Below are 288,358 nucleotides of genomic sequence, written 5' to 3'. Positions count from 1 at the left end.
CACAGCCCTTGGCACAGACTTCAATGTTTCTCTTGGGGTGGGAAGAGGCCGCAAAGAAGCAGAAAACTGTATAACATCCGTCCCTGCCGGCACGAGCCATCCTGCTGACTGAGGGAGCACAGCGTACCATCCCGCCCCTGCCCTGTGTTTGGCTGTTTACTCTCGAGATCCACAGTGGGGAAAGCACGACCAGGGCCTCGGCCGCTGCCTTCACAGCCGAGGGCAGGGGCGCGGCAGCAGCCGCCCCGCTACGAAGGACGCCTGTGAGCGGACACCAGGGAGTACCCCGGTCCCACTTGCCGCCTCTGCGGCCCCTCACCCGGCCTCTCACCGCAGCCTCCGGCCAGGGCAGGCCGCAAGATGATCCCCCCGCTGTAGGCACACAGGAAGCCACGCAGGACTGCTCATGTGCCCGCCCGTGGGATCAGGGGCTAAGCAGCCCCTCAGAGGCCCCTGGGACCGTGATACCACTGCGCTGCAGGGGGTGGCGAGAGGTGGTTCCCGTGCCTGCCCCGAGGCGCCGACGACCAACCGGCACGGGCTACAACTCCCAGGTTGCTTTGCGAAGGCGCGTTACTGGGGGGGCGACTCCCTGCGGAGGCTGAACGCCCTCCCCGTGGGCGGGCAGTGCTCTTCTCGCGAGAGAGCCGGCGGCCTCACCTAACACATCGCTCTCGCGGGACTGGGCCCGGGGGCCGCCATGGCGGTGTCGGGGGGCGCGGAGGGGCTGTTCGCGCTGGAGCTGCTGGTGGAGGCGGTGCGGGTGGCGGCGCCGGGCCCCGCGGTGCGCCCGGCCGTGGCGCTGCGCCTCCTGGACTTCCCCACCCTCCTGCTGCGCCCCGCCGCCGCGCCCCCCCTGCGGCCGGGGCGAACCTTCCCCTTCGGCCGCGGCAAGCGTTGCCTCTTCCGCTGGCGCCGGGGCTCGCTCTGCGCCGAGCTCCGCCGCCGGCCGCTCCGCGCCCTGCTCCTGGCGCTGCCCGCCGGGCTCGCCCCGGGCCCCCCCAGCCTCATTGGTAGTTGCGGCGTCTCCCTGGCCCCCGCTGCCGAGCTGCTGCAGCGGCCCGGGCCGCCTGCCTCCTACGGCCGCCGCGGCAGCTTCCCGCTGCGGGACGCCGCCGGCCGCCTCGTCGGGGAGCTGGTTCTGGGCTACCGCCTCACCAGCCTGGAGGCTGGTGAGGAGCCGCCCCCGCCGAGCCCTGCTAGACCCCGTGCTGCCAGGCTGCCTGCCACCTCCCCTGAGCCGGGGGGCGAGGAGGAGGAGGAGGAGGAGGGTGAGGAGGAGGGTGAGGAGCTGGAGGGGAATGTCTTTTGCCCTCCCGTGCTCTATTACAGCCGCGAACCTGCTGAGCCTCGTCTGCCACCAGCAGCAGCGGCCGTGGGGAAATGGGAGCATGTCGAGGCCTGGAGAGCGCAGGAGAAAGAGAAGGGCCAGACCCCCCCACGTCCCAGTGCTGGGGCCTCACTGTTGCACCCCACCAGCCCTCGACAGCCCCACGACAGCCTGGGGCAGCTGCCGCTGCTCAGTGCCTTGCTGGCAGAGCTGTCGGTGCTCACCGGCGGCGCTGCGCCTGCTGCTGTCCACCCCCACCTGGCCTGGCTCTACCAGGCCCCGGGGAGTGGTGGCATGGTCTCGCAGGCCCCCAGCCCCTCCTCTGCCCTCAAGCCTGCAGAGGCGCCTGTGGGGCCTGGTGGGAGAAGTGGAGCTGCCAGCCCTCGAGTCAAGCAAGGCCAGCAAGAGGCCACCTCACCAGGGTTTTCTCGGGCTGGGAGAGGACCTAAGAAAACTGTACCCCAGGGAGAGACAGGCTCTGAAAGGAACTGCAAAACTAACAAAAACAGACCTCCCAGAAGGAAATTGTTGTATGGGCTGACAAATACGCTGAGGCTACGGCTGCAGCAGACCAACCCCGATAAGCTGATAATTCATGAAAGGAGAGAGCAGTACAGAAAAAAGCAAATGGAAATGCTGAAGGAGAGAAGCCCTTTATCCAAAAGAAAGCTGCTCAGAAATGCTGGAGAACAGCATGTGGTTTCTTACAGGCATTGCATCAAGGGAGACAGTTCTAAGCAGAATAATCTGTTTAATAAAGCTGTTGGGACTTCATTACAAAACAGTGCGCTCTCAGAGTGCGTTTCTGTGATGGGAGATGTGTCCCCTGACCTGCAGGAACAGGCTATTACAAGTCTATTGAAAAACGATGAAATAGCAAGCAAGGAATGTCCATGCAAAGTCACTACGGACCCCTTAGTGGGTGAACCTGTACTTAAATCTGCTCACAAGGAAAAGTATGCAAAATCCCAACTCCCAGCAGCTTTCCCATCAGATGCTAATGCAAAGGGAAATAATGAGGAAGCAATACACTTAATCCATCGTAAAACCACGGAGCATGAGGATGCGTCTGTTGTAAGCGGTCATAAACCAAGCCCCAGCAGGAGTGTTGAAAACAACTCTGAATTCATATACTCGGATGACTTTGTTGGTAGTCCTGAGAACAACACAGTTTATTCAGAAGATTTCACCAGTGCTGAGTTTACGGGCAGAGACTCAGAAGCTCTTGACAGCAGTCCTGAACCTCTGCAGCTTGAGAGCCCAGAGCGAGGTTGGTCAGATACAGAGCCAGAATCGAGCAGGTCCAGAATTTCAAAGACAAGTCAAAGAGCTGAAAGTACTTCAGATCTTCTGCCGGTTCCTTCAGCTTCATCTCCAGTCCAGTCTTTGAAGAGAAACAGTAATTTAAAAAACAGCAAGAGAAGTAGTGGTGAATCTATTGATTCACTTAACCTTGCTCGAATGGAGGCATCATTAGTAGATGAAGAACAGGAAGCTCAAGAGATCAGTAAGGAACAGAATAGGGTTGATCAGCATATTAAACAAGTATCTACACGGAGAAGCAAACAAGTTAGCTCTGATACTGATCTGAATATAGGATTCTCTGCAGGAAAAAGCCAGTCCGTAACTGAGGTTAGCTCTTACTTGTCATCTAACATGGCTGATCTTCAACTTAGTCTCCTGGAAAACAGTATTTCAGACAAAGAGGATGATTTTCTGGGAAAACTCTGTGTTCCTAATCAATACAAAGACATCAGTGAACTTGTAATAAACAAGCTTCCAGGATATACAATGTAATTACAAGTTTTCACTGCCTGGAGTAAGATACGGTATTTAAACTTTGTAAGGCCTATTTAATTTAGCTGCAATATACAAAAGTTAATTTAAGACTTTATCATGCACATTTCATACATTGGTGAATTACGTAAGAGGTTTTTAAAATAAACTACTATTTGAATCTCTAACCAATGGCTCTTAAGTGGTGCCTACAGCATGACTTCAGTGTTAGTATCTTAACACAAAAATAATCCAAACAGCACAAGAAGCTTAACTCATTGTCAAAAGCAGAAATGAAGACAGAAGCACCAGATGCAGTCAGTACCCACAAAACTTGTCCAGGGTAGAAGTAATAACACACTACAGAAACAGCCAAGTACAAAATACATTCCTAACTGAACATTAAAATTTTATCCCTCATGAAAATAGTTCTATGCTTCATTTCATTACAAATAGTTACTTAAAACATACAGTCACAGCCAGTAACAGCACAGACTGTTATCAGCTGATCTGTATAATGATGTATGGGTTTCACTGTTCTATCAGTAAATACAGTAACCAGAAATAGATGAGCCGTTTTAGAGTCTCTTAGGTTGAAGTTTCTCATTTAAGTCAGATTTCCACAATTTATTATAAAATAGTTTAAGAATTATTTGTGACAGTAAATCTATATAATCTGTGAGAAACTTGAGAGGTTGATGGAAGTTACTTGACCTTGAAGACTAAGGGTGTGCAAAGAGTAGGGAAGAGCGCAGTAAATTTTCAACGCTTCACAACTCCCTGATTGCATTCTCTGACACTGGGGAAAGTGGGGGGGGTCAGCACCCACAGTCCAGAAACTCGCAGCAAACGAGTGTATTACATCATGATTTAAGGATTTGAGATAATGAAGAATTTGCCATGTCTGCTTTTCTGTTCCATTGGTTGAACTACTACCTGCCACATTTCTGTTACAATGGTTGAACTACCATCTGATGTTCGCTTTTGATTTCTCGTTTGGTTTTTATGACTTCCAGTTTGATCACTGAACTTAATGTCTTTTCTTTTGTTTAACTACTGCGGTTTTTTAGAGTCCATATCCCTGTTAGAAATTTCAGAGATGTTCTTTGACTTGAATCTGAAGAGAGCTTAAAATTCCTGCCTTAGTTTTTAGGTCTTTTTTGTCCCCCCCCCTTTCCACTCTCTTTGAGTATTTTGTTTCCTTTGCCAGCTTTACATTCCTAACTATCTCATCATTTAGGGCATTTATCCTAAGGATTAAATTAAAGACTTACCAACTCCTCCTTTCCTTATAATTTACAATCTGACTTCTTTCCCCAACTTTTTCATTTCTCACTGTAGTTCTCCGTGCACTTACTGCAAGAGCCTGTGTTTACACTTTAACATCTTGGAGGGATTTTTTTTTTTTATTTCCATCCTACTATGTGTTTATTTTGTAAGAATGAGAGTACCTCTTCTATTTAAAGTACTAACATCTGTGAGGTTTATTCAAGTATCTGGTGTTGACTTCTGAGAACACCACTACTAATTTTTAATCTAAAGGTAAGCAGCTGAAATTACCCATATATCAAAGGAATCTCTGGCCAGAGCAATTCTTAAATATTATTTAGGTTGCCTCTGTTTCATCAGCTCAAATTCCAGACCAAACTATATTGTTTTCTTTTTTCTTCTAATGCCATGGACTTCTTTGATACACATGGATTGAGACTGTCATTTATACGTGGCAGTAATTCTGATTTTATTGATGGGATAAGATCTTGCAGTTCTCATGGGCAAAACTCATTAAAATACAATACTGCCCAACCATTTTTACTGTGCAGCTATTTAAATAAGTTGCTAACATTAAGAGTCCATGATTTGAAGATCATTACTTAAGAAAAGTTTATTTTAAAAATAAAGTTTATTTTCAACCCCAAATGGGTTGAAACTCAAGGGCAAATTCTCACTCCTTTTTCTATCCCCCATCCCATCTTCGCTTTTCAATTTCCAGAAGCAAGTATGGTATAAACTATTTCTTTTGTTTAAATAATGAAACTAATCTCTTTTCAGCTAATTTTATTTGGGATAACATTTCTAATGTTTGTTGTGTAATAGTGTTTATAATTTTATCAGGAGAATGATGAAAATGACAGAAAATGCATACTAAGAAGACAATAGGAGACATTACACAAGAACAGAACATCAGCATCATGCTTACATGTTTTAGTTTGGTTTTGTCTTTTCAAATGTAGACTCAAGGTAGTTATTACTGCATGGAGAAGTTAACACAATTTCTGCTATCTGGATAATAATGTTTTCAGATATCTATGTTGTTGTGAGAGTAGATTTTACTTAATAGTCAAACAGCAACTCTCCATCAACAAAAATGTGAAAGAACTTCATGTCACTGATTTATCATTGAAAACCAATATATTGGCAAGAAATACCTGCTAATGACAAGAAGATTCTATATGTCAACCCAATAGAGCAGAACGGAGATACTTACTATCAGTATAAAATATGAAAAAAAATTGCAGCAACAAATTCCCTTTTGTACAAATCCTATAATAATCTACACTGAACTACATTATACTAGCTAACCAATTTTGTCATTATAACTTGCATCCTGTATCCCTGTGATCAAGTTGTTAACGTCAAAGGTTTAATAAGAGACTTCTCTACTTTAATGGAAGTATTACTCCAATTTTTCATAAAGACATCATTTCTAAATTGTAAGGGCTAAATTGCATGGATTATGTTTGTGCAGGAGACATGGCAATATGCTGGGAGAAGCAAATAATAGTAGCATATCCCCCGCAGTTCTTGCACAGCTTTCCCAAAAGTAGCATAGCTACTTAAGAATATCTGCCTGCTTTTCAGATAACCCATAAGCAACCTGAGAAGTAGAACCATAGTGGTAGAGCCGGCGTGTCCAGGTGAAGTAGCAGGTGAAGCATTGGTGCTCTCTCTGGTAGCTCTGCACTACTTTTCTGATTCAGTCTTAAGAAAACCAATGGCAGGAAAACTAGGAAAACTACTTTCCTAGAAACACCTCAGCTAAAACTGTTCCCTAAGGACTGCTTCACAGACTAGAAAAAGAGAAGACAGATGAAGAATCAAATCTTGTCCCACTACACATGAAACCCCCGATTTGAAAATTCAGCTAATAGATATAGCTCAGAATAGCTTATTTTTTCACATGTATTCAATCCATTGTTCTTTGTCAGAGTTCCTGGAAAGATTATTAATTAGTACTCATTACAGTGTGGGCCCTTATCCACAAGGAGACTGATGTAAAACCAAAATGGTTTCTTACAGTCCCCCAGCCATCTGCTTGTAAGAGCTTTCAATTGTTACTGAAGGTTGAGCAATCCTCGTAAACGTGCAGTGTCTCTTACAGATTTGTTACATGCTTGACAGAGCCAATGGCTAGTCACAATGCAAAGTGTCGCAGAACCAAAATATTTACTAAAAGCTCCCTATTTCCTAATTGCCCATAGCCCTCAAGATGTCATATATGATTGTATTTTGACTGAATTTGCTGTAGGTTTTGGTTTGGTCTCACTGACTCATTAACTCTAAAAATTTCTTTGCTCCACGCTATTAAGAAGTAAACTATAGTTACTTCAAATTCAAGTTTTACATTGTTAGTTACACTTTAGACTTTACTACAGTGAAATAAATTGTGAGAAGTAATTACCTAAGTTTATTATAGATCGTCACTAAACAAAGCCATCTAGCTTCTTACTTTTGACTTGTTACTTTAGCAACTGATCTTTGTTTAAATCTGTACAATATTCTAGAAATAAGGTAGATGGGTGTTCAAAACCATGGGTTATTGCTTCAGATAAGGGTGGTTAAATCAGCTCAAATAAAATTAAACTTAATGTTTCATCACAAGTCCCAAAACAAGAAATAAACTCTTAGATATACACATTAATTATTTTCAGAATTTATGGCCCTAAAACAAGTTTGATATGACTCTTTTAAACAGTTATTTCAGCATACTACTTATTACAATAAATTTAGATAGCCAGCACTATGTAACTGCTGGTGCAATGGGAAGAGCAGGATACCAAATCATGACACTTTTGGTCACTGTACCTCTTTTACTGTAATGATTTCCTGCTGTTAAGTAGTTCTGATCTGTCTTACTACTCAGTCAGTGGCTAAGAACATTTTTAAGAAGTCCCAGCCAGGCATGTTTCCTCCACTTCGTTTTTTATTCCTGAGCTTTCAGCACTCTGATTAGATGACACAGTTTCTTTTCTGTTTGTGATTTCTCTGATGATAGTTCCTACCACCTATTTTACAATTTGTAATCCCTTCATCATTTTGGAAGCCCTTTTCCTCAGTTTTCTGAAATTACATCCAACCTTGGTAACTGTGCGATTGGATTTTTTGACTGAGTTACTCATTCTTACTACTTTCATTTTTCTAGGTCCCAGTATTTTCTGATGCCTGCTATTATAATCATTTTGTTTCTCTTTGTGTAACTGCTGCTCAGAGTTAAATGCTAGTCATTATTTCGAAGTCTTTGGGACTTTGCTTTCCTTTTCTCTGCATTTGTCACCAGCGTCTTACTTTACTGCTTGCTCAGCTTTGATTGCCTAGAAAGAAGTCAAATCATTGAATCTTACATTTACATCCTTCAAAGGTTTTGTTGACTTCTACATGCAGGATCTTCACCAGCTCCCATCAAATATAATACCACTCATTCAGAGCTGCAGAATGACCATCCAGGACTGTGAACATTTGCCGTGGTTATCAGACATCAGGTTTCCCTATTCTCCCAAACCCTGCCTTTAATCCTTTTCTAAAGTTTTGATTTCCAAACTAACCTTTCTTTTAAAATGACTGAGGCCAGCTCTGTGAGAACAGATGCTGGCTTTAATTTAACGTGCATTTAGAGCTAATGGCAATCACATCTGCTACAGCTAACGTTTGCTCCAGCTAGCTGCTTGCATTTTCCATCCTCCCTTTTAGTCAGTATACTTTTTGATTTTAATTTCAGTTTTGTTCACATTCAGATTCTTCCCTCATTTTAAATTCCTTGTATGTATGCAGTTCTGTTATGTTGAAGTCACCCAGTCACAGGCAGCTTCACTGCCTTTTTCTTGTTTGGCATTGACATTCACCTGTATTAAACCATTTTTGTTTTGTTTTGGCTTTTATGATTTCGGTTGTCTGAATTTTATATGACAATTGAAATGTAAACCTCCCCTGACTTTATGGAATTGCTTGCATTTTCTCAGAAGGGTAATCAGTGTTCTCTATTGGTTTCTAGAGGATGAATTTGAACGTCTTACGCTGGAGAAAATAGTATTAATCTTCAGTTCCACAGAGATCTCTGCAGGTGATACACTTAACACTTTTTTAAAACAACATGGCTTGGTAGAGGAAATGTTTAAATAACATCTGAGATACACATTACTCCTAACTAAATTAACATTTAAAGATTGATTCCAGTACAGTTAGTAAAAAAACAAACCCAAACCTAAAATGTTAAGTAAAAAAAATTCAGATGTCTATTATATATATTTATTCTAATCATAGACATTTTTCAAATATTTTGGGTGATAGTCTAGTAGATTTCCTCCATACATTGCATATCTGAGTTAAATCAGCTAAGAATTTGGTTTTCTATGTATCCATTAGCAGGAGATAGCAGGTTTTCAAAAGGAAATAAAGGTGTTTACATGGTCAAATCCCCTGAAATTCCATGGGAATTAGTCACCTCTAAAAAAGACTGCAGAATGGCTCTAACAGAGGGCTCTAACAGTATTATCTCTTGGAATGCAAAAATGTTTTTGAAAGAAGATAAGTCATGCTTCAACAAATATTTTCAGAGCCATTTGGAAAGTTTAGTGATATGACTGAAAGAAACTCCCTTGGTGTCAAGGAAATTCCAGCTCTTTTTCTCTTGTCTTTAACTACTGGCAGATTCAGTATTTTTCCTGTCCCTTATGCTTCTGTACTAAAAGTACATAAGCTTTGACTGTCGCCTACATTTCAATGCTGCCACACAGTCGTGCCTGTTATTCCTCACAGTATCTCCAGAACTTTATTTCAGGGACATCTCCCCTCCACCCCTAAACCCCTGTTGTACTTTTCACCTTGATGCCTTGCCTGTTCCAGCTTCTTCTCATCACATATTTCATGCCATCTCTAGAACTCAGCTTGCCCTACTTACCTTTCAAAAAAACCTCCAGACATTTCTCAGACACCTTCGCTGGCTCATTCTCATCTTTGATATCAAACTGAAGCTCTGCCCATTGTCTGCTGGGCTCTGCATGGTTTATCCCCATCCTGCTTCCACACACTTTAGTTGCCTACTCTGTGCCCATTTCTATGTAACTCTAACTTTTTCCATTCTCAAAAAAAAAAATTTTAAAAATCTGGAAAATGCTGTACACCTGTGTTTCCTTCCTTCATCTCAGTCCTGCTCTTTCTGCCTGTGGGCAGCTGCAGTGCTCAGAGTTCTTGTCCATAGGAACATGCCAGACATCATAGAATTTCAGAGAGAAACCACCAGATCATGGTCTGACCTTCTCTACATTGCAGTCCTTAACATTTCATCTGCTTACTCTTGACTGCTGGTGTCAACACTGGGATATGACAATACTAATGATAATGCTGATCAAAATTTAATGGCATTTGTAGCTCTTCAGAAAAGCTCTTCAGAAAACATGCTCAAACCTTCTAACCTAGAAAAAAATATAAGGAAAGCTCTGATATACCATGGGATGTGGTTTTAATTTTCTTATCCATAACTCCAACAAGACTCAGCAATAGAATTATTGTATTTAAGAAAATTTAAGAAATTTAAGAAACATTTAAGAAAATCTGGTTTCTGATTCATAGCCATTGCTGTACTCTTCTGAAACACAGTTAACAGACTTTTGATTGTTGCAGGTCTCTCATCTCCTCCTACTCCTGTAATTCTACTTTACAGCCCTCCAAACCTTATGCAGTTTTATTTGTGAAGTAGAACAGATGCATAGGATTTCTTCAAAACAAGCATGTTGTTCCAAGTCCTTCAACAGAAAGGCAAGAACCCGAAAGCAAGGTGCTTGAGTACATTTCCTATATACCCATTTTTAATGACAAAATATTGGAGCAGATTCACCATTATCAAAATCTTTTATCAACAGGAAATTGGGTTCATTTTCCGCAAGAGCAGCAGATTCGCTAACCCACTGCTTCCTTGTTTTTATATCATTGTTACAACACCACTTTTTAATTGCATCCTTTTTCCAAATTTTTAGCTGTTGATTAAATTCTTTCAGATTACACAGATGTTGCGCGAATTTAGTTTGGGTTGATACAGTCAAGGGCTGCATCGAGGAAAGCACTAATTGAATAGAGTCCTAACTGAAATTTGCTTTCTGTTTTTTCAAACCTTATAGCAGTACAGGAGTCAGCCAGAAAAACATCCCTTGTCTGTTGCTGGTATCACATTTATATGTCCAGAACAATGAGTCATGAGAAAACTTAAAGAAGTTTGGTGTCAAGTTGGGGGCTAAGTTCCAGATGTTCCCCTGAAACTTTATTTGCTTATTTTGAAGTCTTAAAATGGAACTGAAATTTTGTTTCCCCAGCCTCTCTGAGATATCTGACAAACCAAAGGGAAGACAAAAAATAATTTTCTAGAAAACGCCCGTCTTAAACACACACCAAACCTAGGCACGGGAAAGCTATTCAAGGAATGTTTACAGAAACAATTTCAGAAATATTTCTAAGCACTTTCCCATTCCACTTAACATCCCAAATAATTTGAGAACAGCTTCCTTCACTGTATTTATTACTTCTACTTCTGATCTCAATAGGATGAACTGTGAAGATAAGCATTTTGTTTTGGTTTGAGTTTAGCAATAGTGTAGATCCCAGCAGTCCTGCTTTTACTGGAGCCATCTCACACAGGCCTGCCAACAGTTCCGCAACTGGAGTAAATACCAAAGTTACGGATCAGATGTACAGCATAAAGCAGAGTAAAGCTGTACTGATGCAATACTAACAACAGGAGTTTGCTCCCTGCACTCCAGGTCAAAGAAAGTATGTCTTTCTAGAACAGCCCCACAGGCCTTGAATTTTGACCTTCAGGACATTAAAATGAAGACAGACAAGAATATGAAGGAGGGAGTAAGTTTTAGGAACGAGTCCCTCTTGGAGGGACCATAGTTTCATTTGCTTCTCCCCTGGCTAATTTAAGCATCTCAGCTGGTCTCTCAATTACCTTCCTGACTGCACAAGGAAGAGTTAGTCTTTTAAGACAATCTGGATAAAAATTATTTATATATCAGAAATGACATCTCGGGTTGGACTCTTAAAATGGGGAATAGCCCATCCCTGCACAAAACCACCACAACTTGCTGATCTTTTTCTTTACAGTTTGGAATTTGTTCTGGACAAACAGTTAAAAACATGCAGTACACATAGAAACACACACCACCAAACACCCTTCGCCAGCCCAATTAAAGACAACAGAGTAAAGCAAAAACAACGGAAGAAGCAAAGAGGAAAGCCCTGCCACTTGAAGTTTAGAAATTGCTATAAAGCCACCAGTGGGGACAGGGATTAAGTATTCTCTCCTTTTTCACAATCTTCCTGACAGCTGTTGGGGAGCATCAACAACATTTTCAGGCACATCTGGAGAGTAAGTGCAAAAATGTCTGTTGATGCAAATGAGTTGCTCAAATGCATCAGCTAGGAAACCTCCCATTCCCAGTCCTGCAAGTGGTCAGGAAATCTGTCAGGCACCATATCATCTATTATTGCACTCTATTTTCCAAAAGCTGTCTTTGTGATTGTCCTCAGTTCCTATGTCTAAGTAGGCAGCTGGTTCTGGCATTCAGTATCATGCTTGTTACTCCTGAAGAGAGCTAAATAGTTATGTCCGTTTCTGCATGAAAGCTGCCTCTCACCATTTACTCAGAGCAGGCCAGATTCCAGCTCTTAAAATAATCCTCTGCAACAACTTTACCTCCTTACTGCTTCATTATCTCACGTGCAGTCACAGAACCAGCTACCAGGAAAAGGCCAAGCTACCACTTCTTCATATACATGACCAAAAGGGAAAAGACCTCCAAGGACACAGACAGGCAGGCAGGGAAGCAGGGTCCAACCCATGCCTGCAACTTTAACGGGCTTTGATGATCATCCTCCCTTTCTGCCATGGATAGGCTGTTCTGCTGCCATGAGCGAGCTCACAACACATGCTTTTTCTAGGCCTAGTGCAGTGAGCGTATCTTCTGGCCCAAAAGGTCCTGGGCAAGAGTTTGAGAAGTATGAAATGTGTTGATGCACATCCTCCCAGTATGTATCCTTTCTTGCCTTTCATAAACCTGCAATGGTTGGCAGATTTTCTCCATTTGTTTGTCCTGTTAACATCTCCTACTCTAACTTCCCAATTTAGGTATCCTATCCCACATCTTGGAAGGCATTTGCCTCAGGATAAGCGTTACTTACACTGCACATACTGATATGGTGAGACAATGTGACTTGAATTACTCCCTGACTGGATCACAGCTTTTACAATCTCAGAAATCCTGATTTTTTTTAATAAGGACCCACTAGTTTATTGTGTTTAAAAAGCTGTTAGGGTCTTACTGATGGTTTAGGAAACAAAACAACAGCAAAAAAAACCCCCAATTTTAAGAGTTCCCTATGGAATTTTATTGCTTTACACTGTTTAATAAATACTGAAGCAGTACTTTTTACATTATTTAAACAATAAGATATGCATATTAAATATTTGCAAAGTACATATACCAGTTGTCCCAGTAACATTAGCACAAACAATGTCTGCTGCAATCCAGCATAGAATACGTGGACATAACAATTAGGAACCATCTGGTGACCTGGCACTTGCTGGTACAGGAATGAAATTTCAATTAAGTTTTATTATCAGAAAGTGTAAGTGACAGCTCCCACTTGAAACCCCAGAGCCAGTAAACTGTCCAAATAAAGAGAAGGATGTCTCTCGGTTAATGGGTTGGATCCCACTGCTTGATTACATACTTTGTAAGTAATGTGCTCCCTTCTCATGTTCTTGGGCACAAATTGCTTATGCAGTTGGATTTTTAAGAAGAACTAGCCATATGGCAGGTAAATTGGGAATCCCACTGCAATTTACTGAGAACAGGGCAATACAATAGATGAGTCAATCACTTCCCAGGTTTAACAAGCCAGGATTGCATCTTGTGCAAGATAAAAGTCCAACTGAAAAACTTTATTCTAACAATGAGGCTATGCCATCTAGCACTGCAACTGTGTTCAGGTTTACCTGGAGCTGTGAAACAAAACTCGGAAGTGCAAGAAAACTTCTTCTCTCCTACATCAATGCTCACCTTACTATCAGACAGTGATTCAGGTGGTGGTCTTCAGGTCCCAAAGGAAAACCATTCCTTCAGCACTAGATGAACAAGCCCTAGATTTCCTTCCTCTCCTGGCCACTGATAACTATTATTGCTATGATGGTTTTCTTTAATATTTAGTATATAACACTATGGTTCTGTCAAAAAAAATACCAGTCACCTCATCCAAAAATGTTTCATCTTTCCTACATTACAGTTGAGTTATAGTTGTATTTCCATTAAAGAAATTGACTCTGCAGCTACTGACCCATGAAAGTTATTACAGATCTCAATTTTATAGTCAAGAAACTAATTTGTGATACAATCGCAGCACCTGGAGAAGGTCTGTTCTGCTTCAACCAACCTCCAGTTGTCTAAACCAGAATCAGAATTTACAAATAAGAAAATTAAATCCAGATTGTGACCCACTGTACTTTCAATTCATTCAAGAACAATTCCACAATCCCACACTGCTGAAGAGAGTTACAGTCTCAATCTCTGGAGAATTTCTCCAGTGCACATTCACTGTGTGAATACACTTGACTTTGCGACATTAACCATTAACCTTGAAGTATCCATCAGTTTAAGAAGGAAAGTAGAGGATTTCTATACATTTATTTTAAAGTTTTCCTCTTTTAGCAAAGGTGACTGAGCAGACAGAAATCACTGCCATCCTCCACATAACCAAGCCTTTAGATTAAGCTTCACTGTGCAAGTATAATATTTTTTATTGTTTATATTTATGGGCTTTGGGCACTTTGTATTAAGTAATGTATTTTTCACTCATAAAATTATTTCTCACAGGCCTTATGTTTCATAAGGCAGCAAGCTTTGTACAAACAGAAACTATTCTCAACGTTGAAAAACCCTAACATAAATTGACTCTACTCCTAAATTCAAGCAAACATCAGTAGCATAATCCTGTTCTTGGAGTAAGCTCTGCTTGGAAACTAAATGGCCAAAGTGCTCCCAAGGGCAGCAATTAGCAATTTAGCCAGTGGAATCATTTGGGGAGACTCTTGTAAATTTAATGAATTCCCCAGTAGTCAATCCATCATAGTCACTAATATGCTGGCAATATTGCTACTGATAATGTTGCCAATACATTATAAGCCCTCATTTATTGCCTTAAATTTTAATTCAATGAATTCTGCATATGAACTCTTCTCAGATGGTGATACTTTGTGCTAATGTAATCATAGATGGGCCATTTGGGAGCATAACAAGACTGAACTCAGTATGCTTGGCAGGATGTCATTGGGAAGGAAAGACATTTCTCACCCAAGCTTCTGTTCTTTATCTCTTACCTCACTAATACCTGTGGCTCTAAACTAGAACATAATTAGATCTAGCCCTTCTGGGCTTCATTTTATGGATTAGAGAAAAGCATGGGGGAGAAGTCTGAGTGAAAACTCAGGCTCCCTATGTATCCAGCCAGCTTTTAGATATGAATATGGAAGTGCTGAATTCAGCAGTGACATACAGAACTAAAGACGATAGTGCTTGAAGGACTCAAGACTTATCTCACCTGTCCCCTTGCCCTTAGGCAAAAATCAACTTGTAACTACATCAGTCCTGACAGATTTTTGTCTAGCTCATTTTTAAAAAAAAACGGTAAGAGAGATTATGCATCTTCCCCAGGCAACACGTTCCAGTGCTTAATTACCCTGAATGTCAGAAGTTTTTCCCAGTGTCAAGCCTGATACAATTTAAGTCCATTATTTCCTATCTTATACACAACAGACAAAGAGAATAGCTTCCTCTTTAAAAAGGAGCTTTCTGCGTACTTAAGACTTGCCTTTCTTCTTGGTTCTTCTCTGGACTAAGCAACCAAAGGTCTTTCAGCCTTCCCTCACAGACCACTGGTCGTTCATGTTGCTTTCCAGTTATAGCCATACACATCTTCTTGAAATACAGTACCCTGAGCTATACACAGTCACTCCAGTGGAAGCTTCCCTAGGACCTAGTAGATAGGAAGAACTACCTCACACACCTTTCAGTCTCTCCCTGTTTACTGTTATCTGTGAGTGTAATACACATCCTTCCTTTTGTATCAGTTAGCTGTTAAGGAAAATAGTGAGTATGCCCAGAGTCATAACAGACCTTTACAATGCCTCACTACTACTTATTTCTATGTGGACAGTGACCAATGGAGAACTATGCACTGAGAACACAAATCCAGCCACATGAGAAATTTCACATCCAGAGCATGTTCCCCAGCTTATCTGCAGGAATGTCGGAGAATCCTAATGTCAGGACACATGACATCTATTGATGCTCCCCTATCCAAACAGCCTGTTACACAGTCATAGAAAAAATGGATTAGTCTGATATAATTTGTTCTTGACAAATCCATGCTGGCTATTACTCATTCCCCTGTTAACTTCCAAGCACTTACAGGATGTTTATGTGATTATTCGTTACAGCATTTTTCCTCTTGGATTTCCAAAGGAAAACAGTCAGGCAACGTGTAGGTAATCAGTAGTAAAGACAGTCTGTCCAGAAAAACAAATGATGAGTAAGGGCACACAACATACCTCAGTGCCTTATGTCTATAAGCAACCAAAACTTAAATAGATCAAAGTGCAGTTGAATAGCAAAAAAAAAAAAAAAAAAGGCTTTAAAGTGAGACTAAAGAAATCCTTTATGTTCCTTACTCATCTTTACTCACTGTTAAGGTAGACCCACCAGAACACCCAGAAACCTAATAATGATAGGATTAAGCCATAGCAGTATGGTCAGACTCATTCAAATCCCTGAACAACTTTGAGTTAACAGGATAACTTAACTGTTCCAAAACTACACTAACAAGACAAGCTGTTCAAGATGCTCTGAAGAGAAGTACGTATTTACATGAGTCAGAATAGAAGTTGTGTTTCCACTAAGTAGAAATTGCATTTCTACGTAGGCTGGAAATGACTTACGGTACAGATTTCTCACCATCAGTGCTTAAGAAGAAGTTTCCTTCCAGGTGTAATCAGAAAGAGGATTATCATCATCTGTGAAGCGTAAGACTGGCTCTTGCTAGTGACAGAAGAACCCAAATGATCAGAAAGAAATTCAAATGTTTATGTGGACGTAGAACTTGGGCTGCATCAAACCCAATAAACTAAACAGGGCCAGAGCACGGACCTATGCCCTGGTAAATGAACAACCATGCTGTTTAACAGCCTGCACCTCACCAGCTGGGCTTTAGATGCACCCAGCAGCCCTGTCCCACATGTATAGGCTTGGTTTGGGGGACAGCATGGACTGGGGGCAGTTCCCAGGAAACAGACTAGATAAGACCTTCCCTGTACAGAAATAAAAGAATGCGATGATATTGAAATGATTACAACTCTGCCACTTGATGATGGGCTGGAAGATCAATCTCAGCCTACTGTATTTACTATTATACATGTAGCCTTGGAGACCAGCCTGGAAACAGAAAAGGTTTCCCAGAGTGGTGTAAAGAAACTTACTGAGAATCTGTGATGAGCTCAGAGCATGTCTCTACCCAGTCCCGCAGTGCCATCTCAGTGTTGTATTTTTGGCTTAACCTGGAAAGCAGTTTGCTCTCTGGCTCACCACATCAAGAGGCCAGGCTAGACCTCTATGGTTCATATGGAGAGGGCAGGGAAAAGGACCCAAATCCCTACAAGAATTGCCCTTGGATCCTAGTGCATCCCTGGGTAGCAGACCACAACTCCCTTTTTTCCTCATCCAAGAAGAGCATATTCCTCTTCAGCTTATGGCAAATGCCAGTCTGCAATCCAGGAGAGATAGGTATAAGCCCCTTTTCCCTAAGGAAGGGCATAATGTTGAAGTGATCTTTTTCCCTGAATGACAGGGCCCCTCCAAATCCCAGGTTTCATGGTAGAGTCTTCAATGTAGTTGGAAGGGCAGAGATATTGCAGGTCTTCACATAAACTTCAAAAATAAAGCAGAAGGTGAAGCCAAAATGTGCTTTCATGCCTCCACGTCCCACTATCTCCAATCTTTACCTCCTTCCTTGGATTTGAGACCTCCAGAACTTCTCTTCACTCAACCCAGTAGAAACAATTTACTTAATCATTGCTTTAAACCTCCCTCCACTATTCCCTTCCACTTGCGAATCCCTTGATTACATTTCACCTTCCAACCAACATTTAAGCCTATTCTTTTCAAATCTGTACAAGCTCTTTCTGAATTTTCACAGCTGGACTCAGATTATATTTCCCTCAAATAAAAAGCTGCAGCATCCTTTCCTCCCTTAATTTTCAATACTGTTTGGATTCAAATCAGTGAGTCACACACTTCATGCAAAAGACATTGCAAAACTTTTGAATTTTCCATTCATTCATTTTGACCATTCAGTCAGCACTTTCCTACCTAGAAAATCTTTTTTAAAGGGAAAATATTTTCAGTTTATTGTTATCTGTCAAACTACTGTGTATTGAGCACCAGAATGAATAAAGCTGAGTGACAGAAAACTTGATCAAAGGCACAAGTTAAGCTTCATGTCTCTGCAAACACTTGTGGAATCTATAAAAGCTAAAAGAAGATTCTCTAGAGCACAAGGAGAGAGTATTTCAAGAAATGTTTGGGTTTTTTTTAAATAATCCCAAATATAAACAATAATATTGTTAAGGAAAGCATATGGCATATCACAGATGGACCAACATTTTCATGAGATAGATCTGTAAAGAAAGAAAGAAACATAACTGGAGAATAGCTTTAAAAGTTATGAACATTAAAACCAGCAGCAGAATTTGCAAAGCCACAACAGAGCTACAGCATGCCTTCCTTCATTGCTTATGCATGACTCCAGCTTTAATATGCTTAATAAATCATTCTGAACCTTGTATTCATACTGGATTTTTAAAAAGATCTATCAAACAGATAGTTCTTTAACTTCTGTACTTAGAATTAATTTTGCTTTAACCAACCAAAATGTATCCTTTAAATACACACTTAAACATGTAACTATCAGAGTAGGAACTCCTATTTTTCATTTAAAATTTGGCCCACAACCATGTTAGTCCATTCCTATTTCACAAGGGAAAAAGAATTACCACCTATAAACATACTTTGCATTTTCTGATTCAGTTTGATTTCACTGTTCATGGATAATCATTAGGTGTGATGCAAGAGCTTAATATGTTTTTTCTTAACACTCTCCCTAAATAAAGTTATTCCACAGCTACTGGGGTAGTACAGAATATGTTTGTGTGTTATGCTCTTTTTTGCATGGTCCATGATAAGAAATTAACTTTTTACTCTAAACTTGATTTCTGTTCTCAAAAGGATGAAGTACAAAGAGCCAAATCTGAAGTGGATTTGTTTGGGTGGTTTGGGATTTCACTAACAATTGGTTTAAGCATGGATATGGGGTTTTTAATGCAGTTCCTGTTACATTATTCAGGCTTGAATCTTTTATCAAAAAAGTGAATTTGTAACTTGTAAACAAAAGAGAAAAAAATTATTTACTAAGTCAGATTCCCCAAGAACTTGGACTGGAGCTTCTTGGCATAGTAAGAGCTTTGCCTTATGTGTTACTCTCCTTTAGGCAAAAGAGATGAGTTGCATGCTTTTATAGGGTGAAGATATATTCATTTGATGTCGATTTTTAGCTAGAAACTATCAGATTTAACAACGGAGGCAACTTTGAATTCCAGGAGTAAATCCGTACTTCATGCAAGCAAGGAGGGAAGGAGGTGCAGATCTCAGAATTACAGACTGGCAACAACATGGAGAATCTGTCATCTTACTAAATACATTTAATAAGCATATTTTTTGAGTGAGCTATTCTTAGATTAATTTTGTTTGGATGCACCATATTTAAAGGTGTTAGCCGTCAGAGCATAAAAATTCAGGAGTAAAAAGTTGTAAATTATGGAACAGATCTCCCTTCAACAGAGGGCAAACAGGAGAATTTATCACAGAGCCAGAGCACAGTAAAGCCCGCACTTTCAAAGATAAGCTGAAAAGATCTTTCCATTGGGAACTAACTGCTTAGTTATATAATGATATGCCAAGTTTTAAAAGCTGTTTTATCTAGGACTTTACAGAGTGGTTGTACTAAAGGTCTAGTAAAAAGTATAAGAAAAGGGCGCACGTACAGTAGTCCTCCCTCACTTTACTCCCAGACTTGCTGGATGCATTGTCCCAGCAACGCATCCTTGACAACATGCTGATGATCCCTGCAGTGCTTAAGTAATCACTTCAGCCAGCTGCATCCCAGACACCCTTGCTCCATCCTTTTATCCTGTGGGAAAGCACACATGGGGCTCTCTCAGAAACTTCTGACTTCCATTATTTTCCAAGGGCCTGTGGTGGAAACAGCCCGTCCTCCAAAGGAGAGATGGAAAAAACAAAGAATGATTCATGATACACACCTTAGTTACAATTTCAGAAAAGAAATCAGAACAAGGTAACTAGATTTGTAACACTGGAGATATACTTTTAGGCTGACCTGATGGTCAAGATACCCTAGATCAACTAAGGATGATTATAAATTTAAATTAGGTTCTTTTAAATGATAGTTATTGTTCTCAGCAATCTACACATACCATTAGTCCGTCTGTATTTCCAGTGCCACTGGAGTGAACTTTGGAGCTTGAGATCACCATATGGATGAATGCTGGATGAACACAAAGATAGATTGGGAGCCTGTAAGTAGTACCTCTTTCTGCACTCTTGGTTGATCAAGAATGGCACCCTGTCCATCTCTGGGGTGCCAAAAGCACTGGGCACAGAGTTAGTGTAATTTTTCTAAAAGACTGATTCTTTTCTTAAGTCCGTACAGTGGCATTGGCAATGATGTACAAAGCAAAAAGGACAGTTGCTTCTCCACAAGCTACACTGAACATGCTCTCTTGAAAGCAAGAGGAGCTCATTTATATAGATGAGCCAAGAAAACGAAGATCTGGAGTTACTGACAGTGTACTGGAAGAGCTCTGGTTTTAGAATGGCTGCTGGTAACAGGAAGGCTCAGTGATCAGGCATCTCCATCCCTAGGTTCCCACAACGCCCCAACATACTGCAAAGTTATTAAAGGCTGTGAAACATTCCAAGACTAACTGAAGGGGAAAAAAGATCACTAGGCCTTTAAAAAGTCTTCACTTTTCTCTGTCGTTTAGAACTGGTTCTACAAATGGGCAGAATATATAGTTTTACCAGGCTCTGTTGGCCCCCTGAGAGTCCCTCAGGCATAAAAAGGAAAACAATTATTTTTCCCTTAGATACCTAAGAGTTCAGAAACAATACAGGTTATTCATCAGTGTCAAGTTTTGAGCTTCTTCCTCTTCACAATATGTTTACAAATAATAAATATTCATTTATTGACCTAGAAAATCTGACTTTTTGCAGGCTTTTTCACTCATGGCAACAAAATTAAATACTGCATTTTCATCTGGATATTCTCTACCCTCAAATACCCATCCTCCTTTAAAAATGCTATGGGTAACAATAGTAATAATACAAAAGTAGTCCCAAATATAATCCAAATCATTGTGTAACCTGCAACAAATCAAGGCAGAAGGATTATTGTGGGAAAGGAATTAGACCATGAGGGACCAAGAACAGGGTGATGGGATAAACTTCCCTTGGGAAAATGCCCCACACGGTTACTGAGTTACAAGGCTTTCATACTTATTCATAAATCATATCTGGAAAAACACAAAGCTTCATAGAGAATGTAGTCATCCAGGTAAGCAGAGAAGACAGAAACCAGACACTTTAATAACTTCTTTTCAAAACCAACCCAGCTGAGTAGCAGTGAGAGATCAGCTCCAGACTAACTCCCTTAAGTGTCCTCCAGTTCCCTCAGTACATGGAAATAAATAGCCTAAGACTTACAGAAACATCCTCTAACCCTGCACTCCAGTGACTCATCTCTCTGCCTTCACACAAAGCAGTGAATTCTTCCCTGGGCTTTGACTGTCACGACATGGACAAGCCAGGATGTGGGACTAGCTCGACAGGCACATAGAGAGCTGGAGACCAGCACTGCTGCAACATCACTAGAGCATGGACTGACAGCCCCAAGGGCTGAAACAGGGCCCTGGGCCATGGGCAGGTAAGGCTTATCAGGGCCATTAAGGCCTGTGGGTGCCTCCAGCGCCATGACACTCTTCCAAATACCTTTATCCAGTACAACATAGATCTTACCACTGCAGACACAGCTGGTGTCAAATCCAGAGCCAGACATTGGTGTAGGTCTTCCAAAGACCCACTACCTTTCAAGATGAGATTGACTAAGGGGTCTCAGGGCTGTATCCCCATCCACACAGCTCTTCCCAGCAAGAGATGCCCTCAGCCATGTGATGGAGTACAGCTGTGGATCCGTCTTCCCCATCCAGCCCATCAGCTTTCACTCCTGGCTTTTCCTTGCCTGCTCTGGAAAATGAAGCCATCACACAAGTCCCCCTTCACTCCTCCCTGGTAGCCTGGGCTGGAGTTTGATATGGCACACCAACCACAGGCACTGCTCACAGACACCTCTGCAATGTAAACATAAAACAGTGTTGACCCCTGTAATACCTGTCTGCAGATTAACCCTCTCTGCTTCATCACCACAGCATTTGGCATATTATATTAAGCACTTATTTTTTCCATAGCTTCCCACAAACCCAGGCAGGAGAACAGCAGTGACAGTAGCCATTTGCCATATAATAGCATGGGGAGGGTCCTGCAAATGCAGTTTACCTAAATGCCATCTGCTCTCCCACGCTGTCAGGAACGTTTTTCTTGTGTAAGGAGTTATCCTGGACCTAGTTTATGTAGCCCTCTGAGGCATGTTAAGCCCAAAGCCTAATTGTTTTCGAGACGAAGACATATCATTTAGACAATCAGGGTCTAAAATTATGTGTTCTGAAATCTAGTTGTGGTCAATTACTGAAAAAGGAGTAAAAGAAAAAAAGATCTTTATTTTCTCCTGCCTCTCCCTCTGTCTGAATTCCCCCAGTTTGTTTTTGCTAGCTCTCTTGTTTATATCCAATGTGGGTCTCGCACTAGGTTGTCCCAAGATGCATTAACAATTTCAAAGCACTGTTCTCCTGTGTTTTCCTCACCCTTGCTAGAAGAGCGTTATTAATCACCTAACAGTCCCATCTATCTCCAAACTGAGGAGCCTATCACTTCCTCCAGAAGCATCTTCCAAAAGCCTCAAGGGTGAGCCCGCCCGTTCTCCCTGCGCCTTCCTCTGCTGACCCCAGAGTGTCTACAAATTGTGCTGACTTTTTAAAAGAAATGACTGCAGGTGCCGAGCTCTTTGTTTATTCTGGCAAGGCTGAAAATAGCAACTGCTAACAAATATTTTGCCCTTCACAAGGCTTCTCACAGAGATGCAGCTGTTATCTCATCTAGTAAAAGTGCCAGCCCTAAGGGGAAAACAGACACTTAATTAGGTTAGGATAAGCTTCAAAAAGGTGACTATCTAAAATTAATACACATAATGCTGTGTGGGCTCAGATCCTTAAACCGAATCCTCACTTGTGCGGTAGGGAACAATTATTTCAAGCTTTTTGTTTCCCATACTTGTCTCTCATGGATTGATGGCTCTGTTTAATCATCAAAAGCACCATGTAAGAGGCTCTGTCGAGGTGGACAGACCCCCGGGACATAACGATAAGCTTCTGGGGAATATATCACCTTCTGGATTCCTGAATTTACAAACCTGCCAAGGCAAAGCACATCCACAGAGAGTCCACTGCAGGTTTTACAGTGAGACCAACACGTAATGCAGAACTTTGGGATTTCTGTCTGCACCCTGTGAAAATCCACACAACAAATAGTGGAACCTGTGACACCTTTTCACCAGTAAATTTTAGCACCCTGACACAAGAAGCTTCCTGTAATGAGGGACAAAGTAGTTAATGCCAAATTTGCAAGGAACCAATCCAGGTCAGGTTCAATTATTAATACACATTCCAAAATATATCAGGCTCTGGACAAACAGCCTCCAAAGTGAGATAAGAAATTTTATATTCTAAACCTCTACCATCCATACCCAAAGTAAAAGTTGTTCAAGCACATTGCCATTTTCATGAAATAGCAATTAAAATAACACTAATACAGAACAGAATTTGTTTTGGAAATTGAGCCACATATGAGAGCCTCATGGAGGAATTTCTATCTCATGGTCCACTGCAACAGTGTCTACAGGAAAAGCTCCAACAGCCAGACTAAGCAAAAGGTCATACTGGAACATTTATAATGGCTTATTCTGAAGGATCACAAAGCTCCAGGTACAATCCATTAATCCATTTTTGCAACACCCCATCATCCTTTTTTATTGATATCCAAGAAGAGAGACATAAATCATGGGCCTTCTGACTTCTTTTTACATTCCGTCCTCTCTGAAGGCTTGAAAGCTTGCCTCAAAAGTTTATGAGGACAACCAGGGCGGTCTGTCAAGACTATGTTTCCCTGCTCACGTATATGAAACTATTTTTAAAATTATGGGGTACTACAGTCTGGTTAAGAGGCAAAAGGGATTAAGCCTGATTTAAAACACTTGAGGCTAAACAATGTTTGATATTTAAACAGAAATACCTTCCTGGGATTTCATACGGGGCATGTCAGTTATATCTGTAGTTTCACATAAGCACATAAGACACACACACAGTAACTTACTGCAATTAAAAATAAATACGCTGAGTCCTTGCATCAATCCTTGAAAAAGCAGATGTAAAGGAGACTACCACCAAGAACTTCTGGGTTGGTAAGATATTATTTTTAACAGTTTTGACTATTAATGCATAGATAGAGAGATTAGAGAGCCAAGAGCTTGCATCAAATAAGAAAAGATGCTTCAACGTTCAGCCCCCAGTTTTGACTGTCATTCTGTTTTTCTTCAAACTTGCAGACTTCTGTGCCCCACTGTTCCTCAGGCAAATGCTTATTGTAATAAAGATGGAAATATTCCCTTGCCACTGCCCAAACACTGTGTAAGGAAAAAAAAGAAATTGCCTTCTTTTCTCTGGATAGTTTCCAGCCTCTGTACATTTTGATAGTTAAAACAAGAATAAACATTCAGATCCATCAATAAAATGAATCATTAAAATCCCACCGTTTCTCCTCTCTCACCAGGGGAAGAAAATCAGGCTGAAAATAGGCATTGTTATGAAAGATCCCAGGGTAAGTATAGCATCTTCTCACCCAGAGAATTTTTTGTATGTGCCCTGGGCCATCGCTCTTTTTCCACGAAAAGCATGCAATAGAAAATACATGGACAAGCAGTCAGGATCTAGGCCCACATATTACAGAAGGGTAATGTGCATCACAACTATCCCTTTTGTAACACTACAGCTCATTCATCAGCAAGGAGGGATGGAAGAAGCTGTGGCTCAGAGCTCCCTCAGGCCAAAAGCAACACCCGTGGGTTGCTCTACAGACTTAGCTTATGCTGGATGATAGCTCATGGACAGGAGCTGTCTAGCCCAGTTTCTGTTGCTGTTGCAGATAGCAACCCACAAGTGTTTCATTGGCTCCAGCTTATTCTCTTTACTTCATTTCACAATGCTGTGATTCACGACTGGATAGGATCCAGATTTCCCACTTGTAAGGCAGTACAAAATAACAAGGGCTGTTTCAGGGGTCCTGACGTGACTGGCTCCCAGGCACGTTGAGCCCACCTGAACAGTTCTGCTTAAGACCAACAACAAATCTCCAAGCATGGTCCACGCTGAACAGGCAAGGGGAAATAACCCCACTGCTTCATGAAACTCATACAGTTGCAAGGGCTTCGGTGCCCAAGGACAGACGGGTCGGGATGTTATAACTCCTCAGAGGCAGGACACATCTGTTTCAGTTTTCAAGGATATACCTTGAAGAAGTCACCATGTCACAGAATTTGAGAAATTTAATAGCAAATAATAAGTCAAAAGCACTTATATTTACTTCTGGCAAGGGGAGGGAGGGTGGGAAATAAGTAAAGGGAGAGCCTTAAAACGTTATGCAAAAAAGGAATCACTGCTAGATTTTGTCTGTAAAATATATGTTGCTGAGGTCAACTGACAACCTCAGTCACAAACAATACTGAGCCTTTTCCCAAAACCATATCAAGTTTCAGGCTTCACAGTGAGACCAGCTGAACTTTGCCTGATTTCTAGTTTTTGGCACAACTATTGGAAGGCTTTAGTTATCAGGTGCCAAAAAATTATTCTTTCAAGATAAAAGGTAACATGGATCATAATCATTCATGTTGGAAAAGTACAGAAGTGGCTGGAGTTACACTGGGGAGCAGTCTGACCCACCATCATCCATCCTTAAATTAATTACATGAGGAAATTTACCATTTTTATATTTTACTTTTACAGGTCATTAAATACCAATGTAATTGCTGTGCTGTTTTATTTCTAGAACATGAATTCTAATTAATAGCATTGCAGTAAGTTAATTTAATATGGTAATAGCTTCAGAATAGCTTAATTGTTGTCATTATAGAGCACCTGCAGATGTTCAGCCAATCAGCTCATTCATTATCTGACCATTGTCATGTATCCATACATAGAGAAATCTTTGCCTGCAGGAAGGATAAGGAAATGTTTCTAGTGTTACTACTGGAAAAAGCTTTGCCTTTTCTAAGGGTGGAAGGTCTAAGGGGAAGGAGGTGGTTGTAGCTATATAGGAGAATTTTTTTTGACATCACTGACATTTTAGGAAATTGAGCTATCTCTCAATGTCTGTAACCAGAACATACTGTCCTATGCTGCCTTCCACCTGCATGGCTATTATAATATGCCCACAAGCTCTGTATAAGTCAACAGTGGGCAATTTCTACATCATTTCAAGCAAATTCTCATGAGGACATGATTGGGAATAACCAGATGGCACTATTCTTGCTCCACTTAATGGTGCTTATCTAGATGAAAAAAACACATTGTTTCTGGAGACCTAGAAGAAGGGGGAAAATTGAAAAACATACTTTATAATTTTAATCCCTCTCATCAAGAAACATTTTTGTTTTAAGGTGTTACATCAGTGTCAGAATATTTGAACTACTGGCCTGCAATTTTTTCAGTCTTTGCCTTCCTAAAGACTGGCATTTTCTTTATGACTTATATACCTCCAAGTGCACCCTTGGAACTAAAAAAGACAATAAAAATGAAGGACGTAAGTTTCATGGAAGTAAAACACTTTCTTTCATAGAAGTAAAATACTATTTCCAGTATGAATGTAAGGAAACAGATGCAAACAGAGTGAAGTGACTTTCCACGGTCACTTTAGTTAAGAAATAATATATGGAACAACCTGGAATCAAAGGAAAATTGAGGTGGGTCTGGAGCTTGTCTCATCCAATACCCCACTCCCTGCAGTGACACCTTCAAAGTGATAGCAGATTGCTTAGGGCCTTGTCCAGTCCAACTTTGTGTACCTCCAAGAATGGAGGCTCTCCACCTTCCCTGGGCAATGTATCCACGTGCTGCATCCCTCTAGCTGTGACATTTTTGTCCCTGTACCGAGCTGATGTTTGTCTTGTTGCGTTGTGTGACTGATGCCACTGCATGCCTGTCTGTGCACCTCTGGGAAGAGCCTGGGTCCATCTCCTCAGGCCCCCTAGCTGGAGGCAGCAATCCGATCTCCCTGAGTTTCTTCCAGGCTGAACAGACCGAGTTCCTCCATCTCACCATTGCGCTGAAATTGATTCCATTCAGAAGCGAGTGTGCTTTTATTCTTGGCTAGTGTTATACAGATTTGCCTGTCCTTGTTTCCATGTCAGGGTTGGTAGCTTTTCAGGACTGGCATGCAAGACTGTACTTTGCCTTCCTAAATTAGAGACTCTGTGCTGGTAGGAAGCCAGCAGGAGATGCTTCCTCTTCGGTGGGTAAGACAGTGCCAATCAGCCTACAAGTAGTACCAGGCCTCTGTGTGAATGAGTAGCTCTTGGCAAGTGCAGGTCCTGAGACTCCTCTCGTTCCCAAATGCTGTCTTTCCAAAAATGCTTCAGGCCCCAACTCTTTCCTCTGCTTGGAAATCTGCCTGCAGTTAGTGCTGCCTGAGCTGTCTCGGTCATAGTGACTCAAATAGATGTAACCTTGTTTCCAAAGCATGCTGCAGTTATGTAAAGCATGAAAGGACTGTTCACCTCTTCATGAAAGACAATGGGCGTTCTTTACAATTTATTCCGATTCTTACTCGACAAGTTAAAACTTACAATGTTAATAGAGGCTCTATGCTGGCAGCCTTTAAAAAAGGACAGATGACCTTTGTGGCATGCGCCCGTACGTTCGGTAGCATAAGAAACATTAATAGCATCATTTTTAGGAGAGAAGAGACAAATTTCTGGCAAAGGAGCAAGACTGGGTAAAACAAGCTGAATTTGCCTTGCAACCTTCTCTCCTCAGTAGGAGAGATCTGATTTTGCTCTTAGATTTGTTCAAATACAGTAAAGTAACAGCAGAATTCAGCAAAGGATTAAAAATAAAAGCCTTAATTCACAGCTCGGTAAATGTGCCCTTTATTCTGCTTCAGTACAGATCATCCTTATCTATATATTTGACATCCAGGTTCACTAAGTCCAGGGACCATTGTACAGCAGAACTATAAAAGAACATTCTTTGTGATTTAGTTTTGTAATTAATCTGAGGTCCTTGGATCTAATTCAAGGCTGTCGCAGTCTCTCAGATTTTAGAAGAGTTGTTCCTATTTTATACCAGCATGTGTTAAAGAAAATATTGGCCTCTTTTCCTGGAGCTGGACTTGCGCAACGCTTACACGTAAAAATAATCCCACTGAGACCCCCATAGCTGCTTTGATTGCAAAAAAGCCAAATGTTCCTATCTACTACAAAGCGAGGAAAGGAGCAAAGGGCTCTGCAAACTGGAAGAAAGGACAAGACAAAAGCACAGATGAGATGGGAGAGAGCTTTGCCCCATATTCCTGGTGAGTTTTGCAGAATCTCTTCCATATTAACATTGCAAAGTTTGATATCTGCAATGTTCAGAGGAGCCCGCGAGCAGTCCCTGGAAAGGGCATAACCCTTAACGACCAGCCCATTTTTCAAAGTTAATGCTGCTTCCAGCAATGTTAGCAGCACCTCAGTGCAGCTGCAATTGCTCATTGCAGCACAGAGCAGCAGCAAAGCAGCTCTGGCAGGAGGGATTTTTAAGGGCAGGGCTACCACTTCTTGGGAAACTGAGCAACAGCAAACCAGTGCTGCTGCCATGATGGAAATAGTGACCTACTGAGTGTAGCTGGAACGGCCTGTGCCAGGCTACGTGGCTGTGGGGAGATAAAGGTGAAGAGTCCTGAGCAGCGGCTGTGCACACTGCATACCCCAGCCTTTCATTTCTTGCTGCAGGGACGTCTCAGATTTGCAGCGTGCATGGGCTATTTGTAGAAGGCTGTCTGTATCTCTCATGCTATCACAAACCTCTTTCCTCTTCAGGAAGGTGCATTGGGTTTATGTCAGTTTGCAGAGCATTTCAGAGAGTTTCTCCTTTCTACCAAAGGAGAAAGGTAGGAGGCATTTCACCAAGATGAGCAGGAACTAGCACAGAAGCAGAGAAATTACTCCACACACTTTCCATGGGTGCTAAAGTCTGACCAGCTTTTGGCTGACAACTAGGAAAAAAATGAGAGAGATGTGCTTGCTTTGCCTCCTTTTGCTCTCAGGGAAGATCCTGAAAGATCTAACTTCTGTGAGACTGGGAAATTGAAGAAAAGAGACAAGGTAGAAAAAAGATGACCCCAAACTGACTGTTCACTCTCTCCTCTGTGATTCATTCCAACTCACCTACCTGACCTGCAGACAACCCCTTCCAGGAGCAGGGGGAAAAAAATCCCTTCAAGGGACATTTTTCTCTGAATAGAGAATTCTCAGTCATCTACAGTTTCCTCCCTCACTCTGTGAGAGATCGGAGTGCGGAATGGAAACAGGAGGCCTGTCATGGCCGGGATGGTGAATAGGGCAAGTTATCTGCTACTGAAACAAATGGTGTCTCAAAATGAAGAAAAAAATGAAACACGCAAAAAAAAAAAAAAAAAACCAAACGAGAGACTCTGACAGATCTGACGTGAACACAAGAATCATTACTTCTCTGAGAAAAGTTACCTGTGTTCTGTCTGCTATCTCAGTAATGTCTGAACTATCTGAAAGGGAAAGAAGGAGTGTTAGCATACAAACAAGAAAAGGAGTAAGAACAAAATAATGACGCTTTGTGTGAGAGAAGTTGGAAACTCAGGGACTCTCATGCCAACACGCAGTAGTGACAGTCTGTTGCAATTGCCCTGTTTGACATCAGTCCCTAGGTGTGGTCTGTGCTGTGTACGATCACCTCTAGCTAGTTGGCCATGAAACGTGTCAGGCTGACAGCCAGACAGACGTACCTCCACTGTAGTGGCCTTTGGGGAGGTGGCTGGAGCTGGAAAGAAATGGGTGGAAGTGGAACTGCTCCTCCTTTTATTTCATAAAAAAAAATGAAACAGGAGGTGTTTCCCTTCCTCTCCCTTTCCTGGATCTGGGAGGAGAGCAAGGTAAAATAAAATCTGGTTCAAAAGGATAACAAACTTTCAGCTCCAGTGAATTATCACTGTCATAAATGTCTTTATTTTTACTTAATGTTGCATCTCAAATAAACTAAGTGTGCACATTACTTTCTCTTAGTGCACGTTAGTGCATGTTAGAAAGTAGAGAATAATCTAACTAGTCTTGCTTAAATTTAGAAGTTTTGTACTTAGAAAACCTTGCAATACTCTGACCTTATACATGCAAGATATAACGTTTATTGTACCATACTGTATTTTGCTCCATCTTAACACAGTTCTGCAACAGTCAGCAAAGAGTCTATTCAGAGATCTTCCCAGTTAGACATTTTCCAAAGGAAATTCGTTTTCCAGGGTCATTTAAAAAACATATTATACTCCAAGCTGTTAGAGGACTTTTTTTCTTTGAACTGACTTCACTCTTTGTTCTCCAGCAGGCAGCCCACTTGCAAAGACTATTTCCAAGACTCATTATTCACATGCGAGATCCCAGCGACACTGCAGAACCCACCACTGAAGATGTGTGATACTGAATCAGTTCCCCAGCAGACTGACCTAACCTCCATAAACGTGTTGTTAAAACCTAACTACTTCCATCTCCCATCTAGCAGTCTGCACACAGAGTGAACATTAATCTTGAAGGCTTTCCATTTTATTCTCTGGGAATATTTGAGCAATTCCAATTTGCAGCAACACTTAAGTGACTATGGAAAGATGTGAACATAGCTTAAGTAATCGCTCAAGTGCTAAGACTATTTTTTTCTTATTGTGCAGCCAATTCTCAGACCGTTTTAGCTGATGAAAATACAGTTGTCCCTTGGGATTTAGAATTATACAACATGCCGCAGATTCAGCTAAAAATGCCTTAGCTGCTGGACTACAGTGTCGTACAAAGTACATGTCAATTCCCTGAACCACTGCTCAGCCCTTAGACAGGGCATTTCTTTTTCTAACCATGATAACTAACTGTGGGTAGTGAGTGATTCAAGCAGAGAGTAGCAAACACTGTGTCACGGCAGCGAGAAAAGCTAAATCGGTTCATCCCATGGCTGAATTTGTCCCTTTCTGCTATCAGCCAAAGCTGACAGATGAAACATTGTGATAACCTGATATAATTAAAAGATAGACCTGGGGGGAGACAGTACAAGTGACAGCTGTCAAAACATAGTTCAGGCACAATATTTAAGCATCTCTTATCAGTGTTTATTCATTCAAAGGTTGTACTAATAGAGCAGAGCTTGTGTACAGCTGCATATGCATGTCTGTACTTGGGAAGACAAGCAGCTCTCGCAGGGTTCTCACGGAGCTCTGCAACACTTCGGTGCTGATTGTTAACACGCCAGCTCAGTACTTTGTATCTAAGCCTACCTCTAGACAGTATTTTATGTTTGTGGTGTTACGCATCACAGAATCAGAGCCCAGAGATTCCTTGCTTGGCAGTCCCTTTTCTCCATTCCAGTGACACCCAATGGGCTTAACTTAGCAGAAATTGTCCCTTTGGATACCTTCAGCTTAGGCGACTTCTGGCTTGACAGAGCTGCCTTTGTAGTTGAATACAAGTCCTACAAATGAGGAGTGTTCGTCTAGACTTTACTCTCTATAGCAGGTATGGTCAGGGAAAATACTGCCCTGTCTTACAATGGTAGCTTGGCTGATTCCTTGACAGCCTGCAATTGGCAGGATTCATCCCAGTTTCTTTGAGCACAGTTTCTTAAGGAATACCACAGGATTTGATCCAAATTGAAAACGAGGCTTCCACACTTCAGTCTGAAGAGAAAAATTCTACTGTCTGAGCCATTTGTCTGGCTCTAGTCACAGGGAATGCTTCCAGGTACCCTCTACAGCCCGATACAGGGAAGCTATACGTGATCCACTTGCAAACTGCACATGGCTCAGCAATCACAGGTTTGCCATTCCTTTTACAGTACTACTCTGTCACAAAAAAGCCAAAGGCCATCCTTAGATGGATGAAGCTAAATGCCATACTAAGCTATATAAATAGATTAAAAGAAATTTATAAAACTTCTGCTCCATGAAGTGCTGGTAAGGCATGGTCTGGATTACTGTATCCAATCTTGGTAGCCCACTTCAAGGAAGAGATCTAGAGAAAGTGTGCAGCAGGGTATGATCAAAGGGATGGGAGAGATTTAATCTGGAAAAGAGAAGGCAGAGGGGAAACTGTAAGGTTCATGTACACAAAATGCTACTGCAAAGCAGGGAACTGACTCTTCCCAACACCTGTTGCAACAGGACAGAATTAATGGCTTCGATTGCACAAGGGAGATGCAAATTTGACATTAGGAAAGGTTTCTAGTGGGAAGGTTAGTTTAGCACTCAAAGACTGCCTGGGGAGGTTGTGGAGTCTCCATCAGTGGAGGTTTTTAAGAAGAGATTAGACAATCATCTGGTCAGAACAGTTAGGGGGAGTGGATTCAAGAAGCTCTCATAGTCTCTTCCAATCCCATTTTTACACTCCTAGAAAAGATTTTTTTGGTTTGGTTTAGCTGCCACTGTCTGTTTCATACTCCTGCTGGCAGGCATGATATTCGAGAAAAGTGACGGGTAAAACACCTCAAAATGAATGCTTCTGCATTTGCTTTGCATACTACTGTGATGACTGAAACTCCCCAAACTTTAACGTGTTAATCCAGTGCTTTTTTCTTTCAAAATCTGTGAGTCTGTAGTGGAAGAAGGGATGAAACCTTAATCATAGAAGCTCCTCAGTGGTTTCCCTTTGATTTTGTGATTACAGTAAGGTTTAGACATACACACATATACACGCACGTATGATACAGAAGGAATTCATGATATGCTTTTTATAGCACACAAAGTTCATTTGAGCACACAACATTCACAGTTTTCCTCACAAAGATCTCAGTTCCATAAGCCTCATTCATGCACGTAGTCCCCTTAAAACCAAAGGTACAGAACCCATGAAGGAAACAGCACAGCTCATCAGAACAGGAGTCAGGACTGTGAGCTTTGCAAGGCCAATGCACCAGTTCATACCAGTAAGCTACTACTCTTGCATGACATCCTTGCAACTACTGGCAGCTGGGAAAAGGAAGATGTTATCTGGAATGAAAATCAGAGATTAGGCAAAATTTATTTTCCTGCTGCCAATGAAAACACCAACACAGGAGGCCAGATTTTAAAAAAGAACATGTGTCAATATGCGGATATGCATGTGTTATCTTTTAACACTGGGTGTTCCCCACTGCTGTATGTAATTTAAAGATCTGTTGCCATCAATAACTTAGGTATCCAGTCTTGCCTGCGCTCCATTGTTACATCTCACTGTTTCTATTTTCAAGGACAATTTAGCATTTTGGTACATATTTTCTTAAGGGAAGCCCCTGCTGTACTTTTCCTCCAGTATTTTATTTTCTTCTGAACTTTTGACCTAGCTATAAATAGATTTTAGGTTACCATATTTAATGCATGTATCAAGACAAAGTCTCATCTGAACATTCGTCATCATCCCTTTCCCGCACCTCTTCCCCTAGGCTTCATATTACATTTCAGGATTTAAATTTTTGTACGTGACAATACAAAGTGAGTCACTCTTTGGAAACTCTTCCTGCACTGGTATAGGAGTTTTAGTGGTAGTGTGATGTGCCTTCACAAAGCATGGACCAGGGTGATCTCTGTGCTGTGATTTCTGTTTGCCCATGCAGCACATACTTCAGTACACACTGCATGCTGAGCAAGGGATCCTCTGGTCTTAAAGTATAATTCCCATTTGTAGCTGTGGGCATTAAATGAAATTAGCAGGTGGCAGGAAGTTCAAAGCAAACGAGAGATTCTCAATGATACAATACATGGTTAAGCTGCAAAACATCTGAGCGTAGGATATACATGTAAAAATGTATGTATGTTCAAAAAAGGGCAAATCCGCAATGAAAAATATCCATTAAGGACTCTTGAATAGAAAGATACTGCCACTGTCTTAAGGTGTCCCTAAGCCAAAAATCCCTGGATTTTGTGAGAATATTCTGGGGAGGGATGGCTACAGGTTTGCTCCATTCTTATGCTCCTCTCCGGGCTTCTCCATTTGGTTATCACTGGTGACAGGATTGTGATTAGGTGAACCTGGTAAGTTCTTTGCATTTTCTTACATAGAGTTGCCTGTAAGTGATACAGGACGGACTCTGCTCTATGCTTTCCAGTTTCACACTGGCAGATGACTCTCAGCTACAAAGTTGACCTCAGCAAATCTCAGGCACCAAGCACAGGACCTACTCTTTGCTGACCATGCAGTATCTCATGCTTGCAGCACAGAGCCACATCTTGCTCAGAGACCCCCATAGTGCAGCCAGCCATCTTCAAGGGCAATGGCTCTGCTGGGTGGCTCCATCTGACACAGGGGGTCCTGGAGTGGCAGAGACACCAGGATGCTGCATTGCAGGATGGGAGGTATCTTGGCAGGGGACACTGCTCAGGAAAGGCACACAGCAGTCAAAGGCATGCTCCCAGCTGCAGCCTAGTACATGTTCCCACCTTGTCATATAATCCAGTGTGACCATTCTGGGACCCCTGAGGTCCAGAATCTGTGCCTCAGTTTCTCCTGAAAGTAATGTAGACACAAATAATTAGTGATATCACCTCTCCAGCTTGATATACTTTCAAAGACACTCGGAAAACAAACAAAAAACAAACAAAAAAAACACCTTGTCGTAGCAACTACCCTGTTGCTAATCCAAAGCTTAGGCTATTGAAATCTGTGGTCCTGGGTATTTTTCCCTGGTTCTAGAAATACTGTGATTCCTACTGATACCAACCACATCCCTTCACTCAATGTCACACACAGAGCAAGCATGGTGGGTAGAAAGAACCAGAGAAGAAAGTCTCCACTAAGAAAAGCAGCAAACTATTCCTTCAGCAAGCTGCAATGGCCTGCCTCAGCCAGTGTAACTGCAGACACATGGGTCTCTCCAGATCTGTTTAAAACACACTGCAAGGAAAATTTTAGTCCTCTCAATTAGATAGCTGCCTTCTTTTCTCTCCTGCCTTCTCCTCTCTTACACAATGAACACTGTGGAACAAAAAACGGAGCCAAAGCAAACATCAACTTAGACTGAGAGTTTGACATAGGAGAGTTGAAAGTGAGGCTCCCAAATTCACAGGCAAACACCTAGCAGATTTTCAAAAGCACTGTTGGGATGACAGTTAATATAAGCTTCTGTTCCAAAGTCCATGACATAAGTTACCTTTATCATGTTAGGGGAATTCATTAGTCATATTATTCTGGGGATACTGTGTCAGATTTTGTTCAGCCTCAGAGTCCTGAGTTCTAGTCAAAGTATGCTATTTGGGAAAGCCAATTTCAAACCATTTCCTAAAGAACAAACTCCTATTTGTGCATATTTGCCCAAACAGACTTAAAATGAATTCCTAAGTCTTTGCAGACTTCACACAATTCATCAATTTCTCATGATCAGTCTGGGGAGGCGCAGAGGAAGGCTCATGGTACTTTCATGTTTTCTCATTAAAAAACACCCATTGTTACATTAATAAGACAAGAGCATCTCAGCAGGACATACAGCTATGTGACATTTCAAGGCTTTTGAAGAAAATGCACAGAAAGGAAGTGAACCCCAGCAGCTACAGCCAGCAAGAAAACAAGTAAATGAGCTTTTGGTGCAGAGAACAAAGAAGTAGGGAGCCAGGAATGGATAAAGAAAGTGGAGATATGACAGAAAAGGGGAATCGTTCTGCCTGGGAGCCTCATTAGTATCAACAGACTTGAAAGAATGAAAGACTTCAGAGGTCAAACTGTTCTGATGTGTCCACCTCACTTAGGTAGGATAAAACATACTGAAAACCCCCTGTCCCGCTCCTTCCAGTGTATCACACCCTGTACTGAGCCCCATTCTGACAGGGCCAAACAAACTGGCTGCATTTATTGAGTGTATGATGTATTACATCCTGTTTATTTTCTAAGTTTTTCCTGCAGAGTAGCCTGCAGAGTAGGACAAAGATGCAGGATACCATGCCTTATGATAGGACTCCAGGAACCAGTTCTCTGAGATCTAGTTACAGCAAAGCCAACATACGCTATTTTTTTTGCAGGCGTGCCTCTCCATTGGGGTCCATTCATCTTCATGTGATTATCCTTCCCTTCTTTCAAACAAACTTCATCTGAGACCATGCAAACCATGCCTTCACGCCTATCAGCAGTAAATCCCTCCTCTTTGATGCTACTGCCATGTTGATCAGCACTTCTCCACTGGGAGCAGCCGTTAAGCCCCACCAGACTGAGGGAGTGAAAAGCATCTGCAAATCCTGGCTACAAGTCTAAACGCTGACTCCCCTGCTCTGGAGCATGAGCAGCTACTGGCAGCAAAAGCAAATAAATGCATGCTTTCCAGAAATACTTACTAGTAGTGAAAAACTGTTTTTAAAAAGTAGATTCAACTGTTCAAGATTGCCTTTGCCTGAGCCTCATAGTTTGAAAAATAGAAGTTTAGCATGTACCTGGCCTAGTGCATTGCTCACCACACTGAGCCTGCTCCACCTTTATTAGAAAGGTGTCTCGCTTTAGCAAGAGGAAAGCATAAGCCTTTTATGTATTCACTTCAATAGTTTTCACTTATTCCTGTATGCTTGACAGCCATCCTTCCAAGTAGCCTCCATACTTTCTTAACATACTGAGTATATTAATCCCATTTTACAGTTTGCTGAACTCTCCCTCTATCCCTTCACTTTGACCAAGCAATTCAACTTTTATAGTCAAAGGTAGAGAAGCATCTTAACACCTTATATATTCCATCATGTGTCCTCAGGTCTTTTAGATATATTTGCATATTTTTTGGCATATAACTTTCTGGGGAAGTTCCCATAAAACACATCATATACTTGCTTTTTTAAAAACCTGGGGGCTGGGGGGTGTAACAGAGTAGAAATAAAATACTTTCACCAAGATGCCACATAGCATAAATAAATCTTCCCATTTATTCTACTGATTTGGAAGTTTGCAGTCATCAAACCAGACAGTATCTGTTTTAACTGCCTTTGAAATACTGACGTTTGTACATTTCCAAAACATTTTCCTCCTGGTCTAAAAATATCCACACTTAGGCTCTGACAAAGGACAGGGTCTTTTTACTTGTAAGATTCAGTCAAATTGCCTTCAGTTTTTAAAAAATGTTAAAAAAATCATGCTTCAGTGCTATAACCTTATAAAACATACCTCAAAAAACCAAACTTCAACATACCTGGATATATTTTTTTCATATGGAGGAAATCAGAAACTGAAATTGCTTGAGCCCACCATGAAAACAAACAAAAAAAATAAAGAAACTCCATTGGTAAAAGGTAAAAATACAGAACTCTTAATTAAAAGATCTGTTTTTCCCCTTAAAGAAAATCCCTAAATAGTTTTGGGACTTGTGACCTTTTAGGGTTGTTTGATTTTCATAAAAATCGAGCATTTCCATTTATCAAAATCTTTTCATGAGGAAAATAAGCAATTCCCTGACCAGTTCTTTGAAGCATCTTGGATTATCTATCCATATTTGTCACATACAAGAAAAGAATAAAAAATACACCACAGGTGGCTTATTCCAAACTGACTCTAATATTAGTAGGCAGATGCAAATAATTAATTTATGAGCTGATATTTATTGTCATTTCAAGGTGATTAGGAATGTGTGTGTGAAGTAATGGAACAGAGTGGCCTTAAAGAACTGTTTGGCACACCCAGCCCAAACCACAGCGCTCGTCTCCAGAAGCCCAAAGACAACTAGCAGAAAAAAGTACCATGAACAGGAGGCATTCTGAAACAGTATTCCTATATCAAAATTAATTTGGATGAAAATAAATACTGGCTTTTATTCCTGTATGACATTAAGAAAGAAAGGGTATTTTTAAAGTAAGTGCTTCAAGTTGATCCTTTGGTATTAAACTGCAAATAAACTTTTAGTAAGAACTCCCACAAATCCAGTATTATATTTGCAACAGAACTGCTGACACTCATTGGAGCAACAGTTTACAGTACGTTAGGCTGGTAGACTCGAACTACAGATAATAAAGTAAGCGTATTTCCAGCACAACTATAATCTGTAAAAAGAATTGTTTAGGTAATATCTAAGCTTGTTTGCCTCAGATGCACAATCAGAAATTTCCTGAGTCAGCTCTTAAGAGAAGAAGTGTTCATATTTTTCTTCCTCGAAGTTATGCTAATAAGGAAATGCTATTATTAATAAGGTGCTTCTAAAATGATTCTGATTTCCCGGATTGTCACCAGAAATTGTCTACAGATACCAAACGTGCTACTGGTTTTGATAAGTAATCAAACTAAAAAGTTCAGTGTATTATTTTCTTTCCATTAAAAAAGTTAGTTTTGTGACAATTTAGGAAACTGACAGTCCCTTCTTACTCAACAGGTACAATATGAAGAGCCTTCACACCTCTGGTTAATAGCGATAACCCTTCTATTCCTATGCACAGAGACTGAATGAAGAAATGGCCTATGAGGGTGCCAGGCTGTGGAGGAACTTTTGGTAATTTGGAAATTTGAGCTAATGCTTCCAAATTACTTCCCATCTAGCACTAAATAGCATTATTTGGATAATAAATTGGAATCCAAACCACACCTTCCAGCGGTTTGAGCTTTTTTTACGTCCCCCTTCAGATACAGAAAGCAGCCGTCACTTCCTGCAAGAAGCCACACCAAATACCCATTATTCAGACACCCTTGATTTATGCTTGGGGCAATTTGAAACAGCTGCAGAATAAGTCCAGAGCAGAGATATAATGAAGTTTGTTAAAAACAAGGAAGGTGAACACTGCACAATACCACACAACCTGCTCTAGAGAGCAGCACCTCCGGGAGGAGCTCCATTATGTCGATGCTACGAGCTGAAATAGGGGTATCGTGCTGTCCCAGAGAGATAAGACATCAAACAGCAATAAGAAAAACTGGGCACAAAAATATATTGGTCTCAACGGCTGTGTGCTGAAAGTACTGCCTGCCACTAAACCACACTCTTCTGAAGAAATGTTTTATGGTTATTTCCCTATCTTTGTTCTTTGTTTTATTTTTTAACTGCTGACACACAGGAAGTTTGCACTATCCACTGCCAGTTTCAAGAGCCATCTAGTTTACATTTAGAGCCAGGCTTTCTATGTGTATCTGTCTGTCCTCCATATATCTTTTCAATGCCTTGGACGATTTAAACAAAATTTGACGGAGATGCTGATAAACAAAATTTGACAGAGATGCTGTTAAACAAAACAAAACAGGCCACTGAGTAAGGGTAGAAGACCACCAAGAGTGCGATGACTGAGGGAACGGAGGTCAGGTGATGTCACATGTTAATGGACACCAAGGAAGGCGCATGGGAAAGTGAGACGCTCCTAGTGCTCCAACCACGGGAAAGTCTTAACTGCTGCAATTGCAGTTCAATCACAAGAAACAAATTCAAGGGGCTCCTTTTGGAACCAGACCTCAGTTTATGGTTGCTGGATCATCACTGTGCCACTGAGAACACACAGCAAGGGCTTCCACATCTACACTCTCACTGGGTCTCCCAATCTCTGCTTGAAGCCTGGAGACAATCTGCCAGTAGGACCAGCAAAAAGGGAGGGCACAAGGTTATGCTGTTACCCCAGCCTCCCCCCTTCTGTGCTCTCCCCCTCCCTCCTCTTTATGCCATTCCCTGGGAGTCTTTGGGAGGGTCTGTGCTGCCCGAGTTTTAAACCATACAAAGTTCCTTCTTCTCCCAGGTGTGTAGTTCCACAGTTGCGCTACTGCTTTACATAAATGGATGTACAATATTTTTAAAGTAAATATTTTTATTAATATTAAATACTAAATATGCGGTCAGTTAGATTCCTTGCAGGCAAAGATTTTAGTACATAGTATTGGGTGTTGCTTCACAGTTCTCTGCTGTCCTATTGAGCTTATCAGTTAGTCAAGGTGGCAAATCCCTGTTCCAGAATGGAACATTGGATGATCCCATCAGAGCAGAGGAACAGAGGAGCACCTCCACGTCCTCTGAGTATGTGAGATGAAAAATCAAAACATCAGATGTGTCCTGTAGTCCCAAAATGAAGACAAATGCTTTCCTTCATTCTCAGAACCTCCATTAAAGGAATTACTGCAACTGCCTCGACATAAACAAGCAGTTCCATGGGCAGCAAAGCTAATCAAACCTATTATACTATGAGCTGTGTTTTGCGGTTGGATTTGCTGATATTTAATAGGATGGCAGAGCTGATTATATAATCTTTTGCTATTAGGGCATTATACTGTTTTTCTCCTATGTGTACTCTCTGGTGTCTAAACCGGCACAAATCCGTCTTGTGGAGACACTAATAAGGGCTCTCTCTCCCCTCCTCCTTGGTTTCCTCCTGAAGCTTGTATGATTATAACACCTCCGAGATCAATGCCCTTCTGCCAGTCTGCCTGAACCTGTTGGTCCATCTAAAAATTTGTTCATGGGGAAGGCAGGCATAATCCCCAAAACCTTATCGACTTATAAAAATGCTCTAAGAAGACAAGACAATTGTGTTCATTTTTGCAGCTTCACTGAGAGGTAGAAGATGCTCTTGTACCCCTTTGCACTGCACTGAGAGAGATGTAAAAAAATCCTACAGAGTTCCCTTCACTGAACTTGCTCCTGAATGAAGAGGAAAGGGAGGAAGAGTATAATAAAGGTACACAGCACCACAGACATTTTCAAAATTCATTCTGAGAAAACAGCATGACACAGAATTCATGTTCCCAGATGAGAAAACTCACTGTAGTCTCTTCTACAGCCACACTGTCAGTGGAATTTGTGGTTGTGTTTTGTGGTTGCTGAGATAGCAAGGATCCAGAACTGGCAAACCAGCTCACGGAGTCAAAAAATAAAACACCCTTCCCCCTCCAACAGCACCCCTGAAACCACTATAATTTTACAGCAGGATTGAATAGTTATTTCTCAATTAACTGAACAGGACTTGCAATTTATGATGTCATTTGTCTGACTTTTTCCTTGCTATCTACAGGCACCCATCTTTGCTTTTACTTAAACAGTTCCTGCCCTGGCTGAAGGGGCAGGAAAAATTTCTTTTTAGTCTACCTCACCCTGTTCTTCAAAAGCTTGCTAGTGTAATAAAAATTGAACCCTAAACAGCCAGTATTGAAGGGATTGGCAGATGGTCTCTTTAGTACAATACAGTAAATCAATATTTACTGTGTGACAGTGTGACAGATGTCCCAGAAGTATTGTATGAACTTTCTGACAGATATACGTACAGCCAAGAACTTTTTGTCTACAGAGCTAGAAAAGTAAGATAAAAATCCACTTCCTTCACAGACTTAAGACAGTGAGAACCAGTTAATGTAAATCCTCTATACCAAAATAGGGAAGATAACACGTCTTTTGAAGTTTCACATCCTCACCCCATAACAAAAAGTGTGGAATACTTTGACTAGTTTCATAGGCCTCTGTCAGTAACAGCTACTGGTTTGAGGACAGTCAGTCTCTATTAATAGGAATGAACTCACAACCAAGCACAGCTGGCTGTGTGCAGTGCTCTGTGGTGTTGGCCTTTGAAGAGCCCTGGTGACAGACAGGGGACTAACTGTTACGCTACGGATGCTTCAAAGAACAGGGAGTTACTCCTAAATGTTTTTGTTCTGAAGAGCTAATGATTTGGTTTATAAATCCTTGACAGGTCATGAGCAATACTGTTGCTTTGACTTGTGGTTTCTGTGCCAAAATCAGACCTCTCAAGGTAGTCAGGGCACACGTCTACAACGCACACTGGGAGCAGAAGGCAGAGATGCTGTAGAGAGAGCAGAGACCTCACACGCTCTGTATCCAGATGCAGTGCAAGTATGTCAGCACTGCAAGATAACTTTCTGCAACTTAGAGCCTTGTTGCAGAAACAGAGATTGTGCTGTTTCTCCCTTCCAGAGCTGTAATCTGTACATGGACAAGCACAGAGTAGCTAATACCAACTCATAGCTTTGGCATCTCCATGCCATACTCCATTGCAATTGCAGAGATGCATCCTCTAATTACAGACAGGCGCAGCCTGGGATTGCACAGTGGAGAGAGAACAGCAGGACTACCCAGCAAGGGAGACATCCACCTTGGTTTGCAGCTGGCAACACTGGGAAGTCAGACATACAGGTAACTAGAAACTACAACATATATCACTATGCCCATGAAGGTGAATGGATGATTTCCTCCTCTCCTGCATGACTGCTTCAGTCTTGAAACATGATTAAAATGAGCACAACACTGAACAGGACTGAATTAAAAAGAAAGGCAAGAGTCTCTTTGAGACCCTTTCTCTGAACCCACTCATTCAAAATGTTCAAAGGGAAAAGTTGACTTTTTTTTTTTTTTTTTTTTTTTTCACTGCACCACTCACTCGTGTGATTGTGGGCAGCCGGGGGAAGCTACCTCACACAGCTTTGAGAACTAACGTATTTCCCTGTGTTGGGGACTTTACCACAAACCAAAACAAACTGACCTAAAAAATACTAGTTTTACAACACCCAAACAAAACCCTTGCTGTGATGAACCACCAGCAAGTTAGTCCAGAAACCACAATATTAAAAGATTTATGCTACTATAGTCACTCATAAAGGTAGGAGAGATTACTTTGACAGGGAGTAAAGTGGTTAGTTAAAATTACAGCTAATAAAATCATTCCCTTCACAGATATTTTTCTATGAGATGGAACAGATGCAACTAAACCTGCTACAATAATGGATGCTTTGGTATCTTTAGATGACCAGTTCAGCCAAGGTCACGTTCAGACTGCTTCTGGATCCTACCAGAACTTCTTTTGTCCCCAGTGAATTGATGGGGGGGTTTCTTGTGGATGGCATTTCTTCAGCATAGGCAGGCAGGACTGAAGCAGATGTGCAGAGAGTAGAAGTAAAATAAGGGGGGGAGAAAACAGTAGGCACTATGAGACACATTCCATCTTGCAAAATTAAACAGGATTTTGATTTTCCTGGAGCTCCCTCTTGCACTGTTGAGATGTGAGAGAGGTCACTCCTGTCAAACACAAGCCTATCTATGGGAAGGACACCACAGGATATATTGTACTATCGCACCAGTACAATCTCATGCAAGTAACAAAGGTATCATAGAGCAGAATGTGTCCCACAGACATCCGTCTCTTTTGAGATGAAAGGTAGCCTCATTACTTCCTCTTACCACTGCAAATTATGTGTGCTGAAGTAACTGCAGCAACTTGCCCTCAGTTTGTTATAGCCAGCTTTGAAAGAAATATACTTTTACACTGAACGGAAGTGGACTGAAAGCTACAGTTACAGAAGATGGAGCTGAACAACCTCTCCTGAACTAGCAGCATGTAATCCTTCCGCAGTTGTATATACAGTTTAAGAGGTTTGGATTCGATTTCTCATTCTGTCACACCAAAAGTACCATGGCAGCATTCAGTGGAATTTACACCACTAGGGCTAAGTGGTGTAACAGTGCAAGGAATCACTCACATGGTCAAGTGCTGCTGAAAAATAGTAGCAAGAACATAGTGATCTGCAAGGTCTCACTGGAGATCCAGTGAGGACATAGGTGATCAGGATGCACAGAGACCATACTGAAAAAAACAGTGCCGCCTGAGAGAAAAACTACAGTGAGGGAGAGAGTCTCCGTTCCTGCCAAAACAGGTTCCAGTTTTAAAGGCAGTTTGTACTTTCAGTAAAATTGAACCTTGGAACTTCCTGCAGACCAGGACTGTACATCAACTACAAGTTTAAAACACTCATCTAGCCAGAGCAGACACCCTCACCGACAATTCCGAAGTCACTTTAATAAGCTGCAGTCAAAACTAATTGTATGGAGAAGTGTACAATCAGATTTAAGGTCTTGGAAGTGATGGAAAATCCATCGTGAGTGCTATGTCCCAGGAGCTAATTACCATCCCATTAGAAAATTTGGCACTCTATTTTCAATATGAGTTGGACCAATTTCCTTATTAGAGCTCATTAAAACTGCCCTACAAATCTTCCTGTATGTATTGAGTGATTAAGTCACCTCAAGCCACTTGAATGGGTGAATTTGAGAGCTTACCTTTTATTCTGGGAGCCTTAATGAGTTTTCCACACCACTGTTCTCTCGTCTCTCCCTTCCTAAGTGTATTAACACCAGCACAGGACAAGGAAGCCCAGTAACAGGCAGACTAATGCTGCATAATGGCAGAATGTGCTTCTCCATCCCTGCTCTGCTACACTGCCAAGGACCGTGCTAGCTACTCAGCCTCAGCGTAAAACCAGGAGTACATGTTCAACCAGTTACCCCTCAACTCCTGGCCCTTCCCTGTCCTTTCTGAAGCTTTCTTTCTCAAGACACAGCCCCCACTGTGTAACTGGGATCTACATCTTTTTGCTTGCGAAACATGCAGCCTTTCATTTGTTGTGCATAAATGCACCTAGTTCATAATGCTGCTCTTCCTAAATGACCCACCTTGATCATTTTTTTCATTCCACCGATTTTTCTCATCTGCAAACTTCCATGCAATGGCCTTGTATTTTCTTCATGATACAGAAAAAAAGTAATCCTCTAGATGAGGCATATGAATTTTCTTAGCCTCAAAAAACTGCAAGCAAGACTTGTACCTTTCCTGTACAAAAGATGGCCAGCAGCATAAAGGAAATCAATGTTGCTATTGACACAGACATGCCACAGTTCCACTAAGATACCAAACAGTACAAAAGGCTGTTCCTCCATTCATTCCTCATAGCTTGTTTTAATTTATTTTTTTTAAAGAAGCAACTCTAGCCTCACAGTTCTTCCTTTGACTGAGGACACTGCCAATAGTGATGTTTGGTGGCTACAACCTGCATAAGCATATAAAATTTGCAGCTGATTCTAATTATAAAGAGTTTTAAGTTTTGTAGCTATGCATTCTCTGGTATTTACTAGGACTATAAGGTATCTAGGAAAGAGGTAAGGGGAGAAAAAATGGCATCCATCTTTATTATGGACTATGTCCTGAAATAGCTTTTCTGTGAGTACAGACTTTTCAAAATCACATGAGCTTATAAAAAAGAGGATTGTTACTATTTCTGCTGTGGTTTTGTTGTTTTTGGGTTGTTTGTTTGTTTCTTTGAAGGTGCACTTAGCAAATCCTTTTGGCAGAAAGTTCCACAGGACAGTCAAAGTTGGTCTTCTACAATCTGTGTATTTTTATGACAGGAAAATACAAACAGGTGTATAGAATTTGTTGTCTGTCTGCCATTATTTAAGTGCATTTTACCACCAGTGCTCTTTCTCAAACTATGTTCTGTGATACATGAAGAAGACAGGAAGAATAGATTGAAATAGACTCATAATCCTTAACAAAACATTTCACTCGTTTGCATTCCCCTCAATTTGAATGTTTCAAGCAGATTATTTTTCTGAAGTCTGGTTTTCTCTAGATAATTATTTCCCTTATCTGCCTCTTAAATAATTTTTCTCCAGTGTCAAGGACAACACTCTCTTTTCTAGACAGTTCTAGACATTTTGTTAGCAGGTCAGCCAATCTGTTCTTAGGTTCCTTCAGAATCAGACCAATACTGTAGTTCCTGGTGACTTTTTGCTTTCCAGTTTTCCTGTGTACTCCAGTATGCGTTCCTGTTCAACATACTCATATACTGGTGCAGCTTCACTGCAGAGCAGGAGACAGCATAACAGTTCAGACGTCCCCCACTGACGAAATCTGTCCCTCTGTCTCACAGGACAAAATATGCAGAAGAGATTTTTTTCCAATTGTACAGGAATAAAAGGCAGGGAGGAGAAGAGGGTGTTCTGCCATCCTGTCAGAACACAGTGAGCCAAACTTTTTGCTCAGTTTCACTCCAGAGGCAACATTCTGCCTCTTATTTTTGGTGAGGCTGTAAAGCGCGTAGGCTATTACCAGGCATAAGTGAAGGAAGCAATTTTTATTCTGACTCAGTGTGAAAGGAAGAAAACTTACATGAACACAAACGTTTAAGTATTTTTATAGACCAGAACCCCTGAAGACTGACCCCAGTGGAAGATTAGGGAGCAGACACAAGGCTGAAAAGGATATCTGACACCAAAAATAGTTTGTGTGGTTGTTTTCATTTCAGAGTGCATCACTGCAAAGACAGAGAGAAGTCAACGAAACCAACTTCTCACACACCACAATTCTTCTGGGATTCCACATACATCCCAATACACCATAAACTGTAATTGTGGAACAAGCTATAATTCATGGCTTTGTTCATTTCTAAGCACAGGAAGTTCTCTCCGCTTGTACCCTCTCCCTTGCTTTCTCCTGCTGTTGGCTGGGAGATGTAGTGGAGAAGCAATTGAACACAAGAAGCATCAAAGGAACAAGAAGTGAGAGTTCAGTGGCTCCTACAAGATAATCAGTGCACCACACTTGGTGGAGACTAAGATCAGAGGATAAAAAAACCCAAACCCATAGTTTTGAAGTGGTAAATAGTTCAGGAAAAGATAGTTTGTGGAGACTGAAAACCATTTGGAAAAACTTCCTCCCATGGGATTTATTGCACGTGCCTGGGTTCAGCATCTTACTGAGAATCCTTTATGATAAGAAGTCAATACCTACAACAAACAGTAACATACATCTAAAACTTCAGCTACAAAATTAAAGATTGCACTTTCTAGTAACAAAAATACAGCAATCCAGTAAGTTTTTACAGTGCAAGGGGTGAAAGACTGTTTACATTAAGTGGCATTGAGCTTGTGCACTATTTTTAACCTCTTTAATTGTTTAAGTATGTACAATACTTAGGGATTATCCTAACAAAACAGCAAAAGCCTCAATAATACCTAAAGATTTCTTTTTCATTCTTCTTGATGTCTATAAATCTAAACTGAATAATGAGCATTGTTCACCGCTCTGTGATCTGTGCTGGATTCAGTCCAATTTATATGTCATCACGAATTACTGACACACTGTAATACTCATTTTCTGTGTATGATAAAGATAAAACACAACATGTAATTTGCTGACTCATTCTCAAAAATCAATTATTCTTTTTAAATGCTGTCTGCTTTGGAGAAAAAGTGATGGAGGAAAAAGAATGTACGTCATGATGAGGTTATTCAAGTGTTAATGCCACCATCGTGAAAAAATGTAGTCAAAATATGTTGTCTAATGCACACATCTGCATGAAAGTGGACATGCAGCTATGAAACTTGACAGGCTAGAGACACTGTCACAAGGTTAAAAAATTCTATAAATTCAGGGAAACTATCTAGAATCTACATTGCTGGCTCAGTCCTGACCTGCAGACCACAGACTATGTACATTGAATGCCTTGGCTGAAAAAATAAAATTCTTCATTTGAAAAGGAACTTTCCTAATACTGACTTTGATAACCAAAAAAGGTTTAAAGGAAATTCTTATCCCATGAGGAAGAACGAACTGAATTTAATGCCTCCTTCAGTGAGAAGAGACAAATGGAAGAGTGGCCTATGGACAGGTCTATGGGCCTTGCATGCAGGTTCTTCATTGTTTTAAGGATCGGCACCTACATTGTTAACACTAGGAAGTGGGGTAAATGTAGGAGGATGCAAGATCTCAGGTTGAGGCTTTCTAAGAATATGATGTATGGAGTGGAAAGCACTGAAGTTGTTTCCATTTTATTTCACTTGATTCTATGACATGACTATTTGTGTTCTTTTCCCTTAAACATTTGGTTTCCACTTCAGCAAAACTCTCCAGCATTCTGAACTGCAATACTCCTAAGCGGATGATTATATTCAGCAAATTATGAAAGTTTTATCCTACTGACAAGATAATCCTCAACAAATCAGGTTGTCCTTATTGATTCCACAAGCCAACTTAGCTGTCATGTTTAAATCAGACTTCTTAAGGCGAACAGAAACCTTTCAATCTACCAACATTTCCCTCATGCATCATCATAGCAAAGCAATTTGAGTCACACACTACAAACAAGAGTTAAATTAATTCAGGAACTTACTTAAACTGGTAAAGAATAGTTTTTTTAACTGTAAACAGACATCTGTTTTGATACTGACAACCATTCATTAGCCCTGGTGTTTGCCAACATAGTGCAGCAGATGTTATTTTCTTCTTGTATATTTTCATAAGATGTGGTCATTGTTTAAGCTACATTCTAACAAGGACTAAGAATTAAATGGAACTAGGTAAATTAAAAATACAATGTTATTGTCTAATGTGAATTAATTACAATGACACATTGAAGTGAGAAGAAATAATTCATGTTCTGCAAATAGCTGCAAAGTGGTTGAAATGTTAACATTTGGATGATCTTTATGCACAAGTGGAAATAAGTATACTGGAAATGCTTGTTATTGTGTCTCTGAGCATTCTTTTGTAACATAGATGGGTGTATAAATAATGTATATTTGACAGAAGCACATATATACATGCACATACAAACACAGTCAGGTATTTATATTCTAGATTTTTGTCCAAGCCAATGTATTTAGTGGGAAAGGACAAAATAACTTGAGTAAACAGGAAATCTCTATCTTTTCTCAGTCTCTCTAAACTGAAATACAGCCCAGTGTTTTAAAGGAACCTCCCAAAGTTCAGATAGTTTACTCCCCATTTCTCTTCTGATACAAAAAATGGTGAGATATAATGAAGAAATTTGCCCTATCACTATTTCAGTTTAACAGCAAAGGATGGTAAACCTATGTAAGATATGTCCCTAGATTTGAGTGGTTCATATATGTATCTGGTAACAATCATCTGAAGTGTTGGATGCTCATTTGGACTGAATTTTAAATCTCTGAAAGTTCATCCATCATTACCAGCTTACAGTCTGCAGGAACAAGAACGCTATTTATATTTTGGTTTTCTTATCTTTCCTTTTTTTCCAACTTTAATACTGTGAAAGGTCCAAAATTACTGTAACTGGAGATGAGACTGGATAAAAAGATGTTCTCTTTATCACCAGAAAAACTGCCCTATCTTGTTCTTTCAACAAAACTTATGTCTGAAACTTAAAACCAGCTGCCAGATTTTGACTACTAATACATCTTTCGTTGTTGTACATTTAATAAAAACTTTATGGCCCAGTTTGAAACACCCTGTTCAGCATGCAAGGAACACAGAATATGTAAAGAATTCTACAGCTAAGAACAAGACAAAGCTTGTAGGTCAATGTAACTTCTTTTATTAGACCAACAGGCATAGCTTTTTGAAAAACTTGAATAAGCTTTTGGATGTGCAATCCCTCCTTGGGGTATGAAATACAAAATAGAAGCAGCCTACTTAAGAACTATATAACAACAGAGAAAACTGAGAACCGTGACAATTACAACAAAACACCACAAGACCATTGAAGACCATTGAAATTTTGCTTTTTGAAATTGAGACTACACAAGATAAAGGCAAGAGCCAAGTTAAACGTGACATCTCTTTCCTAAGACATCATAGAGACACTGCTATTAGCCCCACAGTTGAAAGCACATGACTAAAAGCTAGTTCAACTCCCAGGCTGTGTGACTATGCCATTCTGTTACTGCAGTATCAACTTTCTACCTGTTCCACCAGAGCAGGCTCACACCAATTACATTTATCAGAGTAAATTGCATACAGGACTTCAAAGGAAAGAAATGTGAAGTACAAAGGGTTGTATAATGAGTAACACTTGAAAGAAAAGCAGAAAGGACATGCAGTTTTAAGCCCAAAAATATCCACAATTATTTGATTGTCAAGTTTTGCCTCTAGCTAGAGTTCTGAACAAAACTTTGGAAGAAAACAGTGGAAGCAGAAATCAAGGATGACATAACAGCATGGACCTGAAGATCATTTAATTTACTGAGATCAGTAGGTCTTGCCAAAACTACAAGATCTGAGCCAGTGCAGGTGAGAAGGGAAGAGAGCACACTTCTGGTCTGAAGAGCCCCTTCCCTTCCAAGGTCAGCAAGCATATCAGGCTGTTTGGAGGACACAGGGGCTCAGACTTGCAAGGACAGGGGCAGCAGCAAGCCTGATGTCTCTCGATAGGACATAACTGCAATCACCTAGAGTTTCCAGTCCTTGAAGCTGGAAGTTTGTCTGAGGTGAAGCCCAGCTTTTGTTTTGATTCCAGTTGCCAGGAAGGAATGAGTTTTCAGCAGGTTTAGTTATGAGGCAGGAAGCAACAAAGAAACAGCAATTAAAATAAAAAAAATAATGCAGAAGAGGGCAAATAGGAGTCAAGAGGCAACATAGCAAGTTAGTAGAAGGACAACATGCAGGATGTATATGTATGTCTGTGCCTGTGCCTGTGCAGTATTAGCACTTCCCATAAGACTTAGCTATATGCCAGAACTTGGCTTACTGTTGATCATCATAATTTGAGACATCAGTGACTGGTATTCTCAGAGGACATTTAGTATCATTGTTCACTAGGCATGATGCCTAAATATCATTCCATCCCTTGAGGAATTATATGCCAGACTTAAGAAGTAAAGTACTTTAAAGAGAGGTATATTCTTTGCATGCGGCTTTGATTGATACGGGTTATACAATAGCTAATAGCACCTACTGGAAAGGCTCTGGGACCAGCTTGTGTTGAATAATGGTTGGCTGCGGGAGCCAGGATTCTCGGCTTATTCTCTTTAAGTAAAACCCCAAAACATTAGGATTAAAGAAGAGCATGAAAAGCACTGAAGAACTAGGACTAGCAGCAAGGAAGGAGCGTCAGAAGTATATTTAAGACTCCAAGCAGCATTCAGGTTTTTATAACAGTCTTGATAATGATCTTAAACTTACAGAGCATCTTTCATCCGGAAGCATTCATTTATGGGCCGTAGGCATACCATGGGAATAACTGTCCTCCCTTCTGCCAACTTACACAGTGAAATGCTGTTAACACCTCTGGAGGAAAACGTTTTGCTATGTGAACTGCTACATCACAACCAAAATGGATTAGGACAGACAGTGCCAAGTACAAACCATAGTAGGGAATTTGAAAGAAACAGAACATAAAGAAGCAAAACCACATTCTAGTCAGGACACTGACATTAACAGCGAAACTTCCAAAATGTATCATGGTATTAGTCATTGAAATTTTGCTTTTAAATCTCCATTGGAGCTTTTGGCTGTCACATAGATTCTCTTGATGAGCACTCATACAGGCTGCTCTCTAAAACATTAGCAAACAGCCAGCTGAGCCTGACAGAGCTGTTTCCAAACCCTTAACAAGTTATGTTACATATAATATATGGTAATTACTGGCTTTTTAATTGTAATTACCTAATGTAAAACAAGAAGGATTTTAAATGAAATAACATGAACAAAAAGTATCTATAGAATAACATTTATATTTTAAATGCATGAGGATAATTCTCACTAAGTCCAACTAGCCTCTTTAATTCAATTTGTTTCTGACTTAGTCCCATCATCCTTACTTACTTAAGTTGTTTTTTCCCATAAAGGTGGAAAAGAACAGGATTGCCCATAGAGATAACAGGAACAAACTCAAGACTCCAGCAACATAAGAAAGATAACATGAAAATGGCATTGACTGCAACATTGTAATTAAGGCTGGAGTAAATTTGCACTTGTCAGGGTGCAGTGAGGCTTTCTGAAAAGGGATATGGGCTGAGGCCAGAGTCCTGATAGTGCATAAAGCAGAGACTGAACTCCTCACTTTGTCACAGGGCAACCAAATTCATGGTAGGATGAGGAAGAGGCAAAAAGCCCAAACCCAGTCTGAGCTCCTTTAACTCAATTCCAAAAGAGGGGAAAGTGTTCCACTTTCACTCAAAAAGGGGGAAGCAAAGCCACAACAAAGCTATCCAGGGCTATATCCTTCCAACCAACCAACCTACCTATAAAGGCCCTGCCCTGAGGACAAGAGCACAGACTGAACAGTTCTTGCTATTCTACATATATATATATACAAAAAATCCCTCTTTAAGTATGTCAGCGAGAAAAGAAAGACTAGGGAAACTGTGGGCCCTCTCTGGAAGGATACGCAAGAACTGGTTACCCAGGACAGAGACAGAGCTGAGGTACTTAATGACTTTTTTGCCTCAGTCTTCACTGGCAAGGACTGCAGCCGCACTACCCTTAATGCAGAATGCAAAGACGAGGATTGGGAAAATGGAGAACCGCCCACTGTAGGTGAAGATCAAGTACGAGACCACCTGATGAATCTGAAGGTGCACAAGTCCATGGGACCTGATGAGATACATCCGTGGGTCCTGAGGGAGCTAGCAGATGAGGTCGCTAAGGCACTAGCCATCATATTTGAGAAGTCGTGGCGGTCTGGCAAGGTTCCTGCCAACTGGAAAAGGGGAAACATAACGCCTATTTTCAAAAAGGGAAACAAGGAAGACACAGGGAACTACAGGCCAGGCAGTCTCACCTCTGTGCCTGGCAAAATCATGGAGCAGATCCTCCTGGAGACTCTGCTGAGGCACGTAGAAAACAAGGAGGTGATTGGTGACAGCCAGCATGGCTTCACCAAGGGCAAGTCATGCCTGACAAATTTGGTGGCCTTCTATGAAGGGGTTACAGTGGCAGCGGACAAGGGAAGACCAAGTGTTGTCATCTACTTGGATTTGTGCAAAGCATTTGACACTGTCCCACACAATATCCTGGTCTCTAAATTGAAGAGAGCTGGGTTCGACAAATGCACCACTCAGTGGATAAAGAACTGGCTGGATAGTCACACTCAAAGAGCTGCGGTCAACAGCTCGATGTCCAAGTGGAGAGCAGTGACGAGTGGCATTCCTCAGGGGTCAGTACTAGGGCCTGTACTGTTCAACATCTTTGTTGGTGACGTGGACAGTGGGGTCGAGTGCACCCTCAGCAAGTTTGCCGATGATACCAAGCTCTTTGGCGAGGTAGACACGCTGGAGGGAAGGGATGCCATTCAGAGGGACCTGGACAGGCTGGAGAGGTGGGCCCAAGCCAACCTCATGCAGTTCAACAAGGCCAAGTGCAAGGTCCTACATCTGGGTCGGGGCAATCCCAAGCACAAATACAGGCTCAGCGGGGAATGGCTGGAGAGCAGCCCTGAGGAGAAGGACCTGGGGGTGCTGATTGACGAGAAGCTCAACATGAGCCAGCAGTGTGTGATCGCAGCCCAGAAGGCCAACCGTATCCTGGGCTGCATCAAAAGAAGTGTGGCCAGCAGGTCAAAGGAGGTGATCCTGCCCCTCTACTCCACTCTTGTGAGACCCCACCTGGAGTCCCACACCCAGCTCTGGAGTCCCCAACATAAGAAGGACAGGGACCTGCTGGAGTGTGTCCAGAGGAGAGCCACGAGGATGGTCTGAGGGCTGGAGTACCTCTCCTATGAAGAGAGGCTGAAAGAGTTGGGGCTGTTCAGCCTGGAGAAGAGAAGGTTCCGGGGAAATCTTATTGCGGCCTTCCAGTACCTAAAGGGGGCCTACAGGAGAGCTGGGGAAGGACGTTTTACTAGGGCATGTAGTGATAGGACGAGGGGGAATGGCTTTAAACTGGAAGAGGGCAGATTCAGACTGAACATTAGGAAGAAGGTTTTCACTTTGAGGGTGGTAAGGCAGTGGAACAGGTTGCTCAGAGAGGTGGTTGAGGCCCCATCCCTGGAGGTGTTCAAGGCCAGGCTGGACGTGGCCTTGGGCAACCTGGTCTAGTGGGAGGTGTCCCTGCCTATGGCAGGGGGGTTGGAACTCGATGATCTTCAAGGTCCTTTCCAACCTTAACCATTCTATGATTCTTTCAGCACAGCACTAGTCTACTGCACAATCCAGGTAAATAATATAACCATTAAGAGTGTGGGTCAGTAGACTTATGTCTGAAGGAAAAGAGAGCATCTTCCTGAGCCTTACTGTTTCCTCCACCCCCATGTTTTCTTCCTTTCACGGTTTCCATGTTTTCTTCCTTTCATGGTTTCCATGTTTTCTTCCTTTCATGGTTTCCCTAATTAAAAAATGACTTTTGTCACATCATCTCCCATTAACTTAACAAGTCAGAGCAGTCGGCTCTCCTTTTGACACCAGACTGCTCAGGTGATCTTTATATGTTACTTTCCAAAATGTACTTCTCAACAATTAAATTTAATTCCAGGTTAAAACAGATTTAGACTTTTTACCCCCTATGGGAGAGAAATAATACTAAATGGGGAAAAAATTTCTTAGTGCAGAAGTAGGTATTTCAAATGAAATTGGAAGGAAGGAGCCTTCCACCACCCCTAGGAACAGTCCCTGATATTGCTGGTCCAAGGACCTGTTGCGACAACTAAGAGTGGCAAGACTGAACACAAACCTAAGTGCTTGCAGGATGATGGTGAATCTCTGACACAGGGTCATAAGGCAGGGATGTATCCTTTACCAAATTTTAAATCTTAAATGTATTGCCTTGTTATGATATTTCTACCCACTTGGCGTTGATCAATTTGCTTCACTTGTGAAGGATTTTTTCTTGAAAAACACCTAAACTACAAATGGATCCAAATATCCATCATGCAGACAAAGCACGTCTTACGAACAAGTAAATAACAGGCTTTTCTTCTGGGAAGAAAACAAATCCTCAATTCCTGGCAAGGAGGCAAACCACTGTTCCTAGCAACCAAGACTTCAGAACAACAATATAAACTAATGAATCAGAATTTCTAATGACAGAAACAGAATTATACACAGCCCTCTACAAGGGTTTATAGGAGAAATTAAGCATAACTACATTACCAGTAACATAACAAATGCAGCTAAGCTAGAAAACACATGATAAAAAATAGTAACAAAAGCAAATGGTAACCATGAAGATGGTTTTATCATTTAAAAAATGAATTTCATCCATCTGATTGCTCAAATTACTTTTTTTCCCTAGTAATATTGAGCTGAATTGGCTATTCAGCAGTTTCAATACTATTAACTGCTAATGGTGAAATAAGGTTTTGTTTTTCACATCAGGCAAGAACTGACTGACAGCCCTGCCAGAGTTTGTATAGATTTTAGCACAGGAGAGACTGTTTGTTTACTCTATGTGACTTTCCTCATTGTGGCTGGGCAAAACCACAGGTGGCACTAAGAGGAATTTATTTAGCAAGCAGAACTTCTTTCCTTTGATCTTTTCTTGCTAGAAAAAGAGGGAATAGAAAAGTAACTACCAGTGACTGAATTTTCTTGGGAAAATGTGTTTGCTCTTATAACAAGAGCAGGGGTAAAGGATCTCCTTTAAACTAACAACTAGGGTGAGGTGGATGATGTAACAAGAGAAACATACAGGCATTTCTTTGATATTGACACAAATGTAAGCACGCATAGTATTACAGTGGTACAACAGCATCCAGTTTCTTTAATTAAACAGACAAAGACAACAAGTTTCACTGGTTGAAAAACAAAGCTAGAAAAATCTGAAGAGGAAGAAAAATGCAAATTTTAAATGCAGGCTATTAACTACTGAAATATTTTGGCGAAATGTGTTGGTAGATTCCTCGGCATCCTATTTGGATAGCTTTCTAAAAGATAAACCCTCAAACAACCACAATATATTAGGCTTCACACAGAATAAGTGGGTAATATTTCATGGCATGTGTTATAACACAGATACGAGTAGATGCATAATGGTCTCTGCTGACCCTGAATTATCAAAAGCTTTAACCCAAACCCAATATACAAAAGAACAAGAAAACAATTTATGGATCCTTCTGCCAACTTCATTTATGCTGATTAGCCTCTTACTGGATAACAAAATCTAACTGAAATAATTTCCAAGTATCACTCGTGTGAGTAAGGCTGGAAAAATCAGAAACTTCCCATTTTATGGAAATTAGATTTTGTAGTTATGCTGTCTCTCCATGTCTTCAGACTTAATACCTTTTGAAACTAATAACTAATTTAAAAAACAAATGGGACACTAAGTGTCTGCGAAATTAAATTCTTGAAGCTGAGGGGCCAGATGTATAATTTGCTTTTTCTCACTGCCAGGAAGAATCAAGCTATTGACATGCCCATGTCTGGAGACTTACTACAAGAATGGGGTGTCCGGTCCTGGCAAGAAACCAGTCACCTTTCACAGATCTCCTTGATTTTGATGGGGCACATGGTAATAGATAATCCAAACGACAAAGGCCATTTGGGTTTCCAAGAGGCCTTTGAAAAGGTCACTCATGTAAGGTTTTTGAAGAGCCAAACTGCCATGGAATAACCTTATTATGGATAAATAATTGCATAAAATACAAGACAGAAAATGTACGGGTAAATGGACGTTTTTCACAATGAAGAAGTTCATCACTGGATGTCCCTCTGGATTTAGACTAGGGGCTATTTTATTCAACTTGATCACAAATTATATCAAGAAGAGTGGACAGTAAAGCAACAAGGCTTGCTGCTGATGCTAAATTATTCAGGATAGAAGAAAACAAAAGCTGAATGTCAAGAGTTACAGAAGTAATTCATTGTAAATATGCAGAGTCACAGGCTTGGTATAGTTTTGCAACCAAACCTGAATGACAGGCAGTGAAAAAATTGTACTACCTGCAGATCCAGCCAGTGGGGCAGGACATTGGATTCTTTTGCTCATTTATGAAAGATTGAAGTAATTTTACCCGCAACAGGTATTACCTCCCAAAATGCTTTGTGAGGGCAGAAAAAAAAGCTTGTCTGCTCACTTCATCTGTTCAGTTGTGATTGAAGGCTTGTCTCCACACACACAAAGGAGCACAGAGGCACAGTGGCAGGCAGGGGAACCCCAATAACCTCAGCAGAGGCACTTGCCTCAGCTTCTCCAGAGCCATCACAGGAGAGAGGATCAGCCCACAGCCAGAGCGTGGAACCACTCAAAATGAGTCAGTGGAAAACCTCTCCAGAACACCTTATAGACTGAGGGAGATTACTGCCTGCAGAGGTATGGGACTCGCTATGGGATGTAAGGGAGAAGCATTTTGGGATTGTACCAGACTTATGGGATGTTCAGGGGATGAACCAAAGGTGGAGAAAAGGAGGGATCAAGGTGGCTTGGGGAGGAACAAGCATGGAAAAACAGAGGGATAAAAGAGGCTAGTTTTATGTAGACAGGTTGCTGATCATCAATCTTGCCTGCACCTGATCAGTGCAGCCTGTCTCATCATCTTACTATGGTCCATTTTAAAGTATCTTCTTAGGTGAGGGGACTCTCTATTCCATGTGCCATTGTGTGTCTAAGGTCTAAGTGCTAGCAACTGGAGTCAGACCACAGGTCATAGGAGCAAAAGGAGAGACTGAAGGGAGTGAGGGGTCTAAGTGCCAGCAACTGGAGGGGGTACCATGAGTCATAAGGGCCACCATGTCTAGGGTGCAAGCAATAGGAGAGATCAGAGCATATGGAGGTCTAATTGCCAGTAACTGAAGTAAGGAGCACAGGTCATAGTGACCCGTGTGTCTGGGGAACCAGCAACGTCAGAGAGCAGAGCGTGTGCATATTTTGTGGGTGCATATGTCAGTGTATGATCATTAACTGAAGCTGGATTACCATGCAAGTAGGATAAAGAGGCTTGGGAGCTGGGTATCAAAGCAGCCACAAATCTAGGCCAGACACTAGAAAGACTGGAGGGGCTGAAAGTGGTCTACTGGAGGAATCTGGTAGTCCAAGCCAGCTCCTGGAGAGACTGTGAAATCTGGGGGTCCATTGAGAGACTTGTTTGCATTTATGTGCCTGTGCACAACTGGAGACAAAAGGATCTGGAGCCAGCTACTGGATAGGCAGAATGTCTATAGCAAGTTCCTGGAGGATCCATAATGCATCTGTCTGTGTGTGCTCATGTGTGTGTATACACAAGAGGGTCTGAGTAACAGCAAGCCTCAGGGGCTTGTACACTCAGCTGCCAGCAACTGGGATGAGCAGGAAATCCAGGAGCCAGCTACTGGATAGACTGAAAGTCTAAGGCCAGCTTCTGGAAGGTTCCATATTGTGTGTATGTGTGTGTATACATAGGTATGTATATTTTCTATTAAAGGGCTTTCACCCTGATCAGCCAGAGAAGGGAACAGGATGAATCCATTGCTATTGTTTATGCTGTGTTTTCTGCTGGCATTGATCTGCATGGCAAATCATCTGTGTATGTACATACCTACACAGTGTGTGCATGTGTGTCTATTGGGAACACATGCTCAGTCTCATTACTAGTTGAATGGGGGAACATGGAGCACGAGCACCCTTTCCTCTTTCAAGCTACCAGATTCAGCAACTCCTAACAGCCTACATGATCATGCCATATTTGCCCTCTTCTGTGTGCATGCCAAAGAAACATGAAGGCCTTCCTGGACCATCTTTACACTTGTCCACCAGTATACTGCAGGGTTTACAATTGCATCCTTTATGCAAAAAAGCTGTTAAGCAAAAAAGCATGTCTGAGGAAAATAAATCTGAAAACTACATTCTTCTAAATACACATATATCTACAGCTTGTCAGACTGTCTTAGCTTTTCTTTATATTCTCTTAACTATTCACACCTGTTAACTTTGCTTTTTTTTTTTTTTACTGCATTTAGGGAGATTGGGCCCCAGTGGGAGATAATTTGCTTCACTTTCCTGGGATTCTTGTATTCACTTTATCCTATGGTTTCTCTGATTGAACTGTCTTACAGGAATTACTGCTTGATGCACTTGTTCCAGTATAGCAGCTTGTACTAAGCACTCTGGCAACTGTCACTCAAAGTAGTATAGAAATTGACTTATGTTCCTGACTATGTAAACGAACAATCACAAGAATGACATTTTCTTGACAAAACTGTTACACCTTAAAAAACAGCAATTGAAAAATTTAGCAATTCGATCAAATTTATTCTCTATTGCAATGAAGTTCTTCCTCAATTACAGGTTATTCCATTGACATCTAGCACGCAGCAGAATTCAGATTAAATTTGAAATTTGCAGGTGAGTATCTATGTCAAAATAATAGATTAACATAGCAAATTTATTTTTATCATCCCATAACAAACCAAGCTGGATTTTTTTTTTCAGAGTGAATGCTTCTTGCTATTTCTACTAAAAATATATGAATACCATAAAAATGTCATGCAGTTTCAAGCACTCTATTTTCCTTTTGAATAAGTAGAAGGTGGGAGATTACTGAAAAGAGCAAACAAGCAAGCTGTTTCATCAGTAATAGAAACAATGAAACCTGGTTTCCTATGGAATTATGCTATGGGTTGAGCTCTATGTGGCTTCTCTCCTGCCTAGTAAGGATTCTGTTTATGCTGCATAATTCCCCTCACACCATTAAAAGGTTCTTACTCTTATATCCAGAGATGTGTGCTTAAAAAAAAAGTATAGCAATTTATTAGATTTTTTACTTTTTCCTCTCTGCCAAACTGGCTGCAATTGCCCAGGAGGTTCAGCATGCTACACTGGTAGAGACAGAGGAATACATTCTTTGAAGGTTGATGGTCTCTGTTTACAATAGTAAATTCAATTTAACAAATATTCTCCAACTTCCATATAGAGAGTATGTATAACATTTGATATCATTTATTTATTATGTCTCTATTTTCAGGAAATACTTTCAGGAATTTCTTCTCTTCTGGGGAACACAACCATTGATGGAACGTAAAGGATTTCTACTGCATGAACCACGCACAAAAGATCCATAGATAAATCACTGGTAGAGGGAATACCGCAGTTTTCATGTAGAGGAGGCCCTGCATGTAGCTAATGGCTTATCTCTCTGGGAAGTTTAAGATTAAAGATTGGCAGGCTCAGTGCTTATTCTCAGACACCTGCTGATGCTATGATTACTCCCCAGGCAAAACAAAGTCAAGTCAGAAATACCATCACTACTATCATTAAATGGCCCGTGGGATACAGCTAGGCCCACTCTCTGGGAGCAGGAGCATTCTCTACAAGTGAGAACAAGGACAAAATATGAACTCTTTAAAATCAAATTTCTTAAAAACCAAAGTGTACTTCCCAATCCTGACATAAGCAAACTGCTGTACAAACTTGAGGTACCATGAATCAAAACGACAAATTCTGTTGGAGAGCAAGAAAAGCGTTTCAACCTAACCATTCTCTCTCCCATGAGGGAAAAAAAAAAAAAAAGCCCCAAACCTAACACCAGATAAACCAAGGCCTAAGACTGTAACAATGTGCTGAGCCTTCCTTGAGGCAGAGTGCTGAAATGTAAACTACTGCCCAATTGAGGGTGCAGGTCAGAAATGGTAGATTACACTTGCATTCCTTCCAGCTTCTACTCTAGGGAATACCATAAATATCATAAATGACCTCTTTTCTTAGCCACTGGTCTGGAAACTTGCAGTTAATTAATTTTACCCCATTCAACATAAAGGTCTAGGACTCTATCAAAGTTTTTTTTAGTGAACATCCAGCAACAAATGCAGGCTTACCCAGGCTTAGCTAACAGTTTGTAACAATGACTGGCAGTTCCTTCCAAGGTCTCCACAGGTCACTCAGAATCACAATCTGCCCCTGGTACTCCAGAGGAGGTCTTTTTCAGGCACCTTTTCAGGCACCAGACTTTTGTAAATACTTCTTTCCTTGCCTTGCCCAACCATACAATTCAATTCATCATGAGTTGAATTTAACTGACCCTCACCTACCAAAAACAGAGTCTAGGTAGCTGGACAGGAAAATATCTTGAGCTGTCAACCTTTTAGGAATAAACGACTACTAATTAAACTAGCCATACTGGAAGAGGAAAAGGTGGGTTTTTCTCTCTTCATCCTAAAAGGAGTAAACCCCATGTTGTCTATTTATGTGCTGTTTCTACTCACTTCAACTAACCAACTCCAGACAAGAATGCAAAAACCCCATGATCAGGAGAGCATGCAGGCTGACTCCAAAGACTACTGGTTACAGCAGGCAGCTACAGAGAAAACAACTTGCATGCTGCAGCTCATGCTTCTTGAACAATCTGCATGTTCTATGTAGTCACTAGATTACAGAACAAATATATCAAAGGGAACAAACCTAAATAGTAAATCTTTGAGGAAATATAAATAAAACTTCCAATTCATTTAGCAAACATTAAGGTCTTCATGGCAAAACTCTACAAAAGCACAACTGGCATAACTACCTCCTGTTTTTTGTGCATTTAAATGACTTCAACCTAGACAGAGCATCCAGAAGAAGAGAACATTTTATGGTACAAATTACAATGGAAAACAAAGTAGAATGTTAACGAATTTAAGCCCTGGTGCTGCAACTGCTTTACTAATACATTTGTTTGCAAGACCAAGGTCTTAGCTACACAGTGAAATAACTGTCAGAGTCCTGTATCTGAAAACAGGATGAAATGGGTCTTAGACTATGGTACCAGAAATCAAGTGTTCTGTCAAACAGTAGTGACAGCCCCAAAATTCTCCACATGCACTTCTGAAAATGAAAGGTTGATTTATAAAACCTAGTAAAACTCTGTGTCGAACAAAACAACATTGTCTGGGTCTCTTCATGTGGCCTGCCTGAGCAACCAGCCAATAGACTGAAATAGTTTAATATTATATAGAAAACCTACCTGTAAAATCAATCACAGTAAGCTCTGCATAGGAAGTTCAGGGCAAGGGTGAAGTAGCCAGTTATAAAGCATTGTTGTTGTGTTAATAGTCTAGTAAATAAGCAGTTCTTCTCTGTGGTTCTTTCTTTAGATTAAAGATGTCTGACAAACACCCGCAGGAAGCCATTAGTTAACATCACAATTTCATTGCTCCTGAAAAAAAAACCACAAAACAAAGTACTGGAATGTAAACTCTGAAAATGCAGTTTTCATTTTAGATGACATGGGAAGCTGTCTTTGTGACCTCTTTACTCTCCTACCCCCCAAGCAGCATACCAGAGTTGTCAAGTTTTTTTAATTAAGTATTTAAGCATGAAACATGTTACACGCTACTCTTGTGAAAAGAGGAATAAAAGTAATTATATTTAAGAGAAAGATAAATTAACTAAATGCGGTCATTGGTGAAAGCAGAGAATAACCAAACAAGAATCTGGAGTTATGATCTCCTCTCTGAAATGACCTCTGGCCAGATACAGTGAAGTAATTAGGCCAAAGAAAGGTACAGATGTTCTAAACTATGATACAAACAGTCCCTGGTCTGCTCGTAAGCAACACTTAAATTTTGCTTCTGATGACTCCCCAAATTTTACGTAAAACAGAAGTGTACTGATCATATGTAACATACCCAGTGAATTGACCATATGTAATATAGCCAGTGACTGTACAATGCTGTTGAGGGCAGAAACTAGACCTTCCCTCCTCTATATTTACATCTTAACTGTGCTCTGTCTGGCCCAATCAGCTTGAATTTGTGGCTGTGCTATGTCTCGGCCTTAATAGGAAAACCCTGTGAATTTGATTATAAGGATACTCTCCTGGCAAAAAGACAACATGGATTTCAACTTGAGGCTGCAGTTGAAGAAGATACGTTTCCTACTACCTGAGTAAATGATAGCGTATTACATAAAGCAGAAATGCTTCACCTGCAATTATAGAGCAGCTGTAAAATGTTCTGGTGTATAAATCCCAGTTAAAGAGAAATACTCCTCTACCATCTGGAAACATTCACCAGGTTTAGGGATAGGAAGTGTTTCTAAGCATCCTCCCCACGTTTCCTACTGGCAACCTATACTAGTTCTGATCACCTCTGCAAAACACCTTCCTTTCCCTCTGTACTGTCTTGGGATCCTATGCATCAGCACTGGTTCTGCATGCCACCAGAGGAACCAAATGCATAATTTATTAACCCCACCTCTTAACATGTCTTTATTGCAATTTCTCCTTCTAAAAGTGGTGATGATAATTTCTACCTCACAAGCATGCTGACCCTTAACTGGAGCCTGAAAGAGACTTTTGCTTTCCTCAGAAGCACAGTGGTACAAGGTACTCTCATTACGCAGAGAAATAGCTGATTGCATCCCTCACACTTTTAGATGATCCACTGTTCTACACAGACCCTGCTCCCAGCTCCTAGCTGTATTGTGTATTTAAATAGGGTTATCACTAAACCCTAACCCTAACCTTATCACTAAATAGGGAATCATTAAATAGAGGGCTGCTCTTCATCCCGCTAAGAATACAAAAAAATACAAGGAAGAGTGGCCATATTTGACGTACGCATCAAAAACCTTTCGTTCAATTTATGGAAATACCTGTCTATTGTGATGTACACTCTACCTGCTGATCTACACGTCATCTGGCTGAAAAGGATACTAATTATCTTTGTGAAAACAATGAAAAACCTTTAAATCCTTGAGAAATTACTGAAAATGAAAGCCAGACAAAGATGTGCTGAACCTGAAGAGAACCATTCTAGCTGAAGCAACAACCAGGACGTATCCCTTTCATAGCTCAGCATTTCTGGGTAACCATTTTGGTGCTGATGGCCAGGCAGGGATCAATACACCTCAGAGGCAGGGCATCGCCTCACCCAGACACCTCATCCCTCCACACAAAAATCCTTTTCCCTGCTCTCTTACAGCTCTCCACCGCCCCAGTCTAAACAGACAAGGAGGCCGCCATGTGCAGAAGGCGCATTGGGATGCAGACACACGTCAGTGTCTTTGTTAAACCTGCCAAACCTTTTCATTTGTCACTCAGTTCACTCAGGTTTGTAACAACCTCCTAGTTATGTTTGCTGTCTGCATCGAGGTATCGGACAACCAGTTTGTCTTTTGACTGGCCTGCTGCATCCTGGAGCTCCTTGTTTACTGAAGCAGGTAAAAAGCTCAAGGAAAAGCTTTCTTAACATATTCTGAAATTAAAACGGGTCAAGCTGATGGGATAAAGAAAATGCTGACCCACGCTCAGGAAATTGTTTTTCCCCCTTCTCCCCTAACCTTAAATAATGTCCATCTTCGGGGAAATACCACAGCAGCGGCGCACCCCTGGGCCGCACCTCCGAGGCCGCCCGAGCCCTCTGGCCCCAGCGGCTCCCGCCCTCGGGGCGGGAAGACCCCGGGCCGCCAGCAGACACCGCCCGGTGGTTTCCACGGGAGAGGCCGGGCTCGCCTCAGCTGCCATCCCCCGACACGCTGTCGGGACCGGCCCGATTCAAATCGCGCGTCGGCCGCTGCCATGCAAGGCCGCGAAAGCCGCCATGTCGGGCACCGCCGCGGCAGGGCCTCGGGACGGGCACCTCTCGGGGCGCCGCTATGAGGGGGAGGGGCGGCAGCAGAGCTCCGCGCCGCTTTCCCGCTGCTTCCCGGCGGGCAGGTGGCGGGGGCGGTGCGGGGCCGGGCCGGGCCGCTGGGACAGGGGCGGAGCGAGGGGGCGGCGGGGCGTTTCCGCTAGCCGGGCCGCGACGGGTAGGGGAGAGGGTGGAGCGCGGCCTGCGGCCCCCCGCCATGTCCAAGCACGTTTTCCTCACGGGACCCCCAGGTAACGGGGGCAGGAGGAGGCTGGGGAGTGGGGCGAGGGGAGGCGGTGCGGCCGCTGGGGCCTGGCCCGGCCTGGGCTGGCCTAGCCAGCTGCCCTGCGCGGGGCCGGCGGGGCTGTGAAGCGCTTAGAGCCAAGGGAAGGCACCTGGTGGCGGGCCCCAGCTCCGGCCCAGGGCGTGAGGGGGCTCCGGGAGCTCCTCCTGCTGCGGCGGGGCCCGGCAGCTGCCTGCGTGCAGGCCTGTGTCTGCTCCCCTCTCCTGAGGTCAGAGCTGCTACCTTCATTAATCTGTTCCTAATGAAAGTCCATGTCGGCTCTCCGTCCAGTCCCATGTCATGTACGTTTCCAGATGCTACTGCTTTGTCCCTGGCTCCTGCTCTGCAGTTCAGTATTGGGGGGGGGAAAAACAGTTGGACAGCGGATCCTGCTTCAATTAAGCTGCATCCATTAGTAATTTCTGAATGTTCGTCTTTTATGTAACTTAATTGGAGTGATGTAGCACTTCCAACCTAAGTAATGCTTAGTTATAGATAATAATTGGTATCCCAGATGGGCAGCCTTGATTGAAGTGGTGAAGTGGTTTATCACAGTAGGGGAATCGGATTATTGTGGAGGTAGAGTGTTGTAGAGTATGAGGTCAAACTATAAGGTTGATAAAGAAAGAAACCAGTTATTATGGTTGCAAAGCTTTCTTACGTGGTCTGAAAGTAAAGCGGTGGGCCTAATTCTCCTTTTTGGAAACCTTTTGCAGATACCTGTCTTGTCTGGAATTAATTTAAAATGCTGCTGCTAGGCTGAGATAGCAATACCTTCCACCCACTTCATTCTGTCTTTCCATCCACTGACTAAAGGCAGCCCTCCAGGAGACACACAGGTTACGCCTGCTTAGGCCTTGTCTCTGTTCATTTAGCTGAAATTGAGGGTACTGTTCTGATTAGCTAAATGTATAAGTTTAAGCTTTCTTAAACTTAGTTTGAGTTTGACTTAGCTTTCTTTGGCAATTTACTGAATGAAGGTAACCAAATTAGAGATAGCAAATCTACTTAGCCAAATTAGTATCAATTCACTTATAGAGACAAGGCCCTGGAAAGATGGTAGATATTGATGGTGCCACATTTGTCATTTTATTGTTGTTCAAATGCCAGGAATCCCTTTGGCATCAATTTTGAAAAGTTTGCTTAATAGTTTGACTAGGTGCCCTTGAAGCCACAGAATATTTTACCATTGATACTGACTATTAAGAAAGTAGTTCCTACATCTGCTTAAAACCTAAGGGAGGAATTTGATGTGTGCATGTTGAAATTATTTCTGTTGGCATCTTTAGGCACCTCACATTTGGTCTATATTCCTTGTATCCAGAAATTTAAGGGTTTATTCTGCAGGATATTTTCTATCCTCTGATTTTTTTTTACAACAATAATTAAAAATGAAGTGATAACACTAAATTATGTGAGAGGCAATAAAGTTGAGTTTTAAAAGGAGATTGTCAAGGGATGTACTTGTACAATGGCAAAGGAGAAGAAATAGCTCCTTTGTGGGAACTGAGAGGATGTCTGGAACATGGCCATCATTCACACTGTAGAAAGTACATTAAACTGTGCTAGGAGACATCAGGTGGTGAGGGTTTTAAGGGTCTGTCTTAGGGTAAGTAGACTGATTATAGGACCACAGTATAAATCATGTGAGAAGGTACTTCAGGGGTTGTAAAGGAGGGTCAGCTATGAGGCCAGACCAGGTTGCTTAAGGATTTATCCAGTCAGGCCTTGAAAACCTCAAAGGATGCGAAGACTGTACAGCCTCACTAGGCAACCTGTTCCAGGGCTCTGTTGTCCTCACAATAAAAAAGCTTTTCCCTGTATCTAGTCAAAACCTCTCTTGGTTTAATTACCATAAGAAGCATGTTTCTGTTGCTGGAAATGCTTTTTCCCATGCAGGACCTGATATCTCAGAGGCACTGAATGCTTCCGATTTCTAGGACATCAATGGAAGTAGTGTGTCCTTTGTCCCAGTTAGGCTCCTGCTAATAGCAGTCAATTTTGACCTTATGATCTAACAGGGGTCTGAACTCAGCTCTGTTCTTAAAAAGTAGTGAATAGCAGTGGTAGAAAGGGAGATTCATCAGTCAGTCTTGCAGCTAGCTTGAGTATCAGTTGTGTAACAAGATGGGTATCCTGTATTTACCTGCTATGGGGCAAGCTTTGTGGCCTGCCTGTGCACTATCTAAGCTAACAAGTTTAGTCGTAGCCTGGGATATTTTTACCATTCTGTTGTGACTTCGCTTTAGACATACTTCTTAAAGGCTAATAAAACATTACAATGTCAGTACAATATGAACTTTAAAAGATGTTTCTGTTCTTTCCTTTCCTGCCATTTAAAGAACCCATCAATTTGCAAACTTAAAAAGTAATCATGTTCCTTTTAAACTGAATCATTGCTGTGGTGTTTAAAAACAGGCTATTAGTGGAGAAGAAGATTAATCCTGCGTGCTTTTTGTTTCCTCTTTATTTTTAGGGGTTGGAAAGACTACTTTAATCCAGAAAGTCACTCAAGCTCTAAAATCCTCAGGCATTCCCATTGATGGATTTTACACAGAGGAAGTTAGAGAAGGTGGCAGGAGAACAGGATTTGATGTTGTCACTTTGTCTGGAAAACGAGGACCTTTATCTAGAGTCAGGTACTGAGGTTTTAACAACTGTAAGTAGCTTATTGTTTTATGCTTCTGTTCCAGTCTGTCAGCATGTTAAATACTCCTCCAGAAGGTGATCTCCAGCACGCATATGGCTTTCGTGGTCAGGTTCTTTGAGAACCAGACTGTGTGACCTGGCTGATAGGGTATGTAGACAGTGTCTCTATTGCACAGTGAAATACTGAAAATGTGCTAGAGAAGGATGTTCTGTCTTGCTGCTTATTTTACACCAGATAGAGTGGAAGCACTGCCGAGCCTTTTATTGTGAGGCCGAGTCTCTTTGGGATACAGTCAATAGCCTACTGAAGGCAGGTAGGAAGTTGGTTTTGTTTCCACCAGCTAATTTATGGGGACAGAAGTGGAAAATAAGAGGGAAGTTGCATAGAACATCATTTTAAAGAGCCATTGACTGGCCCACAAAACCCATATGCGAATTTTAAGAAAAAGAGGGTTTAGAGCCCTACAAAGAGGGGGGCCTCTGAAGTGCAGAGAGGCTTACAGTCTCTCCTGATTCACTAGACTTAGCTTTTCACACTGTGCAAAACTTAGTCTAGATCCAGGTGTGATGTTAACACCTCATTCAGACATAGTTGATCTGACTAATTTGCATACTGCTAATAAAGGAGATTCACTTAGGATAGTGTGATGCAGCAGATGCAAACTGAGTGTTTTTCCAAGATTGTTTAACGGTTTTACAGCCCATGCTGAGATTTGGGCTACTGCTGTGATGCTGTCTGTAGTGTCACATTACCAGATTCAAAGATCTGAACTGCAGGCATGTATTTTGATTTCAGTGTAAATATACCTGCTGGCTTTTGGACCCCATGATCCTTCCGTACAGTGTTCAAATCTGAGCTTACATAGCTGTGAAGGTAGCTTTTGGTATATTTATTATCTTAAAGTATGCTATCTGCAATATGACTTAATGCATGGTTTACGGAGTTTTTTTTTCCTTTTCTTAGAGGAATTAAGGGGATTTGACTTACTAGGATAAGTTCTCATAAATCCACTTGAAATGACCGCAGTGAATTCTCACTAAACTTGTTACTTAGAAGGAATTGTCCATTAAAAACTATCTCTTTTTTCATATTCAGTTCTGTTTCTTCTACTTCAAGACGTGAATATCGAGTTGGACAGTATGTTGTAGACCTTGTTTCATTTGAGCAGTTGGTTCTACCTATGCTGAGAAATGTGAGTATTCTGTGAAAGCTGCTGAAAAATGGATGCTTTATGATAATCAGTGTTATTAGAAGGCCCTTCTAGAGCACTAGTTTTTAATAATAATAAATGGCCGGTTTCTTGGGTTTTGCTGTTTCTGATTGACTTCAGGATCAGGAAACTAGAGGGGCAAATTTGGCTTCTTCTCTTGTGCTTATTGTGGTGTTTGAGAGATTGTAATCCTCTCTCATTCTTGATCTGACATTGTCCTACGAGCAGGCCCTCCTTGGCCTGAGAGAGCCGATAGGAAGTTTCTTCCTATGCCACCGTCTTGCATATTGGAAAGGAAACAAAATGTCTGAGTTGCTTACCACACAGAACTGGGTGGAGTCAGTGAGTCCAAGAAAAAGGCTTTTGCTGCTGCTTTTCTTCTTTACAGCCATTTATTCCCTCTTTCTCTGATTCCCATCTTCTTCCAGTAGAAGCATTTGTTTCTTGAATCCAGTGGTTATTTTTGGTTAATGTATAAGTACCTGGAGACTTGCAGCTTTTAACTATTAAAAGCAGTCTGATAATTTGGAATTTCACTTGCTGCAGGAGTGCTCTGACTGTGACAAGACTTCCCACACAGTCTTTTTCCTATCCTTCTCCTAACATTCTGTTATAACAGTGCAAGCGATATAATGATTATTTCCCTTTTTCCTTCTCCTTCCTCTCCGTCACTCCAACCTTTTGCCTCTCCAAAATTAAACAAGAACAGATCTGATTTTGGCAATAACATATCACAAACGGTGTGCAGCACCTGCTGAGCTCTACTACTAAAAAGAATTCTATTGTGATTTATCTACACTGCCGAAGCTCAAGGGGCCAAGGAGGAAGGGACATCTTAATGAAGTTCGAAAGAACAAAAAACCAAAGAGGTGCAAGGAGCAAAAACAAGACTGAGGATCTGATTCTTGTTTTTGTGAAGGAACATTAAAGTCTAAGAGTAAGGAAACCAAGACGGGGACAAGGGAGAAAGGAAATATGAATAGGATGGGACAATTTTTTTCACAGAATCACAGAATTATCAGAGTTGGAAGGGACCTCTAGAGATCATCTAGTCCAACTCCCCTGCTAAAGCAGGATTGCCCAGAGCACATTACTCAGGACTGCATCCAGGCGGGTCTTGAAAATCTCCAGGGAAGGGGACTCCACAACCTCCCTGGGCAGCCTGTGCCAGTGCTCTGTCACCCTCACCGTAAAGAAGTGTTTCCGTGTATTTGAACGGAACTTCCTGTGTTCTAACTTGTGCCCATTGCCCCTCGTCCTGTCACTGGGAACCATTGAGAAGAGCCTGGCTCCATCCTCCTTCAACCCACCCTTTAGATACTTGTACACCATAATAAGGTCTCCCCTCAGCCTTCTCTTCTCCAGGCTAAAGAGTCCCAGCTCTCTCAGCCTTTCCTCATAAGGCAGATGCTCCAAGCCCTTAATCATCTTAGTTGCCCTTTGCTGGACCCGCTCCAGCAGTTCCCTGTCCCTCTTGAACTGGGGAGCCCAAAATTGGACACAGTATTCCAGTTGTGGCCTCACCAGTGCAGAGTAGAGGGGGAGAATGACCTCCCTCGACCTACTGGCCACACTCTTCCCTATGCAGCCCAGGATTCCATTGGCCTTTTTGGCGACAAGGGCACATTGCTGGATCATGGATAATTTACTGTCTACCACAACCCCCAGATCCTTCTCCTCCGAGCTACTTCCCAGCAGGTCTGCCCCTAACCTGTACTGGTGCCTAGCATTCTTCCTCCCCAGGTGCAGGACCTTGCACTTGCTTTTGTTGAACCTCATTAGGTTCTTCTCTGCCCAGCTCTCCAGCCTGTCCAGGTCACGCTGGATGGCAGCACGGCCCTCTGGGGTGTCAGCCACCCCACCCAGTTTGGTATCATCAGCAAACTTGCTGAGGATACACTCTGTCCCCTCATCCAGGTCATTAATGAATATATTGAACAAAATTGGACCGAGTATTGACCCCTGGGGGACACCACTGGTTACAGGCCTCCAACTAGACTCTGTGCCGCTGATCACAACCCTCTGAGTTCTGTCCCGCAGCCAACTCTCAGTCCACCTCACTGTCACCTCATCTAGCCCATACTTCCTCAGCTTCCTAATGAGGATATCATGGGAGACCATGTCAAAAGCCTTGCTAAAGTCAAGGTAGATGACATCCACGACTCTCCCCTCATCCAGCCAACCAGTTATAACATCATAGAAAGCTATCAGATTGGTCAAGCGTGATTTACCCTTGGTAAATCCATGTTGACCACTTCCAATAACTTCCTGTTCCTCAACGTGTTTTGAGATGACATCCAGAATGAGTCGCTCCATTACCTTCCCAGGGACAGAGGTTAGACTAACTGGTCTGTAGTTCCCTGGGTCCTCCTTCTTGCCTTTTTTGAAGATCGGAGTGATGTCAGCCTTCCTCCAGTCCTCAGGCACCTCTCCTGTTCTCCATGACCGTTCAAAGATGATGGAGAGTGGTCTAGCAATAACATCCGCCAGCTCTCTCAGCACTCGTGGATGCATGCCATCAGGGCCCATGGACTTGTGAATGTCCAGCTTGGCCAAGTGGTCTCTGACACGGTCCTCCTCAACTGAGGGAAAATCTTCCTCTCTCTTTTTGTGTGTTTAATTTCACTGTAAGTTGATTTACTTTGTTAGTAAATAGAAGGATAGTTTAACAAAAGAGATTTCATTAAGCTAGCATTGTACTCACAGTCCTTTTACTGCTGCATTAATGTGGAGTCCAGGAGAGATCTTTCTAGAAGGGTGTTAGCAGTGTTGAATTTTTCCGGTTTTATATAGCTCTCTGCAAGTACAGGAGAGTGAAGAGAAGAAGAAAAGGGGCCTGCAGGGTCGGCAATGCATGACCCTGTTCTCATTGGAAGTGCTATTAATCAGTTTTGCGGGAATGTGGTCATGCATGTAGGTTGCACAAAATGGGAGAGTGAGGAATATCATAGAATTGGAACAGGAGAATCATAGGTGTGGTCTGGTTTGATCAGAGAGCAGCATGGAGTGGGCACATGCCCATGTAGTCTTGAGGACAGCTTCAGCTCTTAAGGCTTGGATCTCATTGACTCCAGCGAGAACACAGGTAGATCCTACAATGGATGATCTCTCTGGTTCTGGAAGCTTTGCCAGGCAGGACTGAGGATTCTTTTCAAAGCAAAATGCTCTGTTACTGTATGACCTAGTGATTAGTATTGTTTTTTTTAGCTCACTGATTTATGAAAGGATTTTAGATAAAACAGCTACTCAGCAAGGACTTAGCTTGAAAGGTTTTAGGATGCATGTTATACAGTTCTTCCACTTTCCCAGGAGCAAATACTTTGCCTTTACAAGGGAAAACGTTTCAATTTTTTTCTTTTTCTTTTTTTTTTTTTTTTTTTTTAAGGTTCTGTATAATGTGGCTGGATCTACAGAGGTGTTTTGACTTGAGTTGATTTCCTCCTCACTTGTGTAAATAATGGAGTACAATTCTCTGTTACTTTTACCAAGAGAGGCTAGGCAGTGCGCTTCCTTTTCTGATGAATAGTTCCTCTGCTTTCTGAGTTGCTTTTCCCTCGGTGGTACTCACCCATGTTGTTTCCTAGACTTCCCTGCTGCTCACACCAGTTTGCAGCATAGTACTCTTTGGCACAGTAAGCAAACCACAGATGTGGTTAGTCTTTGTTATGGTGCCTATTTTACAATCCAGGGCAATTATAGAATAAGCTGTATCTTGACACAGAAATGTTCTGATGTGAGAGAGGCTTGGAAACAGCTTGGTTGTTACCCAGATAGCTTTGAAGAAAGCTAGTTGTTCTGAGAGAAATGCTAGTTTTGACCCTCCATTGACCCAGCTACAAGAGGACAAACTTCCAAATCTAGATTTAATGCGAGTCTTTTTGTTTTTAATACTTGTCTTGTGTGGATATTGATCTATTCTAAATGTATAATTTGATGGGAAGAGTGAAGTTTTGAAAAATTGGTGTCCCTCAGATTGATTGAGAGCTGCTAGTAGGTTAAGTGCAGTTCTTAATTGTCAAATAGCTCCTATGGGACCATTGTAAGAATTCTGCTTTGAAGGAAAACCAATATTATGGATATTTCCTATTGTAGTAGGTATTTATGCTGTACGTATATTCTCATCTTTCCAAAAATCTGTGCTGGAATAGAAATGATAGATTTATAAAGTCTGTCAGTTATCAGCAGCAGCTTTCTCTTCCACTTTCCCCAGTATTACAACTGAATTGGTTTCTTTTGGAGGTATTTTTTTTATTAGCATAGAAATTATTTCTGTTGCTTGGTCTAAGTTTTGTGTTGTTTACAGTGTCTTGATGCCCTTTTCCACAGGTAAACCATGGCAGTGATGCAGAGAAAAATGTTTGCGTTATAGATGAGATTGGTAAAATGGAACTCTTCAGCCAGGCTTTTATTCAAGCTGTTCGTCAGACGCTGACTGGCTCAGGGACTGTGGTACTTGGAACTATTCCTATACCTAAGGGAAAGCCACTGGATCTTGTTGAAGAAATAAGAAGTAGGAAAGATGTTAAAGTGTTCAATGTGAGTAATATTAAATATCCTGAAAGAGCCTTCTGTTCTAGGTTGCTGGTTTGAATTTGGCTCTGTTTAAAAACTAATTGTTACTACCAATTGATAGCTGTGGGTAACCTGTACAAAATAAGTTTTTTAGTTTCCATTTTATTCTTAATGGGCAGGTGTTCACCCTATTAAAAAAAATTCACAGTTGGCACTTACTGTAGCAGTCTCACACAGCTGGCTTTGCTTGTGAGGGGCTGTAGAAGTAATGATATAGTTGTTTTAAAAGGTTTTCTTGCTGTAGTATTGTTGCCGTATAACTGTTCATTATTCCTAAGAGTTAAATATTTCATAGTACAGTCGGATTTAAAATTTTTTTTCAGACTGGCTTGCAGAAATATTACCAGTAATCACATTCAGGAAAAAAAAGGCAGCAGTGGAGTTTGCAGAAATGATTTCTAGAAGACAGACACTTATAAATGGAGTATGCTTTCTCTGGAGTCAGTGAACCAATTTTGGAATTCATTATGTTTTTACAGAATAATTTTCAGAATATTAGAGCCTCAAAGTGCATTTCTGATCAGTTACGGGGAGGTTCTCCAAAGCTTAACACAACAAAACATAGGCCGTTCACAGCCTTACGTGAGTAAGGTTTCCTTAACATCTGTAAGTGTCCTGGATGCTTCACAAAAACAAGCTAAATGCAGCTCCAGTCCTTTGATTTATTTTTCTGCTCAGTGTGTACAATTTGTAGTAGAGAATAAAGCTATATATCCGAAACTGAACTGTACATCTCTATAAATTATAAATTCGCTAAGCGGGACTTACACATCCTGGCTTACTACCAGGGGTAATATGCTCTAGAGCGGTATACTGTTGCAGCCTGTTCTTTATCAGATGCACATCACAGTGAGAATGCTTACTTTGTTTCATCCCAGTGAATGAGGAGGAAAAAACACTATGCTGAATGATCTTAATTACTGTAGAGAAAGCAAAGCCTTCATTTTCTTTTTTCCTCTTTGTGTCAGTCATAGCAAGGCAATAGCGTGCGTTTCGCCCTCTCAGGGGAGGAAACAGAGCACTAGAAAACAGCATTTGGCTTTTCAAGGAAGCTTCTTTTTATGAGGTGATGTTCTGAGGGTGTGTGCTACTCAGCCCCAGGTTGTTAGCTGTATCAGTCTGCTGATCTGTCTTTCTTTCAAGTCCTGACTAGAGCCAGCAAAAGTCTTCCTGTAAATTTCAATGCAGCAATGTTTTCTCTAGCTAAGAAAACTTTACTAAAAAAATGAGCCATCCTGTTTATGCTGCTGAGATTAGGACACGTAGGTTTCTTTGTTTAAATAGAGGTCTCTGGTGAATCCATTAACCAAAATTATGGGTGTGAAATGTGCAATGGACTGCAATAGTTCCAGGTGGCAGAGGTCTGCAATGTGAAAGTCTTGTGCAGGAGAGCGTCTGTCTCACTTGCTCCAGTGACACACTACGTGCTCTTTCCCAGCTAGTTAAAACGTGTGCATGAGCAGGAACAGAACCTGCCTGTGGGGAGTCAGAGGTGTTTCTAGCTGAAGTGAATACTGGATCACCAGCTATGTTCTCCAGGGGCTGTGGCATGGAGAAAACCTGGAGTGCCCAAATAGCTCATGGTCAGTAATTTCTTACTAACTTTTATGTTGCCTGGAAGTGTGCAGAAGTAGGTGGCTACCTTCCAAAAAAGTTCTGCCTGCTTTGTCACTTAATACGGAGTTATTCTGCATTCAAGTTACTTAGCAGAGTTTTCTCATCCTTTTAGTGTTACAAGGACAGTTCTGATATTGGACGTAAGTGCGTAGACACAGCTGTTTGGGGTTTTACAGTCCCATCTAGCTTGAAAGCATATTCAGTTGGTGTAAAGGGGCCCAGATGCCCTAGAAGCAGTTGAGGATTTGGTCCCAAATGTTTAATTTGTTATGTTTAGAGCACTTCACGATAGGATCTCTGATATTTAATGCATTTCTTTCCATTGTTGCCTGATTCCATTTTGCTGAGAACGGAACTTCCCAGTGAAACTACAGAGGCTTTTTTTGCACTGCCTGGATCTGTGTAGTTTTACAGACACGGTGTCGTAAATAGGATCAGTTTATCCTTAGGAGCTGGCACATATTCATTTTCTGCATTTTCCCATCTCTTAATTTTGCTTCCATGAAACCCATTAGTGAGTTTGGTTGCATATGCCTTTTAAGAAAGAAAATAAATAGTTGAATGAATCAGAAGAAGAAAAGGTTCCATTTGAACAGACTGTACAAGAGAGGTTTCCTTGACAGTACTTTAACAGTTAGGGGAAGAAAGCTTTTGTCCTCTGCTGTTTCCTGCATGGAGTCTAGGTGGTAGTTTCCTCTAAATTAACTAAATGCTTAGTATAAGCAGCATCTACAGTTATTTTCAACTCCCTGTCTAAAAATCTACCCATCTGTTTGTACATTCAGTACAGATACTGGGAGATTTGTTCTCTCTGGGAAAGCTGCCTGCACAGAATGTCTCCAGATCTTAAGAGGAGACTTATATCTATCAACCAGCCTTTGTAAAACAGTTGTGAAAATTTCCCAGCACTTGGCAGTTTCTCTCTGCTGTTCTCACTGGACTTCTGGCATGTAGGTATGGAAAAGGGGTAGATAAAATATAGTATTGTTTTTGTTGGCTGTGAGACAGTGGGAAGAGCTATTCAGTGTTGAGAAGGTCCTTTGAAAGTCAAGATATCAGGACACTTGCAGTGAGATTTAGAGTTTGGCTGATCTATGCTTTGTGCTTTGTTTGCCTTGGGGTCTCTCAATGGCCTTACTGAAGAGCAGTTCCATTCTTTGTTGTCTTGCTGTCTTTGTTACTGGGGAGTTTTCTGTTTATCTTATAATAGGCTTCGAATGATACTCAATAAACAGCAACATTTTCAGGCCGATCTTCCCTTTCATTCCCTTTCCTTTTTTTTTTTTTTTTAATGTCACTTTTTCATCAGTCCTATGTTGATCTGCTTTCCTGAATTCAAGTGGTGTAGGTGAGACCACCGTCTCTAGGTTTTACAGTGTTGGTTTCCAGCATTTGGATAGGATGTCTGTGACTAAACAGCAGTAGGCTGCTAGGGCCAAATTCTTCAGGTAGGACTGTCACCTATTATAGTAATACTTTCTCCTGTTCTGTACTGCCTGTAGTACTGGAAGGGGTACAAACCCTTGTGGTCAGATCTTAAATGCAGCTACAGGGAATGCAGTGAAACCTTGCGGGTATGGAGTTCTATGCCATGCATAGTGTGGTGTCTCTCCCTCCTTGTCAAACAGTATTTCTGAAACTTTGTTAAAAATATGAATGTCTTTTTTTTTTTTTTTTTTTTGGCTCATCTGTCTTTGTCTGATTTCTTCCTGCCCTCTCTGCAGGGATCTGAACAGTGGGGAAAACTTCTTAGCTTTTTTTAAATGAGGCTTTTGCTGACACTTCACAATTGCTTGTTAACCCTTTCACCACCCCAGACATCTCCCCAGAATTTGAGTTAGTAACGCATGGCACTGTGGGTCACTGGGCTCTGGATCAGGACCCAGTCAATCAAGAAGGAGTAATTTACACTCCCCCATCCTTTCCCCGCCCCCAGCCAGCTCTGTGCTCTATCTTTGCTGTGGCTGGGAACTGAGCTGACTAGCAAGTGTTAGCATTTGCTTGGCAGTTTACAGTAATCTGCACGTGCTGCAATGCAGATGGGCCCAGCAAAAGACAGGACACCGGACTATATGGATTTTCAAATGTACTGGTCTTAAAACCCAACATTTCCATGGATTGGTCAACCAAAGGCATACTTCAGTGTGCTGTAAAAGCTCCCCAGCTTTCTCAGGTAGTCTTATTTCTTTTTGAAGGTGTTTCTATCCTGCAGCGCTAGGGTTTCTCAGAATACAGTTGTGTTGCTAAGCCCGTTTTAATTTTTTTTCACTGCAGATGCTTTTGACTAGGTCTGTCATCCTAATAAATACAACCCTTTCAAGTACTGAAGGCATAAGAACTCCACTTTATAGTAGGAAAATTATATTTGGTAATTGAAAAGGATTTCCAGTAATGACAAAAGTACATGCTGGTTCTTCAAGTGATCTTGTTAGTTACTCAAGCCCTGGATAATACTGCAAAATACTGTGGGTAATTAGATCAAAAGGATCACTGAATATTCAATTATATATGCAGGTTTGTGGGTTTAGCTTATTGTGTTCTCAGTAGCAGAAGAAGGCAGGTGTTTGACACTCAACATTCCTCCACTGAGAAAGAAATGCATTTGAATTTCTGCTTTGTTTGTTTTAGAAATAAACACTGATATAGAGGTTATTCATCAAATTACATCAATTTTAATTTCTCTTTCTCTAGGTTAGTAAGGAAAACAGAAACAGCATTTTGCAAGACATCTTGGCAGCTGTGGAATCTTGCAGAAAATGAAGACCTTTTTCTTGCCTGTGAACACTAAAGCTTTTATGTAACAAAACATTACAATGTTTTGCGGATGTTTTTGAGTCTGTCCTTCCTGCTTTAGCCCCTGGAGGCTTTCCTGGAGCCTTCAGGGTAAGCAAGGTAAAGCTGGTAATACTCTAAAATGTGAAAATGAGGTAGCAGGATTCTTGTTTATTCAGTTCACAAGCGGATCCATTAAAAAAAAAGAACAGATGCGTAGTTAACCTCCAGTTCTAATCTGGGTATTTGAAAGTTAGGTGGTCTGACTCTGATCCTAGTTACACCATGTAAAAGCAATTAACTGTCACATCTGTTGGGATCTTAGTCTTTCAGAGTGTGGTGTGGACTGTTCTGCCTAGAAAGCAATACAGCATCTGGAACTTAGCCTTGGTGTAACAGAGCAGAACCCTGCCCAAAACGAACGTGTGCTCTGCCTGGTTTATGTAGAAATATCTTTGCTGTCGGTGACCAGCTTAGGTGTGTCCAAGCGTGTTTCAGCATGGGTGCTGACAATTCATGAGGTAGAAGGAATAAGCAGCTGCTCTCCCCCTACCGCCAGACACACCGTACTCCAGTTGCAGGATGAGAGGGGTTATCTAGAATTTCAAGGAAATTTCCTGTAGTCCCAAGTGACATTTATGGAATTCCCCTTCAGGAGGAAAAATAACCAACTCTCCCCTCTCCTAAGTGGCCCAGACAGTAGTTGATAAGAGGGCTGCAATTTGGGTTTGTTTTCAAGTTTCTGATGGCAATCCTGCCTCGCACCCCCTTAAAAAAAAATTATATATATAAATCTTCAAGTCCGTGAAGTTCAGTCAAATCTTGACTTACGTTTTTCACGCAGAGTTTATTAAGTCAGGATCGACTTAGTACTGCATTTCTCTGTATGGGTTTTACAATCTGTTATGTTTACTGATACTTTTTGTTTGTTTGGGTTTTTTTCCTTATCCAATTCTGTACACGGTTAATGGTGAAATAAGAAGTGTTGGAGAGTATTAGTGTGTTTCCCTATGAGGTGTGTGAATGTGTTCAGGAAAAGTGCTACCACTTAATCAGTTTTGCATGTTGTGAAAACAGAATTCTCTCCCAGGTGCATACATGTTCATTGTGTGATTTATAGTCATCTCTGGCTGTAAAAAGTTGTTAAGAATTCAGTTGTTTCTCAACTTTTTCCTCTTCAGTTCAACAACTGTTAAAATGAGCAAACTATTTGAAGGCATTTTCAAATATCATTTGAGTTACTTATTTCTGTAAAACTGACACCCAAAGCTGACAACCCTTTACAGGGCTGGATGGGGAGAGGCATTTTTACAGGTGCCCGGGAAACAGCGGGCAGTTAAAGGATGCTGTGGCCTTGTTCCCTGACTGCCCATTACTCTGCCATTCTACAGTTGAGTCTTAAATGAGGTCTGACCTTTAAAGCTAAATAAAATGGAGATATTTGACACTTCTCTGTAGAGTCTGGGGAGGGGAATTACTTCAGGAGTGATGGCAGAAGTTCAGCCAGTACTGTTGGGAGTTTCATCACTTTAAGTGGTGTGTGTTTGTTCCTCATAAGAGTAGGTACATTGCCCTGCATGTAATGCCATCATGCCTACTGTAGTCCCATCATTTAACAGACTGGAAAAAAAGAATCATAACAACAGGTTTGGGGGCCTTTTGACCATTGTGCTTATAGTACTTCTAAGCCATTGTCTCATGGTGCAAGGAAGACCTTTTGTAGTGGGGGTGGTTAGTCACTGGAAGAACTTCCAAAATAGAGGTGCGTTTTTCCTTTGCTGGAACTGTGAGTGAAGTATCAGCCCTTTTAAATCAAAGGGTATTTTTGCTACCAACATCAGTGGCTCTTGCTTTTTGTTACCTATCTCAAGATTGGTGAGAGTCTTTAATTTGTTGTTGTTCTTTTTTGAAGCCTGTCTTCTCTGTGAGCTACAGAGTGCTTTTCAAGAGAAATAAAGGGAAATGTTGTGATCTGTGTTCAGCAGGAGAGCCCAGATGACCTTAACACGTCTGGCCTTTAAATCTGAGACAGTCCTGAAGAAATGATTCGCCTGTTTCACATATACATCAAGTTAGTGAGAAAGTAATATTTCCAACTGAACTTAGGTTTTATGACACCCTGTGTTTACTTTAGAGGTAAAAATTTCTTTTCAGGCCTTGCACCAGTAATATATTTGGAAGGCCTTAAGAGCGCTGTAACAACAAACAGAGCATTCACAAAACCCCTGATGGGCCGATTTTACTAATAGCACGCATTTGGTGAAAATAACCTCTGATGTACCAGCAAGATTCCAGATGACAACATTAGTGCACCTGCAGGTTTTAATTGGTGCAAAAAAGGGGAGAATATGAGTTACCAATTACTATCTTGAAGCCCAAGAATTGAGGATGTTTTTGGCAAGAAGGCTTGTAATTCCAACATAAAATTGCGCACAGTGTGGAATAAACAGGGCCTGCATTATTTATCATGCATTAGACAATTTTTGACTTGTAAAACTCTGAGAAGGATGAAGGAGAGAGGTGAATCTTTAACACTGGACCTGCTGCAAAGTTAATTATAAGTACTATGTCTGTCTTGCAGATTTAAGGATGTACAAGCAGCAGTGAAACATTGTAATTAAATACCAGCTCCCAATCCAGGGAGTAATCTAAATAGCAATAATTGGGTAGTTAAAAAATACGCATCGATGAGATGATGATTATTACATGTTGGAGAATTTCGCTGGTAATTCTAATCTTCTAAGATAAGCTGCACAAAATTCAGCTAATCTTTAACTTAAATTCCCCAGCAAGAGCAGAGCGGTCAGTTGGTGGGTTGGAGCCAAATGCCAGTGATATTTCTTGCTTTATTCTAATAATAAGCTTTTAAAAAAAGCTGTGAATGACATCGCAGAGACTCCTAAGAACTTAATAGTTTCAGAATGTCATTCTTAGATATCGAGAATATCTAGCCATCTTGTTGAGGGGAAAAAGACTCACACTGGCAAGTCCTTCTTATTAACGTTTGTCTTAAATGCAATGAATGCTGTTCCAAGCAGCTCACTGTTGAAATTAGGCCTTGTGTAAAAGTTAGGTACCTGTTTGTTAGCTTTGTGTGCATCAGAGCTTTAAATGCATCTTCTGTCATGTACAGAGTAATCAGCTCTTTCTGCCTCATGCAAACATGGAGGGGGAGTGTGTCTAAGATGTGTTTAATCAATACAACCTCATATCTAGTCCCAGGTTTCATTCTTAACCATTGTGTCTGTAGGATTGGCCCATATTTAAAAACACTGCATATAGCAGTAGTCTTCTTAATAACAGCAGACTATCTCTAAAATTGTGGAGAAATGTAACATGGGAGAGTTTCTGCTGTCATCTTTGATTTATTTTTTTTTATCTCTGTTACTGTTGTTAATGGTCAGTCTTGAGTTTTTTCAACCCACTAACTTTAAGGCAAAACAAAAACTGTGGAAGACACGGCTACATAAAGGAACTCATTTTTGAATCATACCTTGACTCCTGCTCTGTCCTGCTGTGCACTGTGCTTCAACAAAGGTGTTAGAACACGTCTTTTTTGGCAGCCACCCTGTGCAGCAGAAGGCTGGGCTTCATGGCACACTGCTGTCCCCACAGTTATGCTTCAGGGGCTGGTGGCTTGAACTAAGTGAGGAAACGTGAGGCAGCTGCGTTATCTTGGGGTGCAGTATCAGAGAGTATGGAGATGGTATAGTCTCTTGCAGAAGATGTGGTGCTGGGGGAAGGTGGTATTGCTGGGCCTTGGTCTGTTCTAAGCAGATACAGCTGCTTGCCACTGGAAGGATTTGTTGCAGCTGTCTCCCAATATGGTTTAGTATTCTTGAGTTGGATACGTAGAATAATTTAGGTTGATTGGGACTATTGGAGTTACTTATTTTTGATGGAAATTAATTCAAACTTAAGTTAAAGATGTGAAAATTGGAGGCCTAAGTGAGGCTAACTGAATATGGGAAGGTTTTTAATGCTTTCCACAGCCGCCTGTTTGCCCTGCCTCCACACAAGGCAGTGGTTTAGGAAGACAAAGCAGTGATGGTTTATCTTAGTAGACTGCCATGCAAGAGACCCACGGCAGAAATGGTGCTGGCGGCTGTTAGCAAGAGCCCTCCAACCTACCTGTGTAACCATCTTTCATTTGTAAGGAAGCCCTTCATGAGCAGGGTGGTGGGAGGAGAGGTACAATCTGCCAGGAATGGTCAGAAGGGAGCATCTGAATTCAGTTTCCTCTTCCACATCACACCTGGATGCTGGGGGAGACATTAGTAGGGCGTAAACTGCACTGATGACCATGTGTCTCAGGGGGCAGTACATGAATACTCTGCATGTGCCCTTGCGAACGTGAGCAGAATTTTGCCTAGGTTGTGCTGGGCTTTACAAATAATCAGTTCATCATGATCTGAAGTGAAAGAAAAATAATACATTTCTCAATTTCATAAGGCAGAAAGCAAGTGAAAACAACTCAAACAAGAAAACCCAAAAACTGCTGCCACACAAAACATACTTGGATCATTTTATTTTCACTAGGTGTTATTTAGTTCTACTACTTATAATCTTAAGTGTGGCACAGTAGGAAGCTGAGAATGCAACTGTGTATCGCCTAACAGTAATGAGACTTAGCTACAGCATCTCTTGTTAAATCTTTCTTGTTAATTGGGACAAGACAGCCTGGCTGCACATTATTGTGTGGAGAATTAGAAACAATCTATGGTAGTTACAGTAAAGAGGAACAGCAAGTCACTGATAGCTGCAACTTTTTTAATTAAAAAAAAAAAAGAGGAGAACACGCACATGTGTGTTTAGATGCTATAGTAGAGGATTTGTTGTAGCCTTTTGGCTTTCAAAGTAGTCATGCATTCCTGTAAATCGGTGTTTCTCAAACTTTGTGAAAGTGTGGCCTCCCTTTTTGCATCATCTGTTTTTTTTATGCAACTATTAAATTGGCAGCAGCTCAGTTTCTCTGGGGTAGAGAAATCAGAATGCTCTGTAATTACTGGCTACAAGTGTTTATGGACACTGAGCTGTGTCCAGCAATTAAAGGCATTTAGCTGTTCCCTTCCTAATACAAACACTTCCAGACAATAATTACAGCCTGCTTCTCACTTTCCTGTCCTTGAGGAGGATTCCCCTGGGCTCTTTTGCAACTCCCAAGGGGGCTGTTGCCTGGAATTTGAGGAACACTGCTGTAAACTAAACGGGAGCACAAGATAGTACCTAAGAGCAGCTGTTAATGCGAAGCTGCTTTCTTTGCAAATAAGGCGCGCCATATTCTTTGAAGGCTTTCCATGCACTGGATACTTTCTTTTCTCATGTTTGTCTGTTGTTAATCTGTGTAGCGTGGCTCATTCACACAATATTTCAGTATGGCTGCATGCAGTATATCAATCTGTGTTGCTACATTGCTATTCAGAATTACCACCTGCATAACATGTTAAGGAAAAATAAAAAATATTTGCCATTGGGAAAAAAAAAATTGGATTTAGCTCTAATGTTACAGTATATGTTGTACTGTCCTTTTATGTATTCATTGCTTCTGTTCAATGCTGCCTTTTGCTATATGGTACATATCAAATGCCAATTAGTTTGCATGCAATCAGCTGTTTAGTTATGGCAGGAAAGAGATGTCTTGTGTGCTTTTCACTGAGTTGTATTAATATTTCCCACTGTATTCATGTGATTCCAACGGTTCCAGGGGAAGGAACGTTAAACACGTGTTCTTTGTTCTAGGATTTACAAGAACCTGAGATGAGGTGGCACTGTGTTTTTTAGGACATCTTCCAACCCTACTCATGCCAAGGCCTTTAGCTGAAGGACATCTGTCCCATAGTGTTCTTGTGTAGAAGTTAGAAAAATAAACATTTGGAGGTTGCTTGTTACATTTGAAAGAACCTAAACCCATGTGCAGCTCTCTGACCTAACTCCGTCTTTATGTATTCTAAGAAGCGGGCGGCCCTTGCGCTGGGAATACTCCTTACTGCTCCTCAGACAGGCTTTGCTGAGAAGCAGTGTCTTCCAGGGCCATGTCTTCTTGGCTGGCCCTTCTGCACTCCAGGTTCCGACTCATGAACATGGCATGGGCTGGACCTGCCTCTCGCCTCCGTCTGGGTTCTGTAGCATCATCGGTTGCTTCACAGGTCTCGGTGAGTTGCTGGAAAGACAGAAAGAGTCAGCTAGTTTAGGAAATTTCTAAGTAGCACTTAAGCTATTTTTTGAAGTGACAGCTGAAAAAAGTTAAAAACTGATTTAGGAATGTCATTCTGTGAAACTGCATGGGATTCTTAACATGCATTATTCACAAGGGACTTCTGAAGAGGTACTTGTCACACTTTGTGTAACGCATACATTTGGAAAGAAAAGCAGATCAGGAGCTAGAGGTTTAGTACCACAGATGTACATGTATAGAGAGCTGTAGAATAATTTGGATTGAAAAGGACTTCTGGAGGTCATCCAGTCCAAACGGCTGCTCCAAGCAGGGCTGGCTTCTAAGAAGTTAAATGGGGTTGCTACGGGGCTTGCTTTACACACCAAATTTTAAATCCAACTTAAAAAAGAAACCTTTTCATCAAAACTAGAATGCAATTATCAGTCTGAAAGTGTTATGCGCAGTGTCACCCCATTGTAAGGAGTCCATTAGTATAAAGCTTTCCAGAACTGTGCTGTGTTAACGTTTAAATAAAACACTTCCTCCTTACCACTTTCAAATAGGCACCTGGACTCTGAGCAGTTACTTTGGCCAGGACTCCTTCCATTTAAATTTAACCATGTAGTCTTTGTGTATCATCTAGGCTGGCAATGGTTGGCAGAGAGAATGAATGAATGTCCCAGGGGACAGCTTCCTGACAGCTGTGAGGATGAAGTGTATTGTCCTCTCCACTGAATACAGAGCCCACACCTACAATCTACTGAGACATCATGCCCAAATTTTAGATGGCTTCAAGTTAGACGAGGTGAATCCTACTATTAGTACTCAGTATTGCAGACTGGCCGAGTCTTGCAAATTCGGCTGTAAACCCTCCAGAGTGGGATTATGCCTTATCATCATCTCATATGTTCAGCTGTACATGTAGAAATATTATTAATGCTCATTAGAGTAATAAAGCGGAATGAGTAACGTGCAGTCAACTTCCATTGAAGTTTATGGCAAAACTCCAGGGAACTGTACCACACATGGTATTTTGGGGGTTGAGAGCAAAATACACAGAGGCTAAGGAGCTTTTTTACTTGGGGTTTGGAGGATTCTTTGAAAATTGGGGAAGTTATACACAGTTCAGAATGACAGTAGCAGGAAAGCGTTTTGGACTTTCATAGCTGCAATTTTGCCCTTGCCAATTTGGTTTCCATTTTGATAGGCCAAATGTGAAAGTCAGTCTTAATTACGTTGTCACTCAACCTCTAGTTGCAGTCACCCTTCATCTCTAATCTGTCTTCTCATGTTACTGCTCTGTAGTGCTGAGGTGAAAGTTTCAAAATTCAGGAAAGCAACTGATGGCCACCGAAGTTAAATAAATATACTTAAGTAGACAATAAAAAAGTAGCACTAGGATGCATTGAATTTTCCAGGGAAGATGGGAATAGAACTGGGACCCAACTGGGAAGAGGGCTGGAAGTTCTCTGTGTACTGTTTTGCTGTTAGAAAATGCTGAATCACAGGGCATGCCGGTTTCCTTTGGGAAATGTGTCCTACAGACTTCCTTTAACCAACCCTTTCAGCAACAAGGTTTTCAGGTCCTGGATTGGATTTCTGGTCAGAGAAAGGGACAGAACAAGTGCACTGTTCAGTGGAAACCATTCCTCTTTGTACAAGTAATTAAATCTGGTGTAAGCAAGCAAGGAAGGAGCTATTTAGTCTGCTTATGATGGTACTCATTGCCTGGGCTGCAGAAAAGGAGACCTAAGTCTGTGGTCTGAGTAAAAGGAAGAGGGACTTTGGCTCAGTTTGCAATCTCAGGTGCATGCGTAACAGCCAACTAGTTAATTACTTACAAATACATCACTTTCATATACACACTAATATTAAACAGTCTCATTTTCATTGTGATGCAGCAAAATCCAAAATGAATACCAAAATCCTGGCATTGTTTTGGAAGAGACTATTTTCTGACCAGTGAGAAGGAAGAAACCAAATGGTGGTGAGGACAGTTGAAGAACCTGAGAGGAGAGCAGTGCAGTAGTTCACGCTCAATATTGCAATTTTGGCTTCAGCCTTACCCTAGTTGCTTGACTTGCTGCTCTAGCAGATGGGCCCATGGCAATATTCATACTGCTGGAAGACTGTGTGTCACTGGTGTTACCTCCGTCTGCAGCCGAGAGCCCAGAAATCACCAAAGCACTTGAAAAACTTCTCTTGCCGAAGAGCAGGCTGAGAGTTGAGCTGGTGGAAGAGGCCAGACTGGACCTAAGCATTGCTGCAGCGCGGTCCTGCACAGTCAGCTGGCCAGCAACTGGAACAGCAGGGGACTGGGAAAACACAGACGTTGCCGAGTTGTGGAACGACAGCTGACTACTAGAAAGCCTTTGGGCAATTTCGTGGGCAGATGTAGATGTTTGGATGAAAGGCTGGCGGCTTTCTGCAATTGGTCCAGAGTGACTTGAAGCAGGGGGCCTTTGGTTTAAAGCACCGTGTGCCTGGATGGACTGACTCCTGGGTTTTCTCCTACCTTTAAAAGAAAGATATTTAAGTAAGATATTTAAGTAAGTGGCATCCTGACGAACTCCATGCTATTGACAGTGTCCCATGTGTACATATTACTATTGGCATATTACTACTGGTTTCATCAGCGTAAGATTCCCAAGAATAACAGAAATAACAAATTGCTAAACCCATGAACTTTTCTGTGCTTTCCGCTACAGGGGTTCTGGATTTTGGTCAGCATAGCTCCAGTGGTTCTGCACGGAGTCAAAAGCGAGGAAAATGAGAAGATGCCCCAAGGAAAGTACTCTAATCACAAGGTCACACCTATTCTGCCACATACGTTTTAATCTGCCCAGTAAATGATTAAGCATAGTGTTGCTGTACTTCCACTCCCTTTTGACAGCCACAGTAAAGTAGGGGATGTTGAATATCCATCTTAAATGGCTTGGTATAAATTAAATGCAAAAATAAAACCAAAAAACTGTGAGTTAAAACAATGTCACATTAAAAAGAATTATTCCTGCATATGGGGAAAGAGAATTTGAGAATTCAGCCAAGTGGAAGGCTACAGCATTCAAGCCACAAGACTTAAATTCTATCTGAGTTCCAAGAGCGATATTTACAGTATATCACAGACTGAAAATATGTGAGCACCTCTAGTTAGCGTAGTCTACTGGAATGAGAGCCACATAAGGCTCTTGCCTCATTCTGTGAAGTGTCTCGATGCAGCCGCTGTTGGGTGCGGAGAGTAGAGTAGGTGCGCTATTCTGACATGCCTAGACGACTTCTAGCTTCCTGTACATATAGCCCCCATTTTTAACATTCATATTGACGCCTTGGGACACTGAAACAAATAATTTCTGTATTTCTTATGCTCGCATATTTAAATAGGCATAGAATGAAAAAGAAATCAACTTCTTGGTCAGTGAACCCACCAGATACCTGCTTGTACCCAGGCACTCTGCAAACGGCATGCAGTGGGCTGGCATGTGCCACAAGCCCCAAAAGAGATTCCAGTTCCTGCAGACAGGCCGTAACGCAGGCTTACGCAGCACATACCCACTCGCAAAAGTGCCTGCTTGGCTTTCTTGCTTTCCAGGAAACTCCAAACTGTAACACAAGCTGGCATCTTGGTTTCCTAGCTATAGCCGTGGGGTAGAGGGTTGATGCCAGAAAATCTTGTTGAGAGCTATCAACGCAGAAGCAAGTTTCGCTGGCAGGCATTTCCAGGTTGTCGGTAATTTTTTTTTTGCTTTGTTTTTTCCCAGTACCCGAACGATGGAGGGGAGGGAAGCACTGAAACCCCTCCAGATACTGAAATTTTGCAGACATAAAGGAATATAAATCTCGCACTGTCTTTTAGAAACATGACTGTTTTCTGAATTCATGAGAGTTCCAATGAGGCAGAATTTCATATCCAAACTATTGACATTATATAGCTGAAACACCCTGTTTTATGTCCACAGAGCTGCTTTCCAGAGGCTGGTATCTTTAGCCCTGTTTTTCAGATGCTGGGGCAAAGAGAATTTAGGTAACTTGGCACAGAGTCGGATAACAGAGCTGGGCCACAACCTAACCGGAGCTCTTTAGCTGGACTAAAACCTTGTTGGTTTGGCAAGCACTGGACACTTGCACACCCCACTTACTAGGTATCTTTAGTTCTACTTTTATACTCCAAACAATAAAAAAATTTTCCTAAGATGGGACGCAAAGCAGCATTCTCTGTAATAAAAGCCCCAAGATCGCTGCTTGAGAGCAATGGGACAGATGCAGGTGGCTCCTGTGTGCCACATTGCCAGTGTCCTCTGCACTTGAGACGCGCTCGATGGGGAGGGCACACGCTGTGATGGGGGTCAGGTCTGGCTGCCACACATCTGGCCTCCACGGGGATTCGGGTTCTTCAGTCTCCAGGGTTTTGTTTAAGTGCTTTGGTTTCTACATCTGATGGTTATTTTGATACGTTACCCTTTTTAAATAAAAAGAAGGGACTGGAATTAAGAACAGAGGGGCTGCGGTGTGTTAGTTTGTGCCGGGGCTAATCTGGCCAAACATCTGTTTGTGATTTAAACTGCCAAGCTGACCCCTGTCCAAAAGTATTCTACATTCATCCCAAATGCAGCGGTTAGAGCATTGGACAGGAGACCACCCGCGTCTACGCATAAATAACTCTGTCCCTGAAAACACTTAGGAAACAAAGGCTGTTCTATAAACTGCATCATGAAATAAGGACACTTTGGGGGAGAACCCCACACGTTTCCAATGCTCCCGATTTTGGTTGCACTTTTATATAGGGCTTTCATTGCATTTTGCAGACTCAGTGGCACCAGGCTGCAAAATGAAATATGAAAACATTAAATGCACTTGATTCATAGATTGTGAGTCTAGAAGGGATTGCTGTGATCATCTGGTCTGCTGTGCTAAATAGCACGGGCCATAGAACTGCCTGGAATCAATTCCTGTATGGTATTACTAATTACTACGGTTATTTTTAAGAAATGCATCCAATATCTCCAGTCATGGAGAATCCATCTTAACCCTTAGTCACTTGTTTCACTGTTTATTTATTCTCACTGTTGAAAATGTGCACTTGATTTCAAATGGGAATTTGTTTAGCTTTGTTATATCTATGTCTGCTCAAATCAACCCTCTTTGGTCACCTTTTGTTGCCCAGGTAAGTACTTACAGACTGTGATCAAAGCATCTTTTACAATACAGATCGTTTGAAAGCTCGTAATCTTTCACTACAGGATGTATTTCCCACATCTTTGCTCATTTTTTGGCTCCTCTTTGAACTCCTGCCAAATTAAAAATGTCCTTCTTAAATTAGGGCACTAGGACCGTGTAGACCGACAGTGTCCCGAACCAAAGTCAGACTGACAGACACGCATTACCCACATCACCCTATTCATTCTGCTTCCTTAACAACAGGCACCAGTGCAAGTTCTTTTCCAGTCCTCTGGTATCCCCTCAGTGTCCTGAAACATACGGAAGATCAAACAGAGCTTGCTTTTTAACCAGCTCTCTTAAAAACCTTCTTAAATGAGAGTCATTTGGATTTGCTCAATTAAGCATATAGCTTTGATAGCCACTCTTTAATGCTCTTTGTAGCTGTTAGGATGGAAGGAACGACTTCATGATCAGATCACAGAAGCAGACTATCTGCATTATTCCCAATACAGACCAGACATTTCTTTTCTCATTTCTACATTATTGACAGCTCTGCTTTTCTATATAGTGACGGATCGAGACGGCCGTTAGGATTTCTTTTGCTTTTAATACTTTTTCAAAACGAACAGCCACAAACCCACTTTCATCTTTTTGTCTCTAATGATGGTAGCCAGAAGCTCCTCCTTGTTTCATTCTCTTTCTCTTATCAATGGTCTCTCAGGACTGAGCACTGATTTGCATTTGCTGTTTTCCACTCCGTTGCGTTTGCTGTGCGTTTCTTCATTTTACCTCAAAGCCAGGTTGCTTTTCTTAACTAAGTGTGACCTTCTCTCTTGACTGTGGTTTTCTGGGCACCGATACGTTCTTTTAAACAACTCACAATTAACTTTCCTTCTTGTATGGCATGCTCAGGATCATTATTTTACAATTAAGTTTGCCATTCTGATTACTGCAGTGTCAAGTTCTGAGTATGCACATGGGGATTCTTCTAACGCTAGACTCAATTAAAAGCAGCAGTTATTTTATTCTTACAACATGATTTATATTCAGGGCAAGATTTTCTCCAGTCCGGTCCATTTTCTTTAATGATAGGTCAAAATGATCTAACAGGAAACAAACAAGCTTCATACCCCTCTACTTCTCTGCTTTAATTTATACCAGAATACCGCAACTTGTTGAAAGGATGAATTAATTGGCTTTACATTACAAGTCCTGATCCCACAGTTATAGGTCTCACAGTGACCCACTGCCAAACTTGACAAATATTTCCACTGTGAAGGCCAGTAGTTCTGCCTACTGAATGTCTGAAGTACTTTTGAATCCATAATTTAGTATGAGAAGGGCTAGGCTATTGGTTGACACAATGATTGGCAAGATTTAATTTTCTCCTGGTAACTGCTGTATAGACATAAGAAGTTATTTCCTATTTTGTTTGTTCTCCACATGCGCTGATGAACAGCCAAAGCAATTCCTCAAACAAATCATCATGGTCCTTCCAAGATAATTAGGATTTTTGCATAGTTTCAGTTCTGCTGTTTCCAGCCAGCAGTAAGCACAGGTTCGCCGTGGTACGGGCTCCCTGCATCGCACATGTAGACTCCCTCCCATCTGCATTTCTCATTCTGGCATTGTTAGTGGCACCTCCTAATCCAAAAGTTACACATAAAGGAGTTTGACAGTGGAACCTTTGGTGAATCACATTTGTCTTACACCCTTCCAGTAAATAGCTGGAACAATATCAGGAAGCCATCTCCCACGTTTGTTTGGTCATCAGGAAAGACAAAGCTCTCTCTTTCTAAAATTAGTTTTCCACTGCATATAAGCACGCCCCAAAAGCATCTGCCTACGCGGCCCCTTAGGAGAAGACTACAGAAAAAGCCAAGGAAATTATGCAAATACCTGCACGCTGGTGGACCTCTTGAGATGAAGCTGGCAACTGAGGGGTTCCATCTCTGGTGGGCTGCAAGCTACTGCACTGGCTTGAATTGCCCGTGGAATTGCTGCTAGACGAAGACCCCCCGCCACTATCTGCCTCTTCAACGTTACCTCTCTCGTGGTGAGCTGCGTGGCAGTCCTTCCGCATTCTGTTCGCAGGAACACATGCATGGTCAGCCATTTATTATGCACGAAAATTTCTGCCACCAGTGTTGGGTGCCCTCAAAACGTGTAAATGTAGCCCCTCATACCGCTGCAGGTCTTTTGACATTTTATGAGATGACAAAGGTGATGATGTCATAAGCTTACTTGGAACAAAATTGTATATGACATAAACCAGATCTTTCCTTGTCTGTGTTAAGCGGCTTTGGAGCCCTGCAAGACCTGAGGACTCTATCTAATGTTGCAGCGGTCTCTAAACATCAACTTTTGCATGAGGTAACCAAGTAGGGAAGAAGGGGAATAGGCTGGAGGGAGCTTAGTAGGAATGAGCTGCATGGGGGAAACCAGCATGTTAAGCCACTAGATTTAATCTTGGTGTTTTAGCATAGGTCTGAGCATGCAAGCTGGCTCCCATTGTCTCTCCATGGTCCCCTGCCTCTCCTCAGCCACAGTGGCAATAGGGTGCGTGGCAGGAATGAGACGAGAGTTACTGCGGCATAAAAAGTGCATGTAGGAATGAGAGATGGACGGTGTCAGATAGTGATCCTGCATACCTATGGGAAGTCAGGCCATTTTGGTGGACAGTGAGTACATTTTTAGATGTGTTTTGGTCAAGAACAATGACTTGGGGGTGACCATTAATACTGCCAAAGCTTTGGAGCATAACCAACCATAACTGGATAAGGAATTGGCTGCATGGCTGCACTCAGAGAGTTGCGGTCAACGGCTCAATGTCCAAGTGGCAACCATTGACAAGTGGCGTTCCTCAGGGGTCAGTACTGGGACCGGTACTATTTAACATCTCTGTTGGTGACATGGATGGTGGGATTCAGTGCACCCTCAGCAAGTTTGCCGACAACACCAAGCTGTGTGGCACTGGAGGGAAGGGATGCCATCCAGAGGGACCTGGACAGGCTTGAAAAGTGGGCCTGTGCGAACCTCATGAAATTCAACAAGGCCAAGTGCAAGGTCCTATGTCTGGGTCAGGGCAATCCCAAGCACAAATACAGGCTGGGCAGAGAATGGATTGAGAGCAGCCCTGAGGAGAAGGGCTTGGGGGTGTTGGTTGATGAGAAGCTCAACATGAGCCGGCAATGTGTGCTCACAGCCCAGAAGGCCAGCCGCATCCTGGGCTGCATCAAAAGAAGCGCGGGCAGCAGGTCAAAGGAGGTGATTCTGCCCCTCTGCTCTGCTCTCATGAGACCCCACCTGGAGTACTGTGTCAAAACATAAGAAGGACATGGACCTGTTGGAGCGAGTCCAGAAGAGGGCCATGAAGATGATCAGAGGGCTGGAGCACCTCTCCTATGAAGACAGGCTGAGAGAGTTGGGGTTGTTCAGCCTGGAGAAGAGAAGGCTCCGGGGAGACCTTATAGCAGTCTTCCAGTACCTGAAGGGGGCCCACAGGAAAGATGGGGAAGGACTCTTTTTCAGGAAATGTAGTGATAGGATGAGGGGTAATGGTTTTAAACTGAAAGAAGGTAGATTTAGATTAGATATCCGGAAGAAATTCTGGTGAGGCACTGGAACAGGTGGCCCAGAGAAGCTGTGGAGGCCCCATCCCTGAAAGTGTTCAAGGCCAGGCTGGATGGGGCTTTGAGCAACCTGGTCTAGTGGGAGATGTCCCTGCCCATGGCGGGGGGGTGGGACTAGATGATCTATAAGGCCCTTTCCAACTCTAACCATTCTATGATTATATGATAAACCACCAACACATTTACTTATGTTCTGACACACGACCGAGTTAGAGAAAAGATACCCTTATTTACAAGGCATAAACAGTAAAATTCCCTGGAATAAGGGAAATGTCTGTAGTGCTAAGTGATTTGGTGATGAATCTTGTTGAACATGTAGAAAGCTTTGCTTAAAAGCCATGAATGAGTTAATTAATTTCCTTTCTGCTAAATCTGTAGGGCTATTGTGTTATATTCCAAGTTATTTGCAATTATTTTTTTACTCATAGATAACAGTACAAAATTACTGTCTTTTAACAGAAAATACAGTGAAACTAAGACTGCAGGGTCGCTATCTGCATAGCCAAAATGTAACACCTACCTTAACCATTTGGATCTGAACCACTTTTTAATGTTGTCCAAACTGACAGGTCCCCCCCAAATGTTCCTCAGTTGGCTGTGTGTCCCAAGGTACGAGGTGGTTAAAGGGGAAACATACATTGGATATCCCAGTGGCTGATCACATGAAGAATTAATTAAGTTCCGCAAGACCTGTTTATTGTTCTGGATGCTTCCTCTCTCCGGGTTACGATTGCGTAAGAAAATCAGTTCCTGCTGCTGCCCAGCCCAAAGCCCTCTGACGCACTCCTTGTTGACCTACAGGTAGGTTAAAAACATGTGGATCGCGTGAAAGCGTTTGCTACTTAAGATGCAGAACTACGTGATTTAGGTAGAATGGCAGTAGCTGTGTATGCAAACAGCTCGTGTCTTTGCACCGACAGGTTTGACGAACTTTTGCAGCTACTCCCCAGTAAAGCCTGGAATGTTATTTCAGATACAGAAACATATGGGTCCAAAATAGAAGTCAACTGGAGAGAGCTCTTTTAACCTCCAGTCCCTACTCCGATAACTACACTCAACCTCTCCTTTTCGCCAGATTACTCAGAAATAATACTAGTTATCACAGACCTAAATTACTGCAATATTAGAAAGATGGCATACGTACCTTGATAACCTTGAAGCTCAAGTAGCTTTTGTGGAGCATGATAACTTTATATTCATCTGCTCCTTCATCTACCACGTGTCTCAGGGTTAGCAGCTCCTCTCTGTTGGAGAGTACAGCGCTGCGCCAGGCTGGGTCCCCTTCATGACAAATCACAACCTTTTCTTCAAAAGATTGGATTGCTTCATACAAAACTGCTGGGTCCTCATACTCATCTGGACAGGTGAACTGGTCCTGGTAGCAGAGGAAAAAGTATTGAAAAGGTCAGGTATATTTGTGAAAACACAAAAGCCATCAAGAATAACAAAATCCCGTTTTTCAAACAGCTAGCAGCTGACCACCCAAGTGAATTGCCATTTGATACAGTGTGTCTTTGGGGAGGCAGAACAATTAATTTAACAGTAGTACAGAAAGGTACGATTTTTGTTTTACTGTAACCTGTTCTGATCTCATGTCTCCAGTGGACAAAGACACTCGGAGAATGCCAGCTCATCCGCTTTCTTTTTATAAAGTGGGAAACCATGGAAGGCAGAGCTTTTGGGTAGGCTGGAGGGAGATCAGAATCACCTGGGGCATTCCACAGTTTTTGTGGAAATCCTTATTTTTATTCACAAAAATGCACCAACAAAAGCACGGACTGGGAATCCATCAGCAGATATCACAATATTGTGTTACTACTTTAGCTGTCACACAGCAACACAGCCAGCAATAACATTCATAAAATTACCATGTCAAAATTCTTGGATATTAATTCACAGCAGTTCCACTTCGGTTACATTCAGAGCAATTATAAATACCATGCATGATAAAAGCTTATGATACTAAATCGTAATGTGCCAGAGCAAGAACAACATCAACGCCAAGCTATACAGGGGTTGACCTGAAGAAATTGGAGCAACTTCAATGGAGGTATGCCAGATTTTTACAACTGAAAACAGAAGGGGGTCAGAAACAGCTTGACATATTCAAACAAAGAGCCGTGACACTGACCTTTCAAACCGCTCTCCTCTAAGCCGTGTCTTGTAGCATACGGAAGCGTTACATATGTATTGCCATTCACAGAAAGACTGATAAATTAGCAATGAAATTAGGCTAATCAATGTATTTCTTTTCAATCTAGAAACCATCTTTATAGTATCCACACAAGTAAAACATGACGTGACCGTTGGTTTTGTTTTGATCAAAATGCAGGGTCAAGCTCTGCAATATGAATGGTTACAAATGGGCAGCTAGGGGGTACAGAAAAGAAGATCAAGTGAATGTAAAATAAATGCCAAGCTTTTCCATTTTGGTTAAGGAAGTTTCTCAGAATAAGGCAACAAGTACTCCATTTTCCTCTCTTTTTTTTTTTTTTTTTTTTTCCTTTGAACAGTTTCTCAGGTTTCCAAGGTTTCCTGTGTTTCCCAAAGAAAACAGATGCAATAGTAAAAGTTAATAAAAGTTAAAAAAAAAAATCCCATACCTGGTGTAGCTTCAGAGACATTCGGATTGCCGGGGCAACAACCTTGTGCAATAGATCCATGTCTGCAAAGACCCACTCATCTTTTGCTGCTATCCGAAAGTCTCCTTTGAACAGCGCGTGGAGCCCATAAAGAAAAGAGTCCAAGCTGTAAGAGAAAGGCAGCAGTCACGCCCAGAAGCCATTCCCGGCTCACCAAGCCGGACCCCTGCCAGCCACCGGCCACCTGCTGAGCTGCGCAGTGACCGGTGGCCCTCTGGCACAGGGTGAGCTCCTGCGGTGGGTATAAAGCAGGGGTCACATCGCATACTTCTAATGAGAAACCATTCCTTGGGGTAGGTGGTTTTCCTTCTGCTTGCGCTGTAAACGACTGGCCACGAAATGAGCGTGACACCTGGAAGACGGGATGTCCTAAGGACGGGTGGCTGGGTCACGGGGTGCCTCAGGGTGCTGCTGCTCTGCAATCCCTGTGCAGGCAGCAGAAGCTGCCCCCTCATTTAAAAGCTTATCGATTGGCCCTGTTACTCTTAGCAGTTCTCCTCACAAGGTAAAAATTTTTTAAAAAAATAAAAAAGCTGTAAAAAATATTCTCAGCAAATCTGAGGCTTTTGTCGTGAAACTCAAACCTCAGACGCGAACATTAAACCAGATGTGCCGAGAAGAATACCAAGTTTCAGGACCTGTTCAGCAAACGGGCTGAGAGCGTGACTCAGGCAGCGGGCCTTTCAGGCTGAAACAATGAGCCCTAAAGCAAATGCGCACTGGGTTTCTTTTTTTCTAACAGAAGAAACTAGATGCAACCAGTTCTGCCTGACCTCGGATGACGGTTTGCCTGGACCGGAGATTTAAGCAGGAGGTAAAAGGCACAAAATCGAGCAGCTGTTAGAAAATGGTTGCACGAGGGCTTTGCGAGGGAAACAACCTGCCTTCGGCTCCAACCTGCGCCCCGAAATCACGAGCTTCCCGCACCCACACCACAGCCGCTTGGATAATGCTGATGTAGCAGGACTCCCGTCCTGATGCTGCTGTAAAGAAATGATCTCGGAATTGAGGAAAACAGAACCATCTGTTAAAAACAGGCCTCTCTCGCAAACCCACAGGACACGGTTTCATCTACCTGCCAAGATTTTACTCACTCTTAAAACTGTTGATTTTTTCAGATTGTACAGGCTCTGAGGAGAAGCTGCATTAAGATGTTAGCAGCTTTCATTACCGCCCAGGCTTTCTCCAGAGAACGCATAATCTTTCCACATAATTGAGCTTTCTTAATTATTTTAGGAAAAGAAAAAAAAAAATCTTTTAAATTTTTTCTCTTCTCTGAGAGAAGGAGAAGAGAGACTGGGAGACTGCTTGGCCTGTCTTCAGCTCCGACACAGTCTAATTCTGCCCTTGGTGGGTAACATGTTTTAGAAATTAAAATGGAAATATATATATGTTGTTACCAGGAGAACAGCTGGATACCGATTTTCTCTGTGAAAGCACCGTGTAATACAAATCAACTAATCAGTGGGATAAGCGAGGCCAGTCGGGAAGGCAGGCCGCTGCTGGGAACACGAAGAGTATGGGGAAGCTCTTGTGAATTCTTAACTGGTTTGCATTTATTAGTACTAAGTTACGTATTAAAACACGTCTGTGGGAGATGGGCACTTATGCTCAGATCTTTGAAACATTCCACCACAGATTTCAATGGGAGTTATGTGTCTTCAAGGAGCGGGTCCTGATCCCCATCGACTTTCAATCAATCATCTTCGCAGCTTATAAAATGATAATATACCCAAATCCTGCTTAATAGCTAGGAAAGCCCTAGAATAAACCAGTTAGGGGAAAAAAAATGGTGGGTGCAGCCCGAATGGCGAAATATGTGACTATCATCTCCTTTGAAAAGGCTAGAAATCAGGAAGGGTCTTTTCACTCACCCACCCACTAGACAGCATCCAGCATACGCAGCTGAATCCTTGCCTGGGAAAAAACACTTCTGTACCTAAATATTCTTCCCATGATGAAACTGAAAAAAGCTACTCTGAACTCTGCACCTACAGATGACCTGTTGTATAGTTTTCCCCCACATAACACCCCCTGTATTTGCTCTGAAAAGTTGGCTGGGATGAAGGAGGAGTCGGCAGGAGAGAGAACTGGTTTTTACATCATTAGAGGCTCTCGAAGCCAAACTGGAACACCAGAGCAGGCAAAGAGTTTGCATTCAGATCAAGGTGTCTTGTAGGCATCAGCACATGCTAAACAGGCTGCTGCGAACAGCAGTGTCTGCTGCAAGCGAGGCCAAGACTAGCACAGCTATGCAAACCGCAGCTGAGCATCCGCAGAGGGAGCGGAGGGAAGCACGTACGGCTCTCGCTGTGCTTAGTTAGGGAAGACTCATCCATTCCTCATCCCTCTGCATAATAAGTTCTCTAACCAGCATTTTTAAGAACAAATATGACTGCTACAAGGAGAAAAGCAGCGGTGGCAGTAGTTGTGAGAGGCTGAGAGTCAATTATTTTATATAACGTATTTTCCACCAGAGGGGTCTGGAGGACATTGCTGTATTCACAAAACCATGGGCATCTTTTATTCTCCTGCCAATCGTAATGAGGCTTTGGGGTACATTCTGCCTATAATGTGACACTCTCTCAAGCCATTACTTCTATAACACGCAGCCCTTAATCCACGTAAGATACAGCTGTTGTTATTCTTCCCATTGTTATGCTCTCTCCCAAAGACTCTAATGAGATTATACGGAAGCTGTAAAGCCAGCAGCTTTGATCTCACGCCTGACTCAAGGTTGTTGCTGCTTTCTTGGCACAGTTTTAACCTACTTCAATTAGTAATCTGCTGTAGTTACAGGCTCGTTCAAAATATTTTAAAAACTAGTTAAGGTAAATTCATATGCCAAAGAAATGGCATTAATCAGGAAGAGACATTAACTACTATTTCTGGCAGGGTTTCTAACCCTCTGAGCTAAGAACCCGAAAAGCTGCTGTCGCAACCGCGAGCTATTTTAGAACAAGACTAGTAGGTGTGTGGGAACCGTCGGCCCCTCGAACGTGCAAAAAGGAGGGGATTAAGTAGCACCACAAATCCCAGAGGGAGGGCAACAGAGCCAAAGCAAATACTCCCTCCTACTGCACCCCTTACGTTGCTCCAACAGCTGAAACTAAAAGCATTTGATGCAAGCCTGAAAACAGTACGGATGAAAACTAATGAGCTGGTGAAGAGATCTGTGTATACTTTGCACGACAAAACCCATCTTCTGTCTGCAGTTTGTAGACCTTTCCCAACGTTAACTGTAGATTTATTTAAGGGATAAAGAAACTTGCATGCCTGTGAGCTGGTAATGACCTGAATGTCACACCTCACCCGAATGAAATATTTTCAATGGTAGCCCTCCTAAGTTTGATATTTTAGGCGACAGTGGTTGCGAGCCGAGAGTCAACCTTTTCTCCCCTGCTTCTGCTCTGCTCAGCTCTGGCAGACATAAAGCTGCGCTGTCTGCCTGAACTCCCAGGAGCAACGCAGCATCACCGGCAGCGTCCTGGCGCCGTGTCCCGTGCCCTCCACCTCTTTCCCCTCAGATGCCGGGCGGCGCAACGTGGTGCCCGGGAAGGGAAGGGGCAAGTGGGGCCCGCTGCTTCCCAGGGCTTCAGCCTGAGCAGCGGTTGCTCCAGGCAGAGCCATTCCTTGGAGCGACCCTCTGTTCACGCTGAGTGATACCACCCAGAGGGAGCCGCAGGGACCTGAGCATCCAGGCTTGGTAGTGTTGGGAGTATCTGATGAGAGGTGCTTTATTAAGAGATTTTTATATTTTTCCAAATTGGAAATGTGTATTAAACATTTATGTATTAGTAGGTCTAGTGGCTGAATAGGATTATTAAGTAATTTTTTACAAATGCACACTGAAACATATCACTCATATTTGAATAAATGAATGGTAATGTCATGTCATTCTTCAAATTGCATTTTGTGCAGGATGCCTCCTAATGACAGTTTAAAAGAGCAAGTGATTTGCATAGCAATGTTCTGCCTTCTTAATGAATGCATTTATTGTGTAATCTAGTGTTAATGTTGGGTTGCTACTGACATTTACATGAACAGGTACACTGAATAATTATTTACATACATTATATAAGAGCATTTAAAAATCTTGGTTTACACAGTGACATTTACTGATTAATAGATTAGACAAAATCATGTGTAAATGACTGCAAATTGATAGTTTACATACACAATGTAAACTTGAATCTCAATTCTGTAGTGCACAGCTCGGTATAACATTACCTTTGCATTACTATTTCTGCGCAGCAGTTGGATGACTGTCACTCCTCAAGACACAGCAAGGGCTAGGCTTAGTCCCGAGAAAGTTTCCTACTACCTGCACAGTTGCCTCCGAGAACAAAACATGGACCGCAGAGCACAGATTCTTGGCTAGTTTGCTCGTGTTGGACACATGTGAAACACTTTATAGAAGTAAGCCTGAGGAGGAGGAGAAGACTATGATATCTACCTGGCCATTACATCTCAAACTCATCATGAAGCCTCTAGCAATGTTGTACACAAGATGTTTCACAGCCAGAATTAATAAAAAGCCCTGAGATAAAGTTTAAGGTCATTTCTTAGTGCTTACCAGAGTAATCTAAATAACCTAAGTTTCTGTAGTCCAGCATCCAAGTGTGACTGAGCACGTGTTTAGGAGCCCTGATCTCTTACAAAGTGAGCCAGCTGCCAAACTGCACGTGCAGTGCCTCCCCCTCATGCACACAGCTGGTTGTGGGATTGCCTGTTCTGACGCCACCTCTGCAGAAAATTAAAACCCTCTTCAGCACCAAGTACGCTCCAAAAGTTCCCTAAAATATCATGACACCTTTTCAAGGAAAAGGACTGTGAAGCATCACATGATTCCTCCAGCTTCTGAGGACCTTCAGTACTCCTTCCTCATCTGACTGAATGCAGACCTGCAGCAGCCTGAGAGCCGGGGGCGAGGACCAGCGATAATGCTCTAAATCACCCTCCGTAAGAGCTGCTGTATCTCCATCAAACACAAGAGAGAGGGGAGGGAGACCTGTCTTCCCTGCCTGAAGTTAATCCTTGGGAACATCTCCTCCTGGCCTCAGCACATTCCACGTGTTGGACAAAGTCTCCTTCCCCCTGGCATGCTGTATAATTGTATTCACATCACAGTCTCGCTGACTTACTGCTTCTTTGTATTTAAATAAGTTGTCAAGATTTGTGTGAAGCAGTAAACACAGTAAGTATGGTAAGAACTGCCCTCTGTGCTGAAGTGAATGTATCATCTGGGAGATTTTTGTTGATAAAGGTCTTGATGTCAGGGGGGAGCGTACCCACCTTGCTCCTAAATTGCTTTTGTAAATTAAAACAAATATATAAATTCTTTAAGACAAAAATAAACATATTTCATCAAGCTAAAGTCATCTTTTGTAGCTGTAGCAATTTATAACTTGGATTGTGCTACTCGGATTCCTTTTTTTTTTCCCCATAAAGTATTTCTGACTGTTGAAATGTATTAAAGGTAATTTAACCAGGTGGGTGACACAGTTTTTCACAGTGAAACTTTTCTAGGGAAAGCTTTTGTGAAGTAGCACCGATAAAGATACTGACGGAAGCTTCCACTGAATCCCTTTTGTGTCACAAAATACGTTTAAAAAATACAATGATTCGATACTGCCCTGGAGCACTTTCTTAATAAGAAGAAAATCAGGACTTAAAGATACAGGATTATATAGAGTGGATTCAGAAAAACAGGGACAGAGCTGTGCAATGCATATGACTACTGCATTTTTTCCCCTTCTACAGACTTTTTCTCCCCAGGAAAGGTATTTTTGAGTACAGAGCATCCACTCAGCAAAAGAGAGAAGCTAATTTGGTTCATTGGTAATTTTCCGGATTTTAAAATGAGATGGTATAGCTGACTCCTGCAATTATTATTAAAATCTTTACAGAAGACTTTGCAAATAATTTTTCTCAACATTCATGCTTTCCATGTTAAGCTTTGGAAACTCTCTGATAATATTATTATCCATTAGCTACTGACCATGTAAGCCACCAAATATACGTGACATTGTTATTGTATCTGTACTAGTGCCAAAACATTGTAATGAAGGTTTTAAGATCCTGCGGAAAGTACATGCAATGTGATGACATTTTTAGGAAGCTTTTGTGATATTTTTAGATGCATTTCTAATATCATTGTGACATATCTTTTGCAGCCTCAGATCACTTTAATCTTTTCTCAAAAAAAAAAAAAAAAATCACAAATTCACATTAACTTTTCTGTTATGTCCCCAAACTCTAAAATTTGGATCATAAAAAAAATAGGGCAATTTTAGAAATATCGTACTAAATGGCATACTAAACATCACACTAATTCGAATGCATAGAAATGGAGAGGAAACTCAACCAAGAAGAAAACTACTACAGGAAAGGAATGTGCAAGGACCAGTAGAAAAGAGAGAACGGGAGCCACTTAAGAAAGCAGGAAGGAGGAGCACACCAAGAAATAAGGCGCGTGGGCCACGGACATTCTGTGTGACTGACTGACAGAGGAAGACATAAAACCAGACGTTACAAACGACTCAACAGATAACAAAACTAGAATGAATATTTAAAGGACTGTGTTATCTTCTAACAGAAAATGCATTCAATATTGCACATGCTGTCTTTGTTTGCTTGTTAGTAAGACAAATCCTCTCTAAGGACCATGTTGAGAGAGGGCTTTATTCACCGTTCCGTGCCAATACAGCAAGGTCACTTACAGACTGCGTATTTACTTATCTTCTCTACTGTTACTAAATTCTTGTGAACACCGGGAGTTCAAATACATCTAATAAAAATCTAAAGTTAGGAGAGAAGTTAGTCTTTGATAAAGTAAAGATTATTTCATTAATAAAATGCCTTATCTAGAAAATTAATTACTTGGGCTGAACACTTAGAAAAGCATAAATGGTACTTTATAAAACCCAAACAACTCAGAACTAGTGAAAACGGAAGAATCCCTAAGGAAAATGTAAGGTGAAGAGCACACCCAGAAACAAACTTAAACCAAACGTATTTTAATTAGCCAGACTTTCTAGGAAGAAGTGTTTTGAATGACTAAATGAATGAGTAAGGTAGAGTGAGAACAGACAAAGCTGCGGTCTCAAGAGATGCACGGTTCTCCCTTCCTCGGTCACCAGCATGAAGCGGCACATGGAACACGGAATACAGCCCTGAGGAACAGAGGACCCTTACGGATTTATTATTGTTTAGCTAACTAGATGTCAGAGTACTTAGAAGTTTCTTCCCCTTCTGGAGGAAGCCAGCATTACAGCAGCCAGGCCAGGCGTGAGTGTGAACTGTCGGTACCTGTTCTTTCAAAGTAAAATTCTGCTCTGCCCCATGAAAGACTGATATTAGTTATCCAGCAAACTACCAAAGTAAAAGATGTCCAGGAATGGCAGAAAACAAATTATTTTATGGAGGAGAGAGACTTCGCCTTGATCTAATTTTCTGCTGAGATTCCACATTAAGTGAAAAAAAGACAAACAGGTCTTTGCTTTAAAATGAGGAAAAAGGATTCCTAAAAATTACCTGATGGCCATATTGTGAGCTGCAGTTCCCAGGGCTCTTCGACCCAGTATACACAAGGCAAAGGAAAGCGTCACTAGAGGAGAATCCTCATCGCTGTCCAGGTGCTATACGATTGTAAGAATAGCATGTTATTCCAGGTGCAAATATCATCTTTAAAAGCATTGCAATACTGTAAATCGTAACATTGATAAAATTCGCTTGTAGCTGGACCTGCACACAAAAACATTCTTTGCAATTAAACAGAACAAGAAGGAAGACCGTTGCCATCAGAGGCTTTCTGCAAAGTGCAAGCTTGTTTTGCCCACTGGCTAGAAACACAGCATTTCAGTCTTGGGTGGTGAGATCCCAAGGGAGGGGAGCTCCAGTGGTGGTAGGGGTTTTTTGTTGGGTTTTTTTGTTTGTTTGTTTGTTTTTCCAGATCTGACATTCTAAACCACAGCAGATTCCTTATTGCTGAAAGAAACCACAACTGGAGACAGCCAAACCCCTTTTCATGGGACACAATGCATATGAAACTCCCTCACAGATTCCAGAACAATCTAATTGGAAAAATTTGGGGGAACATACTTTTAGTTAATAACAATATATACCTAAATTCTATACCATCGATGACATTGACTTCACCTTTTAACAAGCAGTCAAAACATTTAACTGACATATACTAGCTCAGGAGAGTTTCTTTACTGATTTTTTTGCAAAGAAAACCTTGCTATCAAGCAGGAGGAAAAACTGAAACAGCCCCTCATGAATGTGAATCTTTAGGAGGATCCAGACTATTATTTCTGTCCATGCAATGGGTGATTTCTTACAGCTTGCTTTGACTCTAAAACTGAAGCAAATTATAACGGAGAACGTAGCTCCTTCTATAAAATACACAGATTTTTCAAGGCTATGTGTACAGCAAAGCATTTTTTACATCTCGTCTCCTACATGAACTTTACCTCTATATAGTTAGCGAATTACAAGAACAGAGGTAAAAGAAAAAGATGTAAGAAAATATATAAATGTGTGTGCGTGCATGCTAGTGCAGGCGCTCATTTGCCCTTTTAAGTCTAACTCTGATAAGTTTCAAGTCTATTGGGCCTAATTCCCTAAATCTATTATTCTATTTGAAAGCCTCAGCCACATAACAAGCGAAAAAGCATCATTTACCAGCGGCTTCCCCTGCATCCTGCAATTCTTTGTGTGTCAGAACTTGGGAGCTGAGACATGGAGATGGGAAAGAAATGAGATTAAACATTCCCAGTAGGAGGAGATGGCGGGGAAGGCTCAGAGGACAAATCCATGAAAACAGCATCAATGTCATGATATGCAGAGGAACTGGCGGAATGGTATTCAGGGTTAGAGACATGAGAAGGAACCAAAGTGGAGAAGAAACATTAAGATTCAACGATGTTACGCCAGCTAAGGTCAGCGGTAGCAAATGGGATGTGCACTCAGTGATCCTGAATGAAAAATGCAGAAATGACAGTGCTTGGTGGCCAGGAAAGATACACTTCTCATTTTTTGCCATTATCAGCAATAATCAGAAAATTAAATCAAGGGAATATGCTTGTTTGAAACTGTATTCTCCCTCTGGGCTATTCCATGGAAATACAGTAGTGCATTTCTGACAAATGATTGCTGACCATCAGTAATCTCAGCGCCTCAAAGCATGTGAATGCGTAGCTGCAAACCTGCCCTGGTGTAGCTGTAAACCTGCCCTTGACCTTGCAAGAGCTGCAAGGTAATTTCACACGGTGCTGTGGCACGGTTCACATTGGAATTAGGAGCTCTCAGAAGTGACCTATGCTAGCAGAGAGTTTGTTATGCCCTTCCCTACCATTTGCAGACTATTTCCAAAGGTAGGCAAGCGTTTGGAAAGGGTACAAAGACATCGGCAATGTTTGGCAAACGTACCCAAACACTGGCAACGCTGGAGGAGTGATGACATTCCCTGAACAGAGCCTGCTCCAGCATTACTTCTGCAAACACTTACTATATCCACGCTTTTTAGAGATGATGAAATTAACATGTTGGAAGAGTGCACAATAAGGAATCAGTTCTGTATTCAAAGACTAACCCTCCTTACAACTCAGTTTTTGCACGAGAGTAGTCTCCAAAATATGTTTCTTCCATTCCACAAAACATATATTTTCCTTTTATGTTAAGTCTGACATCTTAAATGAAATAAATTTTATTGTATTAACCCTGAGCAAGCAAAAGAGTACCTACGCACCATTTAACTCCCATCCCAAGAATTAAAACTACTACTACTACTACTAAAAAAATAAAAGCAAGCTTACCTCCACCCTTTTTCTAGCACAGAACTGAATCCAGTCCAGATAAACACTGCAGAAACTTGCTCTTGTTATTCCTTGGAGACACGGAACATAATCTTCGTCTATATTAATGTTAAACATTGCAAGGTCACGTTCAATATAATGCCACTTTGCGTAAGGCTGCAGTATCTTTTGGATGGACTCGTCTTTTATCCAGTGAAGAATTTTGGGAGAACTTGCTGTAAAGTATATGATACTCTGTTGACAAAATGAGCAAACGTTAGTCACTCTCCCTCTGATTAAAGCAGATATATTTTACACAGAAGAAAACAAATCAAATAGGACCACGCTAACTACCTGTAACGGTACATATTTTTCCTACTTTTCACTGCTTGGCATCATTGCTTCACAAAACTGTTCAAGTTAGAAAGACGATAATAACCGATATCTAAATAGCAGACAACAGAAAAAGAAGTCCTGTTTTCAATATCCTTCTGCTTTAGAGGAAAATTGATACAAACAATAGACTATAATAAGAATACAGAGTTCCAGCATTCAAACATGTTAATTGCTGAGTATTAGTGGGGTTCTAGAGTGTATCACCAAGAAGGTGATACTGATAAATGTTCAGGCCTGTTTTCAAAAAATAGTAGTAGACGGTCACATGCTCAAAATAGGACTCTCCTTCTTCAGTGAACTTCCTGTTTTCCGGGGGATGAAGCTTTCCTAATTCTTTAATAAACAGTTCCACCGCGACTTAACCACAAAGGTGAAATTTGACAGATGTGTACAACACAAGTCTGAAACCCCCGGTTTTAATTGCTGTTTTCTCTCTGCATTTAGTAGCATAACTCTTTTTGTTATTTGTCAATGAAGCCCGTAAAGAATAATGGGTTATTCCTTATATGCCAGGTTAAGAAGCTGATAACTGACGTAACTTAAGTTTGCTTTTAAAGCCCTGGAGGAGGAGCAGTGTTCAGCAGGAGCTCTTTTACAAATGCAGAAATATTAGAAAGCAGCAAGACTCGTATCTCCTATCTGCGCCTGGGTTTCTAAGTTTAAGTTCTAACTGCTGTGTCTGGAGCCATTAAAATAATAATAAATAAAACAAAATAAAATAATCTATCTGAACCAAATTTAGAGCATATTTTCAGAAGAATATGAGCCTTAAGGAGAAGTTCCAGTGCTGCAAAGGAAAGTGGCATCGGCTGGAAAGTCCCATTATAAGGTTTTATGATTATAATTCTTGTTTTAATAAAAGGTACTCATTTAGAATTGGATTCCAAAGCAAATGAGGGGCAAGTGAACATGACCGAAGATGATGTAGTTCTACTTTACCCATGCAATGGAAATAAGCAAATAAATGTCTAAGACGAAAATATGGCGGATTAAAAAGGACAGAAGCACCACCAGCCCCTCTAAAAATCCCAGATGCCCTCCACAGTTTATCTTTCAAATTGTACAAAAATACACAAGCAAGAGGAAAATTAAGCTCCAGAGGAAAAAGACAAGTCAGACAGACACAGACTAAGGATGGACCCTTAATTTCTTGGCATGCGGAGAACAATACACTCTTTAAAAAAGATTCATGCAGAAACAATACAGCTGAAAACAGCACTCGGCGAATGCCGACTTCTTGAATACTGAAATACGTTTAAATAAGAATATATTGAGAAGAGACAGAGGAGGCACGAGGGAAAAATGTCACAGTAGTTGGGCAGGAAATGATTTCAAAATATATGCAGAAGGGCTACAGGAGCTGACCCACTTTATTTATGGAGAATAAAAATCCTTTTATAAGAAGAAATATGGGCCTTTCTAGGCTGCCAATGAAACTGCAAATTAAATAAATACATTAGGACTAAGACGCTCAGCGCAACTCATTGTTTAAAAGACCAATATGGTAAGTATTCTTGAAGGACAGAACTGAAACAAAGCATATGTTTTCTTTGTTGATCTTCAAAATACAGTTTGCTTTTTTTTATTATTCTCACCTGTGTTTACAAAGAAGCAGATTCAGCTAGGGAGAAAAAATCAGGCTCGCAATCAGACATAGAAACAGCAAAAACTTCTGCCATCAAATTAAATTCTGCTCTTAGTAGCTCTTCCTAGATATGTTTTGTGCACAAGTACATCCTCAGCTATACGGCAATTCAGAAAAAATATGGTAAATATTTACAATATTGTAAATTACAAAGACTAAACTAGAAGCACTCCAAATGCTCGGTGCAATGGAAGTACAGTTGCTGCCGAAACTCCAGTCTAAGTGTTTTCCAAGTTTGTGATGTATGTGACCTGAATGCTGCATTAACTAGAGATCTTCTTACAATTACTTTCCTACGCCGTTAAAAAGAGAGTGGCAGGGCTTTAAAATGTTCACATAGCACAGGGTGCGCAGGGTCGTTGCAGCTCAAGACTCCCCCATGAGAAAAAGCTGGGGAAGGAATGAATTCTCACCGCTCTTTCTGATATTGTTTATCTGGAGGTAAGTACTAAATAAACAGGATGACAGCTGATCTGATACATAACAGAGTCTTCTCACCTTCCCAGGCTGCACTAAGGATTTTACCAAATCTTATCAAAGCTCCTGTTTATGGAAGAAGCTAATAACTTGAAGAATAGGAGATGAAAATCTCCATATAGCTTTCTTCGGGGAAGCGTCATTCTAAAGAAGGGATCCCCTGAGCGCGCCCTCCCTTCTCTGAAGGGAGCCCAGGCTAATATCGAAGCTGCCAACAGGTTATTATCATCTTCCGTTCATGCTGCCTGAAGGGGGGAACTAGATTAAAGGACTGACACATTTCTAAGAATTGGTTTACTTGTAAATGCAGTGTTACAGCGCTGGCTCAACTAAATCCAACCAAAAGAGATTCGATTTTCACACCTTCAAAGCCATAGGTAGCGGCCATAACAAAATCTGCATCCATTGGAGATGGAGCCACAGCATTCCTCAGTAGCGTGGAGATCATTTAACCCACCTCCCTTTTACTCAAAATAGGATCAATTAACCACACCTGTATCATACGGAACAAAAGCTTGTCCCAGCCATCTTACCTACGTCAGCTGCTTCTCAGGTGCGTCCAGAACCAGAAGCCCTAAACTACCTTTCAGTTAAGTTTGACGTCCAATGTGATAAACCTCACACTTTCCGCAAGTCCTCTACATATTAGTTGACTTGAAGGCACTAAAAAAGTTCCAGTTTCCATAGCATCATTCTTCACTGCTGTAAACTAATAAACTGCTGATCTGAGCACAGTTTAGACTGGGATTTTTTTCAGTCTCATTCGCCATCAAAAGCTGAGTCATATACCATCTTGCATCAGTTTATGTTTAGGTTATTCAGGTTACCTTTTAAAGTAAAGTGAAGCAATTGTAGCAACATATCCATTTCTGCTTAAAGGGTTGGGGTTTTTTAAGTTTAGATACATTGCTTAAAAAAATTTCATTTATAGCCACAAAACCCACTTCTAAAATGAAAAAATCATGCTCACATGCAGTTTTGTTTCTAATTATTTAATTAAACAAAGCAGGTTGGTTACCAGGCCCTACCACCTGTAAAATTGTTTGAGAAATCCCAGTCTGCACTTTACAAAGTAATCAACTGCATGATCAGAGCAGCTTTGTGACGCAACGGACTTATTTTTAGTGCATTGGTTTACTTGCAAAAATAGGCGATTAACTTATTTACAACAGGTCTCTTTCTAAGGCTGACAGAATTTTTACAATTGCAGGGATGTAAGTCGGAAGGAGATGCCAGGGATGGCCGGGGTTGGGAGCTTTAGTGAGTGGCCTCGTGGCAGTACCAATGGCACAGGAGGCAGCATTTGGTTCCCATTGCTTCAGTAGAAGACAGTAAAGCTCAGCAATTTCTTCATTTGCTGGACTGAAAAAGGCTTAGACAGAGGATGAAGATGTCTTGCTAGACTATAAGGTTCAATTATTTTGACAAATTAATATGTGTGTGGTCATTGTGATCTTAAAAACAGTGGAAATATAGATGTGATGTAAACGAATTGCTGTTTAATCAACGGAATAAACCAACTTCAAATGTGTTGTAGTATGTACGTAAGACAGCAGGTAAGAAGGGGGTTTGCACTACTAAAAAAGTGTATTTGAGAAACAGCTCTTGAGAGATTTCCCAAGAACTTTACGCTTGTTGATCTTTTTTTTGGCCCGAAAAAACAGTGGAAAGGCCAAGTCAAGAAGAAATAACAAACTGTCAGTGAAGCTTTGCTTTGTAAGAATGCTTCCTCTGACTTTATCGCTAGAGGATGTTAACTCACCTTCTTGATTTCTGCTTACGCGTGCCAGCAATTTTCTGTACTAACTGGAAGTATAAATGGTCAGAATCGAATGTAGCAAAGGGAGATATGAATTAATTACCCCTATCTAACATCAAGTCAGTCTGACTGCCGGTAGTGCAAATGAACAAATACAAAGCCAAAAAACTTCAAATGCTATTTCTAATACACAGCCAGCATTCATTCTTTTCGACAAACCTGCCTAGGAATATAGCCCACTTTACCAAAGAGTTTACCTTTATATAGTATCTGATAAGTATTCTCCGCAGATCGAACACTTGCAGCATTGTGGCGGCGTTGTTATCAATGATGCTATACCCTTCCAGGATGTACTGGGTTCGTGTTATTTCCCATGTCAGCCATCGGAGGTTAAAGGCTGCATTACACGACAGCAAGTGAGGCAAGTGCCCGGGCTTACAGCAGCAGCAGCCTTCATTGTCTTCATCTCCTTCTGTTATAGCTTCCACTTCTCTCTGCTGGCAGTATGTCCCTTGGCAGTGAGAAAAAGAGAGTATGCTGCCAGTTATTGGGGGAGGAGGAAACAAAGGACTTCTTCCAAGCTGAAAAACGACGATTGAAGGTTCTACGCACTTAGCAAAAATCTAATAGAAAGAGCTACGGCAACAAATTAGGTGTGCCAATCGATCCACGCGCAGTAGCAAATAAAGAGCTGAGCACTATTTATTTATTTACTATCACCTATAAGAGCCAAAAGGGCCCGATCTAACGTTCTAGGCATTTGGTTCTGAGCTGAGCTAAGCTACAGACCACAGCTTCTGTCTTAATAAAAACTCACCAGGAAGCAACACTAAAGAGTCTCGCTCCATCAGGCACATTAAGCAAATTGATCCAAGACTCAGTCTGCTTCTTCAAATAACACACAGGATGCAAACAAAGATTTTACAGTGTCTCAGAGCACTTAGAAAATCTGGGGTTTAGCAACCTATCTTGGAAAGCAGGTTCCAAAAATAACATCTAACAGGTTGTTCTCTCTCCCACCAGAGTAAAAACTACTCCGGATCAAACATCTCTAATAAATAGCACTAGTGGCATTATATCATGAGGACAGAACAGCTCTCTAATTCGCATATTACACAGACTTTAGATCAAAATAGAGAAAATCTTCCCGAAAAAGAGATGTTAACTCAAAAAGAAGTCATGAGGCAGACACAGAAACAATAATACATCTGCTCTGCAGAGTCTGCATTTCTGGCTTGTGCTGTGCACACTAGAAGGTAAAGCTGAGCCCTTTGGGATTTGCAATCTATGAAAACGTGGTTTCTACACCACACAGAGCACTGCAAATCAAAACTGAAGTGGACACCCATGTGCTCCCCCTCGTTCTCAAAATATGAGTTATATGTTCTTGATGCACTGATCTTTTTAAAATGTACTCTCTGTGGGCTGTTGCTGAACTTACTCTCCATTGAATTTGTACATAAACCATCTTTCAAGGCCATCTTCTATGATGCGAGGTACACATATGTCTCGCGTGGGCTTTCCGCCAATGGTTCAGTATCACCCCACCAGAGAGCTGGCTCCGTCAGCTTCCAAACAGTCTCGATAGGAGAGGAAGGTGCTAGACACCGCGCTGCAGTTCAACAGCTACGAACCCCCCCTACCAGGACCAACAGACCTGTTCCGTTACGTCACTGTAAATGGGAGAAGCAGCTGGCTATGTTCATCATCTCAACGTTGGACTGGGAAAGAATACAGTGTCCGCTCCAAACCCCCACCGTTTGCCAGCACCCCGAAAGAGAGCCTGGAGCAAGGCAGCATCCCAAATGCCTTTCTGTGGATCGTCATGACAGTCACTGTGCCCTCGACTGACTATCCTGGTCCCATCACAACTGTCTGGTCAACAACCTGAGGACCTTGACTTTGTACCGACAGAAGTAGCACCCAGAATATCTCTCCACACCAAGAACAGCCTTTTGAAATACAACAAAATATGTTCAAGTATTGGTTATCACCTTGTCTTTTTCACCTGTACTCCTTCCAAAATGTATCCAGCAAGCAAAAACATACAAGAAAAAAGATGAACAGAAAGATATGAAGGAAATGTGAAAAAAAAAAAAAATGGGATTGCAGCCCTAAGAGACCGGGGGGAAGATCCAGTACATTCCAGTGTTTTCTGTACAGTTTTCTGTAAGTGAAGACTTACACTGTGTTGTTCACACACTGATATGTATTCCTCCTTGGGTTTTGGGCATATACAATATGACAAATTATTAAATGTCTTCAGGTAACCCAAATATAAACATCTTTCCTTTCAAGACTGCCACAAAGTACAAAACATGACCTATCAAGCTGACATTTTCAGTTGGACTGGACATAAACTGGACTGCTTCTGCTTCATATTTCACAGATTTCTACATGAATTAACACTTATTGCTCAACAGCAAAAAAGCAGCAACCGCTCTGGGTCAGTGGATGCTTTTCTGAAGTCAAGTCAAAAGACATCGTACTCAAACTGAAGTAGGAAAAGACGTATTCCTTTGTACATAGCTTGAAAAGAATAAAATAACTACTCTATGCTGCTGCTGTTACTATTGCTGTTATGTTTATTTTTGAAAGTTTAAAGGTCTGTCAGCATTAAACTGAATTTAAGAGAAGATACATCTTCATCCCAGGTGCTAAATTAAGTATTGCCAAATGTTTATAAGTGATGAAAAACACGAGCCTAAAACAACTGCCACTGATCCCCTTACAACTGAGGGAATTAAAGATGGCTTTGCTCGGTCTATATAACTCTACTCTTAAATAAATTTTTTGTCTTTTGGTATGGAAATATCACATTTCATTCCTATGGAAGGCTGGCTGTTTCTATGCGCTTTCTGTATTATCTCTACTAATAAATATGAACTATAATTACTGGAGACTCTGTAATTACCCGTTTTCTTAAGCCAAATATTTTGTAAAATATAGGCAGTAAAGAGGCTGGCAAGGCAAATAATAGGTGAATTCAAGAGACTCCCAGTGTTTGAGGGAAGCCGTCATTGCATGCATAACAAACAGAAGAAGCAGCAGCCAGAACAATTATTTGCATTCTCTTCTAATTTGACGTGTAAAAATCTCTCAAAGTCATCTTTGCTAGGTAATTTTAATCAACTAAAGTTAAAATTATACTACAGTGGACGCAATCAACGTTGCACCTGGAGAGCGAAAGATATGGTAACTGGTATTATGTTATTACGAAAGTTCTGGGAACCAACCAAAGGAGCTCATGCGGTCATTTTGTAGATTTATTCCAAAGAATGTAATCAAGGCTGTGTTCTGTCAGCATCTGGCAAACACACGCTTGCTTAACAAAAGATGTTTGATGGACTTGGGTACTATCACTTTGGGGATTGGGTGTCTTGACTGCTTGCAGAGCCTCTGGGGTATCCCTGTTAAGTTTAAAGTCGTAATCTGAGCCACGGCCAGTGGTCTGACAAAACACCAAATCCCCATTCCTATCATCACGCTGCTGATCAGTATTTCCAAATGACATTGAGTAAAAGGACTCAAGTCTGCACAGACAAAATGTAGGCTTGATGCTCAAGTACATGTTGGTTCCCCCCCCCAGTTCTTGCAATTAGTTCTAGAAAGACTGCCAGTAATTTTCTCTCATCTTTAATTGAGCCTTACTTTAATCCATAATGCACTGGCTGGACTTCAATGCCACAGATTTGCATGTTACTGAGAAATTTCATTTTACGAGTGCCAACATCAATCCTTTTTGGTTCATTACTCTAGACACCGGCACTGCAAAGACTAAGACCATGTGCTCAGCTTTATGCATTGAGCCAAAAGAGAAAAGTCGCAGTAAATGAAGTTAAGCATTTGTGTGCACCTTTTACAGAAGGATGACCCTAAACTTTTGCATATGTGTTATTCACTGATGATTAAAATGACAATTTTTATATTGCTTCTCAAAAAATTATCAAGTTCAAGCAACTCAGAGAATTATTCACAAGACCAAAGAGCAGGGAGCAGAGTGTATACTTCAGTTCTGCAATATAATTAAGTGTAGTACCATTAAATATTAAAATCCAGGAAAATGTTTTCACTGGTAATTAGTCATTTTAAAATCTGAGGGAAAACTTTTTTTTTTTTTTTACACATTTCTTTCTTCGGTAAAAAGAAAATAAGCTTTTCCTCTTCGCTCAAGCTTAGCCATTCACTATGACCCTTGCTAATACAGACGGGTCTGATTCATTTATAAGATATCTAACACTGGATGGTTGCCAAAAATCCATCAATGCAAAAACGTGTGCCAGCTGAACAAAGCAAGGTCAATCTATGTGAGCTCAGGAGAAAAGCAGGGTGAGAACTTGGAGCTCTTTCTATTTTCCTGACGCATCAGGATTTGAGGACTGACTTGTGCTCTGCCAGAGTGATCTGACCTAAGTGGAAATAAGAAAATTGAAACTGAAGACTGTAATCTCACTTCAAGAGGACACATAAAATACACCTAAATTAATGACCATCCACCCTTCTAGAATTTAAGGCTGAAATCAAAGTGTGCTTTGGAATTTAATTTTGAAAACTCAGTGAGTGACAAGAAAAGCATTTTTCAGTTCTGAAGGGCCAGAAAGAAAATCCTGTAACACGTTCACATATTTGTAGAAGCAGTTTTAATTTCCATAAAACACTTCAGTTTAACAACACCTTCAGAATGGGGACTAATTATTGCGGCTGAAGGTAGTGATAGCTTGAGCACTAAGTATTGCTGACATATAATAAGCAACTAGGGTGCAAATGTACATAGAGAGGGCTTATAGGGCTCCTGTACTAACCCCACCCCACAGGCGTTAAGAAGATCATAAATCACTCTCCTGCATGAGGCTCTTCAAGCTTTAAACTCTGTGACCCCAACAACCAGTTTCGGACTAAGGGATTTAACTAGGTGTTAAGCGTGAAAGATGGAGCTGGATATGGAGATGGGAGCCATGAAGCCCAGGGTAACACCTTTTGTAGGCCACGCAGAGGTCTCTTCACCGATGACTCCGCAAAAATGCGTGGTTGCTCACCATTTGGTTGGCAAAAATCATGCACATCAATATTTTACAAATAAATGCATTACAGAGGAAATATCTGACTCGGCTCCACCAAGCTCTGCTGCAAATCTGAGCATTCCCAAATTCTCCTTCTCACCTGACACATTTAATTTCTTGCAGCTTAATAAGCAGCAAGTTATCACCCAGAAGAAGCACAAAGAGCATAATTAAAGCCATTGAAAAGCTATCCTCTCCTGAAACAGAGAATAACAAACACTTCAAAACAAAACGAACTGACCTCCCAAATGGAAACTCATGGACCCCAGAACTGAACACATTCTGGAAACCAGCAACTGGTTTGGGTCGTTCCTGCTCTTTTCCTTGTGGAATTGGCGTTAAGAACAGTAATTTATAGGCTCTATAGTCTCAGGTTATTTCAAAGACAAATCTCAGGACTTGAAAACCAATATCAATACCTCAAACATCAAAGCCATTGGTTATAAACCCGTGGTTTGGTTTTCAGCTGCTTCAGGTGCTTGTATGCCTGAAAAATAGTCTGGTTTTCAAACCAGATAGGTTGCTAATAACAGGCAACCCCTCCCCTCAGAAAACTTTCCTTTTCTTGGTCCACAGAGACACATTATTGAAGCCCAGGTGGAAGAAAGCATTCTCTAAGGATGCTGGTTGTTAAACTTGCAGCTACCAAATACCATGAAAACTTCCCATGTCACCTCTTTTGGAGTGCAGTGCAAGGCGTAACACTTTACTTCTGGCAAAGACATTTTCTCAATATAAAGGTTGCAGCATTTTCCTTCCTTCCAGAAATCTTCTCCAGTGCACCGATATATACATATAAAATTGTGGCAGGGAAGAAAGGGAAAAAAGACATCAAATATTTATTCTAGTCTGTGTTACAGAAACTATTCTAAGCCTATTAGAAATTCATAGATGGCTTCCACTGTTGGAGCATCACTGTACACCTAGAAAGGCTTGTACATCACAGATTTCCTGCATTCAACATAAGGCACGATCCTCCCTGTTTCATGCCATTCTTCCCAATTAAATCACCAAGATTAAAGAAACCCTTTCACATCCTTTCTGTTCATGCCTCTAATATTTCCGAGTGTTGCGTCTCTCAGCCTTTGTTCTTTCCCACAAACAATGTACTTTCAGTTTTAACCTTCTCTCCAACGAGATGTGTTGAAAATGGCTGCTTTTCTCTGAATTCCTTGTAATTTGTCAATAACGTTTCGTGGTCTGGTGCATACACTGAACATACCTCGAGCGTGGTCTCAGGAAAAACATGAAGGTGGGCACTTTTATCTCCCAACAGCAAGAGGTTATTTGTAAAAGCAAAAAGTGAAAGTTGCAACCAGTCTTTAAATAAAGAATGATTCTTGCTAGTGCTAAAAAGCCTTCAGACACAAAAATCATACACCAATAAATATTCCTTACACTGGTAATGTACTTGCTACTGTAGTAAAACTATGCAGCGTACACACACACTGCAGAAATGAGTAACTGTCCTTAGACATCATTACTGCGCCTAAAGCTTATACCCTAAACTGGCTGTATTCATAACACCATTTTGCGTGGGAAATAAGCTAGCTAACACAGAAAGCCCCACGGGCGATCCCATCCTGCTGTCACAGCTGCCTTCCGCTATGTACAATTACATGTGTGTCTGCTCTGTGCTTCTTTCCTTGATTCATCTAATGAAGTTCCAAGTGAAGCACGAACATTGCACGTGCAACACGCAATAACAAAAAATCACAGCAGAGATTTAGAAGTTAATGACATGACTGAAGAATACCGGGCACGAGTTAGAAAACAGCTCCTCAAGATTTCGGCATCACCATCCATAAGCAATCTCCGCACATGTAACGCCTAACTGGATGTTCTCCAAAAGACATTTTGTAGAGGCACAGACTAAACAGGAAAATATTTTAAGTCTTCCTTGTTCTGCAGGGAACTCGCAGGAGCTCGATATTTTGACATTCTTTCTGCTTGTTCCCTGATTGTGGGCTTTCCCCTGTCTCTTCCTTTCAAATTAAATGATACATTATGTATTTCTTCTGGCAGGCTGCTTTTAGCATACCGCTGTGGTCTAACACAGATGGTGGAGTTAAGTTACCGAAGGGCTTGATTCCCCCACACCAACGTGCAGCCACCTGAACGTTTTCACCTAGCCTGGGCTCATTACTACCCTCCCTTCATTTTCGGTAAAGGAGGAGTTGGGTGTCTCCTCTCAATGCCTGGGGGTATTGAGGCTCCCCCCTGCTTTACACACAGGATGAATGATGTGACGGGGGCGCATCCCCTCTCTGTCTGTAAAAAGGGAGAGTGAAGAACTAATTCACACAAGGAGCTTAATTTGAACAGGAGTAAAGATGGATGAGAGGAATGCCAGCTTTGTTGACTCTCTTCTTTCAGTCTGCTCAGTCTCTATCTTCTTACCCTGCCTGCAGGGGTTTGGTTTGGTTGTTTGTTTTTCATTTAAAAGCTGAGCCAAATGCTTCTATTACATACAGTTAGAAAGGCATCTGGATCAGTCATTCATAATGCCAACTCTCAATCAGGATGGACTGCAAACTGGGGAGGCAGTACCTCCTGCCCCCAGTACGCCTAAATTCAGAAGACTCTGTGAGCTCTTCTTTGGGCGCTGCTGTGGCAGTACTGCCAGCGCAGCTTTTCAGCTACCACAATGAGAAACACCCATAGGAAAATCCCGAGCTCCACAATGCAAATATTGCTTTTTGTTTACTCATAAACAGAAAACAGTCTCAGACACAGAGAACACTGTTGTGCTTCATTCATTTCCAAAGCAAACATAGACTTCCTATTTTAGGCACAGCAGATTTTTAGGGCCCTCAATTAAAATTACTTGTTTGAAATTGAAGTCAAGAAGCCAAGGCTCAGAAATTACAGATTTCAAGTTCCTCCTCTAGCCCTTTTTCTCCTCCTTGTGGGAAACCATTCTGAACAATGAAAGAAATCAAGGTCCTATGTGAAAAACAGTGCATGAACAGACAACTAAAAATAGAAATGCAAGATGCCCAAAGCCGAGGAAACGAGCCTTGGGCTTAACAACTGCCTCTTGGCTTCGCAAACCACCAGGTTCTCCCAGGGCAGTTGCATACAATTCCCACTCATGCAGAAAAAACTCCTACTGCATTCAGTTGTACCCCACACCTGCCATTGGCTAGATTTGAAACGGGGAAGGATGTGCCTGGTTTGTGCAGGAGATGGCTCTTGGTGCTGCCTGGGGGCAGCCCTCTCCATCTGCCTGCCCCTGCAGGTAGCGATGCCACTCAAAGGAAGGAGCAAAGAAAACCTTCCAAGGAAGCGTTTCAGCTCAGTCTCCGTTTTCACAGAGCTTCCTTGGGGCAGCCCTTGGCCCGTCCCCTTATGCAGCTTCCACCTTCAGGTCAGCCCTTCCAGCTCTTTTTACTCAGACTCAGTGCCCCAGTGTCCGGGCACCCTTCTGTAACCCCTATGGCCCCACCAGAGCAGCCCAGCTCCTTGTTGACACAAGGATGACCCCTGTTACAGGAAGAGCATGGTACTGCAGCACAGTTTATCTAAAGCACACCAGTCCTCGTGGGTCACCTGGAGACACACGAAACCCTCTGGTGTTGGCACACCACCTCAGCAAGTCCCCACTGGACATGCAGCAGATTATCTGCCCACACTTTGGAGTCCATGAAGCTTTTGTTATAGTCTGCGTCAGGAAGATCCATCTTATCTGGCTTGTGCCTCGTTCCCCTCTGGGCTCCTCTGTTCCTCCCACTCCATCATTAAGAGGGCTTGTAATTCATGTGGTTTCTCTGGCACCCTTTCTGCACAGCCCAGTGGGGTTCAACTCTCACATGGCATGTCAAATGCTACATCTTTGAGCTGTTCCTTCCTCAGGTATGTTCCTTTATTCAGTCCTACATGGCTTCTCTGTTCCAGGCCAAACAATGCTCACACAGTACTAGTTTCTCTTCCTATAACATCTCCTCCACCTGGAGAAAATATTCTGAAAACTGGAGAAACCTTTCTTACATACCATGTCTGTGAGGACACAAACTAACTAGAGATTTTCCCTTATTCTTGGAATAGCATTATGCGGTGGGTTCAGAGAGGAGAACAAGGGGAGTCCATTTCCCTCACATTTCGATCCTTTTCCTCTACTTCTAGTATTGGACAGTATCTTCCCCCAGTGATTCTCTGAAGGTGAGGAGGAATAGGGGTCTGGATTTGTACTGAAGATGAGATAATCTGGGTGAGATTCCCAATCCCATTTTCCCACTCTTCTCCTCGTCCAGTACCTTGTGCATGCTTTCCCAGTTCACAGTTTGCTCTGCCTTCTTGGTCCAGGTCTTTTGAATGCTCAGGTAAGGATGCTGATTTACAGGCTGCCAGCCTGCTCCTGGGAAAGGGGACATTCCTGATGAGAACTCAGCTGGCTCTAAATGGCAACTCATGAAACATGAGGTGCTGCAGGGCTCAGCCCCAGCTGAATTTGAAGACCTGTTGCAGCCAGGAGACATGTTGGAGCTATTCACAAAGCCAACCAGCTACAGTACTAACACTGCACAGGCAATCTGCATGGAAAGGTCAATTTTCAGACCCGTTTAGTTACTTAAGCTGTGATTTTAGGGAATACAGAAATGCCTTGACAGGTGGCACACTGCAATTTTTGAGCTTTGCTCTCACATCCAAATGCAAAATGGCCCTCGTCTGGTTACGAACAAACCTGACTCAAAGTCAAAGAAAGTCTTCTCAAACCACTTTGCAACAAAACTATCCAGTTGTTCACCATTCAACTTCCAGTTCATTAAGCCCATCTGCTAGGCCCCTGATCTTTTTATCCAGCTAGCACGTGGTTTGAAGGTCCCCTCATATTTTTTCATCTGTTTCCAAGATTTTCTTTTCTTGAACTGCCTGGGGATGGTAATGATGGAGAGGGACCCAGCAGTAGGTGGCAACTGCATAAAGGAAAAAAAACACTCACAAAACTCACATAATTTAAGCACGAAAATGAGATTTCTTTCTGCTGTTTGTTTCAAATCCTACAGAGAACTATTTTAACACAAAAGGATGAACAGCAAAGATAATTTTCTGAAATTAGAATGCAAGGTAAATGTACATGGTCCTGCTTACTCAAAATCCCAACAAATCTGAACAAAATGTCTACATTGTCCAAGATATGTCTCTTCTTTAAAACGTGTAAATCCCTCCTGGAAGTCACTTTTCTTTTCAGATCTGCAGAAATGAATGAGCTATATTTTGACTCCACAGTGTTTCCATAAAGAATTGATTATGAGCAACCTAAGAAGAACCAAAAATGACAAGCTGACTAAAACTGTCTTAAAATAAAAAAGGCAATTATCTCAGAGATTTACCAGCCTGTGAAACCAGTGGTGCTGTAACTAAGAGATTTGAACTGCCACAGTATTTAACTGGTCTTGCAGAACAGCATAAAACTGCATTTGTCTGGCCTGGATTTGAAAATCAAATTCCAAATCTACCCCAAAAAAGCCTTCCACCTGGGGACTCTATAGGGTACTTAATCTCAGTACCTATCTCTGACACAGCAGCACCACTGCTTACCTTGAAGGCACACAAGAAGCAGATAATACTTATAATACTTGCACAGATGTCTTTGAAGTTGAAGAAAGCCACAGAGCCACACATACATCATCATCATCATGAACGATGATATATTATAAGGCCAATACATTCTTTCTCTTCCTTTCCAGCTGCTTTTTCTTAAAATTTGCCTTCGTACTGAATAGGCATCTCTTCAGTTGCTACAATACCAATCTGTTTCAGATATTTAGTGTTTTCTGTGCTTTCTACGCAGCTTAAGATACAATAGTGTTATCTTCGTCTCCACCACACAGGAAGGAAAGTGAACATCAAGCTTTTACCACAACCTGTTCCACATCCTACAGGGAGTCTGTCACAGAGTCAAGGCTTGAGCCCACACACATTATTTCCTAGTCTAATCCTCCCAAACCTAAGTGCATTCAAAGAGCCAGTCTGTCTCCTACTTTCTCATCCTCAACCTTGTTGAAAAGTCACCTCGAATATACACTCGTCTACAGGCTGCCCATTAGATGCTCAGCCCTTGAGCCTGGGAAGCTGCTTATTCTAGGATTTCAAACCTCGCATCACCGGCGATTGCAAAGCGGTACCTTTGAAAGGTTACCAACCCAAGCAACAAACGCAGGCAGCCAACATGCGTAGCATGAGCAAAATCTAAAAGCTGTTTAAAAGTTTTGTGGCTTTACTTTCCTTTTTCTTCCTACTTTAAAGACAACAACAGACAAAAGGACAGGAGCGTGACATTATGAGCAATTGGCCTCACGAAAGCCACGCCACCGAGGAAGGGGATGCAACTGCCATTCCATAAAGAGGAGTGTCCTGACAGAGGAATATACTGAACAGGAAGAATGTGAGGTCCCTTCCTCCTAAATAGGAGAAATATGAAGCCCTGATCCACTTGCTTCTCCTCTCCTGTTCTACTGTGACAGAGACCATCTCAGCACTGGCATCTTGCATGTTCCAACACAGGGTATTTTCCAGGGGGGTAGTCTTATGATATTTGGCATTTCTTCAGGGACCAGTTTTGGGGGTTGAACGATTTTAAGAACAACTTCAGTTTTCACAGTTATACAGGGAAAGAAATAATCTGAAAACATAACTAAGCATAACCTAAAAGATCCGCGAACAAAGCCAATAACTCAGTATGCCTTCTTTCTGAAAGTTTTATGATACTCCAGAACGTGACTCCAAATTTCTTAACATCATCTAGGTTGAAAAACATTGTCATTCAAATAATGATACAAAGAAGTACAGAGCCTTTAGACAGAAAAATATCTGTAAAAAGAGAGAGAGAAGTTCTTAAATTCTATATCCTACTGTAGAGTTGTGATAGCTTAAGAAAGACAGACAAGTTTTGTTGCTGGTTTTGTTGTTATTTAAATTATCAGGGATCCTTACCTCGAAATTCCAGCCCTCTGAGCTGAAAGGTGACAAGGCCATTTCCAATTTCGATCAAGTGCACAAAGGCATTTAAATAATCCGATGCCAGGATAAAACAGTCTCCTGTGTTGTAGTTTCCCCAGCGGCCCAGAATCAAATCTCCACAAAGAGACTCCTGCAGAGATCTTGTCAGATGCTCATAAAAAATGGAGTTGAGATTATTGTCATCATTTCCTACAACCAGAGCAGCACACATTCATAAAAAATAAAATTTCTGAGTAATTCTGTGTAAAAACCTATGTTCTTTTTTATTCTTGCATAAAGCCTCTTCCTCTAGCTGGACAGTAACTCTATACAAACTCCATTTCCTAGGTTGTTTTTAGCCCTTAAGAGAATCAGGTCTGAAAATGTTGTTTAGTATCAACAATATTGTAAATAGAACATCACATTAGTGATAACGTGTATTTCAGACTGAACCAAATCACCTCCTTTGTGTTTTATAACAGCAAGAATTGTTTGGCTCTGCTGCAAGTTAATGTCTACATATGGTTCTTAATTATAAGAAACCAGAAATCATTATTATTTCAGTACATGAACTTAAATCTGAATATTATTGCTGAGATTTTTAAAGAATTTGGTCACATAGCTTCCAGTAATTTTGTTGGGATTTATTTCTTTTAGTCCTCCAGCAATTTTTCAAGGCTTTGTCCATGAAGTATCTGTGGGTACTTAATACAAGGATAGCTATTTTAAAAGAGTACACTTAGTATATTGAGAAAGATATGAAACGAGGTTCGTTCACCACTAGAATTGCTATCACTTCTTTAAAAATAGTATCAGCTGTCCAGTTACACATCACTTGGACCAACTGTCCAGGTAAGTAATACTTCATCACAGTGTAAAGGTCTCATCCCATAAAGGTCTATGGCATTTAACTGGATTAGAATTAGCACTTAACGATGGTGATCCGTGAAAGCGAATTAATCTTTCATAAATGCTAACACAGTGCCACATAATCCAACGTGGTGTTATCTTGAGCTTGTAATCTTTTACATAATATAGATGCTTGACATGAGAACTGCTTTTATTTTTATATCGCATCAGCGTCGCACCCTTACACTTTTTAACGCTGGTGCTTGAATAGACATACATGTGCAAGCAAACATCTTGTAGGTGTGTTTGTATACATGAGAGCGCATGCGGATATATATGTACAGAAGTACACATGCATATTTATCTACGTGCATATTTAGGAGCAGATCTACCATGGAGAAAAGCCCCAGAGGATGACAGGGTATGGCTTCCTTTACAAATTGCTGCTCAGTACAAGAGGAGGAGTGGGCATGTTACCACACAGCTTTTCATCCCTATGGCCACTGTGCATCCAGCCCTGGTATGCATGCATATGCAGATGCATATGCACATACAGACATACTCAACTGTACACCTTCTGGAGTATATTTGTTCAAAATCTAAATAACTCATAAAATGAATCTTCTAAGCACACACACAACAGGAATGTTTTGCTTGAGCTATGGGCTTTCAAACATAATTAACTTATTAGCATATATAATAATGCCAAAAGTTATTGCTATCAAATGACAGAATGGCCTGGAGAAACATCTTAACTCCCTGCCTTGGAATGATAAACAATGAAAGAGCACTATATACGCCTCAAACTGCTAATACCCCTCTTGCTTTCTTGGACACCTGCATTAAACCCATTTCTGCTTGAAGACGCGTATTTGTTCATACTACTGATGTGATAGATAAGGATAAAAAGGTAGGGGGATAAAAATATAACAACAATAATTACAATGTAAACTTATACCTCCACCATACAAGGCCCTGACACGTCAGCGGTAAAATAAAATCAGCTGCAGAACACTAAAGTGGAAGAAACCCATGTATGAAACCCTGCTTCTCAGTGGGACTGCGATTTGGCACGAAACACTGGTATTGTTTTCCCCTGGAACGGGCTCCGTCCTGCCAGGTGCTGAAGAGCATTAGCCAAGGTACCACACGCTCTCCGTGTCCACTGACTTGCCAAAAAAATGTCTCGCTTCCCACTCTCACAGGAACCGCTGGGTGCAGCCCAGGAAGGCGCTTTACATTGCCATGGACTGGGGCTCATTTAATGGACCAAAAATCCAGAGAAGCAGCCCCCCATCTTCCCTGTGCCTTTCTTTTACCCCCTCCTGCAAATTTTCCAATTTCCCTTTCCCCCCTCTGCAAAAAGGTTTCTCTCCAGGGAAGAGGAGATACCTGTCAGCCCAAAGTGCTCAGCGGTAGGGGCACTATTAATCTGCTGCTTTTTCCCAAAACCTTTTCCTCGCCACGGCTGACCTTCGAGTCTGGCTAGGGTGTCTGCTGCGTGCTCCGCACAACCAGCAATGTTGTGATTAACCAAGCAATTCGCAGCCCAGCACCTATCTGATCAGCTACACGTAACCGAAGAGCAAATTGACTCATCAACTCACACGACTTAAACCGATGCTCTGCTACACTTTAAAACACTCTGGTTTGTTCACAAACATTTAAAACCTTTGCATCTCTTTAGCTTCCCAGGCAAAGCCTCGACTGTGTAAATATATCACATTTGGCAAACCAAGCAAAACACCCAAACTCCCAGGCCATACCTGCATCCTTTTCGATCTGAGATGCCAGTCTGGTGTTGGAATGGTCCGATCTTTTGGTGCTGGAAACAAAGACAGGTTGTACAGACAATTCTTTTCTTAAAAATAAGAATCTCCCCAAAACACATTTTTATTTTCTTTTTAACGTATCTTCCCATTCTGCGTTTATATCATTATGCAGTTCGCACTCTAATACATTAATCTGTTTGCTCCAAGTAGGCATATGTAGTTATTTCAGTTCACTATTGGTATTGATATTGTACCTTATCAGCACACAAAACAAAAGTGTCTGTGTCCCCTCCTTCTTTTCCTCAACTCTTCCTTCCCCATTCTCCTTCTCGTGGGGCAGAGTCCATTCAGAATTTGGCATCTATGATAATACACAACTCTACATATTTAAAAAATTGAATTGGCTCCAGAAGCACATAAGCCAGGTGCCACCAAAACAGTGAACAGAAAACCCTAAATCAGTCTTTTTCCCCTTCTAAGGCTTAAGAGAAACAGCTGGACTCAAAGGGTTTTCATTGTGTGAAAATATTTCTGTGGGTGTATAACATCTATGGAAAAACAACAGAAAAAATCACTTAAGTTTCATATTTAGCTAGGCAGCAACGAGAAAGTCTCTGGTCATTCTTATAACTGGAAAAAGAGTAAATTACAGGGTCTTATTCCATACAGACAGTAACTCTGTCTCCCTTATGCGTGATATATTCCCTACTCAGTATTTTCATTGTAGCGGTGGAATATAAATACCATGGGAAAAATGGTCACAGAACAGAAAGCAACTAAAAGGTAGATTGGACTGAGCTTTTATTCCTACCTGTAACAAAAGACACTAACGATGCCTGAAAATAAGGAACAAATAAATCAGTGGGCAAGCATGTGTCCAACAGAAATGAGTGCTCGTTGTGGTGACTAGGGATATTCAACGCCAGAAGTCCAAATCATCTCCGAAGCATCCATCTCCCAAGCCTTCGGGGTACAACTGAAAGCCTGGCTAACAGAAACGCTACAATAAATATAAATTTCCCTGAAATACTGCTCTGGCAGTGGTGATTTAGGCTTTCAGGACACTTCATTAAGAACACTGTCTCAAAAGTTTTGCCCTCATTTACAAGGCTTGGCAGAAGGCCTATCAGTCAAATACGTAAATATTACCATTCCTCGGAAAATGGGGTTAAAACAGAAAATAGGGAAAGACAAAGCTGTTTGCCCTAAACCACAGTCAGCATAAGGTTACATGTGACAGCAGTGAGAGTCTCATCTGTTCAGCAGCCTGCCAACATAGGGGAAAAGTGCCAAGGCACCATCTCTCCTGGCACGGGAACCGAGAGACACACACAGGCAACATCCGCATCGTGTCCTTTGTCAAACTGTGACGCGGGCGGCGTGGCCAGGTGGGACTGGCTGGGGCCTGGCTCATCAGGGGGGACTGCAGAGCCTGGTGGAGATTTTGAAGGGGTTGATGGTTGGCCAGTCAACTTAGCCCAAATTCAGCTACTCACTATAAGAACTTAGACGTGCCCCAAGGAAGACTGCAGCAAAGAGGGTATAAGTTATACGGGAGGCTTTCGAACGGCTTAAGTAACACTGAAAAAGGATACCGTAAACCCAGGGTAATGTTGTCTTTGAAGCACAGCAGAGACTCTCGGGGAGTCTGTATGTCCTCATCACAGTATTGGCTCCCAGGATTCCGTGTGTCAATATACAAGTTATTTAAAAGGTTGGAAGTTTCTGAGCTAAAGGTATAAGCTCATGCTGAAGCCAACTGAGAGAAGGATGACATTGATGTCCTTAATGTTAGAATCTTTTCATCCACCCTCTACAGCCTCCCCCCAAAAATTGTGGAAAATGGAGCAACAGAAAAATTGCACACAGGCTTCCATGTAGTAGACAGAAGAGGAACAGAATTGCTTTACTTCTACTCCCTACCAGCAACTGATTTTTGCTTTAAAAAGGCATGTTCTTTACTTTGCAAGAAGTACAGTTGGAGAGAATATGAGTCTTAATTAGAACTATTTGTAATTAATACTAGTACATTATTAACATTTTATTTGATGTATTATTTATATTCCTGCCTCTGGTTGGCTCAGTTTATTGTAACTGCAATTCTCATTTCCTATGCAACAGAACAAGGCAACGAGGGGGAGGGCCTTCTAAGCAGTTCAGATTATAAAGAACGATTTTACTTCAAAAAGGTTGTCAGAATTCTTCTACCCTGATATACATCCACCTGCAATTGGAACATATGCAAGAGTAAGCATAAAGATTAGGTTATAGAATTCCATCAATTTTCTATTCTCAGCAGAGAAACGCTGTTGATTTCCAAATGCATATGTTTTAAGATTATGAGACTCCTTATTAACTTTCAGTCCCTCTGAAATCCGTGTGGCGGTATGAGGTACAAGTCAATACTGTTCTTTACCCCAATTTTTTACCAACCTATAAAGCATTTCTGTTCTTGAGGCATATTGAGACCCATACAAATCAAGCAATACTTCAGAAAATTCTAATAAGTAGGAATCCTTTTGCCCAGCATGCAGCTCTGACTCCACTTCTTTCCTTTTTTTTTTTTTCCGTTTGAGAGAAAGATACATGAAACAATCAGGGAAAATCACAAGTGCTTCAGGACACTCCAAGATGGGTAATGCAGCCTGACTGGGAAGAAGGGAAGGAAACAGAACAGCTCTCTAACAAAACAAAACCAGGCTCCATTGCGGCTTTATCCTCCATTCCAAGCACGGTAACAATTGCTTAAGCAGCTAAAGCACAAGCCTCAGGACATGAGACAAGAACGGATTTACCTTTTCAGACACTACCAGAAACCCTCTATTTTACACAGATATTTTGAAGCATAATTTTAATTTAATTTTTTTTTTTTAAACTGAGGGTAATATAGACAGTTTGTATAGCAAAATTCTGTCCCGAAATTTAGTTTAGTTGAATAAATTCAGTCAGGTAATCCACTTTGGACTTTAAAAATCTTCCACAATTATTAGTAACCAAAGCTATCTTTGTACTTTCTTGAAGGCAATGGGAATTTGCATAGCATTAAACTGCGCCTAACAATCGAACCAGCAATGCCTTTACTCCTGGGCTTTGCACTGTGAACTAGGACCTCTCAAAGTGAACTTTTGGGACCAGTGGGTGATTTGGGCTTTCCTCTAGTGGCCTTTTGTTTTAAATTCGGTTGTTACCACTCATCCAAGGTGATAATTAGCTGAGTAATTGGATTTCTTCCTGAATTGCGTTATTCTATGCAAACTGAGTGCAGGTCCTTCGGCACTTGCCCTAGAGAGCAAGTGATTGTGTTTGAACGTCTTCAGCTAAGCCTTCAGCAATTTTAAAGTCAACATCCTGCTTCGTTCCTGAAATATCTCTCTCATGTTCTTTAATCCAGCATTTACATGGGTACTGAGATAATCCACTGGTTTGCGTAGCACTGTTCATGCCATTATAACTATCGCTTCCCTTTGCAAAAGGATGAAGTCACTTTCTATACTTCCCTTGTCCAAAAATACTGCCTCGTTTTCCAAGCTGGAAAGACTTTCTTCTCTCATTTTGCTCTCCCAATTTACCTAGAAAGGTAGAATAAAGACTGAGGGGGATTCAGGCAGCCTGGGGAACATACAGAGGATTGTGACAATCAGGCAAATTGAGCAGGAGGAAAAAAAAAAATAATAAAAAGAAAGATCATTGCTGTGCTTATTTCCAGAAGACGAAAATAAAATTGCAGCTGTTCTATCTATCTGCCTTACTGTTGCTGGGTTTTGCCCCAAAACACAAATTCAAGATTTCCATAATTCCTGCTGCGAAGGAGGGGATCTCTACTTTGAAAGAGAACAAACCAAAGAAAAGCAGTTCTCCTCTGGGGGATGCAAGAGATGCCTTTCTAGGGTAGATCCAAAGTTTTTCTTTGTATGCGTCCAATGAATTTTAATCCGTCTTTCCATGACATCTAACAGCCAAATCTAACAGAGAGAAACTTTACTATGCTGCAGCCCTATGATTATTCATGGGAGTCTGGAAAAAAAAAAAAATCCTCAGCATTTCCGTGTGAATGTTTTACACTGCTGGCACTATAAACGGAAGGCTTAGCATTAAAAACACAGTAGCAGTAGTAGGCTACGACAGGGAGGCAGGAGGGAGAACGAGGAGATGGCAGAGTAAGCAGGCATCCATGAATATTTGAAGGACACCAGAGGCAAAAACGATGGTACTAATTGGAAGTCTGAGGATGCCCAAGTAGTTTTAAATCCATTTCATCTAAAACGCAGAATGATTTCAGTGCTGACAGCCCCTTCGTGCATAACCATGCCCAGGTTTTCTGGGCAGCTGCATGAAAGATATGCCTTAGGTTTAATCATGTTAATAAAGAAAGATCCCTTAAAAAATGAAAGCAATTTCTGATCACTTGCTCTGATTTTTATTTTTCATGCTTTCTTCGTCTCCTCCTTCCCTGACTGCTCCAGTGTTTCATCTAACAATAATAAAAAGCGGCTTTGATTGCACACTAGGAAACTGGGGGAGGGCTAGCGTATAAAAAGTTCCAGTTGTTAAAGACAGCGCTATTGAAGAATCCTTTTAAAACACAGGAAGAGCTTATTATCAATAATGTTTCCTGTTCCTAGGCTTTCTTTACTTTCTTAAAGAGGTTTTTATAATTCATTCAGAGAGCTTCTTGGTTTGGTTTTGGAGTTTTATGTGTTGTTTGGTGTGTTTGGGTTTGGGTTTTTTTTTGGTTTTTGTTTTAAAGTAGGTGTAAAAATCAGAATTGCAGTCATTTGCTGAGATCCTACTGAGCATGTTTATTTGGCATACTCTGAAGCCTTTCCTGAAGATGAGATTTCTGTGCTCCTGCAGTAATAGGGATGCAAATGAGAGGTGTTAATTTGAGATCAAAAGCCGAGTGCCAGAACATGGATTAAACAGCCCACCTAAGTGCTCTGACATTCAAAGGTTTAGCTGGGAGATTCACCTCTCATTTGTAAGCTAGGTCATTTAAGCATCTGTGTACTTTAAAATATTCACTGATGCTTTACGAAAATGTCATCAATATTCCCACTTTTGTCTTATTTGTCTACTTTGCTACTTCTTTCCCCTTGTCCGAGTATGCTTTTTCTTCTAAACGACATGCAGTCACTACCTTCAGATATTTTATATTAAGTAATACAAGAAGCTTTATATATATGGAAAGATTATGCCAACTGCACAGAGATGTTTGTGCTCAGTCTTGTGTCAGTGGAAAAGGGCTGGGACGCTGACGTTCCTTTAAGGATGGGGCTTAGCACTGGACCCTGCATCACAGCTATATCTCCCTGTTTGCAATTCACAGAGGTACCTTTAATTTAAAGCAAATGTGTTAATTACTCACAAAAACATGCATCTGAAGTAGTGCTGGTGAGTGTTATTTTTCTGGTTTTCCCAACAATGAGCCAATGCAATTACAGGAAAGGTACTATATGCTGTGCCCAGTTCTGAGCGAAGAGCTCTGCAGGACTAATTCACTTGGGGTTTGCGCTCACAGATGGGCCCATGAATGACGTGGCAAAAGCCTGAGAAACTGTAGGGACCTGGAGAATAGAAAGGAGGTGACGAGAAATATCCTGGTGAAGTTTTCACCAGAAAAAGAGAGCGAGATCAGACAGCAAAAAAAGAATTACCAAAATGCTGGGAGCTGCTTCAGCAAATGATGCCAAGATGTTTACCTCCTTTACTCCACACACAGACATCTACATTGTTCAAAGATCGTAAAAGAAGGAAGGGACAGGAAGGCATTTCAGAATTCATTCTTAATATTCTTTATTGCTGATAACAAAGTGCTCTTAGGCTTTTTCAGTCTGCAATATTAAAGTGGCATATACCTAAGATATTTTAATTGTCACTTCTAGACTCAAGATGACTTCTTAAAAATAAAATTAGGAGGTAGAGATAGCAAGAAAGTATGAGGAAATTCAAGAATAAGAAAAAGACTGGTGAATGATGTCTTACAAAGAAAGCTTACGTCTGAAATACTAGTTTAGTTCACTATAGGGTTTTCCATATACATATTTCCCACCAAAAGGTAAAGGGATGCAAAACAGAAGTTAACCAAGCAGCCATTCCAGTGCCATAAACCTGCGAGTGCAGCATCAGTGATACTACACTGAAGAACAAGAAATATCTTACTGCTACTTTGCAGTTGTACAAAATCTAATCTAAAACTTTTAATACCTCTGGTTTTTTCATTGCAAGGACTGTTGAGAGCATTAATCATTTACAGCAGTTGTTATGGTAGTCTCTACAATACTCTTCAGACTGAAAAAAATCTCTGGTATTTTGAGAGCAAACACTGCTAGTCAAAGGATTAAAAAAAAAATAATAAATCCCTCCAGCGTTCATCCAGTATTTACCTAGTCCCAACCAACACAAAGCTTCAGACGCAATTCTCAGTGGCAATGGTCACATAATTCTGCATTTTGTGTTATCTCAGAAAGAAGTGAGAGACGTTGTACATTTTGCTTCTATAAGCCCTGAGGCAATTTGGGTCCAGTACATACCCTTGTACATCAGAAGACAACCAGGACTTGAGCAAGCTGTAGCATGAATTATTCCCTGCTGCTATTTGTACACAACTTATGTATCACCTCAGTTAGAATGGTTACACTTGCTGAACATCTCATCTGTGATCTCAGCTTTTCCCCTGTCTTCACATCCTGACAAGAGTTGCTTGAGTAAGCATCTTCTTGAATGGAAGGTTTGAGTTTAGTGCTCCGAACCTCAGCTTGTCCCTAAATGTTTGATTCAGTTAAATCTAAAACAGGAGGTGATCTATATTATCCAAGTGAATGGGGTGAACGCTTGCTGCGAACACTTATTCTTATGGAAATTCAGTCAATCCATTTCAACAGGTTTCCAATACTTGACGTGACAGAAATTTCACGAGTTTACTTGATCTCATTAGATTTACATAATTTGGAAGCTAAGTATTAGATGAACAGCTTATAAAATTTTAGTGCCACTGTATATCCACACAAGCCTTAAAATATTATATGCTTCGCATTTCTGATTTATGAGTCTATTCTCATCTTTCTCTCACGTGCTGTTGCTGCCTTCCTTTCCAAGTATCTTTAAAAGTCCTCTTCCATCACACTCATGATTTCTTTTCCTCTATTGGTCTGAGTTCCTGCTTATCAATGTCTGTTGCATTACCCTCTCTGATTTTTCACTGCATGCCTTTTCCTTTTTTGCCCATCCCTTTCCCTTTTCATTTATCCCGCTTGTGGTTTTGATCTCTGCTTGTGTTCCTGCCTGGCCTCAGCAGGCATTCCCTCTCTGATGCCTCCCTTCTGTCTTTATTCTGTCCTCTTAGAATGATTCAGTGAATTGGAGTTGTGCATGCATCTTTAACTCGGCAGGGAACTAGAGAGCACTGAATCAGAATGCACTCCCAATTAATTATCACACATATGGCTCCTATTCAATTAGCCTCAATTTGTTTTATTGACTGCCAGAGGCAAAATTTGAGAAGAGGAGATGTTACCAGTTAAAGAGATACTGCCAAACAGTTAAAATACAACTTTGAATTTTGTATAGCCTCCCTTCAGTGTGAAACTCTTGGCAACTCAGAAAACACTTATTTTAATACCAGAGCTATGTGATTAAAGGTGCTTGGTTTTCCTCACCCATCCTTTCCCAGACAGCCCTAACATTTGCCCAGTTCAGTGTGACTCCACACACGGAGCCAAGCAATGAGGTGAGGACTGGGTTGGAGAGGAGATGTGCATACAAGTGGCCAATGGGTCACACAAGCACACAGGGTCGCTTACTCCAGTGGAGATCACAGTTCAAGACGCTGAGGGGAATGTAATTTCTAGTAGGGCTTCTTTTCACCTGGGGCTTTACCTGAAGCAACACCTCCCACATCTGAATGACCTGGCTTTGTCACTCCACAAATCCCTACGCACCTGCTGAAAAGGGATTAAAGAGTCCCGAACCAGGCAAGTATTGCAGGTACAAGTCTGTAGGCAGTACTGGTGGTGTGCAATGTGAAGATGTACAGCAGATAGGCACTGCAGCAGGGAGGAGACATGGAAGGGCCTCGAGAAGACAGTCAGATGAGCGAGTCTCATGAATGACACATAACTTCAGAGGCCTCATGAAGAACTAAGGCTGAAATACAGACAAAGGTGTTCCTTGTTCTTCAAATGTTTTGGTTTTCTCTATTCTCTCCCCCAATGCCAGAACCACGGCCACACATGCACCTGGAGAATAGGGCACAGCTTCCCAAAGACAAGCTTATACTCACTGTTTCAATAGAGAAGCATTTTGTTCCCTAAAAAAAGTCTTTATTGGGAAATCTGCCAGTTACAAGAAGAGTAATGAAGGAAAAATAGCAGCAACTTGCTAACATTTCAGCTTTCGCGTTACTGCCAGCCAGGGAGCGCCACTACAGTCAGCAGGAATGCTGTACCCAAGGGCACCCAAGCCAGGCCTCAGCATCTCCCAGTACCAGCCTAGGCTGGATGCTCAAGGATCTAAATCCCTTTGAAGACTCCAGGAAGACTCTCACGGAATTCCACATGCTTTGTGAACACGATCAGGCAGCCCTTCTGATTTGAAGACGACACACCAAAAATTACGACTAAAAAATGTTCATTCATTGGTCCTCTTTCTTTTGACTTGTAAGTCCCAGGCGCTAATAAGCACCCATTTTGGTTTTATCTATATGCTGATACTTATTTATACTATATTTTGCTGAGCTCTAAATTAACTTAACACTCAATGAAAGCCTGGAGGAGCCCTGAGGCCAACTCAGTGAAGACCTCTCTTAAAAGAGCCACAGTCATCAAAGGGGATAGCATTCATAAAACTGAGTAATAGCTGATAACAAAGGAACTAGAACCTCAGTACACTTTAAAGTCATACAACTGGAATACAGTGCTTCTTTCTGATCAGCTTATAAATAACAATATAGAAATAGAAGCAGCCAGAGAGAAACACAAAAATTACCATGGAAGAGAAATAGTTCAGAAGAAACTAAAATGATTGCAATGAACAGTACAACTCATGGCTGCGATGTGGCTTTCATGCCAAGTGGCTGGAAGTACTCAGAGAAGTTTGAACCCTAAGTAAGGAGAACGGGCAGTGACAGTAGTCAGAATATAACATTTCTGAAGTGATATTTGAGGAAATAAGGCAAACACTAACTCCTGTCGATTAGGGGAAAAAAGATTCTCCTGTGCTTAGGTTACGCTATAATTGTTGACTTCAAAGGTTAATGTACCTTTCTTTAAAGTATTCATTGTAAATCAATGTCCAAGGCATTACTGAACTATAAACATCTGCTCCAGTTGTTCCTCTGTAAACATCACCACTATGGAGGTCTAAGAACATGTGAAAAACCAAACAACATAGTAAGAAAATACTGAAAAAAAAAATAATCTGGCCCTAAAAAGGATAACCTGAAAGGCCTGAACATGCAGCTCCCAAACAAGGCCCATGGACAGTTATGGTTGAATGATGTTTTGTGTTCAGAGGAGGGGGTTTAGCAGCTGTAACAGATGACCAGGCTCACAGGGAAACCAGATGCACTATGGTGTGTTAAAAAATAAGCATTTGGAAGGGGAAGGCCTGTTATTTTATGGGAGGGAGCAGACGGGTACATTTGACAACTCCTTTTCCCACCAACATGCATAATGCGGCATCAAACCTAATTACGTCTACACTGGGAAAACTCTTCCCATTCCACCTGCAGGCTGTCCACGACGGGCAGGTTAAGTGAGCTGGTAGGAAAAAAGAGAATGCCAGCTGCACTAGAGCTGAGGCAGGGCAGGTTTTCCTCACCCCCTGTTCCCAGCTGTATTAACCTTACAGGTGCCTATTATCCAAACCACAATGGTTGGGACAATAACACAGTGATACAATTTTTCAAAAGATGGAGAAAAGAAAGGCTTGCTCACACGTCCTCAAACATGGAGAGGCATCCAGTAATGCCATTCTGAGATAACTGGCAATTTAATAACAGCTTCTTTAGAGACACCTAACGAACTCAGTTCCACCACACAGTAATTCACTCGAGATCCTTCAAAGCAAAGGCAAGCTGTGCCTTACCCAAAAATAGGCACTGAACCAGATGACCAAGAAAGAAGAGAAAGAAGGAGCAGGAGAGAGACGAGCAGCTTGTAGGCAGCAAAATCTCCAGATTCCTGGTGGCAATTTGCTGTTTGCGGGGACAAGTCACAGCTGCAGCCGAGAACAGGCTGCTTGATGTGATCCAGCGGTTAGACCCACTGGGGAATGAAAGTAAACTTCCTACTCTGTTCTGTCCATCCCCTTATCCAAGATTCAAAGCAAGATAAGAGGAAGGGAGGAGAGGGACAGCATCAGGCTGCAGTGTGACAAAGCATTTAAGGGAAAAAGCAAAGCCGAGGAATGGAACAACAGCGTTTGAACAAACACTTTATGCTTTAAAGTGCCTATACATTAAACAAGATTTACTGCTATTTCCTTTTCTCTCTCTGACATCTACAGCCTAATCATTCCAACAGCTGTGAAAATAAAGACTAAAACAGGACTCTTCAAACTGGGAAACAGGACTCGGGCTAATGGCCGGACAAAGACAGTGTTGCATCAAACTTTTTTTTGTTCCTTGAAAAAAGAAAATTTCTCATAGTTGGACTCCCACGAGGCAGCCAGCTCATGAACAGCAGACCAGCCTTCTGATTTCACACACCTCTCTTTTCAACAACAATGGCAGCAAAAGCTGTAAAAAAGTGGTTGCACGAGAAGTTGTTCTTTCTTAAACACCTTCCTTCTTGCCTTATTTTTTTCTTCTTCTTAAAGTCACCCTTCCCTTTCTCCCCAAAAGATCCCTGACCTCAGTGATGTATTGGCGTATTAGACTCCGCACACTGTGAATACCAAAGTGCACACTATAAACAAACAGCATCTGCTGATTGCAGGGAAGAACACCCATGCTCTGTGCACACACTGCAAGAGCACAAACAGGCACAGTATGATTCCTGAATTTTGAAGAGCTTGCTAGGAATTTCACAGTTTGCTTACTGTCAAAATGAATCTATGAATCTTTTTTTTTTTACCCCACTTGAGTTCCTCCATCTCCTTGAAAAAACAAACAAGCCATCATCTTAATTCTCTAAGACTTTCAGCTCCAGCTCACATCATCTAGAGTGGCAGATGCCTGGTCAGAAACCTGAGGAATCAAACTCCTCTTTAGCCAGCAGAAAAAATGGGACTAAAAAAAACACTGGAAATGCAAGATGTGTATGTATGCACCCAAAAAACCAGCAGGTAGAGACAACCAAATTAACACTTTAAAGAACAGAAGGAGCAGTTGCTCACCACTTGGTCTACAGGCCTAATAGCCCGGCTCTATTAATAAACATGGTACTGTCTCTGCTTGCTAATGTCCAAAGCTTCAACTTTGGATTCACTTTGGAAAATTAACCGGAAGGGTTTTTCTCATCTGATTTCACACTGTTGGCCCAAATGAGATGCAAAAATAAGTTTTTATTAAGTGAAACAAAGGAAAAATGAAGTTGGCTTGATAGCAGTGAAGTGTGCGTATGCTGATGAGCAGAAACAACAGTCTAAGAAAGCAACCTAATTTATGACTTGGGAGGAAAACAAACCATGATATTTTGATATCTAGACTGCTTGTCAAAATTGTTTTCAGTTAGTCCAATTAAGAGGTTAAATTATTAAAAAAAAAACACAAACCAAAAAACAAAACACGGAACTGACTACCTCTAACTTCATATAAATGAGTTTTTGTGTAGCTAATATAAATGTGATAATTTAATGTAGTCATCAATAGAGCAAGGAAGTGTTTGAAAATGAGGATGCAAAGCAGGCAAAACAAAAAAGCTATATAAAGCACACTGAAGGTAGTTTTTCTCTAGGCAAAACAGGTCTGTCAACAGGCACTGAATATGGAAATAGCAAAAAAAATCTGCCAGAGTTTCTGCATCGTATGAGCATATCTCAGGCTGTACCGGAGTGAACCTGTGACTTTCCATGAATACCCTGAGCTGAACTTGGCAAAACTGTCAATGCACTCCAAAAAGGAAATCTAACCCCCAACTTCCCCATCTGTTTGCTTTGTTTTGTCTTACAGCACCTGAAAACTCAGTGCACATCTGGCCGCAGGGCACTGCAGCCTGAAGACAGGGCAGTGCAGGAGCCAGAACAACTTTCCATCCAGCTCAACTTCCCGATCCTATTTAATTCCACAGCTCTAAAAGAAAGCAATTATGCCATGCCTTTGAATTTTTAGATGTTGAAGGGTCGAGATTTAAGCAGTAAGGCAAGGCCCATCTCACTTCATTCAATTATTTTGAAGTATTTTGTACAAAATGTCCCTATTCTTAATACAAAATTATTCCCTTCCTTTGCCTTTCTCTGTCTTTTCACTGCGTCCCTTTAATGACCCAGAAGTTTTTCAGTCCAATGCTCACTTGCTCTCGTCAGTTCTTTGCGTGAGCAATGAAATACTGAAATGGAAGTGAGGCAAAGGAGAATCAGAAGTGATAGAGACAAAATGAATCTAAATTTAGGAGGAGTCGTTAAATGTGCATATCGTGGGATGCCACAGGTTCAGGCAAACATTTAGTTCACTTTGATGACTATCTGAATCTTCTACATGGCTGTTTTCTACTTCTGAAAGGTTTTTGAGGGACAAGGTTGTGGCTTTTATGATTTAAGTGAGAAGATCATAAAAGATACACTAGAATTTCTAACAAACAACAAAGTATGATTTTTGCAAAAAAGTCTAACTTAAGAATTCATGTTGAAGACAAAGTTGTAGTTACTGCTTATTTTGAAAGGACGTGTAGTGGTGGTTTAAAGTATTAAAAGGGTTTGGGTTTTTTGGACTTGGGGTTTTGCAGTTTATGGGTAAAATAATTAGCCTTGCTTTCAAAAATTATTAGCACTAACTTCTTCACTTCCCTTAGTGGGAGTCACAGGTGGTCTGTACTGATGAAAATAAGACACATCGCCCCCTCCTCCTCCCCCCCTTATTTAAGTACCAAGCATCAAGCACCATCTTTTGAAATTTCCTTTGAATATATTCTGTTGATCTCATCCCAAAAGTCTTAGACAAATCAAAAGCAAATGAAAATGGTATCCTCTATTTCCATCTACAATAACCTACAGATTCTACACTAACCTAGCTATATGGAAGTGATGTGCCTACAACTGAATTCGATTCTTTAACTGGTACCTAGAAAGGAAGCCACATGCCTTCAAAATGGTCTGGTTGAAGTAAAATGTAGCAGATGTTAAAATCTCCACTTCCTACTTAATATTGTCCAAAGTTTCTGTCCAAAAATGTAAAGCTGTCTGTGGGATTTGTGGTAGCTTCCTGCCTTTCCATGACTTTCATGCTTGGACTTGATGATCTTAAAGGTCCCTTCCAACCTAGATGATTCTATGACTCCCCTCAACTTCACTCTTATGAAATAATGAACCTGTTGACAAGCCCCCCCCCCCCCCGTACAAAACTCAGCTCCCCTCAAAGGGTTTCCAGAAATCTCATAATATTCAAAAGCAAATACAAAGTCTCTTTATATGACTTGGCTTTGTATGAATAATTTCTTTACAGGTCAGTACGTATTCACTCACGGACACAAGTCAAAATCAAACAAAATTAAAACTCTTCAAACTAATGAGACCCTTTCCCCTAAAAGATGGAAAAATCAATTACTGTAATTTCTATTTTTGAATTCCCTCGAGGTGCTCGGATACATCACTGTACACAAGAAGTGTAGTGAGCGTATGGCACTTTGCACCGGTCCAGCCAAGTCCTGATTTGGCCAATACAATTTTCATGTTGTGCCTCAAACCACTGTTCTGCAGCTGCAATAAGTTACTCCAAGTCTGGTTACATATTAGTAGGTGGTGAAGAGCTCTCACTCTGCCCAGAGCACAGGACTCAAAGGACCCCCTTTAGTCACTGAATCCAGCCCCTAATGTTGTAGGCCGCTATTCATTCCTTGCAAAAACTACCATCATCCGGAAAGGGAAGCGTTTCCCTGTCTCCTGTGCTCTTGCTGGGAGCCCATTAGATCCCAGTTACCAAGAGCTTTCAAATCCTACTGGGTAGAAGGATCAGAAGAGCTCTTTATTCAACCTTTTCAATATTCTACGTTTACGTCCTTGTCAAACTGAATGAATGGCAGCTAAAATCTGACAAAACCCAAGCAATTCTTAAGTCAAACTCCAAGATCAGATGTAGCAAGTAATGACAATGCACACTCATCATCACTTCACTATGAGAGTTACCTGCCACATCCCAAATAGTAACATTTAATCAGGCTAGTATAAAATATATTAATGCAGCCTGACTTCTAGTGCCAAAGGCTTCGCAGATTTAGTTGCTAACACTAGCTAGCAAGACAAAAAAGGCTGACAACTGGGAGTTTTACTGATTTTTTTTTCCCCACAGCTTCATTACTGTATGCCTGCACAAAAAATGCAACATGACACCTCATCTGCAACCTACTGACAATTGTTTAAATACATTTTCAGAAATAACCAAATAACCATGAAATAGTAAAACACCAGAATCAAGATTCAAAGATTAACCTCTCATGCCCGACAACAATTTGAGGATTATCTTCAGAAAGAAAAATACCTCCAGCAATGAAAATAATGAGAGCAAAACTTTTACAATTAACAAACGTAGAAAATTTTTGGATAGTCTTACTTGTAGTTTTTCTCCCAGAACTTGATCGGTCTTGCATATGATGCGATAAAGATGACACTACCAAGAAATGGACTCAAGGGTGTAGAAAAGACTGAAGTGGCCAGAGTTTGGAAAAAAAGCATAGCAGAGTCTGAAAATTGCAAGTTAAGGTAACACAAACAATTTCTTCATACTTTTAAACCATTGTTAATGCAGTCCTTCAAACTACTTATTTTTGCCTTTTTGTTGTTATTTATTTTACCGAAGAGGTGGTAAGGAAAGAAAAGGAAGGCAGGCAGTGCCAAATTGCCAATTACCAGCACGGAATCGGTGGCTCTTCAATGCTACACAGTTTTAATGGAAATGACACGTCTCAACGGAGTATGTTATTAGCAGGCTGACCCTGTCTAATCTCTGCCCGAAGACAGATCCTGAGCGTAGGCAGAGCAGTAAGTGCCCTTTTCCAGCTACCTTCGCGTAGCTTCTGTAACACAAAGTGCCTTTCCAGAGTCTGACACACAGAGTTTAAAACACAGAAATCCCCCAAACCTCATTTTTGTGGAAATTCTTGGTTGTCTGCATTGGAATCTCGCTCCCAATGTGTCCGGTATTTCATTCTGTGATTCTGCTTATTTTGGAATGAGCTAGTATGTGCAGATACAACTATGCCTCCATAAGTGAACCTGCTGGCTTAAAATCATGCTTTCATGTTAACTTTTACTGACAATTTAATATTCCACGCTGACTGAAAGTTAAAAAATGTTCAGCATTGCATATTTTTGGAAATATATAGGAAATGAGAAGGGGAGGACAGGGGAATAGTAAATATCACACATAAACATCATAATGAATGCCTGAATCCATAGCTTACTTTAAATGTAAATTCATATTCTAAATTGCTGGAAAGCCAGTTAGGAGATGGACAAGGATACTGAAAAACATGCAAGCTGAAAGGAACATGACTACAAAACCCAAGCAAATTAAACGTTAAGCTTTAATTCTTCATTAATTCATATGACGTCCATGAAATCTCAGGAAAACAGTTTCCAGGTCGGCATGAGAGAATAGCTGTCCTTCCTAACATCTTCCAATTTAACACATGTAGTTCATGGTGCAGTATTTCCATAAAAAGGCTAGCTAGCCACGCTTTCAAAGCAATTTGCAAAATCCAAAACCAAACATTTGCCAAAAGATACCTCTCAAATCCCTCAAACTTATTAGAAGAGAGTGGTCTGGAACGGTGTCTTTGTGCATTAGTGAGCTTGCAAAACGAGCTGCCCTCAAGAGTCTAAAGTTCAAAAAGCAACAGAGAGCACAGAGCAGGAAGTAAGTGCATCAAAAAGTTAAACTGTCACATTACACTGTAGTCATAACCAGCATTGGCTGTGAAAGCTGAACAAGTATTTACAAGTGTCAGATAAGGGAAGGAGGCATGGGAGCTGAAGAGACAAAAAGAGAACAAGAAGGACAGATAAGGACAGCAAATCAAGTTTTCCAAAAGGAGTTCTAATGTCATGATTGATTTAAAAATTGCCACCATCATGAGTTAAGACATTTAGGACTCCGCTGTGAACTGTTTGTGTCTAAGACATAATCAGTAGCAACAGTTTTATTTTTGCTAAAAGACATAATGCTCTACTATATGTACATTGGAAGACATTTCCCATTTGACTTGTGAAGAGTGATTTTAATAAAAAGTGTTTCATATATGTAAGCGTGTCATGAGAGCAAGTAACAGCACCCAACTCCCTTACATAAACAGTTAATGTGTACAGTGGGCAATTATCTGTCATCAGGGTTTTTTTATTTGATGGTACCCAATTTCCTTTCATTAGACTTCTTTTTTATACCAATTCTTTAATCATGTTTAAATAGAAAATAAAAAAGAAGTGCCAAAACCTTACAGGCATGCTTTCTTATTCTATGTCCCAAGCCAGTTTTCCTGTGTACCATCTTTGTTAGGTTATACAGTGTAGAAGCAGAACTTGTTTCTTTCTGAATAATGGAAATTTATTTTTTTTAATATGGCCAAAATCAAATTTTGGGAAGAAATAACTAAAAACCCTTCAACTTGAAATAAAACATTTTATTTTGAGGATTAATTCTTGTAATTCAAAAATCTGTTTAAATTCCAATCCAGTTTCAAAAAAAGTAACTGAAAGATTGACATTTTCAGTCTTCCATCCCCTTCTTTAAACATAAAACTATGCTGTAAGGCCAGTGCAAATCCCGTTTCCCAAAACCTACATTCCTAATTGCAACACCTATGGGCCAAAAACGTTTTGTCACTTCCAAGCACATGATCACTTAGAAGATGGGAGAACCGAGAACCACAAGTCTTCCTCTTCTGATGCTAGAGCTGTAACCCTGAAAGAGCCAAAGCAGAAGCTCTCATAAACGGGATAATCTGAACCACAAATCCTTTCTTTCCAAATCTCACCATTGATTTATTACATAAAAACCTCATTTGACTGCAAACTCCACTGATTTTCTCAGTGCACTGATGATTATAAACACGTAACGTTTTCTTACTCATTTTAGCACTGGGAAGTGAAGTTGCAGATGTCTCCTCAAGCCAGAAGCCCATTCCCATTCCTTGTCTTTCAGGATTAGGAGGGACTGTGAGGGCTCACCTAGTCCATCTAGCAGTGACAAGGAAGGATCAGCTAAACCTATATGACTCCTGACAGATGTTCGTCTAAATTCCTGAAGATCTCTAACGGTGGAGGCTCCACAACCTCCACCAGGCAAAGCTCCACGCGTGTCACCCTTCGTGCTCTGCGCACTGGAATCATATGCATTAAAGCACGCAGAACTTCTCATATCACTGAGGTCTATGGCAAAAGCTCACAGAGGCACTTCAAAATTTAAAACTTCATGTCCTGTTTGCAGAAGTGATCTAGGCAATTAAGATGCACAAATAATTATACTCTGCAAAGAAATGGCAGGCTTAGTGCCTCTGCAAACTGCAACACGCATTCATCAGTACTGTTTGCAGGGTTATGGTAACAACAAACAAAAATACTATTCAAAAAGGCAAAGTTATTTTTGCTGCGGGAATAGTAACTTAACGAGCATTTAACCGGTATCTTAACTGCAACATTGCCTTAAAAGACAGATTTACATTTACAAAAGATATTATCAATATAAAAAATAGAAAACTAGTCTAGATCACTTCAGTAATAACTGTGTAAACAAACTAAATCCTGCTTAGTTAACTGCTTTCCATTTTGCAAAGCTTGACTGATACTTTTACCAAGAGTAAAGTTATCACTGCACAAAATATTTGTGACCAAAGGAAAACTCGTTGAAATACAATCTTAGTTCTTAAATGTTTTACTACATAACCTTATATACACTTCTCCTGCAATTCATACTTACAAGGGAGCTAAAATAATTTTTTGTTGTGGAATTCTGTAATAATTTGCTACAAATCAGTCAAAGTGCTCAAACAGATCACTATTTATATATAACACTTTCCTTTTGTAAATAGACAATCTACAACTTTCCCTCAGGGAGATATTCTGTCTGCAATTCCCTCTGTCCAAGGCTCTCATTTACACTTCTTATCTCAAAATGCAAGCATAGTTAATCAATGCTGCATATGAGTCAATATATCACAGGAAAGAGCAGAGGGAAGAAGTCACTCAAGGGGGGGAAAAAACCACTGTGGGATGAAAGGGACAGACTTAAGCGTGTATATCTAATAAACAGTAGAAAGTAAACTCTTCAGTAGGTCTGAATTAAAACCACTTTGTCAACTCTTCTTCCACAACTTTGGTTGGGAGGGAAAGAAAAAATGAACAGGTAGTCTCTGAAAACACTTTAGATGTCAATAAAGTTAAATTTGTTAAGTGTTTTATTTCATTTTTTATCATTTTCCTGTATTAAATCAAGTTTTTAACTGAATTGGGCCGTAAGCTGAAAAATTTTTGTTCCAAAAACCCTACAGACATTTGGGGGTTATTGAACTCTGTGCTTTAATCTCCATATCCATAAAACTAATGTTCACAGCCCTGGAACAGGCACAGAAACAGACTGTTTCCAAAGGACTGCTTTGGTGTTGATGAACATATACTGCTACTCACAAAACAGAGTAGAAATGTTAAAAAGAAGAACGCACCACATTGAAAAGCGTACATTAAAATGTTAAAATCCAGCTGCTTCTGAAACGGAAAAAAAATAATCAGGACAGTTGCAACAGAAATTGGCTCACTGAAATGGATTTGTATCTGAGATACCAACTAGAAGCAACTGAGAAAGTAACTAATATTGTAGAGCTCAGTCAGCCGTATGCCCAGCACTTTATAAAACTAGCTTCTGCATACGTAAAAGTCCACCCAAGTTGGAGCTGACACGTCACTCACAAAGTTTCTTTCTGGATGCATCAAAAGTCAGCGCTGAGGACTGTGGAAGTCAGTCATCTGCAGAATGTGGCTTGGTGGGAAGCGAGCAGGCATAAACAGACCGGTTTGAGTCAGGGTTCAGTTTCCCAGTTTCAGATCGCATGCAGCCAAGAAAGACAAAACTGTATGTCTCGGGAGATGCTCGAAGCATTTTCACATTTTAAAATAAGTTACCTAGCAATTTTGCACCTTGTTCAAACACCGTAAATATATCACATACATGAAGAGGGATTTAAGAATAAAGAAAAACAAATTTATAAAGGATATGAGGTATTGCAAAGAGTTGAGCAAAAACATGGAACGACGATCCCCAGGCAATCTGCCAGGGAGCAATGTATGTCATGATGAACTGCAACTTCTGCAGTAGGTCCCACAGCTGAAAAAAGAAACAAAAAGAAAACAAAAAAGGTGACTTTTTAGTTACTGAGATAGTTTCAATAGCAGTATCTGAAAGTAACACTTCTTAGAACTGTGTCCTGGAATAAATTATATTGTATTATTAGTTTTCATGGGCATTAAGGCCTTACTTTAATAAGGCACAAAAGTATATCCTTAATTTGAAATTCAAACTTGCAATGAGCTACGTTTTAACCACCATACTGAGGTAGCTCCCAGATTACCTTTCTTCAAAAGCATGTCTGCTTTAAGTAGAAAGCAGGAAAACAGTTTCTGATATTCACTGCATATATCACACCGCCAGTCAGATGGTTACAGAAGAGACTCCAGAAGAAAGTGGATATAGCGAACAGAGGAAGCTCAATGTGAGACACGTCTGGCTCTGCACATGGCAATCAGACTTATTTCTCAAGAACACAACATTTTCATTTGCTGAATCAATGGGAGAAGCCATCGCTACGTAAGCATATGCTTGGCATTTAACCATGAACTGTAGCTGCATTTTCAAGATCAAACCATCCAACCATAAAAACATTGCATTAATATGAATTTTCATTGTTGTGCGTTACAAATTGAGAAACACACTGAATTTACTTTTGCTCCCTGTAAAATATGCTTGGTGCTGCAACTAGCAGTTTCTCATTCAAATGTATTCCCTAGAAAACATTTTTTTTCTGCCAGCTCTCTTGGCATCAGGCCAAAACAGATCTTGCGTCTCGTCTGCATTGGGCCATCAGATTCTCATTGCAGAGTAGGTTCCTGACATACTGTCAGGAAAGATTTGGCCATCAATAGACATTAGGGCTCAACACACACACAAGTTGACAGAGAAACAGGAGTATATGCAATATTTCATGCCCGTACAGCAAATATATGTTGAATTTCCTATAGTAATTTTTTTAATTGAGTTAATGAAAAGCAAGACATTGCTAACATCCTGAAAGACCCTGAGACTATATCAATACTTGTATATGAAATGCTTCCAGGCAATGTTCCCAGGCACTGGTATTGTGTATGTTGTTAAATTGTTAGAAAGGTCGCTGGGAAGGTTTTGGTCTTGCCAGGCACTCTTCCAATCAATCCCCAGGCATCTTTTCAATGAAAATCCTCCGTGATCCATTTCCAGGTGGCAGTCCTGTACCTCCACCCTACATACAGACTGGGAGAGTTTGTTAGCATGGGCACAAGCTTCCCCATGACAGCTGGCCTCAGGGACAGAGCACGGTCCCAGGACCTCTTCACTTACTAGTACATCGGCAGTCAGGATGCGCCTTCACTGGCCAACTCATTTCATCTGTCCTTAAGTTGCCACCCCCAAAGTGACGCTTGGCCACCTGTATGCACATCAGCAATGCGCTTACAAGACATTTCATTGAGCTTCTCTATGAACTGTTGTAAACAATTGCAAACGAATTGGGAGGGCGGTAAGAAGGACTGATAGCATTAATGTGTTCTGCTCTTTGTGCTACCAAAGGATCGCAGAAGCAGCTGCTGTGTCACACTAACTCCAGTTAAAACTGATAAACCTTCCAGCCGAGATGCAAGCAGTGCTTCACATGCCTTCTGTGCTTTGGCATGACTCAAATTAGGAGCAATATGCAAAATACAGATTATGTTAAATTTGCACAGGCATACTATTTAAAATCATCAAAGCCTTGATAAAAACAAGTTGTTATGATCTCTTCAAGGCACAGCCTGGTTACCCCTACTTCATTAAAGTATGAGAAGTTCAGATCTTCTCAACTTGGTTTTCTCTCAAAAATACTACACGACTTGAGAACTACAACATTAGATAAAGTAGGCAAGTAAAACTGAACTGAAACTAGAACTGACATGTATTTGAACCCTGTTTAGCAGGCTGTGGGGTTGCTTTGTTTTGCTTAATTTTTATTTATCGGAAATGTCTGAATGAAAAGCTGGGAGAAAAACTGTATCTGATATGAGATTTCAGCGAAGGGCTGAAAAAGCTAATGACTCGCATCTGAAACCTCAAAAATTCAAAACTGCAGCACAGCCCAGCAAAGTTCTGCCTGTTACAGATTGAAATCACAAAGCCATAAATCACCCCAGCTGTGGTCAAAGCTCAGGGTTCATCAAAAGGTTTTTAAACCTCAAATAAAATTCAGGTTTTGCATTTGCTAGGAAGCCAAATCCAGGAGGAGACCCTTCTGGCTTCTTGTTCCATCACATAGTTTAAATCATTCTTTAACGTTTACACATTCTTGCAAAACAGGCCATGGAGCCCAAGTTCCCTGTTGCTTCTAACAAGTCCTACTACTTCTACATTCACCACTGCTTGAACTTGCTGTTGCTTCTTTCAACACCTGCCTCTCAGCTAATGTTTCTACAAGACAGGCGATGGAGCTCATTTCCATTTGCAAGAACATGAACGTAAGAACATTGCTCTAGTGAACCTCTCTTGTTTTTTGAGAGCCTTATGACACTGCACCTAAAGGCCTGGAAATGTGTAATTTCCAAGGTACTGCTTTCATTAAGAGTTGTCAAATGCCTCTATTACCTGTTAAATTACCGCTTCCAGGGCACATTCTGCAAAAACACCTTAAGGGTAATGTGCCATTAGCATTTTCCATATCTAACTCTGCTTGTTGAAGATGATGTCACCTAGCAACTACAATATAGAGATTCAGGAAGGGAGGACTTGGCTTTACATTTCTTCTGAAAAAAAAAAAAAAAAATAAATATTGCTCCTTATCAGTTTTACCCAATTTACTACATACTTTCTCCTGTATCTGACATAGGAAGACCAAGGATTCACAAAGCTCTATTGCTTTTCTCATCTAAAGAAACTGAAGCTGCTAAAAATTGCCTTTATAAACAGGAGGAAGCTGATCCTCAGAAACAGTTATTCTCTTATTTCAACTACAACTAACTGCATTTCAGTCTTCAATAACCACAAGACACTAGCTTATGAGGAAAACCATCAACATCTTTTTTAAATTGTCAGAAACAATTAGGATCAGAAAGAGTTAGGAAAGACAAAGCCCATCCGCAGTTGAACCTGGAGAGGAAAGAGAAAGGCAACAGGAAGGACTTCTACAGGTATATCGGCAGCAAAAGACAGACTGGGGATAACAAGGACCAGCTGCTGAATGGGGTAGGGGACCTGGTGACAAAGGACATGGAGAAGGCCAAGGTACTCAATGCCTTCTTTGCCTTGGTCTTTACTGTAAGACTTCAGGATTTGCAGGGCCCTGAGACCTGTGGGGAAGCATGGAGAAATGGAGACACCCTAAGTAGTGACGGATTAATTAAGGGTACATCTAAACAAACTAGACAAAAACATTTCCATGGGACCTCATGGGACATCTCAGCCCTTCTGTGAGCCTGTGAAATATACAATTTATCCTAAGCAAAGTTTTGTTTGAATAAAGAAAATAAATTCCTCCTGAGGGTGTGAAGTGAAAGTGTAAAAAAAAAAAAAAAAACCAAAAAAAACCCAAAAAACCCCAAAACAAACCTGTGCCGAGTTTTAACCTTTAACCCTCTCTTTTTGATGATTTCCTTAAACATGTATATATAGAGATTAATTTTTCATTAAGACTCCTCCCTCCCAGTTTAGGATGATTTATACAAGAATATTTTTATTAAGCCTTCTTAGATCTTCAATGTTTTCTACAGTTCACTAAGCAGAAAAATTATATATTATTTAGGGGACATGAAGTTCTAATATTCTTAGATAACGTTACTCATGTTACAGTTTTGCACAGTAAACAGTTTTTAAGTCTTTATTAAAGAGTTTAAATTATTAGTATATTCAGTAAATTTAAACCAGCACATTTCACTACTGGCAAGTGAAAGTGCAGAACGTGCATATTTTTTTCGTATTTATTTTATGTGGACACAACAATTTATCACCTTAATCAACCTTAAGTTGTCTATAAGTTCTGAAGACTCTACAGACTTCTCGCACAGAAGTATTCTATATACCTATATTCTATATATCTATAAACAAAGCAAAGGCAAAGACTAATCTTTTCAGGATTTCTTACTTAACCAAATTTAAGTAACGTTGCAAACTTGTTAATGGAAATCAGTTAAAATACATTAAAAAAATATTTTGGGAGTCTGAAACCACTAAAATGTGATCTCCTTTTCTCAGTTTGGTAGATTTCAATAAACTAGGCAGAGATTAACACCTGAATTTAAATGACACTGAATGTGAGATGGAGACTACACAATGCTTTCAGCTTTTGGCAGCCTTTTTATCTGTTTAGCATCTGTTGGGATTCTGTGTGGGCAGACTCCTTGGCAATACTGGGACTAAATAATGCACAAACATTAACATTTTCTTGCTAAACTTGAATTTTGCTGTGTTTTAGAAAAAGTATATGTACAAATTGGTTTTAAACAAAAATAACAGTTATATGCATATGGTTATATATGCTCTACTTGCAACACAAAATTAGATTTAAAAAGTTAGAGGCAGAAAGCAATTATTTCTCACTTCAAACAGGTATTTCTTTATATTCCTTGAGACAGATTTCAACTCAGACTTTCAGATGCTAGGTGGGTATTTAGTTTTTCATGTTAAACTAATTCTGGTCAATTGGTAGCTCCAAGCCTTGGAAGGAAATTCTAATACCTACTGGTAATTACTTATTTTTTTTTGTTATGTCAATAGAAATTAAGATACATTAAGAGGGAAAAGTTGTATGTATGTGTTTATGGATATGAAATTAAAGAAGTGGAAAATTTTATTCTAGTTCATATCTTTGCAAATCATTGACTTACTTCCTATTTTTTATTTAATGCCATTTAAAACGAACTTCACCTACGAAATCCTACAAAACAAGATTTACTGGAAATATTAAAGCTTTTTAATGCTTAAGTCATTGTGACATTCTATTGGTGTATTTGAGCAGCACTATGTTTGACTCTACAACAAATACTTTCCAGGCTGTCTTTATTTGCATCTGCTTACAGATCTTTGAAGCCTTTATATTGTGGGATTTCAAGATCATTGTCTAAGGCAACATATATAAGAGGATCAAAATACAATCAGTCCAAGGCTCTGATACCAAACCTCAGAGGAATAAATTCCTGAAACAAAGTGTTGAGCACTTAACATGGACAGAGTACAAAACAGGCACGTTTTAAACAGTTTGACTAACAAGCCTCAGAAGTCTTACATTTGAAGTTAAATGTTAGCCATCAGGCAGAAGTAAGTATGATGAGGATTATGACAATAAGATGATGATAAAACCTAACAGCCCTGGATCTGCTCATGGCAGAGGCTGCTTCTTCCAACATTGTTTGCTGACAGCGAGAGCCCAGGGAAGGAGTCTGTGGTACTGTAAGAAACCATCTCCTATATCTCCCGAGGTGGGCAAGCAGGACAAGATCAGAGCTAATCAGCTTAATTTGCAGAGGGCCAGACAAGCAAAATAAATCAGCTGGGAGCCGCACTGATTCAGCCTCTTCAGTGAAGCCTTCACAGGCATGGCTGCTGCCAAGACTGTATCTTCCCAGAAGTTTTCTTTACTAGAAGTGGACATAAAAAATGCAGAGAGAAAGTTGAGTGCTGAAGCACCAGACACTCAAGATTTCTCTTTCAGTACCTGCATCTACAGATACAGAACGCGTCTCTGTCAGCATGAAAGTGTATGAATATAGTCCTCAGTGAGCCAGACTGAACCCCGGGAGCGAGTATACATCTCCCTGCACGCCTGGCTGCATTTGTCCTATCCTAAAGGAAAAAAAAAAAAAACAAACAAACAAAAAACCCAAACACAAAAGAGACAAAATGCAATGTAGGAATAGTGTCAGGAATGAAGTCTGACAAGGAGGTCAGCGATGGAAGGCTGAATGAAAAATCAATTAAGCCATTTCTCCAATATTAAAAGGAAACATGAACTGTACAGTTCTCAAGAGAGTTAAGGAGTCTACGGAAAATACCACCGGGATTATCCTGTCAAATATCAGAAGTAGCCTGGGGTATTTTACTCAGCAGAAATTGTCTTAACAGGGTTTATATGCCAGATATCAAAAGTTGAGGAAACAGCTGTGAGACAAGACAGTGCAGCTGATTAAGACATTGGATTTCAGTATGCACAAATGGCAAGAAATGGATTAAAATATGAATTAACGACTTAGTGCCAGAAGCTTTGAAGTGAAACATCAGATTTAGAGAAGGATGAAAAATCAGAAGGGGACAGGAAAGAGTGAGGCTTTTTACTTATAAGTAGCACCTAAATCAATCAATGGGACGTGCCAACTAACCAAGTGTTTTATTGCCACAAAGGCAATAAAAAGATCCAATAGGTTAATTCCTTGACTTCAACAAAGCACAAGAAGGTCAATGTACTTGGTAGTGCTTTCTCATAAAATGAAGGAAAATAAGACGACATGCATAATTCTTTCCTGTCCAAGTGATTGTGCTGTGGATGTTGAAAGTTAAGCCTGATTGGTACAGGTCTGGCAGGTTGTTGCAAACTGGCTGTCTAAGCTGGAGTTACTTTGACATAAAGATCATCTTTCATAAATGTGTGACTTTGGATACTATGGTAGCAAGAAGTACATAAAAAGAGAAAAATTTGTATAAAAAAATAAAAAATGCAGATTCCTTATTAGCTGGAAAATGTATGCTGGGAAAGAAGAAAAAATATCAGAGATGGAAATTGTATTCTTAAGTGAGCTCAGCAGGGGTAAGAGTACTTAGGCAAATGAATTCAGTGTTAATGAAGGCAAATTTAACAAGCTCTGGTTCTTTGATTATTTTGCCTTATGCATGAAGACAAATTCAGAACCCTCAGAGGACTTGACTATAAGAAAATATAAGGTGATTTCATATTTTAGTATTGCTAATTAGCTCATCCACACACACAAATTAAAAGGCCATTAAACTGCCTGCCAGTAACATACAAGACACTGAAAGAGATAAGAAGTTCTAGTCCTATACATTAGAGGGTTAATGACACTGGGTCTTGTCATTCCCATCAGGATCTGCATAGCAGACAGGGGAGGCTCTTTCTTTAGGGCTTAAAGGAAGCTACACAGATTTGGCAAATATTCCAAAGCCAGGTATCACTTCTCAGTTGAAAGAGTTGCTGGAGAAAGGACTGGTTTACACAGTTTGGCATACAGGAATCTCCAACGTGCTGCTGGTTGCTCCAAGTAGTGAACAGACTGGCAGAAAAAAAAACAACCCAAACCATCAGGTTTTTTGTAGTAGCCAAGAGCATACTATAGTCAGAAACATCCACATTCACGCTACCAAGGTTTTTTGCTGTCTTTGCTCCTTCAGCTCAACATCAGCACCACTTGAAGTTCCAAAAGCAGTTCAGGGATACACTATGACCTGTCTCCACCAGCAAGATTTAGAGGATGCCCATAGCACTGGATGAAATGGAAAGCCACACCTTTAAGAGAACACAGAAACAAAGCTGGGGACAAGCTTTGCCCTGAGCATCTTTTTTAACATTCAGCCAGTTCCAAACCGATATCCTCACTGTTTGAATGATTTGCACTGGTTTCTACTTCACACTTAACAATACCTGTTCATTCTTCACTTGAACAGTTGTTATTCTAGACATCCTTTAAAAGTAGCTCACGCATCTGCAAAGGGGAGTGCTGGGCACATTCCTCCTTCCTTTCTTTTTCTGATTTTTTTTTTTGTTTGGTTGTGTTTGGGTGGTTTCTTTTTTGTTTGTTTGTTTGTTTTTAATTGCACTGAAGAAAGATGGACTAGACGAGCTATGACATGCACTTAACCATTCATATGCTCTCCCTCTCATGTATATTTTGCATGTGCTGGATTTTCTTCTGTTAAGTATTGTCAGTAGACATCAGAAGGGTGGAAGAAAGGTCCATCTTTTCATCATTCCCAAACAGTTTATTCTTTCCATGCCCCCAAACTGGTTAATATTTCCACATTTTTTACCCTATTACAGAAAAAGTCTTAGAGTGTTTCCTGCTGGTAGAAGTCTAGTAAGAAATCTCCTACGTCCTGTTATATATACCATCTTTGCTGTGCCTATGAAGAACATATTCTCAGTTATTTGTGGGTTTCTGTTTTCAATGAATATGAACATTCTTATTAAGCTTTTCACTGGCACCATCCCCTAAAAAGACCAGGGAGAATAACTGGCTTATTTGAAAAGTTTACACAGAGTCATGTAGACCAGGAAGACTGTCTTGATTATCCAGTTTGACTTCCTGTAAAGCATTACACCAACAATTTTTGAATGAGCAATCATATAATGTTAAAAAGCTACTCAGCTCTGATTTAAAGAATACAATTTTGGACAGAAGAATCCCAGGCTGTAGCTAAGGAGACAAACTGGGCTGTGGCTACATGGAAAGTCTTAGCATAAGAAAGATGGAGAAGTTCTGTTCCACTTGAATGGAAAGCTGCAATCATTCTTAAAAATAAACAAGAAAGTCCTTCTTAAATCTTTATCTTGCTCCCTTCCCATAGAAATTTGAAAGACAAAACAGCATACTCTGCATACGCCTAATCAACTTTTAGCATTAAGTTTTCACATTCCACGACTTGTCAAAACGCAAACAGCTATTGTTTTTTAAAAAAAGAAGTGAATTAACCATGTCATATTAATAAGTCCTATGATGTTAAAAAGACAAAAAAAAATAATCCTCAGTAATAGAACTGAATAGCTTCTCTTGTTCTCTGTGTTATCCCAGTGTGGGTGGCTTGGCTATCTGCAGAGAGAAAAATCTGTGAGCAGCAATTCGGACTTCCATGCCTCAACTTGTTCAGGGAGCAATATGCTCATTTGGAGCTTCTGATTTGACTAAATTACATTAAATCAACAGCACAATGGGGAAAATGAGGGAAGCACAATCAGTGAGATATTCAGAAATATTCTACCCAACTTTATTAGTAAAGTTTTATTCAACATAATCTGCTTCAAGAGTCACTAGCGCAGTTGAGAATGTCTATTGAATTTAGATGCCTTCACCCCCAGATCCTGGCAGAAAAAAAATAAATGCTCACTACGGCAGTGCTTTGACAGCATGGAAATATTTTTTCGTGGGGTAACCACGCTTAAAAATTACCATCACTGTGACTAAGGCACAGCACTTCTAGTGTTCCCTAATTCAGATGGTGGTAACTTGACACTTTCAATGAGTAAGCAGAAATCAGCCACGACTATGTAATAAGTTCTCCATAGTCAAAGGTGTTGGTAATAGAAACTATTTTGGATTTTGTTTATCTTTTTAAAAATAGTTGCAAACATAAAAATGACTGTACTACAGACAGACAGAATCTGTGAAGACCCACAAAGCTTTTTGGAACAGGGATGGATGCAGCTTGCTTAGTGCCTATAGTACAGAATAAACACACATCATCTTTATCCTTAAGTGACCATATCCCTTACCAAAGTTCCAAAATATTGAGCTAATAAAAGCTCAGACCTTAATTATGGTAAAGAAAACTTATGCCCTTTATGATTTGAAATTAATAGGACCTTAATTGCTATCATCTGCAATACTTTTTCAGATTGGCCTTAATGACCATTGTATAACTGTGCGTGTGCTTTTGTAATACAAATAATTCAACCATTTAATTTCAATTTTTCAAAATGGAACAAGGACAAGTCCACTTGATGAACTAATGACCTGCAAAATTTCAGATATTATCAGATATGAAAAAGATGGCAGAACAACGCTAAAACTACATTTTCAAAACATGCCTTGTAGTACAAGCTTTCAGCCTACTAGATTAGTAGTTACTCTAGAAAACTTCTCTGCATAATTTGGTATGTGTCCTTCATTACCTCATTGCTACTGCTATCACTAGTCTTTCTACTGTAAACAGTAGCTTCAAACTACCCAAGCAACTTCCAAAAAGCAACATTGAAAAGCCTTTACATCTCTCTCTCCCCAAAACATGCAATAATCCACACCAGTATTTTATGATACGCTCACAAGGTCAACATTTTCAAAAGAATTAATGAATAGTGAGACTTTCAATTCTGGGGTGCTAATTTTTTTGATCCTGTAAAGGAGTGTTAGGAGATCGAGTTTTAGGAGTAAAAAAGCCATTATCCAGACATGGGAGTTACACTGATGCACATCACTGACAATCTTCTCTGGAGATAGAAAGGCACCCCTTACTCTGGAGAACACAGTAATGCCACAACTACTGAAAACTGTCACAGTGCTACCAGCCTCTGCATCGCTTTTGCTGCTCGTCTTTCACTTCAAGGTAAGAAACTTAAAAAATGACTCTAACCCTATTTTAGCATCACAGAGCATGGGGCAGGAGTTCTTTTTAAAGCAGGGCTTTGTATCTCTTCTGCTCCTTTTCCTCTGCCCTCCCTCCCCAGTCCTTGCCTCCTCATCCCAGCAGAGAGAAAGCAGAACAAGTCTGAGGGCTGAAGGCTTGAAGCAGGTGAACCTCCTGCTGGAACGTGGTCCAAGAGTTCAGAGAAAAGAAAGAGCCCAGGGTCCCTCACCGAGTTGCTGTTATTCCTCCCTTCTACTCCTCCCATACAGCAGCACAGAAATAAACCATTTAACTTGTGCTTCACTCTCTGCCTGAAGGACTGGGAACTCCCAATGTAACATCAATGAACTGGGCCTTTCCTTAGGAAGCCTGAAACTTCCATGTCTTTCTCCTCTCAGAATTTAAATGGTGCTAGCTGGATCACACTCACACATATAGGAGGAATATTTTAGAAAAAGAAACCAAACAAGCAAGCCTGACAAAAAACAAAACAACAACAACAACAACAAAAAAAACCACCAAAACACACAAACAACAAAACCAAACACCTCACCAGAGCTACCCCAGGACAAACTGTATCATATGTTATGTCAATCAGGGACCAATAAGTTTAAAACCAAACCCCAAAATACAAAAGAACTGGTAAAAGCTTTAGGCAAGTTTTCAAAACTTTCATGATTTATCAAGGTATCAGTTAAACCTGCTTCTTCTGGTGAAGCAGCGTAGACAGCAAATCAAGACAGGATCTGATCTGACTGATGCGGAAATGTTTTGGGTTTTTTTTTAAAGTAAATTCAGCTAGAGCACACTGCAAGAGTTAATGTAACAGAGAGAAAGGAGCTCTGAGGTTAAGGTTAAGGGCAGCACCACGAGGATAACAGACTGAAAATAGGAAAAGAAAAATGTTAAGGCTGACATTAGGAAAACATTTATTATCATGAGGGTGATTAGATAATGGAATAATTTCCCAAAGGAAGTTGTTGAGTCAAACACTAGAGGCATTCAAAGGAAACCTAGATAAAAACACCAGGCGATTGATCTGGAGGGCAGCCCTGCACTAACGACCCAAGAGGCTCTTTCCAACTCATTGAGGATTCTCTTGAAAACAACACTTCTGAACTTTCTATAGCAACATGTGAACAAAAAGTAAACGCAAAACATTGCACAAAACCAGAGAAGACATTTAACTGGAACCTTGTTTTCAGCTTACAGATTTTTTCCTCTATAGTACCAATAATCTGTGTCTATATATGCATTCATTACTTCCAGAAAATCCTACCGCATATTGATCAGCACAGTGACACTGAAGATAAATAAGGCTATGAAATGTATTTTCCAAATAAATTACAGGATCTGTAAAACTTGCCTTATGAAACACAATGGACATCATGAAGAAATCCAGCAAAAAATTTTCTGAAATATCTCTGTAGTCAAATCGGAAGAAGATTACAGTAAAGCTCAAAGTAACAAATTGGTTAATAGGATTACAGAATGAGGAGCGGAGGAGTTTCATCCCAGCAACTGTTATCAGGATAATATCACAGCTGTAAAAAGACAGAAGGAAAAACCTAATCAAGTCAAAGTCATAAAGCATTAAATTATGAAGTTCTTAAATACAAATAGCTGTACCAGATGTATTTTAGATTGCTATGTATACCTAAATCTACACATCTTACTGGTCTCTGATATTAATTGCGTGCTGTTAATAATCATATTTGTTTGACCCATGTGCAACTTCACATTTTTCCCTTATCATTATCACAGACTTGTAATCTGTAATAAAGAAAGAACTCTGAACTAAAAACAGTAGTATTAACATTAAAAACCAAGAATCTAGAAAGGGTATTTTTATATAGCTCTTAAAATAAAATTTCAGTTTCAGAAATATCTTGGCACTGCCATTAATACATTACTGTAATTTAAAAAAAAAAAACGGCTTGAACCCACTCCAGTTTTTTTATTACTAGACATTTCACTTGATGACAGAGTTTATAATTATTCTCCTAATTTCATGACAAACAATGCCGAAATTCTGGATAGAAATACCCATAGACATGAAGCGCTTGAACTTCTTACCATTGTTCTTGATTGGAAGGGTCTCTAGTCTATATAGTAATTACTTCATCAGATGACAAGAAATTGTGTGTTGCATCTGTGTGCTGTAAAGTGCATGCAGTCTGCGTTTTACTCTCCTTTATTATATTACCGAGAGTGAAATTAAGCTGAGAACTCTAAACAGTAAGTGACCACACAGAAAATCAAGAAGTTCAATCTTTAAAAATTCAAGTGCTTGCTGATACATCTCCAAGAAGATAATGTTCCTCTTAACTCTCCAGAAAACTACACAGTCTTCTGTGTAAGAAAAGAAAATGCAATTACATGAGAAGGAAAGATGGAGATAACGTGTTGGCACCCCTTGAATTTAAAAAAAACAGTCTCTGGATATATATCTGAACTTAAAGACCTGAGGTTGTTCACACTTTTAAGTTTTGTTTTTAAGATACTTTACAGAATTAGGAAGATGGTCTTGCTTGGACAGCAATTCTGATCTCTTGATAATACAGCCTGTTCTGGTGGTTAGACCCTAGAAAGGTCTCAGACACATTAATTTTTAGATCACCTGGGCACTCCCCCTGACATGCGACACAGTACTGGGCTCCAGACCATGAATGCTTGCATGGGTCTGCATTTTATCCAACAACCACTAAAAATCACAGGAACAGGGTCAGGAGCAGGAATTGGAGCACGACTTCCCACTCCTATAAGAATTTCCTAACCACCAAAGCAGGAGGACTCAAGAGCAAAGCTCCTGTAGCCTCTACTTTCCTGGTAAGTGCTTAACAGTTAAAGTCTTGTTAAATGAAATGGGCAACACCACCTTCTCCATCAAGGTTTTTAAAAGGAAGGAAATCAAAACAGTATTTTGTGAAGTCAATCCTGATCACATACTGGAGATGCTGCAAAAACAGTTCTCAGCTCAAAACCTTTGGGTTTCTGGGTTCTAGTCAGGATAAGATAAGAGACAAGCAATTTATTATAAAAGCTTTGGGCACGCTCAGAAGTATATCTCAGGCCTCCTAATGAACCATCAAGTCAAATTCAGGTATATTTAGTGATATTAGGTACCCTCAGGGTTTTCTGGCAGATAAACAGGTATATTTGGATTGCAGTTTTGCATGTTGATGCACAAGAACCATACTGGATTTATTCCTGAAAAGACAACCCAAAGTTAATAGACACGTACAAGTAACTCCTTGCTAATTGAGAACCAGGTGACTTAAGCAAATTAAGCACATGAACTTTTTGAGAGATGCATTGTTTTTTTGATGTTGGTGAAAATAGATGGGGACTTCAATGCATAAGGAGTGACTCAAAGTAGGCCAGGTATTTGCAAAATGCACGGAAGGTTCTCCTCCATCCTGCTGAGAACCAGGAGAATACCTGCTGCCACGCCTGACACTTGACAGGCCAGAAAGCTCTAAACAGGTTTTCATCATTCTAAGCAAGGCTCATAAGTCTGTACATTTCCAGGTTGATTTTATTTTAGGTGGCATTTATTCATTATTGTGCATCTTCTCTGATGCAGATGCAACTTTATTCGAGTGCAGGTCATTCTAAAGGATCATCAGGACATCACTGTTGGAATGAAATGCCAAGCTGACCTTATTTCTCACCTTGTCAAAGCTGTTCTTTTCAATTTGCCCCAGATTTCTGAATGGAAAACCTCGCAACTAATCTAAATAGATTCTGAAGCTGCTAGAAGCCGTCCCATTGTGTCCTGTATGAACCAGTTGGATCTCGCATTCTTCAGAAAGAAGAAAATTCTTGCAACATGGAAGAGTTTTCACATGGGAAACTTACAGATCATAGAACAAAAGACAGACTTTCCCCTAACTGGATCTGTTAACATGTGGAAAACTTCACAAAAAATGACATTTTTTAATATAATGCTCTCAGGGGTGACAGAAAATAATTTGCTCATTATCCCTCTTCTTTAAAGATATTGCCACACAAGATGCTTTTCCTGGGGCCTTAACTCCCAGCAGAGGGAAAGCAAGAGAAAGAGAGAAGGGGGGCTTATTTCTGAAGCCTCCGTGGCAGGTAACAGGGGCAGGCTTTTCAGCTTGTCAGCATGGGTCCCATTAATAACCTGCACATCAGGGTCTGGAAAGCTCAAGCAAACTCCTCCTGACTGTGAAGGAGCTGCTCTGCCTCCGCAAGAAGCAAACCGCTTCAGTCCTTTAAATCACAAGGCAAGATGAAGCTTCTTTAAAAGACACGTTCAAATTGAGAAAAACTCCAAAATTAAATCATGCAGAATCTACCACCTCAGACACTTTCAGACACAGAGCGGGAGAGTGCCGCCTCCCCTTCTCTAAGGCACGATGTGGTCTGATCCTTGGGTGGTAAATAACTAAGGAATGTTCCCGCAACTGAAAATGGGTATTTATATATTAAACCAGAGAAAGTGCAACCCTCAGTAACACTGCGTATGGAAAGAGCTAGCAGAATCAAGGATCCCTCACGGGCTTAGAGTTGAGGAGAAAGAAGTAGGATCTGAGGACAAATATTTTGCGTGTGGCATTTACACTGTAGCTGGAGGAGAAGCATACTCAAGAGGAGTGCCAGAGAAGAACGGATACTGGGACTGTTGTGGATAGACCTCAGTTACAAGAAAAAGGAGAAAACACAGGTTCTAATTCCAAGGTGACCACACAGACAAAAAAGGGGATGGGGAAGGAAAGGATTGCCATGGTATTCCCCTACAGGACAAACAATCAGAGGCAGACAAATGTAATTACTTTCTTTAATCTCAAGATTTCTGGGGACTGACTCGCTACTTCTGAACACTTGAGAGAGGTGATACTTTAAAGTGCAATCTAGCTTGGAGGAACAACTATGTAAAAATAGCACCTTCCTAACCCTACATATTTGCTCCGTGCATGTATTCAGTCACGTCTGCTAACTAGTGACAAATGACATTTTGATTACTTTTTAGTTCTCCCAGCCTTGCAGAACCAAATAGAGGGATAAGCGCAAACTCAGCATCACCCTGGACAATACACCTAAACCCCTGAAGCACCTTGGTCTTAGCATCTCCCAAGTGCTTGGGGGAAAAAAAAAAGATCAACAGGGAGCACAGGCTACCCGTGAGTGACTGGTGAGAGTCTCTCTGAAAAAGTAGTTGCTTGGGAGGAATATGCAGAAAATTTGACTAACGCCCTAGTTTCAGTCCCTAAAAGCAGGGACCACCTTTTCCTTATAGTTGTTTAGTCTTTAAAGCTGTGTTGCTTTTCAAGAGAGAACAATTAAAACATGCAATTCTTACATCAAAGCTCTTTTATCTAATATTTAAACTTAAGAATCTTAATTACTATTAATACTGAGGACCTCCCTCCCCTCCAGCAGTTTTCGCTGCTACTGGAACATTCCATCCTGAACACAGGCTGTTTCTTTGTTTTTATCACCTGCATCACTGTCATTCTGATAAAAAGACTGCAGAAACTCTGCTGGCTGGGGATACTGCAGTCACTAAGCCTGCTGAATATCTGCAGTAGGCAAGTCACTGACCAAAATATTTACCATAAAAGGCTGTCTGCAAGGATCATACTGTGAGACCATGGATCAGCATCGCCAGTTCTGCTTAATATCAGAGACATGAGACTTTAGAAAAACTTGTGTCCCTGCCTTTCTCAAGCCACGCTTAATGCAGGACTACCCACCATTCTACACTGTTGAATATTTTATTAAAAAGACTTCTGTGGTGAAGCTTCTGATAACTCCTTTGGGAGACTACGCCGTAGTCTAAAAATCCTCAGTTAGGAAATATTTCCTGATATCCAGCCTAGATTTCTCATTTTCATCTGATTAATTCTAGTTACCCCACTGTGTTTATGCCCATCAAACACCTGCAGCCTGGTATAGCGTGTCTTGCTTTTAATTGACATTTAGACATTCCATATATATCTATATATAGCTCTTTAATCTTTTAATTTCTCTCCCTCTCACTGCAGTCATGGCTTATCACATGCTAAGGTAGTTTCGCTGTTTTCTTTCAGCAAAGCCAATAATTATTGTATACTGAACTAATAATGCACGAAAGCAAACTGTGACAAGCAGACTTATTCAAGAAACAAATTTCATTTCTCAATCTTCAGTCTAAAACCAAATATTCTCCTAATGACATGGTTTGAGTTATAATCTACTTACTGTGTACCAAGCTTCTTGTATTTACTAATTGAGAAAGCATCAATGGTGAGGGCATTCAGTATTATAGCTGGATACAAAATGTATTTCTCAAAGCACTGAAGCCACACATAGAGCCTTTCAAACCACATCAAATGAGCAGCATCTGAAATAGAAATTCAGATAACGGATCATTTCATCAAATTAGCAGCATTTTTTACACTGCAATATCACAGAAGAAATGAGTTAGCTCACATTAATAATCAACCAACTAATTTATGAAACAATGAAATTCATAATTCTTTTGCAAGACAAATAATTTGTTCTCTGAATTTGGAGAGTATCTATTTTACTGCTTATAACTGCACTCATGAGGAACACTCAAACCATAAGAGATGATACATGCTAGGTAGTAGTTTTTACATAATCCAGTTACTACTCACTATATGAAATAGCACTTTTAGTGATGTAATGACTCCGGAGAGGCCCTCTCCAGCTCTGGCACTGACCTGGTGGATGACCCAGGGAACCTCATCTGAACTCTGTGCCTCTCCTTCCCCATCTTATAGTGTCAAAACACTGTTGATTAGACTGCAAAGTATCATTGACCTTATTGATAAATGAAATATCCTCTGAGATCCAAAAACTGAAGAATTATTAGGAGCTAGAAACTGTCGTAGGTGTTTCTCAAAACACTTCGATAGCCATTGTAAAAAAGTACCTGCCAGGATCACATAATTGACCAGTAAAGAATATATTTTTTTTGCAGTAGACTTTTCTAACAAACATCACAGTGCTTAATATGAGTATTAAACAAGAACTGAATGCTCTGTGTGATTCAACTGCTGTAAGAACTTAGGGGAACGGTGTACAGAAACACTTGTGTATGGACAAAATGATGTCTTTATTCTCAACTGAGCTCAGCTAGACAAGCTTATTGGAAAAACAGTGAATGTAAAAAGGCAGAACTTGGTATTGACTCAAAAATAACAATGCCAGTTACCAAATCCCCAATACTCTTCCCTGCAGAAATGAAAATAATTATGTATACACATCCCACCCTCCCCCCCCCCCACCTTTTCAATGACAGGCACAGAAGACATGCTGAATCAACAGATTTCTATGTTCTACAGGCACAGTTGTAAAGAGAAAGATCTAAAAGCAATCCTTCCAAATCAGCTTTAAATCATGCTTTGCCACTTATCTTAAGCTCAGGCAACGCTCTTGCAAAAATCTGTCTTCAGAAAATATGATCAACTTCTGTTTCTTGTTATAACGTAAAAATACTTCCTCCTCTTATTACCTAAAGGCCACCTCCTAAAAGTTCATACGTGCAGCAAAATGTCCGTTTTGGAACCTAGCTGTTATTCTCCGTTCCTCTCTCCTCCTCTTGAACTAAAAATTGCTCTCAGAGCTTGTCGTGGTTTAACCCCAGCCAGGAGCTAGAACCACACAGCTGCTTGTGCAGTTCTCCCCCTCTCCCCAGAATGGGGGGGGAGAAGAGGGAAAAAAGAAGGGGAAAGGGAAAAAAACCCAGGCCTCGTGGGTTGAGATAAAGACAGCTTAATAGAACAATAACAGAAAAAGGAAAATAATAATAACAACAACAGTAAAAGAATATATAAGATAAAATAATACAACACAAGTCACTCTCACCACCCAAGGACCTGTTGCCCCGCCCACTCCCAAGCAGTGATTGTGGATTCCCACCCCCCAGCCAACCCCCATTTATATACCAAGCACGACATCTATGGTATGGAATATTCCACTGGTGATTCCATTTTTCTGTCTATGCTCTTTCTCAGCTTCTGTGGGAAGCTGAAAAGAGTCCTTGAATAGTATAAATATCAGGTAGCTAAACTAAACCAATATGCATTATTGACATTCCTTTCATACCAATCTGAAACGCAGCAACCACTAGAAAGAAAATTAACTCTATCCCAGCTGAAACCAGGACAGAGCTCCACTCAAGAACTTCATCCAGCTGCCCAAATCTGGGCTCTGTGTAAGAGCTTAAGCTTGAATAAAGAGATGTACACATCAAGCTGCAGGATGTACACATCTGCAGGAGCAGAAAGAGATGTGTGCAGACAATGCAGAGAGAGAAATAGAGCTCACGTTCAGAGGGAGCTCAGGGAAAGATGTGGGTGACTTGAAAACGGTTTACATGAACCTGTGGGGTATAAAAGCAGTGGTGGGGAGGAAGGAGAAGAAAAAAAAATAGTCTCTGGTGATTCAGGGTTTCTTTCTTACTCAGTCCTGCACTACTTTCTACACATTTATTATACCGTAAGCTCAAACATCCTGACCTCAGCCTTTCTTCCCGCAGTCAGGCAAAACAATGACAAGTAATAAATGAGTTATCTCATACAAGCATCATGAGAACTGGTCTGATAATTGCTGTTCTGTGGAAGGTCTGAAAGTTTGAACAGCTCATCCAGAGTCTATGAAACAAAGCCAGGAATAAACTTGTGAATTGTCATTACCAGCTGCTCGTCTAATTGCAAGCAATCATTCGTCTCCCCATAGTACTACACTTGTCAAAAATCAGGAAGCTGAAAATGAAATTCTAAGCAGTAAAAGCTCCTCACAGACATCTTGTTTTGTGTACTTGTCCTTTCATTGTCCATGCCTGACAACTGCAGGATACTGTCCTTTTCCAAGCTTCTCTTTCTATACAAACAGGGAACCTTTAAGTTCAGCTCCTACATTTTTCTTACAGGGTAAAAGAAAGAAGACAGCCTGTCAGACATATCCATCAAAGGATTACACAATATTTTCCTCAGCCTGTCTCATCTCAGAACATGATAAAAAGCCTCTGCAGCAGCCTAAGGGACTGAAAAAAAAAAATATATTTTTTGTTATCTAACACACAACACCAGATACATTGCAATAACACTTAAGCCCAAAGTGTGGAAATGGATCTCATGCAAAACAAGGACTGAAGAAGAAGGAAAAAAAGCCTGTTGCCCGTAGCAGGCAGCATGGGAAATGCAGCTGATCTCCAAGCAGAAGGAAACCCATCTGTGGACATCAGTCTGGCAGATCTCTACCCTCAACCTTTTCAAAAGCTGAGTCGTTGCATTTAGGAAAACAATGTTTTCTGACAAATGAAGACAGACTTAATCAGGACAAGCAAAAGAAGTCCTACAATAGTCTTTTATGACTAAGTGATGTAACAAACAATAAAACTTGGGTATTCATCAGAATTACAATTATCAGGGAGAGGAAGCCCTGAACAGTGTTTTCAGTTGGGCATCATCCTTAATCAGATTTAGATTTCTACTACACTTCCCTTGGCATAATGCAGTAAAAGTTAAAAGGCAACCTTCAATCAAGTCTCTTGGGTACTTTTTTCATACCCAAGCCTTGTTTGGAAAGTAATCGTTTTGAAAGACGTGGTTTATTTTAAAAAAGATTTAAATCCTTAATGCATGGTTTTGCAGAAAGTGATCTGAACTCTTTTGTTGTCTAGTTGAAGAACAGACTAAAATCCCTCAGCAGACTGTGTTCTGACAACGCTGTCTTCAAACACCTCAGGAACATATATTGAGAATGATTAAGGCATAGGATCCATCAAGAAATGACAAGCAAGCTTTTGGCTGGTAGCAAAGGCAAGATGAGAGCTGGGAGGGGGGGAAAGCTGTGCTTCTCAAAGTACACTGTCTGCTTGCAGAAATAAGTGTATCAGAACAGAAAATCAGACCTCGACATACTAAAATATTTACCGATACTCGCATGTAGCAAGGCACTACCTGCCGAAGCCAGCAGACATTAGCAAGAACAAATCTTCAAGAAAATTTTACAGTTCTTTTCAATTTTAATGTTTCTCTAAAAGTGTTATGATGGAAATTAGAGCTCTAAGTTGCACTACCCATGCTGTTCAAATGACGTATAGTTATCTGTCAGAAAGTAGAAAAAAATTCTGCCTCCATTTCATCTATGATTTAAGTTTTTAAATTATACAAAATACCAATGTATTAAGCATGAACTATAACATATCAAGCAACACAGCAAGTAACAGTACTGTAATGTAAAAGCAAAAGGCAGATCAGACGATGGTTTGTGAAAGGTCACTTAAGTCTAGCAAGATCATCAAGGGACAGGAGTATTTGACATAGGAGGAGAGGCTGGGAGAGCTGGCATTGCTTAGACTTCAGAAGAAAAGGCTCAGGGGGCATCTTATTAATACCAGACTGGGGGCATTGTGGGGGTATAAATACCCAACTGGGAGGATAGAGTTGACAGAGCCAGACTGTTCTCAGTAGTGCCCAGTGACAGGACACAAGGAAATGGGCACAAACTGAAATTCTATTTCAGAATAAAAAAAAAAACAAACAAAACACCAAAAAAAACCAAAACAACCTTTCTTAGTGTAAGGATGATTGAATGCTACAACAGGTTGTCCAGAAAGATTGTGGACTCTCCATGCTTGAAGATATTCAAAGCTGGACACAACCCCGAGCAACTTGCTGTAGCTGACCCGGCTCTGAGCAGGGACGTTGGACTAGACAATCTCCACAGGTGCCTGCCCAGTCTCAGCCCTTCTGTGCAGTGGTCTCTGAAGGCTACTTCTACAGGTTCACACATTTTCTGGTGATTAGGGAAGGAAAAAATGGAATTGATGGGCTACGCGTGCTAATCAAAAGAGGGAAATGTAAAGCATAATTTATTCTCCCTGCTCTGTTCCTTCTGTATTGTTTTTTTAAAAATGAAGACAAGCTGCATGTCATTGCATCCATTGTTCATAAAAGATTTTATTACAAACCTCTCACTTCCCGTTGCTGGTGCTCTTTGCTTTTAAGTATGGGGTGGGAGATCCACAGCCAGGGGTGATGCTTGCGAAGCTGAGGAAGTACATAATGCGTTACAAATCCCACAGTCCATGCTAAAGCAAACAGGACGATGCTGAGAAATGGCTGGGCCAAAACAGAAAAAACAAAACATGGTTATAATTTGCAAACAACATTTTTATATAATTTTTTTTAACAGTGTTTAACAGCTCCTATAATTGTATTTTTGTGTGATGAATTTTTATTCCCATGTTCAAACTCTCTGACTCAACAGGCAGATATGGATTTTGAAATAAGTATTTTGCACACACAATTAACCAATTTTTTCCTCCCTAATTGGAGGAAAAAAAGCAAGTGATCAGGCTTATTCATTCTGTCCCCCAGGATCCATATCATAAAAGAGCTGTGGATATGCAGATGTTTAAGGAAAGAGACATCATGTTGTCATGACTAGTAAATAGATTTTCACTAAGTTCTCTTCCCACAATCTCTATTCTTTCCAGTTAAAGCACCCTGTGTTTTTACATAAAAGTGATTAATACGGGGGGGGAGGGGGGGGGGGGACGACGACCATGGAGGACAGATACCCACCCTTAATGATAGAAACACGGTGCTGGCACTGACAGCAAATGACAGGACAGCAGCCGCTGTACAGACAATGAGATCCGATTTCAAGATTTCTTTCTGTGAAAATAATTATTTTATACAAAATTAGGAAGCCAATACTATTTTAACCAAAGTAAACAACTCTGTTCTCAATTATTCGCCATCTGCATTGTGATAAGGCTAATCTCCCTAATACAAAAGTATTTTCTCTACTCTGCTTTGGGAAATTATTTCTTCACACTCTAGGTTTGTCAAAGTAATCACATTTAAATTCATCGTGCCTAATTTTAAATACATTTTTAAATAACGTAGTTTTAAGATTGGAAAAATGAAAGCAATACATTTTCATACTGAGTCTGATCCTGTTTTAAGGAATATAACTCTCTTACATTATGACTTTTTTATTTTGGGGAATCAAAATTCTGGTTCCATTTCCTATTTGCAAGCATTAAGATTCCTTCAGATTCATTCTCTCTTGCATTACTGAAATGACTCATGCTTTTCTGTAATGTCTTTAGAGACACGAAGTTAATACATTTATTATGTTCTAAAGTGACATGTCCCATTCTCTCATTTTCTGTATTGGAAGCCAAATTTCGACAAGACTTTATGGATTTCAGACAAGGCCTTTTTCTAGTGTCACTGAATGATAATGAAAGGACACGTCTGCCTTTACATCAAGATCTATAACTCGGGTAGGAGTAATTTTGTTTCTAAAGATTGGAAAATATCACTGTCCTTCCAGCCTGTTTTTCTTGTGATTAAAATGTCATTCTCAGTAAACAAATAAACAAGATAGCTTGTGAGCTGTGCGATCTTTGAATTGTACTTCAGAGGTCACCCAAAAGTCTTTGTGAATAAATGAAAATCTCATCTTAGATTTATGAGAGGGGCGTTTAAGTTCAGCACTCAGTACTACTGCTAAGTTATCAAATCAGTAACTATTTGTAGCTCTTGGTTTAGAAACTGACTTATGCTTTAATTCAAAGACATCTAGAAACAACATGTGAAATGCAACACTTTTATTAGAATTAGAAGCTCATCCAATTTCCTGGCGCTGCAATCTAGGTAGTCTTCACGTATCTCATCAGAGGAAAAAGAAAGAAAACTAAAATAATGACAGGATAGCAAACCTACGAACAAGGGAAATAAAAAGAAAGCAAGTAAAACAAGTGAACAACAGAAGGGTTGCGAATTACAGGGGAAGCTGGTAGCAACCGCTATATTTAGGCTGCCTATCACTCCCTGTTACGAAAGATGCTTCTTAGTAAAAGGTCACAAGCATCAGCACTTCCACTTACTGCAGCAGGCCTTTGAAATTCAGCAGGACTAAAAAGCCTTCAGGCTCAAGAAGTACTTTTGCTTTGTCCCAGGAAACTCCAATCCGGTTTAGCTGAGTTCTCAAGCCATCACCACCCTCCTTCCCTTTCTCAGGCTGCTCAGGATCACACACCTCCAAAAGAATAGCGCTCCCTCCCCTCCAAGAGCTGTGCCCTCTCCAGACAGCCCTGTACGCCGCATGGACTATAGGTGGGAAAGTGCAGGAGCAGACTTAGGTCTTCCAAACATTTCCCAACCATCTTTCCAAAACATAGCCCTGCTGGCCGTGCTCCTTGCTTCTTGGCCGTCGTATGCAACAGGAGAACCGCAACATGAGGGACACCACAGGAAAGGCCTTCTCTTTCCTGAACAAACCTTTGATCCCTGCCTGTCCCCACAGGTCCTCTCCAGTCAGTTCAGACCTTCTCTCACTTCAGAGTTGTGTATCCATCTCTAACTCAAGTGGTTTTAATATGTGGAGCAGTACTGAAAAATCATGATCAAAACCCTGATAAAGATGGATAAGGGAATTATTACCAATGCCTGTAATGGCAATAATTTTTTCTTAACCTTTCCAATTTTTTTTAAAGATGTTGCATATAAAAATCTACATAAAGCAGCACTATTTAGCTTGTAAAATTCAGCATCCGAGAAAGATAAGCAATGCCAGATTTATATGGCACTATTTCAGCCCTTTTGTGAATATTTATCAAAAGTCTTGATCAAGTATCACCTTCTGCACATCTGAATCCAACTCCTTAATAATCTAAAACAAGCTTATAAAACCAAAAACACACTCCAATCATATTTTCAAGCTCTTCTCCACAACCAGAAAGGATTACTATTAAAATGACTTCTTACTCATAATCAGGTGACTGAAGAAGCCGTCATTTTGAGAACTACATCAAATATTAAGAATTTAGCTGTAAAATCAGCAGAGATTATAATAATGGACATTTTGGGGAGAGGCGGCATGCTAACTTTCCACTCTGTGCCAAGTCACTAAAGAAAATCTTTCCAAAAGATTACATTCAAAAGAGAAGAGATTATACAGATTATATTGCACAGGACTGGTATTTCCCACCTTTCCCGTCTTTGAGTTTGCAAGTGTTCTTTTTAGGGTGCTCTCACTGCTTTTGACACATTGACGATCCCATACAGGAAAAGGCCCATGTTTTTAAAGCAATGATTATTATTCACGTATTTAAACCCAAATTCGATAATTGCATTCCAACTCTGGCAGCATCTAAAGAGTTGAAGACATCACATACGCCCAGGCTTGCCCCTTCTGCCCTCGCACTGAACTGCTTCAAAATGTAAATGTACTGCTCAGCTGCTGACTTGCAAAACGCTCCTCACAGGAACTCCTTCCTGATGTGGCAAACACATTCAAACTTCTCACAAAATTCAGGGTTTTCTCCTTTGAAAACAAAGCTGAGCATTAACTGCTTTTGTTTCATGCTGTGGCCTAGTGCCCAGGCCTCCCTAGGAAACAGCTGTCCCTGGGAAGCTATCTCTCTGGCTGAGGGGCATTCAGAGCTACCTTCCAGGAAAAAACCTTGGGCATCCACCTACCGGCTGCTGCAAGCGGACCTGTGGCTTCCACCCTTCCTGCTGAAGGCAGCTAGCTCCTGCAAAGCACGTGCCTACTCCCCGTCCTGCATTTAGACCCAACTGACTAAAGCAGGATTTTGGATTCCGTTCCCAAGGCCAGGCACTTATGAACTGAATGTTGAATAGCCCTATGATGTGTTGCTTGAGTCCTTCATTGCCATTGGTCCAACATGGAAAAGTTAAACTCTGATCGTACTTAAAAATCTCTACAGAGAGAGGTAATCACTGTTATAGTTTGGGCTGAAAGCGGGTGTTCTTTTTTCTCCATTTTACACTCAAGGGGAAAAAGAAACCTCAAATCAACATCACTGCATTTGATGCCTCAGAGATTTTACAAGCAGAATATGCTATAGTGGCACTTTTTTTATTATTATTTTCAATTATGCTTTTGGAGCTTTGTACAAATCCTTTTACTAGCTATCTAAATGTTTGTATTAAAGGCCAGGAAGGAAGCTGAGTTTGAATGTAACACATTAGCACCCTCAGGCCACTGGTTAATCTAGTAATCAGCCATGTGGATGCCTATAGAAATTAATTATAATGGTAGGAAGCTCCATTCTCAAAGTTGAATGCTCAATTATCCATCACAGCTGCTTTATAATTCAGGCTTCCAAAGCTGGCAATTCTTACACAGCTATTCAAGCAAAGGAAAATAGTAAAGGTCATGTAACTAAACATTAGAGATGCTGTATTTATTATTCCTAAAATCAATGCAAAGCAACTACAGAATACAACACATTAATTTTCTATATTAACCTTGTTTGCTTTCAGCTCCTTGAGGAGGTGATTTGGTTCCGTACACCTCAGAATTTCTGCTTAAAATGGGTCTTATTTAAACGGCATGTTATGTAGACCAAACCTCTGTATATAGACCAGGGCAAGGTTGGCTGTTGTGTTGCATCCTGCCGTCTCTTGCCACTGGCAGGGGGTCAGGAATACTCTCCTTGCAGAGGAGCGCCCCAAGAGGAAAAAACGAACTACCACCATGAAATCTCCTTCAAATACCGACATATTGTTTCACTTGGTTTCCGAACTGTTTGAAGATCCCCTTGCAGAAGTTCTGGAAGCTATTTAAAATTGGCTTTTTGGAGTCAACCGAGTCCTACATCCTAAACATGACAGCTGTTGCTGAAGCAAGTCAGCAGAGACTGTGGCTTGACTGTGTTCCTCAGACTTGAGGCACATGCATTTTCTCCTGCCTCAATTCTTCCCTACTTGCTCTGTTAGCACAGCACTGTGAGATAACAGTGGGAGTCTCCTGGCGAACTGGTTACTGCTTAATTGAGACATAAGTACCAGATAACACAGGGGCTAGACAAAGAGCCAGCTTTAATCAGAAATTGCCCTCTCTTTCTTCAAGAGATCTCCCAGTGTGGAAGAATTAGCACTGCTAATTGACATTGTAAGCAAACATATTTGCTTACAGTTTTTATACAGATTGAGGGAAGCCTGGACAGAAGGGGGGTGGGGGGAGAGAAGGCAAAGAACTAGCAAGTTCCAGCAACACTGAAGGAAAGCAGCCTCTGTCTAAAGCAGCAACAGCAGCAGCACGGAGTATCAAATGTACAGAGCAGAAAAGCACCAGTTCCAAAACCAGGTACATCCTGAAAAGCAAAAGGTGCCAGGAATCCCACTCAATTAAATACAAAAAGAACACTGGCAAAACATGACAGGAATGACACATGGTGAAGAGAAGAACTGAAGTCCTATGTCTGGCCAATCCCACCGCAGTCCTCCCTGCGCTTCTGCATCTTCCGCCCCAGTGGCTCAAGGACCCAAGTGTATTCGAACCACATGGTAAATATGTTAGTATAAGGCATCAGGTCCCTGTCCACATTACTGACACAAAAATAGGTCCAGAGTCTGCAGCATGACTCCATTTTGAAAATACAGCCAGGATCTTAGACATGAATTTGTTCATTCTTTTGGGTTTTTTTTTTTGTTTGTTTGTTTTAAATATATTGAAGCCTTGCTCAAGGTTTCCCTCTGCACTGTGAAATGAAACCAGTTAAGTGGACAGCCCCAGTAACTGCTTCAGTCCCCTGGCAAGGCTCCATCTGCAGAACAGATCAGATCAGACTCTGTACTGCTCCAAGAAGGGCACTATCAACAAAAGATCCAAGTGGGATACAAATATGGGGGAACAAGCAGCTTTCCATTACATCTGCCATACAGTACTCATGTATAACAATGGACTGACAATCACAGAATGGTAGGGGTTGGAAGGGACCTTTGGAGATCATCTAGTCCAACCCCCCCTGGCTAAAGCAGGTTCACCTACAGCAGGTTGGACAGGAATGCATCCAGGTGGGTTTTGAATATCTCCAGAGAAGGAAACTCCACAATCTCTGGGCAGCCTGTTCCAGTTCTCTGTTACCCTCAAAGTAAAGAAGTTTTTCCTCATGTTGAGGTGGAATTTCCTGTGTTCTAGCTTGTGCCCGTTTGCCCTTGTCCTGTCACCGGGCTCCACTCCAGGTGCGGCCTCGCCAGGGCTGAGTAGAGGGGGATGAAAATCTCCCTTGACCTGCTGGCCATGCTCTTTTTAATGCCCCCCAGGAGACCACTGGCTTTCTTGGCCACAAGGGCACATTTCTGCCTTGTGGTCAACCTGTTGTCCACCAGGACTCCCAGGTCTCTCTCTGCAGAGCTGCTTTCCAGCAGGTCAGCCCCTAACCTGTACTGGTGTATGGGGTTATTCCTCCCTAGGTGCAGGACCCTACACTTGCTCTTGTGTTCTAGTTCCTGCCCTTGCCGTTCTTTAGGTTCCTCTCTGCCAAACTCTCCAGCCTGTCTAGGTCTCACTGTATGGCGGCACAGCCTTCTGGTGTGTCATCCACTCCTCCCAGTTGTGTATCATCAGCAAACTTGCTGAGGGTACACTCTGTCCCCTCATCCAGGCCGTTGATGAATATATTGAACAATGAACTGTGGCAATAACCCCCACACCAGAAATACCACAGAATGTAGAAAAACTTCAACATAAATACTTTATTTTTTTTACTCTGTTACTAGCTGGACATTCATATTGCAGTGCAATCCTGTTGCAAACAGTTTAGTTTGCAATAAACTGTAGTTCAATACAAGCAACCAGAAAAAGACACATCACTTAATCTTATGCAGGCCTTATTAGAGTAAGCAGTTTAAAATATCATTACACATGGTAGAAAATAACAATCTAAGCAGAAGCTTACCAAAGAAAAATAGAAAACATCGGTAGAGTGAGATCAACTGTAGGCTGTGTAACGCCTTATAAAATGCCCAACAAATATGATACAAGATGTATAGAATAGATGCATCCCTTTGAAGGGACATCTGGAGTCCAGGCCAGCTACCGCCCTAGCAACCTGTTCCACTAGGCACTACGGTCTCTCAGGTCATGCCTAAGGGTCAAAAAAGACAGTCTGTCTTCCAGGCACTCTGAACGCTCTTTGCTTCTGCAAGTGTTCAGGAATTTAGGAATAACTGCCTAGACTGCACATGCTCAGATGCAGTTGTTAGGGTCACGGTAAGGAGGAAGGGCTGTCTGACAGCCGGGAAGCAGGACAGCTCAGGACTCTAAGAAATGTCAAACACCCCTTCATACTTCTGGAAGTTCGGCGATCTTCCCGCGTGAACTCTTTATAAAAATCAACCTCACCTGCGTAACAGTTAGTGAGGTTTTTTAATATAAAAAGACACAAAAAGGAAGATGGGTCAGTTTGAATGTTTTCGTGGTTTGGCCTCAGCCAGCAACAAAGAGCCACACAGCCGCTCGCTCGACTCCCACAGCCGTGGGAAAAATCGGCAGAAAAAGGCAAAACTCGTGGGTTGAAATAGTGTAATTTAACAGAACATCCAAAGGGAAGAAGAAAGAAAAACAATAACACCGATGAAAGAATACAAGAACGCGGTTACAGTACCGCCGCGCAGCGCACCGACCGGACCCGCACGGCCGCAGCCCGCCCCCGAGTGGCGACTGCCCCCCCCTCCCCGGCTCGCGCCCCTTATCGCTGGGCACGGGGCACGTGGGATGGAATACCTGCCTCCCCTGCCGGCTCCTCGGGGAAACTAACCCCATCCATGCCGGAACCAGGACAGATGTTTAAGCTGAAGCGGGAAATAAGCTGACACAAACTTAGCGCTACGTGCCAGGCAGTAGGACATAAACAGCCTGCCAAGCAAAGACGTGAGAATGAGACGGCAACGCTTTGCACCAGGTATGTACCTCCCTCTCTCATACTAGTCAAGTTTCACATGCTTCTCCCATCTCTAGGTGCCAAGTCTGGTCTATGCTGCACCTGGCTTGGCTGGGGTGGGAGAGCATACAGTCAAGTGTACATCCTGGTACAGAGAAAGGCATTCCTGAAAACCAGGTCAACTCCTAGCCCTAGAAAAGGAATGAATCGGGGCTGTTTAAACACACTTCATTCTGAGGACCAAATCCCGTCCCCCTCCAACACAGACAGGGAGTTTGGCAAGACTGCTGACCTTTTTGAACGCTTGTTGAACAATCCAGCCTACCTTGTACACACCAGGTTGCCAGGCTGTAACTCTATGCTCAGAACCTGCATTAGCTCTCTGGGTACCAGGATGAGATACCTCATTCCCCAAGCTCTAACAGTGTGTTTCCTATCAACTATATTAAGGAATCAATGTTGCCGAGTCCTTCAAAGGAACCCTTCAGAAAGGAAAACTGCAACATTGCCCTTCTCCCTTCCGGCCTCACTGGAGAGAAGATCTAGAAGTACTTCTCTCAGTTTCCATCTGTAGATTTAAAGGAACAGGACAGAGATCCTCCCATTTTCTGTCCTTTTACAATTTAAATATTTAAATTACTAAATGAGAATATTTAAGAGGTTCCTCAGTGGGGAAGATGGATGGGAGAAAGCTTTGAACAGAAAATAATGAAAGAAAAGGTCTTACCACTGATTCTCTCATCTTTTCTGGGAGTGGATCTGCTGATGAATCTTCAAACTGTTGACGTAGAAAGTGAGGAACATATTTACATTGAATAAGGGACCTATTAAAAAAAAACAACTAGTTAGGGTACTTCTGAACATGTCTAACATGAATATTCCTGCGGGACAGAGGAGGAGGAACAAACTGCCTCAGATTTCCTTCCTCGTGTATGCAGTAGCTATCTTATCTCTGTATATCTGGAGATTGACACAAACCAGCTCTAGCTGTGATCAGGGCAGAACTTCCTTGTCAAAATGTTAAGGAGTCTCAGCAGTCCAATCAATGTGAATCAGCCAGAGGGTACTGTTCCATTCATGCCTCTTATTAAAGTTTCAGCTAAGCTGAAACCACTATGGGAGCTGTTTAGACCCACATTAGAAAGGCCAAAGCAGCTATTTCTGTATAAATTGTATATCAATTCTCAGTTCAAGATTTATGTGTTACCTCCTCCTCCATCTTGAAGTTTATGGCACAGGCCATCCCTTAAATACTGTTTCCAGTCTCCTTAACTTCCTTTAATTAAGTTCAGAGCTGTTAAAAAAAAATAATCTTAAACCTTTTCTAAGGATTATACATTTTAATCATGATTGCACAATAAACATTTGATGGTGTACACATATTTGAATCTTAAGATATTTAACAACCATTTCAGCTGCTGAAAAATTGATTAAGAACGTTATGAAATCGATAGCTAAATTTAAAATGTTATTAATGGTTTAATATCACTTCCTTAAAACAAAAGTTTTAAGGAAAGACAAGTTTCTGTTTTATTAAAGAAGTTAATGAACTGGTGTATCCTTCCCGGGGAGTGGGAGAGTAGAATACATTTAAATTACTTCAAAATTGAAAGAGCTCACACTTCCATGCTGATTTGCAATTTACCTGTGTAGATTTTACTCCAAGGCTAAACAAATCTTCCCGATACAGCACACAGCTTCATTTCCTTCCATACTGTAGCAGCCAGTGAACTACACATTAGCTACACAAAGTTTGATTGATGTGTAACTTACATCGGTGCCAGACACAGTAGACTTTGGATAAAGTTAACGGCAATAGATATAAGCAGTTCTTGTTGCTTTGCCACATCAGAACCTTGTAATGTATAAATATCAGATTACCTGAATCTTCTGGATGATAAAGAAAGAATTTCTTAAGCCTTCACTAAGATTTACTGGGATGCCATATTTCTACTAGTGTCCTATATCCTTTCCTTCCTCATCAGAATCCTCGTTTTCCCAAGTTTCTCTCCTCAAATATGATCTTGAATGGCGTAAAAAGCCCTCCACTTCCCCTCACCCTCTCCTCATTACAGAATTGTGCGCCCAACTACCCTGACTTACCACACGCCTAGTACAATCTTCATACACTGAAGAGCTTCACCTCAAGACAAGCGCAACGCACCTCATGAATCAAAGGAAAGAACCTGGGGCTTTCCTCACAGGCCCTCTGCACTGTTCTAGGATAAGCCTGAGCTGTCTGTCAAACAGAATGTCAGCTGGCACAATTATACAAGCTGCACAAAACCCCTTTTCGTGCTTAATCCCACAGCCATATACATAGATTCCCAGCTGCTTGTGGTCCACTGCAGCCCCCATGACAGCCATATAGCACAGTTCCCACACATGAAAACTCCTGTCTGTCGCCCCTGAGGTATGGATCTACAGGCCTCTCTCATGTTACCTCAACCTGCAGATGACAACGTTGGGGACTGGATCTCCCTTGTTCTCAATGGCAGCTCTTAATACACACTACCTTTCCTCAGGTACCTTTAGCAGACTGTGTCAGAGCAGAGAAGAAAGAAGTTAATGCCAGGGAGGCATAGCCTACTGACAGCGGCCCTCAGCAAGAGCTGGAATTGAGCCATCTTCCCAGCACATCAAACACCCTTTCTCCTTGCCACGGTGCCGCCCAACGAACATCCTGCAGCTGCAGTAGCCCGAGAGCCCCCTCAACTAAATCGCTATCCTGCAACATGGCAAGCACACAATTTCCCAGAGGGTGAAATCTGCTTCAGAGAATTTGGACAGTGGTGTTTAAAGAGCACCAGCCTTACTGGTAATCTGACTGCAGCACTTCATTTATTTACAGGACTGATACCAACCGGGCAGACACGGTGAGGAACTTCCCCCTCACCACAGTATACTTTTGGGAGACAGTCTGTGCGGTTCTGAAACCCAGGCATCACTCTGGTTGTGTGCTGTACAGAGCAATCAATAAATAACATTTGCAGGCAACTTACATCAGTACAGATGGGTCACTGCTTTGTCTGCTGAGGTGATAAGAAAGTGCAACTAGCAGACCACAGAAAGCAGAGAACAGCGCTGGAATGTGTTGTGCATCCCAGGGTTCCTGAACAGGAGGACAGAAAGCAGAGTATTTGTAAGTTAGGAATGCAGAACTTAATTTTCTTATTTTTCTCTTTCTTTTTTTTTTTTTTTTTCTTCTTAAAGTAGGCTAAGCCATACATGCAGTGTTAAACGCACAGCACCTAAATTTGTACACCATCTACCAAGGACTGAAAATCCTTTTTCATATCAAAGTTTATTATTGTCAAAAAGACTGAGATTAGAGGCATGTTTTGTGATCATATTATGTAATTCCTCTATAATCGGCAATTAGCTAGAAAACCACACGAAAGGCAGGTTTTCCTTCCTCTTTAATGAAACACTAGAGGCAAATTCTCATTAAAATGAGATGCAAGTGAAATGAACTACACTGCGTTTGTCTAAACTCTAAATTGATATGTAGTTACTTGACCTGTGGCCAGACTGCGTTACAACAAATGCCAATGTCATCTAAATCAGGCAGTGTGGTACAGTTCTGGCATGGCATCTCACTCTGAAATCTTTCTGCTGCTTTGCCCATTACATCCAGGCCCTGCCTGGATGGTAGCACAGTGGAGAGGGAGAGCTCTCACCACTATACATGACATCTCCCTGTAGGGAAAGAAATTGAGAATTTACACACTCGCCAGCACACTCTGAGCATAACCAAGATGAGAAAGTGTCTCTGGGTGACTTAAACAGCTAAAATTGGCTAGAAATAATAAAAGAAAGAACATGAAGCTTAAGAAAGTTGTGGAGGCCTCATCCCTGGAAGTGTTCAAGGCCAGGCTGGATGGGGCTTTGAGCAACCTGTTCTAGTGGAAGGCGTCTCTGGCCGTGGCAGGGGGGTTGGAACTCGATGATCTTCAAAGTCCCTTTCAACTCTAAACATTCTATGATTCTATGGTCACCTATGAAGATCACCTTCACCTGTGGAGTTCTCAGCTACAAATTAGGGATCCCAAGACATACTTGCTAGCCTGGCTGTAAAAGGACACAAATTTTGGCTGTGAAGGACACAGAAACCATTTCACTTATTAGGCTTGTTCAGTGCCTCCACACAACTTCTACCTGATCAAGCAAATGTGAGGTTAGCAGATCCTGATATCAGAGCACTTTCCGGGTAAGTTTTGCAAGGCAATGCTCGTAGGACCCGTGAAACTTTAAGCCTTGTTCAGCTAGCACAAACAAGGCATCTTCTGCAGTATGTATTTTGTTTGAAAAACTTCACAACTTGTACAGGACCGATATTTTCAGAGAATAAGGTGGTTTTAGTCTTGTTTTACCCAGTGATATGCACGGTTTCTTAGCAAAGCTGGTCCACATTAGGGAAGATTTCATTTCTTTCAAGGGCAATGAATACCTGGGTAAGACAAACTAATTTGTTGTTAAGGGACAAACCATCTTCTGCAACATGAGGTTTCTTTGGAATTTAATGATGAAATTCCCATTATCCTAAGAACTGGTATCACAGAAGTGAAGTTTTAATTCCAAGAATCACCTTCCCCTCATCATACTACTGATCACAAAGATGAAAGAAAGAAGTGTTTAGTACTATCAAAAAATCCTACTTGAAACAGTCATTACAAACAAAAGGGAGAGTTACATCGTACTACAGAATTAATCCAGCACCATTTGTTTAACAAGTTAAACTTTGCTATCCGGTTCCAGTCTTCATTTCATTGTTTCCACTTTTGGGGCCAAATACAATTTGGGTTAACTTTTCCCATGCTTAGTCTCAGGTATGAAATTCACATTCTTCAAAACACTGAAGAACACTGATTGGAGTCAAAATGTTCTGAAAATGGCTGAATCACAGCCCATCCAAATATCCATTGCATTTCCAGGGCAATACAACTGCATACAGATCCACCCAGCAGCTTCTAGTGCATGACTGCCCCTTCACTCTGCACCTTATTTCCAAAGGAAAATACTATAAAAAGCCCAGCAATATACCTGGGTATTGAAATGTATCAGTAGCCAGTTTGACGATATCACCCTGTTTCTACTGTAAAACTGCCCAAGGCTGATTCCTCATGTTAATGTCTCTGAAACTCTTCTGTATTTTCTGTATATTACACACAGCTTCTGCATTTGGCTGGGCTGTGCTCCAGTTCCAAAGTGTCATTGTCCCCTCAAAACTCAGCTGTCAGGGAGCCAGGAAGCCAGGCAGGACAGGCATCAATATTTGCTATGTGCCTGGAGCACAGGATATTCCAGAATAATAATGCTACACGATGTTGTACAACAGATGAGAATGAACAAAGGTGTAATTTCTCAAGCATCAGTGTGATGTACACTGCTCCATTTTGTCATTTTCCTCCCCCACTAATGATGCTTGGTAGAGCTTTAAATTAAAAAGATGAAAAAAAACAATATAGCTGATAATTGGACAATGATTCTTCTCAGTGGGAAAACAGGAATGACAGGTTTTAGTCTTGGAAGCTGGTATTATCTGTCATACTAGGCAGGGAGTTTGACTTCCTAACTTTACCTTATTTGATTGAGGTGACATGTAGTGCTTTTATATACAGTTTTGACTTTGATGCAGACACTAATGTAGTCACTTTAAAAACAAGTGAAATGGACTTACAGGGTTAAGGATGAAAGCGATGAGTTACAACAGACCCAGAAGTTGGGGTGGTGCTGGTGTTCCTGTTCAACCATAGAATCACCTAATCCCAAAACAACCCACTAGAAAGGAAGATAAAGGTGTCTTTGAACTTACAAGCCTTTTACCACTGGTAAAGGTGGGGAGGTAAATGTATTTTTAAAAAGCGGTGAGAGTAGTTTTCTGTCCTACGTTATTTATCCTTCTTGCTTCTTTCTTCCTTAAAAAAAAAAATAAATGCACGTAGCAAACTCTTATCTTTCAAAGACATGCTAAAATAAATCATATCTCCTACTCCAGAGACAAAAAGTGCTCTGAACACAGCAGAACCATTGTGGTAAGTAGAAATTCTTGATATCTTTTGTTTTGTTTTGTTTTAACAGAATATTCCTCTCAACCCAAGAACATCACAGATTGCTGCAGTCTTAGTGTCACTGAAGGTGTTGGAACACATTACCCAGGGCAGTGGTGGAGTCCTCATCCCTGGAGGTATTTAAGGGTCGTGTAGATATAGTGCTCAGGTACATGGTTTAGTGGTGAGTGGTGGGCTTGTCAGTGTTAGGTTGTTGATTGGACTACATGATCTTACAGGTCTTTTCCAATCTAGGAGATTCTGTGTTTGCATACTGACTGGCTTTTTAAATGTGGAGACAAACTCCAGTTGCTCTTCACAAAGAACAGATACCACCTCATTTTCCATTCTCGTTATTTCATCATTATGCAACCCTTTTTTTTGGGGGGGGGACGGGGGGGGGACACGGACACGGATGGGGATTGGGGGTGTCTTTCTCCTTACTTCCACTCCCTGGCGGCTTCATCATAGATCTATGTCGTTGCGCACATCAAACAGTATGCAGGACAGCTGTTGAGAGTCAGCCATTCACATGTGTGATGGTAAATTGAAAGAAATACTATTATCCTATTTCTGAACATATAAAAACTTTCTGATTGAGACTGTAAAAGGGAATCCCCCCTCCCCAAAGGTATGAGAAAATGGTAACAAGAACTTGTTCTCTACAAGCTTAACTATATTACCACAGATACTTGTTTTCAGTGAACACTGATGACCAGGAAATGTGAATTATTCATGGCCCCTGTGTTACACTGGTTACATACAAATTCTAGGGAGAGCCTTATCTTCCCATCATCCATGGAAAACAAAACATTACTCTCCCAGAAGAGCTCCAAAACCCAACAAGTGAAAAGCTACCAGAATACAGATATCACTACCCATTCTGAGCAATGTTGTCTCTGTTTCTCTGCACTCCCAACTGTTATCTGTGACTGGATTTTCATTGCGGAAATTTAAAATCTGGAAGGATGAGACTGATGTAGGTCTATGCATATGTGTGCACACACCACCTTACACAACAGGGTCCCGGTCTGTGATTAGGATTCCTCGGATAGAGAGCAAGATGAGCAACAACTTCAGGCAGGGGCCATCAATACTCATGTTTCACATAATGGTAAATTTATCCTAAACAAGAATTACAGATTTCTACATTCCTATACAGTGACATATTTCTACAAGAGTAACTCTGGGCTATATATCACATTCTGCAGACATAATTCATTTTTTCTGTTATATCTAGACAATAAGTTCATATTATGCACACAGGAAACTAAGAGCATAACTACTGAAGTTATGACTGAAATGCAAGTCTGACTATGGCTGCAAACATCGCTCACTGAAACGCGTGATATGCAACAATTCTCGGGGGTCTCTTAATTGCAAAGTACATAAAATTGATGAGCCTTGTCTTCAAACCTCCAACAGGGCTGGAAGTATTTTATGCTGTAGAAGCAAAGCTGTCTAATAATCCTATATGTCTATTTTTGGTCACTTACACATTCGGGAATTCTGTTTATACGCATGGGCCCATTCAGTGGTGTTTAGAAATTTATTTGGGCAGGCTTAGCAGACTGAGGGAGAGGTATGCTTGCAATTCTTCCCCATTATAAAACCCTAAGACAAATATTTCAACATCACTATACACAGATGAAGCCTGCGTCATTGAAAACAGGAATCAAGAAGCATTGTTATTCTGATTAATGAGTTTTGAAACTCATTAAATGACAAACCAAACTACATCAATGTGAGCTGAGAATGGTTTAAAATACACACAGGATTTTTGGTAACTGTCCACTGACAAATAAGTTACCAGAAAATACTTTCTTCAGGTGTAAGGTAATAGAAACTATATAACTTTCATTAAAAAGGAAAAATGCACTTACACAGAGCTGGAGGAGGCAGCTGTGCCACATATGAACATATTCACATCAGTTTAATTTTTCTGACCCAAGTCCAAAATCTGAAATTTTTCCAGGCTGATTAAAATAAACCGCAAGTTCCTTAAGCAGTTAAAAAAAAAAAAAAAAAAAAAAAAAAAAAAAAACAGGCAAAAAAAAAACCCAGCTGGATGACAAATAATTAACTGGGTCTGGGTAAGTTTCAAATCCAAACCAGCTGATTGGAACAGAAGGCAGAAGAGGAGGACTGACTAATTCCAGAAACCTTTGAGAATGTGCTCTTCTGCCCCACAGCAAAGCACTGATGCGCTGGAATGCTAAAGACTGATATCAAGATGGCTAAATTCCAGACTGAATATTTGTGGAAAAAGTAGGAGGCCATACCTGACTTTTTTTTTTTTTTTTTAAAATATCTGTTAAATATTTGGGCACAGACCACAAACCAGATGGAGCAGAAGACAAAAATAAGCACATCAGGCAATTCTAGTCAAGTGAAAAAGATGGCACAGAAGTTCCTGTGTCTCCAATCTGAACATAAAACCACCTCCTCCAGGAAAAACAGATAACCCTTTCATATATCAAAGGTAAGGTAGCTATTAGAGCTGCCAATTTCTGTTCAAGATTACAGGACTGAAGCTGAGATCAGAAATAAAGCCAGGCTGAAGTGAACACAGGTAATTTTAAACTAAACTCAGTTACCCAATAGCTTCAAAAAAGTAGCGAGCTGAGAAATTGCTGCTATTAGATGTAACAATCCAAGGAATGACCAAGAGAGGTGATAAAACCTAGTTTAGGTTTTAGAGCTTTTTATTAAACAAAAGTAAATGAAAGTTCATAGAGGACCTGGAAAGACTGGATAAGGAGTGATGATATCATTAACTGAAGCTCTGGGAGATAAAGTAAATCTCAAAGCAAGCAGGAAAAACTCAAGTCTTTGCACTTCAGAAGCTGAGACATTTATCTTCTCTCATCTGAAATCAAGTTCACTGTACTGTTGTATTTAAGCCTGGATAAGCAGCTAGTGTCACATCACTTATGACGGGGATGTGTCATGGCATAAGGTGCATGAAGAGCTGCTTCACAGCATCTGAAAGCTGTAGCCAAACCACCTTTGCATCACTGGAATAACGTGACTGTAAACCAAAAATCTATCCAGGTGACTTTGCATCATCACCAGAGGGAACAACTTCTGTTGACCAGCTATGTCAGACAGCCACTTGAAAACCTGCTCCACTCACAACACGCTCCTTTGCCTGACAACAGTGATGAACAGTGTCCTGTCTATCAGTCCTCAAGGCCTCAAACACATGGACAGAAACCTGGAATTCCAGCTATTTTGTGTTTTGGGGTTTTCTGGAGAAATCATCTGTTATAATTTTAAATGCAATACTCTACTTCCTACTGTGAGCAATTTTGTGTTTTCTTTTTTATTTTTTAAATTGAGCACTTTAAACAAAAAGAAAACTGATCAGTCCAGCAGTAGCACCACCAGAGGAGATCCTGACAAAACGCAGACCCACAGTTCCTCCACACAAACAGCAAGCAAAGGCAAAGCTGCTGAGGAGCACTCTGAGGCTGGGGCTGGGGGGGCAGCAGGGGGAGGACACACACCGATCACTTGGCCACAGCAGGTGGGACCCCTTTGCTTCTCTGTCACCTCCAAACAATGTGTTCTTGTGTCTTCTCCAAATGTCTGAGTCACACAACTCAAACATAGGTCTCCTCATCAGGCGATATGTTTGCGCTTGGCCTTGTAACAGACTGTCCCTTATTTTAGTTGCATGGAAAATGCATGTTTGGTCACATAACACCCTGTGTCCACCAGCTGAGCCATATGCAGCCACCCACCAAAACACATCATATGCTTCTGACCAAGTCCTGTGATGGGACACGTAAGCAGCCTGCCACAGCATCCAACCTGCACGTTCACTGTTAGCACAAGACTAGATATCTGTCCATCCTCTTTTAGGCGATATGTGCATTTTAGCCATGACAGAAACATTTCTGGTCACGCGATGGCAAAGATGCTGCAAGGTCATTCAGAAAGAGTGGTAGGGCCAGATGAACTCATTGGGCACACCAAATTTTGTCTGCAGATCATAGGATGAACTCTTAATCGAGAATACTGTATAATAATTTTCCTCAGGCAACTTACCTGAACAAAAATCAATGACAATTATTAAGTGAAACTAATGATATGTCTGTACTGCAGCTGCTTTTTCATAGAGACTCACAGTTGGTTTTGTACAACATAATTCAACAGCAAAATGAGTCTGGAAGAGGCACAGGATTTCAGCACAGGCCTATTTGTCTCAATTCTCAGAGCTTATATTTGCATGTTGATAGTTAACTTGAGTACTTACACTGTTTTGTAGACATACCCCAAAACAATTGCTCAATCCTTACTTTTCTAATTTTTCTAAAATTGGAGTTCTAGAACAAAGGATTAATTGCCATGATTTTGCTATTCTAAAATAATTTCAAAATTTGACAGCAACTAAATCAAACTGTTGTACATACATTTATATATAGTTTCTGTTCAAAAAATGAACAAGAAAAACTCATTGAAGAGCACAAATCTATTATAAAATTAACTTTGTTTATTTTAATAAAAAAATCATGTGGTAAATTAATTATTGTTCTAATGAACTTCTTCAGGAATAATATCCTTCCTTTTGGAATAATTAACATACACAGAGAAATGAGGCTATACTATTTCACCCTGCAAGATGGTTACAACACAAGAACCACTTCAGGAAGAAGAGGCTCAAGCCTGATACTGCTGGAATGGGTCTTCAGCCTGGGCATTCAATGTGAGCAATTGTTCATCAGTAAAAACCACACAACCGCTTAGACATCCACTCTCCTCTGCAATTTCTTTCAGGAAATAGAACTCTGCTAGTTACACCTGCTGAGCTATAAGGTGTTCTGCCAATAAACAGAGTTACATTTGCGGATGCTCCATTTCAGCCAAGAAATACGCTCTGCAACCCAGAAATCCTGTGCCAGAGAGAATCTGTCATGTTTCCCTGCCCTGAATCTTTTTGATTGTGGTAATTTTTTTACCTCCATAAATACTGAAAATTTTGCTCTGTTGGTTTTTCCAAACTGACTAAAAGTGAAAAGAGTAAAATAAAAACAAAAAATAAAGAATAGCTGTAAAGTGCAAGCGTGGACGAGATGCTATTTCTATCTTGAAGAAAACAATGTACTTATCACTGTTGTGCAAACACCTCAATGGAACAGTTTTAAGTCAAACCCTGCAATTTCTAGTGCACAAAAAATGCAAACCTTAATTTGATTGGGATAAGAAGTTGTTGCTCACTACATATCAAAGCAGTTCTAGTTTCTGAGAAAAATATTAGACTACCTTTCACAGTGGTCCCTATTCAGGATCAGATTCTTCTCTTACATTTAAGCTGATTCCTACTCCTCCTCTACCAACCAAAGAATAAGTCTGACAGAATCTTTTTCTTGCAATGTTACAGACAACAGTCCAAAAGGAAAAAAAAAATCTCTGGACCTGACTTAGGAACAAGGAGGGTTAACACAAGTGCTTATTTCATAAATTCTAGAAGAAAAAAAAAGTATGAAATTTCAAGCGCCCCAGTAGACTGAGATTATGAGCTGAAGCAAGTGGAATCATCTTTACATGCTTTAAATTAACCTCCTCAGAAGTGCCTTCACAAGAACAGTGCCATAAAAATTCAAATTAACTGTAATTTCTGTGTGAACAGAAAGTCTGCACTTAATATTGGTAATTTACAACAGATATCTTGTAAATCTTTCACAGCACTCTACAACTTCAGGGTAGCATTAAAAGCATATTTCTAAGCAGTTTGAAGTCTAATCCATGAGGAGATTGCTTATCTAGAAAGCCACCTGCATGCTGTAATTTAAAGTATTATGCTGAGAAAGGAGTCTATAGAATATTTTAAGAGGCTTTTCTTTAATACTGTTTACAAAACTATTTTTTAAAGTATCCATCACACAACTTCCCTACCCTCAACTAGTGAATAGTCTTCTGCTAACCTTAGTGGAAAAAAATGTCGTTTCCACAGATATTTGCCTGTTGAATAGTGGTTTAACTCAATTCCTCCCTTCCATATGGCTCTTTCCATTTTTGTCGTTGTTTCTCCCCCCTTTACAGATTTTTCTCACTCTGTTCATCCTCACAGAGACCCATCTTCTGCATCCCAGGTGCCAGTTTCCAAATCATTAATATAGCCAGAAAACAGCATCAGGAATACTATCTGCTTCAGTCAACTGCATAAGAAGCCGTTAACCTGTCTGGCATCACACAGCTGGGTCAGGCCAAACCAGTATAACTGATATACTGGGTAAGCCTGGCGACAGGAGATTCCCTGGGAGTACACCACATGTTCAAAGACAAGTAATTTAAAGTGTCTTAACGCAGCACTGCTCAGCAGCTGAGTTGCCATAATTTATTGTGTATGGACTCAAGCCAGCCAGGGGCAAGATAAAATGGTGGCTTAACACATTTTACCTTACTATTGGGAGTGGTTAAAAACACGTGCACAGCCAGCTCTGATCATCTGTGAGAGATCATTAAGGCATTATAATTGACCTTTTTTGATTTAAGCCCCCTATTCAAAATTTTAAGTGGAAAATTGTTAAAAGCCATCATAGAAATGCTTATGTTCCTTAAAGAACTCCCTTAAAGAAACATCTGATCGCCCCTCTCATCTGTGTAAACAGCCAGCCTGGGTGTTGACACGATACATCCTTGGCTGTTGTAGAACCTTATATTGGGATCTCTGTGTACGCTATACATGTGTAGCGCCGCAAAGCATCCTCTCACGCGTGCCCGCAAGATGTCAAGAGCGGCTTGTAAATCACTGTACATCCTAGTGCAGCCCTGCACGGGCACTGATAGCATCTAGCCTGTAACGAAACACTGTCAAAAGACTCTCCCTTAAAGGACAAATTTTATCACAAGTCTAAGATGAAATTCTGGTCCTGCTGTCGTCACTGGGAATTTTACAGCAGACTTGAAGGCAGCCAACATTTCATTGCTATTTTTTAAATAAAACAAAAAATGCGGCGGACATACATTAAATGCAAAAATTTAAATGCTTTAGATTGAATATGGCTCAAAATGCAGCATCTGCCAAAAAAAAAAAACAAAACCAAAACCAAACAACATTGGGCATCACTGGGAAGGGTACTGAGAACAAGGCAGACAGTCATTTTGCTAGCATATAGAGCTGTGGCACACCTGCATCCTGAGCACCATATGCAACTTACTCTCCACATCTGAAGGTCATAACAGTAAGAGAAGGGTGACTAACTTAGCTACTTCTGAGAGAGCAGCTGCTTTACAAGGAGACACTAGAAAGGCTGGGACTTTTCAGTTTAAAGAGAAGATGTCGGGGGGGGGGGGGACGGTCTGATGCCTACAAAACTGCGAAGGCGGCAGATACGGTGAATACAGAACCATTCTTCCATAAATCCTGCAATACTAGACATAGGGAAGACTTGGTGGAATTAGCAAATCAGTTTAAAACCAATGAAGGACAGCAGTGCTTTGCACAGTACACAGCGAACATCTGGAAATTGTTGGCACAAAGTTGTAGAGACAGGCAGGACCAGCACATTCAGGAAGGGACTTGGCAAATTCATAGACAAGTCCACAGATACCAAATGAAATAAGCAGGAATACGCTCTCCAACATCCCTAATCCAACGATTGTGGATACGGGTGGAATATTAGGGAAAAGAGTGGTAAACAGTCATCTGTCTTACATTAAAACCCTAAATTGTATTTCCCTGTGGATGCAGATACATTACTGGATTAGATGGTCCACTGGCCCAAACCAGACATTTAAGTTCTTAGGCATACTGTTATGAAGCAACAAAAAAAATCCTTTATTTTTTTTTCCTTCGGAAATATGGACCTTACTAGTAATTTTGACCAAATTCAGCCTGGCTTATACAGCTCAACAGGAGTTGCAGTTTTTTAAGCCAAGGCTGCTGTTAGTCTTTGTAGGGGAAATTCAATGGATCATTTCAGGCTGGTACATGCAAGACGCAAACAGTCACAGGTATTAGACATACGTTTACTCCAGTATTTCTACTACAGTTTCAATATATTTCAGTGTAGTTAATAGGCAGAACCTGAATCAAGCATGGCTTGTAAAGCTTAACTTGATAAACAACAATGACAGCGTAGCACCAAACAGTGCTGGTCTCCCTACATTATATGAATTTTGAGCTTGACATTTTGAATTTTTGCGGTGTTATTTTTCTGGCTTACCTTCACTGCACTGAAGCAGAAAGCATATAGGACAATCAGAACCACAAAACTTCGGGAAATGCTGTAGAGTGCAGATATGAACCCAGCAGCAGCTGAAATACAGATATCACACATTAGTTGATTTCTTCCTAAATGAGAACATGCAATCAAAAGAAAAAAAAAATATGAAACAGCTCTTGCATCATGAGAGGTATAGAGATTAAAATCAGAAAGCTAGTTGTTGAGAGAACACATTCAATGCCCCAAATAAGCTCACAAAACTGTTTACAGCTAAGACTGAAAGCCCAATGCCATTGTATTTCATGTGTTTTCCATTGACCTGAGGCCCCACGCCACTGCTTTTTGTACTGAATATGGTTTTGCAAAAATCAGTGTGCCTTTTCACATTGCTATCGAGGAGGAATGAAGGGATCTACAAAATTGGCAATTTTTTAGTCAAACTCCATGTGGAATTCCCCTCCTTCCCTTTGCTCCTGAGACACAGGCTCTGGTATCATATAAGATACATGAACGAACTTAAAGGGAGAGAGAAAGATGCCAGCTGATCTCTTGCTATAACATCCTTTGAGAGCTTCGAGAAGCAGGGTAGGAAAAGCTGTCAGGCAGAATTAGGAGTTCAGCAGTCTCAACAATGCAGATACAGGGGCTGCAAATCCATGCTCTAATTGGGGTTCAGTATACACATCATTATTGATAGGATGAGGACTTTATCCAACATGTTATTTCCTCCAGGTCTGCTATGGTATTTATGAGACAAAAAGCAAAGAACACCCATATCATCTGTACTAGTTTTAACCACTTGCCAAAGGCTGCCTACGGTAGCAAGCAGAACGATGCTGTAAGCACGGGTGTCTAGAATGAGAAGTGCTGAGGATATCCATGATATACACATTTGAGATGGCTTACTGCAGACTATCTCTAGTCCGGTCCAGCAGACTGTATGCTCGTTAGTGTTTGGAGTGCAATAGGTGCAGCCTTACACTGCACCTTTCTTTTAAGCTTCATCCAAATGGAATCCACTTTGCATACTCTGACATCATTCCATGATGCAAAGCAGCACATGGTAAGTGGAAACAAGGAGGAAGATTGTTTCTGACCCAAACAGAGATGACAGTGTAGGTGCATCGCAATCTTCTTTGTTACTTAAGCTATAATGAAAAACAAAAACCACCACTACCAACAACAAAAAAAAATTCATCCTCTCTGATGGGCCTTGTTTAATCTCTGATTGAAGTAACACCAAAAAAAAAAATTTAAAAAGTCACACATCCAGTATGCCGTGAACATGCCTTACTATGGAACAATGCAACCATTTTTTTTATTTTTTAAATAGAGTTTTAACTGAATTTTTTTTAAGTGCTTCCTTTTTTATAAATATGGTAAAGTGTCACATCAGACGTGTCAGGAAAGAGCTCCTTGATGTCCACCACATTCTGCAGCCTATAGCACAACTTGTATACGAACTTTTCAAAAGAAAAAAAGAAACCTAATCAAGGGGGTCTTATTAGTATTCACCCCACTGTGTTATGAATACCATTATTGTTTCAGCTTTAACAGGCAATGTGCTTTAAAACATGCAATAATATACTCTAATCTAAAAAAGGAATAGCTCAGGCTGCAACTGGCTACTTACCAGAACCTCCAAAAAGCAACATGTCTATTTGCTCCAAAAGATATATACAGAAGGTGTTGATTTGAGGGAAAAGACCAAGAAGAGAAATTGCAGGAAAGCAATACAAAAACACTAAAGAAAAAAAAGAAGTTGTATGTTAGAACGCAGGCATACATCACAATGCATGGAGAACAAAGAAACATGCATCATACAAGAATAAGAAGTTGTTGCAATAAATTCTGAAGATTACTCAAGTGAGCATACCTTAACCTTCACAGCAATGATTACACTCTCCTTCTCAGGTATTCAAAACAACCTATGCTATTTTACATGTAAGAAACTAAAGCTCAGAGGTTAATTTTAAGCTTTATTTTGGATAAAAGTGGCAGGAAAATAGTGTTATGTAGCCTCCTTACTGCTTCAAAGTACTTTCAAAGTTATATTTGTTCTATTTAAAGTACAGAAATTTTAATTTGCAGACTTTGGAACTTCCTCCTGGAACCTGAGATGGTTCAAGCATGGGTATAACAATTCAATGTAAACAAACAAAAAACATTTTAACGGCTAAGATCCTAAGTATCTTGGCTGTCAGAGTATCCTGCCTCTCCCAGCGATCAATAGCAGACACTTAAAGCAGCACATAAAAATTGGACAAACCTATAGTGAAACTTCCCCAGAATATTTCCCCAGCTTCCAGCAGGATGGACCTTGACTTTGCAGTAGTGAAGGAACATTAAAAACAGTAAAGAAACTCAGGGGTAAAACCCAGTCCGATATCTTTTCATAGTCTCTTTCCAAATAGAAATGCTAATTTAAATGGCTGCCTTACAGTCAAGGAAAAGCAGGAGTCATAATTCAGACAATTGCGCTGCTAGTCTTACGTTCTGTTCATTTCCAGCCACTCCTCCTTCCCATCCGTTTACTCTCAGCTTCCCCCTAGAAAACGCTAAGCACATTTGTCTAGCAAAGCATCTAAACACACATTTGGCCCAAGTCTCCAATACTGTAAACTTTCAAGGACACATGCACCGGTTTCATCATATTCTTACTGCTTGGTTGTACTAGTACCAAATGTTCCGCACGGTGAAGGACAGAGATGTGTGTCAGCCACTATTCCCCGTAAACAAGTATGTATTTGTTAGTTTACACGCTAGGAAGACTGCAGTTTCCTCCTATTCGTTCTCATAAAAAGCAAATTAAACAAATCACTAGTACAACTTATTCCCCTTCCCACCCCAGTCAAATTTTAAGAAGGTAACAATAGGATTTGTGTTCTTTGTTGAATGCTAATTTCACATGTTACTCCCCGCTCCTTTTACTAATGCATCTTGTGCTAAAAGAAAACAATACAGCAAGTTTGATCTGACAGCTTTTATCTTCATTGTATTATACACTGCTGCTATCTAATATTGTAAATCTTGCTGAGGAAGTCAAACACAGGATAACAAAATGACATACTCAAGTGTTAAACACAGACAGGGCTCACTTAAGTATACTTGCATGCACAATGGGCCCTTCATCACAACTTCCTGTCTCTGGCACAAATTATACATACGTAAGAGCATGAGGAAACACGGTCTTCTCAATCTTTTACATGCAAATGCCATTACTTATCTCTTCTTCCTTTACTACTCTGCTCTTCTTTTAGATATTCCACCGTGCGGTACCAAGCCAAGAAAGGACCACTCGAAGAAAACGGCATGACAGCAAACTGCCCAGAAGGCCATATGGACTCGCCGTGGGATCAACTATCCCAAAACCTCCCTGCTGAAACTCACAGGAGATCTTGTTCCTTGGGCAAAGGACCTGCAGAACTGCCAGAACTCATCTTAGACTACTGACTTAAGAGTCCAAGCGACTGCCTTTGCTGTAGTAACCTCAGAAAGAGCTGAATAAGAGCAGGGGAAGGAAGGACAAGACCAGAGATATTATAATGTCAGTACACCGAAATACATAGGGGTGAATGTAAAAAAGGAGGGAAAAGTTGGTTGACCACAGCAATGTCCTCACTTCACCCTCTCTCTATTAAGACCTTGAATAATCACAAGAACTTCTTTAGCTAGGGTAGCTTTGTTTATCTCATCCTGCACAAAGGAGTATACCAGACAGGAAAATAAACAGTTGTCACTAACAAAAGGACTGAATTTAGGAGCAGTAGTTTGCCTTGTGGGAAGCAGACAATAAAAGTAACTGCTTAATCAGCTAGACTTGCATTATGAATTCCAGAGACGATTTGTTTCAGTATCACACATTTCCATACAGAACGCCACCTTAAAGAGCTGGACCACTAAGAGATGCTTATGTGAGCTGCTGGCATTTAACGCTGCAGTTTGAAGGTTTCCTCTAAACGAGTAGCTGCCAGATAAGTGTAGGAGGGAAACACAAATTTTGACTTTGGAAACCTTGGGTCTTTTGAGAAGTGTAGAATGGTAACTCAGTGGCAATGTCACTGCAAACATTTCAGAAGTTTAGAAAATTACTGTTTTTTAAAAAAAATGATATATCTGAGTACTAGTCCATTTGCTATGTAATAATACATGCTTTCTTATGGGGGGGAGTGTTATTTCAGTGAGAAATAGACTTTTTGTTCTCCCCCTCCTGAACATAAGAGGGTAACATTTACAGAGGCTTTCTTCCCCTGACAGCAGCTCAGTAATTGCTGAAAGTAGCAGGCAGAGGACTTGCTATCACAAAGTTTTGCCACCGCCTGATACTTACTCTTCCGAGATGTCTGCCTAATAATTCCACCCGCCTGTCTAATGCTTAAATGGTTTCATCACAAAAACTATCATACATTAATTGTGTAACTACTTTAGTCAACTAACCACAGCTGTAGCACCTAGTGACTGAGGCTGACTCTGTCCTTACTTGCACTACGTATGCAAATCCAGTAAAAAGGTCAACTAAATAAGAAATTCAAGATGAAAACCACAGTTAGAATGAATTAAAGCCATGATCCCCCAAGTAATATAAATCAATAGCAGAACCAGCATCAATTTAAAGTAAAACAGAACCAGATCCTAAATAGATTGCTTGCAAAGAAATGGACCTGTTAAAAGCCACATTTCTTAAGTAATTAGGTTACACATCTAACAAATTTCCACTGATTTTCTTTTATAACCTTGTTTCAAGACTTTTATCATAGTACGCTATGCAGCATCACGCTAGTTCATTGGCAAGTCCTTTCTATGATTTCCATCACTTTACCTTCTTACCATAGTAAACACCTGAAATAGAAAACTTTTCCTTTTGCTGGATACTTGTAGCGTATAGTCAAAAATGCCTTGATTTCCCAACATATCAACTCTGAATACTACAATAAATTATGAGTAAAATATAAATTAAAAAGTCACCTTATGATGACAAACCAATAACAAGATATCAAAAATACATAGCAAATGGGCAAAACAGCAAAACAATAGCAATACTTCATTGGTATTCAGTGGGGCCAACCTTCCTCCCAAAACAAATACTGCCCACAACAACTCTGTACCTTCAGTGCCTATAGGGAATCTGTACCCAAAGTGCAGCAAGATGCTGGAGGATGCCGACTGCCGTGGCTTAGGGAAGTCGCTGCACTGTGAATGCTTGCAAGGATTGATGGCAGCCAGAAGCTGGGACTCCCATAGAGGCAATGCAAGGAATCGCCGGGGCATGGCACCAAACATCACTTGAACACACCCACCCACAGATGTGCCAGCTCCCAGAGCTGGCAAAATACGAACAGCGGACAAGCAAAGGGAAATGGTTTCTTCTCCCTCTCTCGTTCAACAGATGCCAGCTGGGAAGACGAGCCTGTATTTCCTCTCTCCCCCACCCCCTCCAGGCTGTTTCAGGAACCCGCTCCACCATCTCTTTTGAGGCCAGCCGAAATTAGCACATTTATAACCACACTTTTTTTTTTTTTCTTACACTGGTTGCTATAGTTTTTCATTTATCTCTATCCCAAGAGTCATTTAAGATTCTCGTTGAATTATTTATCAGCATTTTTACTGTTCACCTTTGACAGGCAGGGAAAATAAGATGTAAGAAGAAACTTTAATGAGACCATAGGAAAGTAATGAAGAAGCTAATGAAAATAAGTGAGATGCAGGTCTTCATTATTCCCCTGTTTCTGGTGAGAAGGGTTGGGAGTCAATGAACCCATATAAAGGACCAGAAGGCTTTCCTAAAAATAGTATGCCTTTCAGGCAGTAATAGCCTGGCTCGAGTATAGCAAAAAGCAAGTACAACAGTCACAGGTGAACAAAGACCTCAAAGGTCTTTATGCTTTACACCACAAAGTTTTTTCCTGTACCACAGTAAGTTTTCCTGGTTCTAAATTCACAAGCCAATGGGTCGTCTTTGGTACGCCACAACACAGCTCTTGGGAAGTTTTCACAACTTCTGCAGTAAACTTTAACTTTTCTACTTCATACCTAACAGTGTTGCGCTACATAACCTGAGTCCAGTTCAGCACGTGTAGCTGTGACACAGCTAGGGCCAGCACCACAGTTACAGACTACAAGTGTGTAACAGCAAGAAGTGTCCTGACAGAATGCAGTATTTCCAGCTGTGGCCACTCCAAATTACTGCCAAAGGACCATCAGTCCTGTTTTGGGGCAATACCTGAATGTCCTCAGCCACCTCTGGGTATGATTCCAGAAGGAAACAGGTTGGAAGAGCTACTGCAGGGTGGCCGCTCCACACTAACTCATCACGTAGACAGCAAGATTAACCTAAACTAAACCAAGAAAAAGAGTGTTCTTCATGAGTGGAAGAATGTCCACCTGAGGACTTGTCACGGATTAGCTTCCGGGCATTAAATTTAAAACTCGGCTTATTCTGCAGTAACTGCTCTGCACAGACAAACCCTTACAAAGATTAACTGCATTTCACACATGATGTCTTTTGCTAATAATATCAGTGACTCTTAGTTTTCTACAGAGACTTTTCTATGAGCCTCACTTCATTAAGAACTCATTTTACGTGAGGGAAGGTTGCCAGCTGTCCCCCCCATGTCCCATCCCCCCCACGCCCATCTTAAGTCATTCCAAATGTTTCTATCAATTTGACTTAGAGTTGTGCCTCCATAACATGCATTTGATTGCCAACATGGGAAAACACAGGCTTCCCTGGCTAACGCTTAATTCATTTTTACAGTCCTAGGAAAAATATTGACTCACCTATTACATGGTCTCTGGCTGACTGGAGGGATCTAGGCGAAAAGAGCTTCAAGCCATACATTGTATAAACTGGAGGATTTGTGTCTTTAGATCCAGCATCTAGCAGCAAAATAAGGCCACACAATATACAAAAATACACAGGCCTGCTGTAGGTTATGATTTTATTGTGCCCCTGGAAAAAAAAAAAAAAGAAAAAAGTATTTGAATTTTGTATTCACTCTCCTACTGCGTGCACTGCATTAAACTGGAGAGAGGGGTCAGGAGTCAGACAAAATATTTTAATGACTTATACATACTAATTAATAATAAAAATGTTACACGGTATTTTATCTTCTCCAGAGGGGACTTTCAAAAGGCACAAAAAGCAGTTAAGACTAACTCCAACAATCATTTATGCTTTTGAAAATCTAACCTTCTGGACCTTTCAAAACACACTAATGGCAGAAGTGGTCATTTTCTGTGGGGAAAAAAAATCTCAATCTGACTGAACCTTTCTTTTCAACAGAAGAAGAATTTTTGTCCATATCACTTTTATTTTAATGAATGTCTGCTTCAGCTAGCCTGGCTTTTTTTTTTTTTTACTTTATGAAATATAAAATTAACTTTTAATTGCATTTAGGGAAGTAAAAAAAATAGCAGAGCACCTCCTAGGTGCAGTGTGAGGCATGGAGATTGATTTTTTTTGCATCACTACAATTCAATTTTTTTTTGTTGATTTGAATGACTCGACAGCAAACCAGAGTCCCTCCTGGAGGGAGTGACACTCATCAGCAGTTTCTGGTCTCTCATGCAGCACTTTGAAACGATGATCCAAAGGAATTAATATGTAGAAGGATCCTTATCTTACATCTTTCATACACATCTCTCATGACTGATTCACACTAATCCTACAAAACACTGCAGTGGGGTTGTCAGACCGGGAGAATAATAGACACTGAAGAAAAATCTTAATAGTTCTCCTGGTAGCAAGCTTAAGGGTAAATAAGACATTTTAAACACTGCTGAGTCAAAAGATTCTTTGAGTGTGAAAAGCCAGGAGCAAAGTGACAGGGATTCAAGTTTGCCTTGAATAAAACTGCTGCGAAACTGTTCAAATTTGTAAAATGTAATTTAAGTGAGTATAATAAAAGATCGTTTCTTTTTCGAGTCTACTTACTGATTTGAAACAGCAGTCATATTTGTTTGGCTGCCAGCCAAGTTCGTATGTTAGCATTGCTATTAACTGATCTGTAGTCTCTTTTGGGATCAATCAGTTAACAAGGTGGCAGATTGCAGGGAACTAACAGGCCTACATTGCACCTCACATCCATGGAATATGAATCAAGTCAGACTGACAAATCCTAGCTGTTTAATCAGAGTTTCGATTTTACTAATGCCTTTTCTTTTTTTTTAAGTAGGACATACGTCCATGAAAAAAATCAAAGGAGAATTAGAAAGATAAAAATCTGACTTAAAAATTTCACTTAAAATATTACTTTCTGGCTGGTTATAAACTTCAGTTCATTTATCTTAAGTACAAGCTGTGCCTTAGGAAAAGAAACCAGTAAATATTGCATCTAAACAATTGCTTAAGGATTTATAGCCTGATGTGCACTCCAGACCAAAGTCTCTTTTATCGTGATGTTCCATTCTTGTCTTACCTCTTGAATTACAGAACCCAGATTTTACTTTGCATGGTAATTATTTGAAGGCAGTTGGGTAAGAGCTGATGACTAGAAGTCCGGGGGTTTAGCTCCGCACACCATTCAGTTCCAGGCAGAGCACTGACATACTTGGTTCATTTTACAGTGTATATTTAACTCTTCGTTCTAAATAAATCACTCTTACCATGCTAACAACAATAATGGTAGTTAGAGTTGCAGAAGCAGCCTTCAAAGGCTGTCTGAACAGCCTGCAAAACGTGAGCAAACACTACCTTCCCTATTTTTCAGGTGGCAGCGGGAAATGAGACAGAATGCTGAAAAGGAAATCTTGCCTACTGCCGGATCAACAGGAGCAAAGCAAGAGCAGCGATGCACGCAGAAGGAGACCAGCTGCACAGCCGTTGCACTGCTCGGGATGCTGAACGGGCTTCCCAGAGTGCAACAGACACTCCAGCCTCCACATCTGGGGAACAGGCAACACAAGAAAGAGGAACCGCTGTGAGTGTTAGTGCTGTATTTCACTGCCATTTACATCCTTTGTGTGAGGGGGATTATTTGGGACAGGATTGGTTTGAGACCAAGAGCAGACACCTTCTTCTCGAAGAGAGAAGACCACTGGGATGGTGCATCACCTCCTGAAAGACGCAGCTGGGGGGTGGACATTACATTTCCTCTTTTCAAGGTTTCAGGAACCAAAAAAAGTGTGGAGCACTCTTGTGCCTGCCACTGACAGGCCAAGCGAGACAGCCCTTCGCCAAAATGGGCATGTGGCAGTGCAACTTATCACAGAATTTTCAGAGTTGGAAGGGACCTCTAGAGATCATCTAGTCCAACTCCCCTGCTAAAGCAGGATTGCCCAGAGCACATTACTCAGGACTGCATCCAGGCGCGTCTTGAAAATCTCCAGAGAAGGGGACTCCACAACCTCCCTGGGCAGCCTGTTCCAGTGCTCCGTCACCCTCATCGTAAAGAAGTGTTTCCGTGTATTTGAACGGAACTTCCTGTTCTATCAACAAGATATTTTAGATATTAACGACTCATTTTGTTCTGCCAGACAAACCCATCAAATTTTGACATACAAAACCAATTTAATCTGGGTGAAACTATTCCTCTCTCCATCCTCCTTCAGAAGAATTTAAGTAATGAAGCAGGATTCCTTTTATATTTTACATCTAATTAGTTGAACAATCATTTTTTCTCCACTGATAAAAGTTTCAATGAAAAGTCTTCCTTTCCCTTAAGTCTGCCAAAAAATGTCAGTGACTTTTTCAGGCTGTTTCTCATGAATATGTTTCAGAAACATATTCACATCTTAGAAACACAACACTGGTGCAACTCCTATTTTGATAAAAATATGAAGATTTTGAACAAAGCTAGAATGATTCCACGAACACTTCCATTTAGTAAAACGGCACTTTTGGCTGCAAAGCATTTTGATGGGAAAATTTCAGAAAGGTCACATGATTTTTTTGTTTGTGCATACAGACATGCAATAGGAAAAAGACAGAAGGTTTAATATTAAAGAAACGCATGTGTGCTCAGTTCTACAGAAAAGCTTACAGGGACAAATTAAAAATACTTTTTAAGTGCCTTACGGGATTTATGAAACTGCTTATGGTAGCTACCCAACTGAGTTAGCTATCTGCTTTGGCAGGTAATGGGACCGAGACAATGAAGCTATGCAAGCGATTCTGTAAATCTTATTATGAGCATAATTACAATCTTTCAGAGCTCAAATGCCTTTGTAAACCCGAGCTAGCTCCTGAGCTTTACAGGTGTCTATGAGGGACTTACAGACAAGCTCTCATGATCCTTCTATATAGGCGTTTAATACAGCCACAGCCTTTATTGCCCAGTCTGCTGCTGCCTCTAACCAATATCAAGAAACTCTGCAGGCAAAGTCACTTGTCTAAAACCTTGAAATGCACATGACCAGGATCTCTCGGATGTCTGAATTTAATATCTTGCAGTCATTGGCACCTCCCTTATATTCCGCTGTTAATCGACTGATACAACTCACACTTGGGATGGACTTTTTGTTTTCCTCACCACTCCACTGAGAAGGCAGTTCCCGAATTTCACCATCCCAGAGCTGCGTACCCCTGTGTGAACAGCAACTAAAGGCCACCAGCTCCCAACGGACCAGAACTGGAAAGGCTAAAGCACAGGCTGACAGGAAAATAAGGTGCTCATCTTGTAGCAGGCAACAGTACTAAACCTGGAGCTACAATAAACGCCAGTAGCCAACAGTAGCTGTAGAACCCAGGAAGGTCTCATTTAAACACCAAAGCTGATGAAAACCAGAACTGTGATCACAATTCAATAAAATAAGTATAAATTAATATAAAATTCAAAACACTAGCTGAGTTAGATATAGGTTCAAAACTCACCCCTTACCACAATGACAGTATACAGGCAATGCACAGTGTTCAGCTCAGAGACCCTAGCATGGTATGTGGCAAGAAATAATCCGACCTCCAATAAAATTGTACCAGACTTTATAGGGCTTAGCCAGCAAGCTCCTCCTCAACACCAGGAAGTGAATACACTGGCACTCGGAACCAGTTCAGAACAAAAACTTTGTGCATCCCTAGACACTGTGCTTTCCGAATTCACTGGATGGTCTCTTTAAAGCAGACTCTTTCAAAATGGTATAGGCTGGAGATGACAAAGTCACATCAAACAGTAACAAAGTCTGCATGTGGGAGATAGGGAAGAAGTTTGGAACCTCCTTGGCAGGCACAGATAACATAAGACATTAGCAGCTACTCATGGATCCAAGAATAGAAATTAATTCAGTGCGCGAATGTGTGGCTCGCGATGGTTTGTTTCACACTGAAAAATCTCATCTGCATTTTCATTCATCGACACGGTACTGATCATTCTTTAATCCCTCTGCTGTTCTGCATCCTTACATTAACATCAAGAGATGTTATTGTCTTTAATTTTAATGTAGTCACATGAATTATGAAACAGTACATGGAGTATCTTTTCTTGCCTTCCTGTTGTCTTGGTTTTTTGTGGTGCTTACTAGCTCAAGCAAGCCTTTACCAAATACCTGTTGTGTTAAAAAGATATAATGTGGAAATAGCTAGTCTTCTATTTTAACTTGATCTATAATACCTCCCACCTATAAAACCCATTGTGGAAGACCTCTCTAAATTTTATTTCCATTGGAGTCTGTACGGTGCTCCAAAAAGTTTGCAAGAAAATGGAAGCATATGGAAGATGGGAATACACCTGTTGTTGCTTTGCCACACCGCTGCATGACACACAGAATACAATCTGGTGAATAATACTCGTAACAGTATTGTGGGAGTCTGAAATGCAAACCTGGATTCTGCACAAAACATGTTCTGGTTAAATTTCATTAGCTACGTTGTCTTTAATACTACAAAAAAAATACAGGCTAGACAGGTTTATAATGCAGTTTTGATTAAACTGTTTGCCACCCACTTTAAACAAATGTACACGTTACTAATGTCTGAATAAGTGCAAACTATTGGATTACAGTTCACATTATTATGTCTAGACACGTGCTAGCTGAACTGACAAATAACATTATTTTAGTTCCCCAAAACCCCAACATTTTACTGAGGTAGGAATATTTCTTTAATGTATTGAAAATATTACCCTACAATGTGTAAGTTGCTTCCCTACTTTTTATGCAGATATTTCCTGTGAATGCATTATAACCAACAATACCATAAATTCACCCCATAGTAACTGGCATGGAAAAGAAACTAAGAATCTTCTGAAATCCATCTCAGTGAAATGTGTAGCACACACTTGTAAATAACCTCAATTTCAAGTTCAGCCTGTATTTCTAGCCTCTAAACTGACAAAAGTAATTGCTCCCTGCCAAGGGGAAATAATTCAGCAGACCTGCAGTTTTCAACATGCTGGTTTTGAACACTGAGGGAAGAAAGGGGGTCGTCAAAAACATTCAAAGAGCTAAATAAGAAATGTGAGCAACTAAGCACCTGGTGTAAAAGCAAGCAAGGGACCTCATGACTACTGAAACGTCTTCCAAGATCTGCAAATCAAAAATGCTGAGACACTGTGACAGGTGGAGGGGTCAGGTTGCAGTGGTAGGATGATGCTCCTAAACCAGTCCTGTAATTACCTCAGACTTGGGTAAGGAACTGGTTCCTTGCAAGGTGCTTGTCACCATCAGAGTTCAGTTTCTCAGGTACACTCAACAAATAGCAACCAGCAAATATCCTTACAGCCTGCATTCACCCACAGAGTTGGCCATTTCTTCAGGACACAGGCACAGAAAATGTGACCATCTTATAACAAAGAGAAAACACCTGTGCAACTTGATGAGCTAATAATATTGTTGAGAAATACATCTGTAATACCAGATTTAAAAAATAAAAAAATAAAAAAAAAAATCAATGCTCAATCTCAAAAAAAGAGAGATTTAAAGCCCCAACTGACCAATGACTGAGTTGCTAATCTGGACCTTCTGCTGTTTTCAGTTATTGTTTCTAAAGAAAAGCAGAAAAAAAGCTTGCCTGATGTCACAGGACTGAATTTCAGCAAACTAGTCCAGATACATTTGTTTTTACTGCACATTTTAGCTCAAAGATAAAGCACTTTTCTAATAGCAGTGATAAATTCAAAGAGCTTAAAATTAATTAAATGTAGTACAAAGTCTCAAAATCACAGACAACATCTTGCATATTTTCATAAATCACCTAGAACAGCAAACCACTTATACCTGTGTTTCACTGAACAGGCTACTGTTTCACAGTACACAAGTGACAATGAAAGGAGAAAGACTTGTTCTACTGGCCAAGACTTACATGTATTGGTGAAGCAGGATCAGGTTGAACGCTCTAAAAACAAAACAGAAAAAATTGTTTACAGGATTTTGTCTTCGTAGAAGTTAGAAGAGAATTCAGCGATTGGATATGAACCTGTGTCCTACCTTTAGGAGAGAATACTGGCAGCTGGCCATCACGAGACAGAATAACAGAACCCAAATGTCTTTACAGAAGCCTTGATTCAGAGTCAGGAATCCAAGAAGTGAAACAAGAACTACTAGAAGGACAGCAAATACATTCTCCTTTATATCTTCTGTCCTGTGTGAATAAAAGTGTTAAGAGAAGTACAAATATTTATATATTCCTTGGAGCAAGGACTTTACCCCCATGCCAAAGACCTTATCCACTGTGACAGCTAAGATGTATAGAAAAAAGGCATACGCAGTGAAGTCCAGCACACTCCAATCACACTTCCCAAACAGAATTCCACAGTAGAGTTGATTTGAATGTTAAAAAAAACCCAAAAAACAAACACAACACCCCAAACAAACAAACAAAAATACAAAACCCCAAACCAAAAAAAAAAACCTGAAACCAACCAACCAAAAAAAATATAATCACAAAACAAACCCCAAACACTTTTACATGAGGAAATAAGACATTCATTTAATGAAAAATATACATCTGACAACAAAGAATTAGATGAAAGACCAAATTTGTCATCTGATATTTTATTCGTTTTATCTGTTCTATTAGAACATAGAAGCTGAGATAAAAAACACTGTTAATATTCAGGCTATAACAAAAGAGTTTATCAGCAAATGCTTTCTATTGAAACACAGAGACAAGACACCACAGATGAGCAAGTATCTGCTCTGGACCGAAGTTCCCTGACTATATAGCCAGATTTCTGCAGGATGTAAAACTAATCTGAAATTTCTGCTGTGGAACCCATATTAACATATATGGTATAGCACCCACCCAAAAACTGAGATAGGAGAGCCAGCAGCCATTAGCTATGCAAGCTAACATGTTTGAAGCTCCTAGTAGTGGCAGCTTACCGCATGAGGTCTAATAGCAAAGAGCACTGCCTGAAGAGTCGATGCCAAATGAAACTGAGCGACTAGAAAAAGGAGAGATGCCAAGACAGGAAATTTTCTCTAAGCAAGTAAACCTGAACTGGAACTGAGGAACCAGCTGAAAGATCTCTTGAACATCACTCCGTAATTTCTTTTTTTAAAAAAGATTGGTGTACTTAGTTCACAATATCCTGGGACCCTTCCACTTCTGTGTTTTTGCACAAAAACCTGATTTTCTCATCCAAAAGCTCAGAACCATTGGACCCAACAGATGAGAGTCAACTTAAAGACTATTCTACAGGCCTGGTGGCTCACATGAATCAAAGTCTCTGTGTGAGGATGAAGGGTAGCAAGAACCACTAAAACCAAACTCTGAAGAAAAACATTTTATTCAACTTAAAGCAAACAAAAGCATCTATCTACTCAACCTGTATATAAGACACTAATACAGTGCTCACTTTTCCCTTCTGTAGTGAACTATGGACATGTGGAGCCACCCGTTGTAACACTACATAGAACTGCATGAAAAATAAAGCTTACCTGTCCAACAATGCCAACAAGGCAAGACGATCATACCAGACTTTAATCCATTTGCCAGGGAATATAATAAATCTGTAAAACTGCCGGTTCAGTTTCCGCTGTGCTGAAGAACATGAAGAATCCTCAGGGTCCTGGCTGGGTTGCTTTAAAAATAAACAAATGAGAAATACACAAACCATTCTTTCCACATTGACATATGGCTGCAGCAAAACAGGTGTTTAAAAGGCCAAATTTACATGAAGTTTCAGATTTTTTTTTTTTTCTAAAAGGGATGGTGGGAGCAGATTCACTTTCTTAATTTTAAATTAGAAACAAAAACATAACACCAGCTTAATTATTGCAGATGGACAGAAGCTATATCAATTGTGGAGATCAACAGTGATAACATGTGTTAAACATAAATACTAAATATTCATTTTAAAAATAATTATTTTTTAGTCCCAATTCACTGCTTGTCTAAAGTTCCTTTTTGAATTTTTTTTCCATGTGTCAGGCTAATTTCAGCACAACGCAAAACCACACATGATAGGACGAACCCTTGTTTTTAACCAAAAAATCAAGTAGGCTTTAAGGCCTAGAAGCATGACTTATCAACCCTCCTTCCAGAACACAGCTTTGTTTATCTTTCCTGAGACACTTCTAATACCATATCAGGTGTACATCCTCAAGAACAGCAAGAGGAGGGAAAAAAAGAATTCCAAACAAGCACAAACAGCATAACTATCACTAGTTTAAGAGTCTCTAATCTTACCATCACAACCATAAATCCATCCTTTTGAAAATTGCTTTTGTCAGATTCTAAGGCCTATTCTTCTTGTCTGTTTGAATTACAGCATTTCAGATCTCCTCCAACTCTACACCTGCACCCCACCAACACTTATGGGGAAGGAGGCTTATCTACAGACCATCAGCCCAGCCTGCAAAGCCAGACAACAGAACAAAAAAACCCTCTGCAAAGTAGTGATTTCTTTCCAAGGTACACCAATAATTGATTTGGGGTGTGGGAGAGGAGGGGAATCACTTATGTTTCTTTCAAGAAGAATTTGAGATTTCTAATCATTGCAAAGTCCAGTGCTTTTCAACCTCCTTCTAGTCCCTCCACTGTTAAGGATAATTTATCAACATTAGATATTAAATATATCTATTAGATATAAATATATCTATCATGGATATCTAGGCAATGTTTACATTAGAATTATTTGTGTTAGATTAACTTCCCTAGTCAAAGAAGGGGATTTCTGGGTGAAGTAATTGATCATCTTGAATTGTAACTGTTAGCAAAACACAGTTTTTGTTTAGAAAAAAACGTGTCCACCTGTACAAAGGAACTGCTAAATTTTCTCTCAGATTACTGGAATAATTTCTAATCTTCAGTTTCCAGGAAGAGGAATTTTACACGTAATTTACATGTGACAATGTGTTTCTGCATGTCAGCTGGGAACTAACTCATTGATATCCTCAATCTGCTGGCAAACACGAGGTAAAACAGGCTAGTTTAAACTTCAGAGAAAAAATGCATAAACTTGAATTTCTATTTCATGCCTCCAATTGACTAGAAGTGCACAGCTACGCAGTGCTGGGTAGCTCAGCTACTGTCAGCACAGGACAGTAACTCACTCGAGTTTCTGAGTGCTCAGACATGCAAGGGGATGCTGGGCTGTTCAGCAGTCTTTCATTTATTAAAAATTCCAGGTAATTTAAAAGCTGTGAGACTGATTGCATTCCTTTCACCACACTGATTTTCAAATCTAAAAGTAATTTAGGTACTCCAAATTTTAACATTTCTATAACCACTTTAAAGAGTTGCTTAATTATGGACCGGGGGCATTCTTAAAGAAAAAAAATATATTTTAAAATATTACAGTTGCTAATAGTGGCACAGCTTTCTCTTGGGTCCTATTTTCCAACACAAAGTAATGTGAAACTCAATCAGCTGCAATCATTAACTTCACTCATCTAATCTAGATTGCTCACTATAACTAAATAAAAAAGTCAAAACGGTGGCAAAGAGTCCATTAAAAAACACCTGAGGATCTGATTGTTCAGTCCTCAGAACAGCTAAACGTGCATTTAACTGAGTGCATAAGCGAACAGCCTGGCTCCTGAGGGACTGTAACATTTGGATGAAGTCCGTTACATGAGGCTTGCAATACTTGGGCTGGAGTCAGATTTTTGAGCTGTGTCTAGAAAACTCTCTGACCAGCTCTGAGCAAGTCACTAAGTCTAATTGTGCCTCCTATCAAAAAAAGGCCTTATAAAAACTCATTTCATAAATTTATACGGCATCTGAGACAGTGTGAAACCCTAGCTTCATTGAAATCAACGACAAAAGTTTTCCTGACCTACACAGGCTCAGAATTTCATGTTTAATAAAAAGAATTCAGAAACCAGGAAGTTCTGAAATTACTGCCTGGCCTTGTTACAAACTTGCTATGTGATCTTGAGCAATACGCCTTACTTCTTAATGGCGCGGTCTTCCCAGAAGAGGGGAAAAAAAAGGCATGATAATTGTTCTCTAATTTAGAAGCAGTTTACAAGATTATAAATATCTGGAGCTGTTAGATGGAAGTCTCTGTCCAAATCTGAAATACACAATTCAGGACAATTTCCTGATTTTTAATTTAAATTAGTTCCTTCGTACAAGTTGCTTCTAGCTTGAAGTTCCTGTGCAAAATCTAAGATGAAAGATAATTAACTGGCATTTTAAGGTTATTCATAAATATCAAACTAGAATTTGCCATGGAAGAAAAGAGAAGGTTAAAGTTATTATAAAAGGAACCATAAAAACAGATTACAGCCTTAAGCCATTGGTCACAGACCCCAAACACTGTAAAGTTCAAGTATGTCCACATATTACCATATAAACTGAACTCTGAGGGCCTTTTTCTTTTACCAACTGCATTGAGGAGATGGGTCTGACATTCCACAACAGACATCCAGAAGTCTGGTTGCCTGATTCAGAAAAGCAAAACCAGACATGAGGTTTTAGGATACTAGTGAATCTGAGTAAATGCTTCATACTATTAAAATCTGGTGGTGTGTCTAAAACACTAATAAGCTGTGTCCTCTTTCTTTCAAATGAAATAAGACGAAAGATAGAAGATCAACTTTTTAGGTGATGGAGTCTTTAAGAACTCCCCTAGGACACTACTCAGTGTCAGAAGAAAGCAGCTGAATTACATTCATCAACACAAAATACACCTTCTCCCACATGAGCAATACCAGGCAAAGTAGCATAGAAAAATCAACAACACTGTCTCAGGACCAAGCCTGCGGCATTTGTTTATAAAGCAGTTCATCAAAATGCTAGAAACTGAGATATTACAATGTACCCGTGGGCTTTCTGAAAGGGTCCTTCGTGCCACCATCAGTAGGAGCTGCTGCTGAAGAGCACTTGCTGCTTGATCTCCAGAAGATGGTTCTTGGCTTTCTGAAGTGGTAGTACTAGAGGAGCTGAATTGTATTTCACTGTGCAGAGGACAGAAAAGAAAGAGACTGTTTTAAGCAGCAGTGTTTTCCTAGTATTTCTGAAACGTTACAGGAGGAAGCCTGTAATTAGATTACGGGTTGGCTCACAGGACATGGAGCCTTCCACCTCCGTACCTGAAATCTAGCCCAGGCCCACAAAGCAGTGAACACCCAGATTTAGATACACGTGGTCTACTACAGCCACCACAGAGAAACAGATTCTTTTGTATCATAATTTTTCTCATCCTGAGATGAACAGCTACAATGAATTACATTTCAGAAGTGCCTATTATTGTCTACTGACAATAATACAGGTCAAGAGCTGCATATCTACAGAGCAAAACTGCAGAGTAGCTACTGCAGAGATCCTGGATTAGCTTTTAAACATGCTCACTTAGGTCCCAAGCGAGTCTGGCCTTACCTGCACTGAACTCAGTGAGCACTAATTTACCCTACTGAGAATTCAGGCCACAAGAACTTCCTTCTGCTCTAGCAAGATTAAAATACATGAGCTAACTCGCATAAGGCTCGCTCAGATAGCCCCCATACTGAGCGTAAACTCACCTCAGGAGGGCACCCAGAAAGGTGCTATTTTTATTTTTTTTTTTCCTGTGTTTACTGCTTTATGTTGTAGCTACAGCACTCAAACCGTTTACACGAGGAAATCTTCTGCACTTACAGCAGCGATACCTATTTGTGTGCTACCATGATATGATTGACTGAGTCTCAGCAAGAACTGTATTGAAACGAAATAATTGTTACTTGGGGAAAAAGATCTATTTTGAATACTTCTTGCTTATTCTCTCCAAAATGGGGTTTATACATCTGGCTCCCTGCTCTGAGCTCATTACCCCTGTGCCTCCGGATGCCTGCCTTGGGCTCTTATTACTTTCATATCTGCGTGAGGTAAAAGCACCTCGATGCTCACACAAGGTAGTCAATACCTATTGTTCTTATTTTCCATAAAGGAAAGACAAGCAGGAAGAAACTAGAGCAATCTGTCTATAGTCAGACAGGAAGCCTGTGATGGGGCAGAGAATAAAACTCTTATCTTGCACACCCTACGCTTGCCCCCAAGCCACCGTATTAATCTTAGTGAACTCAACCTTCCTTGCCTCTGGGCACCAATTCCCAAAGCCTGTCATGTTACACTCGTTACAGCCTTGTGGCTGTCCTGCACAAAACTGCTAACTTAAGCCATAGTGTTTCATGCTGTGCTGGGATAAGGTTCAACGTCTGGATTACTTAGAAGCAGGGCTGAAGAGCCACATCAACCTCTTGAAACGCACACACTCTTTCTCCTTCTCCCCTCCAAGACTTGCTAGGTCTGCCTGGACCAACAGGAACACCAGCAGCCCCAGGATGTCACCAGAGGGGCCATTCTGCCTCTGGTCTCTGAGCCAGGTAGTTCAGTTTTTTCAAGGCTATCAATTCCAATTGCTAATCAGGCTTGGATCCCAGATCTGATATTCACCATCTGCCACTCCAGCAGAGCTATCAGCCCCGTGTTCCTGACCCTAATGGCTTCCCCTGCACTCCCCACTCCTCCAGCTACGGGCAGAAGCATGGTCTGCTCCACAGAGTCGGGATAGCTGTCATGTTGCCTTTGGACAGTACTAGGAAATGAGGACTTGATCCCACACAACCCATTTCATGTCCTAGCCACGAGGCAGCCCGCTGTAAGAGTGTTATCTCCTTTGTGGGTCTTGTTTAGCACCTTGTCATCAGTCAATAACAAAAGAGTGCAGAAGGGATGGGAACAGATCCAAGATCCTGGATCTCAATCAACAGATTTAGGCAGGCAGAAAGGGGAGGAAGTCTAGAGGCATGTCAGGAAGGAAGATTCCCACATATAAGGACTACAGAGGACAGCCATGCCTCTTGCATATTCTGAAGTTCCCTACTCAAGGGTGACCTTGTCTAGCTTGAAGGAAGGCAATGGATATTTTTGTTTGTTTCCTCAGGCTGAGCTGTCCTTTTCCTTGTCATTGTGGGTACAACTCTGGGAGTCCCTGTTTACAGCAGGAAAAAATACTAGCGTAGCCCAAGGTATGGAGGAACACTACCCTGGGGAATTCCTGCCCAAAAGGTGACCCAACAAAACAGCAGAGGAATAGCACAGTGGCTGCTCGTGCCTTTTTAAATGAAACATTAATCTCCAAAAAAAAAACTTTCTGCATCTTTAGCTGTCTTTCTACAAAAGCCAAGTGGAGTCAAGAGTATTTCTAGATTGGACCACATCTTTTATCCCACGGTTTACCAAGAATGGAAATGGCAGAAGGACAGACAGATAGGCCAAGATATTCCCATGGTACCCTGCTCTATCAGTTCTCAGAAATCGGAATTCTTTTACTTGTAAGACTTCTTCCAAGAATAAACTTAAGAGATCAAATCATCTCCCACCAGACTTGAAGATAACTGAAAAGCCAAGAGAGCCCATAGTCTGTTTTCTGTTTACAGAAAAAAAATCATAGCTCCACCTATCAGCAAGCGGCAGGAGAGTCTGCAAGCAGCTGGGACACTGCCTGTGGGGAAAAAGCAGAAAACTTCCTAGGCCTGAAAAGGCAGTTAGCGCAGAGAAATTGGGAAGGCAGAGCTAGCAAAGCAACAATTCCAAAACCAGAAGCCATCATCTGGCCTTCATCTGCCTCCTATCCTTTTTATTCATCAGCCTCATCTCTCTATATCTCTTCTTAACCTTTCCTCATTTTCTGTTCCCCTCAGCTCACGTTTGCTGGTTTTTTCCTCCTTATCCCTATTTTCCACACAAACTCCTTCCGACATTCACTTGCTACTCTCCTGATGTTGAATCGCTTGCACAGCTACTTAGAAGCTGTACGTCTTGTCTGGTGACATCGTTATCACACTGACAGCAAATACCAGTAAGAAATGCGATGGTGGTGTTTGTGTTTTTGTAAGCCTATAAACTAGATTCCATAAATTTATTACCATATATAAATAGAGCAAACGCTGTCTAATCATAAAATCATTACAACAGAGCTGATCGCAGTATAACATTGAATCTTGCTAAACAGAAAATCTGTTCATTTGCAGAATCAAATTAATGTTATCAAGATCTACTGCAGCAAACTGCACTGCTAATGTAAGCAAAGGTATAATTGAACTAAATTTTGAATAATAAATTAACAACTAAAAATATCTTTCATAAACATAGAACCTGTGCAGATCAAGTGCAAAAGATACATAGCACCCTCTACTGAAAATTGGTTATAGAATCAGAAATTTTTTTTTATGGCTCATAATTCAGTTTTGTAAGAACACTGAGTAAGCATAAGCTAGTTGAGCAATCATACGACACTGAAAATGTTTTAGTATAACCACACAGCACTGGAAAAATCTTCTTTCTCCCTCCCTGATTATTCTGTGACAGTTGCTTTATACCGCTGACGATTTGGCCCAAGCCATTCAAATACAACCCAGCCGAGCTCATCCCCTTTGTTAAGGATTAGCTAGCCCTGAGCCTGAACACCTCTCAAGGTAAGCTCATTATACAGGCACGCCACACGATTACCAAGAATTTCCAGTTAATAAAGTGGTTTTGCAGGGCTTGGCTAAATTTTATTTTAGCCTGCACACAGGAGGAAGGACAAGGAACCTTGTAGCCAACATCACAACAGTCACACTGGGAAAGCACCTTCCTTTTGGTCCTCGTGTGCCTAAAACCATTAGACAGCTTCAGGTAGTTGTCTAGGTCACTAAAAAGCTTAACAGCTTGTAACAAATATCCACAGTGACAATAGTATAACTGAAAACTATTTGGAATACTCACTAAAACACCACTCTTAAGTTAAAGCAGCTATGGCTGTGACATTTGAAGAAGAGCCCGAGTGAAGTTCAGAGTTGGGGAGCGCCCCTTCTGCGCATCCAACCGACAATCCCTTCTGAGTTATTGGTCCGTGGTGCATTCGAAGTACTTGTTGAACGGCAACCCGAGTAACCAGATTGTACAAGAGCCAGCTCGTGCTAACGACATAGCAGGAACTCCAAATGCCCTTTTCTGCCCTTTCAAAATGGTCAGTTTGTGGTACAAAGTGTTGAAGACATTGGACCAACAGCAGCCCATAACTCCCCAACGGTGCCTCCGTTACTCGATGCCGTTGCTGATGTCTTCTTACCACCACTGCAGTAGCTTGGATCCTTCTACCTAAAATGGCCTCCCTGCCATTTCATGTCCCAATTGCTTTTACACCTCATCACACAGGCCTCTTGCTACGTCTCTACTCATCGCTCATTCGGTCTCCAGTACAACGCTGCCAGCATTAATCTGACCACAGTATTGCACAATTCAGGACTGAGGTTAAATCCACTACGTGTGAATATTGCCTTTTAAAGCAGCAGAGGATTTACAGTTCCCAACTATACTACTAAATAGCGAGACTTAAAAAACTGAAAAGCAACTTAAAGTATATAAGAAAATTGGAATATGCAGAAGTGAGAGAAGCATTAAGACTGGATAATTATGTGACAAACACGATCATAACAAACATGGAAATAATATGAGAAGAGGCTATCTTCACTTTTTTGTTAAGAAATTAATAGTTTCATAAAGAACACAATCAATTCAGAATGCGTATTTGAACGTTCCTTAGTGGTTACTGCTGAGGGCAACTCGAGCTAAAGATGAAATCTCTCTTAAATCTCGTTCACATTTTGCTACTCATGTAACAGGATTTGGGGAGGATTTTTGGTATTTGTTTTAACTAGCAATGATAACACCCCTAACAATAACAAGGCAGAATATCCCAGTTTACAGAACGGGAAAACTGGATGTACTGATTTACTGACATAGCAGACAGAAAAGGATATAAGAGCACTGTTAAAGTTTTGCAATGGACTACAAAATGAGCAGCGGTACATATTAAGTCAGGTACTACTTACGGACAGAAAACCCTTGCAAAGCACATTACCAGCAGTGTTGCAGGCAGTATGAAGGCAGCAAGTTAAACACACTTTCTTACTTAGGTGTTGTAAGAACGGGCTTCGCTCAGAACACCCTTAACTTCTCTCTACTCGGATTTTTTTCATTTGGTAACAACCATTTAAATTGATAACTTGTAAGCCTGTTAAATTTCAGAACAAAGATAAATGTACTAACTTTAAAAACTACAGGATGCATTTTGAGAAGATGCAGCTTTACTGGAATTAATGCATTAACAGCACCCACGCTTCTATTACCTCCAGAGTCTTTTAAAACATACGTTTTAACCCTCCTTATGAAAGGGGGAGGGAGGGGAAGACAAACCAGTCCCAAAAGAAAGCTAAAGGACTACCGAAGCTCGAGTCCTGAGCAGGATTTTGCTGCCATCATGTGGCAGAATGGCGCCCTCTAATCCCTGAATCTCATTCTCTTGAAAACACTGACTTCCCTTCAGAGTGAAAGAGAGGCTAAAACACCTTACAAATACAAGAAAGTATTTTAACTGGCCGAACTAACACGAGGGTTTTCTCCTCTCCCTAGCAAGCTAGGAAGGCAGAAAGGAAAACGACACCGAGTTTTGTTCAGAAAAAACAATGGCTTTTCTATAATTCAAACCATTACCATTTTCAGCATGCACATGCACACACCGTGCTCATTCCTGTGTTGAAGTGGCACTACCCAGGTGACCAGCTCATCTGAAATCACCGAATCTCAAAAGGAACTATATAATATTTGTCGCATCCATTTCAAAATGCGCTTAGCTGCAGAACTGCACAACCTGCCAAGCAGCTTTAAGAAATCTTTAAGAGTCAGCAGCCTATTTCTGTAGCGCTGGGTGATCTTTGTTATTTTGGTCACCTTGCTGAGAAATATAAAGATGCTTTAGTGATACAGTATTTTATCCTTCTAAAATGGCATTTTGGAACATTAAAAATAAATTAAAAGAAAATATCTACTTACAAGTCTACATTCTCCTATGAGGAATAAACCTCAAAGGTTCAGGGAATTTTCCAGCGGTGAACATACTAAACTATTAATGGCTTTATACAGGAGACATACAGTACCACTAAGGCATTCAGATAGATACTTTCATATACTATAATGCACTCAAGCAGCTTATTCAGGGCTGTGAATGTAAATCAAAAAAATTAACTCATAGACTTGAAGTTCTCTCTTTTGCCCAGGGCCAGAAATGCTAGCACTCTGCAGCTATACCGGCAGGTTACTTAAATTATTTTCTTAGTACTTGTTTTTAATACTTAGTACTATTTTGCTGCAACTTCTTCTTTTTAACCTATTGTTAAAAAGGCCCTACTGTTGCCCCCCCCCCCCCCCCCAATATTCTCAAAACAAACAAAAAATTAAGCAGATTTTTTTTTCTTTATGGAGTTCTCTATCTGTACCGTGAAGCATTTCAGAATTTAATATAGCTTCTTAGAAGCCTGGTTTTAGTGTCACAGCCTCATCCAAAAAAGTTAGGAGTCTAGAGGACCAATTGCTCAGAAAGAAGATGCAAAGTGCCATAGGAATGCATGAATTGTACTGAACCACATATAATAATAAAACAGACATAAAAACAATTATATACGTGCATAAAATTATATTATTTTAATAATTATTTACATAAATTTAAAAAGATACATTACCAAGAAAGCAGGAGAAGGCTCAAACTAGAATAATTATTCTTTTAAAAGGTATACAGCAAGTTAGATGTGTGTATATACAACCGATTTCAGGTGAAAGCCAAAGTGTCACTTAGACAGCAAGGAGAACCTACCGCTAAGATAGAAAGATTTATTTTTTTTTTTTCTCAGGGCTGGGCAATCATTCCTTCTGCTCCAGTTCTCAAATATTTCAGCTGCATGCCATACATCCATTTCTGTGGCCTATCTTACATATTTATTTTAAACTCCAGCTTCTATTACACATATGCAGCAGAGCAGCCCCCTGATGCAATTCATGGCTACTGCTGACTGTTGCCAGACAAACGAAGTGATAAACTGCAACAAGAGGTCCAGCACTTAATCCTAAATATGCATTTAAATGAATCAAATACTTTTGCATCACAAAGTTGAATCGCTGTCGGTAAAAACTTGGATTGTTCCGAACAGACACCAACTCTGTTTCTTTAAAAATCAGTGCATGTGTATAATGTGCATCTTGCACAGAACTGGGAGTCTCTATATGGTTTTCTTCTCAGGAATTTAACACAGGAGAGAAGAAATGGGTTCAAGAATACGAACAGTACCCTTATAAATTGCATTCTCTAAAATCCAGAGAATTTCATGAACGAAGTATAAATGGCAAAATGCTCCCACAGCTTCTGTGGGCATAACTTTAGTTGGCTTTAGAAGATCTAATGCTTGATTTGAGAGACAGAATTGTCCTATCCTCAAAAAGTAGTCCTTAGCTTTTTTTCTCCTTAAGAAAAAAAACTTCTCCCAAACCCCCATTTTTCCTTGAAGCTACACACATCTCAGTTTTTCAACTAACACAGAGAACATTCATGGGTTGGTATGGATATATGCACTTCAGAATTTTGTGTGTGGACCCCCTTCTGTATTTTTTGAAGTGTCGTTAACCATAGCACATACATGTCTGCACACACAGACACACACACCCCAAAGCAAGCTCTGTCCTTTAAACAGAAAGATATGCAAGGATGCAGAGAAAAGTGCTCAAGCACCCATAAATACTATTAAGTATCTAGCATGACTCTACACTGGCATGCTCTTGAGGGATGTTTGATGATCTGTTCTCATCCCAGATCTGAATACCGAGGAACGTGTCAGAGATGGATTGCAATATGCCTGAGCAAAACAGCATGGGAAAAATGCAAACTATTTTTTGGAAATAAATCCAGCCCTTCTTGAAACTAAATTTGTTCACATTAGCTGGCAAAATGCTATGCTGAAATAAAAATCAAGGATATAGATCATCAGAAAAATTTAGGGACGAAAACATCTCAGTGTCACAGTGCCATCATGCTATCATGCCTGTGAACTGCTTCAGGCAGTACCGTGAAAGTCTTGGATCGTTCATTCCTGATTAGAAATATTTGCAAAATTATATGAAGCAGCAAAACACAAAGAACAAATAATCTGAATGTGTAATCATTAGAGCATTTCAAGGATTATCATATGAATACAGTCAGTTATTTAACGACTTTATACGTGACAGTATTATACTTTGATATTGGATGCTGTGTTCAAGGTTTCTCCAAACACTATTCCTTTTCATTACTAACAATACAATTTTACATGCAGTAAAAATTTGGAATACATTTCTGCTAGGAGCAAAACTACGTAGAAACTATCAAAATAGTAAAATGTGTTATATTAGTGCCCTCAAGTTTATTGTAAGCTTACTTTTTCTGTCTTTCGCAATCTAAGTGAAGGAAGAAGATACTGGGGGGGGACTATCTGAGCTCTATCACTCAACTACAAAGTGACTGCCTCACTTATTCATCATCGAAAAGAGTGATAAAATATTCAAATTCTGTAGACGATCCATTCAGGCAGTATATTATTTTAGTACTTGATACTTGGGAAAAGAAACTACAACAGTTTACATTGGTTGAACAGAATTCTTCATAGATGTGAAACTAGGAAGGTTAACGCCTATAGATCCACCTCTTATATTCAAGTCGTTTAGAAAGACAGGGCAGTATTTCAAGCACATATTGAGGAAAGCTACATTACTGACACATTTTTCTTCAATATGTATGTACAAACACACTGAGGTTGCTTAACCTTCTAAACAAAAGCCCCAGTGTGCAAAGAAAACACATTTAGAAAAGTAGCTAAATGTTTAAAAATATATTAGCCTGGTACAACGAGTATGGACAGAATATACGATTACTGTTAGATTTATATATCAGCATTGATCTATAACTCATAGCCCTATTAGACTCTCTACTGGGGATGGATCATGCAAATTATGCAAAAATCATTAATCCTATTATTACCATTGCAGTAATTTTAGGGGTTTATGCTTTCACTGATATTTATGAGCCACTTTACATGTAATGCCTAGATAACATGATGGCTCACATTTATCTTTTTGACTGCTTATCAAAACTGACTCAGTTATTTAATTACGAGACATTCAAGTTAATTAAAGACATTCCTGGGAAACGTCTGCTTTCTGTCACAGAGTGGCAGACAGAAAAGGTGTGTCAGTGACACCCCCTTATTTGTAAGACATTTATTAACTCCAACTTGCTGCTCCTGACCCCAGAAAACAGCTACATACCTCTAACAACGCTTTAGCTTTTACATTCCCTCACCTCATATTGTTAAGGATTTGTTACTGTTAATGATTGTGGGGTTTACTTTGTACCGCCAATCTAATGGGAAGAATTTTAACTTGAAATTGCAACTGTTCTATACAGGTAAGACGTTAAACCTAGTGACCATTTGATGAAAGGTCCAACTAACCATGCAAAAAGGCAGTTCATACTTATATGAGGCACCTGTTTTACACAGATGTGAACTTTCTCATCCTTATCTGCCTTCCCAGAAGCCAAGTGCATACCAAAACCACACAGCATAGAAACATTAAGGATTCACTGTAAGAGAAACAAAGGCTGGTAAAAAAACTTAATGCAATGAGGCAGAAAAAATGGGATTCAGGATGAGAAAGCTATTTCCAACTTCTCACTCCAAAACAGATTCAATAATGGTCCTTCTGTAAGTAGTATCTAACGTATTCCATCAGCTGAGAATACAGTTTACACTTTGTCTTGTCAAAGCTTGTCACAAACCAATTTAGAGCTGAAGGTGAAGTTGGCAAGGTAATGGGAGCATCAAATTTGGAGGCAATTAGCTCAGCAGGGAACCCATTCCACAGGGACTGCTGGCAAGAGGTGTTGCTGGCAAGATAACAGACAAAAGTGGGGTCAGGGTAATTGCGTGGACCATAATAGGGGAATTGATTAGCTACCTGCCAATGTTTAAATAACTTTGCAAACTCAGTAACAAGAATCACCTGCCAAAGTGAGGGTAAAGATGGAAAAGGATTTTTTTTTTTTTTTTGTGACCATTACAACATAAACCCATCCTTTAAATTTAACTTGGCTAACTTAAGTTTTTAAATATTTCAGAAGCTAGACTGCTGGACCGGTGAGAGACAATTTGGTGAGACACAAATATGGAGACAATCTGAAACAACTCTAATTCTCAGTAACCTTTGGCAGAATTAAGGGATAATTTTAGAAATTGTTGATAAGAGACTGTTTATGCTACATTTAAGAAACTCTGAAAATTTCCAGGACAAAGATTGAAGGTAGAAGTAATATCTTTCATTAGGCCAACTACTGTAGTTGAAAATACAAACAATAAAACTAAAAAAAAAACCCAAAAATAAGAAAGAAGAAAAATTAGAGTCTGGTGGAATATATATCAACATTGATAAACTCGAGAATATTCTAAAGATCATCTCACAACATTGCAGAGCCAAAAAGAGGTGGCAATTGCTGATATTTGAATCCAGTCAATTGCCTCAAACAGTATTGCTTCCAGTGTCAAAGAGCCTCTGAAGACTGAAGCACAGACTCCCTCAAACTTGGACATCTGCCTTCTCCGGCACATTTTAATCCATTTTTATTGTCTCAGGTTGTCCACCTAGCCCTTTACAAGCAAAGGAAGAGCAAGAAGCATGCAAAAGTGACAAACAAAAAACCGTAATACAGCATCACTTCTGTGACAGAGAGGCATTGTTAAGACTTTGCATTATTTGAGAGAAATGGATTTCAGAAGCCATGCCAAGAAAAGAAGGTAAAATGTTTACAGGCCATAGAAATACTATGTTAATTTCAGTCCCTAATGAACTGCTGTGAAATGTCAGACCAGTTAAGACTTTACTACTGGAGCAGACAATAGTAGGACTCAACTGACAGAAATACCAAGTTGTAATTTGAATTTAAGATCCTTAAACATTAGTTAATCTGCCTCCAGGCTTTCTTTAATGGCTTCTATTTAAATACCTTCTCCAGTTTTCCATAACTTAGTTACAAGTTATTTACACACGGCCAATTCTTAAGACATTATTCTTGACAAACCAGCCAGAGTTCATACCGTCCCTAGTCCAAATTTCTTCCTCCTTCACCAGCTGCAGCCTTACCCGGAAGTACCACAGCTCCAAGCATGCCAACACCTCCGACCTGCTGCTTCTCCCAGCAACACCCCCAAAGCAAGAGGGCTCTTGCCATCACCTGGCCTGGGCCAATTCTCCTCCTTGTAGAGGAGCACATCAGGCCACAATCTATACATAGTTACTCCACTGGCTCAACTCAGTTTGACATTTTCCCTTTAGGAATAGCTTAACCTTAATACTATAAAGCAAGCATGATTGGTGAAAAGTGTTTTAAGAGCTTATACACATCTACTGCAGACCTATCAATTGTTCTCCATAAGCTTATTGTAGATTCTGAAATCTGGGCTCCCCAATCCCTCCTATTCAAGGAGGATACCACCTCCTATGTCCAGGCATTAATTTTCTCCTGCATCCTTTGACCTTATAAAATCTAATTTTGATGGCTCATTAATGGATTCAGACACCAAGCCTAAAGCTATTGTTTCTGCACCATCTCAAGCACCCATGAAGAAGTACTGTCAGAGTCATTGTCTTCTCCTTAGTTAACTTTCTGATGGACTGGGAGATAAGCTAAGGACATCTCAGAGGTGCTTTGCATGCCTCTTCTCTAATGTCCTTTCATAATGGCAGCATCTCCTGTCAGTATGGACTACTTGCACGATGAACATCTCCACCAGAGGAGGGCCCATGCTCAAGGGAATAATTTCTGTTGCGAACTCTCCACAGACAGAAGAGATTGTAACTGAAGCGATCGTTGATTACACCTTGTGCTTTATTTTATTCTATTTGCCTTTTTCTTCAGTAATAAAAAGATCATTAGTTAATAACTGTGATTATTTTGCTTATCTTTAACCAGGGATAAGAAACTAACCTGACATAAGTGATGTGTATGCCTGCAGGTGGGGAGAGGGGAAAGCAGGAAGGAAAGATACTTCATTCCTAAACTGTCTTTAACGATTTGCCCCTCTTTTCTATAGGCTGTAAGTGTTCCATATTGTCTAAATACAAAATTACTTGATGATGAACACCTGAAGATAAAACGAAAACCCTTTCCTTCCCTTGCTACCCTTCAATCTATGTACAGATAGTAGGAACTGCCCATTGAACAAACAGCTCTCACCAATCTCTCTGACCTAATCATATTGTAAACTGCCCTTGCAAAAACCAACTTGGGCATGCTTCATGCTTCCTTGTCCTCTTGCCTTGTTTTTCATGGAAACTTCTGCTTTGTACTTTCCTTCACGCTGCTCTGTTCTTGGAAAGGCTCTTGTGTTCTGTCTTCCCATCGACTCCCATACAGAAACAGTCCTGGGAACCCACTTGTATTTGCTGCCTTGTTCTGTTCCCCAGCCTGAGCTGTCACTGTGCTCCGAGATTTCCAGCAAAGGTGCAGATCCTTAGAAATTAAATGAGTGTAAATGGCAAAGAATATCTGAACTTGCTTTTGTTGACAGTGTTTAGCAGACTCCTGAAAAATAATTCATATCCCTAGAGCTCTGCAAACCACAAACTGAGAAACAGTACTTAACACAGTACTGAGATGTCACATAAGCATCTAGCAAACCAGCAGAAACAGATTCAGAAGGATTTCTTATATGAGAAGGAAGATAGTTCTTTTGATAAAAAAACAGATAAACTGATAAATGTCAGGGGAGAGTAAGCCATTTCTGAATTTAGGACAGATTCAAGTTCACAATTATATGATGGGGGCAGAAGGGAGTAGTCTGTGCAAGGTAAAACAAAGAGGGTTGCAAGAGTTAAATAGCCCCAAAGTAAAATGTTTGATTTTAAGGTCAAAACTGAACTATAACAGGTTGTTTAGGGTTTGTTTTTTTTTGCCAAAGACAGACAGAACATTTCTACTGTAAATGACCTCAAATTATTTTTTGTTTTTAATCTTCACCCACTGACTATTAAAAGCATTATTCTCATGTCTCTCCTAATAGCATTCTATCCAAAATGCTAACACTGTTCTTAACATGGTCCCAGGCTTTTCAAGAGTCCCCACTAAAAGCCAAACACTTGAAGAACAATATTTACTACTAACAATGACCCTTTTCCCCTCCCACTCAACTTTTCCAAATGCTGTACAACAGTATGAACAACACAAAAATTATTTAATAGAAATACTTATGAATAATTAAAATTCTTTTTACCGATATGCAAACAACAGATCACACAGAGCGTGGAAACCACAGTAATGAATATGGGATTTATGTAGGTCACTCCAAAAATACCTTTGAAAAAAAACAAAATTGCTAAGATACCTTTTCAGAGGGGCAAACTATCGTTAGAAATTTTATGCAAGGTGAAAAGCTCTGCAGCTAGAATCCACAGGAAGCAGTGTCACTGCCTAATACTAACACAGCACTAAAAGTCTACAAAGGACCCAAGAGGCATGGGGAGCAAGCAAGCCAAGGTTGAGAGACCGGCTGGGCTGGTAACCCTTACTGGTCCCACTTACTTTGTTTTATTTTCAATCTAACTCACAATCACCACACTTGACTTTGGCTATTCCCTTAATTTAATGAAAGCACGTTGGATAGTTCTGGTTTTCTTTTTCTTTTCCTTATCAATATTCTTACAAAGCAGTCACTGTTTCAGCACAGAACATGTGACATCTCTAGAACAGTTTAACATATTTATTCTCCAGACTTCTCTTCATATGCATCTTTCACAGCTACAGTCAGTTGCATAGATTCTAGCAATGAAAACTTTTAACATTTCTAAAAATAAGGGCTTACTTACTGAGCATTTGAAATACAATCACAATTTGATAGCTGTCGAAAATTTCCTTCCTTCTGACAGCCAGCCTTTAAATAACAGGATCGAATTTCCCCTTTAGAAAATACAGAGGAAAAAAATCAGTTCAGAGATATGATCATTTGTTTTACAAAGTTTATAAAGAAATACTTTTTAGGTCAGGCACATTTATAAGTATACTTTTCAGTCACGCAGTAGACTTACTTTAGACTTCAAAAAGCAAATTAACATTTGAACAACTGAAAGCCTGAGACAAATCAAAACACAGAAGTTACAGTGAAAATTCAAAAGGTATGTAAAGTAAATGCAAAGCCCATCTTACCAATATAAGTTCACTGTAAAATGCGAAATCATCAGATTTTTTTCCTTCAGTTCACAAAAGTGAGATCAGGAGGTACAAAGCAGGGAAAAATTCTGCTAAAAGTGTAGCCATTGCTACTCCCTCCCTGCGTAAGCCGCAGAAAGTGAAGGGTCACTGCTCATAGGCAGATGGCATGACCTGTGTCAGACTGGCAGCTGCTGCTTTTAGCCCCACAGCATACCAGGGGCTGCAAGCAGGGCCAGGAGGAACTGGCAGAAAACCAAAGCATTTCCGTGGTCATGAACCCCACTATCGAGCACTCATTCCACACTGGTTTTGAACACACCTTTAAGGGAAACACAGCTTTTGGGACAGCTGCATTTCAGAGGTGTGGGCCAGTACCTCACAGGACACTACATGGAGTTCAAACAAACCACCACCATGTATATTGAGACCCCACCTGCAGTACTGCGTCCAGCTCTGGAGCCCCCAACATAAGAAAGACATGAACCTGTTGGAGTGGGATCCAGAGGAGGGCCACAAAGATGATCAGAGGGCTGGAGCACCTCTCCTATGAAAACAGGCTGAGATCAGTCTGGAGAAGAGAAGGGTCCAGGGAGACCTTATAGCAGCTTTTCAGTACCTAAAGGGGGCCTACAGGAGAGCTGGGGAAGGACTTTTTAGTAGGGCATTTATCGATAGGATGAGGGGGAATGGCCTTAAACTAGAAGAAGGTAGATTTAGATTAGATATTAGGAAGAAATTTTTCACTCTGGGGGCGGTGAGACACTGGAACAGGTTGCCCAGAGAAATTGTGGAAGGTCCATCCCTGGAGGTGTTCAAGGCCAGGCTGGATGGGGCTTTGAGCAACCTGGTCTGGTGGGAGGTGTCCCTGCCTATGGCAGGGGGGTTGGAACTAGATGATCTTCAAGGTCCCTTCCAACCTAAACTATTTTATGATTCTATGATATTACAGCTTCCACCTTGAGGAATAGCTGCAGAGCAGCAGCATACCAAGCACAGGCATGGGGCAACACTAGGTCACTTGTTAATTCTCTTAAAGAGATAGCAGACCATGACTCCCAACAACAGCAACCACCACATTATAAGACAGAGTTCTGTCTGAGCCAGCAGAAGAACAAAACAGTAAAAAGGAGGAACATTTTGCTCAGACAGGCCAGTGCAAAACTCCTCACCAGGCAGAAACCACCAGCAGTTCTACTGCAAAGACAGAAGTAGTCTTCTGGCCTAGCCAGCATCTTTTGAGGATGATGGTTGGAAGATAAACTTCATGAACTGTGAAAGCCTCAGGTCTGTGATGGTGACTGGTGGATTTTGATAACTCTAGTTACTGCCGATCTGACTTTAAATTACTAAGCCCTTTTCTTTCATGCACTTGGAAAAACATCTAATCAGTAAGAGACAAGAGAAATATCCTTCCAGGGCATCAAAAGCTTCTAAAGAAATTTCCTCACACGTAATTATTTCAACTACAAAAACTCACCATTTTCATCTATGAACACGTGCATTGCATCCACGGATAGCTCATCTTGCACAGACGCCTCAGGTCCGCTTATTACTTGCAAGACAGAACTGTCTTGCTGAGAAGTTACCCGGTAGATTATCTGCCTTTGCCTGTTGCCCTGGTAACTTGACACAAAAATGTTTCAAAACTACTATGAGGAACTTTTTTCTTGTTCTCAATAAAACAAAAAGAAAGAGAGGTTAATTAAAAGTTTATGTCATTTCTACTCAGTGAAACAAAACAGCTTACATCATATCTTTGAAGTACAAAATTGTAAAGTAAACTGGCCTTACAGTGCTGCAAATTTGGCAGACTCTGGTAGCACCGGACTAGTACTAGCACGATCTTGGCTGTGTACATCTGATCTTTCCTGTTTAGGAAGTTGCTCACAGTGCTTTTCTGTTCCCACCATTTCTTCTTTTCTCTCCGTCATCTGGCTATCTGGAAAACAGGGCAGTGAAGTGGAGCCACTCTCCGCAGATGGTTGTCAAGAGTTTCGTTCATTAACTACTGAACAAGAGCATCTAAAAAAGAAAAGCTAAAACACTGCAGTAATTACTAGTTTTATGGAAAACATTAAAATTACTTAAAACAATCCATTAACAGAATCTGGATGAGGAGGTACTCTGACTGGATGAGGCTGCCTGAACAGGCTGTTTCAAGAACAGGCTGCATGAAGCAAAGGACAAACGAGAGAGAATTTCTGCTTTGCTTCTCCCATTGTTTCAGAGGGAAGCAATCTATCCCTAACCTAGAATGGTAAGAGGCTGCTTCCCTGGGGGCTGTAATTTGTTCCCAAGCTGTGTATACTGGCAGTGGAAAAGCAGAAGCACCGGCCCGTTCCCCTTTTACAAAAGGCAAAGCGGCACCTTCAAAGGAAATAGAGCTCTTGGATGAGAAAGCAGGTAGCCGCCTAATCCCTCTTCCCCACCGGCCACACACCTGATGCAGGACAAAGGACAAACTGGCTAACCAGTTTCACAGTAGATTTTCCTATGCTTGGAAAATACAGAGCTATAGATTTTAAAATATATGTGATGGATGTGTCCAATTTCTACTACTTTGAATACAAATTTGAATACCAATTATATTTATATTACCTCGCGACACATGTATGTCATTTACTTACATGTGTACAACTTTCAAGCAATAGCCTTTTTTAGTTACTAATATTCATGTTGAATAGTGAAACATTTTGCAACTGTGCTTTGACTGTAAACTAAAAAAATATCTGTTAGGATTTTAAAGTGAACTAAGACAGTGATTTCATCACCACCAGGCGCTGTCGCACAATTAAATGCTTTAAATGAAGAAAAAAAAAATGGGTTTTATGGTGCTTGTTGGAGATGCCTCAGTCAGTCCTGTAGCTTCTTGCACTAAGCAAGGTGTACTGAAATGTATGCGGACTTCTTGCAATACCTGCTGTTTAAATGCCTTAGAAGTTTAATCAAGAAAAAACCACAGAAATTCCCCCCACGAAAAATTCCATTTGGTAAACCATATTCCCTACCAGCACAAGTACCATCCTAACCTGCAAGAGTCACCAGTCAAGAAATAGTGGTGTCATAGCTAAGATGGTCTAAGGATAAAACAGATTCAAGGCTTGGAGAGACATAATATCTTTTACTAGGCCAGCTGTAATTAATTGAAAAAAGCAAACAAGCTTTTGGATATGCAGACCTTTCAGATCATCTGTCTCATTTTCCTCCAACCACATCAGCTGATCTAATAACACGTTAGCTCTACAAACCAACCTACCTTCAGGAGTTAAGGCATCTCTACACCAGTTTCAATTCACAGGACACACCCCTCTAATACCCTAAAGCCTCAGACACTCACACATAACCACTTTTCACTGCAGACACTTCGCGCTTACTTTGGGGGGGGCTCCAAAAGAGTACGAGCAACTTTAATTGTACCACCACATGTTGTCCCAGCAGGTCTCAGCCCTTACTGTGAAGCACAGTGAGCAGCACCAAGCCTGATGAGGCTCACTGGGGCCCCAGACCCCCACCAGCCAGGGTACCAGAAGCAAGAGGGAACAGGCAGTAGAGATAAAGACACCGTGTAACTAACTCCTGCTTGGAACAGCAGTGTTTCTTGAGCTTCCACAAGCAGGGGAAGGGGGGGGGGGGGGTAGAAAAAAAAAAAAAGAAAGAGAGAGAGAGAGAGAGAGAGAGAGAGAGAGAGAGAGAGAGAGAGAGAGAGAGAGGATTTCACTACAACACTGTCAATGTTCCGAGTCTCCTGCTCTCTTTCTGTAGCACACACCAACCAAGGATCCTGACTTCTTCTGCAATAAATACAATGACCGTAAGTTTGGTTTAGGGAAATCTTTTGTATCTGTTGTGCATGGAGACAAAATTCAAGAGGTCTTCCAGACCTACTTTATTTTATTTGGGGAGGGAGGGGGAAAGCAGGGATGGAAGCAGACAACACTTTTTTCCTTTCCTAATTAAAGATTTAAACTCCATTTTCAGCAGAAACTGTGCCTTATTTAACTGTGCCATTACTGAAGCATCCCCTTAATGATGTAACTGTACCTGAGGGAGGTGATGGACCACAAACACCTCATTGAAAACACCTTCCTAAAGGCCTGGGCTGTAGAAACTGTAAGAATAATTGATAGAGATCAGAAACTGTGGTTTTAATAATCTAATTGGTCCCATATTGCCCAAAACTAGCTCTAGGGCTGGAACAATTAAAAAGATTTTTTAATTTGATTATCTAGTGGTTTTAGAAAATGCCTCTCTCTTTTCCATTCCAAACCACAAGCCTGCAGACTTCCCTGCAGTGGTAAACAGTCATAATAATAAAAACATAAATGTACTGCTTTTTACAGGCTTTATACGCCAATCAGACAACAACATGGTAATGAGTACTTCCAGCACTAGAAAGGTGGGCTACGATGGGTTTGTGACTGGTTTTCATGATTATTATTCATTTCCTTCCAAGTGACTTACACCTTCAGTATTTAAATGGAGATAGAGGTGTCTAGACTGGGAGTGTTCTGCCAGGGTACGCAATCGGCTCTACGTCACCAAAAACTCCTTGCATTGTGCTGGCAAAGGTCAAGTTACTAGCAAAAACCCTCTCCGAGAACAAGGGAAAAGTAAAAAAAGCATGGCAGTGTACCTGCGCCTTCCCTGTGGCCTCCTCCCACAGCCATTTACCCCGAGCCACGGTTCCACACGTCTCCAGCGTACGCACGGTTGGGCTCACAGAAGCCCCAAGCTCAGACCCAGGCTCTGCAAGGAACTTCATAATTTATCTGGAAATTATATCCCACATGACTCATACGTGAGGCATAACTATCAGGATTCATGGCTAAGTCAGGCTTGGCGAAGGGCGATTCAGAAGAATCCTGCACAAACAACCCAGTTTTGGTCTGTACACAATTTTTGTATTTTTGTTGAGCACAAGATACATCCTTTACTTAGCCTGGTAAAATCCTTCCCAAGATAAACATTTCTTGTATGTCCCATAGGGGTATAAGATACATCCTGTAGACATTTTTGTTTGCACTAAACAGTTGTAACAGTATAGCAACGGTACTTAAAGATATAACATCCCAACACTGACAATCGAGTTTGTAATTTAAATGCAGTTACACTACCAAAATTTTCTTTGCCATGTAACTTCTTCGTTTGTGGAACAGATTTTAGCTATCCCAAATCATCTTTGCAGACAAGACCAAAGTCCATGCTGGGAGGAGGCTGAAAACAGTTTTACAGTTGAAATGGAGCAGCCTTTGTATGTATAGTAATCGTGATAACCAACCGTCCGTGTATATCAACTCTAAAGTTGCCTTGCTATTAGGTAATTCGAATGTCATTTTATTGCTCTGTAACTTTTCTCCAAAAGATTGTTGCTGTTTTGTGCCCTCTCTCCAGAGTATCCCAGATGTTTTTCCTCATCTTTTACTCTTATATCCCTATCCCAGTCTCCACAGCTCACTCCTTTAAGTTAAAATGCCACTGTTGTCATAATTTCAAACGCCATCTGGTTTGAAATCTGGTCAAGCAGAATTAAGCCTGAGTCTCTTCTGTTCATAATTGGTCTGCTACAGAATCTACTTCCTTCCACAACACTACGCTCCAAAATAGAAAGTTTCACTTTAAAATATATTTGTTGCCCATTTGGCTGCAGAGAGAATTGACTTCAAATCCCTCTATGCTCATGTTAGTACCAGCACGAAACAAAAGCTCTACGAGTTGTGAAGCACCCTATTCATATCCCTGGAGAATACACTCTAAGGACATTCCCAACCCTTTCTTCACTGGCTGCTTTAGCAGAAACATCTGTCTTACATGCTTTGTTCTCACAACCCAAATTTGCCTGTTATGCCACAAATACACTAAAATTTCCGACATTAAAGCCGGTCACCCACCAAACAACAGGAGCACCCAGGGAACCTGACACAGTCCAATAATTGCTATAAAAGTTCAACAGAGGAATTTAGGAAGCACATGGGATTATCCATTAATCAGGATTACCATATTAACCCTGATGCGACAGGAAAAACTAGTGATACTCACTGTACCCATTACAGAACAGGAAGACTTAAGCACAGAAGTGACTTATTTAAAACAATCTCCTAGGTCAGTAGCAGAACTGGGAGAAAGATCAAAGTTTCTGAAGTCTCAGGTAAGTAGTCTCATCTTTATACCTAACAATTAATATCAGAATAGAGACCTCTGAAATAACCTCGTAGTTTCTTTACGGGTGGCAGCCTTGTCATCAAACATACTACTACCTCTTTGATTTAAAGATTGAAATTTTAAAATCTTAACCCATCAAGCCTTACACATCAAATACCAGATTTAGAGAACAGAGTTCTGCACACCATTTGCTCCCCATCCAAAGAGGGGCATCAAAGACCACATGGTCCCTCTCTGGCATGAGTCAGGGATGGCACACAGCTGCTCTGCAAGAAGAGTAAGCAGCTGGCAAGGCTTTGTGTCCTAGGTGCTACCTGCCTGCCAGCAAAGTCCCCTGCTGTCACCTCCCACCACGGCTGTCATTTGGGCTGGTGACTCAATGCATAAGATCCCTCTTCCCCATGATTATATGGCAGGCAACAGCCCTCTTTCTCACATGCAGGGGGGGGGAAAAACTGAGGAGCCTAAAAATATCCACAGGAGTATGTTTTAGTTTTTTATAGGAGAAGGGTAATTGCTTGGGATCCAGAACTCCTCACTCAAGGTTGTGGTTTGTGCACTGCCCAGAATGATGAGTACCTTTTCTAAAAAGAGCCTGCAAAACATCCAAATTCAGGCTACGCAGTCCTGGTTTATGTTCTCCCACGCCAGTCCCCACCGCCCCCAAGGCGGGCTTTGCTCCCTGGGTGATAACATTACCTGTCCTAGATTACAAGTCAGCTGTGCCACAGGGAACACACATGAGCTTCTGCCCTGCGTAAGTCTGATACAGAGCTGCTCTTACTCAGCTCCAGGCATGTCAGAGTAACCCAACACAACCCAATAAACCCGACTTTCCCTATGTATCTCAAAGACTGAAGAAAATTTGCAGTTTCCCTTCAACAGGCTTTCATTACGTGGGCGGTGGAAGTTCGATTCAAAACTGAAAGGACACTGGCCTGAAAGTCATTTTTAGCAACAGTGTCAGTGGTACTTTCTCACGATCTGAAGGACATGGGGTGGCAACAGAACAGCCTTAGAGACAGCTTTTTTTATTGTCCTGTATTTTAACACGTTAAATCTGGCACCCTTGGTAGTGTTTAGCAAGGCTTTAACTTTCTTGTATTGCATTTTACTGAGGTATCTACTGGCAAAGGCTTACGTAGTCAAGAAGATGTATCTTCGTTTCCACACAATTCACAAGTGTGTGGAGGGAGCACCCATAACAAAACCCCATCCATGGCATTCACTTGCAAGACTGTTCTGATGAGGACATTCCCCCACATTCTTTAAATTATGCAAAATTTCAGCTTTTTTTTTTTTTACAGCAGCTCTGAATATTCAGCTTTCCAGGAATTTGCCAAGTTTCTCACATTGCCTAGTAAACACCTTTGTGCGGTGCATTTCATGCTCATTTGGACCAGGCATCTATTATTACCTTTTGCCAATTAGGCGGTTTGCAAGGTTAAAAGAACAAAAAACAAACACAACCAACCTCCTCCTTCAAAACAACTGGTGCATTGCTTGACTTGCTCTGTATTCCCCACACACACACTTTTTTTTTTGTTGTTTTTTTTTTTTTCAGAACCACTTTAATGTGGGAATAACGTTTATTCACATTTGTTCTAAGATGCTATTTTGTTAAAGCATATTTGTAATTGCAAGGCTGTAAACAAATTAGAGTCTTTCTCATTCCTAAAATCCAGTCTTACTGTGGGGAAGCTGCCAGTAATGACAGTAATTTATTTTAGCAAACAGCACGTTCTGACTAGGCTGGAAAATAAAGCCTACTTGCTCTTAAAAATAACTGCCTTTGAACTACCTCTCCCTAGCTTGAAGAGTTCAGATTGAATCTCCTTTTTCCCACAGCACGGGTCTGAGGCTCAAGAGGCATCTCGCAGCAACAGGAGCCACAGCCGCCATCCCCGCTTCTGCGGGGCACCCCCTTCCCGGCCCGCTCCTTTCCCAGGGTGGCACTTGCTGGGCCCAGACCAGAAACAAACAGGACTGCTTCATTATACGCATATGCAGCTCCACTTCACCACCCCACAAACATACAGACTTGAGTAAATAGGAAAGCAGGAAATTCAATTCAGGCCGCTTTAAGTAACAGCTTGGTTTGAGGGAAAAGAGCAGAATTCGCCTATTTCCTCAGGATCTTGGATTCCAGTATGAATCTCGTTTGCCAGATCTAAAGCACAATAACTACACACATGTTCATAAAGTTTTCGTTTGTTGTTTCTTTTTTTTGCCCCTTTAGAATCTGAGTCTGATATATTCTGATTACCCATTGCTTTCTTTTGTAATCTTCCCCGTTCATATTATCTGAGGGTACATGTCTGGAAGCCCTTTGCAGATCAGCTGCACTTTTTCTTTCTTTTTTTTTTTTTTTTTTTTTTTAAACCTACCTCTGACATTTTTATCTTTTCTCTTTTCCAGCTACTAAGTCACACCACACAAGTAAAATTCTTGTGTGAATACTCCTCTTCATGCTTGAAGAGTAGCAAAGATGGCAATCCTCTTGCCACCACCCTCCCTCTTGTTGCCTGCTGCTGCTGCAGAGGAAGGCGATGCTGGGCCTGACCCCCAGCACCCCAGAGACCTGGCAGGGGCTCTCCAGGCTCAGCAGGAGACCGGCTGAGCAGGCTGCGGTGGAAAGCAGGGATAGCTCAGCACAGGTCTTAGGAAACCAGGGAGTAGGGACCGGAGCCAGCCGGGCAGGCTGATAAACTCGACAGAGCGAACAGGACCTGCTCTGCAGAAGGTGGGAGAGATGGGTAAGAGAGACCAGAAGAGAGGCACCAGGCACAGGAGGAGCAAAATTTGACTTGGGAATGGAGAGGAGGGTAAGTACAAGATAAGTGAATGCAAGCCATGGGGAAACAACGGCTTTAGACGAGCTCAAGAGAGTGGAAAAGGCAAGAAAAGCAACAGTGCGGATTGCTAGGAACAACAGAGGGAAAGATGAGAGAGAAGCAGTATGAAGAGGAAGGCAAATAAGGAGGTCACACAGGAGGGATGCAGAGAGGCTAAACTGAGAAGGGATGAACAAGGGAAGAGAAGGCACAGGATTAGAAATATAAAGTGGAAGGAAAAAAGGACACAAGTGAAAGATGGAATGAAATATGGGTCTAATGTAATTAATAGGACAGGTAAGAGGAAAGAGAGTTAGGAAAGGCAAAGTGAAAGGTAAACAGAATCTACAGGTAGATGACACATCAAGAAAATAAAAGTATCTACTTAATTTTTTTTAAACAAGATAAAAATATGAATTTCACATTTATTTTTTTAAAAAGCTGAAAAACTTTGAAATCAGCTGTGTGTTTTTCATGTAATGGAAGGTTCTTGCAGGAACAAGCCAAAGGAGCAGAGACTCCCTAGAGCCTGTCTAAGGACAAGGATACCATGGTAAAACAGGAGCGCCAAGCTGTTCTGCTGAGCACAATTAAGTTTCTTACCTTCCACGCAAAATAGGTATTGAGATTGCATCTTCTTAGGCTGTCTTAGCTTATTATAGGATCTAAGGTAAACCAACCATTGTGGAGAAGGGGAAGAGATGAGTTGTCTTATTTCACTTTGGCCCAGACCTTCTAACTGATTGCACCAGTCACTTGGCAAGTACCCTGAGATTGCACCCACCTTCACTGCACTGCATCTCGCATCCTCACAAAACAGTCATGCTAGTTTTGCCTAGACAGCTGCTAAAGACACTACAAACAACATTGCTTCCCAACAGAAAGCGGTCACAGAGTTAGGTGGCAGCAATGAGAATGCTGATTAAAACCAGGTATTTCTATATAAGAGCTATAAATTGGATTACATACAGGTTTTAAAAGTAGATGATTGAGATTTTTTGTTTTAAAAGAAGTCCTTTTGAGTAAATGGGAGCTTGCATGGGAAGATACCATTTTTCTTTAAAATACTGGGGGCTTTCATTGAAAACAACCACCAAACTTTCCTCCTTAAAACCCAAATATTTTAGTTTTAAGCAACCAAAAATCAAAACTTTTACCTATTGAGAAGAAATACATGATTAAAATAAAATGAAAAAAATCATAAACCAACCCACAACTGTGCAGGAAGTTTAGGAATACGTGTGTATGCACAACCATGTGTTAGCTAAAAGTTGCACCACCACCAGCGACAATTCCAGATTTCCACATACTTACAGGCACGCACAGACAACTCTTCAATGTGCACCTGTTAAGATGGGCAAGGGCAGCTGTAATGCTATAGCTATACACATTTTTGTAAGATATTTTTGCCATTCCAAAAACCCAGGCCTGCCAAATGCATGCTATTCTCATACAGAATACTAGATACATACCAGACACCTACTGAGGTTAGCACTAGGTTTTCCAAAGGAAAATCTAAGAAAATAAAAATATGCAAAGAACTGCAGCTGACGCTATCACACTTTCACTAAATCACCTTGTCCCACCAAGCCCAGCCCTTCTGTGGCCCTATTAGCAAACCCAGAAATTTGCCCTACTGCAGATCGAGCTAAGCTGCTATAAATAATGTAACTGGTCAAAACTTCTTTATTCCAAGAGTTGCAAACCATGCATCATACCTCCAACAAGCCCATTTTCCTTTGTTGTCTCCATTTTGACAGTGGATTGATTAGATGCCTTCATCTTTGAGGTATTAATGGATTCCAGGAGGGAGACAAACTCTAGAAAGTTAGATTCATTGGGCACCTGTCCTTCTTTAGCTTCTAGATCCGATTTAGAAGTTGGTAAGGTCTTTTCTTTGTCAGATACCTCCATGAAATTCTTACTTAAAAGCACATCTGTTCCGCTGTCTACGCTCAGCACCCGCATGTGCCTCTTTTCATGAGCAGTTCTACAGGACTGTGGGTCTAGGTTCTGCAGGTCTTCCTTAGAAGTTAAATCCACGGTCTGCGCATTTTCGGAAGCATTCTCCTGATTTGGATCTGAACAAGTGTTAGTTTCTAAAGGAGTATTTGCTGGGTTGCTGTGTTCCTTCACTGCATCACCCGATTCATAGCCAGAGCATTGGTTGGATGACAGCTCTGCCTTTAAAATTTCTGGAGTTCTTTCACTGTCACTAACTTCTGGGTAAGCCTTACCTTTACTGTCATCAGACAAGTCAAAAGTGATAACGGGGATTCTGAGCTGTTCATTAGTTTGCTGACTTGACCAACCTGCTGTAACTATACCAGACTCAACGGTTGAGCTCATTCTCTCAGTTCCCAGAGCCTTTAGGTGGACGGAGCCCGCTAGGTCACTGAGGGTGGTGTTTGGTGTAGTGCTCATTGTGATGACAATTTTAATGGGCTCACATAGCTGGTCTCCAGGAAGAGAGTTATCCACAACTGCAACAGCCGTCTCACTGTCTGAGCAATCAAGGTCCTCATGGATATTACTGGCATGGCAAGAACTTCCCACGTGCTCAGGATCTTTGGTTGCAATGGCATTGCACTGTGGGCAATTATTGGTAAAGCCTATCTGCTGTGATCCCTCTGGCAATTTCTCTCTTTTGTAGCTTTTAGGATTACTCAAATGGTCTGAAATAACTGAATTTTCACTGTCCCATGGCTCTGAAGAAACTCCAGTCCTTAAAATATCACCTTGTGATGAAGAAATATTGGAGAAATTTTTAGCTACATCTCTGTCCATGAGAATATCTTGGGATCCATGCTGTCCATATGGCTGTCCGTCCCCTCTTTTTTCACTTATTCCATTACCAGAAATTGTTTCCGTAGCAGCTGGTTTTGTCGCTATTGCTGATGTGGTGGCACCTGAAGCAGAGGCTGTAGAAATAGGTAATACATCTGCTTTGATACAGGGTGAGGTAGATGAAACTGGTGGTGCAGCCTGGTCTTCTAATACTGTAACACCTAATAAAAAACATATGGGAGTTAGGTCTCACAAACATGAACGCTATGCATTACTGAAGTATGATCTTTAGCTAGCAAAATCTGATCCAGAGTAGAGCGAAGGAAGCACAGATGATGTAGCTGATTAAAACAGTTCCTAAACAAGGATCTTTTTTGTTAGCTATATGCGAAATACTATAAAAGCAAGCCGGACTCCTTCCAGGTCAAGACAGGTGTAGCAGCGTGTCTATTTAATTTAAATAGTCAAAATAGCTCTAGAAACAGCTAATATCAAAAATAAAATATTTTACAGAATTATCCCCACTTAGGCAGAGATGAAAGAAAAAATATGCCAGTGCGGCTGAAGTTTGTTACATCACTTTGTGCAATTCCTAAATGATCCCACAGGATATGGCAATCAACCTTGACAAAAAGAAGACAAACTGAAATATACTGAGATATCTCAAGCACTGGAACTGTAGGCAAAGCAAGGTGCGCTGGAATACTCCAGTGGAATACACTGCTGAGCTCAGTAGTCTATTCCACTACTGAGCTAAAGATCAACAATCACAACAGAAGTCTACAGTCAGAAGATGTTTAAGAGCTTTAAGATGCAATCTGAGCATTTTGGTTTAATGCTGTCCAGAGGCACAGAGCTTCCCAAGAACATGGGAGGAAGGCTCTTTACTCCCCCCATATCAAAATGGGGAGAGCTACTTGCATTCTCATCAAAAGGCTGCATCCTAAACAGCTTGGCTGACAGCTAAGAGCCCAATCTGTTCCCCTTGAGATTTTGTTCGAGCTTTTGCATTCAACTCCTAACATGAGGCACAACAGAACCTGCCATGGGGTCCTCTGTGCCTTTTTTTTTTTTTTTTTTTTTGTGGCAAGCAATGATTAAATAAAGGTTTAAAGGAATTTATAAAGCCTTTAAGATACCTCTGAGATCTTCAATAGTTTCCCGTGTTGGCAGCTCCTAAAAATATAAAGAAACACAAAATTAGCATGGACATATATTAAATTCTGTTGGAAAAAACATCTATCAATGCAATAGCTATCTAATCAAAGGTTAATTACAGCATAGGTAAGTTGCTTAGCATCACTGAAATTTGGACACATACCTTGCACAAATGCAAGGGATGGGTGAGGAAGATGGTTATAGAACAGTCATGCTCCAAATTGCATCATTGCAATTGTGTGTGATGTTTGGGGAGAGGAAAAAAAAAAAAAAAAGACTTTTAAAAAAACATTTTGCAGTGCCTAATCCTGATTATTATTATTTTTTTAATCATTAAGGAATAGAGTGTGTTCATCTCTTCTACTTTTCCAGCTATGTGTTTCCAAATTACTAAAATGAAAAGTTTGGTCTCCAGTACTTGGTAACAATTCCTCTAGTTTTCCATTGAGAACAGAGCCATTAAATTATCATAGAATCATTTAGTTTGCAAGGAAGCTTTGGAGGTCATTTAGTCCAAATCCCCTCTGCCATACACACCACACTCAAAGCAGGTACAGTTAGAGCAGGTTGCTCAGGGCCATCTCCAGCAGAGCTTTGAATATCTCCAAAGATGGAGATTTCACAACCTCTCTGGACAACCTCTTCCAGTATTTGACCACCCTCTTGGTAGGGGAAAATAAAAAACAAAAAACCCAAAACACCAAAAAAACCCACACAAAAAACTTTAAATACCATTGATCTAATTATACTTTTCCATGGCTGGAAGTTGCAGCCTCTTATTCTGTCACTGGGCACATCTGTCAAGAACGTACCCAGTCTTCTGTATATCTTTCCATAGGAAGCTGAAGACAGCAGTCAACTCTTCCGGTCTTACGAAAGATTTTAGCCTTACAAAGGCTAAAACATCCCATCTGCCTGTCCTCATACATCATGTACCTCATTCCTAAATCCTCTCGGTGGCCTCTGCTGGATTCTCATCAGCAGGTCAATGTCTGCGGGAACTCACCAGAGAGCTCAAAACTAAACGCAATACTCCAGAGGAATACTTCAAGAGTCTACATTCAATAGCCTAAGTGCGTAACTAGAAAAAAAAGTCATTGGGAAAAATGAAAGTGGCTCTATTCTGGCTGACAGGCACCAAAACCAAGAGGAAATAATTACTCTCTCCTAAAATTTCATGGTGGTATCCTGGCAGGAAAACCAGGAGACTAGGTTTGACAAGACCCAACCTACATACTTGGAAGTGGGAGACTTGGACAAGATCCCAAGAAAAAAATGGGTTTGCAAAATGGACAAATACCAGAATACTGGGGACTAGGACAGAAACAAGGTGAAAAATATTTTACCTCATAAAAGAAAACTATTAATGTCTGTGAATCATACAGATGCTACAAAAAGGTAAAAACACTCCAGGAAATGAGGAAATAGTTCTGATTCAGACCAGGATTTGAACAGTTTGCAGTAAATAGGGACACGGGGTAGGGGTGGAGGGATATGAAGACAGAATGAAGTATCAAATGGCTACTTATTCAGAGATCACTAACCATCCTCTGCACTGACTGAGGCAGGAGTCCTGTAGAAAAAATAGCATGGGATCACATAATTAAAGATTTTATCACAGTATACATGGGGAATAGCTTAAGATTACAGACAGAATTCATTGTTTCTCAATTTTTTTGGATACTTAACTCTTCAACCTTCTCCTGTGTATTTCCTATTTTTTCCTTTAATAATAACATCTATGCACACCCACTTCATCCCTTCATACACTATTGATCTACAAAGTATGGGCGATGGCATGGCGTGCACATACATGTATTTTTAACCTCATGTAGGCACCTCCTAGATTTAAATAATGCTTTTTATGCTTTGTCTAAATACTCAAGAGATGTGTTGGGTTGATTTTATAAGCATAAGTCTACTTAAAGAAAACCAAATTATTAATGCTCCAGGAGCAGATCCCTTCCAAGGCAATGAGAGGCTGCTCAGATTGTATTAGCCTCTCCTTTCTCTCAAAGCAGCCACGAAAACTAGTTGCTCTTGGCAAGAGTTACAAAGGCCATTTGGTACCTAGAGAGCATACAGAACCCTCCTAAAAGGTGTAAATTATGTATACCAGCTTCAGCTTTGCAAATCCAAATCTTTAGGACAAGGCTGACCGACAACAGTGGTATACCTAGTAGGTCCACGGAACGACCCTTCCTCCACAGGGCAGACCTACGCTTCAAGTGATCATTACCTGGCAATGCAAAACTCCGTGTGGTAGGCTGTGTACTGCATGAAGTGAAGACACTATTACAGAAAACCACGTACTAACCATTACTCCAGGTGAGTTCTGCGAGTGCGGAGCCTGTACCCTTGAACTGTCGTGAATTGTTTGGGTAGAGTCATTTTGGTTGGTCTTATCGATGACACCATTATCCCCAGTGTTATTGCTGAAAAGGAAGCAAACGAAAAATAAAGCAATGCTGCTTACCACAGAGCATCACAGTGAGTTTGGGAAAGAAGCTGAGGAATAATAACAGAATAGGAGGAAGTAGCATAGCAAAATTAAGTGACAGCATGTGTTTGCCCTCCAATGCTAAAAGTGCAGAGCTGACAAATACTGTAACCCCTTTTTGTACCTCCTTCCTTTCCCAGACAACTGCTAAAAAAAAAAAATAAAATCCCTTAATATAACATGATTCTGGAGTCTTCGGAAGTAGAGCATTGCTATGAGAAATACAACAAAATCTCTTCAAACTCCCTATGTGTATATAATGTCATTTAGCCTGCCTGACATTCACACGGATTTATTGGCACAAAAGGCTGTTTGGGGCTTCTCATTAAACATGTAACTGTCAAACACTACTCCCTTCACAATTTCTGCTTTTTACGTCCTTTGACTGTACCCTTGTGTATATATTGCTTATCTAACTGCCTGTTCATTTACAAACTTCCTATCAAACAACAATTTGAAATGCAATACGTAATGTGCATTAATACAATCATTAGACCACAAAATAAAGTTGTTCCTCTGGTTTTAGCCAGGACAAACACGTATCTATTAGTAATTTTATATGTTATACGCAATTTGCTGATCACTTCCTTTGTGGATGCATTCAACTATCCACTGATAATTTTTACGCATATTTTCTACTAACTTTTCCATGGATATAAGCAAATATTTTTGAACGAGGTTTACTAATGAGAACCAACATGTATTCTCTTTCCTGGATACAATACAACAAAAATTCAGTTGGGAGAAAAAAACAATCAACACTACAGTGAAGTGTCAAAAAAGGGGTTTATGCTTTTTTTGTTTGTGAGGTGTGGGGTTTTTTTTCCCCAAACCCGTTATTTTTTAAAACCCTACAGCTGTATGTAAACTATAAAACTATTTATCTAGAGGTCGCAGTCACCTTTCCACAATTTTTCCACAGCCAGTTATCTGGCTTCAAAAACTTGTTCTACCAACCTGCCAACTACCAGGGCCTGCTTAAAAACTCCTGTAATCCATCTAGTCAATACACTAAAGTTCTTTATTTTCTGATGAAGTACTACATAATGGACTGTTGTGTCTAGGACCTCCTAGGAGGAATAGTTATGTGATTTAACACTCAATTTTTAAGTGATTCTACCTCTATTCCTTAGCCAAAATAAAGGCAGGGTAACAAAAGTCTGCATTCATTTCATTAGCCAGTGAACAGGAAAACACTGAGGTTCCGTTTAAATTTTAACCAGCCTAGAACAACAGATAAGCCTCTTAAATTACTGTATCAGACATCTGTAAACAGGAAATAGTTTTATGGGCTGGAGAAAACTGAAGAGGAATAGCGCCTGAAAGGCATCACCCAATCTAAAATAAAAACCTCGTATGGTTAGTGACACACAAGAAGCATTTCTCAGAAGAGTCTCAATACAGGCAGACCTTCACACTCCCAATGTCCCTGCCCGGAGTGTAGCGCAGATGTGCATGTGTAAAGACACAGAAAAGCAGTAGCACAGAGGTACAGAATCGTAACACTACTTAGCTTGCACAGAGCTAGCACTAGTGACTGCAAACGCAGCAAAAATTACCCAACGTAAGTTCTTTTATACAGAGCTCTCTGTTGAAGCTTGACTGGTAGTTGTGATGAACCTACTCAGTTTAAGCTTTGTTTGGACATTTCTATACTGCTGCCACTATTGGATGTAACTTGTTTCAGCATTTTTCACATCTGTCATAACACTTGGGAACACTGGAAGCAGCTTGCCAGCTTCATTTGTTTGTATGACTCAAGCTTGAAAAACCAGCAAGAGAGGTCTCCATTTATTCTGAGAAGTTTACAGTGGAATATTCTACACATACACAAATCTGGAAAAAGTCAGTACTAGGCTTTAGCCCAGTACTATTTTTACCTTTAATACCATCTCAAGCTGGAAGCAGCCTTATTGACTTTGATTGTTTATTTGCAGCAAAGGCATAGTACTTGGCTTCTTGAGAGATGCTGCAAATACCTACCAAATACCCCTGAGAAATAAAAGCAGTTCAAGCTTTCTTCATGAGCAGGACCACAGAAGCATCATAGGCAGTCACAACAAAAAGTAAGGGGGAAAAGCAACTTACGCACCTAGGCTTGATCTGAGAGGGAAGTTACAGTAAGCGCACAAAAGCGACATGAGCTCACACTTTCAAAGCTGTGATATTTTCTTTGCCAGTGAGTGCGTGCCCCTTCCTCTCTTCTGCCAACAGGTAAGCACAGCAGGAAGGGGAAAGAGCAAGCATTTAAGGGCTCCCCAGAAAACTTCTCCCAGGTTTTCTCCAGGATCTTTTTGCCCCTCCCAGACAGGTCTCTTCCTACTGCCTTCATCATGCCCAACTGCTGCCTCCTCCCCCCCCCCCCAGCCCCCGAATCAGGTGCAGCTCTGCCTGCTTCACCACAACCATGCTGCAGCCACGTAAAATAAAAGCACCAGGCAGGTTTTTCAAAGTGCCATTCATCACCCAACTGTAAAGAGTTTTCCGACAGTCAATAGGCATTTCTGCTAGGCAGGACCATGATGCAAACTCATCTGTTTTACAGAATGTACCAGCAATGTGCAATGAAAACCTTACCTATGATTTAAGGGCTGAACCGTATTTCCTTTTGGGACCTCTGTATCATTACATTGCCTTCCATTTTTTCTTGATATCTTCTGTTGAATTACTTCGCCTTTATCAAACATAAGGTGGAGACGGTAACTGATCACCTTGATTACTGTGAAGAACACTGTCACTGAGCTGCAGTACACAAAAACTGTAACTGCATTTGCTGGAAAAGCCTGCAGAAAGAAATAATAAAGACATAATCACAACAGTTTATTTTGAGAAGATGCTACGAAAAGTTTTAAAGTCATTTTCAAGCTCTTTATTCCTTATTGTCTATTATTTGTACCCCTACAGAGTTTTGCAACCACAAGTTGTAGTGCATCTTCATACAGTATACTTGAGTTCTGCTCACAAAAAAGCTCTAAGGATTTGTTCAAATTCCAAACCATTTTACATGATTTATTCTTCTTTTGGTTAGCTGTGGATATTATTTCTTTCTTAAAATCAGTAAAATCTCACAATTGACAAACATTGTAAATCCTCTTAAAATACTGCATTCCCAGGATAATGCAGCTGCAGCCTTTCCTAAACTATGAACTTATAAAAACACAGATACAAAACGAAACATTAGTTATCTACAAACAGGAAACCCCTTTTGAAAAGTTCTGTCATCTTACCTTGCTTCTCAGTTATGATTTAACAGTAGAATGCTGTAGTTTGATCTCCTTTTTCTAACACTGCACAACATGTTCCCAAGTTTCTTTACCACTGAAGAATTTTAAATAATTAATCGGGACTAGTCAAGACAAATGAATAAAATGCGTTTGGAGAGGCAGCCTCTTTGAATTCTTTTTCTAAAGTTCATAACTGTTAATTTACAGCTGTCTGTGATCTGTTTGCTGATCTGCGATGAGCACCATATTTCTTGGTCATTAAAATTAATTACAGTTCTACTATAGTCTGTAAAGTTCTTTCACAGACATGACATGCTAACAAAATTTTTATATGTAAATACTTCATTACAGTAAAGGGCAAAGCATAGCAATGGACATTTGCCATTACAATTGAAGGCCCAAAGCCTTTTCAATATAGTCATGGAACTCCCTTATGTACTGTTGTTACACAGCCGCATTCTCACAATGAGTTTGATCTTTTCTCAGGTTTTTGTTTTTTAAACAGACCATTACAATGTCCCTGCACAATTCATAGCAGGAAAAAAAAAAAAAAAAAGGAATATTTTTAATGCTCAGGATTTGCTGAAAGCCTGCTGAACTTAATTTTTAAGAATGGTCTTTACTTTAGGTCTAAAGCTATCATTTTAAGTATCAGCATAGCAGGTCAAGGAGCATTTGGATGTAAAAGATTAGACTTATTTTCAGATTCATAAACAAACCACACTGACCACACAGGCGAAGGGAACCAGGCACACTTACTTCATCTCTAAAACAAGTCACTGCATTTATCTTGATGTTGAAATGAGTATGTTGAATCACTTCTGTGTTACTACAAGCAAGTGGGTTGCTATTCTGCTGCTGCTTTTGGCTTAGTGAGACTTCATACCTACAAGATGTACGTGTGAAAATTTGCAGGCAAATCCTCTCTTACGACTATTCTGATTCACATGCAAAGAATCTATAGCACAAAAGCGGAGAAGCTATTTAGCATGTAGGTACTACTAATGATCCCTCATAAGAAAGATAATACTTTCTACAAGTTGAGGCTTAGTCTGTTAAGAATACTTTGTGGTACTATGAATATACTGAAACTAAGCATACCCTTCAGTTATTTAGCAAATTCGAGCCAGAAAGAGGATCAGTTTGCATGGCCATGCTCTCAGGGTATAAAGGTTTGGTGGATAAGGTTGAAGAATTTGTGGTTTATGACTAATGCATTTGCAAAACACAAGTTAAAAATTGCTTGGTTTCACAGAGAACGATAGCCAATTATCTGTAATGATTTGTTTAGAAGAGAGATTTGTTCACTTTCCAAGGAATCTCTTCAACTATACGTTAAAAAGCACAGGCCAACCGCTTATTATTAAATAACAGCTCAGAACGAGCCACTAGACAAGAAGTGCTCTATAAGCAATGCTCATAAAGCTTAATAAATATTATATGAATAATGTCAAAAGGACACAACAAAAATAGGCTTCCAGTAGTGCAATCTATATGCGCACAGAGCATGCTACAAGAGACACTCAAAGGAAGCTCCTAGATTTCTAAGTGGGAAAGAAGGCCAGTTTTAGCAAATGCCGACTGCAGCATGTCCTCATCCCTGCCTTGTGACCAGACCTACCGGAGCTGCCTCCTGAGCCCGCCCGTGGTCTCCCTGCACATCTGGCCAAGACATACTGTGCTTCCCCCCACGTATGTGCCGTGCACGCTCACAATCCCAAGACTGCCCATGTACAATAAGGCCAGTGCATCCTTGATATCCTGAATCTTGGGGCAAGCTAAGTAGTGCAAGCCAGCAGCTTGCTCCCTGCCCACATGAGGAATTAGGAGAAAGATGAAGCTGAGAATGGAAAGCCCTCAATTTTCTGAATCAGGCCTCTTGCATAAGCGTAGAAGCATCATATGACTGCAGTTGTTCCCAGGTATAGATAGGTGAACACGATCAAATCTGCTAGAGCTAAGGAGGAATTAAGTTATAGACCACTGAGGAATTACAGGATAGATTCACTTTTGATGCACTATAGTTATAATTAGCCTGGTTTCCTATGGAAACGAGGCTTTATAATCACACCATGTGTCTGTGTATTCATCATCTCTCTCCATGCCCTCTGCTGAATAACTTTTTAATTCTTCGGCTACTTTCAACTAACTTTGAGAGAATACACCCCACTGGGACAAGGTCACAGCAGCACACCTCCTGCATTAATGACAGGAACCCACACAGCTCTCTGACCCTTTGAATGCCACCCCAGCGACAGGAAAAGCTTCAGTTGAGCTGACATCTTATTAGAAGCTAAGAAAAAAAAAAAAAAAAAACACACACAAAACCAAAACATCCACAAATACAAATTCATTAGAAAGCAGGCTTCATGAAATCCCACAGGTTTCTGTGGGAGCTGTAGCTCTAGCTTTCTTTGCTCTTGCCCAATTAAAGACTCTACCATAATGTACTTTTTGTTTTCCAGTAGCTTCTGTTGTTATACCCTGCACTAGAACAGTGTGGGGTCACAGGCAGAAATGCAGGCTGAAGTGTTCCAAATGTGGCTTGACTTACTCCTGCAGATCCAGCAGAGTTGACCTGCCCACGTAAGGAGGGCCTTTGCTTGGGGCTTCTGCCCACCCAGAGACTGCTCCCAGAGGAATGGCCAAATTCTTCTTCATGTGTCTGCTAACATTATTTAAGTAGCACAAAGGCAGAGGTGACTGAGGTCTATATACTTCCTAATATCAAGGTGAGTAACCTTTGAACAAAATACCACACCTAGTAAATTGGACTGAATGACTAAAGTTGATTAGACCCAGATGTATGCCACCTGATGCTTGAGCACCTGAGGCACCTCAAGCAAGATGGTGCTGCACCACCACAGCCTCACTGTCTTGGTGTGCTACAGAACACAAATGAGGCAACTACCAAATAAATAGGCAGTCAGCCACTGCTATCAGGCTTGCAGAGGTACGAGTGGGAGATACAATACTGGAGCCAAAGATAAATATTTTTATGTTAATTTAGCTGAATTGATAATTGATGTCCATCACAGTATAAAACATGGGAAAACAGGTAGCAAATAAAGTTCTAGGGGTGTACGCTCACTTTAAGCGTGCATCCTACCACACAATAAATACAGTAAGTACAGTGTAGCTTACCTCTCTTTTGTTGAGGTATATGGATCATTACTCTTACAGAGAGATAAAGTGGAGTAAAGTGTGGCCAAATGGGACTGGAAGCAGCTGACACGCTGCAAGTTTTACTACAGTTTACCTCTGAGTAATTTATGTGCCCACACCCTTATACTGCCATGTTGTACTTCTCCTATCACAGCATGATTTGAAGATCTAACGCGTAACAAGTAACAACCCAAGTTCAAGGGCTTCCTGTTCAACGAAAAGCTGAAGAAACGCTCGCTAAGCTGTTCTGGGGACTCACTGAAATGTAAACGCGCATTCTCTTGTGGCTTGTGAAAAAAGCTATAGTATAAGCATTCCCAAATTTGCATCGCTGCGTCACTGGTGTTTCACTAGGACTGAATTCATCCCAGTGGCTTTGTATAACAATTACCACTATTTTCATGCACCACAAACCTGGGAACCCTGGACTGTTTGGCGGAATAAGATAGCTTTAATTCTTATTCTGTTATGAGAGTTGTCAGGGCCAAAGTTAGTAGAGATCTCATTACAATTTTGAAACTTCATTTTAACAACGATGCTCCAAATAATATCCAATGCACATTTTTAATTGTATATTTTCTACTACAAAGGACAAAAAAGAAGAAGAAAAAAAGAGATGGAAACACAGATCTGCATTTTCAGGGGTGGGGAAGCTAATAACGGAACCATTAGTACCAAAGTAAGCTACGCTGGCAAAGCTAGAGAATGAAATCCTCGATCCACATGACAAACAACTTGATACTATAAGCTTCCCAATGCTACTGTCAGCACGTCTCTGCTGCGTGCATCAGTGAAAAATCTAAAACCAGCTGGATAAGTTTTGCCATTTCATTCAAATCAAACTGTTTCAGAGTCTTTGATTAAGCTTATCCCAAGCAAAGGAAAACTTTAAAAAGTAGTGCTCTGATTCGACTTTGCCACTTCAAGAAGTTTCAGTGACTGCTTTAGCTGAATCCAAAACTATTGGTGTCAAGTGTGTAACGTAACTATCACCCCAAACATTACTGAATATAATATGATAAATAAAATTCCCCAAAGAAGACCTTTAGTTAAAAAGCAGGTTCAAGTTTCTAAATGGCAAGAATACATCTTGCACAAAATTTACAAAGCCGAACCACTTAAAAAGCAAGAAAACAAATACTTAGGGACATCATTACTCTCAAGTAGCCAGCATAATAAATGCATTATTCTTATCAAGGATAAAGAATTCCCATAGCAATACATTAGCTCAAGAACACAAGTCCTGCATTTAACCACATGATTCATCAGAAAGTCAGCCAGTCTGCGGAAAAAGCATCTAGATAGGTAAAGATGAAGCCTGAGAGAGAAAGAGAGTGCAGTAGATAAGTTAGGTTCTCTCCCCTTCGCTTCAAATAACGTCTTTTTTTACCTTAGCTCTGACCTACAGTCTTTGTATCCAGTGTTCTTTTGTGCAACTTTGCCTGCCTTCTTCCATGCTAATAGTTCAGAAGTTTCCCACAAGGAAATACATATTCTTTCAGATACATACTTACAACAACTGGAAAAAAGTTAACCTTTACGTTTGGTTTTTGTTTTGGGTTGTTTTTTTTTCCTTTTTAATCACACATACCACTTGGACAGGTAATCCTACAATGTAAGGCTCTTGCTGGTTTGCATAGAAAAACAGACCAATCAGAAGAAAGCATATCGTTATCTTGGTTCATTAACTCCATGAGCCAGGCTTACAGGAATTCACTGCAATCTACGCCACAAAACACAGTATCCCAATTGATTTTTTTAAAATACAAAATTTGCTTTTCACTGGGATTACAGAGGGATTCGTGAACGCTCTTTGCTTTAAAAATCAGGCCAGTATCTGACCATGTAGGGTGAAGAGACCTATTTAGACATTTTATCCAACAACAACAAAAAAATTCTACAGAACTTAGTTAAGAATTTAGTTGAGTCACTGTGAGAACCAAAGGGATGGAAATTGTTTCCAGTGGAAGCAATATTAAGCTACCATCACTGAAGAACACATCACTGAATAGATGCAATGATCCAGCAAACTATACTTTTAAGCTTTTCCTCACACAGTAAGAAAACACACAAAAATAGAGCAAAAGCCTCACATTTTCAAGGAAAATAACTTTAAAGTCTGGCAAACAACATTCTGGTTATTGAAGTGATTTATTTGCAATGTTTAAGTTTCAGCACAAAGGGAGATGCATGTCACAAAAAGCCATGTGACTCACCAGTGACATTCAGCAAGGCACATAAACTACGTGATATTTGGATTTTTCCATTTATTTACCCTTCTCAGCAGGTAAGGCTAGCGCAGACTTTGGGGTGGGGGGAAGTCTTTAAAAAAAAAAAAAGAGATTTTTTGAACGAACGTCCCCAGAGTCATTCGGCATTTGGGGAGGGCAGCATCGCCCCCCTGCCTAAGCTACCCTACCCGGCAGCTCCGGCAGGGCTAAGAGGACCGGCCCCGGGCTAACGCGCCCGGCGTCATTACCCCCTCCCTCCCCCTTAACCTTTAGGCGCAAAATCCTCACGCAAAACCCAATATACCTTTTTTTTATATCACCCACCTCCCACACCCCATCCCCAGAAGGTCAGTGTACTCTCCGTTTCGTTCATCCCCTTGCTGCCGCTGCCTCCGGGCTGGGGTCGGCGGCTGCCCACCCCTGTCCCGTGTGTCTTGTCGTCCCCCCCCCCCCCCCGGCCAAGCCCCTCCGCGCCCCGGGCCGCCTCTCACCAGGTGCAGGGCCATGGGCAGCGTCAGCAGGAAGAGCCACAGATAGAGATGGCAGCTGTTGGTGAAGGCGCCCTGCTCCGGGTCGTGGTACCAGCCCCCGGTCAGCGCCGCCCACACGCCCTGCCCCACCAGCCGCGCCGCCGGCGACACCATGGCCGCCCCCCGCCGCCTCCGCCGCCACCGCCGCCCCTCAGCCACCCGCCGCCGCCGCCGCCATGCCGGGCGCCCGCGGATTCTCCCATGGTGCCCCGCGACGCCGAGCATCCCGCCCGCCCCACCCCGAGCGCCGCCGCCGCTGCCACGGGCCGCCCACCCCCCGCCGGTAACGACGTCCCGGCTCGCCCCCGCCGCGGTGCGGTGCGGTGCGGTGCGGTGCGGGGGACGCCGCCCCACTGCCGGGCAAGGGGCGCGGGGGCGCGCCCGGCTGCCGGTAGCGAGCGGCGGCGCAGGGAGGGCGCAGGGCGGAGAGGGGCCGGGCCACGGCGGGGGTGTGGGGGACAGTTGTGGCGCGGAGGCGTCCGTCACCGCGCCGTCCCGCCCCGGGCGGCCGCGACGGTGGTTCACAGGTGTAAAAAAATGCAGAGGAGAAGCACGGGCGTCAGCCGGCGGGACTGCTGCCCCATGGGCCACGTCGCATCCCCCCACACCTTGTTTTCACTGACGGTTATTAACTTGCCTGATACATCACCAGGTTCTGAGCTTTGAGCTCTGCCCAACTTCACTGTTGACCTTTTTGTGTTGTTTTGAGGTGTATTTTGGGCAGGCAGGCGGGGAAATCCCATAAAATGTGCCTGGTTTCTTTCAATAATTTTAGGCTAGTCTGCCTTGCGTTAAAGAATTTCATGGCAGCTGACCTCAAGTTAGTAGAGTCAAGAGGTACATGAGGGGTGGGGGAAGCACAGGTGTGCAAGGCAGCGGGGAGTGGAGCCAAAATGGAGGATGGAGGCCAAAGGCAGTAAAGGATGGGACATAAGGATACGGGGTATATCCCCATGAAAGAAGGAGTGGAAGGCTAAGCCATGACCACCAGAGCCAATCATATGCAGCACTCCCTCCCGCTCACCCTCTGCCATCAGAAAATAGCTGTGAACTTCAATTGTATGTCTCTCATCAACCCCTTCTAGGGACTTTTCCACCCATATAGGCTTTTACTGCAGTCAGTTTTGTGAAGGATGCACATATGAAATGGAGGTAGCCAAGCAGCTTGCACGTTTCTTGACCAAATTTACCCTACTTTCATTGTTCCTGAGTCTGGCTCCAGTTTTATGGACTATACACATCATTCTGGTAGGCTTTGTATGGATTTTTTAGACAAGGGTGAGGGATGAAAGATGCTATTAAACCACCATATTTATGAGCTCATGAACCACATCTCCACTCTCTTCCTGATGTTGCAGGCGATATGGCCACACTGGATGCTTGTGTTGGCTTGATGAGAGGGATGATACAGCAGGACAAAACAGCAGCTGGGAGCAGGGGAGGAACAGCACCATTTCCTGCAGCGGTGCTGGCACCCAGATGTCTGTGGATCTGTAGCCACGGAGCACAAGTACTTGCTTGGTGTGTCCTTCATTGGTAAGCAGCGAAGTCTCTGGATCTGTAGGAGGAGGCACACTCCCAGCAGTGCCTCATGTGCTACTCCCATGTGCCAATCTTACCAAAACCTCTCCCTCGTTGAGGGGAAATTTTTTTATTATACCCTTTGCAGATTATTTTCAAAGGTGACAAAGTCTGTTAACACAAATGTAATGATCAAAGCAAGTGCAATAGCCAGCTATGAATAATACTTTTGATGTGTGATAATTAAAAATTTTAATTTTTCAGAAACTACTGAAGTTATTTTTTGTATGCGTACTGGCAAATAAGAACATTAATATGCACAGCCCCAAAAAAGAGAGGTGGAAATGAAAAGCTTCTTCGAATTCTGTTTTTGAGACCTCTAACTCATGCAGGTTATTACTTGGAGGCCCCAGCTGGTGAAGGCTTCATTGGAATTGATGTAACATTGGGCCTTACTAGGGTGACTTGCCCACTCATCATGCAAATCTTTCAACTCTTCCTCATCTTTGGATAATGTTGACACTAAACGTTTTTTTGGTATAAAGGTACTTGCAGGTATGAAGGGTTCCTGTAATTCCCAGCTCAGGGTATGTGTTCTGGACACAACGTCAATGCACAGTTCTACACCTATAGCTGCAGGAGTGCCAAAGATGAAAAACAGGACCACTCTTCTCTCGAGATGCCAATGACAGATTGAGCCAAAAGCTTTGCCTTCTGTCCGCTGTTCTTCTCAGCGGTAACTCCACCAGGTGGTGCCATCAGAAAAGTTACAGGTTCTTCACAGTGTTCTCTGCAACATTATTTACACTATTAGAACTCCTAGAACAGCAGTTATATACTGCAGCGCTGGGTGCTGCAGAAACACTGAACAAAGAATAACTTGAGTGTAGCAATTGCTAGTGGATAACGGTACTTCAGAGAGCAAATTTTGGAATAATAGCTCTAAATAAGTATTTAAACTTTTCACTATACTGCAACCAATACCTTGTCTGACCCAAAACATTCCACACTTAATTAGTTCCTGCAGATTCCTTTAGATAACAGATAAAAGTTCAAGGTAGAATTTGTGTGGCAGAATGCTTGTATTACAACATACTTTATGGCTTTTATAATAAGGCAAATATGCAGATAAGGAAAAGGCTTGTAATTATCTCTCTGAATAGCTGCAAGGCATTCTCTTATATTAAAGGAAATGGGAAAAGACTCGATAGTTATGCTGGTTCTGCATTCTTTCTTTCTGGTTAACACGGTTCAGTAAGTCACTTTCTGTGTAATTTTATTTTTGCCTTGTGTGTACAACTATAGACACAGACTGTGGGATAAACAAGGATTTATGATTTTGAGGTACTTTTTTTTTTTTAATTACTGTTTTTAAGTTGGAACCTTAGTCCTGGGATACCCACTTGCAAATTTGGTGTTTGTGTACGGATACACAGTGCTCTGGATGTGGATTTTTGTGCGAGAAGTTGAGAGGCATTCATCACGCCCAGGGTATTCTACCTGGCAGTGCGGTTTGACACTTTCCCCAAGCCTCTTCTATCCACCTCAGGCCTTCTGCTGGCAGCAGCCGCATCCAGAACCACAGGTGCCGCAGCACGAAGTGATCAACTCCGAGGATGAAAACACAACTCCAGCCACTTTGAACCACGCTTCCCACAGCGCTGACCTCCACAGCCCACGCGCTTCCCTCCAACTTCCAACAAAGCGGCTCCTGTAGTTTAGGAAGTGATACGATTTTTTCCACCTAAGACCAGGAAAATCTTTATCCAGAAATAGCGCGTGCACACCATTTGCTATTTCTCGGCAACCTCCTCGCGAAAGGATTGCGTGATCGCGCCGCGCAGAGCCGGGACTCCCTCAGCCCGTACGCGGCGGGGCAGACAGCACGGGAGAGCGACGATGAGCGGTGGAGGCGGGTGGAAGAGGAAACATGAAGCGAGGAAACTCGGTTTCTTCAGAAACTGCTCGGGTTTTATTCTGGTAAAGTCCCAACACCGCATAACGGAGGAGAGGGGAAAGCTGCCGGGCGGAGCCACGAACCCCTCGACCTGTTCCCTGCTCCGCCGCCCCCGAAGGGACAAAGCACGCCGGGACGAGCGCCTGAGGGCGGCCTAGCACCGAGCGTCCACGACCCGCCTGGGGACCACGGTCTCTCCCCGGCTCCGCGCGAGGCCAGCCTGGGCCACGACGGCCGGCGGCGGGATGGGCCCGGCGGTGCCGTTACACCGCCCGGGACCGTTGCGATCACCTCGGCCGCGCGCCCGCCAGTGCCCCGCCCCGCTCCCTGCGGCGGCCGGAGCCTGCCAGTCTGCGCGCGTGGGAGGGCGGGCGCGGGCACCTACCTGCCTACCCGCCCCCCCCCCCCCAGCCCCCGCCTCCAACCCGCGGCCCCACGTGACGGCCGGCGGCCAATCCCCGGAGGCAGGGCGCGGAGGCGGGAGGCAGGGCGCGGGGCACCGGCTTCGCCCCTCCCCTCCTTCCCCGAGCGCGCTTGCGCCCTACCTGCCGGAGCCCCGTGGCGGCGGCGACCGGGCCGGGGCGGGCTCCGCCCCTTCTCTAGGCCCCGCCCTTTCCCCCCTGTCCGGCGCTCCCGCCCCTCCCGCGGCTCCCGCTCGGCGGCGGCGGCGGCGGCAGCGGCAGGTGAGGATGCGGCTGAGCGGGTGCCCCCGCGTCGGCGGGGCTGGTGGCCGCCGGGGCTGAGGTCGCTGCCATGGCTCTGCCGGGCGCCGGGGCGGCGGCCGCTGGCGGGGGTCCGTGCCCGCTGTGGACGGCGCTGTACGACTACGAGGCGAGCGGCGAAGACGAGCTGAGCCTGAGGCGGGGGGATGTGGTGGAGGTGCTGTCGCAGGACGCGGCCGTGTCCGGCGACGACGGCTGGTGGGCGGGGAAGATCCGCCACCGCCTCGGCATCTTCCCCGCCAACTACGTGACCCGCCAGCCCCGCGGCGGGGCGGCGGCGGGCGACAGCAGCGGTGAGCGGGGGGACCCCGCGGGGAGCCTGACGGAGATCGACTTCCAGCACCTGGAGCTGCAGGAGATCATCGGCGTGGGGGGCTTCGGCAAGGTGTACCGGGCCACCTGGCGGGGCCGCGAGGTGGCCGTGAAGGCGGCGCGGCAGGACCCCGATGAGGACATCACGGCCACGGCGGAGAGCGTGCGGCAGGAGGCCAAGCTCTTCTCCATGCTGAGGCACCCCAACATCATCGCCCTGCACGGGGTCTGCCTGCGGGAGCCCAACCTCTGCCTCGTCATGGAGTTCGCCCGCGGCGGCTCCCTCAACAGGGCCCTGGCCGCCGCCGCCGCCGCCCCCCCCGGAGCCGGGTCCGGGGCCGCCCGCGGAGGCCGCCGCATCCCCCCGCACATCCTGGTGAACTGGGCGGTGCAGATCGCCCGCGGCATGCTCTACCTGCACGACGAGGCCATCGTCCCCATCCTGCACCGGGACCTCAAGTCGAGCAACAGTGAGTCCCGACCGGGGGGGGTGGGGAGGGGCGGTGAGGAGGGGCCCGCGGGCCGCCGCGGGCGGTGAGGCGGCAGCGAGGTGTTCCCCGGGCCCGCTGCAGCGCGGCGCCGGCCCCTCGCCTGAGGCCGTTGCCGTGGCCGCGGCGCAGTCGGGGGGAGGGGGTGGGAGGGCGGCCTGGCGGCGGCGGCGCGCGGTTCGCTCGGGAAACGGGCGGCCGGGCCCGGTCCGGGAGTCCTGTTTCACGGGGAGATGGGTGTCGCAACTTGGGCACCCTCTGGCAGAAGCTTGGGCTGGCGGCAGGTTGGTTGCCGCGGGGGGCGGTGTGTGAGCTGGTTAAGGGCTCGTTGTGGAAAGGTAGGGGAGAAGAGGGTTTCCCTGCAACGCGCGCAGAGCAAAGTCCCGTCCTCTGGGAGCGGAGCTCGCTTAAAAGCGAAGCGGGATAAAATCCTGTGCACAGCCGCCGTCGCAAATCCGCGAGAGTTCTCTCACTCGGATGCTTTCAAAAGTTACGGTGAAACAAGCGCGGTGTAAAGGGAAGGTCTAATAAGGGTATCGCTTCTGTTGCACTGCCCAGCAATCCTATGTGTTTCGGTTTTTCATTGCGTGGATTTAGCGCTGCTGAAATTCACTCGGTGAACATTGAGGCAGAAACATCAGTAGCTTAAAACCGGTAGAAACTCTTGTGCAGTTGCCAGATTTGCTTTCAGCCGTTGGCGTGGACAAAAGCACCTGAAAGAGTGAGGGAGTTGCTCGGTTCACGCCTAATGGATCCTTGGTCCATCTGTCGATACAAGAGCGTCTAAGATTTTGGCAGCTGTGGTGTTGGAAGGCTGGCTTACTAGAATAGAGGTGTTTATGGCTTGCCATTATAGTTGTGTTTTGAATTGGTGACCTGAAAGTGGAAATCTATGTGCTTCCATAAATGTCTGAAGCCATCTCTACACTCGTTCCTTTCTGTTCTGAATGGGCCAAATGTGCAGCAATATGTTACTCTTTTTTTTTTTTTTTTTTTCGTTAAGAGTCCTTAAGTAGTCCAGTAGAAATAAAAAAGCTTCATTCAAGTTTGAAGCACTTTGTTTAAAAGGCCTTTCCAGCGCGTCTCGAAGGTCATCATGCATGGGTTGTTAAGACAAGGCTCAGTCATGGGACTGTTCCTGAGAATACTTTCACTATTTGTTTGATAAAGAATGCAGTTTGTAGCACAAGATGATGGACTCTTGGAATGTACTTTTAGGGACATGGCCAACACCTTGATTTCTTGCAAGTTGTCTGTACGCAGCTTCTGCCCTCCTAGTTTGCTGCTTTGTTCAGAGTGAGCTGCTGTACCTTGAGTATTTAATGGCTTTCCTTAGTCAAAGTCTAGTCTGTGTCTGAAATGAGTTCATAACCCTGTGGTTTAGTGTAGCACCTAGAGCTGAGTTGGTGACTGCTGTGCAGTGATTACCATTATCATCTCTGTGTATGTGGATAATGGCAGAGCATTTTAAAAATATGCTTTTGAGTATAACCTCAGTATATGTGCCTGGTGACGTGCTTAACTTTAGCTACTTAGTTTTATGACCTGTACTACTTAATCTTAGTGAAGCTTGAAGATAGTATTGAATATGCTAATTAGAATTATGTTTCTCGATCATCTAGCTAAATGATAACATTGGAAGACAATGGTGTGCTAGTGGTACAATATACCTTAGTCATTAAGTTCAACGACATGAATTTAAAATGAGTGCACCTCGTGATGGTGTCCCCTGTTCTGTTAACTCATCTGTTCATGGAAGATTTCACTTAATTCTTTTACTGTAGTCTTTTCCAGTCTTAGACAGCGGGAGTAGAAAGCTGCCAGTGTTGACTGAAGGATGGTAACAGTTCAGCAGTGGCGATAGCTACAGACAGGGATTTGGCAGCACCTGTTCCTCAACTGCTCACTTCTGCTTTCCATGGACTGCTAGCAGTGGTGGTACAGTGGCCTTCATTAAGGAGCTCTAGGTAGTTTTTATCAGTTTTGTGCTACCTTAGTTGTTTTCCTTAAGAAGGAATTCTTTTTCCTTGGACAACAAATTGGAAAAAATGACTGCCCGTAACATGGCATGGTAAAGAATGCTTACCGAACTATTTCCTTAGCAAACAGGCAGGAACTAATTTTTCCAGCGAGGGGAAGGGACCCCCTTCCACCAGTATGTTTGATCAAGAAAGGATATATGTCTGGGCTTGTGGTTGGCAGGCGATAGGCAAAGCAAGCATATTGAAGGCAAGCGTGTTATTTCTCTCCAGGCAGTTTTATGGAGTTGGGATCTGTAGGACAGGGTATCTAGTGTGGTTTTGCTGATGCCAAATTGACGTGACTGGAGAGAAGGTGCCACAAACAGACGTGCCATGAGAGCAGAAGGTTTTTATTAAGAACAATGAGCATCTAGGTTTGTATGCAGAAGATTCCTTGGGCTTCTTTTGGGCGGTGGGAAAAGGTTTTCGCTTCTGCCAAAGCAAGAAAAGGGAAATAAATAGATCTGCAAATGTTTTCTATATTGGGAAGAAAAACTAACAAACTTGGTTGTGAGGGCAGAACAAGGAAGTAAGGCGTAACTCTCTTGAGTTTTGTTGGTGGCGGTTTCTTTAGTTTTGGAGTCTGTGTGAAATAAACTTGGTATTTAAAGTTATCCAGAAGTAGACAAAGCAAAGGTGTAAAGAACACTTTTAGACTTAGATATGTGTGATAAAATGAAATATAGTAACCATGGCCTCTAATGTTGATTTGCAAATTGTGGGTGCTTTGTAAAACCTTGTGCAGGTGACATGGTGAGAAATTTCTCTGAAAAAGAACATGGTCTATTTTGAGTATATCTTCCTCATAAGCAGTTCTCGGGTTCTTAGATTTACTTTATAGATTAAGTAGATAATCTAAAATTAAGGGTTAAGAGGTGGACCTTACTTATCTAAAATCTGAAGAAAAAATGGAAAGAAAATTTTATATTTTTCAAACCTTTGTCAGTAGTCAAGGAATTCTGAATTAAATGATACTTAGACTGAAACGCAGATATCTTAAAAATTGTGAAAATACCTGAACATTCTTAGCTGTACCTCCTGGGTACAAACTTAGCCACGATAAAGCATGCCAGCTGATTAAGAAACAGTTAAAATAAAAAAAACATGAATTCATCTGCAAGACTGGACACTTAATAGTTACGTGTGTCTTTTTAGCATATCTCAGCTATTTTGCTGACTCTTTGAAAGGGCAACCTTTTTTCTCTGGTGGAATCAAATTGCTTTCTTCTGAGCAAGGACATCCCATTAGTTATGAGACCTGTGGTTGGTTAAGGGCTTGGTGCAGCCTTTCCTGATTCTTTTTTAGTATTCTGAAGAAAGCTAGTAGTATGTTCAGATACAGTGTGCAAGGTTTTTATTTTCTGAAGTCTAGTGTAGTGAAAGCAGAGGTTCCTGTTTCTGGGACTGATTTCAAACTGTGCAGTACTTCTGCCTTCAAAAAAAAGCACTTTATCTTTAGTGCAGCAGCTTTGTGTACTTTTAGGAAACATTACAAAAAGTTTGGAATATCTTGCTTACGACATAGGCCTATCCATAAATATGAAGTAGAGCATAAAGTTGATTCTATGCAGATTATGTGTACTAACACAATACTGATAAAGTACTCTGTACTCATTTGTTGTAGATGGATATGAGAGCAGGGTTCAGTTTGCTATGGCTTTCACCAGCTTCTCTAACGTCCCAGGATCCTTTGCAGCCCTCAGCTCTCTAGTATGTTGAGTTTATATTACTTTTTGAAATTGTCAAGGACAGCTTGAGTTTCAAGGATTTATTGAATAAGGCCCTGGATGTGACAATGCTAATGAGAGCAATACTTGAAAACTGAACGAATGAAACATACAAGAGAACAGTGAAACTGTAATTGGACAATCCACTTTACTATGACATTCTTCAAACTAGTCACATGAAAAACAGTCAGAAAATAGAAATCATTTGGGTTTAAACCCACAGAGGAAGTGTGATGTTGTTTGACAGAACTGTTGAATCAGTTGCTTTTGATGAGGGAAGGTGTCCTGGAGTTTGAGAAAAGCAAGAACAAATGATCCTGGTTCTTTGCTCTTGCAGTTTGTTTGCAGAATTGCTCAAGCTGTGGTGTTAAATGCCTTTACAATAAGATGGATACATTTTCAAGAACTCATAAAAACTACTTTCCCTCTAACTTCTCCACCTAGCAACTTTAGGCTAGCTGTTTGGGGAAAGGAAGAGAAAGAAACTAGAGTTAAGCCTATCTGCCATCTTCTGAACTGATTTTATTTATTCTGAAATCACTGGGGTGCATAATTTGTCTCTTGGCTCTGTTTTGAAGAGGGAGGACTTGCTCACATCACAAGTAGAGCTGTAAGGATTGCTTAGTTGTTACTAAATGCTTGAAAATTCAGTATTTTCTAATGTACAGTAATGTACCCAGAAAATTAAGAATGAAATTATATTATAATTGCCTTTGGTAGTTTTGAGAGAGAAGAGAGATCGCTTTTCAGCAGATTTGAGCTTCAACCTGACTTTCTTTGGCTGCAAAATAAAGTTCCAAGATGTCCTTTAATGGCAGTGAAACTTGGAATTGTCTCTATCAATAGCCCTGTGCCAAATACTGCTCACCTGTTACGTTGTAATAAAACTAAAAAACCAGACTTTCTGTTTGTGTTCTGCATCTCCCTCTCCTCCTGGTGACACTCTCATTTGTGGAACTTCTGCTTTTCTGTTTCCTTCCCCATCCCCAGTGTCCCGGCGAGGCCAAGCCTACCTGTCCCAGGGTGCCCACCTGCAGTGCTGGGTTACTCCTGCTGCTTCCTATAGCAGGCTGCATACTGCAATTGGATTGAAACTGCTTGTATTGCCTGGTTAGCTTCTAAGCTCCTACTGGCTGGCCTCTCTGAGGTCTGGAGAGGAATGAACACCTTTTTTCTGTCAGAACTAACTGAAGTTCCTCTTCCGTAAGGCAGCTGACTTTCATGAAACACATAGGAACCGTATCTCTGAGAACGTGGTATCACTTTGACTAATGTCAGTCAGATAAAATAGCGGGGCCAGAAGTTATTTAGCAGTTTAAAATTCTTGTGCTGTAGTTTTCCATGGTGTGTTTGGATAGGAAGTCATGGCACTTAAATGCTTTGCGCTATTCTTAATTACTTAAATTGCATGAAGCTAGAAACTCTTCCATGTACACCAGCTTCCTGTCCCACCTCTACGAGTGGCAGCGGCCCTGCCTTGTGCTTTGCTGTAAAGATAAAGCTGCTGCATTACAACATAACTGGTAATACATCCTGAAGCATCTGGAAAAGTCCACTTAGTATTCTTAAAAAAAAAACAAAACTCCAAAACACAGAATCAAACCACCCTCATGCAAACCATGGTAGAATTACAGAATTCCATCCATTTGGGAAACAGCATGTCTTTTGAAGGTTATAGTCTATTAAAAGTTAGCATTGAATTCTAATAAGTTTTTGATTTGAATATAGTTGTGTCACTTGGAAATGTTCTGCTTTGTTTCATAAAACATTGCTCCTAGTAATTTGGTTCATTATTTGATGTGTGTTCAGACTATGTAGATAGGGATTTTACTTTTTTTAGAGACCCTGAAGGCCTGTTGGATTCTGTGGGAGCATCAAATGCTTAGCAGCCTAAAGCTATAGTGTATCTTTTTCCAGTTCATCAAAGGAAGTGTTTTGTATTATGCCTGTTTTATATTCACTTGATATATTTGATTGCTGCATATAAATATGCTGTGTATTTCATGTTCAGAAAGGGATGCTGGAATTCAAGAAAATGATTTTGAGTAACTGATTGCTGTGGTTGTCTCAATCTGCAGTAGAAATAATTAGCACTAAAATATCTTAGAGGCTAACTTCCAGTTGAAGGATGTGTTTCAGCATTTAAAATTAATATTCAGGAACTTAACGATTTTAATATCTGTTAAATGAAATTTTGTGAACTACTACTCTGTAGCACAATATTTATTTGTACAGTCTGTAAGCTTCCAGAGGAGGAGTAACATCCAGCAGTTACGTTATTTGTAGATAAAGACTTAACTGCAATAGCCATTTATTTGGATGTTTTTCTGTATATCAAGTCTGGACGTTAACAGGTGGGAAAAAAAATGCTCGTTAATTTAAAACAAATTCCCTCAAAGTTGACAAGGCTCAAGTGTATTTACATATAGTCCTTAATGTTGAAAACAAGATTCTAGGCTGAAACACTAGTTAAATGTAATATAATTAATTTAAAACCCATGAACATTCAATACCACTATTTATGACTCATTTGTAATAGAGAGTTTCATTTTAATGTTTCCCCAACTATGCCCATTTGACAACTGTAGAGTTTTTCCTTATTTGATGTTGAGACACTGCATCTTTAACAGGTAGGATTATTAATTCAAGAATAATATTACTTTGATCTTTTTCTGGATGTCACTTGGTTCTTCATGTCTTTCTCCTCTCCTTCCCTTTGTTCTCTCTCTTTCACTGTAATACACCAAGTGATCTGGTTTACAGCTGTTGGAAGTTGTTTTCTTTTTTCCTGCTTCATGCTGGACTCTTTCCTAGCAGGTTTCTACAAAAGGCTTCTTTGCACCAAGGTTTCTGGTGACCTCTTTGTGTCCAACATGGGGAGTCACATTTCTGGTCTATATGTCATGTTTTCTGACCGTCTTTACTGAAAACAAGTTCTGTTTTGGGGTAGCACTATAAATTGAAGTTTAGGACTTTGGATTAGAGTGTTTGTAATATTTATGTATTAAAGAAGACTTCAAGCATTACTTGGCTACTTTATTTTTTTTTAAGCTGGTGCCCTAAGGATATGGTCACATACCTACCTGCCTCTGAAAATTGCACTGAGCAACCAACCCATTTCCGTGGAAGTCAATGGAAAAACAGGCAGCTAAACACCTCCCATTAGCTGTTAAAATACTTATACAATTTTGTTCATTCCCCTAAACAGTGAGAAATAAGTTTAACTGTTGACTATAACACTTGTGAAATGAGGTATTGTGCTTAAATAAATAGAATGCAAAATGGGGTTGGGATTTGGGCATTGATAGTGTTTGACTAGCATTAGAAAAATTTGAGATATAACTGAGTTTTTAGTTACAGGTTGTTTTTGTTTTTTTTTTTTTTTTTTTTTCCTGGGACTGCAAGCACAGTGCCTGCTTTTGGACCCTCTTATCAAATATTAAAAGTTCCATTACAGTGTTATGTTCTGCAACCTCAAAAGAATATAGAAGTAACACATCATTGAACTGTATTTGGATGTCAGCTGCTGTTTTGAGGCTTATTTGACCTTAGAAGAGAATGGCTTTTTGTTTGCAATCTGTAAGTTTTCTTATCACTTAGTATAAACTTTTTTCAAGTTCTGAAACACGATGGCCTTGTACAATGAATATTTGCAAGGAGTGTTTGTGGCATGGATGATTTCTGTCCTTGAATTTTTATTTCTGGTGATCTCTTAAAATTTAAAGCATTGACATTCATCCCAATGACCTTCAGTAATAGGCCTAATAGTTTCTAAAAAGTGCAGTGATGTTTTTTATTTTTGAACTTTGGGTCTTTGGGTTTTGGGTGTTTTGGTTAGAGGCAAAAGTATAGCATTGAAGTCAAGAAAGATATAGATAATATATATAGGTAAAAATAGATAAAATATATTAAATAACTTGGCTGTCTGTAGTAGCAGTACAAAATAACCAGTGTCATAAAAGTACATTCCTGGATTGACAGTTTAAACCTAATTTCACTATTTTTACTTTGTTTGACCGTGTTACTGAGATCAGCAACTGAAAGTGGATTTTTTAAATCTTGACCCATTTACTGCATCTTAAAGTCATGGGTTACATTGGTAAGATGGAAAAGTTACGTATCTGTATAATATCACCGCAGAAATATTCTTCCTTCTTGGAGCTTCCTGCCAAGTTTAACCTTTTTTTTTTTTTGTGGGGTGGGGGGGTGGGTCATAGCTCCAGTTAAATCAGTCCTAGACATGCCAGTGTTGGCTATATAATCATTCTTTGTTCTCTTCAGAGTGACTGAAATCTGTGTTTTGGCAGGTGTGCTATTAACTTGGAGCTGATAAGCCGGCCCTCCCTCTCAAAAATGCAGGAGTAACTGCTTCATTGCTGTGGCTCATTATGGGACAAATTAACCCTTGGAACTGGTTATATTTTAGTTCTAAATGTCTGGGAAGTTTTGTGATTTTCTTTTCCACTAGGATTAGATGCCAATGTTCTTCCTGAAACTTAATTGTGTTTATTTTCTCATGTGTTATATAAAAAGGAAAAAATTGTACTTTTTAACTCGTTACTGAATGTTATGCTAATTATTGAGTCAAAAGAGCAGGTTTTCCCTTCCATTTCCTCCAAAGAGGAAGAGAGTGCTGCCAAGTTTGCAGAGTTCTCATTTCAAAATAAGTCTTTTGCTTTTGCTGTTAAAGAAGATTAGAGTTCTTGGAAATGCACAGTCCTGAGGGGCTATTCCTCAGCTATTGAAGAAACTGCAAGGGTGGAATGCAGGAATCCTTCTACCCCACAGAATATATTTTGATTTTTTTTTTTTCCCTCCCAGGTATTGTATTTAAGAAAAAAAGTGGGCTCAAAAATTGATTGTGTGTGTTTTTTTTTTTTTTTTTTTTTACGCTTTGTTTTGAAATAAGTTGTTTGGCAACAATTGTTTTAAAGCAATAAGAACCTTCCAAATAGTCTGTATAAAAAAACCTGACAACTTAAGACAGAATTCTTTATGGAGTGTAAGCTATAAAAATTCCTCATCGAAATGACATTAAAGAGGTTTCATGTTAACTGATGAGATTCTAAGGGAACTCATTGACTAAACTTGACTAAGCACCTACAACCAGAGTTTGTTTGGCTTCATAGCAGTAGGCGTCTTCAAAGGGATGGAGAAAATTTTTTGTCTTCAGTTTATTCAGCTGGTTCTTTTCAATAGTAAATTTCATCAAAGATGATTTTATAATGGAAAAAAGTAGTAAAGATGGATTCTATCTTTACATCCCTGACTAAAACTAGATGTAAAAGGGTTAGATCTAGTAATTCCGAAATGCTGCTTGACTTCTCACTTACTACAGCAGGTGATGCCTGGCTTCATTTAGCAGCTAGCTGTGCAAGGAGGCTTCCCCACCCATCTCCAGGCACAGGTTCTCCCCCCTCCCGTGTGTCAGCAGAATCTACTAATCTCTGCCTGCATGGTCAGTAGGTCTGGGCTAAATCAGCTGAGGGATCCAGCAGAAAACTACTCTAAGCTGGTTTATTTGCATACTTAGTTTTCTGCTGAGCTATCTCCCAAGACTACCAGTTGCTAGACTCAGCAAGAGGAAAAAAAGCTGTGAGGATGAGGGGCTATAACTGGAGAGGAGATTAAGGTAAATATTTTAGTGATAGCAAGCTCTTATGGTCTTGGTTGTGACACCAGCCTACACCCTTATACTTCAGTTCGGTTAGTAAGTCACCTTTAAAGGTAGAATGTGTTTTTATTTTTTTATGTATGTATCTATGTATTTATGTTAAACTTTTCTAAACTTTCTTTAATTTTGAAGTGGTATTAAATATGCTAATTTCAACACATCAAATGCACCTTGATATAGATCAGAAAAAATAAAGCAACAAGGAAGTATGTAATTGCTGAGTGTAATATGTTACGATCAGGAAAAGTGTGCCAACTATGTAAGTACTTGCATGTATCCAGAAGCCTTCTATTCTCCTGAGACTGAAATACCAAATTACATCAAGTCATGTTCTGTTTACTTAAAAAAAAATAATTATATAAATCCAAAACAAATTTGAATTAAATATTCTTGGTTTTTTAAATTAAATCTTGAGAAAGTGATTTGACTAATGATAGATAAGTTAACTTCTTATTTCTGAAGCAAGGTAACCTCTGTCAGATCTTGCCCCTGTATGCCATTTTTAAGATTATAAACCGTAGCTGTATTACCCTGGTGAATTCTGTATGTTGTGTGGCATATATTGATTTGCTTCGTTTTAAAGGGAATGGCCAGGTCTTGAATTTGGGGTAAAGGAGGTCATTAATATGTTATCTGAAAGTTTCTGATGGAGGAAACTGTACCTGATGCATTATATATTGGCTAATACTCCTTTTGCAGTTGGAATATAATAGCTTTAGTTTTCCTTGCTTTTTGTGTGTTTTTTTTTTTTTTTTTAGGAAAAAAAATAAATGAATCACTTTTTCATAACAAAGCTGGTGTTCTTTAAGGAACGGTTACACAGCCACTTTGTTCTGTAAAGTTTGTATGTAAAGAAGAATGTAAAGTTCTGTAAAGAAGAATAGCTTGGTTGGGAGGAACCGATTTGCCACCTAACTATTATTGCCAGTTGTTCTTAGCATTTCTTTCTAATCTACCTGCACTTTGGTCACTGTTTTTATTGCACAGCTGCCTTTTAAAAACTAATAGCAAGCAGGGAAGAAAGAGCTTAAAAGAAAGTATTTGCTGTTTGAAATAAGTATGAAAGTTCCTGGTAGGTGCTGCATAACTGTTTTGAGTTTTAAAGCTAAGTTTCAGTGTTGACTAATTTCCATGTAATTGTAAAATTATGGATGAATTGCTGTAATGAGGTAACTTTTCTTAAAAGTAGTATTTAAATAGGAAAAGTAAGTTTAATATTTTATTAAACAAAAAACTTGAGAACGTTTAGTGTACAGTCTGCTTTTTGCTGATGCAATACCCAGTTTTCAGAATTTACTGCTTAAATGACAATTATTTGAATGTCTAATTATAAATGCGTGTTACCTCTGGAACTTCCTCTTGTGGCACAATAGAAATTTCTGTTTTGCATTACAGAAGTATCTGAACAGCAAGTGAAGCACAAATGGCAGGCAATAAAGTAACTCACAGTATCTGCAGCCTGTGCCAATAACTTGTTAAAACTGCTTCTTTCTCTCAAGTTTCCATTTGCCCAAAGTTGCTTTAATAATGGCTATTAAAGAAGTGAAGGGGAAGCAAAAAAAAAATGGTGATGCAATGTGTGTTGAAGCTGTTGAAATCTCTGATCCATCTTTCTCTCTCTTCTTTTCCCTTCATTTCCTCCAGATAGCCAGGTGACTCCCTGTCATTCTCACGCTTTGGTGGTTTTCTTGTGCCACGGGTCCCACTATGGGATGTGCTTTTCTTATGGGGTTGGTGTGTATTTGTCAATTCCTGCTGTCAAGGACTTTTTGTTTCAAGTCTTGTCTTGTTTTGGCTTTCCAATTGGGAACACTTTGTTCAGGACTTCTTTAATATATGTTGGCTCCTGTGAGGTAGGATTCTTTTCCTTTTCTTTTTTTTCTTTTAAGCTAGATGTTCTTAGATATGTTTAAGAACAAACTGTTGTTGAGTTGCTTTCAATTTAGTGTGAAAATTAAGAAATGGTTCTATGCCTGCTGTAAAGGGATGTAGGTGATAGGGGAGCACAGTATCCCTATAATAAAAAGTAGAGAAATGCCTCCTGCATATGTAATCAGTGTTTAAAGGATTAAATTCCCTCGCTGATGGTGAGCTTTGAATTTAATCTAGTGAGATAATTGCAATCTGACAGATACTGGCTACAGAGGTGAGGATAACAGTTGTTATCCTGAGAACCTGTAGGAGAAAAGCAAGGTATCGAAGAAGCAGTGCTGTATGGGCAGATTTACCATCTTTTGTATGTATTGAAGATGTTCTGATCAGTTAATGTTTTCACTGTGATAGTTAATTTGCAGTTTAAAAACTGGGCACAGCTTCTATAAGCAGTGTTGAAATTTTCAATTCTAATTACAATCAGAATCAAACAACAGCTCCAAATAATGGAGGTAGATCTCTTAATATTGACCAAGTATTGTGTTTCATTAACTGGATGTGTTTAATAACTTTTTTTTTCTGCCCAGGTAAAGATACAAGGTTGCCCTGCTGGTTTTTGTTGCATGTTGATTTAGTGAATTAACAGGAACCAGATTCACTTGCAAACAGTTGGAGAGGGAACTGGCTGGGTGCGGGGGGAACGTACGACAGTAGCAGCATTGTCTGGACAATCTCTATTTGCAAGCAGAGGTATACAGTATAACATCTTTCTTTTCTTTCTGGTATGCTCTAAGAATGACTTTATCAGTGGTGGTAAATGTAGTGGGCACGTAGGCAGTCTTACCACAGTCTTACTTATAGTCACAGCAACTTAAATAGCTGTGCTGTTAAATAGCTTATATTTGTAAAAAAACCACAATAGTCAGCTGTTTAGCAAACTGTAGATAAGGTAGCAAGAAGCAGTTGGTGGCAAATAACTAAAGCGAGAAAATAACGTTGCCTAACATCTTATTTTTAGTAGCAACGAAATAGAGAATATAAAGAGAGGGTATATAGAAGGTATAAAGAGAATAGGAGGGATAGAAAGGACCTGACTATTTCAGGATTTTTTTTTTTTTAATTTAAGCATTAAAAGATAGTTTGAATTAAGTACATCTAAACCATTAAAAAGGTATCCAAGTCAGTCCTTTGATTTGGCTTCTCTCAGAATCTCTTGTTTACTCAATTGGTTTAAATGGCTAATAATTGAAAACGGTCACCTGAAAGTGCTAGAATGCATTATAAAACAAACCTGATTTTAACTGCATATAGTCTTTGGAATTCAAGAAACTTGGCAAATGAAATATATTAAAAGGGGACTTTGAGATAGGTATGTTTGGAGAAATATAATCTATAATTTTGGAGAAATATAGTTTATAATTTTTAGTAACAAAAATAAAAGTAGGACTGTAGGAAATAATCTGCATTAAGAGTAGCATTGTAGAGCTTAATACTAGATGGAGGTTTCCTGAGTATGCTGCCAACAACAAGGTCTGTCCAGATTTCCCATAGGCTTGCTGTCAATACTGTTTCTTAAGCTATATGAATTTTAAGAAATAAAAAGGAGAGAAGCTGAGGCAAGAATGTGAGTGTTTTATTTAAAATTGTTTTAAACAAAATGCTTGCAATTTAAATAAATTCTTTCAGTTCCTCTCTAGACTTTCAGCTTAGTCTTGAAAGCACTGGGGGTATAGTTCTGGACCTGTTTGAGTTTGGTGGAACAGACCTGCGCCCCAGGAATCTGATTTGTTTAAATGTGCTCTCTTCTGTTATTTCTTGACCAGTTACAGCCTACCTGTCCTCATCCTCCCGCTTCTCACTCGCTGCCGCCCCCCCTCCCCCCCCCCCCCCCAGTAAAATTTTAACCCAAGCTCACAAGAAAAGAGAATGGAAAAGAGAAAGCAGCTCTTCTCCAACTCTGGCCAGACCTGGATTGCCACTTTATGGATCTTTAACCTGAGCTGCTGCAGTTCATCTCTTACCTTTTGGTCTCAGTAGCTCAAAGCAAATGTTACTGCCAGAGGGGAGAGTCTTGAGATGGAGTGGCAGAAAGGGAATGGCACAGGAAAAGGAGGAGGAACTGGGAGCATTTGAGTGGGATTTTACTGGAACTTCTGCCTTGTTTTCAAGCCTAAATTCTGTGCCTTGCCTGACTGATAACAGCTTGTATGGCAACAGTAGTGGTTTGGTAGAGAGATGTTGCTGGTTCTGTTTTAATTAGAGGAACGTGGACTTGGGAAGTACCGGCTGGCTCAGCAGGTCCAGTTCCGTTGCAGTCTTGGGCAACTGTGTGATAGATTTTAGTTTTTAAAAGTGCAGTTTAGTTTTTAAAAGAACATCTTATCTGCATACTGTTACACCATAAAATACTTGCAGTGTGCCATAAGATTAGTAGAAAAAGACTACAGCTGTAGCTATGATAATGCAGAAAGAAAGCAGGAAAGATTAATGGCACTGCTATTTCAGGAACTGTTTGGTTTGACAGGAGCGTGTGTTGGATCTTGTGACTTTTTGAGGAGTAAACTGTGCTTTACCCTGCAGAAGAGGGCCAAAAAGGGGATGGGAGAAAAGAGGCAATATCTTGAAATCTGATACTACTCTCTCCCTGCCCTGGTACCTCCAGATCTACAACTGAGTTTAGTCACAAGCATGGCAGTAAGGTGGGTCAACCACGGCACCTAGGAGAATATTTTATCAATAAGAGCACCAGTGCTGTAGGTCTGCCTCCTGTTTCTAGATAGGGCTAACTTCTGTTCCCATAACTGTTCTCAACATGTGCTTAGCCTAGCAAAAAGGACAAGCTCTTCTGATTTATCTAAACAAAAGACATTACAGGTTCCTAACTATTCCACTTTTATTTTCTGCATCTGCTCCAGTTTAAGTTCCTGTTGTTGAACACATGTGTGTGGTTATAATCATCCAGTATTTTGTATGAGGTCTTATGCTTTGTACAATTCTATTGATATTTCCCCATTTCTACTAAAAGTGCCTTTTTCTAGGGCCTTTTAGAATTGCATGAGCTGGTTGCGCAACTATGCATAGCTGCTGTCTTCATTTTCCTTCTTTTAGCCATAACAGCCAGCCTTCTTCCTTCGCCTCTGCTTTATAGCTGTAGGTTTTATGATTGATTCCTTCCAACTTTGCATATTTTCTAGTATGATGATCTGGTCGTCTTCAGAGTGGACGGTATCTTCTGACTTTGCTGTCTGCTCTTGAAATGCTTCTTGTCTTTTTACTCTGATCTTAAATCTGCATGTGAAGCAGACATGCTTTCTAGTGATGATTCCTTTTTATCCTGATCACTTGTCCCTTAAGATTTTCCTTCGTGCAACTCCTGTGCAGAATTCTTTGAGTAATCTTTATTCTGTCTGTATGATTTAACTTCCTTAAATGTACTCACATCTGCTCAAGTCTGCTACCTTATCCCTTTCTAAGAAGCCATTTATCAGGAAAAAATGGGGTTACAGTGACATGAGCTATTTGTAATGTAACTCTGCTATAATTTTGTTGATTTTTCTATGCCTTGATGTCCTTAATCAGTTTTCTTCAAAATCTATTCTAAGATGACATTGAAGTTAAATTAACGTCTGCAGTTGAGTGAATACAATGCAGTTGATTTGAATATAGATAATGTTTACTTTTATTCTGTCATAGTGCCATAACTTTATAGATTCATAAAAATGTTTCATAGTAGATTTACACTTTTTACAACATTAGTCCTACTCTGGGGGGGGATTGACATCCTGAGGTCTGTTCCAACCTAAATTATTTCATAATTCCATGAGCTACTTCCTTCAGTGAGCTAGGATGAGTAATATTGGATTTCCACGTTCTTTTTGGTTACATTAGATAACTTGAGTGTCAGTGTTTTTTCATCCATATGGTTAAATAGCAGTATCATTGTTAGGGATGCTGTTAGAATCCTTATCTGACACTTGCTGCTTTGTCAAAAATTTCTTTAATTTTTAGGACACACGCGAGATCACATCCATCAATTTCAATACCACTTTACCGCATTTTTTTCATTTGGCTTTTATCTTCATCCTATTGATTTATATTTCATTGAATTATTGAAAATAACACGCAGTAACTTCTCTTTGTTCCCCAGCTGTAAATGGTTCTGGGCATGTGCTATCTCTTATATTCAAAGAGTGGCTGGTATAGGGCACCCTAACCTCTGCTGCTACGGTGTTAAATTTCCTTTCCTCTTGATCTCATTGCAGAAAGGTAGAGTCACAGAGGGAGGTGTGTTAAACTCAGAAGTGAGTTGAAAATAGGGTAACTGGTTGGAAACATATGCAACCTTAAAATATTTAGCCAAATGTTTATTTCTGGCTGTAGCACGTGGAATGTTTGAATAATGGTCCAAGGTAAAGTTTTAGGCTATTTTGCACAAGTTAGTCTTCTCACATCCAACTTGGTTGTCTTCTCTTAGGTTTTGATTCATTCAGAAATAGTCAGTGTCTCTGGCTTTCCTTGTGTCAAAATAAATGAGGTGGACACATAATTTTCCTGCACTTCTGCATTCCTAATTGAATTCCATTTTTTTGGTAGGTTTGAATTTATTTTCGAATGGACTTTGTACTTTTAAAGATTTTGGGCTGCATTTGTCAGAATGATAGCACTAATATAGGTGTGAACTTCATTCTTTGTGGAAAATAAAATCTGAAAAATGTTAAAGTAAACCAGAAAGTGCTAAACTGGCTCTTAATATTTCAGGTGTATTGGACTCTGAAAAGGCAATTTAAGGGATTTGAAAAAGAAACAAGTAGGGGCTGAGTTAACAGGGTAAGCAAAAGATTGTAAAAGTGACTTCTCACAGGTTAGCAGCCAGTAGGGGCTGGGAAGCTGTGGAAATGGCAGAAGGATGCTATAGTAAATGTTGCTAGGCTACTGCGAGGGAAGCACTTACGGAGCACTACTCAGCTATGCTGAGCATTTTTACTACCCAGCTGCTAAGTAATCTGTGTATAGTATTGCTGTTTTCCTGGCTACTGGCCGGAAAGGGAAGTTTGAACTGCTAAGAAACCTTGTCCCTTTGTAGGATGAAACTTGGCCGCGTGCCAGTTATTACCTTTTGCAAGACTGACTGTTTTTGGTTTCGGTCACATTGACTGACAAGGAATGTCAGGAATTCTGCTGAACATGTTCAAAATGGAATAGCAAACAATAGGTCTTTGATTCAAGTATAAAAGTATAAAAACTCTTATATTAATTTAACCTGTTCTGGTGGTGCTGACTGGTGAGCTCTTGGTTTGTCTATACCATTTTTGCCTTCATTTCTCCTACTCTGTGTTAAGAAGCTTACTGAAAATGGAATGAAGTTCTCTTTCTTTTTTTTTTTTTTTTATTTATCAGGATTTGATGTCATTTTTTGACATATTTGTAAGAGTGTAATTAATCTGTACCAGTAAAAATGATTTCTTGCAATTGCAAATTCAAGGTCATCAGGTTTTCCTCTATAAGCGAAGGTGATTCTTCATCTGCCTTTTTTTTTTTTAATGGGTGCCATGTACTGTGTTTTGCTGTACATATAGTTGGAAAATGCGTGTGGTTATGATTCTTCTTATTTTAATTTAACCTTTGATCTTTGTCCCAGAAGATAATTTTAACAGAAAGCTAAAGTGAACAGTTACTACAGAGTGACAGAGGAACTGAATATGTAATTAAAATTATGGTGTGTTAATAATGATCCCTTCGAATCTGTTGTCTTTCTCCTTGCGAGCTCTAACACAATAACCCAGTTCTCTTTTAATACTATTTTGTGAAGGTGTATTACAACTCTGCCAATACTGTTTGTGTTATGAACAAATCAGACACTGAATGCACACTGTAGGAAGCAACAGCAAAAAAAGATCACTTACTCTCTAACATCCATGAAGGTGCGGTGGATATAATGTAACATGGATTTGATCAAAGTGCAGCATCCTTTTGCCACTTGGGGACTCCCAACCCAAACTAACTCCCCTAGTATATAGTCTCCCAACTTGTCCTGATTTTTGGCCTGGGGATTTCTTGAACTTAAACCCACCTTTTGCATGTAAATGCTTTTTATGGAGTTGTCTTCTGTGAATTTGTGTAAGTCCTTTTTAAATCTATGTAAAATAATAGTATTCATGTACTATGCCAAGAATTCCAAAGTTCACCTACCTGTGTGTTGTGTGAACAGCTTCCACGTGTTTGATTCTTATCTGCTAATTTTCCTCGATGATGTCCATTTCGTGTGTTGAGAAACCGTGAGCAATTGTTACCTATAGCTTTCTTCATTCCATAGATGTTTTATAGATTTCTGTTCTCAACTGTTTCTTTTCCTGGGGGAAGACTCCTTGTATGTTAACTATTCCTTGTAGCTGTGGACATGCTGTTATGAGTGCCCTGGTTGTGTCCTCTTGTGCCGCTTTCAGTTCTGTTACATACTTTCTGAGATGAGTAGGAACCAGGATTGGATGCAGTATTAAGGATGGGTTTTATACATTGAAATACTGTGTCCTGCTTTGTTTTCTAAGTCTTTTATAAGAATTCTTAATATTTGTTTTACTACCTCTGCTATTTTTATTACTTCAGAATCTCGTTTCAAAGTGAATACCTTTTTCACAGCCTGTCATCTTCTGGGGGATGGTAGGATTCTGGGCTTTCTTAAACTTATGTGCTTTACTTTACACCTCTTTACAGTGGGTTTCTTGTGCTAGTTTAATATCTACTCACACAGTTGTGTGAACTCATGACACCGTAGATCTATTCTAAGCTATAAAAAGCAAGAAATCTTAAAATTATACAAAACCTTTTTCATGTTTATAAATATTGCAATAACATTTTCACAATGTTTAGAGTACACTATTATCTGTGCTGTACAAGTTGTAGGTGAAATTAACAACAGGACTAGATATTTTGTTTTGATTCCCATTGCTTTAATTTGCAAACTCAATCTTTTGCAGTTTTGTTGCTAGAGAAGATGGAACATGATGACATTTGTAATAAAACTCTGAAGATTACAGACTTTGGTCTGGCTAGAGAGTGGCACAGAACAACCAAAATGAGTGCAGCGGGGACTTATGCATGGATGGCTCCAGAAGTTATCAAGTCCTCCATGTTTTCTAAAGGAAGTGATATTTGGAGGTAAGAAGTTTGTCTGCTGATAACTGTGTTCAGTAGAACTATGTGAAGGTTCATGAATTAATTTTTATTTGGATTTTCTTGGTGATTTCCTGGGTTATTGCCTCAGCATATGGCAAGTATAGCTGTTCTAAGAAACATATTCATTTCTCAGCATCTACTTCATTTGACCTACTTTTAGTTACTAATGGCTTACAAATTGGGGGAGGGAAAATAACAGGAAAACTTTTTATTTTATTTTTAAAGAAAGAAATATCTCATTAAGAGAAGCCTTTAAAATATCTATTGGTTAAGATACCTAAGTATTTTATCTTGAGTCTTAATATAAACAGCCATATGTTCTTGATACATTAACATATGGTTGATCTCTTATTGGTATGTTTACCTTACATCAGATGTTTGAAAAACCTTATTCTGCATAAAAAAATGTGACCAGCCAGTCTGATAAATAAAAATAAGCCGCAAACCTTTTGCCAAATGTTAACTTAAATGAGTGCTGGTTTTTTAGGAATCTAGAATGTGACAACATGTAAAAGTGAACATCAGATCTAAGCCTTTATGTTATATAAAGATATAGAAAGATTTTGCTTCCAGTAGCTAGAGTGAGGAGAGTGTGTTCAGCACAAAAATTGTTCTAACTTGCTCTCTAATTTTAAAGGTGAGGAACTCCCTATGTTAAATTTGTGAATTTCTCATTAAAGACAATATTGTGAATCATATAAATTATATCGTTCTCGATAGTGATGTATTCTTGAGTGGTGTACTGTGGGATACATGGATTGTAGAACGGTAATTTAAACTTTAGTTTTAATTTAGTTCTGTTTCGTGAATGGGGAAAAGCAGTGATTGCACAAGAGGCTCTAAAAGCTGCTGTGCCTCACCCTGAAAAGTCTACATTTCCTTTCTTTTTGAAATGTTTTCTCTCTGAAGGATCTGAAGTAGCTATTTGGGTAAGGAGGGGAGGACTTTAATCTGTTTTCTCATGCCTTCTTATGCATGTTCTGTGTTGTATAATTCTTAAATAGGGTCCTATTTTGCTTAGACGCCTGATATTCTACAGCATGAAGTAATACTTTTGGTATTCTCAGGATGATTCTATATCTGCACTACTGTTTTGTGACACCCATTTTTCTTGTGTCTGGAACTGATTTTCAGCATTTTGTTTACATCAGTCTGAGTTGATGCCCAGTTGAGAAACATCTTTGGCCTCATTCTTTTTTTCCATTCTTTCTTCCTTTTTTCTTTCAATTTTTTTTTTTTTTCTTTTGAGGGGTGGAGGTTGGGTGTAGGCGTTTCCCTAATCAGCTGTATTCCATGCTTAATTACAGGTCCTGTCCAGTCTTGTTGCTGTGATTTTAGGTATCTGAGGGGGTATGCTTTGGTGCAATTATTTTATATTCTGCTGCAACATTAGTTTACATTTTTGGAACCTACAGTATTTCTCTTCTTCGCCTTCTCTCCTGCACGCCTCTCTTGTAAAAATGTAAGTATTTAGCTCAATGATGGACATCTAACAGGAGAGGTTTTTAAGTAGAAAGGCTGTGTTGTACAGTATATAGTTTAGACCTTCTTGGCTTCTAAAGATTTTCTGCTTACTGCACTTTAATCTGTTCTGTTGCTTATCTTTACTCTTTCCTTAAAAGAAAAGCAAACGAATACCCTGTTTATGGGAGTGGTTTTTGTTTTAAAAAGCATTTAGGTTACAAATTTAAGTATGGGTCTCTAAGACAAGAACACAATGTATCTCAGGAAAGTTCTGAACTTTAGTTACACATACAGGGTATGGAGTCTCTAAAAGAAGTCTGCAGATGTCTTTTTTAAAAAAAAAAAAAAAAAAAAAAAAAAGAGAGAGAGACCAGTTGAGGCTGCTCAAATATACTGACACTTGCAGCTGGTCTTCCAGAATGAGCCAGTGCTCAGAAATGTGGGAGTATTTTCGTGCAGAGCCTTCCAGGCTGCATGTTCTCAGGTGTCATCCTAGATAGCAGAACTGGTGCTTTCCAGGCCCTGCATGTGTATCCTTCTGCTTCCCAAACCAGAGTTACAACTACTGCATTTATTACCCTGTGGCATATGCTTCCAAATTCCCAAATAAGAATTCTGCTCTGTCAGCCCTACGTTTCCATTGATCATCACACATTCGTAGTGGTATGTCAGTCTTGGTTTTGTGTGTGGAGCCTGAAAGTGCAAATATGCCCGCAGATTTCCAAGTGCTGCTGGTGTGCTTCAGCAGTGGTCTTTACAGTAATGCATGCCTCCAGTGTACAAGCTGTTGGCAGAGCTAGGAAGCACTTACTGTACAGCAGAATTAGCAGCTGCTTTTGCCTGGCACATTTGTATAATATTGAAGTGATTCATGTAGTAATACTTAGTAACCTCTGCTTTAGAAGATGGATTGTAGAGTAAAATAAACTTTGAGAACTTTATTTATACCTTCATTTTGATCAGCTTTTAAAATATGTAAAAACAAGAAGTTATTGCTGGAATGAGAATAATTTTTAATAATGAAAATACTTAAAATGACATCTTCTTGAAAGTGTATTAGTTTTTGTGGTTTAAAAATGTATAAATCAAGCATATCATGCCAGTATTTTTTGCCTTTTGATGATGGAAAAGGAGATGGCTTTTGTTCTTTTTAAAAAAAGCTATTTCTTAGAAGCTCTGACTGTGTATGTAGGACAACTGTATGTGAGCTGGTAAAATTCAATGCACAAAGTAGCTACTCCTGTACTTGAGAGAGTTAATAAGTAGTTACTGTCCTAGATAATGATAGATTAGTACCTCCCAAAAACTCCAGCATGGTAGGACTAGAATGTCTTTAGGGTTCCTCCCCACGGTTTTCCCCCCACAGCGCTGGCTCTTGATGCTTGATAGTAAGACTGCTTTCATTAAAAGAGACGGTTTCAGGCTACTACTGTGTTGGTCTGTTCAGAATTTTACAATCACCTTCTTGGCACTGTTGAAAGCTACTTAGGTCTAAGGGCTTGAATTGTAAAGCTAATAGCGTGACACAACTTTTATGAAAGATGACTTCTTTTTACTTAAATTTATTGTTCTGCTTAACTTTGGAGTTCATGCTAAAATATGCATAGAATAGTCTGAACAAGGGAATTCCTTAACAGTCTCTGCTTGCTGAGAGAGCATTACATTATTTTTACGCTTTCTCTAAGCACATAGATGAGATGTTGTTCAGTAGGATTCCTCCCTCACACATCAAATGTGTATGTGCTGCAGGAAGTGTTGTAATCATAATTGTCAGAAGTACCACTGATTTAAAACAAAATTGGAATTCATTATTTTATCCTTCTTTGAGTATACAAGTAAGTGCAGAGATTAGACTGGAAAAAATTGGGAGGAAATTAAGAGACCCAAGACTTTTCTTTTTTATTCTATTTTCTCTTTTTTAGGAATAGATTGTATTCCTCAGCTTTTGATTAACTGTTAGCCCTACAAATTCATTAGCTTTCTAAGATTTTATGATAGGCAAAACTTCTTAGATAAACAGAACATAGATAAACAAAACACTGCTGAGATTCATGCTCATATTGCATAGTTTGCTGTCTTGATATTTATTAAAGTCATGTTGCAAGGTCTTGTATAATGCTGAATGACTTTTTCTCATTAAGGAGAGAGTGATAGAAAAACTTTAATAGTGTGTGTTCTCCCGGTCACATCTGCTGTAGTTGAGGTGGTATTTCTAGTACTACAGGGTACATGGCCCTTACCTCCCCAGTGCTGTATGCTTTTCTCCTCGTGTAGAAGAGTTCAATCCAGTTCTGCAAAACTTGCAAGCCATTTCTTCACACGCCTGGAGAGAAAGGGCAAGAGCAATACTTTGTATTCTGTTTTTTCCCTTTGCCTGCTCACTTTACTATTCAAAAGGAGCGATAGGTTGTCCTTTGTATCCCTGTTCTATAGATAGTGGCTCCCTGGCAGGAAGAGAAGGCGGGGGGAACCAAACGCAGTCATAAATGCCACTTCAGGCTCACATTCTAAAAGGAGTAATTCCTTCTTCCACAAAAACAGCTGTGAAAGCTATCTGTTTCAGTGGTGGTGGAATAGGAGCTCTCTGAAAGCTATCCATTTCAGTGGTGGTGGAATAGGAGCTGTAGACCAACAGCAGTGAGCGTGCTATCCCAGCCCCTTGTAGGGGCTTGGATCATTTGAGCAAGCCAAGCATTGGGCATACAGACCCAAAGAAGGAAGGTAAAAGCAACACCCAGCTCTTCTTCTAGGTTGGAGAGCATAGCAGAAATTCTTACAATTATTGTTTCTGTAAAAGGAGTTCCTATGATTCTTGATTTCTGTACCAGACGCTGACAAAAGATCTCTTCATGCCACCACCTTTCACTGGAGACAATGTTGTTTTGTTTGGTGGTTTCTTTTTTCTCTTTTTTTTTTTTTTTTTTTTCTAGTATGGAGAAATTTTTGTGTGCGTAACCATTTTTCAATCATGTTGCATCTTCTATGGGAAGTGAAAAGTTAACAGGCCTTTAAATAACACACAAGGGATTAGAAATGCAAACTTCCACCCAAAGCTGAAGCTTTTCTAATGTTTTTTTATTACTACTATTTGAAAAAACAAACAAACAAACAAACAAAAAGAAACAAAAAAAAAAAACCAAACCAACCCAGCATGTACATCTAGGTAAATTGTTGTGAAATGTTTGGAAAGAGCCTGAATGCTCTGCTGAGGTTCTCTTTTTTTTTTTTAATTTGATTGGGTTTTGGTGGATGGAAGGTTACTTGTTTTACTGTCATTCGGACTTCTGATTTTAAGTGAGAATTACATGATATTAGTATTTCCATTAAAGTGAATTCAGGCTACATTTTGAATAGGAATGCGAGCCAGTCCTAGAATCGCATCCAATTTGGTTACTTGCTATTAGTGCAAAGGTGCAAGATGACTAAAGTAGAGCTGACTCTTAAAGACATTCACCTTTGACATGGGAAATCCTCTTGAATTTCAGTACGTGGTTGGACAGGTACTTGTTTGTTCTGGAGTAAACAATGTGCCAGTATTCAGAAAATAACTGTTAAAAAAATTACCTTTTGTAGTTATGGAGTGTTGCTGTGGGAACTGCTTACAGGAGAAGTTCCTTACCGTGGGATTGATGGCCTTGCTGTGGCTTACGGAGTTGCTGTCAATAAGCTTACTTTGCCCATTCCATCCACCTGCCCTGAACCATTTGCAAAACTAATGAAAGGTATCTATGTTATTTCTTTCTATGCACTTAAATAGTTATGTTTTTGATGTGGGTATCCTTGTCTGTAATAGTCGTGGGGTTGCAAAATAAACACCTCATTTGATAATGTGCTGTGTCCAAAGTATTTTGTTTTTCTTTACACAGCAATCTGTTGTTACAGACAGCTGAATGTGTTTCTGAGGAAGTCATACAGTATTAGTGTGTATCGCAGAAGTTGGTCAGTAGTGACAGAGTACATTCTTTGCTCTGTTTTTTTCTGATTTCCTTTTACACTCAAATTGCATTAATTTCCATGAACTACAGGATATAATACAGATCAATACAGGATCAAGATTAAAATCCCAAGGGGAGAAACTGCAAATGCCATTTTTCCCTCACTGTTTCTTCCTGAGTGTCAAAGATGTTTTGGAAATACTTTAGAGAGAAATAAACATTTCCTTGGGGTTAATTAATTTCTTTATCTTTTAAATGTACCCCTTCTGTGCAGTACCGCTAGTTTTGCTATTTCAGATCCTAAAGATAAAGATGAAAAAAAATTTACTGTTAATAAAAAATAGTCATCTGACTACAGGTGGGTAGATGTCAATTCTGTAAATGGAAAAGGAACTAGAGAAGCCTTGCAAATAAAGGGAACACATTAGAATTTGAAGTACAGTAGCAAGTGACTTGAAATTCATGTATTTCTTCAAAAAGGTCTATGTACTATTAAAAACTGATGGGATTTTGATAAATTCTAGAATGCTGGGAGCAGGACCCTCATATCCGACCGTCGTTTGCCTTAATTCTTGAACAGCTCACTGCCATTGAAGGGGCAGTTATGACTGAAATGCCTCAAGAGTCTTTCCATTCCATGCAAGATGACTGGAAATTGGAAATTCAGCAGATATTCAATGAATTGAGGACCAAGGAAAAAGTAAGTTGATTTTTCCAATTGCGTGGCAGTGAAGGAAGGGTATGCGTGTAATGTGCGTTTGTGTGACACAGCAGTTTTGAACTTTTGAATTGTGGCTTACCAATAGAATACTAGAAACCTGATTTAGTAGTGGAGGTACACTTGGAAGAGAGGACTTACTCTCTCATTAAAACATTATTAATTTAAGTTGCCCGTTCTTGTTGGTGAATGTACTATTCTTAAATTCCATTAATATGTTTCTGGACAGTATTTTAAGATAACCCTGTAACTGTCTTGCAGAAAACTTACTTTAGAAAAGAGGCTTTGAATACAGGTCTTCTCAACTTCAGACAATGTTGCGTTTCACCTTTCTTTCTTAATAGAAATAGTAAACAATTCTTTATAACTAGAGGTATTTCAGTTGAAGTGAAATGTTAAGTTTGACAGGAAGCGTAATGTTATTGTGGTAAGTGAGGGTTATCATATGAACGGCTCATATAAGAAGCACAGGCAGTTGAAAAAGAAACATATCCATACCGGTCTCCCCAAAGAAAACAGGTTGTAGATCTGTAAATATGGCACATGGGCTCTTTTTAATATGTGGTGGGGTTTTTTTCCTAGATATTTTAATACATAACTTAACAAACAAACCAGAGTTTATTTACCCCTTAGTTAAACTTTATAACTACTGCAAATTTTCAGCTGCTACTGAACATTGTCCTCAGCTGTGTGAATGAAAAGCTTTTCATCCTGTTATATGACTGTATCACTTGGCTGCTTTTCCAAAAATGGAATAGTGCTTTTATCTTTCTTCTTCTTGAACGATAATATTGATATCTTTCAATGTTGCAGTTTTGGAAATCTTCTTGCCACATATTAATAAGATTGATTAAGTTAAACTTGTACTTATGAATCAGCAAATCCAGTTTCTCTTGTTTATTATCCAAATTCCTCTTACTGATCTTCTTTCCATATTCTCGTATCATGGTATGTTTGTGCTAAAGGAGTGCTCACCGTTCATTCTCTTTGCCCTCTCTTATAGTTACTTCAACTAGTTTTTAATCACCCTGATGTTTGTATTTTCCTTTAGACAACTTGATAATGGTAACAATTGGAATAGGCCAGGTGTCCTCTTGGGCCCCTGTTAGACATGCCTCTAGTAGAAACAGATTCCTCCTTTGCAGGTCTTTCTTGCAGTATAATTATTGTCCAGTATATTTTTTTTGTTATTTTTCATGAAGTGGTAATAAATGAGGAAGAAGAGAAGGGAGTTGCAGTGACTTGTGAAGAAATCTTTATAAAAGATGTAGTCACTTAACTTTGACAAAAGCAAAAACTAAACTCTCGTCTTGCAAGTCACTGTCAGTAGCCTTTGTCCCTCACTACTTCTCATGAAGTGTCACAACTGTCTCTTTGTGGACTATTGGCTGGTGATTGGTGTGACGTTACAGATCTAGTGTGATATCAGCATATGTGGTATTAGAATTTATTGATCACCGCTAAGATTGCAGTATTGTCCATAATAATACGTATTTGCCTTTTCCTCCACCCTCTGCTTTTCCCTCTTCCATTTTGGTTCACAGAACTGGGTAAGTGTTGTCTGTGTAGTCTCTGCCCTTCCTGCAGCAGCCATACAAGTTGCTGGAGCTGGGCTGTGTGCCTTTGTAGCTGTCAAATCTCTTCCTTTACAGATGGGTTATAGTCATACATATATATACAGGGAGTAGAGACTTTTCTTTGTAGTTGCCATAGGGTCACCAGCCACTGCGTTTACTTGACACAACATGCCACAGGGCATAACTCTCTTTTCTGCTCTTCCAGCAACTGCTAAACCAACCATTTTCCCCTATTTACACTGGGAGCAATTGTAACAGGCATTCCCATTCAGGTTTTTCTTTTATTTTTTATTTTTATTTTCTGGAGGCATTAGTCCAGTATGAGATTTCCTATTGAAGAAAAATCTAACTAAATCAAGTTGAGGATTAAATAAGTTGGTGCAAAGCTATGGGAGAAGAGTCATATTTTTGGTGTAAAAGTGAGTTAAGTTTAATTAGGGAGGGGAAAAGATAAAATGAAATTTACTTCTCATATGCCAAAGTAAACGCATCTCCAAAGGCATCTGCCCTAATTAGGTAAACTTGTTTAAGAATGAAAGCATGTTACTTTGACTCAGACAAAGTTTTCATACGTACGGGCATATTTAATTTGGCACATTATCAATTTTACTGTCAGGTACTAGGGAGAAAATAATGTCTATGAAGTATTTATATAATAATAATAAAATAAAAAACCTCTGCATGGAGTCTCATGCCCTGTAAAAGAGGAACTTCTGTAGCTGGAGGAATTTCCTCAAGGGCTTGCTGTAAATGAGTGATGGTGACACCCACTCCAAGAGAAGATCGCAATCTTCTTTTGACAAATGTTCTTGAGCACCTTAAATACAGAATTCTTTCCTAGCTTCCTTACAATGGGTGTTTTAATTGTAGAGTGGTGTAGAAACATTGCATAACTAATTGCAGTAAGTCTGTTTTTAATTAGTTTATTTGGAAAAGAGTAAACACTTAATCTCTTGGTGAGGAAACACTATTACTTATTCTGGACTGCCTGCCTTTTCAATACAGGCCCACAATTTTTCCTTGTTACTGAGCTTTATGGAACCTGGATTTAGGGATGATGAGAGAGAGATAATCAACAGTGTCTCCCAATACATCTGTATTACTGTATTAATACAGTAATAAAGATCTGTCCTATTTAAACTCCAAAATACCTTTATTCAAAATTTGAATTCACACAGCTTCTGCTTTCAACCCTTGTATTAGGTTGTTCAGTTTTGACTGGACAGGAGGAGGAGGAAAGTGAGAATTTGCAGCAATCTCTAAATTAGGTGATTAAATATCTTAAAAAACAAAACAAAACAAACAAAAAAACCCTACAAACAAACAAACAAACAAAAAAAAACCAAAACCCCAAAACCTTACTTGCTGGCATGAAGACAGGCTCCTTTGAATTTCCAAGAGGCAGAGTTTCCTTTTGCAAAACCGTGTAAGTTAAGCAGAGTGGATTTAAAAAAAAAATTCTTTTTTTCAAATATTGTGTTGAAATAAGCTCACCCAAAACTAGCAAACCATATGAAATTTGTCAATGATTTCAATTAAATTTGAAAACAATGATAAGCAGTGTGTGTATGTTATAGTTTTAAAGAGAAAATAAGTATCTTTCTGAGGAACAGATACTTCTCACTGAACGACTTTGCTTCAGTGTTATCCTGTCCTTTGACATCCAGTCTTTTTGGCAAGAACAGAGAGGTTTTTTTTCCCCTCATTTGAAAACACCAAAATTATATAGTTCAGGAACTAATTTGTTCAAGACAAAGTGGGAGTTAAAAAGAGCAGAAAATTTGGGGGTTTTTTTGCTTTCACTATGTCTGATAAGGAATTGTGCTTGGCATACAACATTGCTCGATACTGGTGAGCAGTCTGTAGTAGGCACTGTGCTCTGAAAAAAAAAAAAAACAAACAAACAAAAAAAAAAAAAAACAAAACAACCCCAAACAAAAGACATCACAATTATGAGATTGTACAGTGACAAAATGAATTAATTTTAAATAAGAATAAGATTCTTGTATATCCAGGACTTTTATCATAGCTTAATTTCACATGCTAGTTTTCTGTTTTGAATTGAATTTCAGTTTCTATTCAGGTAGAATTTACACAATCATATGTAAAAATGAAAAAGTTATGTAGCAGGAAACATAATTTCAGTCACATCATAGCTTCTCCTTTTCCTGTAGTCCCTTTTATTAGCAGTACTGACTACAACACTGCTGGGAAAGTCTGTTTCATGTACAGTATGCCCCAAACTATAAAGGGAGGTCTCCTTAAATTTCAGATATATTTTAAGAGATTTTGGAAGCTGAAGACAAAGATAATTTTAAGGTGGTAGGTTTACAGCTGTTTAGCCTTGGGAATTCATTTACCCTGAAAAGTTAACTAGCTTCTTTACTAGAGGTTTACCTTCTCCAAAATAAAAAAGAATAAAGGGAGAAGAATAGCTATTCTATGGGGTTGATGGTTGCAGAGTGTATGTGGTGCAATTCAGTGGTTAGTAGCTGTTTGATGTTGTACAGATATCTATGAGATTTTAATTAAGAAACAGCTGTCTTCTGGTTTATGAGTTGGTTTATCCTATTACACTAATCCTCATTCGGTGTAATACTGATTGCTTTTCTAGATAGAAAAGCGCTATTTAATACATGACTGAAAAACAGGAAAGGTTAGAAAATTTAAGATAAAGGCATTCATTTGTGTATTCGTCAGGTCATTGACTTTATGTTAGTGCACAGGAGCTATCTAAGAGCAGCCCTCATGCTCTGAAGGAGTCTCTGATGTGAAGTACTTGGAGCACATTTTCTGCTAGGCTGTAAGCTGATAATCTTTGATTGGATGTGATGTCCCCATTGCCTTAAGTAAAGTGACTCAAGTTGCATGGTTAAAGGGAAGTCTGTATAATGATTGATTACGTCTGGATACAGAATCTTGGCTTATGCAGAATGGAGGACTATCAGGAGGTCTTATGTGCATGTTACATGTACATAGTGCATCATGAAAATAGATCAGGAAATACAACCTGCTGTGCACTTTATATATCCTGTAATGCAACCTTCACATTATTGCTTAATTTCATTGATGTGAATCTTATCTTCAGGAGCTTCGATCGCGAGAAGAGGAGCTGACAAGGGCAGCTCTTCAGCAAAAGTCTCAAGAAGAATTACTTAAGCGCCGTGAGCAACAGTTAGCAGAGCGCGAGATCGACGTGCTGGAGCGTGAGCTGAATATCATGATATTCCAGTTAAATCAAGAGAAACCCAATGTAAAGAAGAGGAAGGGCAAATTTAAAAGAAGCCGGTTAAAACTTAAAGATGGACACAGAATTAGTTTGCCTTCAGGTTTGCAATTTTGTTTTGAAGTTCACAATATATGTTATAATTAAATATGCAGACTTCAGTTCCATGGTTAATGTTTTCAATATTGGCTTTTATTTTAATTCATCGCCTCGTTCTTCTACCCTAATAGTGCAAAAGAGTATGGTAAGAATTGTGTAGCCCCCCCCTTTTTTTTTTTCCCCCCTAAGGAAACAACTTTCCTTAGTAGTCCTCATTTCAGCTGGAAGAATCTTTCGCCTGATTCAGTTAGAAGTGCGTTGTTTCTGGAGGGAAAGGTAACTAGCATGGGAGCCACATGATGTAAGACTGGTTTGAAGTTCAAATTTTTGCTATTGTTCTTTTTGCGCAGATAGAAAAGTACCTTTTTATCATACCCCAGAACCTTCTAACGTGATCAAATATTAGTGCTGTTTGCCCTAAACTTGCAAATACCTAGCAGAAAAGCAGCACTTCATAAAGACTGGAGGTACAAGTGTAGTAGGTCTAAACTGCATGCTTATTGCGGTCTCAGATACAACACAGCAGTTACGATCTTTGGTGCCTTACTTCTTGCAAGAAAACACTGTAATAGTAACAGAAGATATTATTTCAGAATACAAATATGGTATAAATTGAATATTAGAGCATTTAATTCCATCCATGAATGTGTTAAAATGCAAAGAAGTTGTATTTTTAGAGAGTCTGGGGTTTTCTTTGAAGTTAGTGACTGGTTTAGTGGTGCCTTTTTAATGTTGCCACGAGATGGCACTACAGAAATTCAAGGTTATGCCAATGGTTGGAAAGTCTTCACTAATGGTACCCAGCATCCTGATGTTGTTGGGCTTGCTTTAAGTGGCTTCCAGGTCAAGTCTGTCAGTTTATTACTAATACAGTAAGAACTTAATGCCACACTAACACAGGTCTGACCAAATCATAGCTGTCTGGTAGTTGGAAAGAGAGAAAGACAGCAGTAATGTTTAGAGTACTATTTCAGCTCTAGTGAAATAAGATTATTTTTCCTTACTTTAAGAATAATAACAACAGTAAGTAAAAAGCACACTACAGCCTCACAGACAAGCATGTTAGATTGGTTTATGTTGTATCATAGGCTTAAACTAAATGTTTGGTCCTTTGTTTCTAGTTCTGCTCATATTTAACTTGAAAAGGTGATAAAATAAACAGTTTTATTCAGAAATCCACTTTGTTGTCAAGAGTAATCCAGGTGAACTTGTCCTTGAGACAACTCTGTTGTAAGAATACATACAATCTAATTGCACTGATGATGGGAATTAGAGAGGCAGATAGCATCAAATTTTATTTAATAAATTTTTTCCTACTCGTCAATATTTGTTGTTGTTCTTGTTTTTTTACTACTTTGCTATGAATATTTGTAATTCTGCAGTTTGGTATCTTGTTTTCCTGATATGTTGATAGATGTGACTTCTTTATTAATGCTACTTTTTCTGTTGTATATGAATTACATGTTAAACATATAAGGCAGATCTGATTGCCATGAATATTGATTGATTTGAGATGAAATACTGAGATTTTTCTTTCCCTCTGTGACAACCAACAAGATTGAATAACAGCTTGTGATATGGATTTGTCTCAGTTTGGGTCCACTTGGACCTACCTGCTTTTGTTGATGTTACTGCAAACCTGTCATATAGTGTCTGTGAAGGTGTTAAATCCTGCTCGTTTGATTCCATATCTAAATTGTTAAATTAAGGGTTAGAGTTTGTCAGTGTTTTTAATATGAACGTCTCTTACACTGTCAAGTCTAATTCATTATATAGCTTTTATTGTTTTAAGAAGTACAGCAGTATAATCTCCTGAAGAGTTTTTTATTAAGAACATTAAAACTGATTATTTTTTTTTTTTTACTGTCTTACAGATTTTCAGCATAAAATAACAGTGCAGGCATCCCCCAATCTGGATAAGAGGAGGAGTTTAAACAGTAACAGCTCTAGTCCATCAAGTAGCCCCACAATAATTCCTCGTCTTCGAGCTATACAGTGTAAGTCTTCACCATTTCTACTTGTTCATTTAGTCAATACAGACTCTTTGTTCCATATACTTGCTGAAGCACTGGTAGTAGTATCAGATTCCAAGCAGATTTCTGTTGGATTTCCATGTCTCTTAACTTGTTCTAAAATTTGCAACTTGTTCTTTGATGGCAGGGATAATCTTGCTAAAATGCTAACTAATTTTCAGTACTTCAAAATGATTGTGAATGCTTTAAATCATGTATTTCCTTAATATCTTCAGGAACTCATTTGTAAATTTACTGGGATAAAACAATAAAGAATCAAAATTTATAATGGCAAAAGGCAAAGCATCACATTTAGAACCCATGTAAGATGGAAAACAAGTTCGGAGAATGAGAGTCACATAAGATGGAAAGGCCAAAGAAGCAGCCAGCAACTCGGCTTGCTTACATCAGAAGAGAAGCAAGCTTTAAGCAAACACAAAACAAGAAGAATATAAAGAAGTTTGCTTTAGTTTTTTTGAAAACAAGAGAAAGAAACAAAAGTAAAATTGTAGGTACGCTTGTAGGTCTACATTATTGCATGTATACTGACTCTGATGACAGAGGGAAGGTGTGTTCGTGGTTATGTAGTGGAGGTACCATGAATATGGAAGAAAACTGATCGTATTGTTACAGTGAAGCCTGCATTTGTAGAGATAGAAATGTATCATGTAGAGACAGAAAACAGTTCCTGCAGGATTCACTGCTTGCAGTTGTACTGTCTGATCTATTGTGCAAAGTAGATTGTCCAATTATCCAGATTGAGTATGGAATGCCTTAAGCTTCTCTCTCCACATGAAATCAGTGGAACCTGTCCCAGCTGATTGCTTATGGATGGTGACTATCTTCTTTTGCAAGGGTAGTCACTTCTGAAGGAAATTCTACGTAATCTGGCTTTATCAGATGTAAGTAAGGAGGAGGGGGATATTTTTCTGCATACTGTTCTGTAGCTAGTAAAGAGAGATTTGGGGTTTTTGGTTTTTTGTTTGTTTTTTTTTTTTTTTTTAAACCAGCCTGAAACTTTAAATAAAGTTTGGATAGAAACCAGATCTTTCATCTCCTTTGGAATACCTCTGCCTTATGAAATCCTTTTCATTATTAATGTCTAAAGGAGAAGTGGTGTCTTTTCTGGCAGTAACTGTATTATTTGTTTGAACTGTAACTGATACAGTTCCCTGGGCGAAGACCGTTACTACCCATATGTTATGGATAAAGGAGAGAGGTGGACAGACTCTGTCTTGCTTTTCTTAATGAAAATTTGAGATGGAAGGAAAATTACATAAAGTCTTTCTCAGAGATTTCCTGACACAGTACCTGTGGTGATAATTGTTTTCCAACCTCAAACTGTGTGGTGGGTTTTTATGTTTGGTTGTTTTTTTTTTACTGCAGAAAGGTAAGAAAGGTTTTTCTTCGTAAAATGTCAGAATTACATATAAACAAGACTGTCTCATTTTGTCTTTCATTCTCCTTGCTCTGTATGGAAGTGCTTGGAAATGAAGCAAATGTTAATGTTGGGTATTGCCATGATTCTGAAAACTTGAGGTTTTGGGTTTGTGTGGTTTTTTTGTTGTTGTTTTGTTTTGGTTTTGTTTTTTTTTTTTTTAAATGAATAGCCTTACGTGAGCTATAGCAGTGCCATTCTTTGCATGTGTGCTTAGTGCCACTAGGGATTTTTCTTTGTGTGGTTTTTTTTTTGTTGTTTTTTTTTTTCCCCCCCCTTCACTTGAGCAGGCATTTGTATTTGTAGGACTAGAACATACAGGACAACATAAAGGCTTGCCTTTAAAAGAAGTACCCTTCTGTTTCTGAGTTTGGATCCCTAGGCTTCACCTAAAAGCTTATCAGATCTCTCAGGAGTATCTAGCTGAAACAATTTAGCTTCCACACCCATCTGCACCTGTGTAAAATAAATTCTCTTTCCCACAATAATGTTTTATCTTGATTTAACTTCAAAGTGTCTTTGTTTCAAGAAGACTTGCTCAAATACAGGTGATTTGAACAGGAGTATCTAACAATTGGTTACTTGATTGCTTTGTCATAAGCGAGTCTAGCTTCCAAATCTAAAAGTTTTTTAAGTTAAACCAAAAATCTAGTTAACTGTAAATGTTGTTATTAAAATAAATTCAGCTAATTTTGAAAGGTGTTTTGAAGGGAGGTGAAAAACCAGTAAGGTATATATTCTGTAGGTCCTGGAATGTGGTTAAAAATGGGAGTGTAAAGAAGGTGGGTAGACTGCTGTACTACAGAGGAAGCTGTGCTGGCGAGAAGGTGTATGGTGAGGCAGGAGGAGAGTGCTGTGCAGTACAGGACCAGCAGAACCACGGGCATGTAAATGCCACCTCATTTATCATGCTGTTATAACTGGCTAAGTTGTTTTTCTCTTAGGTCTCTCCATCATAGCTGTAAGCATGCTACATTGATAGCAAGTTATTTTTCTGGTTAGTGAGTTGTATACAAAAATCTGCTTGCCTGGGTCTTGTCCTAGAAGGAAGATCTTCTAAACCATACAGTAAAAACTTGATATCAAAAGATGCTTCGTGCCTTTATAGAGCTGGGCTTTATGACCCAAAGATACAAATATAAGAAGGGAAACAGTTCTGTTTCTGAAATCAACTTGACTAAGATCTCTACTACATTCTCTTAATTTTTCCTCAGTGATTCCCCAAACAGATACACACACAACTAATGGCCGAAGAAACAGTATATATGTGTACCAGCAAGATGTAGATATCACAAGTGAATATGAACTTCCCAGTGGGGTTATAAAAAAAGGCAAGACTTCATTATGTTTCAAAGGTGCTGGTTCTGTTTAATGTAACAGTTGAGACAGTGACAGACTAAGCATTTAATGAAGATTAGGCACTTCAAAAGTATGATTTCTTTTGGTGTAGTGAGAAAGTGAATGTTGTTAATTGTCACAATTGGAATATTCTGTTTCATTGGATACCAGTTGTTCCACAGCATATGTTTTCTTTATTGGAATTTAAGTGCTCAGTCTAACTCACTTGTCTGAATTGCCTAAATATATGGTTCTCAGTTAAGGAAGCATGGAAAATATGATTTTTATTTTTATTTTCCCCTGCTTTATCTTTAATTTGGGTCTCTTGTCAGCTCATAAATTATTTTTCTTGCTTGCTCATCTTTTTGGATCGGTGCAGTTTGTGTGGCAGTTTTTGTAAAAGAAAAAACCTCAAATTTTGTCTGTTCCTCGTGTTACTGTGTCAAAATGGTTTTGCAGTGCAGAAAATATTCTGTTCTGTCAAAATATTTTGGGTTTAGAAATACTATTTATGTGCAGAGTTTTTTTCTTTGTGTTTCGAATCCAATCTCTAGTAACTTCAGATGAAAGCAACAGAACTTGGGGAAAGAGCACAACTTATCACCAAGAAGAATTTGAAGATGTGAAGAGAAGTTTTAAAAAGAGAGGTTGTACGTGGGGACCAAGTTCAGTTCAAACAAAGGATCGTGCAGATTGTAAGGACAAGTATGTCTACTACATTTTGTTTGTTTGATAATGCTAAGCATTCTTGGTAACTGAATCACTAACATAGATAGTGAGTGAGAGTGGTTCTTCAGTCTCTAGCTAGAGCTAAAACTCAGTCTTACCTTCTAATCAATGTAGGAATTACATTAATAATGAGTAGCTCCCCCACATAGACTTGAGGATAAAACACTTGCTTATCTTAAAGTTTTAGTGGCTCTTATGTATTACCCTTTATCTCTGGTTTTTGAGACTTGGAACATACTGGGATGCTGAGATGCTAATACGTACCAGACATTCATGGCCTGTTTATCTTGCCCTTCATTACATTGACTTGAGGAACTGCAGGCATGGCCCCCAGTAGGCACTTCCAGTATGATTAAATAAGACTGGCTGACTTTATGTATGTGAAGCACAATTCACACCAGCAACATCATTTCCACTCACAAACTCAAGGTGAAAGGGCTCTGAAAATCAGTTGGACACCCTCACTTTCAGATTATTTTTTCTGATTGCTCAACCTGGAGATTAGCAGTTTCTCTGAAGCAAGTGATCCTTTTCCTTGTCTCATCTAGTATATATAATTATTTATAGCGCCTTGGTTTTTTTCTTGGTAGAGACATCCACTTATTTACCTGCAGCAGTAGTTCATTCCAGTCTATCTATTGAAACTGGCTTTATGATATTTTTGTTTGTTTTAAAGTCACTAGGTTTAATAAACTTCCAATATTCACATTATTTCTTTGACACAGTGAAACTGTTGTCCAGATTTTCACCAACTTTTGTTCTTCAGTAGGTAGTCAAGGCCCATTTTTCATTGGCTTTCTTTTTAGGCCTGAATTTTTCATCTAAGGAATACCTGATAAAAGGCATGTATCAATTTATGATCATATGACTGTGTTATTGTATAGAATTATTTTTTTTTACCTTTGGAAAGCTTTAATGTTTTCAAGTTATGTACTACATATTTGTAGTTTAAAAAGACACGTTTTAGTAATTTTTTTTTGTCAAAGTGTTTATAAGCACAGTATGCTCTGTAATATCAAAATAACTATTGTTATTTCAGAATAAGACCCCTTTCAGATGGCAGCAACCCTTGGTCAACCCTTTTAATGAAAAATCAGAAGGGTGTTCCTCTAGCTTCGCTGTTTGTGGACCAAGGTAAGAGCTATTTTTGAAAAAGGAAAGGTTGCCATATAATGGCGTTGTCTACCTCCGGTGTTATAAATTGTATTGCTTTAATTCCTCGAGGATTATGCAGATTATTAGAAGAGTAGTCATGCTATAAATAATTTTCCTGTGCTAAAAAAAAATTAAAAAATGCGTCAACATCTTTACATGTCGCGCATTAGCAGCTAAGAAATATACATGGTGTGTGAGCAGTACCACATAGAGATAATTTTTTTTTCCATGTTTTGCAGGCTGATCTCTATATGCGGTCTGCAGTTACCACTTTTTAGATTCTTCTAAAAGGAAATATCTAAATCAGTAATTGTCTTGACATTTAAATGATCATTAATGACTTCTATTATTAGTGGGCTCTGCATAGTTGTTTAAGAAAAATATAGTTGTTTAAAAACTTTTAAGCCCTCATGTATTCTCAGATATTAGGTCCCTGTTTTTAATATGAGACTTATTCTCTAAATATTCAAGAAAAAAATCCGTACATTTCAAATCTTAGTTGTTTGGGAAACATTTTGGGATTCGCAGATAAAGCACAAGGAAAAACATACTTAATCCTCTCAGGATCAGGAACATAATAGCTGTATGTTGCTTTTTATGTCCATTACTGTAATGTACTGTGGCTATGCACTATTAATAATAATTTTCAAATTTGCACACACAGTCTATAATAGATCCTTTTACCTGAACAGATTAAGTTACCACTGTCAGGAAAAAAAACTGGTGTAACTTGCTGTCCATACCAGCGGCTGGATTTATGCCAGCTGGAAGAGGAAATCCTAAGATGCTTGGACGCTGCTTTTATTTTTTTTCCCCACCACCCCCGCCTTCTAGGAAAAAGGCATTTTCATCTTCGTATATACTGGTAGGGGTATAAATCTTTCACAAATAGTAGTTTTATAGACTTATTAGCTTACTACTTAAACCCCTACATACAGAGAAGATTATACAAGTTTACATATTTGTATTTCAAATATTTCTGTTTATTCTGTATCATTTAGTACTTTATAGTGGGACAACACATGTAAGTCAAATTATACCTTCCATTTTATTTGTCATTAGGTGTGAGATGTCAAACTTACTTTTTTCCTCTGGACCACCATGGCCTAATGTATTAATTGGAAAAATTTCTAGTAACTCACGGGATTTTGGAGCACAGCTTAATTGAAAGTGTTGCAAAGAATGTGTTTGTATAGTAAATTACTTCACTGTAATTCATACACAGAAATATTTTCCATATTATTTGAAAAGCACTACCAAATTGTTGCAAATCCTCCAATATCACAGAAAATGTAAAGACAATATCTGCTCTTCAACTGTGTTGAATGCATAAAGATTGGGAGATACATTTTGTCTGTCTTAAAATAAAGGTACGTCTTTCAGATGTGGAAAACATTATTTACAGATAACTTACATACTTAGGAAGATTGATCTGCAAGTGGCTTTTAAGTGCGTTTGCTTTTGAGTTGCTAAAAAGATGAAATTGTAGCAAAATGGTACTTCTGCTGTTTTAAGGACTATTAAGAGAACATGAAGAGGTTTAGACTTAATTTGTGTTTCTGAGTCTTACAGTGTGAGTCTCAGCCTTCTGACTGTGTCTGAAGGGGGTGTACAGTATATCTCAAGATTAATACTTGTGCAATTGAAAGGAAATAATGGTGTACGTATGCAGACAAGCAATAGCAAAATAGCTGAATTGCAATCTTAAAGTATACTGTAATGTTTTACAGGTGTCTGTACTGATAAGAAACTTTTCCCTGAAGGTTTGGATAGTAAAAGACCAAAGCCAATTAAGTTGCCGAATCAGGCCTATATTAATCTACCTCTTTGGAAAGATGATCAGGGAGAGAATACAGTAGAACACGAGAGCTTTGAAGAAGGAACCTCGGCTAGTTCTACAAATAGTACTCCTCAAATGACACCTACAAACAGTCTGAGCCGGACACTGCAGAAAAAGAAGACTGATTCAGTGCTGTATGGGTGTGCTGTCCTCCTTGCATCTGTTGCCCTGGGCTTAGATATCAGAAGGCTGAACAAATCGCAGAGTCCAGATGAACTCTTGCCTAAAGATGAGAAGAAGAAACGTGATGGAATATTTCAGCGTGCTTCAAAATTTCGCAGGAGTGCCAGCCCTACAAGACTGCAGTCCAAGAAAGAGGAAACAAGCATTCCATCCCTAAATCCAGCTGCAAATACTGTGAATCTTCTCTCTATGCCCTCCATTTCCACAAAATGCCTACTTCAGTCTGACAGTGAAGATGCGTTCGTAAGCACGGTGCTTGGTGATTGTGGTCCATGTAGTTCCACAGATGACTTTTCATCTGAAACTTCTGAAAGTAAGAGAGAGCAGAGGATACAGCTGGCTCCTAACACAGTTTCTACACGATTAAAAAGTCAGCATTTTAATCTTTGTCTGAAACAAGAATCTCAAAATATGCCAAATGATTCCTCGACAAAGTTGAGTGTGTTGGGTCACAGACGAACCTTATCAGATGGGAACAATTTTCAGGCCACAGGTGGGTGATTAAGAACTTAAAATGTAGGGGATTTTTAAGTATAGAAACAGAAAACGTAAGGAAACTAATCATTCACTAATGAGTTGCTGAGATTTTTGTTATGCTGTTTTGTGTTAGCTGAGCCACCATAAGTATATGTGGGTAAGCTCACATTGTCTGAACCCTGAATAAACTACCAGCGCTTGAAATACTATCCTGTTGGGAGTGTAGGTATGGAGATTTAATGGGAAGAGATGGTTCATTTTAAGGCAGATATTGAAAAAATAGGTTTCCATGGTCTTTTCATGTGAGAACCTGCTTTTTGTGAAGTATACGTTGTTAGTATTATGGCTGAAATAAACTGAGACTGTGTCGGGGCATCCATTATGTAGTTGTGGATGTCATGAGACTGAGAGTACACTTAATATAAGTTTCACAGTCTGCATAGGTGAGTGATTGAGCATCACTTTAGTACTGCACATTTATTAACTTCAAGAAAAAGAAGTCTGTAAGTTTTGATTTGCATGCTGAGCTAGAAGTTATGTCGTATGTTCCCAGAATCCTTAAATTAAGCTGTTGATAAAAATTTAAGCTGAAGAAAAGGTATTTAAATCTGGTCACCATGTAAAGGGATAAGTTTAATGAGTTTTTGAGAAGTCGTCTGAAATTTCTATACAGGCGTTCCATGGTGGCTTAAATGTAATATTCTTCACGGTACTCTATGCATGTATATGGCTTTATTCCAATATTAACATTCATCCAGTTACTAGGTAGTTAATGCTTTCTCTATATATCTCTTTTGTAGCAATAAAATAAATTGTTATGGCCTCTAGCAGAGAGTATAGATGCAAAAATGTTATTTCGGCACTGCTGGTCCTCTCTTAGGAGATGCCCCAGAAATATATGAGCCTCTTAATTTTTCTGGTGGAAAAAAAACCCACTAGTGCTTATGGCAACCCACTTTTACAAATGGCAAAGAAATTAAGAAGTCACATGGTTTAAATTGTCTTTTTCTTGTTTGGCCTTTCCTTTCCCTTAGCTAATGGATTTGCTTCAACCAATGATGTCTCCACATTACCAGTTCTGTCAGTTACTGGAACCCTGCACTCTCCGTCTGTTCAACAAAGAAGCAATCACAGTGGTGTTTCAACTGAAAAGCAAAGCACTGTCAATATTATATCAAGGCCTCGACCTTCTTCTCTAAGAAATAAAATTGATACGTGGCAGATTATTCCACGTATTATTAAACCAAACTCTAAAGACTCTGAATGTTTAGAGGGCAATGTAGATCCAGATGTTAATTTCTTGCCAGATACTGAGGAAAGAACTAACTGCCACATGCCCTCATTACTTGATATTGATGTGGAAGGTCAAAACAGAGACTGTACTGTGCCTTTATGTAGAATGAAGAGCAAAACTTGTCGGCCATCTATATATGAACTGGAGAGAGAGTTTCTGTCGTGAGTGCCTTTTATTTTAAAAATGTTTGCTTTTTAAAGGGGAACAAATATAAAATTCTTATCCATCTAATGCTTTGTGCTGCTGTTTTCTGATGTACTGTGACAAATAGTACCAAAATTATTAAAATGGGCAGCTAATTAAGAAAGTGTAGTAGGTGCCTTTTTTGAATGTTCCTTGGAATCCCAGTTAGTAACTCTAAAAGCACAATGCTGCAAAATAGTATTCTAGGTGAACTTTATATTTTGAATAACTAAAATAACATGCCCATGTCCCTTTACAATGTCACAGAATTTTTCTTTAGGTTTAAGGGGTTTTGCTAGAAATTTAACTTTTGCACATTGAAAAAATAAATGACATACAGTAAGGTTGGGTTCCGTCAA

At 40.6% G+C, this 288,358-nt stretch overlaps 4 protein-coding genes across 6 annotated transcripts; 3 read left to right on the top strand and 1 right to left on the bottom strand.

Annotated features, from left to right (window-relative positions):
- Positions 1-700: 700 nt before the first annotated feature.
- MAP10 (microtubule associated protein 10) lies at positions 701-3,281 on the top strand (the record flags this gene model as incomplete). The annotated part of the gene is made up of 1 exon (XM_082480703.1): positions 701-3,281. One exon carries the CDS (start codon positions 701-703, stop codon positions 3,125-3,127), a length of 2,427 nt encoding a protein of 808 aa, XP_082336829.1. The 3' UTR covers positions 3,128-3,281.
- A 60,755-nt stretch (positions 3,282-64,036) lies between these two features.
- Positions 64,037-82,846, top strand: NTPCR (nucleoside-triphosphatase, cancer-related). 3 transcript variants are annotated; one of them, XR_014268974.1, is made up of 6 exons: positions 64,037-64,123; positions 66,632-66,794; positions 67,901-67,997; positions 72,342-72,551; positions 76,896-77,087; positions 82,716-82,846. XR_014268974.1 is itself a non-coding variant. In XM_082481032.1 (5 exons), the coding sequence occupies exons 1-5, from the start codon at positions 64,090-64,092 to the stop codon at positions 76,962-76,964; spliced, it is 573 nt and encodes a 190-aa protein (XP_082337158.1). In that variant the 5' UTR covers positions 64,037-64,089; the 3' UTR covers positions 76,965-77,227. The 3 variants fall into 3 exon arrangements, 1 of the variants encoding a protein (XP_082337158.1); XR_014268975.1 differs by having other exon boundaries at positions 76,896-77,096; XM_082481032.1 differs by lacking the exon at positions 82,716-82,846 and having other exon boundaries at positions 76,896-77,227.
- Positions 82,847-82,959: 113 nt separating this feature from the next.
- On the bottom strand, positions 82,960-242,987 carry PCNX2 (pecanex 2; the record flags this gene model as incomplete). Its single annotated transcript, XM_082480798.1, has 34 exons — positions 242,826-242,987; positions 236,292-236,497; positions 233,532-233,649; positions 231,196-231,232; positions 228,988-230,277; positions 220,068-220,215; positions 219,754-219,899; positions 217,934-218,024; positions 204,015-204,150; positions 200,683-200,825; positions 199,228-199,381; positions 199,103-199,135; positions 192,649-192,820; positions 187,505-187,615; positions 185,872-185,963; positions 174,650-174,759; positions 172,375-172,471; positions 164,524-164,616; positions 163,908-164,058; positions 159,164-159,305; positions 154,320-154,497; positions 142,615-142,723; positions 137,963-138,092; positions 123,256-123,314; positions 120,635-120,850; positions 108,896-109,149; positions 104,383-104,616; positions 102,098-102,201; positions 94,523-94,667; positions 93,064-93,294; positions 92,440-92,714; positions 90,187-90,371; positions 85,197-85,645; positions 82,960-83,136 (listed from the first exon to the last, which is right to left on the bottom strand). Exons 1-34 carry the CDS (start codon positions 242,976-242,978, stop codon positions 82,960-82,962), a joined length of 6,369 nt encoding a protein of 2,122 aa, XP_082336924.1. The 5' UTR covers positions 242,979-242,987.
- A 4,108-nt stretch (positions 242,988-247,095) lies between these two features.
- MAP3K21 (mitogen-activated protein kinase kinase kinase 21) lies at positions 247,096-288,068 on the top strand (the record flags this gene model as incomplete). The annotated part of the gene is made up of 11 exons (XM_082481595.1): positions 247,096-247,846; positions 266,133-266,313; positions 271,369-271,517; positions 272,255-272,430; positions 277,114-277,354; positions 279,225-279,347; positions 282,015-282,131; positions 282,693-282,843; positions 283,907-284,001; positions 285,753-286,538; positions 287,557-288,068. 11 exons carry the CDS (start codon positions 247,096-247,098, stop codon positions 287,979-287,981), a joined length of 3,195 nt encoding a protein of 1,064 aa, XP_082337721.1. The 3' UTR covers positions 287,982-288,068.
- Between the last annotated feature and the right edge of the window lie 290 nt (positions 288,069-288,358).

Source organism: Vanellus vanellus, assembly GCF_965231255.1.
Source record: "Vanellus vanellus genome assembly, chromosome: 3".
Classification (NCBI taxonomy): domain Eukaryota; kingdom Metazoa; phylum Chordata; class Aves; order Charadriiformes; family Charadriidae; genus Vanellus; species Vanellus vanellus.
The sequence above is the reverse complement of the archived record's forward strand: the minus strand, read 5'-3'. Positions and strand labels throughout refer to the sequence as shown.

Excerpts from the sequence above, each read along its gene's own strand:
- NTPCR (XM_082481032.1), top strand. The coding sequence starts at position 64,090 with ATGTCCAAGCACGTTTTCCTCACGGGACCCCCAG. Across the intron at positions 66,795-67,900 it reads GGACCTTTATCTAGAGTCAG|TTCTGTTTCTTCTACTTCAA; the intron begins GTACTGAGGTTT and ends TTTCATATTCAG. Across the intron at positions 67,998-72,341 it reads TTCTACCTATGCTGAGAAAT|GTAAACCATGGCAGTGATGC; the intron begins GTGAGTATTCTG and ends CCTTTTCCACAG.